At 49.5% G+C, this 288358-nt stretch overlaps 1 protein-coding gene and 1 long non-coding RNA gene across 6 annotated transcripts in view; one reads left to right on the plus strand and one right to left on the minus strand.

Annotated features, from left to right (window-relative positions):
• The window catches only part of LOC140402527 (uncharacterized), a 16602-nt gene extending 13734 nt beyond the window's left edge, over positions 1-2868 (plus strand). Inside the window, exon 2 of the long non-coding RNA XR_011938159.1 lies at positions 665-2868. This is a non-coding gene — a long non-coding RNA (uncharacterized lncRNA). The remainder of the gene's footprint in view (positions 1-664) is intronic.
• An 80267-nt stretch (positions 2869-83135) lies between these two features.
• LOC140402535 (exocyst complex component 3-like) lies at positions 83136-233250 on the minus strand. 5 transcript variants are annotated; one of them, XM_072490390.1, is made up of 12 exons: positions 233081-233234; positions 167351-167790; positions 165946-166600; positions 159176-159293; positions 145183-145302; positions 129135-129235; positions 101665-101754; positions 90040-90154; positions 89842-89964; positions 89580-89735; positions 87855-87973; positions 83136-83739 (listed from the first exon to the last, which is right to left on the minus strand). In XM_072490390.1, the coding sequence occupies exons 1-12, from the start codon at positions 233089-233091 to the stop codon at positions 83553-83555; spliced, it is 2235 nt and encodes a 744-aa protein (XP_072346491.1). In that variant the 5' UTR covers positions 233092-233234; the 3' UTR covers positions 83136-83552. The 5 variants fall into 5 exon arrangements, with proteins under 5 accessions (XP_072346491.1, XP_072346497.1, XP_072346503.1 ...); XM_072490396.1 differs by lacking the exon at positions 233081-233234 and adding an exon at positions 168701-168966; XM_072490402.1 differs by lacking the exon at positions 233081-233234 and adding an exon at positions 168701-168966 and having other exon boundaries at positions 167351-167795.
• Positions 233251-288358: the final 55108 nt, after the last annotated feature.

The following is a 288358-nucleotide window of genomic DNA, read 5'->3' on the forward strand; positions in this document are numbered from 1 at the left end:
AGCAGCATGCACAGCTGCATGGCTGCCTTGCAGGCTGCGGCAATGGTGTCCGTGCCCGTCCACCCCGACCCCACAGCCCACCTCCTGGGTCCCAGGTTCGATTCCCGGCTTGGGTCACTGTCTCTGTGGAGTCTGCACGTTTTTCCTGCGTCTGCGTGGGTTTCCTCCCGGTACTGGGGTTTCCTCCCACAAGTCCCGAAAGACGTGCTGTTAGGTAATTTGGACATTCTGAATTCTCACTCTGTGTACCCGAACTGGCACCAGAATGTTGCGACTCGGGGCTTTTCACAGTAACTTCATTGCAGTGATAAAGTAAGCCTATTTGTGACAATAAATTGTTAAAAAAATGGGACCTGCTTCCACCACCCTTTCCAGAAGTACATTCCAGATCATATCAACTCACTAGTATCTTTTTTTGGCAATTATCTTGGAAGTACAAGACGATGTAGAAAATCCAAATGTTAAAGGCAATCATTGTTTATACAATTCTAGGCATTCAATAACTTTAATGTTAAAATTAATGGTTACAGTTAAACATTCATAGATTATTATTAGTAGTAGTACTCGCCCCGGCCCTGACAGAGGCCCCCTGGCCAGCGGCACAACTGTCAGCAAACTATAGCGATGTTGGACACTTTCCGTAACCCTCCTCTCTCTCCCTCAGCAGCCACGGCGCCTGTATCCCGAATTTTAAAAGCACAAGTGAACCTCGCCAACAGGAATTCCCCCCAGCAGAGGCGGAGAATCGAGAAGGTCCTGGAGAATGCCGGGTCAACACCGCTAATGATATACAAACAGTGTTTGCTGTACGTGAGGAGTGGGACGCATTGATGCCACTGTCGAGGCATCGGAGAACTGCGATTTGGCGTGAACCTGGTGTCCGCCACGATTTTGGCGTCAAAACCGATTCCCTGCCCTCGCCTTTCTCGAATTTGGCGTCGGCCGACGGAGAATCCTGCCCATGGTCCGGAATACTCCGGCCATTGTGATTCACGTTTCCTGCCGGCAGCACACCCCGCCCATGGGTTTCCCGGCGCCATGGGATGGCTTCAATGGGAAATCCCATTGACAAGTGACGGGGAAATAGAATCCCTACTCCGGGGAACGGTGCCTCGCCGAGAAACACATGGCGGGAGGAACCAGAGAGTCCAGCCCATGAAGTCCAGCTATTGGAAAGATCATCAGAGGAATATTTTTTTCCAGAGCGAAGATTGCTGGAAGTTTAAGCAACGCTTCCTGTAGCAGGAAAAAGCTTGTTGGAATGTTTTATGTTGGAATTCAGTCTAACAAATTGGATTTGTTTCTGATTTCCTGTTGGAGTGGGAAATGACTGGATGATTTTACTCCTTCTCTTCCTCACTGAGTGGGAAGTTCAAAGGAAACAGTATGGCTTTTCTGCGGACAAATCTTTCTTGCTTTTTAAAGTTAATTTGTGGATGTGGGTGTCACTGGCTCGGCCAGCATTTATTGCCCATCCTAATGAGGAGGTGGTGGTGAGCTGCCTTCTTGACCTAGCGCAGTCCAAGTTGTGGAGGAACACCCACAGTGCTGTTATTATTGCAATTAATTAGAAATTGTAATTAGTTAATAATTGCATACAATTATCACGCATAATGTAAAGAAGATGGAGTGGAAGAACATGGAAAAAAGGAAAGTGTTACAGCATTTAAGCAGGTTAGACCCCTCAATATATTACCCCTGTCCCAAGGAACATGCAGGTGTGATGGATATCACGCTGACCATAGATTTCAGATTTAAATAAAGACACTTTTAAGAATCAGAAATTAATACACAGTATGTTTACCCTAAGTAGAGTAAAAATCATAGGGAGGCACGGTGGCGCAGTGGACTGCTGCCTCACAACGCCGAGGACCCGGGTTCAATCCTGGCCCCGGGTCACTGTCCATGTGGAGTTTGCACATTCTCCCCGTGTCTGCTTGGGTCTCACGCCCACAACCCAAAGATGTGCAGGGTAGGCAGATTGGCACGCTAAATTGCGCCCTAATTGGAAAAAATAAAAATAAAAATCATTACAGCACAAATATCTTTTTAGAAACCACTAGGCACCTGGAAAAACATTACCTCACCCTTAGGCTAATTAAATTGCCTCAGACAAAGTGTCTAAGAAAAGTATCCGCGGTTTGACAGGAAATAAATCCCTTTTAATTACTCGATTGAAATTGTGGCTATAAACCGTAACGAGAGGCCCTCACACTGGATAACGAATAAGGCCAATTAAGTAACACTCGCTGCAAACAGTATATGACACCCTGAAAGATAGGAGAGAATAAGCAGAGAGAGTCAGTCTTGAAACTTGCTGTTCAACTCTATGTTTGGGAACTCTTGACACATCTGAGAGATAAACAAAATGAAGTTATTTTTAGAATGAACTATTGACTGAGCATGTGCTAAAATGTTTGACATCCAAAACAATATCCAGAAGAATATTAATTAACATTTAGAAAACAGACTGTCAAGCTACAAAATCTTAGCTGTTTCCAACAAAGATAAGAACATCAAACTATGAACGAAAGAGGGAGAAAAAAGTGCATAAAAAGACAGTTTCGCAAAGCTAATCACTCCTTCATGCAAGTTCTCCCAGAAAGGGAGAGCAAGAGTCAAAATTCTGTTCTATCGCCTGCTTCATGTTTGTGACTATGAACCTATTACTCTGATAAGAAATGTATTCGGTAAATGTTTTATAGATACTTATAGAATTTCCATGTTTAAATATATCCTTCTCTAAAAGAAGTTAATCCGTTAGCAGATAACAAAGGACTGTTAACAACTTCCTATTTTTAAACTCTGTGTCTTGTATTTTATAATTTAGAATGTTTTATGTAATAAAATTCCGCTGAAAAATATAAACTGTGCATTTTACTTTAACAAAGTCTTAGACCCTAGACACTCAAAGGATCCATGATCCAAAGAGGAATACGGTTTGGCAATGGGTGGCTTATTCGAACAATCGTCCATCAGGCAGTTGTCATCATATACACCAGTATATCATGGTGCAGACACATACTGATGGACATGCAGTGGGACCAATCAGCATACACAACACCGCAGCCAATCACCAGTGAGAGCACACGCACTATAAAGACAGGGGACAGGAGAGTTCCTGCTCATTCTAGTAGCAGCCAGCTCGGTGCACAGAGCTCACAGCCTGCAACACAGACATTCACCATGTGCTGAGTGCATCACCTGGTTAGGACTAGGCAGGGGTCAACAGTTAAAGCTGGTATTGCATTTACCCACAGTTCAAGTATGTTAATATAGTTAACCTTATAATAAAATAGAGTTGCACCACTTCAAGTGTTGGTGACCTGTTTGTGATCCAGAACACTCAACACATCATGATACCAGGAGTGAACTGGTTCAGTCCAGATAGCCATACCTCAGTGTACAGTGACAACCAGCAACGATACCCAGGCAAGATGTTCAAGATCCAGGTTCCGCAGAAGCTCCAGTGCCACGGCGGTCTCCGCGAAAACTGGCGGGCATTCCGGCAAAAGTTTGAAATCTTCCTGCTGGCAGCCAAACTAGAAGATCTGGCCGATCCTGAAAAAACAGAGCTTCACCTCACCATCGCCGGTGCCAGAGCAGAAGAAATCTTTAAAAAAATTCAAGTTCTCCAAGGGGCAAAACAGGAGCGACTTCCAGGCAGTCCTGGACAAATTTGGCAAATACTGTGAGGAAAACACACTCCAACCAGCAAGGAAAGGCAAGAGAAGCGCCAGTACTCACCTTGAGGCCAAAATCCTGGAGCAGAGAATGATTTTGGTCGGCGGCCATCTTTCTAAAGGGACTGCACTTGCGCAGTTGCGCGACGCCGCACATGCGCAATCCCGAAAATGGCCATCAGTAAAGGAACCGCGATCTGCGCGTGTGCAAATGCCTCCTACGTGCTACGTCACGCACGTCATGACGTCAGAGGCCCCGGACCATGCCCATTTAAAGGGGAAACGTCCCAAATCAAAGAAAAAATCTTTTAAAGCTGTAAAACAACCTTCCTTCACCTGGAATCACAGCAGAATGCCTCAAATAGAACCAGGAAATGAAATAAACCTCCGAAGAACCCTGCAACAAGCAGTTACCTATGCCCAAACCGAGTCCGATTCCGACTTCCCGCAGACCAGTGACACCGAGGACCCAAGGGAGCCTTTTCGAGTTGCTGTTATAACAAAGAACAGGCTGTCCCCGAATCAAAACCACCAGCCGCTGTCGGTGCACAGCATTGATCCAGACGACGAATGGTGTGCCACCCTGACGGTCAACCAATCCCAGATACGATTTCGCCTGGACACTGGTGCTTCCGCTAATCTCCTAGCGTGGTCAGCCTTTCAGACCCTTGGGGTTAAACAAACCATTCTTCCGTTGACCTGCCAACTAGTGGACTACAATGGCAACGTCATTCCTGCTACCGGTTCATGCCAACTCGAAGTGACGCACAACTCGCGAAAAGCCATCCTTTCCTTCGAGAACGTGGGCTCCTCGAAGGACTCTCTGCTAGGCGCACATGCATGCAAACTCCTAAACCTCGTTCAATGAGTACACTCTCTCTCTCTCCAGAGGACACGTCTGCCTTCCAGGATGCGGACTTCAGGGCGCAACTCAATGCCATCATCGACCAGCACCGCGACGTTTTCGAAGGCATGGGCACGCTTCCAGACACTTACAAAATCCTGCTCAAACAAGACGCCACGCCTGTGGTTCATGCACCTCGCAGAGTCCAAGCACCCCTCAAGAACTGCCTCAAGCAGCAGCTGCAGGACCTCCAGGACCAAGTAGTGCTCTCCAGAGTGACGGAACCAACCGACTAGGTCAGTTCCATGGTGTGCGCAAAGAAGCCTTCCGGCGAGCTCCGGATCTGCATTGACCCAAAGGATCTGAATCGCAACATAATGAGGGAGCATTACCCTATCCCCCAAGCGCGAGGAGATCACGTGCGAGATGGCTCCGGCCAACATCTTCACCAAACTTGACGCCTCAAAAGGATTCTGGCAAATTCAACTAGACAGGTCCAGCAGAAAGCTGTGTACCTTTAATACCCCGTTTGGCAGATACGGCTACAACAAGATGCCGTTTCGGATTATATCGGCATCAGAAGTATTCCACCGGATCATGAAGCAAATGATGGAGGGCATTGAGGGTGTGCACGTCTATGTTGACGACATCATCATTTGGTCCACCACCACCAGGAGCATATCAGTCGCCTCCAGCGTGTTTTCAAATGAATACGGGACCAAGGCCTTCGCCTCAACAGAGCCAAATGTTCCTTCGGCCAGACAGAACTCAAGTTCCTAGGGGACCACATCTCCCGGTTGGGTGTGCGGCCGGATGCGGACAAGGTGGCAACCATCACGGCCATGCAGAAGCCAGCGGATAAGAAGGCGGTCCTCCGATTTTTGGGCATGGTCAACTTCCTGGGGAGGTTCATCCCCAACCTCGCCTCCCATACCACAGCTCTCCGGAACCTGGTCAGGAAGACGACAGACTTCCAATGTAGAATCCCAAGTTTCTTTACCCGTCAGTCTGGCCTCAATAAAAGTCGAGATGGATTTGCAGGTACAGCATTAGTTATTTTATTTAGCTTGCAAGCGTTCCTCAATTCTCAGGAGTACGAAGCACATCCTGCTTCATAGACTTCTGGAATCAAGTGAGGATATGGAACAAAGGAATCTGTACTGATACATTCAAATGGCATCAAGTTTCACATACACGATGCCCATAGGTCATCCTATATCCCTCCTGACCTGTTGATCTATTCTGATTGGCTCACTTCCAATCCCTTCCTCTGGCCCCTATTACCCAGCATCCTTTTCTCCTGCTTTGGTGGACACACCTCTTCCTGCTTTTCCATGCGGTCTGAAATCCTTTGTCTGTGAACTCACCAGAATTAGACTGGCCTACCTCTACATTACATTAACTAATATCTCTAAAGTAACTATTTTATATCACATTCGTCACCAATGGCTTCCCGCCCACGAGCGCGAATGGGAGGAGCTTAAGACCAAGCTTACCACGGCCCCGGTATTGGCATTTTTTGATCCCACAAAGGAATCAAAAATTTCAACGGATGCCAGCCAATCCGACATTGGGGCAGTGCTCCAGCAACGCGATGAGGCCTCATCATGGGCCCCCATTGCATATGCGTCACGTGCCATGACCCCCACGGAACAGCGCTACGCGCAGATCGAAAAGGAGTGCCTGGGCCTGTTGACTGGGGTCGACAAATTTCATGATTACGTGTACGGCCTCCCCCAATTCACTGTCGAGACCGACCATCGCCCGCTGGTCAACATTATACAAAAAGACCTGAATGATATGACCCCTCGCCTACAGCGCATTCTGCTTAAACTCCGGCGGTACGATTTCCAGCTCCTATCCACCCCGGGCAAGGACCTGATCATAGCCAACGCTCTGTCCAGGGCAGTCAACATCCCGTGTGACCCAGAGGGGCTCGTCTGCCAGGTTGACACCCATATGGCCTTCACGGCCTCCAATCTGCCGGCCACGGATGAACGCCTTATCCACATTCGCCGCGAGACTGCGGCTGACCCCCTACTACAGCGTGTCATGCACCACATGACGGACGGGTGGCTCAAGGGCCAATGCCCGCAGTTCTACAATATCAGAGACGATCTGGCAGTAGTCGTTGGTGTCCTCCTGAAGCTGGACCGCATCGTGATCCCGCACAGCATGCGCCAGCTCATTTTGGAACAGCTACACGAGGACCACCTTGGCGTGGAGAAGTGCTGACAGAGGGCCCGAGAGGCTGTGTACTGGCCCGGCATCAATGAGGACATCGCCAACACAGTGCTCAACTGCCCCACCTGTCAGCAGTTCCAGCTGGCCCAACCATGTGAGACCCTACAGCCCCATGAGTTGGTCACGTCCCCTTGGTCTAAGGTAGGCGTTTACCTGTTCCATGCTCTCGGCAGGGACCATGTTCTGATTGTAGACTATTTTTCGAACTACCCGGAGGTCGCACGCCTGCACGACATCACATCATCGGCGGTCACCCGTGCCTGCAAGGAGACCTTTGCTCGTCACGGCATCCCACTCACTGTGATGTCGGACAATGGCCCCTGCTTCGCAAGCCAGGAATGGTCCAACTTTGCCAGCAGATACAACTTTGTGCATGTGACATCCAGTCCCCTGTACCCCCAATCCAACGGCAAAGCGGAGAAGGGCGTCCAAATCGTCAAACGGCTCCTCTGCAAGGCTGCCGATGCGGGATCCGACTTCTACCTCGCCCTGCTGGCCAATCGTTCGGTCCCACTCTCCACGGGCCTGTCGCCAGCCCAGCTGCTCATGGGTCGCACCCTCAGGACCACGGTGCTGGCCATTCATGTCCCAGACCTTGACCATGTTCCGGTCCTTCAGTGGATGCAACAGTCTCGTGCACAACACAAGGCGGCGCATGACGCTCGGGCGACTGATCTCCCTGCTCTGGCGCCGAATGACAATGTCCGCATCCATCTTCCGGAGGGTGGCTGGTCTGCGACTGCTGTGGTTCTTCAGCAGGTGTCTCCCCGCTCGTTCCTGGTTCGTCTGCCATATGGTTCCATTCGCCGCCGCAATTGGCGTGCCCTTCGTCTCGTTCCACACTCGCTACGTGATCCTCCTCCGGTGCCACATCCTCCTGTTGTCCCCAACCTGGACTATGTGGAGATTCCGAATACTCTGCATCCTCCTCACTCTGCCGTGGCCCAGCCCGTTCCTCAGCCGGTGGCTCCTGACCCACCCTTGAGGCGGTCAACCCGAATTCGTCGCCCACCTCAGAGATTTGACTTATGAGTTTTACAATGTTGGACTGTTTGATCTGTTCTGTTATCCTGTTTCATCGTTCCAGTAGTTTGTATATAATGTTCATTTCGTTGTTGGTGTGACACCCTATTTCTCTGCACCAGGCACCTTCCCGTGTAAATAGATTAGCCTCATGTACATAGTCATGTAAATAACACGCACACACATAGTCAGGTACATTCGCTACACAATATTTATTGTCACGCAGGCACATGTTCTTTATATAAAAGGGGGGATGTCATAATATACACCAGTATATTATGGTGCAGACACACACACACACTGATGGACATGCAGTGGGACCAATCAGCATACACAACACCGCAGCCAATCACCAGTGAGAGCACACGCACTATAAAGACAGGGGACAGGAGAGTTCCCGTTCATTCTAGTAGCAGCCAGCTCGGAGCACAGAGCTCACAGCCTGCAACACAGACATTCACCATGTGCTGAGTGCATCACCTGGTTAGGACTAGGCAAGGGTCAACAGTTAAAGCTGGTATTGCATTTACCCACAGTTCAAGTATGTTAATATAGTTAACCTTATAATAAAATAGAGTTGCACCACTTCCAGTGTTGGTGACCTGTTTGTGATCCAGAACACCCAACACATCAGCAGTAACTGAATTAGTTTATTTATTTACACACTGGACCGGTAACCTCCCTTAGTGAGGGCTGATTCAGTGTCTTTTCCCGCCTCCGATGGCTTAGTCCAGGCATTGTCAAACTCGGGGGCGCGACCCGCGGGTGGGTCGCGGGTGGGTGTCGGGAGAGTCGCGGAGCCTTCTGTCGCGGTGCTCCCGATCTGGCAAATCCACACCCAGCAGCCGGCTTTTAACTATGCCGGCTGCAAGCGGCCCTCAAAATGGCCAAGAACAGATTAAAAAATATTCGGCCGCACTGCGCATGCGTGCCTGATTGTGGGCCACAAAGGTTGGCTGGTGTGGGTCGCGAAGGTCGGCCGGGTTGGGGCCCAAACGTTGGCCGGTTGGTAAAAATGGGTCCCCGGAAAAAAAGTTTGAATAACACTGGCTTAGTCAGAAACAGACTTGTAAGGTTAATCACCCGGGTCAGGGAATTCCTAGAGCGGCGGCACAGGAAACACAAGTCCTATGAAAAAATTAGGGAAGAGGCGTGTACTTGGACAGTGCAATTCATTAAATTGTAATGGGGGAGGGCTTAGACAAAACAGCATATATGCATGTTGGGGGGTTGGTGAAGACCTTGGGCTGGATTCTGCGTTTACTGATGCTGAAATCGTGAAACACGATTGGGTGGAGAATAGGTTCCAACGGCAAAATCGCGGCGGGTACCAATTTGATGCCAAATCTCAATTCTCCCTGGCCTCAACAGCGGTGTCAATGCAGACAGGGACGCACGTACAGTAAACACAGTTTGCATATCATTAGCGGGCCCAGCCCAGCATTCTCCAGATCCTCCGCGATTCTCCTCCTTCGATGGGCTGAGTTTCTGACGGCGCGGTTCAAACATTGTGAAACCGGCCACGTGGCTGATGAAAGAGAGAGAGAGGAGGAGGGACACAGAGAGGGGCGTCCCTGAGCTACCGGGTCGGACACTGGCTGGGCTGGCCGGGGTGACCACCTGTGTTAATGGGGTGGTGTCCAGGCACGGACCGCCATTACCTTGCTGCATACCCACTGACCACCCACCTTGGCCCCTGGTTCTGGAGAGTGAAGCCGGCCATATGGGTGCACCCCCCTGCCACACCACCCCATCATGCGCCCACCACCGCCTGTGGCCGACCCAGGGCAACACCCACAGTAGCCCCTATGAGTGCCACGATGGCACCCCTGGCATCAGGGACGGGCGCCAGGCGCCTAGCCCCCATGATGCCGGCCACCAACGGGGCCAGAGGTGCGGACTTTGGGGGGGTGGGCGAGGGATATGTGGGGGTAGAGGTTGCGGTGCCAACTGGGGCCACCATGTAGCCCTGTGGACATGGTCGGGCATGGGAGTTTGCACCATGCTAACATGTTGGCCTTTCAACCCCTGCAGACAATGGATATTGGAGCGTTCAGCAGGGGAGCAGGCAGCAGTGGAGTGTGCCGGTGAGGGTGGTGGGGGGTGATGGGGGGTGGTGGGGAGTGGTGGGGGGCGGTGTGGGGGTGAGGGTGGTGGGGGGTGGTGTGGGGGTGAGGGTGGTGGGGGGTGGTGTGGGGGTGAGGGTGGTGTGGTGGGGGGGTGAGGGTGGTGGGGGGTGGTGGGGGGTGAGGGTGGTGTGAGGTGGGGGTGAAGGTGGTGCGGGGGTGAAGGTGGTGTGGGGGTGAGGGTGGTGGGGGGTGGTGTGGGGGTGAGGGTGGTGGGGGTGGTGTGGGGGTGAGGGTGGTGGGGTGGTGGTGGGTGGTGGGAGGTGGTGGGGGGTGGTGGGGGGTGGTGGGAGGTGGTGTGGGGGTGAGGGTGGTGGGGGTTGGTGTGGGGGGGTGTGGGTGTTGGGGGTGGGGGTGGTGTGGGGGTGAGGGTGGTGGGGGTGGTGGGGTTGGTGGGAGGTGGTGTGGGGGTGAGGGTGGTGTGGGGGTGAGGGTGGTGGGGGTGGTGGTGTTGGTGGGAGGTGGTGTGGGGGTGAGGGTGGTGTGGGGGTGAGGGTGGTGGGGTGGGGTGGGGGTGAGGGTGGTGGGGGGTTGTGGAGGGTGGTGGGGTGGGGTGGGGGTGAGGGTGGTGGGGGGTTGTGGGGGGTGGTGGGGGGTTGTGGGGGGTGGTGTGGGGGTGAGGGTGGTGGGGGTGGTGTAGGGGTGAGGGTAGTGGGGGTGGTGGGGGGTGGTGTGGGGTGAGGGTTGTGGGGGTGGTGGTGGGGTGGTGTGGGGGTGAGGGTGGTGTGGGGGTGAGGGTGGTGGGGGTGGTGTGGGGGTGAGGGTGGTGGGGGGTTGTGGGGGGTGGTGTGGGGGTGAGGGTGGTGGGGGGTTGTGGGGGGTGGTGTGGGGGTGAGGGTGGTTGGGGGTGGTGTGGGGGTGAGGGTTGTGGGGGTGGTGTGGGGGTGAGGGTGGTGGGGGGTGAGGGTTGTGGGGGTGGTGTGGGGGTGAGGGTGGTGGGGGGTGGTGTGGGGGTGAGGGTTGTGGGGGTGGTGTGGGGGTGAGGGTGGTGTTAGTGGGGGGGGGGGGAGCGGCGATGACACACGTGTCATGGGAAAGCGCACCTCAGCGGGGTCCCACTTCCTCGCCTGCGGCTGAACTCCATCCCGGTGACCTTCCTTTCCTCCGGAGCGCCAACCACATCCAGGGCCCTCTACGCGGCCTTGGTGAGGGGCTGCAGCTCCGTCTGTACCCCTCCTTCCCCCCCCCCCGCTCTGTGTGGTTATGCGTGGCCTTCTCCTGTGAGGGGGGGAGGGGGGGGGGATGGACAGAAAATGACAGTGTTAGACAGTCCGACTCATGCAGCCCAGCGGGTGGGCAGCTGGTGTCTCAGTGGCCAGGGCACTCGGCCATGGCAGCCAGCATGGGTGCCGGCATGTGGGGCAGGGTGGGGTTTGGCTGCCCTCCGGGTTTGGCGAAGTTGGTTTACGAGTGAGTGGGGGGGGGGGGGGGGGGGGGTTAGTGCCAGGGGCACAGTGTTGCCTAATCACCCTGGCTGTCCTGAGGTGGTCGTGCAATTTCTTCCGGCACTGCATGCCGGTCCAGACTACATTGCCCATGGCGCTGACCGCCCAAGTAGCCTGCGTACAGGCACGACAAACAGCGGCGACTGGCAGCCTCCTTCCTGGGCCAGGGTACAGGGCCAACCGCTTCCTCTCCATCGCGTCCGGGAAGGTCTCTAGCTCAGTGTCCATGAAACAGGGTGCCGCTCTCCTCGCTGCCATCTTGTTGGCTGAGATGGTGTGTGTGGGGAGTGAAGTGTGTTTTTCCGGCTATAGCTTGTCAGTCTCCTGAGTGTCAATCACGGAACCTGGCGAATCCAGCACCGTTTCTCATTAGAATTGATTGTGTTCCACGTGTCAACGATACTAGCCCCTTAACAGTAGCAAATCGGTCCAGGTGCGGCGCCAGTTTTACTGTTGTGAAATTCTGCGTTGGCGTCAATTCTTAGTCTCAGAAGGGGAGAATCCCGCCGCTTATTTTCCATTTTATTCAGGAAATCCCGAATATTCCGGCTCCTAGAGCAGTGGCAGCCTTTGGAGCTGTGTCCTAGGGCTTGATCCTCACACCTCACTGCAGCGCTCCAGCTGCTGAATATTCTCTCCGTGTGTAATCGAAGTGTCTTGCAGCTCACAAGTTGAAGTTGAAGCATTGCATGCTCTCTGCCATTCTGTGTAAGCTTCCGGGCAGGCAGCCCAGTTCCTTGATAAACTTCTTGGCCTTGTTCCTGCACACAGGTGCTAGGTGAATTGCCATGTGCAGATCTGGAGTGATTTAAGTATGTATAAGGTCATGTTTCAGTTCTGTAATGCTGCCCACTTCTTTCCCCGCTTCCTGAGGGCTGAAGTGGAGCTTCATCAGCAAAAATGAAAGAGAACACGAGTTAGGATTTAGCGGCGGGGTAAACGGAGGCAGATCTCCACTTCTGAGAGCCACAACAAAACACCCCGATCATAAACCCACCTACAAATTCAGCTATATTTGGCTTTAACTGTGGCTGAAAGATGTGTGTGTGCCGGGGGGGGGGGGGGGGGGATTCTGGAGGGAGTGCCTTTATATCTACATTGCTGAAGAACCTCCATTTTACAAAAACATTTTGAGTACCCAATTCATTTTTTCCAATTAAGGGGCAATTTAGCATGGCCAATATACCTACCCTGCACATCTTTTGGGTCGTGGGGGCAAAACCCACGCAAACACGGGGAGAATGTGTAAGCTCCACACGGACAGTGACCCAGAGCCGGGATCGAACCTAGGACCTCGGCACCGTGAGGCAGCAGGGCTAACCCACTGCACCACCATGCTGCCCGCTGAAGAACCTCCATGATTGGTAACCTCCACGTCCCTGCCACCCCCCCCACACAACCTCTGCCCACCCCCCGACCAGCCCAATGAACCGAGTGGTTCCCTCTACCACACGGTCTCCAAAGCGTCACAGGCCTTCATTTCCCCTACTCCCTGATTTCACCTTGTGGTAGTCACCACTGTTGTATGTATCACATACGAGATGTAATACGGTAAGGCTCCTGTACTACAGGTACGGGGGTAGATCCCTGCCTGCTGGCTCCAGCCAGTAGGCGGAGTATAGATGTGTGTGCTCACCGAGCTGCAGCCATTTCGGCAGCTGCTGCAGGAGGCTACACATCTGTGCTTAATACAGCCTTGATTACATTCTCCTCTTGTCTCGTCGTAATTGATCGTGCATCAATTTATTAACCTGAGATTTTACAAAGATGGATCTCCACATCAAGCCGGATCGCCTGCAGCTGCACCCTCAAGCAGACAACGCCAAGTCGCCCTTCGCACATTGGCTAGCTTGCTTTGAAGCCTACATCAGATCTGCGTCAGAACCACCCTCAGAGGCACAGAAGCTCCAGATCCTGTATACGCGACTGTGCTCCGATATCTTTCCCCTCATCCGGCACGCACCTACCTACATTGAGGCCATGGCGCTACTGAAAGAGAACTACACTCAGCAGACCAACAAGCTCTACGCCAGGCACCTCCTGTCCACGCTTCATCAAGTCCCCGGTGAGTCTGTGGAAGATTTCTGGCGTGCCCTGCACGTCCTGGCGAGGGACTGCAAGTGCCAGGCCGTTTCGGCCGTTGTACATTCCGAACTCCTAATTAGGGATGCTTTTGTTACGGACATAGGGTCGGCGTACATCCGCCAGCGCCTCTTAGAAGGGGCTACCCTCGACCTCGGGGCGACCAAGAAACTCGTGATCTCACTAACGGTCGCCTCCCGTAATGTACAAGCGTACGCCCCCGACCGCACGGCACCCCCCTCCTGGACATCATGGACCCCACCAGCGACCGCCCCCTCAGCCAACCCCAAGCCTGTGCCGCGTGACAGCCAGCCAACCCCGGGAGACCCAAGTGCTGCTTCTGTGGACAGACAAAGCATCCCCGGCAGTGCTGCCCGGGGCGGAGCGCACTCTGCAAGGCCTGCGGGAAGAAAAGACATTTCGCTGCTGTGTGCCAGGCCCGCTCGACCGCCGCTGTAACCAGACCCATTTTTCCTGCACCCCCCACGTGTGACCCGTGGGCGCCACCATTTTTGCCCCCGCAACCAACGTGCGGCCCATGGGTGTCGCCATCTTCCTCGCCTCAGACCACATGTGGCCCGTGGGCGCCGCCATCTTGCTTGCCTTAGGACATGTGCGGCCCGTGGGCACTGCCATCTTCCCCCCTTCAGGCCTCGTGCGGCGCTTGGGCGCCGCCATCTTCCCCGCCTCAGGACCCCTGCTCGTCGGGCACCTCATCGGGCCGCTCATTGCCTGCCGACCAGCCAGGGGCTTTCCAACACCAGCTACAGCTCGCCTCCATCACGATCGACCAGACCCGGCCGCACAACCTCGCAATCGCGTCAACGACGGTTAAGGTCGATGGGCACAAGACATCATGCCTTCTTGACTCCGGGAGCACAGAGAGCTTCATTCACCCCGATACGGTAAGGCGCTGCTCCCTTGCGGTACACCCCATTAACCAGAGAATCTCCCTGGCCTCTGGATCCCTCTCCGTGGAGATCTGGAGGTACTGCACCGCCACCCTCACCATCCAAGGGGGAGAGTTCAGCGACTTCGGCACTACGTCGTCCCCAACCTCTGCACTGCCTTGCTACTCGGCCTGGACTGTGGTGTTGGGTGCTCTGATGCACAGATGAACCAACACAGTTGTATTTGGTACAACTCTATTTTATTTCAACTTCTATATACAATTCGGTCTGGATACTCTGCACGTTGTGTCTCCCTGAGTGTGTAGTGTAACAGGTCTGTCCTTGTCCTGGTCTCCAGCTAATACTGGCCACCAGGTGTCGTGTTTGTCCTTTTATACTGTCCCTGTCCTTGTCTGTGATTGGTTGTGGTGTTGTGAGTTCTAATTTGTCTGTTGGTGTGTCTATCATGATGTGTGTGTTTGAATATCATGACATCCCCCTTTTTACAAAGATATGTGCCTACTTGGTTATAAATATAATTATGTCGTGTGTGCATCTAAGAGTGTGTGTGTGTGCTGTTTACAGCATGTGCATACGACGTAACTATATACATGGGGCGATGTCGGGTGTGTCATGCTAATGAGGTTGTACCGTAACAAAACAAGAATGCAAAAAAAACTTTGACTAGTGGTCCGGTCAAACGATATCTGGATCGATGAAACAACAACAGGTTATAATACAGCAGTGTTTAACGTTTAAACGTATGAGCAGTGTTATAAGTCCAGTCTAATAGGTGTGCGACGACTTCGGGTTGACCGCCTCAAGGGTGGGTCCAGAACCACCGGCTGATGTGCAAGCCTGGCCACGGGTGGCGATGGAAGGGGCATGATCCGTGGCAGTTCCACGAAGTCAGCCTTGGGAACCAGTGGAGGATCCGGCGTGTGTGTACGGTTCAGTTGCGAGCGTGGAAGGCGGCGCAAGGCTCGCCGATTGCGCCTACGCACCAATCCAACCACCATGCATACCAGGAACGAGGTGGAGACTTTTTTCTTTTTATGTTTGTGGTTGTGCCGCTGGACGGCATTTTGTAGCCGATGGGTCGTTGCCATTGAAGAGGCACCATCACTAATATCATGCAAGGCGATGAATGTGCCAGATGTTGAAGTCGGCCGAGACCGTGCACGCTGGTTCCGGCCACATGCTGTGCTGGAAGGGCAACTCCGCAGAGAAACGTCGAAGCATGTCGCCTTGGAGAGAGAATTGCTGCTCGCATCAACGTCTGGCGATGGCGCTAATTGGTGTATCCGTCTTGGACCGCCGGTGCTGGTCGCCACTGCCGACCCAGTGTGACTGCCACGCGATCCATTCCCTGTCGCCGTGGCATCCGCCGTCACCCTGAGCGTGCCATCACCGAGGCCGCGACACTGCCCGTCCGGAGCAAAGCCTGGCATACGCGACTCAGAGTCGGCGCTTGGCTGCTCCCCATCTGGAGTCCCAACAGGTTCACTGGAGGCAGCCGAGATTCCCTGAAGCTGCACTTCTGGAGTCGGAACATGCAGGAATGCACCGACCAGTGGAGAGGCTCGAGCCATCGAGGGTGGAAGCGGTGCGGCGCCACCGCAGTCATCAGTGGTCCCACCGTGATCGTCGAGTGCCTTTGTACGCACTAGGCGAGGTCTGTCACCTTGCACCTTTTGCATGGGAAGTGGGATGCTGTCGTCACTCGTCTCACATCCCGTGGATAGATCCTCATTAGCAGCTTGCTGTTCACTAGGGTTGGGTAAATTGTCAGAGTTTTCATCTGGTGGTGCAAACATGTCGGTGGACTGTCATTGTCTTGCCGTTGTCCTTCATTTGGGCTTTTCTTCTTTGGAATTTTAAATCTTCCCCCAGACATTGCAGAACCTTGTTTATTACCCTCAAATTCTCCCATATGTATGGCCTTGAATGTAGGATCCAATGTTTCTTTCGACATTGTACTATTTTCTAAAGAACATTCCGTTTCAATTTTCTTCTCAGTTACCTCATATGTATCTTTGTCTAATGTACATGCCTTCATAGTCTCTGGGTCTGATTTTGCTGGGACTGGCATAGTCACAGTCTCTCTTTTACTGTTCTCAATTGCCCACATTATACTCCCCAGATATAACTGCTTAATCTCTGGGGTTAGTGTGGTACAATGGATAATCGGGTCGACCTTATCTGCATCTTCACCATTAGTGGAAAGCACACTTGGTTCACTTGAAACTGCTGCGGGTTTTAAGTTCTTTATCTGGCTACTCGATGTCGGTGTCCTCAGGATTCTTGCTCCAATGTTCTGCTCATTTATCAGTGGAGTGTGTATAGGTTCAATGCAATTAATGTTCCCCCCAAGGTTTGAAGAGTCATTACTGACTAACTGCTGGTCTCCGAAGTTGGGACTTTGCGGCGTTGTGTTGAAGGGAGACATTTGTCCCTGCTGTAGGTATGATTCAGGTTGTGTTATTTCCATTAACTGAGGATCAATGTCTTGTCCATTTTTTTTTTTCGTACTAAAACACTGGCAATTCTCAGTCTGCTCCTTGCAAGTTAAACATACAAGTAATTTCTTTAGCAAATCCTCAGCATCCTTCTGTGACCGTGCAGCATTATTAATCTCTGTTCGGCTATAATGATCCTGAAGGTCAGCGCATAAACCTTTTTCCTTCGGGCTTGGAGGAGGCGATTCCTTTGGCTTGTCTTCAGTTGGGCTTGAACAGTCATCAGCGCTGTGCCCTTCATTGTAGCATGAGAGACCGTCATGGTCATGCTGCTGTGCAGTGGAGCATGGTAGGCTGTTATAGCCTTCTTGCTGTTCACGTGAGCATGGCAGACTTGCATCGTCTGCCGCTGGTTGGTCAGGAGAGTTTGCTAGACCCTCATGGTCTTGTTCCTGCAAGGACTGCGCATCGGAGTCAAGCGTTTCTTCTATCGTGGAGGCTGTCCACGAGCTCTCTGTAGAGGCTTGTGACACTGGAGTCACTTCTTGTTTGCGCAAGGACTATGCTCTGGAGTCTTGCGTTGCTTCTATCATGGAGGCTGTCCACAAGCTCTCTGTGGAGGCTTGTGACACTGGAGTCACTTCTTGTTCGTGCAAGGACTGCGCTCTTCTATTGCGTTCCTTCTATCGTGGAGTCTGCCCACGAGCTCGCTGTGGAGGCTTGCACCGCTCCCTGTCTCCTAATTTCAGGCTGCAGCATCATCCTGCACTGATAAGTTGGGACGTCATATCTGCTGGGTTGAAGATCTTCAAATCCGAAAAATGAATCCGCATCTGCGTCGGATTCAATGTGAGGGTCGCCAATGTGCAACACGAAAGGTTCGTCCGAGTCATAGTCGTATAGGACCACGGAGTTATAATTGGGCTCGCGAGGTCCAGAAAAAATGTAAAGATCGGTATCGAAGTATTCGAGGTCGGAATCATCGGCTTGTGCGTAGGTAACTGCTTGTTGCAGGGTTCTTCGGAGGTCAAATTCATCTCCTGGGTCAATTTGCGGCAATGTGCTGTCATTCCAGGTGAGGGAAGGTTGTTTTACAGCTTTAACAGATTTTTGTTTTTTTGATTTGGGACGTTTCCCTTTTAAATTGGATTTGGGACGTTTCCCCTTTAAATTGGTGCGGTCTGGGGCCTCTGGGAATTCGGCCTCCAGGATCCCGGCCACGAGGTGAGTACTGCCGCTTTTCTTACCTTTACTTGCCAATTGGAGTGCGTTTTCCTCACAGTACTTGGCGAATTTGTCCAGGACTGCCTGGTAATCGTACCTTTGTTGCCTCCTGAAGAACCTGAACCTTGTGAAGATTTCTTTTGCTCTTGCACCGGTGATGGTGAGGAGAAATTCAATTTTTTCATTATCATCCAGGTCTTTGAGTTCAGCTGCCACCAGGAACAATTCAAACGCTTGCCGGAATCGCCGCCAGTTTTCGCGGAGATCGCCGTGGCATTGGAACGGCTGCGGAACCGGGAGCCAATACATCTTGCCTGGGTACTGCTGGTTGTCTCTGTATACTGAAGTATGCCGGCAGGTATCGATCCACTCCTGTACCATGTGGTGTTGGGTACTCTGATGCACAGATGAACCAACACAGTTGTATTTGGTACAACTCTATTTTATTTCAACTTCTATATACAATTCGGTCTGGATACTCTGCACGTTGTGTCTCCCTGAGTGTGTAGTGTAACAGGTCTGTCCTTGTCCTGGTCTCCAGCTAATACTGGCCACCAGGTGTCGTGTTTGTCCTTTTATACTGTCCCTGTCCTTGTCTGTGATTGGTTGTGGTGTTGTGAGTTCTGATTTGTCTGTTGGTGTGTCTGTCATGATGTGTGTGTTTGGATATCGTGACATGGACTTCCAGTGCAATCTCCAAAGTCTAACCCTGAAATTCGGTGGGCCCCTACCACCCCTTACTGTATGCGGTCTCATGACCCTGAAGGTCGACCCGCCTTCTCTGTTTGCAAACCTCACCCCGGATTGCAAACCCGTCGCCACCAGGAGCAGACGGTACAGTGCCCAGGACAGGACCTTCATCAGGTCCGAGGTCCAGCAGCTGCTGCGGGAAGGCATTATCGAGGCCAGCAACAGCCCCTGGAGAGCCCAAGTGGTAGTTGTGAAAACTGGGGAGAAAAACAGGATGGTCGTTGACTACAGTCAGACCATCAATCGGTACACGCAGCTCGACGCGTATCCCCTTCCACGCATATCTGATATGGTCAATCAGATTGCACAGTACCGTGTCTTCTCGACAGTGGACCTGAAATCTGCCTACCACCAGCTCCCCATTCGCAAGGCGGACCGCCCGTACACCGCGTTTGAAGCGGACGGCCACCTTTACCACTTCCTTAGGGTTCCCTTCGGCATCACTAATGGGGTCTCGGTCTTCCAACGGGAGATGGACCGAATGGTTGACCGATACGGACTGCGGGCCACCTTCCCGTAACTGGATAACATCACCATCTGCGACCACGACCAGCAGGACCACGACACTAACCGTTCCAAATTCCACCACACCGCCAAACTCCTCAACCTAATGTACAACAAGGAGAAATGCGTGTTCAGCACCAACCGCTTAGTCATCCTCGGCTATGTGGTGCAAAATGGAGTTCTAGGGCCCGACCCCGATCGCATGGGCCCCCTCATGGAACTCCCCTTCCCCCACTGCTCCAAGGCCCTCAAACGATGCCTGGGGTCTTCTCATACTACGCCCAGTGGGTCCCTAACTATTCGGACAAGGCCCGCCCACTCATTCACTCCACCGTTTTCCCCTTGACGGCCGAGGCTCACCAGGCCTTCAACCGTATCAATGTCCACATCGCCAAGGCCGCAATGCACGTGGTTGACGAGACGCTGCCCTTCCAAGTCAAGAGCGATGCATCAGACGTCGCTCTGGCCACCACCCTCAATCAGGCAGGCAGGCCCGTGGCATTCTTTTCACGAACCCTTCATGCCTCTGAAATTCAGCACTCCTTCGTCGAGAAGGCGGCCCAAGCTATCGTAGAAGCTGTACGGCATTGGAGGCATTACCCGGCCGGCAGGAGATTCACTCTCCTCACTGACCAACGGTCGGTAGCATTCATGTTCAATACCACGCAGCGGGGTAAGATCAAAAATGCTAAAATCTTGAGGTGGAGGATCGAGCTCTCCACCTACAATTACGAGATTTTGTATCGCCACGGTAAGCTCAATGAGCCCCCGATGCCCTATCCCGAGGTACATGTGCCAGCGCACAAGTGGACCGACTTCGGACCATACACGACGCTCTCTGACACCCAGGGGTCACCCGGTTCCTTCACTTCATAAAGGCCCGCAATCTGCCCTACTCCATTGAGGAGGTCTGGGCTATCACCAGAGACAGACAGGTCTGCGCGGAGTGCAAATCGCACTTCTATCGGCCAGACCGCGCGCATCCAGTGAAGGCCTCCCACTCCTTTGAACACCTCAACGTGGATTTCAAAGGGCCCCTCCCCTCCACCGACCGAAACACGTACTTCCTTAATATGGTCGACAAATACTCCAGATTCCCCTTCGCCGTCTCATGCCCCGGTATGACGTCTGCCACCATCATCAAAGCACTCAACACCATCTTCGCTCTGTTCGGTTTCCCCACTTACATCCACAGCAACCAGGGATCCTCCTTTATGAGTGATGAGCAGCATCAGTACCTGCTCAGCAAGGGCATCGCCTCGAGCAGGACGACCAGCTACAACCCACGGGGAAATGGGCAGGTGGAGCGGGAGAATGGGACAGTCTGGAAGGCCGTCCAGCTGGCCCTACGGTCCAAAGATCTCCCGGTCTCCTCCTGGCAGGAGGCCCTCCCCGACGCCCTTCACTCCATCCAATCGGTACTTTGCACGGCGACTAATGCAACCCCCCATGAACGTCTCCTTGCCTTGCCCAGGAAGTCCACCTCCGGGGTTTCGCTCCCAACGTGGCTGGCAGCTCCAGGACCCGTTCTCCTCCGCAAGCAGGTGTGGCTCCACAAGGCGGACCGTTGGTCGAGAGGGTACAGCTAATCCATGCCAACCCGCAGTCCGCCTACGTGGCGTACCCCGACGGCCGCCAAGACACAGTCTCCCTTAGGGACCTGGCACCAGCTGGGTCCCCACCCCCCCTTCTCTGCCATGGCGCCACCCTTCCTCCCCCAGTGCACCTCACCACAGCCCGCTCCAGGCTGATCCGTCCTCCCCTTGGTCCCACTCTGTGATGAAGATGAGGTCTACACTCTCCTGGAGTCACCGGCGACCGAACCGACGCCTGCATCGCCACCAGGACTGCGGTGCTCACAACGGAGGATCAAGGCACCCGATCGGCTAGATTTGTGAACTTTCCCCAAAATGTTATCCTTAAAATGCATGTAAATAATTTTCCACCACCCCTGCTGGACTCTTTTTTAACAGGGGGTGAATGTGTTAGTCACCACTGTTGTATATATCACATACGAGATGTAATGCGGTAAGGCTCCTGTACTACAGGTACGGGGGTAGATCCCTGCCTGCTGGCTCCACCCAGTAGGTGCAGTATAAATGTGTGTGCTCACCGAGTTGCAGCCATTTCTGCAGCAGCTGCAGAACGCTACACATCTCTGTTTAATAAAGCCTCGATTACACTCTACTCTCGGCTCATCGTAATTGATAGTGCATCACACCTCCCCCCCGACACTTGAATTGACAGCCCACCTAGTTGGTGTGGGCCTCCTCCCAGTTCTCCTTTTGTCTATTGAGAAATCGGAATGCAATATGGAGAGGTTCTGTAAAAAATACTTACCTCATACAATTTCACAAATGAAACATTATAGGCGTAGTCGTAAGCACCAAGCAAATCTTCCCATGCAACTAAAAAGTCTTTGTCTTCTGCTATCTATCACTTGTACAGCAGGTCCCGTCTGCACAATTCTGCAGAGAAATGAAGAGAACTTTGCTGTATTTCAGTGAAGCTTTGAGCAACCATGGTGAGGTTTTCCTCCATCCTGAATAACAAGTCAGGCACTCTGTTGCCTGCCATGTCTAATGCTCAATGCATGTGACCATTCTTTCCATGGAGGTGGGCAAATCTGATCATCTGCCCTAATATCTCCTTCTCTGGCTTGGTGTCATGTTTAATTTTATAATGCCTTGGTGAAGCACTCTGGGAACATTTCTTTATGTTGACACTATACAAGTACAAGGTATTGCTATGACATATCAAAATTTGACTCTGTCCCTCCATTGTCTACATTGGCAGGTTGGTACAAACACAACCTCCAAATGTGGTGTTCTCCACTGCTATCAGACCAGGCATTGATGTAGGGCCACCCTTGGTCCTCAGCCTCTCCCTGCAGTTGCAAGCTCTCTTTCTGCAAGGAGAGTGTTTTAAGGATGGGAAGTGGCATTTGTGGAGATGCTGGAATGACAAGATTGATGAAGGGTGACTGTGAGCAATGGGGTGCAAGATGGCACACAGTCAGGGTGGAGTGTCATTGTTGGCTGTTCAAATGGGGATTTATTGCTGTGCTCTGTGGCAGAAGCCCGAGTGGAAGTGCTGGTCAGGGAAGTGGTGTGCGGGACAATAATGGGGAATTGATAAGAGTGCTGGTTGGGATATTGGAATGTCACTCATCCTGCTCGAGGCAACTAAACCTTTCTCAGCACTTGATCCAGGTAAAAGGCACGGCCCAGCACAACGCTGCTCATAGCCCCAGCAATCTTCAGCCTTTGTCAGAATTTCTGACCTCCTCCTTTCCGCCTCTGGAAACCAAACATCCCTTCTTGTCCAAAAGGCCTCCAGCATGATCTCCAGGGAACAGCCCTCTTTGCACCTCCTCCAGGCAGCACAAAACAATTCTTTCTTGAAACCGTTCTGACCTCTGCTGCGATCCCTATAAATAGAGAGCACTTCATTAAAATATATGTGTGGTCGTCATGCCCTCTCTGTCTTTAATTAGCTGGGAAACCCAGAAATGGGATGCTGAAGGCTCAGGTTAAAAAAATCCACATCAAAGCCCACTTCAGATTCCGTTGTGATCCTGACCTGCGAGAGGTTGCACCTCGGACTACCATTCCAAAATTCTACCTTCCCGCTGACAGGAAATACAGCAGAGGTGGGTGTCATGATATTTAGATCAGCATATCATGGTGCAATCACACACACACTGATGGACATGCAGTAGGACCAACCAACACACACACACAACATCACAGCCAATCACCAGTAAGAGAACACGCACTATAAAAACAGGGGACACCACAGTTCCCGCCCATTCCAGCAGCAGCCAGCTCAGAGCACCGAGCTCAGAGCCTGCCACTCAGACATTCACCATGTGCTGAGTGCCTCACCCAGATAGTGAAAGGACAGGGTCCACAGATTAGCTGGTAATGCACGTACCCAAGTTAGCAGTGTGCTGTTACAGTTGAGTAGTTAATAAAATTGAGTTACACCATCTCCAGCCGTGTTGGATCGTTTGTACATCAGAACACCCAACACCACATGATACCAGAAGTGGACGCAAACCAGCGTCCGTGAGACCTACCTGCAACGTATCAGCAATTCGCCGTCCTGCACCATGGAGAACATCAACCCGCCGCCGCCGCTCCGAATCGCTGGCAATCTCGGGGTCAATTGGAAACTGTTCAAGCAGCGCTTCCAGCTCTTCCTCGAGGCCACAGACAGGGAGAATGCATCGGACACCAGGAAGATTGCCCTTCTTCTCTCCACGGCGGGGCAACATGCTATCCACATCCTTAACTCCCTTACATTTACGGACGGCGAAGACAAAACCAAATACAAGACGGTGCTCCTGAAGTTCGCCGAACACTTCAGTGTTGAAGTAAACGAGAGCTTCGAGAGGTACCTGTTCCAGCAGCACCTGCAGGGTAAGGACGAACCTTTCCAGCCTTATTTAACACACCTCCGCATCCTCGCGCAGTCCTGCGACTATGGGACCACCTCTGACTCCATGATACGCGACCAGAAATTTTTCGGAATCATGTCGGACACCCTGCACCAGCAGCTCCTTCGGGTCAAGCAACTCACCCTGGCGACTGCCGTCGAGACCTGCGTCCTGCATGAGAATGCCACCAGCCGGTACTCACACATCCAGGTGTCCGAAACGGCGCTGCACGGACCCCACGAGGCGGTACGGGTCCAGATGATCGAGTACCTCGTGGGCCGCGGCCTGGAGGAGGCCGGCCATTTCGCGCGCTTTCCAAGGCCTCCCGCGCTTGTACGCACCAAAAGAGTGCTGACGCAGAGGAACGCGATGCGCCGGCACGCACTACGCAAGACCGCACCACGCATGCGCAGTGGCGCAACGAACGCACTGACGTCACGACGTGCGGCAACTGTGGCTCCGCCCATTTAAAGCGGCAATGTCCTGCCAAAGCGCGACAATGCCTACGCTGTGGCAGGTTGGGCCACTATGCTGCCTGCTGTCGAGCAGCTCAGCCTGCCAATTCGTACCCGTTTAACCAGCCTCGCACAAAAGTTCGGGCAATTCAACCCACGTTCAGCGAGCTTGATGCCTCAAAGGGCTTCTGGCAGATTCAATGGGATCAGTCCAGCAGGAAGTTGTGCACTTTCAACACTCCATGTGGCAGATACTGCTACAATAGGATGCCATTTGGCATCATATCGGCCTCTGAAGTGTTCCATCGCATCATGGAACAGATGATGGAGGGCATCGAAGGGGTGCGCGTCTATGTAGACAACATCATTATTTGGTCCACCACACCGCAGGAGCACATCAGTCGCCTCCAGCGCGTCTTTAAACGGATACGGGACCAGGGCCTGCGTCTTAACTGAGCCAAATGCTCTTTTGGACAAACCGAGCTGAAGTTCCTGGGGGACCACATCTCCCAGTTGGGGGTGCGGCCAGATGCCGACAAGGTGACAGCCATCACGGCCATGCAGAAGCCCAGAGACAAGAAGGCGGTGCTACGCTTTCTCGGAATGGTCAACTTCCTAGGGAAGTTCATTCCCAACCTTGCTTCCCACACTACAGCTCTCCGGCACCTTGTCAGGAAGACAACTGAATTCCAGTGGCTTCCCACCCACCAGCGTTAATGGGAGGAGCCCAAGGTCAAGCTCGCCACCGCCCCGGTACTGGCGTTTCTCGATCCTGCAAGGGAGACGAAGATCTCGACTGACGCCAGCCAGTCCGGCATTGGGGCGGTCTTCCTGCAACGAGATGACGCCTCATCATGGGCCCCAGTCGCCTATGCGTCACGGGCCATGACCCCCACAGAGCAGCGCTATGCGCAGATTGAAAAGGAGTGCCTAGGCCTGTTGATTGGCGTTGACAAGTTCCACGACTATGTGTATGGCCTTCCCCAGTTCACTGTGGAGACTGACCATCGCCCGCTGGTTGGCATCATTCAAAAGGACCTCAATGATATGACCCCTCGCCTCCAGCGCATTCTGCTCAAACTCCGGAGGTACGACTTTCAACTTGTATACACCCCGGGTAAGGACCTCGTCATAGCAGACGCTCTGTCCAGTGCAGTCAACACGCCGTCCGACCCTGAGGTGTTCGTTTGCCAAGTCTACGCACATGTAGCCTTCACTTCTGCCAATCTGCCGGCCACTGATGCACGCCTGGCCCACATTCGACGTGAGACTGCGGCCGACCCCCTTCTGCAACGTGTGATGCGCCACATGACGGATGCATGGCTCAAGGGACAATGCCCACAGTTTTACAACGTTCGGGACGACTTGGCAGTCGTTGATGGTGTCCTCCTGAAGCTGGACCGCATCGTGATCCCACACAGCATGCACCGGCTTGTCTTAGAACCGCTGCACGAAGGCCATCTCGGCGTTGAGAAGTGCCGGCGGAGGGCCCGAGAGGCTGTGTACTGGCCGGGAATAAGTGAGGACATTGCCAACACTGTGCTCAATTGCCCCACCTGTCAGCGGTTTCAGCCGGCACAACCCCGTGAGACCCTTCAGCCCCATAAGTTGGCCACATCCCCCTGGTCGAAGGTGGGCGTGGACCTGTTCCATGCGCTCGGCAGGGACTACATCATCATCGACTACTTTTCCAGCTATCCAGAGGTCATATGCCTGCACGACACCACGTCAGCGGCTGTCATCCGGGCTTGCAAAGAGACCTTTGCTCGCCACGGCATTCCGCTCACCGTGATGTCAGACAATGGCCCCTGCTTTGGGCAGCACGGTAGCATTGTGGATAGCACAATTGCTTCACAGCTCCAGGGTCCCAGGTTCGATTCTGGCTTGGGTCACTGTCTGTGCGGAGTCTGCACATCCTCCCCGTGTGTGCGTGGGTTTCCTCCGGGTGCTCCGGTTTCCTCCCACAGTCCAAAGATGTGCAGGTTAGGTGGATTGGCCATGCTAAATTGCCCTTAGTGTCCAAAATTGCCCTTAGTGTTGGGTGGGGTTGCTGGGTTGTGGGGATAGGGTGGAAGTGTTGACCTTGGGTAGGGTGCTCTTTCCAAGAGCTGGTGCAGACTTGACGGGCCGAATGGCCTCCTTCTGCACTGTAAATTCTGTGATAAGGCAGGAATGGTCTTCCTTCGCCAGCTCATACAACTTCACACACGTGACGTCCAGTCCTCTGCATCCTCAATCGAATGGCAAAGCAGAAAAGGGCGTCCACATCGTTGAAAGGCTTCTCTGTAAGGCTGCTGATGCAGGATCTGACTTCTGCCTCGCCTTGCTGGCCTATCGCTCGGCCCCACTGTCCACGGGCCTATCGCCGGCCCAGCTGCTTATGGGTCGCACCCTCAGGACCACTGTGCCATCCATTCACATCCCAGACCTCGACCATGCTCCAGTACTTCGGCGGATGCAACAAGAGCGTGAGCAACAAAAGGCGACACATGATGCTCGGGCGACTGATCTTCCTGCCCTGGCGCCTGGAGATAATGTCCACATACACCTTCCGGAGGGCGGCTGGTCGGCAACCGCTGCGGTTCTCCGACAGATAGCTCGCCGCTCGTTCCTGGTTCGTCTGCCTGATGGCTCTATTCGCCGCCGCAATCGGCGTGCCCTTCGTCTGGTTCCACGCTCGCTACGTGATCCTGCACCGGTGCCACGCCCTCCTGTTGTCCCTGCAGTGGACTTTGTTGACCTTCCGGACACCCTGCATCCTCCTCACTCGACCGTGGCCCGGCCCGTTCCTCAGCCGGTGGATCCTGACCCACCCTTGAGGCGGTCAACCCGAATCCGTCGCCCACCTGAGAGACTTAATTTATGAACCTTTTCATATTGGACTCACTGACTTGTTCTGACATACTGTTTCAGACTTTTTGCCATACTGTTTAAGATTTTGTTATTGTTTGTTAATGACATTGGTTTCGTTCTTGGTGTAACATAGTTAGTTTCTGCACCTGGCACCTTCCTGTGTATATAGTATAGCCACATGTACATATTGTTGTAAATATTGCGCACACATGATTCGATGCACTCACCACCATTCTTTATTTATTATCATGTAGGCACATATTCTTTGCGAAAAGGGGGGATGTCATGATATTTAGATCAGCATATCATGGTGCAATCACACACACACTGATGGACATGCAGTAGGACCAACCAACACACACACAACATCGCAGCCAATGTGAGAGCACACGCACTATAAAAACAGGGGACACTACAGTTCCCGCTCATTCCAGCAGCAGCCAGCTCAGAGCACCGAGCTCAGAGCCTGCCACTCAGACATTCACCATGTGCTGAGTGCCTCACCCAGATAGTGAAAGGACAGGGTCCACAGATTAGCTGGTAATGCACGTACCCAAGTCAGCAGTGTGCTGTTACAGTTGAGTAGTTAATAAAATTGAGTTACACCATCTCCAGACGTGTTGGATTGTTTGTACATCAGAACACCCAACATCTGGGGGTGAGATTGGCTGCAGCAGGCCTCGGAGACCTGTTTCAACTTTGTGATGAAATTCATAGAGGCCGACAAACTTGGAATTTTTCAGTTTAAAAATAAGTGCATCAGAGCCAATGTGATCAATGAACTTGCAATTGTAGCTTTTCTGGTCCTTTATGTTTTAAACCCCCCCCCCCCCCCCCAACACATCCCGTTACACATTGTAGCACAGGCCATGCTACGATGCAAATTATCGAAAATACATCAGATGATGCATTTTTGTCGCTCACACGCACATATCCATCATTTCTGGCGGGAATCCCAAAGTTGACAGGGGAGACTAGCAATCCCGCAGCTTGGCTCCCAAAAGATTTAGCATCCAGATCCCTTCAAGTTATGCTTGGAAGACAACATGATTTAAGTGGAAAATTTACGAAGATATTTTTTCCCCCAGCCCAATTGTGGAGGAGGGGGGGGGGGGGGGGGGGGGCGGTGCTGTAAAAGATCAGCCTACAAAAAGATAAAATTATCGTGATCAGTTTGTGTATTTAGAGTTGATTAGTAGAATGTTCCACAAGGTAACAGTTGCAACAACTAAAAGACTTCAGAATTAGGCCATAAATGACCATATAAAGCAATGCAAAGTACAGCAGCAAAGACAAGGGAAAGTTCCTGCTTGTGAAGAAAAAATATAGTGTACAAGAAGAAGCATCTTCTTTCTTTTAGTTAATACAAAGAGAAGAGTGTGTACTTACGTTTAATGGTACTCTGTTAATACTTTGCTTGTAATTTGCTTTGTATGTTGAAGAATATATTGCAACCAGAAACACCGACGGATTCGGATCACCTCAAGTAAAACATGCAGGTTTTTTCTTTAATAACAGTCCCATATGATCTGAACTGTGCAGCACGTACAACTTTCCAGGAGGAATTGGCATGTTTCAGTCAAGGGAACTGCCTGAGTGATTCGCTTCAGCTTCCAACCATCTTGCTCACTTTGTGTGTGCAACTTCGCTACAGAAATAGGAAAGCAGATTATTATTTGAATAGGTGTAAATTGAGAAAGGTGCATACTCAGTGAGACCTTGGTGTCCTTGTTCATCAGTTGCTGAAAGTAAGCACGCAGGTACAGCAGGCAGTAAAGAAGACAAATAGTATATTGGCCTTCATAGTGAGACGATTTGAGTAGAGGAATAAAGATGTTTTACTACAATCGTATAGGGCATTGGTGAGGCCACATCTTAGGTGTGTGCAGCCTGGGTGTCTGAGGAAGGATTTTCTTGCTGTGGAGGGAGTGCAGCGAAGGTTTACCAGGCTGATTCCATATGAGGAGAGACTAAATCGGTTAGGATTATATTCATTGGAGTTTAGAAGAGGGAGAGGGGGTCTCTTAGAAACTTATAAAATTCTAACAGGATTAGACAGGTAGATTCAGAAAGAATGTCCCTGATGGTGGGGAAGTCCAGAACTAGGGGGTCATAGGATAAGAAGTAAGCCTTTTAGGGTTGAGGTGAGGAGAAATCTCTTCACCCAGAGGGGGGTCAATCTGTGGAATTCGCAACCACAGAAAGTAGTTGAATCAAAAACGTGTAATTTCAAGAAGGAATTTGATATAGCTCTTGGGGCTAAAGGGATCAAGGGATAGGGGGGAAGGCGGGATCAGGGTATTGAACTTGATGATCAGCCATGATCATAATGAATGGTGGAGTAGGCTCGAACGGCCGGATAATCTCCTCCTGCTTCTATTTTCTATGTATGTTTCCTCCAAATTCTTTGAAGAAATTACAGATAATTTTAAAAGCTTCGTTCGTTAAATAATGAGATTTTTTATTTGTCCGTTTGTGAGTATGTGAGAGACAGAGGGAAGGTGTAGCCATCTGGGGTGGCCACTTACAACTAGGAACAGAGAAACTCGCAAAGTATAGCGGGTAAAATGGACAAGGCAAGACTCAGGCAGGCCCAGAGCCTGAAATGTATATTTGCAAACAAGGAGTCCAGACAGTATCGAAACTCCGACCAATTAGCATTTTGATGGGCCGATTAGCATTTGATGGACCATCTCCACCAAGACAAAGGACTGGTACTCGAGCGACCGGTACAGTCCCAGACATTTCGGCGCCACTCCCTGTTCTAGGGAAGCGTAAACAACAGGGTCAGTGACCGCTTGGGACACGCCCAGCCATCCAGGCACACGGCCATTTATTGGTTAGGAATCGAACATAGTGATCGGGGATCACCCAATTAGTGGGGTCCAAAATGAAGGACCGCCCAAAAGAGCACGAAAACCCCCAAGTACAAGAAGAGAGTCCGCCATATGTTCGTCCTCTCTTGGACCTGGCGCTCCGGCTACGTCTGTTTCCAAGTGCAGCTCCACCAGAAGCAAGTTCAAGTTCAACGCCCGCTACCAGACGGATGAGCCCAGCTGAGCAGCAGCTACTTCTACAGACTCGATAGACCCAGACTCGAACAACGGCCACTGTTCCTCTGACCTAAGCTGGGTGCCTGAAGTTAAGTACAGGTTGTCTTAGTCGATAGGTGTAGTTAACTAGTAGTGTATGTTGCATGACTAATTGTGTGTAAATAAAGTACCCTTGACCTTGAACTAACTAACTGGTGTTTGGCTCTTTGATCGATAGCCGGTTGAACCTTGTGGTGGTATCATTTGATACCTGGCGACTCTGAGCATTAGAATATAGATATCAAAAGAAAGGAGGGCAACCTCACTGATTGCCGTAGTTAGAGCAGAGCCACAGAAAAGGCAACAGTTATTGGCCAAGTATAAGAAACCACAAGCAAAACCAGTATCGACCAAACCTCCAGAATTCGGAAGTGTGTAATTTGCATGCGTAATAACAAAGGGACTGTGGTAAACCACTGTGTTCTTAGATTAAGGGTTGTACGGTAGAACCTGCACTACAGGTTCACCTGGGCCCCTGCATGCTAGCTCCGCCCAGGAGGCGGGGTATAAATATGCATGGCCTCCAGCTCGCAGTCATTTCGTCAGCCGCTGTGGGAGGCCACACATCTGATACTAATAAAGCCTCAGTTTGGATTCAACTTCGTCTCCAGCCAAATTGATCGTGCCTCAATTTATTAGTATCAGATTCAGAAGATGGACCTTCGGATTAAACCAGATCGCCTGCAGCTGGATCCACACGCAAGCGACGCCAGAAAGGACTTTCAGCACTGGCTAGCTTGTTTTGAAGCGTATATCAACACGGCGCCGACTCCTGTTCCAGAGGCTCAGGAGATTCAAATATTGTACTCCAGACTCAGCTCCAAAGTCTTCACGCTGATCCAGGATGCGCCCAATTACGCTGATGCCATGACATGACTCAAAGAAAATTATGAACAGAAGACGAACACGCTCTTCGCCAGACACGCGCTCACAGCGCGTACTCAACTACCTGGTGAGTCAATCGAGGACGTCTGGAGGGCCCTGATTCCACTAGTTCGGGACTGTGACTGCCAGGACATTACAGCTAAGGAGCACTCAGGTCTCCTTATGCGGGACGCTTTTGAAACTGGGATTGGGTCTGATGTTATCAGGCAGCGGCTCCTAGAAGGGGCCATGCGCGACCTCGCAGAGACTAAAACACTAGCGCTTTCCATGACGGTCGCCCTGCGCAATGTCCAGTCCTATGCCGCCAACCGTGCGGCTCACTGGGCCCCACAGGGCCCCACAGGCAGCTGCCACAGCGGGGGCGCTACCCTCCCAATACGCCTGCACTCCGCGCCAGCCAGTGATCTCCGGGGGGCCCTGATGCTATTTTTGCGGCCAGCAAAGACACCCCCGCCAACGCTGCCGGCCCACGCTGCCCTTTGTAAGGACTGCGGGAAGAAGGGCCACTACGCAGCGGTGTGCCAGCGGTCGTGGTCACCCCCATACCCCCCAGTCACGGACAATGGACGCCGCTATCCTCTCCTACCCAGGCCATGTGCGAGCAATGGGCGCCGCCGTCTTCCCCCGCGTTCAACACGTGCGTTTCATGGGTGCCGCCATCTTGCTCCACCCCCGCAACGTGCGTTCCATGGGCGCCGCCATTTTGTAATTCCCAGGACCTCCGGGCGCCGCCATCTTGTCCACCCCGCAGCACATGGATATCAACGGCGTTTCAGGACTCCAACTCAACGGCCGACTCACTACCCGACAATCAACCACGGCTCGCATCCATGGCAATCGACCAGTCCCGACCACATACGCTGACCAACGCATCCACCAGCGTGAAAGTCAACGGCCATGTGCCCTCCTGCCTACTGGACTCTGGGAGCACCGAGAGCTTTGTACACCCGAATACAGTAAGGCGCTGCTCCCTTAAGGTACACCCTACCAATCAAAGTATCTCCCTGGCCTCCGGATACCATCGCATAGCGATCCGGGGGTACTGCACGGTCACGCTCACAGTCCAAGGCGTAGAGTTCCACGGTTTTCGCCTCTACGTCCTCTCTAACCTCTGCGCTGCACTTATCCTCGGCCTGGACTTTCATTGCAACGTCCAGAGCCTGACCCTTAAATTCGGCGGACCCTTACCACCCCTCACTGTGTGCGGCCTCGCGACCCTAAAGGTCGGGGCCTCTGACGTCATGACGCATGTGACATCATACGTTGGAAGTGTTTGCTCATGCGCAAATTGCTGTTCCTGTACCGATGGCCATTTTCGTGATTGCGCATGCGCGGCGTCTCGCGCATGCGCAAACGGACCTTCCCGTTCTGTGCGCTTCTCGCGCAACTGTGCAAGTGCAGTCCCTTTAGAAAGATGGCCGCCGATCACAATTGTTCTCTGCTCCGGGATCTCGGCATCGTGGTGAGTACCGGCGCTTCTCTTACCTTTTCTTGCTGGTTGGAGTGTGTTTTCTTCACAGTATTTGCCGAATTTGTCCAGGACTGCCTGGAAGTCGCTCCTGTTTTGCCCCTTGGAGAACTTGAATTTTTAAAAGATTTCTTCTGCTCTGGCACCGGCGATGGAGAAGCTCTGTCTTTTCAGCATCGGCCACGTCTTCTAGTTCGGCTGCCACCAGGAAGATTTCAAACATTTGCCGGAATGCCTGCCAGTTTTAGCGGAGATCGCCGTGGCACTGGAGCTGCTGTGGAACTCAGATCTCGAACATCTTGCCTGGGTATCGTTGCTGGTTGTCACTGTACACTGAGGTATGGCTATATGGATTGAAACAATTCAGACCTGGTACCATGATTTGTTATGTTGTAGGTGTAACATAAGCAGCTTCCTTGTGGTGCACTTGACAAAGGAAGGTTCAGATGTGGAGATAACTTCAACACGTTTATTAAACTATTTACACTTCTATTACTCGGGTTCAACACTACTGCTAATCCTACTATAGCTACCCAGACTGACTAACCAGTTGCTGCAATCCACGTGGTGGGTGTAATATTGAATCAACCCTGTGTCTCTACTCACTGACTGTCTCCACTGGAAAGAGGCAGATCATGTGTGTGGTGTCCTTTATATATGGGTTGGTGTAATGCTCTCCTGTGGTGGTGTCACCTCTGTGTGTATCGTGAATGTCCATTGGTCGTGTCCTATCTAACTGAACTATTGGTTGAGTGTGTGTGTGTGTGATGTCTTTGGTGCTCCCTCTAGTGTCTAGCTAGCCTACATGCATTTACATTGATGCATATCACCACAGAGCTGATATTGCCAAAGTTGGAATGCAGGCTGTAGATGAAAGACCTCCTTTCCAAGTAGAAAGCGACACATCGGACATCACCCTTGCCGCCACCCTCAACCAGGTAGACAGGCCCATCGCATTCTTTTCCCGCACCCTCCATGCCTCCAAAATTTGTCACTCATCCGTCGAAAAGGAGGCCCAGGCTATCGTTGAGGCTGTGCAACATTGGAGGCATTACGGCCGGCAGGAGATTCACTCTCCTCACTGACCAACGGTCGGTAGCCTTCATGTTCAACAACACACAGCGGGGCAAGAACAAAAATGATAAAATCTTGCGGTGGAGAATCGAGCTCTCCACCTATAATTATGAGATTAAGTATCACCCTGGCAAACTCAACGAGTCCCCAGACGCCCTATCCCGAGGTACATGTGCCAGCGCACAGGTAGACCGACTCCGGGCCCTGAACGACAGCCTTTGTCACCCAGGGGTCACTCCGTTGTACCACTTCATGAAGGCACAAAATTTTCCCTACTCCGTCGAGGAAGTAAGGACGATCACGAAGGACTGCCAGGTCTGTGCGGAGTGCAAGCCGCACTTTTACTGGCCGGACTGCGTGCACCTGGTGAAGGCCTCCCCTCCTCCGATCAACACACATATTTCTTCAGTGTGATCGCTGAATACTCCCGGTTTCCCTTCGCCATCCCATGCCCCGACATGACGTCTGCCACCGTCATTAAAGCCCTTAATTCTATCTTCACTCTGTTCGGCTTCCCCGCCTACATCCACAGTGACAGGGGATCCTCATAAATGAGTGATGAGCTACGTCAGTTCCTGCTCAGCAGGGGTATCGCCTCCAGCAGAACGACGAGCTACAACCCCCGGGGAAACAGACAGGTAGAAAGTGAGAATGGGACGGTATGGAGGGCCGTCCAGCTGGCCCTATGGTCCAGACATTTCCCGGCCTCCCGCTGGCAGGAGGTCCTCCCTGATGCACTACATTCCATTCGCTCATTACTCTGCACTGCTACTAACAGTACACCGCATGCACGTCTTTTTGCCTTCCCCAGGAAGTCCACACCCGGGGTATCGCTCCCAACGTGGCTCACAGCCCCGGGAACCGTGCTTCTCCGTATACATGTGCGGCTCCACAAGGCGGATCCGTTGGTGGAAAGGGTGCACCTGCTCCACGCAAACCCACAGTACACCTACGTGGCGTTCCCCGATGGCCGCCAGGATTCCGTCTCTCTCAGGGACCTGGCACCAGCAGGTTCCACCCGTCGCCCCCGCCACTCTCCCCTCCCCCGCCGCCCCCATCACCCCCGCTAGGACCGTCCGTTCTCCCCCTGCCCGCCCCCGTTGATGAAGAGGATTTCGGCACGCTCCCGGAGTCAACTTCGACCACGACAGCACCAACATCGCCGGCTCCACTTTGTCGATCACAAAGGACCATCAAGGCGCCGGACCAGCTGAACCTCTTACCGGCCCGCCGGATGACCAGAGACATTTTTTTCACTGCTCTGTAAATATTAAAGATTGCTAATTGTATATAGTTATCCACCACCCCCGCCTGACTCAATTTTAACAGGGGGTGAATGTGGTAAACCACTGTGTTCCTTTATTAAGGGTTGTACGGTAGAACCTGCACTACAGGTTCATCTGGGCCCCTGCATGCTAGCTCCGCCCAGGAGCCGGGTTATAAATATGCGTGGCCTCCAGCTCGCAGCCATTTTGTCAGCTGCTGTGGGAGGCCACACATCTCATACTAATAAAGCCTCAGTTTGGATTCAACTTTGTCTCCAGTCAAATTGATCGTGCCTCAGGGATATAAGGTAAACTCTATAGATTTTGTTGCGTGAAACTTTTGGGAGTTGGGTAAACCGGAAAATAGCTTGAGCCGTACCCGTGTTTGCCCCACCGCTTTATTCCCCCTTGTTCCAAATGTCCGGCAGAGACAGAAGTAATTGTAGGGATGGCCATGAAGGCAATGGAACACCTTCTGCATCGACAAGAGCCCGAGGTCGCAGCGACCAACAGATCAGAACAGTGTCCCGTATGGGAAGAAGAGATTAGGAGATACCTAAAGAGGAAAGGATGGCCCCTATGGTCGGAATTTTGTGCAAATGAGGAAACAGGTCCTGGCAGCATAGGACAGACTTGGTGGGACAGCCTGACCAAGATCCACAAGAAAAGTTTAAGTAAGGTTCGTAAGCCGATGGCAGTCGTGTCCTGCTTGGCACAATTGCGATGCCCAGAGGAGGTCGTGAGGACGCTCCGTAGACAGCTTGAGGAGAAGGAGAGAAGTAGAGAGGGAAACATTAGTGAAAGTGAGAGATTAAATGTGCAGCTCCGGGAGCAGCTAGCGTCGAAGGACAAGGAGATGGATGAGGTTAAGAGGGCACATCAATCTTGTCTCGCCCACCTCAGCAGCTTCCAGATTCAGTATGATAAGGCCTACCAGGACACGCAATGTGCGATACTGGTAAGAGAAGAAACAGAGAACCAGGTAGAACAGTTAAGGAAAGAATGCGATGATTTGAAGGCAGCCCTCCGAGCACTCCACAGTTCCATCACGGAACAGAGGCAGAGTTCTGTGGATCATGCCAAGTGCAGGCAGCAAATTGCAAGATTGCAATCCCTGCTATCCGTCCAGAACGGGTTCAGAGATACCTTTGGCCCACAGCTAGATCAGGAGGATGGCCCCGATTGGCAGGAACTCAGTGAAACGGCTCAACGGTACGTGAGTGAGACAGAGAATCAGAATAGAGCCCCCCAGGCCCCGAAAGGAAAAGCACCCGCACCACCGACTGCACAGGCAGCACCCAACCCAATGAACCCCATCACCACGCAGCGCAGGGTCACCACGGAAGACCAACCCGGTTTTGTACATACAACCCCATTAACCATCCCTCAGTTAAGAGATGCCCGCGATAAGATTGAGACTTTCCACCCCACATCAGACCCACACCACTTTTTCGAACTAGTTAAGCAACAGACCCTCATGTTCGGTTTAGATGAACAGGAAGAGGTAAAGCTCATAGTTATGTGCCTTGACCCGTCAGTTAGTTCAGCCCTTCCCGACCCACAAAATGAAGGAGGAGGTAGCCTCCAAGAGACGAAAACAGCCATTTTAGAAGAGAACCGGTAGAGGGACTCAACAGGTGCAGACAGAAAAAGGGAGAGCATCCAACAGCATTTGTTGGACGCCTCTGGATCCACTTTACTGCTGTATTTGGCGAATTAGCCCGTGCCCGTTTATCAGCAGACGATACGGCCAAATGGACCCGTACTCTAGTATCCCATGCCACAGAGGCAGGACAGAAGGCATGTGCCAGTTACGACCCCTCAGACCTGGCACCCAATGAAGTGTGGGTTCTGAAATGTTTATTGAGAGCTTAGGAACAGTCTATACAGAGAAAGACAGAGCAGGAGAGAGTAGACGCCACAATGAATCCAGTAAGGGCGCACCAAGACCCCGCATGGGTAAATGTAGGCAGAAGTAGCGCACAGCTCCCTAAAGCACAGGAATGTTATAACTGTGGACAGAAAGGACATTACGCACAAGAATGTCAAGCCCCCACAAAACAGCAAAGTAATCAGCACACAAACGCCCCCCTAGAAACAATGCCAGACCCATCCACAGTGTTAGCGCCCGAGCAGATAATTTGGCCACAAACGGCACCAATTGACGGTGTTCAGGCTCCCCAACTTGGGTCTGCGATACCCTTTGGGATAAGTCCGGAAGACCGGTAGTTGCAGGCACAGTCCAGGGAAACCCAGTAGAGTTCCTTTGGGACACAGGAGGGTGTACAGATTGGCAATATTAAAACGAAACACTCGGTCATTTTAGTAGATTTACCCCAAGCAGCAGAACACATCCTGGGCATAGATTTCATGAGTACACACAACCTTTCGTTCGATCCAGTTAATAGATGTATATGGAAAATGGCTAGAGCAGCACGCGCCCCCGTCACGCTCACAGTCGGAGACTATGCACACAGAATTAGCTCAGTAGGAGAGTACTGGTTTGACCCCCAAACCATTACCACAGACAAAGCGGTTAGAGAGGTCTTGAAAAGACATAAAACATCGTTTGCCCAGCACAAGCACGACTGCGGCAAAATACCAGGAGTGGTTAACATTACAAGTCCCGATCCTCAGCCCCAGAAACAATACGGCTTCCCCCAGCAAGCCGAGGGAGAGATAGCTAAGGTAATCCAAAGTTTATTGAACCAAGGAGTGATTCGACCCGTAGCGTCGACGAACAATGCCCCGATTTGTCCAGTAGGAAACCAGATGGGTCATGGCGACTGACCATCGATTATAGGGAATTGAACAAAGTGACGCCACTAGCAGCCCCCACCATTGCCATGAGTCCCAAGACAATGTTAAAACAGGGACTCCAGTCAAAATCTTTCACAGTATTGGATATTAGCAATGGCTTTTGGTCCATACCACTGGACAAAGCATGCAGTATAAATTTGCGTTCACTTTCCAGGGACAGCATTAAACATCGACGTGTCTTCCACAAGGCATCCACAACTCCCCCTCCATTTTTCACAGACAATTGGCGAACGGCTTATCTAAATTTTCCCACCCTGAATGCCTTGTTCAGTATGTGGACGACTTGCTCCTACAAACTGACACCAAGGAAGAGCCCATTTCGCATCTTTCGGAATTATTAGGACAAGTCACAACAATTGGATGCAAAATTAACCCACGAAAGCCCAAATCCTCCAGGAAAAAGTCACATATTTAGGTACGGTCATCACGCTTGGGAAGTGTGAAATAGAACATAAACGCATAGACTCGATTGTAAAATTGCCCTTGCCCCAAAACGTTACAGCACTCCGGTCATTGTTAGGACTGGTTGGATATTGGAGAAACCACAAAGACGGATTCGCCACAAAAGCAGAAAGACCCACTTTCCGAGCTCCTAAAGAAACAGGTCCCATGGAAATGGCTTCCACAGCACACAGATGCCGTGGATGCATTGAAATGCACCCTGAGCACAGCTCCCGCTTTGCAGGCCCCAGATCCACACTCCCCATACGCGATAGAGGTAGCGGCCACTAACCAAACCCTTTATGCCATAATCCTGCAGGAAAGGCATGATCATTTAGGACCTGTAGCCTATGCCTCACGAGTTTTAGATCCAGTAGAGCAGGGATTTTCAGCCTGCGAAAGGCACCTACTAGCAGTTTTCTGGGCGGTACAGTACTTTTTGTACATAACCGGACTCACCCAGTAACCATTCTGACCGAGCACACCCCGACGCAGCTTTTATTAGACGGCAGACCAAAAGACGGCACATTAAGCCAAATTCGAGCAGCGCGATGGACCCTACTCCTACAAGGACGCGACATTACCGTAAAACGGACAAAAACGCACACATTTCTGGCCAACAATTTGCACTATGCAGGAACCCCACATGAGTGTGAGATCATAGCCCCCAAGCACAGCACAGGCCCCTTTGTTCCCAAGTCGGTACCGAAAAAGACAGGCATCCGACCACAGACGACCCAGCCCACAGACAAGACTTTGAGAATTTATGTAGATGGATCCTCCACAGTCCTTGATGGAAAAAGGATCACAGGATGTGGGATTTATGTAGAGGACGTGCAGGGACGCGCTTTAGAAGAGATTGCTTTAAAGTTGCCTGGACACTTGGTTCGCAGGCAGCCGAGTTAGCAGCCATCGCTTACATTGTCCAGCACCCCGATTCGTTCCCGACCCCAGCAGACATATATTCAGACAGTTTGTACGTCTGCAATAGCCTGACAGAATTCCTACCCTTGTGGGAATCTAGAGGATTTATTTCTGCTGCCGGAAAACCTCTACCCTCAGCCCCATTACTCAAACACATCCTCCAGACAGTGAAAGGCAGAAAATATGGTATAGTTAAAGTAAGAAGTCAGGGACTTCCGGGTGCGGCGATGACCAGCTAAGTCGCACGTTTCGGCAGCTCCCGGTGGAACGGACTTTTGGGCTCTTAATAGGAGCCCCAACGGCAATTTTAACGGCTAAAAACACTGTGCGGTAAACCAGAAGGGAATTCCCCCTGGACACAGATGGAAAAAGGAGAGGAAAGTTCCGGATTGCGGAGGATCCTCTAGAGCAGCGGCAAGGAAGGCAAGCACAAAGCAAGATGGCGTCGGAAGGTGGCCGTCTAATATGGGGCCCTGACCAACAAGAGTTCCTGCGGCGCTGCGTGGAAGAATTTAAAAAGGAGATGAAGAAGGAGCTGCTGGCCCCAATATTACAGGCGATTGAAGGGCTAAAGGAGGAGCAAAAGACCCAGGAGCAGGAGCTTCGGGTCGTGAAGGCAAAGGCTGCCGAGAATGAGGACGAAATACAGGGCCTGGTGGTGAAGACAGAGATGCACGAGGCACAACGCAAAAGGTGTGTGGAAAGGCTGGAGGTGTTGGAGAATAATGCGAGGAGGAAGAATTTAAGGATTCTTAGTCTTCCCGAAGGTGCGGAGGGGGCAGACGTCGGGGCATATGTGAGCACGATGCTTCACTCGTTAATGGGATCGGAGGCCCCGACGGGCCCGTTGGAGGTGGAGGGAGCTTATCGAGTTATGACCCGAAGACCGAGGGCTGAAGAAATACCTCGAGCCATAGTGGTGAGATTTCTCCGATATAATGACAGAGAGATGGTCCTCAGATGGGCGAAGAAAACTCGGATTGGAGTGCGGAGGTGGCGAGAAGGAGGGCGAGTTTTAATCGGGCCTAGACGGTGCTTCACAAAAGGAAGGTCAAATTTGGAATGTTGCAACCGGCAAAACTGTGGGTCACACACCAAGGGAAGCACCACTACTTTGAGACGGCAGAAGAGGCGTGGACATTTATTGTGGAGGAGCAGCTGGAATAGGCGGGCCAGAAAAAGAACGTTTGGGACAAAGTGGTGGGGTGATTACGTGGGGTGAAAGGGGGGAAAAAGGGGGAAGGGATGATCTCTCAAGTTGTTAATCTTGCGACCCTGTAACTTTTCTCTCTTCCCCATGTCGTGGGGGAGGGGGGGGGGGGGGGAAGGATGAGGAATTGTGGGCGCCGGCCATTAGGGGTGGGGCCAAGTGGGAAACGCGGGCTTTGTTCCCGCGCTATGGTAATCATGGCGGGAACAGGGAAGCAGGAAGGAGGGGGCCTCGCACAGTGGGGGCCGAGGTCACGGGGAGAAGCTGAGGTCAGCCAGAGTTTGCTGACTTCTGGGAGCAACATGGGGGTGCAATTACGCTAGAAAAGGATCTAGCGGGGGTGGGGGGTTTAACTGGGTTGCTGCTGCTGCTGGGGAGAAGGGGGAGCTGGCACGGGGTGGGGTGGTCGAGACGGGAGGGCGCCGTCGGGGGGAGATACGGCTACGTGGGAACCGGGTGAGGAGCTGGATTAAAAAAGGGGATGGCTAGTCGACAAGGGGGGGGGGGTAAAGAACCCCCCAACCCGGCTGATCACGTGGAATGTGAGAGGGCTGAACGGGCCGATTAAAAGGGCACGGGTACTCGCACACCTAAAGAAATTAAAGGCAGATGTGGTTATGTTGCAGGAGACGCATTTGAAACTGATAATAGACCAGGTCAGACTATGCAAAGGATGGGTGGGGCAGGTGTTTCATTCGGGGTTAGACGCAAAGAACAGGGGGGTGGCTATATTAGTGGGGAAACGGGTACTGTTTGAGGCAAAGACCATAGTGGCGGATAGTGGGGGTAGATATGTGATGGTGAGTGGCAGATTGCAAGGGGAGGCGGTATATGAGGTGAACGTATATGCCCCGAACTGGGATGATGCCAATTTTATGAGGTGTATGTTGGGACGTATCCCGGACCTAGAGGCGGGAAAGTTGGTAATGGGGGGAGACTTCAATACGGTGCTGGACCCAGGGCTGGACAGATCGAGGTCCAGGACCGGGAGGAGGCCGGCTGCAGCTAGGGTGCTCAAGGACTTTATGGAGCAGATGGGAGGAGTAGACCCCTGGAGATTTAGCAGGCCTAGGAGTAAGGAGTTCTCGTTTTTCTCCTATGTCCATAAAGTATATTCACGGATAGACTTTTTTGTATTGGGAAGGGCGCTGATCCCGAAGGTGACAGGGACGGAGTATACGGCTATAGCTATCTCGGACCACGCTCCACATTGGGTGGACCTGGAGATAGGGGAGGAAAAAGAACAGCACCCACCCTGGAGAATGGACATGGGACTATTGGCAGATGAGGGGGTATGTTTAAGGGTGAGGGGGTGTATTGAAAGGTACTTGGAGCTTAATGACAATGGGGAGGTTCAGGTGGGAGTGGTCTGGGAGGCATTGAAGGCAGTGGTTAGAGGGGAGCTGATATCTATTAGGGCACATAAAGGAAAGCAGGAGGGTAGGGAAAGGGAGCGGTTGCTGAAAGAACTTTTGAGGGTGGACAGACAATATGCAGAGGCACCGGAGGAGGGACTATACAGGGAAAGGCAAAGGCTACATGTGGAATTTGACTTGTTGACTACGGGTAATGCAGAGGCACAATGGAGGAAGGCACAAGGTGTACAGTATGAATATGGGGAGAAGGCAAGCCGGCTGCTGGCCCACCAACTGAGGAAGAGGGGAGCAGCGAGGGAGATGGGGGGGTGAGAGACGAGGAGAGAGAGATGGAGCGGGGAGCGGAGAGAGTGAATGGGGTGTTCAAGGTATTCTACGAAAGATTATATAAAGCTCAGCCCCCGGAAGGGAAGGAGAGAATGATGTGCTTTCTGGATCAGCTGGAATTCCCTAAGGTGGAGGAGCAGGAGAGGGCGGGACTGGGAGCACAGATTGAGATGGAGGAGGTAGTGAAAGGGATTGGGAGCATGCAGGAGGGGAAGGCCCCGGGACCAGACGGATTCCCGGTGGAATTTTATAGGAAGTATATGGACTTGCTGGCCCCGCTTCTGACGAGAACCTTTAATGAGGCTAGGGAAAGGGGGCAGTTGCCCCCGACTATGTCAGAGGCAAAGATATCGCTCCTCCTAAAGAAGGAAAAAGACCCGCTGCAATGCGGGTCCTATAGGCCCATTTCTCTTTTAAATGTGGATGCTAAGATTCTGGCCAAGGTAATGGCGATGAGGATAGAGGACTGTGTCCTGGGGGTGGTTCATGAGGACCAAACTGGGTTTGTGAAGGGGAGACAGCTGAACACGAACATACGGAGGTTGCTAGGGGTAATGATGATGCCCCCGCCAGAGGGGGAAGCGGAGATAGTGGTGGCGATGGATGCCGAGAAAGCATTTGATAGAGTGGAGTGGGATTATCTGTGGGAGGTGCTGAGGAGATTTGGCTTTGGAGATGGGTATATCGGATGAGTACAGTTGCTGTATAGGGCACCGATGGCGAGTGTGGTTACGAATGGACGGGGGTCTGATTATTTCCGGCTTTACAGAGGGACGAGGCAGGGGTGTCCCCTGTCCCCGTTATCGTTTGCACTGGTGATTGAGCCCCTGGCCATGGCACTGAGGGGTTCCAGGAAATGGAGGGGAGTGTTTAGGGGAGGAGAAGAACACCGGGTATCTTTGTATGCGGATGATTTGCTGTTGTATGCGGCGGACCCGGTGGAGGGGATGCCAGAGATAATGCGGATACTTGGGGAGTTTGGGGATTTTTCGGGGTATAAATTGAACATGGGGAAAAGTGAGTTGTTTGTGGTGCATCCGGGGGAGCAGAGCAGGGAAATAGAGGATTTACCGCTGAGGAAGGTAACAAGAGACTTCCGATACTTGGGGATTCAGATAGCCAAGAATTGGGAAACCTTGCACCGGCTTAATTTAACACGATTGGTGGAACAGATGGAGGAGGACTTCAAGAGATGGGACATGGTGTCCCTGTCACTGGCGGGTAGGGTGCAGGCGGTTAAAATGGTGGTTCTCCCGAGATTCCCCTTTGTGTTTCAGTGCCTCCCGGTGATGGTCACGAAGGCTTTTTTTAAGAGAATCGAGAAAAGCATTATGAGATTTGTGTGGGCCGGGAAGACCCCGAGAGTGAGGAGGGGGTTCTTGCAGCGTAGTAGGGATAGGGGGGGTTGGCACTACCGAGCCTAAATGATTATTACTGGGCCGCCAATATTTCAATGGTCTGTAAGTAGATGGGAGAAGGGGAGGGAGCGGCGTGGAAGAGATTGGAGAGGGCGTCCTGCAAGAGGACCAGCTTACAAGCAACGGTGACGGCACCGTTGCCGTTCTCACCGAAGAAATACACTACAAGCCCGGTGGTGGTGGCAACATTAAAAATTTGGGGCAGTGGAGACGGCATGGGGGAAGGATGGGAGCCTCGGTGCGGTCCCCGATAAGAAATAACCATAGGTTTGTTCCGGGGAGAATGGATGGGGGATTTGGAGCATGGCAAAGAGCTGAGGTAGTACAATTGAGAGATCTGTTCGTAGATGGGACGTTTGCGAGTCTGGGAGCGCTGACGGAATAATATGGGTTTCCCCTCGGGAATGCATTTCGGTATATGCAACTGAGGGCTTTTGCGAGGCAACAGGTGAGGGAATTCCCGCAGCTCCCGCGCAGGAGGTGCAGGATAGAGTGATCTCAGAGACATGGGTGGGGGATGGTAGGGTGTTGGACATATACAGGGAAATGAGGGACGAGGGGGGGGATCATGGTAGATGAGCTGAAAGGGAAATAGGAAGAAGAGCTGGGGGAGGAGGTTGAGGAGGGGCTGTGGGCTGATGCCCTACGTAGGGTAAACTCGTCGTCCTCGTGTGCCAGGCTAAGCCTGATACAATTCAAGGTTCTACACAGGGCGCATATGACTGGAGCATGGCTCAGTAAATTTTTCGGGGTAGAGGATAGGTGTGGGAGATGCTCGAGAAGCCCAGCGAATCACACCCACATGTTCTGGTCATGTCCGGCATTACAGGGGTTCTGGGTGGGGGTGGTGAAGGTGTTTTCGAAGGTGGTGGTGGTCCGGGTCGAGCCAGGCTGGGGGTTGGCTATATTCGGGGTTGCAGAAGAGCCGGGAGTGCAGGAGGCGAGAGAGGCTGATGTTTTGGCCTTTGCGTCCCTAGTAGCCCGGCGCAGGATATTGCTTATGTGGAAGGAAGCCAAACCCCCGGGCGTGGAGACCTGGATAAACGACATGGCAGGGTTTATAAAGTCAGAACGGATCAAGTTCGTATTAAGGGGTTCGAGTCAAGGGTTCACCAGGCGGTGGCAACCGTTCGTCAACTACCTCACAGAACGATAGAGGGAATGAAAAAGAAGGAAAACAACAGCAGCAACCCAGGGGGGATTGGGGGGGGGGGGGGGGGGGGGGGGGGGGCTGGGGGGGGGGGGGGGGGGGGGGGGGGGGGGAGGAACCGGACGGACTCTCAGGGATGTCATTGTATATGTATAGACATTTGTTATAGGTAATGTATATTGGACTGTTGGATTGTATCTTTGGAGAGTAACTATTTTTGACAAGGCAGTTGCCATTTAGTTTTGTTTTTGTTTATATATTATTTATTTATTTGTTTAAAACTGGCCACTGTTATTTATATTGTTTATTGTTGTTTAAAAGAAAAACTACGTACTGTTATGTTTGGCCAAAAAATCTTGAATAAAATATATTTTTTAAAAAAGTAAGAAGTCACCATCGTTCCTCCCCACTCGGTATCGTGAAAGCTGACGCCCTAGCGAAGGCAGGCTCACGACATGGCCACTTTTGGCAACCCCCCGAGAGTGCCCCAGTACACGCCATTCAGGTCTCACAGACCAACATTCAAGACTTAGCCCAGGCACAGAAGGAAGATGAGACTTTGAAGGAAATTTTGAAAAGAAGCTTCCCAGCTCCCTACGAAAAGTTTACAAATTCTTTAATGATCCATGAGGGAATAGTTTTAAAAGATGGCATTTATGTAGTCCCCACCGAGGACAGGAATGAGATCATTTGTAAATTCCATGACAGTCATGGACACCAAGGGATAGAATCGACCCTTGCCCACCTCAGACCTCTCTGCTGGTGGCCTGAGATAAAAACCAACGTAAATGCCATCTAAATTGCTTGATTTGTGCACAGAACAACCCGGAGAGATATGCAAAAAAAGCCCAGCTACGACACACCCGCCCTGTAAATGGCCCGTGGACAAACTTACAGTCAGATTATATTGGTCCCCTTCCCCCCTGCAGAAATGGATACAAATATATGTTGGTGTAATCGACACATTTACGAAATGGGTCAAAGCTTTCCCCTCGCGAACAAATACAGCCAAGGCCACGACAAAGATCCTAACCGAGCAAATTTTCACCAGTTGGGGATTCCCCCGTAGTATTGAGTCCGACAAAGGTTCGCACTTTACAGGCAGGGTCATGAAAAATGTCATTACAATTTTTGGCATTTAGCAAAAGTTTCACATTGCCTATCACCCGCAGTCCAGCGGCATTGTGGAGCGCATGAATCGGACACTAAAGGCCACACTTAGAAAAATGGTGCAGCAGCACAACACGACATGGGACACAGTGCTCCCATTCGCACTGATGTTTATTAGAAACACGGTGTCGAGTTCGACAGGTTACACCCCCCATACCCTCATGACCGGACGACCCATGAAGGATACCGAGTATTTATTTGGACTTGATTTGGCCAGCCCCGCAGTCACCGCCCTGACCAATGAGAAAGCAGTCCAGCACATGTTAGAAAATATTAAAGCAGCACAGCTCGCTGCAGCTGTTCGACTGGCACTAAACGAAAGCAGAGTAAGGCCTGCTTTGATAAGATAGTACACCCGACAGAGTGTACAGTCGGACAGCAAGTCATGATCTCCTTATACAACCCCAGCTCATTCCTCTCCCCTAAATTTGCAGGACCCTATTCAATCTCAGACAAAGTAAGCCCCTCAGTTTATAAAATCACATATCCTAAAGGAAAGTCAGGATGGTTCCATGTAAACCAGCTTAAGGTTTATGGAACACAGTGCAGCCACTCGCACCACCTCTCATTGGCAATGGCAGACAACGAGGACCCGCCCCCTGACATCCCGCCCTCCCCCAGCAGCAGCAGCACATTTGATTCTGCCCCCAGAATCAAATTTCACCCTAATGCTTGATCCGACTGCTAGCGACAGCGACAGCGGCAGCACAACTGGCGCCACTGAGAGACCCGAACAATGGACACACAGACCAGGCCCCAGTCACTACAGTCCCAGAGACACCGACCATGATATGTTCAGCCCTTTCGAGACAATTTATTGGCCCTTACCGGAACCTGACCCACCACCCGACGATAACGACACTACCTTTGCCCCGACTGCCCTACAGAACATGAAACACTGGCACCGTGATAATTCCTGTCACCTGACACGGATTGACGCAATGGACCCCACATCGGCACTTGCCGCATTAGCACGCAAACTCCAGGCACGGGTTTGGCACCCGGGAGATGGTGATGACTCCGAGTCTGACTCCCACCATGGTAACCCCTTTGAGACCCTTTTTGGAATGGAACCTTGAGGTGTCTAGATGATGAGAGTCAGGAACCGATTGAGATTTATGGCGTCCTATACTCTGTGGTTTAAAGAATGCACTTTGCCACAACTTTGCCCCTTTCCGGTGACCCTTCGGTTGCTATCCCCCCCCCACCTACTATTTACATGTCAGAATCACTTGGTTGGAACAACGAGAGGACGGAGAAATTGTCTGCCCACTCAGCCCATCAAACACAGGCTGCGAGAGTGCGCGCACTGTGACAGAATTCTATTTTCTGGATGTCTTGTCTCCCAAATGGTTGGTTTATTAAAAAAATCTGAGGGAGTCACATACGGTGACGATTCTAAATGGGAAATTGACGATAAGGAGAAACAGACAGACAGACGAGATATTAAGCAACAAGATAATAACAGATATTATGCTTGTACCCCTGGAAAGATACGAAGATACTTAAAGACGGAGAAAAGCACGAATAAAATGAAGACGGACCTGATGATCTGCCTCATGATCGTCGCTGGAACAGTACAGTTGCGCGCGTTACCCACCTCTACCTCCCTCACCACACAGGCCCCGAACACGACTACCCAACACATCACCCCCAGCCCGGACACTACACCACACATAGACCCAGCCACCGATACCCCCACATGGTGTGAGAATCTCATTAAATGGTACTCCCTGTCATACTCAGTAGAAGCCCTTCTGGTCATAGCTACATTGTGTCAGTGCATCGAGACAATCAGACTTCGGAAATGGAGGAGAGGAGCCTCCAGCCCTGCAATATACACACTTAGAGCCCCTTTCCTCGGACTCCAGCAAACCCCACACTCTTTCTGAACCCTTCCTCCCTAATAAATTCCGCGGTTGTTGATACTTAAAAAGTTACCTCTTTGTACATAGACATTTGATAAGTAGGAATGTGATGCTGCTGTTGGTTATATTTTTCGTATTGTAAGATAAAAGTTCTTTGATTGTAAAATAGCAGCATGAGTGTAGTCTAGTTAGAGACAGTTAGAGGCTCCCCTTTTTTGTGTACGAAGAATGAAATATAGGTTTGAATGTTAAATGCCCCCTTAGGAATTTTTAGAATATGTGTTGTGTTAGAGAAATTTAGGTAAATATTTTGACCCATAGGACAGAGTAGAGTAGAACCTGTTCTTGATTGAGGGTACCCGGCATGTCAGAGAACAGGAGAAGATCCAGCAGTGTGATCTTTCACGCTTCGTGTTGAGGATCAAGAGGACGGAGCGTAGCCATCTAGGATGGCCACTTACAACCAGGAACAGAGAAACTCGCAAAGCATAGCGGGTAAAATGGACAAAGCAGGATTCAGGCAGGCCCAGAGCCTGAAATGTATATTTGCGAGTGAGGAATCCAGACGGTATCGAAACTCCGTCCAATTAGCATTTTGATGCGCCGATTAGCATTTGATGGTCCATCTCCACCAAGACAAAGGACTGGTTCTTGAGCGACCGGTACAGTCCCAGACATTTTGGCGCCACTCCCAGTTCTAGTGAAGCGTAAACAACAGGGTCAGTGACCGCTTGGGACACGCCCAGCCATCCAGGCACCCCCCATTCATTGGTTAGAAATCAAACATTGTGATCGGGGATCACCCAATTGGTGGGGTCCAAACTGAAGGACCGCCCAAAAGAGCGTGAAAACCCCCAAGCATAAGAAGAGAGTCCCGCCATATGTTCGTCCTCTCTTGGACCGGGTGCCCCGGCTACGACCATCTCCAATCGCAGCTCCACCAGAAGCAAGTCCAAGTTCAACGCCCGCTACCAGACGGATGAGCCCAGCTGAGCAGCAGCTACTTCTCCAGACCCGATAGATCCAGAAGCGAACAATGGCCACTGTTCCTCTAACCTAAGCCGGGTGCCTGAAGTTAAGTACAGGTTGTCTTAGTCGATAGGTGTAGTTAACTAGTAGTGTTTATGTTGCATGACTAATTGTGTGTAAATAAAGTACCCTTGACCTTGAACTAACTAACTGGTGTTTGGCTCTTTGATCGATAGCCGGTTGAACCTTGTGGTGGTATCATTTGATACCTGGCGACTCTGAGCATTAGAATATAGATATCAAAAGAAAGGAGGGCAAACTCACTGATTGCCGTAGTTACAGCAGAGCCACAGAAAAGGCAACAGAAGGAAAATATGTGTCTGTGTCGACTACTTTCATTTTGCAACACTTGCTTATGTTTAAATTAGAAACAATAGCACTGATTTTCACAAAGAGGTCAGCTTGTGGTTTTGAAAACTATGTATAAAGTCTATAAGTTTGACGGAACATTTAAATGAAAGCAATTTATTGCTTTTTTTCAGAAAGGAGGCCAGACATGGAGGGGTAAGAAGAGGGTGAGGGAGTGAAGGATATCCTGCAGAACTGCTCTGTGAACTGCCAGTAGAGATCTATGGTGCCTCAAAGGAATATACAGGAAACGTTGTCTGAAAAAAATGTAAACATGTCATTTTAATATGTTTACAGACACATTGAGAAAATGGATTTAACTCTACCCTGTACCTAAGAGGTGATTATTCTGCGAAAGGCATTCCTTTATTTTCATAGAAAGGAAAACATGCACATGACCAGTCTGCGGGGAAGGTATTCGCAGGATTCAGGGGAAACCCATGTTGACGTCAATATATCCTGAGTCAGCTGCCTGGTACTTCCCAGTTCATGTGGCTCTGCTGCAGAAGGTCTGTAGCTCATGCAAAACAGCCAGAAGGGACAATTTGGCCAAATGGCCCCTTTCTCTGCTGTAAGGTTGTATGATTCTATATGTAAATTGCAGCCAGCAATTAGCAAGTCAAGCAAAGTCGTTTGGAAACTCAGGCACTTACCTTGGTGGTCGAGATCTCCAGTTCCCAGTGGGCCTCAGGCCTCCTGCGCATGTAAAGGCTGGGAAGTGGGCCACGTGCACTGTTACTGTCTTTTACCCTATTTAGGCCAGGAACCTGCCCAGCGTGTCTGCTCAGAAGCAAGGACGGAAAAAACAGAGTGAAACAGCAGTAAGCCTGGTGACCTGAACCGGAGAACCATTACCAATAAAGGTGTCCCAAGGAACAGGGCATGGGGATAGTGAGAGGTCCTGGAAGGACGTCCGAGGCAGGCACAAAGACAGGGATCAGAAAGAGGTCCCAGAAATCAAGTTGCAAGAAAGGAGCAGAACAATAGGTCCCACGTTAAAAAGAGAGCTTCAAGACGCAGACATGAAGCAAATTGGAATCAAGAATATCCCTGAAGATCCGATGAGGCAGCTGAAGGTTGACGGGATATTGGAGCAATGATCTTCTGCTTGACATGGCCGAGGATCTGAAATTGTGCTTGGAAGGTGTTTTTGAAAACTCACCACTATTCTTAGAAGTCCCCCTATACCAAAAAGGGCCGACATTCTAAATGGTGATCAGGGATTCTCACTCCCCGACTCCAATGCAGGCTTCAATGGGTGCGATTCAGGTCAAACTATGGTTTCAAGTTATCCCCCGGTATAACCCATACCTTTACCAAAGATTTCATCTACTTACCACTTAGTAGCATCGATCCTGGGTCCCACATTGCTAAGTAAGTAAAGTAGACTTTGGAATAACCACTATTAAGTTATTTTATTATTATATTTTTTCTTTGAAAAGCTGCAATTACTTTCTTTACAGAAAGGTAAAAAGATCTTGCTTCTGGATCCTTCTGGTTGGTTGAAGGGACCTTCAGGCCCAACTTGACAATCAATCTTCTTTTTAAAATCTGGTCTTCTTTAGATGTATTCGCTGATGAGCTCGGTTGCTGTGTCCTATCTTTCCCATGTACCGAGCTATGAGAGCTGGCTCTGCTCTCTATCTCTGAGCTGACTCTGCCTACTCTTTAAATTCTAGTCTTTCTTAGATGTATTAGCAATTTTAGCTCACTGTCTCTTTCCCATGGCCGAGCTGACTGTAATCTGACTCAGCTTCTCCGCCTCTCTCTGAGTTCTGGTTCTCGTTCTCCTGCTCTGGTCTCTAGGTTTATGTATTTTTCTAACAGTTATCTAGTTTTTATGACTTTATTGTAAAGTAACTTATTTCACTTTGATTGTAAAGAGTATCTTTGATCTAAACCTTCTAATCCAACTAAGTATTTATTTTGACATAACCTCATCTCATAGATCTGACTACATTGTTTCCTTTGTGATGTTCAAAATGCTTTGGTTTCAATAGAGGTGTGAATTTTGGGGATAAGGGGTACCCGCAGAGAACCTGGCTAATGACGCCAGTACGGATGCTGGTGACCTATGCAGAGACCCAAGACAATGAGGCCTGTGCGGCCACCCGGTCTGGCACTGAGCGGTGCATCGGACTGCTGGTTTTGATGCCTCAACCGCTCTGGTGGTGCACTGCAGTACACCCCCAGAGGGCTGCCCGCTTTGTGGTGGTCGGCTGTGTCCTCCACAACCTGGCACAGCAGTGGGGCGACGTGCTGGAGGTGGATGTGACCACCTCTGAAGAGGACGAGGAGGAAGCGCTGGACCAGGAGGGGCTGGAGTACGATCCAGGAGAGGGACCAGAGGACCAGCCAGAGGCTGGAAGACAGGCGGAAGCGGCAAGGGTCCGGCATGCCCAGAGGGTCAGGGAAGCCCTTATCACCGCCTCCTTCACATCGCATGTGGCCTCGTCCGTTATCGCATCTCCTCCTCTCTCCCTCCTCTCCCTCCCCCTACCTCCCCCATCCCATTGCTCCCTCCCATCTTCAATTCTCCCAGGGTCTGTGTTGCATAAATCCAGGGTGCTGGGATTGTGTCGGCACTGTTAACAGGTCACCGTTGAGGCCAGCGGAGTAATAATAAACCGCAGAGAGATGAGAGCTGATGCTCCTCAATCTATGCCAAAATCTAACCACTGCCTGCCTGCTGAGTGCCAGCCCACACCCATCATTTGCCCGTGGTGTGCTAGGGGAATGGGGGTGGGGGCACGAGGGATCCAGGACGCCATGTCTGGGGAGTTGGGGAATAGGATTGTGCTCGGCACGCATTGAGGAAAAAAATGCCAGAGGTGTCATATTAGTTGTGGTGAAGGTTTTTTAATGTCTCTCACATAATAGTGTCCAACACTGCCCCACTCTCCCAATTGCCACCCCACTCTCCCCCTCACCCCCTCTCCCCACCACTCCTCCCTCCATATCCACACTCCCTCCTCTCACCCCCTCCCTACCCTCTTTCCCCCCTCACCCCAGTTCTCTCTCAGTGATCCTCGACGTGCTTAACCTTCCGTGCTCCACCGCTGCATCTGGGGTATCCCCAGGATGCACATCAGAGGTGGAGACAGCCAGTTGCTTACATTGTCCCTTGGCCTTCGATGCTCCTGGCAGGTGTACTCTGGGGGCTCTGGGGCCAAAGATCAGGAATAAGAAGGGTGCAGTCACAATGTTGGGGGTTTACTACAGGCCACCCAACAGCCAGCGGGAGATCGAGAAGCAGATAGGTAGGCAGTTTTAGAAAGGAGTAAAAGCACCAGAGTTATGGTGATGGGAGACTTTAACTTCCCCAATACTGACTGGGACTCACTTAGTGCTAGCGGCTTAGACGGGGCAGAGTTTGTAAGGAGCATCCAGGAGGGCTTCTTACAACAATATGTAGATAGTCCAACCAGAAAAGGGGCTATACTGGACCTGGTATTGGGAAATGAGCCCGGCCAGGTGGTGGAAGTTTCAGTAGGGGAGCATTTCGGGAACACAATTCAGTAAGTTTTTAAATGCTGGTGGACAAGGATAAGAGTGGTCCTAGGGTGAATGTGCTAAATTGGGGGAAGGCTAATTATAACAATATTAGGCAGGAACTGAAGAACCTAGATTGGAGGCGGATGTTTGAGGGCAAATCAACATCTGACATGTGGGAGGCTTTCAAATGTCAGTTGAAAGTAATTCGGGACTGGCATGTTCCTGTGCGGAAGAAGGATAAATACGGCAAATTTCGGGAACCTTGGATAACAAGAGATATTGTAGGCCTCGTCAAAAAGAAAAAGGAGGCATTTGTCAGGGCTAGAAGGCTGGGAACACAAGGAAATGTGGAATATAAGGAAAGTAGGAAGGAACTTAAGCAAGGAGTCAGGAGGGCTAAAATGGTCACGAAAAGTCATTGGCAAATAAGGTTAAGGAAAATCCCAAGGCTTTTTACACGTACATAAAAAGCAAGCGGGTAGCCAGGGAAAGGATTGGCCCACTGAAGGACAGGTGAGGGAATCTATGTGTGGAGCCAGAGGTACTAAATGAATACTTTGCATCAATATTCACAAAAGAGAAGGAATTGGTGGATGTTGAGTCTGGCGAATGGTGTGTAGATAGCCTGGGTCACATTAAGATCCAAAAAGACAAGGTGTTGGGCGTCTTGAAAAATATTAAGGTAGATAAGTCCCCAGGGCCTGATGGGATCTACCCCAGAATACTGAAGGAAACTAGAGAGGAACTTGCTGAGCCCTTGACAGAAATCTTTGGATCCTCACTGTCTTCAGGTGATGTCCCGGAGGACTGGAGAATAGCCAATGTTGTTCCTTTGTTTAAGAAGGGTAGCAAGGATAATCCAGGAAACTACAGGCCGGTGAGCCTTACGTCAGTGGTAGGGAAATTACTGGAGAGAATTCTTCGAGACAGGATCTACTCCCATTTGGAAGCAAATGGACGTATTAGCGAGAGGCAGCACGGTTTTGTGAAGGGGAGGTTGTGTCTCACTAACTTGATAAAGTTTTTCGAAGAGGTCACAAAGATGATTGATGCAGGTAGGGCAGTGGATGTTATCTATATTGACTTCAGTAAGGCCTTTGACAAGGTCCCTCATGGCAGACTGGTACAAAAGGTGAAGTCATACGGGATCAGGGGTGAGCTGGCAAGATGGATACAGAACTGGCTAGGTCACAGAAGGCAGAGAGTAGCAATGGAAGGGTGCGTTTCTGATTGGAGGGCTGTGACTAGTGGTGTTCTGCAGGGATCAGTGCTGGGACCTTTGCTGTTCATAGTATATGTAAATGATTTGGAGGAAAATGTAACTGGTCTAATTAGTAAGTTTGCAGACGACACAGAGGTTGGTGGAATTGCAGATTCTATGATAATCTATGATAGTGATGAGGACTGTCAGAGGATACAGCAGGATTTAGATTGTTTGGAGACTTGGGCGGAGAGATAGCAGACGGAGTTTAATCCGGACAAATGTGAGGTAATGCATTTTCGAAGGTCTAATGCAGGTAGGGAACATACAGTGAATGGTAGAACCCTCAACAGTATTGCCAGTCAGAGAGATCTAGGTGTACAGGTCCACAGGTCACTGAAAGGGGCAACACAGGTGGAGAAGGTAGTCAAGAAGGCATACGGCACGCTTGCCTTCATTGGCGAGGGCATTGAGTATAAAAATTGGCAAGTCATGTTGCAACTGCATATAACCTTAGTTAGGTCACACTTGGAGTATAGTGTTCAATTCTGGTCACCACACTACCAGAGGATGTGGAGGCTTTAGAGAAGTTGCAGAAGAGATTTACCAGGATGTTGCCTGGTATGGAAGGCATTAGCTTTGAGGAGAGGGTGAATAAACTCGGTTTGTTCTCACTGGAACGACGGAGGTTGAGGGACGACCTGATAGAGGTCTACAAAATTATGAGGGGCGTAGACAGAGTGGATAGTCAGAGGCTTTTTCCCAGGGTGGAGGGGTCAGTTATAGGGGGCATAGGTTTAAAGTGCGAGGGGCAAGGTTTAGAGGAGATGTACGAGGCAGGTTTTTTACACAGAGGGTCGTGGGTGTCTGGAACTCGCTGCCGGAGGAGGTGGTGGAAGCAGGGACGATAGTGACGTTTAAGGGGAGTATTGACAAATACATGAATAGGATGGGAATAGAGGGATACGGACCCTGGAAGTGCAGAAGATTTTAGTTTAGACGGGCAGCATGGTCGGCACAGGCTTGGAGGGCCGAAGGGCCTGTTCCTGTGCTGTACTTTTCTTTGTTCTTTGTTCAGAGGGCCCCAGTACACTTGCTGGTGGCACATACACAGCCATGCCAACCTGTTCCGGGTGCTGATTGCGAAAGTCGTCAGGGGAATGGTACTCGGGGGTGCTCGTGGCCACTGTCGTCACGCCATTGGATGGATCTGGGTTAGAACCCAGTGCCCCCGCCTCCCGGTCAGTGCCCATAGTGCCCTGGGGTTCACCTCGGGATGGAGTGGCAGCTGATTTGAGCCCCGGCTTCCTCTGCATCATCTGGCGCTACCAGCCCTGGCGGCTCCCCTATGTCTGCAGCACAGTGTCGATGGCCTCTCTGGTGCTCCTCAGTGACTGGGACACTCTGCAGCGCCTTGGCAATGCCCACCTGCGACTGGGACATGCCGCACAGAACATCATCAAGGTCTGCCTGGTAATGGGTCATGACCCCAGTGAGTGGGACATTCTGCCGAGGCCCTCAGATATGGCCGTCACTGACTGAGCCACACCTTGGACACCTCCACTCAAGCTGACGATGTTGTGTACCAGGCTCTCCACTGTGGCCGCCACCCTAGCAGTGTTGGCCTCAGTGACCCGCATTGCCAGTGCTGTCACCGTAGCTTCTGTGAGTCCTCCAATCGGCTCTGAATCTGCTGGAGGGTCACTGACATCCCCCTCTGAATATCACAGCCGCACCCAATCATCTGCATCAGCTCCAGGTAAACCTGGTTCAGAGGCTCAGCATCAGGTTAGGACCCAGCTGGGTCCAGAGATCCAGCAGACCTCTGACTGTTGTCTTGCCTTGGCATTCCTGCCTCCACCTGATGTGCATCAGCAACTGTGTGGTGCTCACCAGATTGTGCCCCAGGAGCTTGTCCACTACCGTTGCTCACCAAGATGTGTATCTCTGCGCTGGTGGAGGGTGCGGATGACAGCAGTGCCGTGTCTACAATGGCATCCTTGGAGCTCTCCTCCAGGGAGCTCGCCTCCATGAGATGTTCTCATGAAAGGTAGGTGGGGTGGGGGGGGGGGGGGGGGGGACCACCCCAGATGGGCTGGTGCCATTGGCTATAGGTCCTGGGGGAGAATGGACATATGGTCAGAGGGAGGAAGGGGGGGGGGTTCAGAAGGTCGGGGAGGGGCTTGGTGTGTGGGATATGGTTCGCATAGGGGGTGGCCCAGGGCAGGGCACAGTGCTAGGCACGGGCGGTGCCAGGCGCATTCCCGTTGGCGGGGGATGGGGGGGGGGGGGGGATGGGAGAACCGGTGTCAACTAACCCGTGTGGCCCGGTGGAGGTCGTTGACCTTCAACGCGGCACTGGGTGTCGGTACTCCTGGTCATACTGCCCGGGCTGACAGCTGCTGCCACTTCCTCCCAGGCAGCACTGGCTGCCCTGTGGCTGATCCTCCGGGACCCTCGAGGGAACAGGACATTCCTTCTGGCCTCAACAGCCACTAGGAGCCTCCCCAGGTCTGCATCTCTGAATCGTGGGGCCGGTGGTCTTGGTGCAATGGCTGCGAGGTGAGGTGGGTTGGCTGTGCAAGGGCAGTTTAAGTGCTTCTCTACCTTGTTAGAGAAGTGAGGGGTGGGGGGGGGGGGGGCATTTTCCACTTGCTACCACACTTAGGAATCTTTTCACTGAATCGCATCCAAAATTCTTTGAGGGTATGTATCCTTTTGCAGCAACACTCAAGTTCTGCATTACAAAGTAACTATTGTTCTGCAGTCTGAAACTTTTGTTCCAGTTCTCTATTCCAGTCTGACCTGTTTTCTCAAAGAAAGAATGAATTGCTTTCAATTAAAACATTTGTCAAATTAATCATTGAAATTAATGGAATGGAAATAAAAATAAGCTGAGTTGTTTAAGCAATCTACTTCACAATTTGCTGAATTTATTCCATGATCTTTCAAATGAATATCTAGTTCCGATGCCAATGGAATATTGCTGTAATACATTGGGTTACATTATTATACAGATATTGGACAATATGGGGATTCTGCTGAAATATAAGACACTCAGATCACTCAGACTTGCATTACCTTATCTGAGAGAATACCAAAGGCAAAAATCTCCAATTGGTATTAAGCTGCATTGGGACTGAGTGGCATTAATCTTTTGGTTTTACATATATTACATTTAGTTTTGATTTTTTTTTGTGGTCTATTGCCATTGGTATTATTGTGTTGTATTTTCTTTTTTCAGCTACCATTGAAAAGTTCTAAAATTAAATCAAACACTCAACTCTGGCAGATTGGGCTTTCCTCTGCAGATCCCTCTTGCCCTCTGAAGAATGAGGGTGGGTTGCAGGAGAATGTTGCTGCACTGGACAAGGATCACAAAGGTGCTGTTATGCACGTGGATGAGTTTCCGCGATACCTGCAGGATAGCTTTGGCACATTAACTGAGGTGCCTTCAATGTCTAAACTTCATTAGGAAGTATGTCGGGATTGTGCCCTCTGCACCACCTTGTACAGGCAACAGATAACCATGAGATGCTGGGAATTAAAGAAGTGCACACATAATAAAAGTCATGCCGTTGGCGCTGAGCTTTGCGTCCTCACTCTCCACTGGAGTACGACCGAATGATTGGAGGGAGGCAAATGTTGTTCCCATGTTCAAGAAAGGGAATAGGGAAAATCCCTGGGAATTACTGACCAGTCAGTGATACATCTGTGGTGAGCAAAATACTGGAAAGGATTCTGAGAGATATGATTTAGAAAAACATGGTTTGATTAAAGATAGTCAGCATGGCTTTGTGAGGGGCAGGTCATGCCTCACAAGCCTAATTGAATTCTTTGAGGATGTGACGAGACACATTGATGAAGTTCGGGCAGTGGATGTGGCGTACATGGATTTCAGTAAGACATTTGATAAGGTTCCCCATAGTAGGCTCATTCAGAAAGTTAGGGGGCATGGGATACAGGGAAATTTGGCTGTCTGGATACAGAATTGGCATGGTTTGGAGAGGGTGCAGAGGAGATTTACCAGGATGCTGCCTGGACTGGAGGGCATGTCTTATGAAAAAAGTTGAGGGAACTAGGGCTTTTATCACTGGAGCGAAGAAGGAAGAGAGGTGACTTGATAGAGGTGTACAAGGTGATGAGAGGCATGGATAGAGTGGATAGCCAGAGACTTTTCCCCAGGGCTGAAATGGCTATCATGAGGGGACATAATTTTAAGGTGATTGGAGGAAGGTATTGGGGAGATGTCAGAGGTAGGTTCTTTACTCAGAGAGTGGTGGGTGCGGGGAATGCACTGCCAGCAGAGGCGGTGGAGTCAGAGTCATTAGGGACATTTAAGCGACTCTTGGACAGGCACATGGACAGCAGTGAATTGAAGGGGCGTAGGTTAGGTTGATCTTAGATTAGGATAAATGGTCGGCACAACATCGTGGGCCGAAGGGCCTGTACTGTGCTGTACTGTTCTATGTTCTATGTTCTAAAAATAACAGACAGACTTGCACATGTATCGCATCTTTCACAATCTCAGGATATCCCAAATTGCTTTTTGGCCCGCGAAGTACTTTTGTCCACACAAAATCACTTCTGTAATGTAACAAACACAGCCTCTACTTGCTGCACAGCAAGGTCATGCAAATGACCAGATAATGGACAGGATTCTCTGCTTGGGAGATTAAGACAGCGATCATACGGCCTCATTGCGCCCAACTAGGTGATGCAACAAAGGCCAGGATTTACGATGCTCAGGATGACTCGATCTAACAAGATCTGGATCGCAATCTGGAACCCCCCTTAAGCACACTTAAATATGTTTGCGCTGGAGTCACCCAAGGCGCAGGATCGACTGCCTGCGCCTTGGAGACCTCGCCATTGTGGTGTTGGGTGCTCTGATGTACAGATGAACCAACACGGTTGCGATTGGTACAACGCAGTTTTATTCCAACTTGTTATTTACAGATCCGTCTTGTTACTCAGCACGTGGTGACTGTGTGAGTGTCTTGTTAATCAGGTCCTGTCCTTGTCCTTGTCTCCAGATGGACTGTCCACCAGGTGTCGTGTTTCTTGTCTTATACTCTGTCTGCTCTTGTCTGTGATTGGCTGTCGTGTTATGTGTGCTAATTGGTCTGTTGGTCTATCTATCATGATGTGTGTGTTTGAATCATGACAGCCATGGCATCCTTTAGCACTGGTTTCCACAACGTGGACCAGGCGTAATGGCACTTGGGGGGGGGGGTCGGGTCTCCCAGGAGATTGTAGGCCCCCGGGTCATCAGGGTCTGGGCAGAGTGGTACCCTGGTACCCGATGCCATCCGGTCACCATGGCAGAGCCAGCCTGGTGCCCTGACAGTGCCAGGCCAGGGTGCCCATGTGGCAGTGCTAGAGTGGCATTGCCAAGGTCAGGTCTGAGGGGGGCCATGTCCATAAATGGGGGTGGGGGCAGCTATGAAGGGAGGGGGAGTGTTGAAGGGCAGTTATGAAGGCACTTCATAAAGTTTGGGGGGGTGAAGGGTTGAGGTCTTAAAAGAGGAGGGTCCAAAAAGGGAGGGGTGGGGAGGCCTGAAAAGGGGGTTGGGGCCCTCAGTGACCCAATAGCAGGGTGTGCTCACTTGAGGGAAGAATGCCCATGCATGTGGGGGTGACATTGCCCTTGGGTCGGGGGTGTTGGGGACCCTCAAGTTCATTTAGATCTGGTCACCGTTTCAAAATGGCGCTCCGATCTCCAAGGAGCCAGTCTTGTCAGTGACTTCAGCTCCCCAATGCAGAAAAAAATTCTAAGTGTGTGCTATAACAGGGAGAAACTTCCCAAAATCCCCCAAAATGACTAAGGGTGCAATTTAACGGAAATGTTTCTGACTGTGGTAGTGAGCGGGAATTGCTTCCCCATGGCCAATCCGGCAAGACCGCCACTGGTATCTAATGCCAATTAGGGCCGGTAATGCTGTCCCATCGACTTCATGTTGGAAAAGGTAGTTCCGCCAGCAGATCCACCTGGACTGTGACCAGCAGCTCTAAAACTGATTCCACAGAGCAAACCCAGAGCACACAGCCATGCCACCGCGCAGACCTGCGCCACGATTCAAAGATGCCAATCTGGCCAGACTGTTGGACGCAGTGGGGTCCAGAAAGGACCCCCGAGGGGGTCGGAGGGCCAGTCACAGGTCAGCCATGCCACCTGGGAGGCAGTGGCCTTCAGCTCGGCAGCGTAACCAGGTGGCCCGCCACCCAATGGCGCAAGAAGCTCAATGACCCCTACCGGACTGCATGGGCGAGTTGTCACCTGCCCCCTGGCACTGATCTCACCTGCCGTCGCTGGCTGCACCCCCCCCTCCCCCACACAAACGACCCAGTGGTTGGCACACAACCCCCACCCAGCACAATACCACGCCTGTGCTCCAGCACACTCTCGCACCCATCTTCACACCCCACCCATGCCCAAGTGGTACCCAGGCCTGCCATAGCCACCCAGCCACCCCCCCTGACAATGCCCTCTCTTTGTCCCCGCAGGAGAAGTCGGCCCATAGCAGGAGGGCACTGGAGGAGGCATAATTGGTAGCTAGGACAATTAGGGTCACAATTGTACACCTTTAAAACACGTTACACATGAGATACATGAAGCCTCTGTCACGTTATTCTGCACTGCGGGCCAGCCTGCATCCCCCATTGCCTCCCACCTTCCCCCAGCCCCAGTCCCCAGGGCCCGGTGGTCCTAAATCTGGGCACCTCTCCCCTCCCCCTCCCCCGCAGGTGATGGACGTGAGCGCCCTGTCAGCAGACAGACAGAAGTCAGACTATGGCAATGATTGAGGAGCACCAGAACACAGCTCACAGAGGGTTACCATTACCCTCCTGTCTTGTATATCGACCTGCTGACAGTGCCGATACAGACCCATTACGCTGGAGTATTGTTACTCAGACCCTGGGAAGTAGAACAGGGCGACTGGGGTATGGGGGGGGGGGGGGGGTGTAAGTGGGAGAGGTTGCTCGGGAGGGGAGAGGGGTGTGGGTTAGGGGGCACAGTGGATGGGAAGGAGGATGGGGTGAGTTGACGGACGAAGCCACATTCTATGAGAAGCGGGCAATATTTATTTTCAAGATCCGTGCCACCTGGACAACCCATGAGTGATAATGCTACTCAGTTCACATCAACCAAATTTGAAGGCTACTTGAAGCAGTGTGGCATCAGCCATATCAAATCTGCCCCCTACCAACTAGCTACCAACGCTTAGGCTGAATGTTTCGTACAATCGCTCAAGCAAGCAGTGGAGGTTTTGAGGGACAAAGCTCTGTACCTAAATGTATCAATAGCTTTCTAATGACAGACAGAGACACTGTGCATTCAATAACACAAAACTCACCGACTATACTGATGTTCAAAAAGAAAATACGCACACAGTTCAACCTTTTGACTTCCCCTTCAACTTCATAGTCAGTGTGGTAGGCTATATTAGGGGTATCGCGGTACCTCGTTGGGATGTACCTTATACTGTAGTATGAGTGGTAGAACCTGCCTGATGGTTCCGCCCAGCAGGCGGAGCATAAGAGTCTGTGTTTCACCCTGTGGTAGTATGCATTAGGGGTCATGTGGGACTGTGAAGCCGTGATGCCATTGGCTGACAGATCCCGGGTCCTGGTTGGCTGTTGATCTCTAGCTCCGCCCTGAAGGCGGAGTATAAGAACCAGGAGTTCTCCCCGCAGCTCCAGTCTGTTGCTGAACTGCGGGGAACAAGTCACGCTTAATAAAGCCTCATCGACTTCATCTCTATTCGTCTCTCATAAGTCATTGTGTGCTACACACCCACAGCAGTCATTCTGTACCGGAGCTGCTGGGGTAACTACTTGTTCATTAAAGCCTTCAATTGGACTACAATCTCGCTTCAGTAGTGATTGATCGTGCATCAACTTAATGAACAAGATTGAAGAATAGCTGCTCTCCGCATCAAGCCAGAGTGTCTACAGATCAACCCCCACGCAGCAAATGCAGCAGCAACTTTCAAACATTGGCTGGCATGTTTCAACGGGTACATCAGGACGGCCCCGACTACCCCCACGGAGGAACAGAAAATGTAATTCTTCCACTCAAGGGTGAGCGCAGAAATCTACACGCTTATCGAACACGCGCACGGTTTCGAGGACGCAATGACTTTGTTAAAAGAGCACCACGTCCGCACTGTGAATCAGGTATACGCTCGGCATCTTTTAGCTACCAGACGGCAGATCCCAGGGGAATCACTGGACGATTTTTACCGCGCATTGTTAGTGTTAGGTAGAAACTGTAACTGTCCACAAGTCTCAGCCAATGACCACCCCAAACTCTTAATATGGGATGCTTTTGGTGCAGGCATGCTGTCCTCTAAAATCTGCCAGCGACTGCTGGAAAACGACACGCTAGGGCTTAAAGAGGCATGGAAACTTGCGCACTCCCTAGCTGTAGCCTCCCGCAACGCCCAGGCCTACGTTCCCGACCGCGCGGTACCCGCATGGACAGGGTGGACACCACCCGCGGCCGATTCCAAAGCACCCCTAAATTCCCCACAAGCTTGTGCAGTGCGGCAGCCAGGAAACCCCGGGGGAGTGGGGGCGGGGGGGGGGGGGGGGGCGGGGGGGGGCGCGGTGCTATTTTTGCGGGCAAAACAAACACCCCCGGTAACACTACCCGGCCCAATCTGCAAGGGCTGCAGGAAGAAGGGGCACCTCATGGCAGTATGCCAGGCCTGGTCGGCCACCGCTGTCTCCACAGGCGAACCGGGCCTACTGCCATTCCTCTCCTCACAGGCCATGTGTGATTCATGGGGGCAGCCATCTTGGATGACGTCTCAGGACCCCAACTCGGCTGGCCATGTATCGCCTGATGAGATCTCCCAGCCGGTCATGTGCGATTCATGGGGGCAGCCATCTTGGTGACATCTCAGGACCCCGACTTGGGTGTCCGTGTATCGCCTGACCAGATCTCTCAGCTTCTGCCACAACTTGCCTCAGTGACACTGGACCAGTCTCGGCCCCGAACGCTTTCAACCGCTATGACTTCGGTACTCATCAACGGGCACAAGACATCCGGCTTGATCGACTTTGGGAGCACGTAGAGCTTCATCCACCCCAATACGGTAAGACAATGCTCCCTTGCTGTACACCTGATTAAACAAAAGATCTCCCTGGCCTCTGGGTCCCACTATGTGGAGATCCGGGGGTACTGCATAGCCAACCTCACGGTCCAGGGCGTGGAGTTCAATAACTTCCGCCTCTACATTCTCCCCCATCTCTGCGCTGCCACACTCCTGGGACTGGACTTCCAGTGTAACCTGCAAAGTTTAACGTTCAAATTCAGCTGTCCCATACCCCCCCTCACGGTCTGCGGCCTCGCGACCTTCAAGGTTGACCCTCCTTCCCTGTTTGCAAACCTTACCCCAGATTGCAAACCCGTCGCCACCAGGTGCAGACGATACAGTGCCCAGGACCGGACCTTCATTAGGTCGGAAGTCCAGTGGTTACTAAAGGAAGGCATTATCGAGGCCAGCAACAGCCCCTGGAGAGCTCAAGTAAGTGGTGGTTGTAAAGACCGGGGAGAAACATAGGATGGTCATAGACTACAGTCAGACCATCAACAGGTATACGCAGCTCGACACATACCCTCTCCCCCGCATATCTGAAATGGTCAACCAGATAGCACAATGCAAGGTTTTCTCCACAGTAGACCTTAAATCAGCCTACCACCAGCTCCCCATTCGCCCGGACGGCCGCAAGTACACTGCATTCGAAGCAGATGGGCGGTCTACCACTTTCTAAGGGTTCCCTTTGGTGTCAGAAATGGGGTCTCGGTCTTCCAACGGGAGATGGACCGAATGGTTGATCGGTACGGTCTGCGGGCCACGTTCCCGTACCTTGACAATGTCACCATCTGGGGCCACGACCAGCAGGACCACGACACCAACCTCCGCAAATTCCTCCATACCGCAAAAATCCTTAACTTAACCTATAACAAGGACAAATGCGTGTTTAGTACCGATCGCCTAGCCATCCTCGGCTACGTAGTGCATGATGGAGTCATAGGCTCAGATCCTGAACGCATGCGCCCCCTCGTGGAGTTTCCCCTCCCTCACTGCCCCAAGGCCTGGGCTTCTTTTCTTATTACGTGCAGTGGGTCCCCAATTATGCAAACAAGGCCCACCCACTAATCCAGTCCATGGTTTTTCCCCTATCGGCAGAGGCCCGCCCTGCTTTCAGTCGCATCAAAGTAGACATCGCCAGGGTGACGATGCACACAATCGATGAGTCCCTCCCCTTCCAGGTCGAGAGCGACGCATCAGACGTAGCTCTGACTGCCACACTCAATCAGGCAGGCAGACCCGACGCCTTCTTTTCATGCACCCTCCACGCCTCAGAAATCCGCCATTTCTCCGTCGAGAAGGAGGCCCAAGCCATCGTCGAAGCTGTGCGGCATTGGAGGCATTACCTGGCAGGCAGGAGATTCACTCTCCTCACTGACCAACGGTCAGTAGCCTTCATGTTTGACAATGCACAGCGGGGCAAAATTAAGAATGATAAGATCTTACGGTGGAGGATCGAGCTCTCCATCTATAATTACGAGATCTTGTATCGTCCCGGGAAGCTCAATGAGCCTCCTGATGCCCTGTCCCGCGGCACTTGTGCCAGTGTACAAGTAGACCGACTCCGGACCCTCCATGACAACCTCTGCCACTGCGGGGGTCAACGGTTCTTCCACTTTGTTAAAACCCGCAATCTGCCCTACTCCATCGAGGAGGTCAGGGCCGTAACCAGAAACTGCCAAATCCGCACGGAGTGCAAGCTGCACTTCTACAGGCCAGAGAAAGTGCACCTGGTGAAGGCTTCCCGCCCCTTTGAACGCCTCAGTGTGGATTTCAAAGGGCCCCTTCCCTCCACCAACCGCAACACGTATTTCTTAAATATGATTGATGAGTACTCCCGGTTCCCTTTCGCCATCCCCTGTCCCGACACCTGCCACCGTCATTAAAGCCCTCCACAGCATCTTTACCCTGTTCGGTTTCCCCGCCGACATCCATAGCGATAGGGGGTCCTCCTTCATGAGTGACGAGCTGCGTCAATTCCTGCTCAGCAAGGGCATTGCCTCCAGCAGGACGACCAGTTACAACCCCTGGGGAAACGGGCAGGTAGAGAGGGAGAACGGGACGGTCTGGAAGGCCGTCCTACTGACCCTACGGTCCAAGAATCTCCCAGTGTCCCGATGGCAGGAGGTCCTCCCCGATGCACTTCACTCCATCCGATCACTACTGTGCACTACTACCAACGAAACACCTCATGAACGTCTCCTTGCCTTCCCTAGGAAGTCCTCCTCGGGGACCTTGCTCCCAACATGGCTGGCAGCCCCTGGACCCGACCTACTCTGCAAACACGTACGGGCCCACAGGTCGGACCCACTGGTCGAGAGGGTACATCTCTCCATGTTAAACCCCAGTACGTCTATGTGGCGCACCCCGACGGCCGACAAGACACAGTCTCCCTCCGGGATCTGGCCCCCGCTGGATCCCCACCCACGATCGTAGAGGACGACCAGGGCCCCCGACCGGCTGATAGTTTCATTGTAAAATGAGCTTGTAAATAATTGTCTGTAAATATGTGTATTGCATGTAAAGGCATCGAAGGGTACCACCACAACCTCTACCACTGTAAAAGCAAGGCCACCATCCCTGCCGGACTCTTTTTTAAACAGGGGGTGAATGTGGTAGGCTATGTTAGGGGTATCGCGGTACCTAGGTGGGATGTACCTTATACTGTAGTATGAGTGGTCGAACCTGTCTGCTGGTTCCGCCCAGCAGGCGGAGCATAAGAGTCTGTGTTTCACCCACAGCAGTCATTCTGTACCGGAGCTGCTGGGGTAACTACTTGTTCATTAAAGCCTTCAATTGGACTACAATCTCGCTTCAGTAGTGATTGATCGTGCATCAGTCAGGCAACAACATCACATGCAAGTGACTAGAAAAGAACAACATTTCAAATGCAGAGGGCGGGATTCTCCGCCGGCGGGATTCTCCGTTTTACCGGTGCCCAGGGGTTTCCCGACGGCGTGGGGCTGCCCCACAATGGGAAACCCCATTGACCGGCCGGCATACCGGAGAATCCTGCTGGCGGGTTGAGGCAGAAAAGTGCCGTGGCGGGCCGGAGAATCAAGCCCAGTGTCTTTGACTGTGGGGAAAGTATTCTTGTGAGAAATTATACCTCGGGTGGAAAATGGACACCAGCACTTGTATTAGCCAAATCAGGTCCAATTTCATATGCTGTGCAAACTGACTATGAACAAATTTGGCGTAAGCACGCTGACCAATTAGTGTCTGTACATAGTGAGAGTACAGAATCTGTACCAGATGTTTTCGCCACAGAGTCTGGACAGTGACATGCCTGACTTGAGGACTACAACTGCGAAATTACAGAATCTGTTAAGACAGAATCATCCACGCAATCAGAGACAGTTCCTGAGTTAGTTTTGCCAGGTGTAACACCAGTGCACAGGAAGACACTCCTAGTACCCCGAAGAGCCAAGTTCCTGCATGTCGTGTTCTGCCAAAACGAATCAGATGTCCACACAAGAGACTATCTGACTAATGTACATATGTACCCATAACATAAGTGTTAGTTATGGCATAATGTGTTGGATTTGTGTTAAAGTGTTTGATTGAGTAAAAATGTTGGGGATACTAAAGGAGTAAAGAGAGAGTGGTGGTTTGTATCAGAGTAGCACCATTGGGCTGGTGTAATGTCATGTGTTAGGCAATAATGTCTTTGGATGTTTTGTGGACTTTTGTGGAGTTCACCATTGTACCCTGTTTGAGCAACATCTTGTAATAAACCCCTTGCACTACATTTACGAACTTGACATGTGCCACCTCTGGTTATTTCGCTTTGTAACTCCAACAAAGAATATAACACATTCCTTTATGGACAAATTATACTCTGTGTATAACAGATCACCTCTCAAGCAGAGGCAACTGACAGAATGCACTGCTGTATTAGAGCAACTCATTTCCAAAATAGGTCACATTTTAAGCACCAGATAGCTAGCAAGTTCATTTCAATCAGCGCTGGCTGCGTGGTGCAACTGTGGAGCATTATGAGCTTATTTTGAACTGGCAATTAAACATAACGCAAGGTCTATGCCTGACAGAAACTCATTTGAGGCTCTGGTAAAGAGAATTTGCTCAAAACAGTTTCTCTTAAGACTTAGCTGTTTCGCTTAAGACTCTCGCTGTTTGTTATGGGCAGCACCTAGCACAATGGTTAGCACTGTGGCTTCACAGCGCCAGGGTCCCAGGTTCGATTCGCCGCTGGGTCACTGTCTGTGCGGAGTCTGCACGTTCTCCCCGTGTCTGCGTGGGTTTCGTCCGGGTGCTCCGGTTTCCCCCCACAGTCCAAAGACGTGCAGGTTAGGTGGATTGGCTGTGCTAAATTGCCCTTAGTGTCCAAAAAGGTTAGGAGGGGTTATTGGGTTACGGGGATAGGGTGGAAGTGAGGGCTTAAGTGGTGCAGACTCAATGGGCCGAATGGTCTCCTTCTGCACTGTATGTTCTATGTTCTGTTAGCTCTGTCGTATGACACATTACCAGAACTTGGTCTGCTCCCAGAGTGTTTGCAGAAATCCAATACAATGATTGTGTATGCAGACAAACTGATTTAGAAAAGCTAATGTATACAACCTTGTGACTGAAAGCAGCAAAATCCAGTTATCAATCTCTTATCGACTAATGGCACGTTCTTGACACATACTCTTGGCCAGCTGAAGTGTCGCCAGGTTATGGAGAATCGTCAACAGATTTTCACTGCAAGCAGGTTAAATTGTCACCCACCCAGGCTGAATTGTCATTCAGAGATTATGTGGAGGAAGCTGGACAAAGCATTCCCCAATATTTATTTTAAAAAAATATATATATTTGTTCAAATTTTTCAACAGATCTTCAACAAGCCCCCCCCCCCCCCCAACAAAAATAAAGAAACAAGAACACAACAATCAAAAATTACACAAGAATTATAAATTGGGTTTCCCCCATATACAATAACCCCTCATATGACATTCAAAAGCACCAATAGGGAAGCCCCCCCCCACCCACCCAAACTCCCCCTCCAAAAGACCCCCTCCCACCCCGCCCCTGGGTTGCTGCTGCTGACCTCCTAACGTTCCGCGAGGTAGTCCAGGAACGGTTGCCACCGCCTGAGGAACCCATGTACAGACCCTTGCAACGCAAACTTTATCCTCTCCAGCTTGATGAACGCTGCCATGTCATTGATCTAGGCTTCCACACTGGGGGGCTTCGCATCTTTCCATAATAGCAAAATCCTCCGCCGGACTACCAGGGACGCAAAGGCCAGGATACTGGCCTCTTTCGCCTCCTGCACTCCCGGCTCGTCCGTTACCCCAAATAATGCCAACCCCCAGCTCGGCTTGACCCGGACTTTCACCACCTTGGACATAGTCCTAGCGAAACCCCTCCAAAACCCATCCAGTGCCGGGCACGACCAAAACATATGGACGTGATTCGCCGGGCTTCCCGAGCACCTCCCACATCTGTCCTCCACCCCAAAGAACCTACTCAACCTCGCCCCTGTCTTGTGTGCTCTGTGAGTAACTTTGAACTGTATTAGGCTGAGCCTGGCGCAAGAGGAGGAAGAATTAACCCTACTCAAGGCATCAGCCCACAGACCCTCATCTATCTCCTCCCCAAGCTCCTCCTCCCACTTGCCCTTTAACTCCTCTTCCTTCAGCTCCTGGTAAATCGCCGAAACTTTGCCTTCTCCAACCCATACACCCGAAATCACCCTGTCCCGAATCCCCTGTGCTGGGAGCAGCGGGAATTCACTCACCTGCCGCCTCACAAACGCCCTCACTTGCATGTACCTGAAAGCGTTTCCCGGGGGTAACCCAAACTTCTCCTCCAGCGCCCCTAGGCTCGCAAACGTCCCATCTTTGAACAGGTCCCCAATTCTTCTAATCCCTGCCCGATGCCAGATCCGAAACCCCCCATCCATCCTTCCCGGGACAAACCGATGATTCTCCCGAATCGGGGACCAGACCGAGGCTCCCGCCTCACCCCTGTGTCGCCTCCACTGCCCCCAGATCTTGAACGGCGCCGCCACCACCGGACTCGTGGTGTACCTTGTCGGCGAGAGCGGCAGCGGTGCCGTCACCAGCGCCCTCAGGCTCGTGCCCACACAGGATGCCATCTCTAACCTCTTCCACGCCGTCCCCTCTCCCTCCTTTACCCACTTACGGATCATCGCCACATTGGCTGCCCAATAATAGCCGGACAAATTTGGCAGCGCCAGCCCCCCCCTGTCCCTGCTACGCTCCAGAAACACTCTCTTCACCCTCAGGGTCTTATTCGCCACACTAAACCCATGATGCTCCTAACTACCCATTTGAAAAAGGCCTTGGGGATCATAATGGGAAGGCACTGGAACACAAAGAGAAACCTCGGGAGGACCGTCATTTTGACCGACTCACCCTGCCCACTAGTGAGAGTGGCAGCATATCCCATCTTATAAAATCCTCCTCCATCTGCTCCATCAACCACGTCAAATTGAGCTTGTGCAGGGCCCCCCAACTCCTAGCTACTTGGATCCCTAGGTACCGAAAGCTCCTTTCCGCCCTCTTCTGCGGTCGCTCGTCTATCCCCCTTCCCTGGTCCCCTGAATGCACCACAAAGAGCTCACTTTTCCCTACGTTGAGTTTATACCCCGAAAAGTCCCCAAACTCCCTTAGGATCCGCATGACCTCCGCCATCCCCTCCACTGGATCTGCCACATACAGCAGCAGGTCGTCAGCATACAACGACACCCGGTGTTCCTCTCCCCCCCGGACCAGTCCCCTCCATTTCCTGGACTCCCTCAGTGCCATGGCCAGAGGCTCAATTGCCAGTGCAAACAACAAGGGGGACAGGGGGCACCCCTGCCTCGTCCCCCGGTACAGCCGAAAGTACTCCGACCTCCGCCGATTCGTAGCCACACTCGCCACCGGGGCTCTATATAGCAGCCTGACCCAGCTGATGAACCCTTCCCCGAGCCCAAACCTCCGCAGCTCTTCCCAAAGATACTCCCACTCCACCCGGTTGAAGGCCTTCTCCGCGTCCATAGCTGCCACTACCTCCGCTTCCCCCTCCACCGATGGCATCATAATCACATTGAGGAGCCTCTGCACATTTGTGTTTAGCTACCTACCCTTCACAAATCCCGTCTGGTCCTCATGACTCACCCCCGGGACACAGTCCTCAATTCTCGTAGCCAGCTCCTTTGCCAGCAACTTAGCGTCAACATTGAGAAGCGAGATCGGTCTATACGACCCACATTGCAGTGGATCCTTGTCCCGCTTTAGGATCAAAGAAATTAGCGCCCTAGACATTGTCGGGAGCAAGGTCCCCCCATCCCTAGCCTTATTGAAAGTCCTCGCTAGCAACGGGCCTAGCAGATCCGCGTATTTCCTGTAGAATTCAACCGGGAACCCAGCCCGCCCCGGGGCCTTCCCCACCTGCACGCTCCCCAATCCTTTAACCAGCTCCTCCAGCCCAATCGGTGCCCCCAAACCAGCCACCTCCTCCTCCTCCACCCTCGGGAACCTCAGCTGATCTAAGAATCGTCTCAACTCCTCCTCCCCCGCTGGGGGCTCAGACCTGTACAGATCCCCATAGAAGTCCCTAAATACCTCGTTTATACTCAACGCACTCTGCACCGTATTCCCCCCTCTATCCTTAACTCCACCAATCTCCCTCGCTGCCTCCCTCTTACGAAGCTGGTGTGCCAGCATCCGACTCACCTTCTCCCCATACTCATATGTCGCCCCCTGCGCTTTCCTCCACTGTGCCTCTGCTTTCCCTGTGGTCAACAGGTCGAACTCCGTCTGGAGGTTCCGTCGCTCCCTGAATAGCCCCTCCTCGGGGGCCTCTGCATACCTCCTGTCCACCCTTAAAATCTCCCCCACCAACCTCTTCCTCTCCCTCCCCTCTCTCTTCTCCCTGTGGGCCCTAATGGAGATTAGCTCTCCCCTGACCACCGCCTTCAGCGCCTCCCAGACTACCCCCACCTGCACCTCCCCATTGTCGTTGGCCTTCAAATATCTTTCAATGCACCCCTGCACCCGCCCGCACACCTCCTCATCCACCAATAGTCCCACATCAAGGCGCCACTGCGGGTGCTGGTCCCTCTCCTCCCCCAACACCAGCTCCACCCAATGCGGGGCGTGGTCCGAGATGGCTATGGCCGAATATTCCGTTCCCTCCACTTTCGGGATTAGCGCCCTACTCAAAATGAAAAAATCTATCCGGGAGTAGGCTCTGTGGACGTGGGAAAAGGAGGAAAATTCCCTGGCCTGCAGCCTGACAAACCTCCATGGATCCACTCCCCCCATCTGGTCCATAAACCCCCTAAGCACCTTGGCCGCAGCCGGCCTCTTACCCGTCCTGGACATAGAGCGGTCCAGTGCTGGGTCCAGCACCGTGTTGAAGTCTCCCCCCCCCCTTTATCAAGCTTCCTACCTCCAGATCCGGAATCCGACCCAGCATGCGCTTCATAAATCTGGCATCATCCCAATTCAGGGCATATACGTTCACCAGTACCACCCGCACCCCCTGCAACCTACCACTCACCATCACATATCGACCTCTATTATCCACTACAATATTCATTGCCTCAAACGACAGCCACTTCCCCACCAATATTGCAACCACTCTGTTCTTCGCATCCAGCCCTGAATGGAAGACCTGCCCTACCCATCCCTTTCTCAGCCTAACCTGATCTGCCACCTTCAAATGTGTCTCCTGGAGCACAACCACGTCTGCCTTCAGTCCCTTTAAGTGCGCGAACACCCAGGCCCTCTTCACCGGCCCGTTCAGGCCCCTCACATTCCAAGTTATCAGCCGGATTGGGGGGCTACTCAGCCCCCCACCCCCCGCCGACTAGCCATCTCCTTTTCTAGGCCAGCCACGTGCCCGCGCCTCCCGCACCCTCCAGTCCCCCAGGCGGCGGACCCCCACCCCGACCACCTCTCCTACTTCCAGCTCCCCTTTGGCCAATGCAGCAGCAACCCTGTTCCCCCCTCCCCTCGCTAGATCCACATCTAGCCATTTTGCTACCCCCATGACACTCCCGTAAGTCAGCTGACTCCTGCTGACCCCGGCCTCTCCCGCCATTCCATCGACCCCCCCAGTGTGAGAATCCCCCCTCCCCCTGGCAGTCAGTGTGCGCTCCTCTCCAGCATCGCCCTTCCGCCCCCCCCCCCCCCCCCCGGCCCTCCCTAACGCGGGGAAAAGCCCGCGCTTTCCTGAGCCTGCCCCGCCCCCTCTGGCGCAGCTCCTTTTTGCGGCCTTACCCCAACTCCCCATCCCCGGGCCTGCACACCCCTTCTTCCTTCGTGGGGGTCTGCCCCTCCAACACCGACGCCCACACTCTCCCACGGCTCCCACATCAAATCCATTCACCCATCTCCATCCAGCACTCAAACCAAACGTAATAAACACAGTGAACACAGTAAACATCCCCCACAACAAACCCTCAATTTGAGTCCAACTTTTCAGTCCGTATAAAGCTCCATGCCTCATTGGGCGTTTCAAAATAGTGGTGTCGATCTTGGAACGTGACCCACAATCGCGCTGGCTGCAGCAAACCGAACTTCACCCCCTTCCGATGGAGCACCGCCCTAGCCCGATTGAAACCAGCTCTCCTCTTAGCCACATCCGCACTCCAGTCCTGGTAGATTTGGATCTCCGTGTTCTTCTGCTGCTCCGCTCTTTTTTGGCCCATCTCAGGACACACTCTCTGTCCATAAAGCGGTGAAACCTCACCACTACAGTCCTTGGCGGCTCGTTGGCCTTGGGTCTCCTTGCTAGGACCTGGTGAGCCCCATCTAGCTCCAGGGGCCTCGGGAAAGCTCCCACGCCCATCAGCGAATTGAGCATCGTGCTCTTATATGCCCCGGCATCAGGCCCCTCCACTCCTTCAGGGAGACCAAGAATCCGAAGATTCTTCCTCCTCGACCTATTCCCCAGGTCCTCAAATTTTTCCGCCCATCTCTTGTGCAGCGCCTCGTGCGCCTCCACCTTCAGGCCCAAGATCTCGTCCTCGTTCTCCGAGGCTTTTTGCCGCACCTCCCGGATCGCAGCCCCTTGGGGCTTCTGGGTCTCCACTAGCTTCTCAATCGCCGCCTTCATTGGCGCCAACATTTCTGTCTTCAGCTCCTCAAAGCAGCGTTTAAGAAACCCCTGCTGCTCCTGCGACCACTGCGCCCATGCTGCTTGGTCTCCACCCGTCGCCATCTTGCTTTTCCTCCCTCGCACTTTTCGCTGCCCCAAGATCACTTTTTCACCGTTCCACTCCTGGTCCAATCCATATAATGTTGGGGGGGACCTTGTTGCCACCTTCCCACACTGGAAGCCGTTGAACAATTGCCGTTGGGGCCCCTCTGGAGAGTCCAAAAGTCCGTTCCCAACGGGAGCTGCCGAATGTGCGACCTACCTAGGCATAGCCGCAACCGGAAGTTACTTCCCCAATATTTCTGACCATTACTAAACTGTGCACAAGAAATTCCGAACAGTGCTGCAGAATATGAGCGAGGATTCAATCAAAAGAACTTAATTACAACACCAACACGCTCAAACATTCTCAGAAGCCAGGTGCCAACATGCTTGTCAGACTACACAGACCTTCTCTCCTGAGGCATTGGGATCCAACACCAAATGTCACAATCTGTCTGCAATGTCACCTGTGGTGTTCTTTGTGTTGCTTATTTCAGGATGGTTGGCATAGTGTTCACGAAGACCACAGAATTTCTTTTACTTAAACAAAGCTATGATTTAATTTGCATGACTAAAACTGGGATTCCACACATAGTCCTTAAGAATACAGAACTGATCAATAACATCTAACTACACTCATCTACTGCTAATCTCACAACTGGTATAAACTATAACCTAACTTTACTCACACTATCTGTTCTTATGACCTTCACTAGCTGTCTCCTGCATACACTCCTCCCGTAAGATCTAGCAGCGCTGCCTTATATAGTTACATCTGTAGCTTCCTGTAGTGGTTACTTGCGGCACTACATTAACCCTTGTATTGCTGATAGTTATAATACCATTTCATCAATCAGAAGGGGACTCAAGGACAAGACCAACCTCTCCCTCTAGCACATTGTGGAAATTATTGTGAAGCTTTGGTTCAGAAATCCAAGAAGTGTCATGGTATCAGGGGCGGGATTCTCTGAGCCCCGCGCCGAGCCGGAGAATCGCCGCAACCGTGCCACGACACCCGCGCTCGATTCTCCGGGGTGCGGAGAATCGGCGCCATTTGCGCAAGCGCGTTTGACGCGGCGCCGGCCGCAAGCCGCTGGAATCGGCGATTCTCCGGCCCGGATGGGGCGAGCGGCCACGCAGATACGGCAGAGTCCCGCCGGCGCTGTTCACCTCTGGTCGCTGCCAGCGGGAACTCTGCGCGAAGGGTTGGGGGGCGGCCTGTGGGGCGGGGAAAAGCGCTCCTTCACCGGGAGGGGGGGGCCTCCGATGGGGTCTGGCCCATGATCGGGGCCCACCGATCGGCGGGCCAGCCTCTTCCACCCCCGGGCCTACTTTGTTGCGCGGCTGGCCCCTGAACCTCGATGCCATGATGAGCCGGGGCCGGCGCGCTGAAGAAGCCCCCACGCATGCGCAGGTTGGCGCGTCCCAACTGCGCATGTGCGGGTTGGCGGGGTGCCCATTTGGCGCTGGGAAGGGAGGCTGGAGCGGCGTGTCCCGCTCCAGCGCCGTGCTGGCCCCCTGTGGGGGACAGAATCGTCCGTCCCCGTGCCCGTTTCGCGCCATCGTGAAACGCGACGGCGTTCACGACGGCGCAAACACTTCGTCTCCATTTTGGAGAATCGCCCCCATGGGTTTGAAGATTTGTGATGATAAAGCCTCTGCCGACCATGATGGAAAATCTATTGATGACCTTTCGCCTGAACAAGTTTACAATGCCGGCGTACAGAGTTTGGTCTGGTGAAACGCTCCTAGATAAACGCTAGCAACAGTTGAGGAGAGTGCACCAATGGGTGTCAAGGATGCTAAGGATAGGTTGACTGTCCTTGGTTGTGCCAAACAGCTGGAACATACAAAAATAAGTTGGATGTAATTGGGAGGAGCAAATTTCTAAGGAGCTTCAAGAGTATTCGGACATTACCTGTTTACTCTTAAAGGAGGGCCTGAATAACTAGGGATATGTTTTCTGATTGGTTTCACAATCACTTTGTACCAGAGGTATTTACATATTGTCAGGTAGTTGGACTTGAAAGAAAACTGTAAAATCATGTTGCTCCTGGATAATTATTAAGCACATAAGGCAGTGATGCTAGACCAAACTCTTAGTGAAGCACAATAGAACAATGTTTTCACTATTTACTCCCTCCCTGGAAGAACTATTCAAGAATGCCTTCCAGCAGAGTATATCGACATTCTAAAGTCTGAACCCTATCCAACAAGCACAATTGCAGATGGTGCCATGGGTTTCAACTTATTACAGGTATCCTGGGCGGGATTCTCTGTTTCTGAGACAAAGTGTTGATGCCAACACAGAATTCATGGACTTTCACGAAATTGGTGCCACACCTGGACTGATTCCACTGCTGTCGAGGGGCTAGCATCGGCGCCACGTGGAACACCATCAATTCCAATGAGAAATGGTGCTGGATTCGCCAGTTTCTCGATTGACACTCAGGAGGCTGACAAGCTGCAGCTGCATATATACACTTCATTCCCCACACACACATCACCCCAGTCAATAAGATGGCAGCAAAGAGAACAGCTCCATGCTTCACCAACGCCGAGCTGGAGACCCTCCTGGATGTGGTGGAGGAGAGGTGGATGATCCTGTACCCCGGCACGGGAAGGAGGCTGCCAGCTGCCACCGTTCATCGTGCCTGGACGCAGATGGCAGAGGCGGTCAGCGCCACAAGCAACACCGCCCGGACCGGCCAGTAGGTGGTGCCGACCATGTGTGCCACTTATGCCAACACCACCAAGGTTGGCGTCCACTTTGGAGGTATTGGGGGCAACGGTCTTGGCTATGGAGCGGCATGTCCAAGGCCTGGGCATTCTGTGCAGGCGCTGGCCAAGGCCGAGGCCAAGGTTGCCGTCTCACAGGCAACCATGTCCCAGAGCCACCTGGACATTGCAGCGGCACTCTGAGCATGGCCCAGTCACAGCAGGCCATGGCTAGGAATGCCGGCGGCATTGCCCAGGTGCTGGTCGACATGGGGCAGACAGAGAAAGGTGGCCCAGTCACAGAGGGAGATGGAGCAGCCACTGGCTGATGTGACACAAACCCAGAGGGTGGTGGCACAGTTGCAGTTTGATGTGGCACAGTCCCAGACAAAATTGTCCACTCCCTGTGCTCCATGGTCGTGAGCGTGCTGACCCTGGTCGAGACCAGATGGGCCTCCAGGACTGGCAGCGCTAAGTGGTGGGTGAGCCTCAAGGGGGAGCTCCCCTCACACCCACGCCCCATGGAGTAGCCCAGGGATTATCAGGCACACCGAGGGAGGAGGAGGTGATGGGGCCTGTGCGGTGACTCCCGCAGGGGAGGTGCCGGATCACCGCAGCACCTTGGACTCCCCCCCCCCCCCACTCCTCCCTCCTGTCCCTGGCGCATCAGATGGGCAGTGGGCAGAATAGGGCAGCACCACGCCACCCGGAACACCCGAGCAGCAGCTGGGCCCATCCAGGCCTGGTCGCCCCAGAAGACAGCTGCCAACGGGGACCCAGTTCGCAGGGCAGGATTCACAGCAGGCCACCTCCACTCCTGTGTCATGATATTCAGATAAACATCATGTTGCAAACACATATACACTGATGGACAGATCAACGGACCAATCAACACACACGCAACATCACAGCCAATCACAAGCAAGAGCACACGCACTATAAAACGGGGAACACCACAGTTGCCGCTCATTCCAGCAGGGGACTGCTCAGGGCGCAGAGCTCACAGCAAGCCTCTCAGACATTCACCATGTGCTGAGTGCCTCTCCAAGATAGTGTTAGGGCTGGGTCCACAGGTTAAAGGGTAATGAACGAACCACAGTAACAAATTTACAGATGTTGTTATTGATAGTAATAAAACAGAGTTGTATCATCTGCACCGTGTTCGTTCGTCTGTGTAGCAGAGCACCCAACATGACACCCTGCTCCATGGTCTGGGGAACCACCTAGACGTAGTTAGGATCCTTAAGGCCAGAAAGTTAGACACTAATTTAGTTGGCATGGATGGAGGGCACAGTTTATTTATAGAGGCTAGGGCACAAATCTGTATATATTAGTTCACCACATTAACACCTGTTGCCACTTTACAACCTGCCTCGTTGCTCTGGCTGATGGGTGTGAGGGATGGGCTGGTGTGGGAAGGCGTGGAGAAAGGGCGGATGTTGGGGTAGGAATGGGTGGACCCTGTAGGTGGCCCGTGCTCCCCATTCCCCACCCCACCCACCCACCCCTGCCGACTGTCCCCACCACCGCCACCCCAGGGAATGTGATGGAATGGCCAGCTCGCATGCAGGGATCACTGAGGTGGACGGTGGAAAGTATTAAAATGGGCAGGAGTCAGACGTTGTCAAATGATGTGCAGCATCAGAGCTTGTCACAGGGGCGGCGTCTCGAACATCGCATGTGCCAGGATGAAGGTGCCATGCACACTGCCCGGGTATCGGCTGCAGACGTGAATGATGCGCAGTTGATGGTCACATATCAGCTGCATGTTTTTTAAAAATATATATATATAATATATATAATAAATATAATTGAATAAACTCGGTTTGTTCTCACTGGAACGAAGGAGGTTGAGGGGCGACCTGATAGAGGTATACAAAATTATGAGGGGCATAGACAGAGTGGATAGTCAGAGGCTTTTCCCCAGGGTAGAGGGGTCAATTACTAGGGGGCATAGGTTTAAGGTGAGAGGGGCAAAGTTTAGAGTAGATGTACGAGGCAAGTTTTTTACGCAGAGGGTAGTGGGTGCCTGGAACTCTCTACCGGAGGAGGTAGTGGAGGCAGGGACGATAGGGACATTTAAGGGGCATCTTGACAAATATATGAATAGGATGGGAATAGAAGGATACGGACCCAGGAAGTGTAGAAGATTGTAGTTTAGTCGGGCAGTATGGTCGGCACGGGCTTGGAGGGCCGAAGGGCCTGTTCCTGTGCTGTACATTTCTTTGTTCTTTGTTCTAGTACCCAATTAATTTTTTCCAATTAAGGGGCAACTTAGCATGTCCAATCCACCTACCTTTCACATCTTTGTGTTGTGGGGGCAAAACCCACGCAAACACGGGGAGAATATGTAAACTACACACGGACAGTGACCCAGAGCCGGGATCGAACCTGGGACCTCGGCGCCATGAGGCAGCAGTGCTAACCACTGCGCCACCTTGCTGCCCCTATCAGCTGCATGTTCATCGGTTGGTACCCTTTTTGGTTTGTGTAGAGCGGCCTGTCATCTGCCGGTGCTCATAGGGGACATGCATCCCGTTGATCACCCCCTGGATCCGGGGCATCCCAGCGATGGTGGCGAACCCTGCTGCCCCGGGCATCATGGTGGGCTCAGTCCATATTGAAATGGATGTATTGAGCCACCTGAACATATAGGGCCTCGGTGATGGCATGGATGCACCTGTGTACCAATGTCTGTGAGTTTCTGGACAGGTGCCCACTCGGCCCCTGGAAGGGCCCCGTCGCGTAAAAGTTGGGTGAACTTGACGCCCATTAATTGGAAAAAAAAAATAATTGCGTACTCTAAATGGAAACAAAAAGTTAACTTCAGTTCACTGAGCAAGACTACACAGGAAGGGGCCTCTTGAGCTGTGTCTCCAAGTGAAGAAATGCTGGTTCACAGCAAGTTCAAAGATTTTTAATAATCACTTAGTTTGGTCAGAGTTGTCTAAATATTTATAATACAAGACAACAGTTTTGGATTCTTAAACTCAATATTTCCTTTGGGTTCAACATCACAACCCACTTGCTAAGTGGACTTTGCATTTCCCCCAAACCAGGATGTCTCTTCATTTGTTCAATATTTGGTAAATGTAGCATGATTCTAGGGTAAAAAAAAAAGAATGCTCCTCCCAATGTCTCCTGTTCCCAAAATAATGTCAGGATGAAAATTCGCGGAATTTCTATGATTAAACAGACAAGTGTACTGTATTCTGCTCATGCAGCATATGTACAGTAATTACAAACTTGACTATTTTCTTTAATATTTAAACAACAGGCATGTGTACTGTGTTCTCACCTTAAAGTTGATTCTTGCAGCTGGATTGATCATGTTTTCTGTGTTAAAATATCACCACTGAGCCAGTGACTTTGGCAAGCCATCCTGCTGGCTTCGGATTGATTGCTGTTTGGAATGGAGTCAGCAGGTGACCTGTCTTTAGGCAGGGATGGAAGCATTCTTTTTATGCAAAGGATAGAAAGTCTGTAACTCTCTCTTTCAAACCTGTGGATGCTGGATTATTAGACATGTTCAAACTGAGATTAGGGCCGGGATTCTCCCAGCCTCCGCGCCGAAATCATGCTCAGTGCGGAAAATGGTGCGTCAGACCTGCGATCGGGTCCGACGGCGGGATGAGGACCTCCGCCGACCGGAGAATCGGCGGCAATCATGTGTGCGCAGTCGACGTGGCGCCGGTCGGGGGCTGTTGAAAGAGGTCCCCGTGGCGATTCTTCGCGGTCGACCAGCCGAGTTCCCGCCGGCATGGTTCATGTATGGCATCGCGGCTGCAGTGGTCCTCCTGGTGGGGGCGGGGGGGATCAGTCTCCGGGTGGGGGACCTCCATGGCAGCCAGGCCCGCGATCAGGGGCCACCGATCAGCACGCGCGCGCTATCTGGGGCGTGCCTGCCTTCTTCCGCGCCGGCCCATGTGTGGTTCTGCCACGTCGCTCGGGGCCAGCGCGCAAGGAGGTGCAAGGCCACGTATCGGCAGCCGGAGCTGCGTGGAGCACTCCGGTGCCGTGCTGGTCTCCTGTGGGCCACGGAATCACTGGGCAAAGAGGCCCGTTGTCGCCGGCGTGAAAAACTCTGGTGGTTAAGCCGCCGTTTTGAAGAATCCCGGCCAAGGTCACAGGGACATGTTGAAAACACAGTTAAAGAGATCAACCACGATTTAACAGAATGATGGAGGGGCTGAATGGCCTGCTCATGTTTTTAGTCCTTGCATGTTCCTATCTTTGTGACCTCTGCCCATTCTACAGCTCGCACCAAATTTTCTATTTCTCCGATTCTGCACATTTGTTCATCTTCCTGCTTTTTGCCTCACCAATGGCGTCCTTGCCGTCAGTCATCTAGATCCCATGCTGTAGAATTTCTCTCCCCAAATCCCTTTGCTTATTCACCTCCATCATTAGAATTCATCTAAAGACCCATCTCCTTGACCAAACATTAGTCACCCTAATATTTTTTAGTTTCAGCATTCAGTTCTTTGAACACGCCTCTGTGAAGTACCTTGATGAGAGAGGCGGATTCCTCATGAGAGAGACAGAGTTTTGACCTGATCGGTTGAGTGACAGTGTTTACTGATATCTGGGTGGGTTGCTGAGAAAACCTGTGGAGTCTGTCTTGGTTGCATTGGTTATTTATTGTGCAGTTTGTTGTGCTCAGCTGCAGTTTGACTGTTAATTCACATTTACCTCATGTTAACCCTGAATGTTAGAGATAGACATTATAAAATTGCTTTATCTTAATAACCTTGTAGAGAAAAGTTTATTTTTGTTTGTTCAGAATTTGGGGAATTGTGTAGCAAGTGCCTGAATCTCAAATGTTGTCTATTTCAAACAAAATATTACTGATCCCTAACTAGGTTGCACCAAAAACCTTGGGGTCTGGTCCAGATTTGCAACATAAGAAATGCTTCATTTTTGGCAAAACAGCTTCCATGTAAAGCTGGGTGATATCAAACTGTAATCACAAAAAGAAAAGACCAAACATATTTCCTTTGGTCCACTCCCATTTCTTCCCATCGAGGTTTATATTCCCAATTATAAATGGCAAGATTTTACCTCAGACAAATTATCTTAAGCCGATCAATCCAAGGTTTTTGGGGATTTTGTTTCTCCACAGAAGTACCTGTTTCGCAGCAAACACCATATTTCTCTCAGCTATTGCACTTAATATTGGATCAAAAATGGTCTAGATTATTTTTAAAGGAGACACCTCGTATTTTGAGCATCCAGGAAGGGCAGCAACATTAATACAGATCTGAACTGGGAATATGTATTTTCTACGAAAAAGATTTGAAGCTTGGACATTTGGGAAGACGTGTTTCAGGAAGCCTTAGGGAATATGAACAAAAGTAGGACATAGCCAGTGCACGGCCGTAATTTTGTTTGTACCTACCTTCCCTGCAGACACTAGAAACTCTATGATTTTCACTTGGATGCTCTCTACTTTCTCTGCTACCTGACATAATTCATTATTAAAGAAACTCATGGTGCCAAGTATTTACATTCTGCTTTTCAACAAAACTGACACACTGTCTTCTAGTCACTATTAGTGCAATCATTAGATTGTTCCTGCCGGGTGGAATCATACCAGCGGGAACTCGGCCGATCGACCGCAGAGAATCGCTGCGGGGGCCTCTTTTCAATGGCCCCCGACTGGCGCGCGTCGACCGCGCGGGCGCGCGACTGGCGATGATTCTATAGGGCTTTAAGACCAATTACAAATAGAGTGTGGGTATGGTACAATCCCAATTGGTGTTCGAACTGAATGGGAAAATCCGAGAATGGAAGCCTGGCTCAAAAGACCATGGGCAAATTTCTCCGGTATCGGCGCGATGTCCGCCGACTGGTGCCTAAAACGGCGCAAATCAGTCAGGCATCACGCCGCCCCAAAGGTGCGGAATCCTCCGCATCTTGGGGGGCCGAGCCCCAACCTTAAGGGGCTAGGCCTGCGCGGACTAATTTCCGCCCCGCCAGCTGGCGGAAAAGGCCTTTGGTACCCCGCCAGCTGGCGCGGAAATGACATCTCCGGGCGGCGCATGCGCGGGAGCATTAGCGGCCGCTCACGGCATCCCCGCGCATGCGCTGTGGAGGGAGTCTCTTCCGTCTCCGCCATGGTGGAGACCGTGGCGAAGGTGGAAGGAAAAGAGAGCCCCCATGGCACAGGCCCGCCCGCGGATTGGTGGGCCCCGATCGCAGGCCAGGCTACCGTGGGGGCACCCCCCGGGGCCAGATCGCCCCGCGCCCCCCCCAGGATCCCGGAGCCCGCCCTCGCCGCCGGTAAGGTAGGTGGTTTAATCTATGCCGGCGGGACAGGCATTCTAGCAGCGGGACTTCGGCCCATCCGGGCCGCCAACCGAATATCCGGTGCCGGAGAATTCGGCAACTGGCGGGGGCGGGATTCACGCCAGCCCCCGGCGATTCTCCGACCCGGCGGGGGGTCGGAGAATCTCACCCCATAACTTTTGTTCCCCCAGAAAATCTGGAGGAACGATCACAGAACCGCTAATTCGTTCCAACAACACGGGAAAAGACATTTAGTAAACAGGAAAAAATTGGATTATGATACAATAAACCTGACCCCCCCTTTAGCTTAACCATTACACACAGGTTTTAGGATTCACACGGATTACAAAGTACATCTTAATCCACAATGGTCTAATTAACACAAAGTGCCTTTTAAGCACACAAGATGATGTGGTCAATTACACTCTCCACTCTGAACTCCAAGTGAATGTTTGTGGATATCTCCTTAGAATCCCCTTCGATGATTGTCACGTGAGAGTTTCCAAACTCCACTCCTGAAAGCATGCTTTAAAATCTTCTCTCATAATGATGCTTTCCCTTAATGGTTTACATTCTAAATTCCAGACCAGGGTTTCCAAATGACATTTTTAAACAAAGCTTCAGGTCCACTTGCAACAGTGAATCCAGTGCATGATTTTACACCAAGCACTTTTGAATTTCTTTGTCTTGACTACTGTGCAAACTGCCCACAATTGCTTTAATTCTCGATTCCCAGACTGGATTAAAATAGGGGCTGTTTAGCACAGGGCTAAATCACTGACTTTGAAAGCAGACCAAGGCAGGCCAGCAGCACGGTTCAATTCCCGTAACAGCCTCCCCGAACAGGCGCTGGAATGTGGCGACTAGGGGCTTTTCACAGTAACTTCATTTGAAGCCTACTTGTGACAATAAGCGATTTTCATTTCATTTCATTTCAATAGCATCAGACATTTGTTTACCTTTGAAGGCTACTGTTCCACTTTAAGTCTGGTTACTACAGTTGTCTCTAACTCAGAACACTTTGTTTACTCTTCCTTTAATTCTCCTGAACAATCTGTTCACTTGACTGCATTCATCTTGAATATTCTTTCTGTCCCAATTCCCTGGTTATCTTGACTGCATCTTGTTCCTTAGGAAGCTTGCATTTTTGCAACTCCCTTGTCCGGTCCAGATTCTCCTGGCAGAACTTGCTGTTTACTCCCCAGTGATCTGTCTGCAACTGCCCACAAATTCAGCTGGAACTAAAACTTTAAGGCTTTTAAAAAAATCCTTCTACGAGCTTCTGGTTGCTGAACAGTTCTATTTATTCTTCATGCCATAATCCTCTCTAAACACAACAGAATCACAGTTGGAATTGAAACCAACCCCCACGCATCCAGCATTAATCTTTACCCTTCCAGGCACAGAAATATTAAATTAAACCCACTTAAAACTGTACCTTACTTTTAATATTTACCAATACAAATATAAATCCCTTAAAGCTACCTTTTGTTTTCCGAACAAGTAATAGGCATATTAGGAGATATTCAAAGTTTCAAAAAGGTGCTGATTTAAGAATTGCATTACATTGCAAATGGCAAAATAATTATTTTACCCATTATATATGGGAAGTATCTTACAAAAAAAAACATTTTATGTCCAAGGATGCTTCGAGTATTTGAGATCAATCCATTACATTTCTGAATGTAATTTTGACTTCAAGTAAACAAAGGCATGCATTTCACTGGTCCAGTGACAACAATTTGATCAAAAAGTACATGGCGGGCTTCTGTTACTGAGCCTTCCGAATCTTTCTCTAGTTGCTTGAAATATTTCATTAAGTTGCTTTTCTGTTTCCCTCTCGCGATCCCACGGAAATAAAGAAGGGCTGAAACATGTTCTTTACTGTAAATTAGAGGGTACACCAAATATTAGAAGAATGAATACATAAACTATGGTAATCAAAAAAATTAATTTTAAAAGCTTGGCTGAAATTAGCATGTAGCACTATATACCTATATAGAGAGCAACGGTTCAAGCAATGGCAGTAGGAGCAAAGGAAGCTAAGGAGGAGTAGATACGAATTGGGTGGAGTGAATACCTGAGAGGAGGAGAGATGAGTGAGAGTAAGGGCAAGTCAAAAGAGAGGTCAGTGGTGCAGTGATAATGTCACTGGACTAGTAATCCAGAGGCCCAGGAAAATGCTTGGGGAATATGGCAGCTGGTGGAATTTAAACTCAATTAATAAACTGAACCCATTGTTGTAAAAACCATTTAGTTCACTAATGACCTTAATGGAAGGAAATCTGCTGTCCTTATCTGGTCTGGCTTAAATATGGCTCCAAACTCACAGCACAGTGGTTGACTCTTGAAATGGCCTAGAGAGCCCCTCAGTTGTATCAAACTGGGACAGATAAATCAATAAGGAATGAAACTCGATGTGCTACATGGCAAACCCAGCCCTGTTGGCCCTGCAAAGTTTTCCTTCGTATCATCTGGGGACTTGTGCCAAAAGTAGGATATCAAACAACAACTTGCCATAATCATACCTTGCAGACAATGTCCGAGACACCACTATGTCTGGGAGGTTCTACCCCACTAGCAGTACACATCCACCAGAGGTGCCAACACGGTGGTATACTGTTTGAATGGAGTATCCCCGGGTGAACTCAGGACCCCATTAAGCCTCATGGCATCAGATCAAATATGGGCAAACCTCCTTCTGATTACTATCAATTGCCCCTGTCCTCTCAGCTGATGTTGAACACCACTTACTTGGAAGAAGGGTGGCAAGGGCATAGAACACATTATAGTTCAGTCACACCATTACTGATTGAGCTGGTAGAGTCCTAAAGGACAAAACTGCTAGACTGGATCTGTTGCAGTTGGTGAGGGAACCAATAAGGAGGGAAAAACCTACTTGACCTTCTCCTTACCAACCTACAGATTCATCTGTTCAAGACAGTATTAATAGGAGTGACCACACTGACCTTGCAGAGATTTATCATGTCTTCACACATGTTGTATGGCATTGTCACCATGCCAAAGGGAATATATTCAGAACAGATCTAGCAACCCAAAGCTTGGCATCCAAGAGGCACTGTGGGCCATTAGCAACAACAGAATTGTATTCAGCCACAATCTGTAACCTCATGGCCTGGCATAACCCCCACTCTATCACTACCACCAAGCCAGGGGATCAATCCTGGTTCAATGAAGAATGCAGGAGAGCATGCCAGGAGCAGCACATCTAAAAATGAATCTGTTGTGAAGTTACAACACAGGATTATTTACGTGCCAAACAGCACAAGAGACATGCAATAGATAGAGCTATCAATCCCACAACCAATGGATCAGATCTAAGCTCTGTAGTCCTGCCACATTCAGTCATGGATGTCGTGGCCAAGTAATCAACTAAGAGGAGATGACTCCACAGATATCCCCATCTTCAATGATGGAGGAGCCCAGCCAATTAATACATTTGCAACCATCTTCAGCCAGAAGTGAATCATAGAATTTACAGTGCAAAAAGAGGCCATTCAGCCCATCTGGTCTGCACCGGCCCTTGGAAAGAGCACCCTACTTAAGCCCACACCTCTACCTATCCCTGTAACCCCACCCAATCTTTTTGGTCACCAAGGGCAATTTATCATGGCCAATCCACCTAACCTGTACATCTTTGGACTGTGGGAGGAAACCGGAGGAAACCCACGCAGACATGGGGAGAACATGCAGACTCCGCACACAGACAGCGACCCAAGTGTTGAGGTGATGATCCATCTCAACCTGCTCCTGTGGCCTCCACCCAAGTGATTCACTCCATAGGACAGCATGAAACAGTTGAAGGTATTGTACACTGCAAAAGCTATGGGCCTTGACATTCTGACATCGTACGAAAAACCTCCCCTCCAGAAATAGCCGCATCCCTAGCCAAGTACAAGTATAACTGGCAATGTAGGAAACTGTCTAGACATGTTCTGTCCACAAACAGCAGGGAAAATTCAAACCAACCGATTACCACTCCATCAGTTTACTCTCAGTCATCAGAAAAATTATGGAAGGGAATGTCGACAGTGCTACCAAGTGGCATTTACTTAGCAAAAGCTGTTCCTGGATGCTCAGTTGGGGTTCTGCCAGGGCCAATCAGCTCCTGAGCTCATTATAGCCTTGGTCCAAACATGGATCGAAGAGCTAAACTAAGAGGCGAGTAGAGAGCCTTTGCTGCTTGTGACATCTGGGCAGTATTTGACCGAGTGTAGCATCAAAGTGCCTTCGCAAAACTGAAGTCAATAGGAATCAGGGGGGAAACTGTGGATCGGACCCAGCAGAGGAAGATGAATGTGGTTATTGAAGGGCAATCATCTGAATCTCAGGACATCACTGCAGATTTCCTGATGGTAGAGTCCAAGGCTCAACCATTTTCACCTGCTTCCTCAATGGCTTTCCCTTCATCATAAGGTCAGAAGCTGATGATTGCACAATGTTCAATATCATTCATGACTCCTCAGGTACTGAAGCAGTCCATATCCATGTGTGGCAAGACCTGGACAACATTCATACCTGGGCTGATAAGTGGTAAGGTTTGCACCACACAAGTACAAAGCCTGTCCGCCGTCTACAAGCCTCATGTCAGGAATGTAATGGATTACTCTCCATTTACCCGGATGAGTGCAGCTCCAACAACATTCAAGAAGCTCAACTCCACCCAGGACTAAGGAATTCACATGACTGGCACTCCATCCACCACCTTAAACATTCACTCCCTCCACCACTGATGCACAGTGCCAACAGTGTGCACCATCTGCAAGACACACTTCAGAAACTCACCAAGAACCTTCCCAAGACTTCTACCATCCAGAAGGATAAGGGCAGAAGATGCATGGGAACACCACCACGTGCAAGTTCTTCTCCAAGCTCCATACCATCCTGACTTGGGACTATATCACCATTCCTTAATTGTTGTTGGATCAAAACCTGAAACTCTATTCCTAACAAGCAGGACTTCCTAACAAGCAGGAATGCCTACCCTGAAGAAGTACTGCTCTTCTCTCCGACAGGATTTCCATCTGTCCCTCCCCCACTATACACCTTCACTGCTTTCCATTTCTCTCTTAGTGTTGGACAAGGTATTTAACAAGATCTTTATATATATTCATCCCCCCATCTTATCCACCTTTCGTTACCCTTTCTCCCCTTTGCTTCCCCCTTCCCCTCCCCATATCTACATCCATCACAGTTTACCCTCTGATGTTAGCTTCTCTGCAGTTTGGCCTTTCACACCTTTTGTTCTCTCTGGGGTCTGCCATTAGCACTCTTTCCCTTTGCTTTCTGTGGCTATTAGCACCCGGCTTCCCTGGGTTTCTGTGGCTATGACTCATCTTTCATTCTCACTCCACAGTATAAATATTTCCCACTTTCTCTGTCTTTAGCTTTGACAAAGGGTCATCTGGACTCGAAACGTTAGCTCTTTTCTCTCCCTACAGATGCTGCCAGACCTGCTGAGATTTTCCAGCATTTTCTCTTTGCTTTCTCTTCCTAACAGCTTTGTGAGTGTACCTACACTGGGTGGACTGCAGCAGTTCATGAGGGCAGCTCACCTTCGCAAGGGCAAAGGACAGCCAGTGATGTCCACACCCCATGAAAGAATAAAGAGAGAAATGTATTGGGCTCAAGTTCAGCACAGTAGCCAAGAACATACAAATGCAATGGGCGTTTCGGCTAACTTACAGATATTAAGTGCAGAGATAGCAACCAGAGGACAGGGAGAAGACAATATGAAACCTTACTGACATGCACATATTTATGATTAAGTGTTCATTAGCAAAAGTCATTGTAAATTATTACAACAAATTCTATGGTTTAAAACTAATTCCAAGGTCCAGAAATCAAACATGCGTCTAAATTCAGCACACAAATTTCCATGTTGGGAGAGCTAAAGATAGAGAAATCAAATAAAAGCCTTTAACAAGTCTTAAGAAGCTAATTTGATAAATGGTTCAGTGCTAAGCAGACCAATTTACCTAATATCTGGATAGTCCATATACAAGGTGTTCAGTTTTGTCTCAAGTTCATTTTCATTTGAACCAATAAAATCAGACAAATCTTGAGTTACTGGAAAAAGCCACAAAGCAGTACTGCCCTGAAAGGAGAGGTTTAGTTCATACATCCATTACCTAAAATGTTATTACTTGTACTGATGCACTCCATAAACATTTAAAAAACATTTCCTTCTATCACATAGCTACTGATGACACCAGAATTTAGAAGCCAGTAATTTATATATTCCTGAATCAACATGACAAACATCTGTATTTTTAGAACTAGCTTTTTACCAGAAATGACCACTTGATTACTATGCTTTTTAGCTGGCTAATCCATTTCCAAAACATGTTATTTTACTCCGGGTCCTATTGACACACTTGTTTACTTTCTAACAGCTTTTTCCTGGCATTGTATTGTAAAATCGGCAATGATATCCGTAATTTCCTTTAATTGCCTTTTGGAATTTCAAACAGATGTCTTTGGAATATTTGCTGGGTTCTCCAAAAGCATATTAATATTTCCAGGGGATTTCCCAAACAAAAAAAATATTGTAAACTACACCTTTCATTGGGGTTTGCTAAATTTAGGAACCATTTCATTTTAAAAATTAAAGGAACAATTGTGCAGAGATAATTAGCAAACTTTAATTAAGTTTGGAAGGAAGAATGAATATGTGAACTAGATACAGGTTAGGTCCTTTAAAACACTATTTATCTGTGCTTTATCTGAGGGCAGCACGGCAGCACAAGTTGATGGTACTGTGGCTTCACAGCGCCAAGGTCCCAGGTTCGATTCACCGCTGGGTCACTGTCTGTGCGGAGTCTGCACGTTCTCCACGTGTCTGCGTGGGTTTCCTCCAAGTGCTCCGGTTTTCTCCCACAGTCCAAAGACGTGCAGGTTAGGTGGATTGGCCATGATAAATTGCCCTTAGTGACCAAAAAGGTTTGGAGGGGTTATTGGGTTACGGGGATAGGATGGAAGTGAGAGCTTAAGTGGGGCGGTGCAGACTCGATGGGCCAAATGGCCTCCTTCTGCACTGTATGTTCTATATTCTATTCTTATCAATTACTTCATAATGCAGCTATCTGAATATCTATGGTCATCATACCTGTTTTTGTAAAGAACCAGGGAAAGAGACTGCTTTTACACATGAAGGCAGAGGAATGGAGGATACATGAATAGCTTTCAACTACCCAGTTTGAGAGAATGTGATTTCATTAGTAGCAGAATTATTAGCATACTATCATGCTGCATCTTCAATAGCAGTCCATTTATATTCATCAGGGGACTAATAAAGCATTTAACCATGTAAATATCAAACCTTGAGAACCAAATTGTGCAGTGAGCCATTGTTTAATGCAGTGGCTGAATGTTGACAAGAGGATATTTTGCCACTGCCAAGTACAGTAATAGACATTGCAAAGATATTTTAGATAAGGAAAAAGGCGTTCAGCACGCAAAGAGGATGCAAAGTACATGAATATATGACAGACATGGTCACTGCTATATTTATGACTGGTAGGCGTTCTGAAAAAGAGTTCATCTTTTGAAAAGAAAACAAAGACGAGACTTAAACTGGCTTGTATATGGTGGATGAATCATGTTTGAAGAGGCTTTAGCTCGCCAGGGGAATTGGTGCATAAAATCTTTCAGCGAAAACTCAACAATAAAAACAAACATCAAGTAGTTTTATATTTACTTACGCGTTCTTTGTACATCTTATTTATTGCTCCCAATTCTTCCCTAACCTTAATCGCTGCTGCATCACGTTGTCCAGATGATTTGCAGTGAATCTGCTGTTTCATGATTTGTGTAATGTACTCTTTAACGAATTGAAAGTGGACATCAGATATCAGGACCTTTTATTTAAACAGAGATAATTAATTTTCACTTATTTCTAACATTCATTCTTTTTACAACATTCGATAGATGAAGTGTTTGATATTTGAAATGTAAAATATATACCTGGTAGTTGGCTTGTTTCATTTTCTTGAGCTCTTCACAATACTTTTCAGCATTGCTTATTAACAGATTAAAATCGTCACTGCTGAGAAGCCATTTCCTTGCCACGATCTTCTTAAAACAAAGCTAGAAAATAAAATTTCCAGTGCAGTAGCATTTTATTGACGTATGAAATATTTGAGAATCCTGTTCCCAACGTACCTTCAGAATATCTTCCACGAGAATTTCATTGAGACCTCGTACAACATTGTTCAATGTCTCTTCCACTTTGCCGACATGTACAGCATTGTCCTGCTTCAGAGTCTTTACATATTCTCTGTGGTGGAGTAGAAGGGAGTTACAAATAATAAGCATTCGATGTATGAAATGATGACCATAAATGAGAGAACTGCTGTTGGGTGTGGAGATTGAATGTGTAAAATGTAACACTTGACCTTATCCCTGCAGCTTTAGATGTCAACCTCTGCTTTTTGAGCGCCACCTGGTGTACATATTATGTCACAACACCAGGCGGGAGTTTCCTCTGCCTTTCTGCTAGCTTTCCCAGCATGCACATTTTATTGCTGTTGTTTGATATAAGGGGTAATGTGATGGAGGTATTTAAAATCATGAAGGTATAGAACAGGGTAGATAGAAACAGATTGCTTCCAGTGATTGAAAAAATGAGAACAAGAGGGGGAATGTAGATAAGGAATTTAGAACAGCAGCAAGAGGAACATTTTTACAGACAGTGTAATAAAGCTGTGGGATGTACGACTGGAAATAGACTGAAGCAAAGGCCCAGTCAACGTTTAACAGGCTATATGGCTACTTTACGAAAAATAGAGGTTAAAAGGCATGGGAACAAGGTGGACACACGGGATTTCCAGTTACTGGAACATAATAATCAATATAAAATGGTTGGGCCGAAGGACTCGTAATGTTTCTAGCGATAAATGGGAAGGTGGCATCAAGAGGAAAATTATCCTGGAAAATCCAAAACCTGAATACAGTCCAGAGAAGAACTGCACCGAGTGACCCTAGTGTTAATCAGCGAAGAAATGAGGGAAAATTAGAAAAATGTAGATTCTCCAGTGTGTTAAAAGGAGGCAACCATGGGCAGGACGGTAGCACAGTGGTTAGCACAGTTGCTTCACAGCTCAACTGCAGGACTTGGGGATGTACGTGCAAACTAAATGACAGGCAGGTTCTGTCACTTCTGGAGTGGTCTTTCAAGTAGAGTAATGGAGGAAAAAAACTTTTGGAATCAATCAAAAGGCAGTTAGAAGCTGTAATTTGGGATTGTAGTTTTCTCCAGAAGATGGAGCTATATGGGTTGAATAGAATCATTCATCCACATCTATCGACAAAAGCTTTATCTTTGTAATATGTGATATATACACAACACTGGCATGTATCTGACAATGTGGAAAATTGCCCCGTTATAGGGGTCTACAAAAAGCAGGAAGATTCTAATCCAGCCAATTATCACCCCATCAGCCTAATCTCAATCATTAAGGAAATGGAAGGTGTCACTGATAATGTTATCATGAGATTTAGGGCAGCATGGTGGCACAGTGGTTAGCACTGCTGCCTCATGCCGTCGAGGACCCTGGTTCCATCCTGGCCCTGGGTCACTGTCTGTGTGGAGTTTGCACATTCCCCCCGTGTTTTTGTGGGTCTCACCCCCACAACCCAAAGATGTGCAGGGTAGGTAGATTGGCCACGCTAAATTGTCCCTTAATGGTTATAAAAAAATGGATTGGGTACTCTAAATTTATTTTAAAAATGTTATCATGAGGCACTTACTTAGAAGCAACCTGTTGACGGATTTGATTTTTGATTTGATTTATTATTTGATTTGATTTATTGTTGTCACATGTATTAGTACACAGGAAAAGTATTGTTTCTTGGATACTATACAGATAACGCATACCTTACATAGGGAAGGAAGGAGAGGCTACAGAACGTAATATTACAGTCATAGCTAGGATGGAGAGAAAATATCAACTTAATACAAGGTAGACCCATTCAAAAGTCTGATGGCAGCAGGGAAAAAGCTGTTCTTGAGTTGGTTGGTACGTGACCTCAAACGTTTGTGCCTTTTTCCTGACGGAAGAAGGTGGAAGTGGGTATGTCTGGGGTGCGTGGGTCCTTAATCATGCTGGCTGCCTTTATGAGGCAGCGGGAATTGTGGACAGAGTCAATAGATGGGAGGCTGGTTTGCGTGATGGATTGAGCAGATAAGAACATAGAACATACAGTGCAGAAGGAGGCCATTCGGCCCATCGAGTCTGCACCGAGCCACTTAAGCCCTCCCTTCCACCCTATCCCCGTAACCCAATAACCCCTCCTAACCTTTTTTGGTCACTAAGGCAATTTATCATGGCCAATCCACCTAACCTGCACGTCTTTGGACTGTGGGAGAAAACCGGAGCACCCGGAGGAAACCCACGCAGACACGGGGAGAACATGCAAACTCCGCACAGACAGTGACCCAGCAAGGAATTGAACCTGGGACCCTGGCGCTGTGAAGCCACAGTGCTAATCACTTGTGCTACCGTGCTGCCCTAAGGATCCATACCAAGCTGTGAATCATCAAAGAATGCTGTCTATGGTGCATCTGTAAAAGTTGGTGAGACTCATAGCTGACATGCCAAATTTCCTTAGTCTTCCAAGAAAGTGGAGTCATTGGTGGGCTTTCTTAACTGTAGTGCTGGCATGTGGGGACCAGGACAGGTTGTTGGTGATCTGGACACCTAAAACTTTGAAGCTCTCGACCCTTTCTACTTCATTCCCATTGATGTCGACAGGGGCATGTTCTCCACTACGCTTCCTAAAGTCGATGAGAATCTCCTTCATTTTGTTGACATTGAGGGAGAGATTATTGTCTTTGCACCAATTCACCAGATTCTCTATCTCATTCCTGTACTCTGCTTCGTCATTGTTTGAGATCCGACCCGCTACTGTGCGTCATCAACAAATTTGAAAATCGAGTTGGAGGGGAATTTGACCACACAGTCATAGGTGTATAAGGAGTATAGTAGGGGGCTGAGGACACAGCCTTGTGGGGCACCGGTGTTGAGGATTATCGTGGAGGAGGTGTTGTTGCCTATTCTTGCTGATTGTGGCCTGTGGGTTAGGAAGTTCAGGATCCAGTCGCAGAGGGAGGAGCCGAGGCCCAGGCCACGGAGTTTGGAGATGAGTTTCGTAGGAATAATGGTGTTGAAGGCTGAGCTGTAGTCAATAAATAGGAGTCTGACACAGTCGGACATGCTCAGTTTGGGTTTCACCCGGGCCACTTGGCTCCAGGCCTCATTACAGCATTGGTCCAAACATGGACAAGAGAGCTGAATTCCAAAGCTGAAGTGAGAATGACTAATTTGACATCAAGGCAGCATTTGACCAAATGTGGAATCAAGCAGCCTCAGCAAAACCAAAGTCAATGGGAAATAATGAAAATATTCCACCGGTTAGAGCCATGCCTAGCACAAAAAGAAGATGTTTGTGGTTATTGGTTTGTCTCAGCCCCAGGACATCCTGGCAGGAGTTCCTCAGGGTAGTGTCCGAGGCTCATCCGTCTTCAGTTGCTTCATAATGACCCATCCCTCCAAGATAAAGTCAGAAATAGCAATGTTCACCAATTATTGCATAGTGTTCATTTTCATTTACAACTTTTCAGATACTTAAGCAGCCCATATCCAAATGCAGAAAAAACCTGGACAATATTCAGGCTTGGCTGATAAATAACAAGTAACATTTTCACCGCACAAATGCCAGGCAATGGTCACCTCCAACAAGAGAGAATTGAACTAACTCGCCTTGACATTAATCTCTGACATTAATCTCTTTGATGTTCAAAGGCATTAGTTTTGTTGAATTCTCCACTATCAATAGCCTAGATTTTACCACTGACCGGAAACATACCTAGACCGGCCTTAGAAATAGAGCGACAATACAAACCGATGAAAGGCTGGGAATTCTACACCAGGTAACTAGTTTCCTGACTATCTACAAGGCACAAACTAGGCATTGATGGAATACTCTCTCCTTGCCTGGATGAGTGCAACTTCAACAACATTCAAACAGCTTGACACTATCCAGGGCAAAAGAGCTGGCTTGATCTACAGCCCATCTACCACCTTCAATCTTGTCTCTCTCCGCCATCGGTACATAGCATTCATAGAACCCCTACAGTGCAGGAGAACATTAGGCCCGTCGGGTCTGCACAGATCCTATGAAAGACCACCCTACCCAAGCCCAATTCCCTGCCCTATCCCTGTAACCCCACCTAACCTTTTGGACCTTAGGGCAATTTAGCATGGCCAACCCACCTCACCGGCACATCTTTGGACTAGTTAGTGTACCATCTACAAGATGCACAGCAGCAACTTACCAAGGCTCCTTCAGCAGCACCTTATAAACCTGTAACCTCCATCAGATCGAAGGAGAAAGGTCAGCAGCCATATTGGAACTGCACCATCTGCAAGTTCCCCTCCAAGTCACACATATCTTGACTTGGAACAATATTGCTGCTTCTTCATTGTTGCTGGGTCAAAATTATGGAACTCCCTGCCTTACAGCACCGTAGATATACTTACACCATAAGACCATAAGACATAGGAGTGGAAGTAAGGCCATTTGGCCCATCGAGTCCACTCCACTATTCAATCATGGCGGATTTCAACTCCATTTACCCGCTCTCTCTCCATAGCCCTTAATTCCTCGAGAAATCAAGAATTTATCAACTTCTGTCTTAAAGACACTCAACGTCCCGGCCTCCACCGCCCTCTGTGGCAATGAATTCCACAGACCCACCACTCTCTGGCTGAAGAAATTTCTCCTCATCTCTGTTCTAAAGTGACTCCCTTTTATTCTAAGGCTGTGCCCCCGGGTCCTAGTCTCCCCTGTTAATGGAAACAACTTCCCTACATCCACCCTATCTAAGCCATTCATTATCTTGTAAGTTTCTATTAGATCTCCCCTCAACCTCCTAAACTCCAATGAATATAATCCCAGGATCCTCAGACGTTCATCGTATGTTAGGCCTACCATTCCTGGGATCATCCGTGTGAATCTCCGCTGGACCCGCTCCAGTGCCAGTATGTCCTTCCTGAGGTGTGGGGCCCAAAATTGCTCACAGTATTCTAAATGGGGCCTAACTAATGCTTTATAAAGCTTCAGAAGTACATCCCTGCTTTTATATTCCAAACCTCTTGAGATGAATGACAACATTGCATTTGCTTTCTTAATTATGGACTCAGCCCGTGTGGAGTTCAGCAGTTTGAAAAGTGTCTTACCATTAATTTCCAATAGGAATTAGCAGTTGGGAATAAATGCTGGCCTTGCCAGCAATGCCCCCCCCCCCCGCCCCCCACTCCCCAAATTAAGCTCTACGTCAAAATTTGTAAGGGGTATAGGTCATGCCGGAGGGACCAAATCGAATTATTTGAAGAGGTGACTAAAGCAGTGAAATGAAAAATATCTAAGTAAGGTATGTACATGGACCTCCAGAATACATTTGATAAAAGTCCCACATAAGAGATTGTTAGCTAACACTGGCAAATTAATGATCTGTTAAGGAAATTCCTTGAGTGGCAGGAGACAAAAAGTAGAGATAATGGGGCAGGCACTCCAATTGGCAGGGTGTAATTAAAGGTGCCTGCAAGGACCTCTGTTGGGGCCTCAGCTATTCATCATATTTATTAATGACGTAGGTGCTGAAAGAGAAAGACACATATGCAAATCTTCTGACTATACAAAAGACAAGAATCATCGTAAGCGGTATTTGGAAGCATAAAATTATGACAAAATATTGAAATGGTACAGTGGTTAACACCGCTGCTTCACAGCGCCAGGAACCCAGGTTCGATTCTGGCCTTGGGTGACTGTGTGGAGTTTGCACGTTCTCCCTGCGTCTGCGTGGGTTTCCTCCGCCTGCTCCGGTTTCCTCCCACATTGCACAGGTGTGCAGATTAGGTGGATTGGCAATGTTAAAAACTGCCCCTTAGTGTCCAAACGATGTGCACGTTAGCTAGGGTTATGGGGATAGGGCCGGGCCCGACATAGAAAATATGAGGGAAAAATAGAACAAAGTATTTTTTAAATGGTGAAAAGCTAGAAACAGTAGAGTTCAAAAGAGACTTGGAGGTCCAAGCACATATATCATTAAAATGTCATAGAACAGGACAGAAAATAATCAAAAAGACAAATGGAATTTTGGTCCTTATATTTGGAAGACTTGAAGGTGGGTAGGGGTGGAGTCATGCTTCAGCCATACGAAGATCTGGTTTGGATACATATGGAATAATGTGAATAATTCTGGGCACCACACCTTAAGAAGGGTATGTTAGCATTGAAGGGAGTGAAGGTTTACCAGAATGATATCTAGGTTCTTAGGGTTAAATTACAGGAAGAGATCTCACAAACAGGATTGTAATCCCTGGAATTTAGAGGTGAATTGATTGAACTTTTCAACATGTTAAGGTGAACAGTTAAATAGAGAAACATTTTTTCCACTGACAGGGGAATCGAGGACTAGGGGGTCCAGTCTAAATGTTGGAGGCAGACATTTCAGGAGTGAAATTTGTATTGAGTTGGGTCGCAGTTTGTGGTAAACATCACTAGTAACATTGCATATATTACGGTACTGCCCCTGTATTACAGGTACAACAGTAAATCCCCGCCTCTTGGCTCCCCCCAGCAGGCGCTGTATAAAAATGTATGCTCTCCTGCGCTGCTCCCATTCTGGTTCCAGCTGCAGGAGGCACAACATCTTGTGCAATAAAGCCTCGATTGTTTCATCATTCTCATCTCGTGGTAACTGACGGTACATCACTTTATTGCACAAGATTTTAAAAGATGAACATCTTAATCAAGCCTGATTGCCTGGAGCTGAGCCCTCACGCAGCCAACGCCACGTTCACCTTCGACCACTGGCTAGCCTGCTTCGAAGGCTACCTCAGAGCAGCCACTGAAGAACTCTCGGACCCACAGAAGCTCCAAATCCTTTACTCACGGATGAGCCCTGAAATTTTTCCCCTCATCCGGGATGCGCCCACCTACACAAAAGCGATGATGCTACTAAAGGGACATTACGTTAAGTCGGTGAATCAAGTGTACGCCAGGCACCTCCTGGCGATGAGACGGCAACTCTCAGGAGAGACTGTGGACGATTTCTTGCGGGCCCTGCAGATTCTCGGTAGGAACTGTGACTGCCAGGCAATTTCAGCAGTCCAACACACCAAACTATTAATCAGAGACACTTATGTCACGGGCATGAAGTCGACGTACGTTCGCCAGCGACTATTGGAAGGGGGTACGCTCGATCTTGCAGAGACTAGGCAGCTTGCTAACTCACTAGAAGTGGCCTCCCGTAATCTGGAGGCCTACACACCCGACCGGGCAGCACTCTCATGGGCATCGTGGGCCCCACCAGCTGCCGACTCAAGCGCACTGCAAGCCTGCGCCGGGCGGCAGCCAGCCAACTCCGGGGGGCCCAAGTGTTATTTTTGTGGCCAGGCTGCGCTGCCCGGCGCGGAGCGCGACCTGCAACGGGTGTGGGAAGAAGGGCCACTTTGTTTCCATTTGCCAGGCCCGGTCGGTCGCCGCTGTTTCCAGGCCCGGCATTGCTACACCTCCCACGTGTGATCCAGGGGCGCCACCATCTTCTCCACCACAAGCCACGTGCGGCCCGTGGGCTCCGCCATCTTTGATGCCACCCGCCATGTGCGCCCGTGGGCGCTGCCATCTTTGGTGCCATTTTGGACCGCGCCTCAGGACCCCTGCTCGTCTGGCCGTTTGCTGCCTGCTGATACCTCCGCCACCACTGATCAGCCCGGGACCTCCCAACATCTTCCGCAGCTCGCCTCCATCACCCTGGATCAGCCTCGGCCCCGCAACCTCGCGACCGCTACGACGATGGTGAAGATCAATGGGCACGAGATGACCTACCCCTTTGACTCCGCGAGCACAGAGAGTTTCATCCACCCTGCTACGGTAAGGCACTGCTCCCTCCCGGTACTCCCCGTCACCCAGAAAATCTCCCTGGCCTCCGGATCCCATTCCGTGGAAATCCGGGGGTACTGTGTCGCGACCCTCACCGTTCAGGGCGTAGAGTTCAGCAACTTCCGGCTCTATGTCCTCCCCCACCTCTGCGCTGCCCTGTTACTTGGCCTGGATTTTCAATGCCACCTCCAAATCCTTACTTTGAAATTCGGCGGATCCCTGCCCCCCCTCACTGTCAGCGGCCTCATGACCCTTAAGGTCGAGTTACCTTCACTGTTTGCGAACCTCACCACGGACTGCAAGCCCGTCGCCACTAGGAACAGATGGCACAGTGCCCAGGACAGGACCTTCAACAGGTCAGAGGTCCAACGGCTTCTGCGGGAGGGGATCATTGAGGCCAGCAACAGCCCCTGGAGAGCTCAAGTAGTTGTAGTGAAGACTGGGGAGAAGCACAGGATGGTCATTGACTACAGCCAGAGCATCAACCGGTACACGCAGCTCGACGCGTACCCCCTCTCACGCATATCTGATATGGTCAATCAGATTGCACAGTATCGAGTCTTCGCCACAGTTGACTTGAAGTCCGCTTACCACCAGCTCCGCATCCGCCTGGAGGACCGCCAATACACTGCGTTCGAAGCAGATGGCCGCCTCTATCACTTCCTTAATAGTTCCCTTCAGCGTCACCAATGGAGTCTCAGTCTTCCAGCGAGAGATGGACCGAATGGTTGACCAGTACGGGCTGTGGGCCACCTTCCCATACCTAGATAACGTCACCATCTGCAGCCACGATCAGCAGGACCACGACGCAAACCTCCAAAAATTCCTCCATACCGCCTAACTCCTTAACCTCACCTACAATAAGGAGAAATGTGTGTTCCGCACCAACCGCTTAGCCATCCTTGGCTACGTAGTGGAAAATGGAGTCAGACGGCCCGACCCCGACCGCATGCGCCCCCTCCTGGAACTCCCCCTTCCCCACTGCCCCAAGGCCCTGAAACGATGCCTGGGGTTTTTCTCGTATTAAGCCCAGTGGGTCCTGAATTATGCAGACAAGGCCCGCCCACTCATCAAGTCCACAGTTTTCCCCCTAACGGCTGAGGCCCGCCAGGCCTTCAACCACATCAAGGCAGACATCGCCAAGGCCACAATGCACGCGGTCAACGAGACCCTCCCCTTTCAGGTGGAGAGCGATGCATCGGTCGTGGCTCTGGTCGCCTCCCTCAACCAGGCGGGCAGACCCGTGGCTTTCTTTTCCCGCACCCTCCATGCCTCCGAAATCCGGCACTCCTCTGTCGAAAAGGAAGCCCAAGCCATTGTGGAAGCTGTGCGACATTGGAGGCATTATCTGGCCGGCAGGAGATTCACTCTCCTCACTGACCAACGGTAGTTTGCCTTCATTTTTAACAATACGCAGCGGGGCAAGATAAAATATGACAAAATCTTGAGGTGGAGGATCGAGCTCTTCACCTATAACTATGAGATCTTGTATCGCCCGGGGAAGCTCAATGAGCCCCCTGATGCCCTATTGCGCGGTACATGTGCCAGCACATAAGTGGACTGACTCCGGGCTCTCCATTATGACCTCTGTCACCCGGGGGTCACCCTGTTCTTCCATTTTGTCAAGGCCCGCAACCTGCCCTTCTCCATTGAGGAGGTCAGGACCGTAACCAGGGACTGCCAAGTCTGCGCAGAGTGCAAGCCGCACTTCTACTGGCCAGATAGAGCGCACCTGGTGAAGGCCTCCCACTCCTTTGAGCGCCTCAGCATGGACTTCAAAGGGCCCCTCCCCTCCACCGACCGCAACGTGTACTTCCTCAACGTAATTGATGAGTACACCGGTTCCCTTTCGCTATCCCATGCCCCAACATGACTTCTGCCACAGTCATCACAGCCCTGCACAGCATCTTCACCCTGTTTGGTTTCCCCACCTACATCAACAGTGATCGGGGATCCTCCTTCATGAGTGATGAGCTGAGTCAGTTCCTGCTCAGCAAAGGCATCGCCTCGAGCAGGACGACCAGCTACAACCCCCGGGGAAACGGGCAGGTGGAGAGGAAGAACGGGAAGGCCGTCTGGAAGGCCATCCTGCTGGCCCTTCGGTCTAGAAATCTCCCAGTCTCCCGCTGGCAGGATGTCCTCCCCGACGCGCTCCATTCAATCGGGTCGCTCCTGTGCACCGCCACTAATGAGACCCCTCACGAACGTGCGTTTGCCTTCCCCAGGAAGTCCACCTCCGGGATCTCGCTCCCAACATGGCTGACAGTTCCTGGGCCCGTCCTCCTCCGGGGTCTCGCTCCCAACATGGCTGACAGTTCCTGGGCCCGTCCTCCTCCGGAAGCATGTGCGGAGCCATAAATCGGATCCCTTGGTTGAGAAATTCCACCTCCTCCATGCAAACCCACAGTACGCCTACGTGACACACACCGACGGGCAATAGGACACAGTCTCCCTCCAGAACCTGGCACCCGCTGGGTCCCCACCCACAACCCCCGACCTGATACTGCTCCTTCCACCCCCGGTTGCCTCATTCACCCCTGCGCCACCCACCCACCCACCAGGGAACCTCACCGCAGCCCCCACCCCAGCAGGATCCGTCCTCCCACTGGATCCACTAAGGATGAAGCAGAGGACAACACGCTCCCGGAGTCGCAGGTGACCACGTCGGCGCCCACATCACCACCAGGACTGCGGCGATCGCAGTGGCGGGTCAGAGTCCCCGACAGACTCAAGCTGTAATGTTTTCTTCACCCCCGCCGGACTCTTTTTTTAAACAGGGGGTGAATGTGGTAAACATCACTAGTAACATTGCATGTAGTATGGTACTGCCTCTGTATTACAGGTACAACAGTAAATCCCCGCCTGCTGGCTCCTCCCAGCAGGCGGCGTATAAAAGTGTCTGCTCTCCTGCGCTGCTTCCATTCTGATTCCAGCTGCAGGAGGCACAACATCTTGTGTAATAAAGCCTCGATTGTTTCACCATTCTAGTCTTGTGGTAATTGACGGTACATCGCAGTTCAAACTAGAAATGAAAGATTCCAAGGTACTATCTGAATTAAAGTAAGGAAGTTCTACCAGTGTCCTGGCAATACTTAATCCTCAGTCAACATCACCAAAAATTAATACAGGTATTCATCTCAACACTTTTTGTTGGGTCCAATAGCAATAACGTTTCCCTTACATTGGAACTGCAACTGCATTGGGGGCTGGTTTAGCACAGTGGGCTAAATAGCTGGCTTGCAATGCAGAATAATGCCAGCAGCGCAGGTTCAATTCCCGTACCGGCCTCCCCGAATAGGTGCCGGAATGTGGCGACTAGGGGCTTTTCACAGTAATTTCATTGAAGCCTACTTGTGACAGTAGATCATAGATTGAACAGTGCAGAAGGAGGCCATTCGGCCCATCGAGTCTGCACCGGCTCTTGGAAAGAGCACCCTACCCAAGCCCACACCTCCATCCTATCCCCGTAGCCTCACCCAACACTAAGGGCAATTTTGGACACTAAGGGCAATTTAGCATGGCCAATTCACCTAATCTGCACATCTTTGGACTGTGGGAGGAAACTGGAGCACCCGGAGGAAACCCACGGACACATGGGGAGAACGTGCAGACTCTACACAGACAGTGACCCAAGCCAGGAATCGAACCTGCGACCCTGGAGCTGCGAAGCAATTGTGCTAACCACTATGCTACCATGCTGCCCGAAAAGCGAAAAGATTCAAAAGTACGTAATTGACTGTGAAGCACTTTAAGTCTTCCTTTCTTTAAAAACTACAACTAATATGAATATATTTAAATACTGTTTACGCTGTTCATATCAGTCACTAAATTTTTTTTTACCTTAAATCAATATAGCTGTTGACGCTTACTATCAGAAGTGGCAGCGGATTTGGAATGCTCCTTTTTTTGACCTTCAGGTCCTGCTGATAGCTAACAAAAAAGTTCAAAGTTAGCCATTGTTTAATTCTAATGAAAATATATTAAGTGTAAAGTATAAGTAATAATGCCATACAATCAAAATTTCACTGATGTTTACCTTTAATAATATCCAAATACATTAATATACTTAACTCTTCAAAAGTGAAATAAATTTCTGAACATAAGTGATTAAATGGAATACTACTATTCTGATAGGTAGAATCACTTATTTAACATCAATATAGAAAGGATAAAAACTCTGATTCTATAACTTATGCCCCCTTTTTATCAGGACAATTGGCATTAAACTTTGTTTGATATCCTGCCTGTGAAGTCCCTTCGGGAGGTTTTATTATGTTAGATGTATTTTAGAAATTAAAGTGGTTGTTGATAATGATGATGTTATATAGACCATAAAAATGCAAACAAGGCAATTGGGGTTCATTTCTCGAGGAACAGAATTGAAAAGCAGGAAAGTAATGTTAAACCTGTAAAGACCCATCGCTTTACACACTTACTCTGTTCATTTCTGTAATCCAGGTTTATGACTGGCAGGTCTGGTTTAGCTCAGTTGGCTGGACAGCTGGCTTGTGACACAGAGCGAGGCCAGCAGTGTGGGTTCAATTCCCCGGAGGTTATTCATAAAGGCCCCGCTTTCCCAATCTTGCCCCTGCCTTGGGTATGGTGATCCTCTAGGTTAAATCACCACCAGTCAACTCTCCCTCCTCAAAAGGGGAAAGCAACCTACGGTCATTTGGGACTACAGCAACTTTACTTATTTATGAAAGGATATTTACATTTAAAGTCGTGTAAAAAAAGATGATTGGTGTGATTTAACGGAAAAATGTCAAAGCCTAGTTTTGGGTGCATTTGGTGGGGTGTTTTGCGATGGCCACGTTGACGCGATCGCGGCCCGTATTCAACAGCACTTCGTGCCAAAAATGAGCCCTCACAAGATCCTCGCCATTACTGGCTCCCTTGTTGCCTGATTCGCGCTTCAACTTCTCACCGCTAACAAGGGGGAGTTGCTTTTAAATGCTCCCTCACTACTCACTCCCTTTCAACACAAGCATGGCAGCGCACAGACCTGCTCCAATGTAGGAAGACGACAAACGATCTCCACTGAGCTGCAAGGTAAGTAACCACCTCTCTCCTGGCATCAGTTCCACCTGCCACCCCTCAAATTCCCAAACCCCACACCTCCTACAAACCACTGGCTGACACCTCGCATCCTCCCCACATCCGATCTTAATGTTTGTTCCTCAGAACCCGCTGGAGCGCACCAGCACAATCATTTCATGTCCTGGTGCGGTGTCCACACATACCACCTGCTATAGAACCACCTGACTCATCAAGCGTGAAGCTCACAATACCCTCGCTTTGTCCTCGGAGAAGATAGCCCATAATAAATGGGAAAGGGCAAAGGCGGGGGCCGGAGCCCCAGAGGTTCGAGAACTCACCCCTTATGAGGAACGGGCCCTGGAAATGGCGGGGTTGCCGAGGAGAGAGTAGTCATCAACAGAGAGATTGGCCTAGAATCATAAAATCCCGACAATGCAGAGGAAAACCATTGAGCCTGCAGCAACCCTTCAAAAGAACACCCGTCCTAAGCACAATTCCCTACCCTATCCCCATAACCCCATCTATCCTTTGGGCACTAAGGGGCAATTTAGCATGGCCAATATACCTAACGTGCACGCCTTTGCACTGTGGGAGGAAATTTGAGCACCCGGAGGAAACCCATGCAGATACGGAGAGAATGTGCAAACTCCACACAGTCACCCGTGTCAGAATAGAACCCCGGTCCCTGGTGCTTTGAGGAAAGAGTGCTAAACACTGTGCCGCTATGCCACCTTTCTAGTCTGCTACCCAAGTCTACGCCTCACCCTATCCTCATAACCCCGCCGATCCTTGCCTATCCTTTTGGACACCAAGGGACAATTTTGGCCAATACATCTATCCTGCAAGTCTTTGGACTGTGGGAGGAAACTGGAGCATCCGGAGGAAACCCACGCAGACACGGGGAGAATGTGCAAACTCCTCACAGTCACCCAAGGCCAGAATCACTGCTAACCACTGTGCCTTGTGCGCCAGAGAGGTGAGAAATGATCCTTTTCTCTCACTGACCACATGTTCATGACGCTGGACCATTCGGGATTTAACCACCCTGCCATCCAAGAGGCCACCTCAGATGAGAGCTCCAAGAAGACCAGCATTGATGCATCACAGCTATCACCCGCACATTCCATCAGCGCAGAGACAGACACATCGGTGGGTGACATTAGTGGACAGGCTTCTAGAGCACAATCTGGTGGGCAACTCACAGTTGCTAATGCACATCAGGTGGAGGCAGGAACATCCAAGGAAGATAGCAGTCGGTGGTCTGCTGGATCCCAGGACTCATCTGGACCTAGCCAGATGCCAAGCTTCCGGACAAGGTTCTCCCAAAGTTGATGCAGATGATAGGACACAGCCGTGACATTCAGGAGGGGGTGTCAGCGACATTCCAGTGACTGCAAATCCAATTGGAGGAGTCCCGAAGGCTTCAGCCATAGGAGATGGTGCCGACAATGCGTGGCACCAAGAGCAACACTGCTGGGGTGGCGACCACAGTGGAAAACCTGCAGCATGATGTCCTGAGTGATGGTGCCCAAGCCATTGGCTCAATCTGTGACAACCATGGCTGAGGGCCTTGACATCATTTCCCAGTCACAGAAGGAAATGTCCCAGATGCAGGTGGACATTGCCTCAGCACTGCAGAGCATGGCCCAGATGCTGAGGGCCATCGCGGAGGGTGTCAACACAATAGTGCAGACAAGGGGAAACTCCAGGACTGGCAGCGCCAGGTGACTCCGAGGCCTCTGGAGCTCACTCCAGCTGCCCCTCCATCCTCTGGAGTCCCTCCGTGCCCTACGAGCACCATCTGGAGATCAGCCTGGGGCCTGCCATCAGAGAGATTATGGCAATCTGCATTCCTTCTGAATCCCCCTCTCCTGATGCCTCAAGCGCATCTCAAGCATCAGAACAGGGTGTCATGGCGATGCCAGTGACACGGCTAAGTCGGCCAGGGCCCTCCGGCTAGAGGCCTCCAGTAGACGTTGGCCAAAGGCACCAAATCCACAGGGCGCGGAAAGCAGGTTTCATCCACTGCTGATGTGCATCCTGGGGGCACACCTAGACGTAGCACTATGCTACAAAAGATCAAGAAGAGTGAGGAACACTGAGTAGGCATGGGGTGGGGGGGGGGGTCACTTTCTGTAGCTGGGTGGAATGGAAATGTAAAATGTTCACTATTAAAACATGTTACACCTGATACATGTGAAGCCTCTATCACGTTAATCTTCATAGTGGGTATGCCTGCACCCACCCCCTGTTGCCCTCCACCCCCACCACGCCCCCCCCCCCCAAACCCCCGCCCCTTCAGACACAGTGGCCCAAGATCGAAAGCCCCTGAGGGGAGCATTTCGGGGACACTGACCACAATTCAGTAAGATGTAAAGTGCTGGTGGACAAGGATAAGAGTGGTCCTAGGGTAAATGTGCTAAATTGGGGGAATGCTAATTCTAACAATATTAGGCAGGAACTGAAGAACCTAGATTGGGGGCGGATGTTTGAGGGTAAATCAACATCTGACATGTGGGAGGCTTTCAAATGTCAGTTGAAAGGAATTCAGGACCGGCATGTTCTTGTGAGGAAGAAAGATAAATATGGCAAATTTCGGGAACCTTGGATAACGAGAGATATTGTAGGCCTCGTCAAAAAGAAAAATGAGACATTTGCCAGGGCTAGAAGGCTGGGATCAGACGAAGCCTGTGTGGAATATAAGGAAAGTAGGCAGGAACTTAAGCGAGGAGGCAGGAGGGCTAAAAGGGTCATGAAAAGTCATTGGCAAATGAGGAAAATCCCAAGGCTTTTTACACGTACATAAAAAGCAAGAGAGTAGCCAGGGAAAGGGTTGGTCCACTGAAGGACTGGGGAGGGAATCTGTGTGTGGAGCCAGAGGAAATGGACAAGGTAGTAAATGAATACTTTGCATCAGTATTCACCAAAGAAAAGGAATTGGTGGATGTTGAGTCTGGAGAAGGGCGTGTAGATAACCTGGGTCACATTGAGATCCAAAAAGATGAGATGTTGGGCTTTTTGAAAAGTATTAAGGTGACTAAGTCCCCAGGGCCTGATAGGATCTACCTCAGAATATTGAAGGAGGCAAGAGAGGAAATTGCTGATGCCCTGACAGAAATCTTTGGGTCCTCACTGTCTTCAGCTGATGTCCCGGGACTGGAGAATAGCCAATGTTGTTCCTTTGTTTAAGAAGGGTAGCAAGGATAGTCCAGGGAACTATAGGCCGGTGAGCCTTACGTCAGTGGTAGGGAAATTACTGGAGAGAATTCTTCGAGACAGGATCTACTCCCATTTGGAAGCAAGTGGACGTATTAGCGAGAGGCAGCACGGTTTTGTGAAGGGGAGGTTGTGTCTCACTAACTTGATAGAGTTTTTTGAGGAGGTCGCAAAGATGATTGATGCAGATAGGGCAGTGGATGTTGTCTATATGGACTTCAGTAAGGCCTTTGACAAGGTCCCTCATGGCAGACTGGTACAAAAGCTGAAGTCACACGGGATCAGAGGTGAGCTGGCAAGATGGATACAGAACTGGCTAGGTCATAGAAGGCAGCGAGTAGTAATGGAAGGGTACTTTTCTGATTGCAGGGCTGTGGCTAGTGGTGTTCCACAGGGTTCAGTGCTGGGACCGTTGCGGTTTGTAGTATATATAAATGATTTGGAGGAAAATGTAACTGGTCTGATTAGTAAGTTTGCAGACGACACAAAGGTTGGTGGAATTGCGGATAGCGATGAGGACTGTCAGAGGATACAGCAGGATTTAGATTGTTTGGAGACTTGGGCGGAGAGATGGCAGATGGAGTTTAATCCGGACAAGTGTGAGGTAATGCATTTTGGAAGGTGTAAGACAGGTAGGGAATATACAGTGAATGGTAGAACCCTCAAGAGTATTGACAGTCAGAGAGATCTAGATATACAGGTCCACAGGTCACTGAAAGTGGCAACACAGGTGGAGAAGGTAGTCAAGAAGGCACATGGCATGCTTGCCTTTGTAGCCAACTAGGATGGCCACTTACAAAGGGAAATATGGCCACTTGCAAAGAATCACGGGAAATATGGCCAATGCAGGATCCAGACAAACTCAGAGCTTAAGTGTACATTGGCCACTAGATAACCAGACACTATCGAAACCCCCAGCCAATTCGCATTCTGATGGCTCATTTCTCCAGAACAAAAGACTTGTACTCAAGTATCAGACTCATCGGCGCCACTCCCTTCACCCAGGAAGCCCAAACAGCCAAGGTCAATGACCGCTCAGGACACGCCCAGCCATCAAGGCACCCACCCCTTGATTGGCTAAAATCGAAGGCAGTAATTGAAGCCTGCCGAATTATTGGGTACAAAGCTAAGGACCGCCCAAAAGAGTGCGAAATGCCCGAAGGATAAAAAGATACACTGGCATGTGTTAAGTCTCTTTTGGCCCTGGCGCACCAGCACTCTCTTGGCCTGGCCTACGCCTGATACAATTAGCAGCACCTCGACCAGAAGCAAGTTCAAGATCAACAACCGCTACCAGACGGATGAGCCCAGCAGAAATGAAGTCACTTCTCCAGACCCAGCCACGCAAGATCCAGGTATCACAGACAAATATCTTAGATTTATCCCAGGCTCAAAAGGCAGACGAGACTCTTAGACAAATTTTAGACGGTACCTTCCCAGCCCCCCTACGACAAATTCAAGGACACACTGATGGTACAGGACAGTATAATTTTAAAGAATGGAATTTATGTGGTTCCCACCCAGGACAGGAACCAGATAATTTGCCAATTTCACGATGGACACGGACATCAGGGGATAGAAACCACCATTGCCCACTTAAGACCTTTGTGCTGGTGGCCTGATTTATATTGAAAATTGTTTAATTTGCGCACAGAATAATCCAGAAAGGTACTCCAGGAAAGGACAATTAAGACACTCCCGACCTGTTAATGGCCCATGGACGAATTTACAGCTCGATTACATTGGTCCCCTCCCCCCCCCTGCAGAAATGGTTTAAATATGTGTTGGTAGTGATCGACATCTTCACAAAATGGGTGGAAGCATTTCCCTCCAGGACAAACACAGCTAAGGCAACAGCCAAGATTTTAACGCAGCAGATATTTACACGCTGGGGACTTCCCCGCAGCACTGAATCGGACCAAGGTTTTCATTTTACAGGTAGAGTTATGCAGAATGTCCTGACAATTTGCGGCATAAAACAGAAGTCCCATATTGCTTATCACCCACAATCCGGCGGCATTGTGGAACGTATGAATCGGACCCTGAAAGCGACTATGAGGAAAATGGTGCAACAGCACAACACCACATGGGACACAGTTCTCCTATTTGCCCTTATGTTTATTAGGAATACAGTATCCAGTTCCACAGGATTCACCCCCAACATCCTCATGACCGGACGACCCATGAAAGGAACTGAATATTTTTTAGGACTTGATATGGCCAGCCCCACAGTCACCGCCCTCGCCCACGAAAAAGCAGTCCAACAGGTCACAGAAAATATCAAAGCAGCCCAGCTCGCTGCAGCTGTCCGACTAGGCGCTAGGAAAAAGCAGAGTAAGGCCTGCTTTGATAAAACAGTCCACCCAGTAGAGTATACAGTCGGTCAGCAAGTGATGGTTTCCCTATACAACCCAAGTTTGTTCCTCTCCCCTACATTTGCAGGACCCTACTCCATTTCGGATAAAGTGACCCCCCTCTGTATACAAAATAACATACCCTAATGGAAAATCAGGTTGGTTCCATATCAACCAGCTTAAAGTTTATTGGACCCAATGCAGCCACTCACACCACGTCTCCCTGGCAATGGCACACGAGTACGCCCTGTCCACTGACAACCTAGACCAACCCTCCCCCAGCCAGGATAGCACGTCCACAGACCCGACCGTTTCTCCGCCCACAGGAATGACTTTCCACCTTGAACGTGATTCGGATGCTAGCTACAGCACTCCAGGCTTATTTGAAATCAACGACCAATGGCACAACCGCCCAGGCTCCAGTCGCCTCAGCTCCTGGAACCACGACCAAGACATGTTGGCCCCCTATACCCCCTTTCATTGCTACAGCCAGAGCCACCGCCACCGCCCGACGAAAGAAATTTGCCCTTTGCAGCTACCGCCCCTCATGACCAAAGAATTCCCCATTGGCACAGCGATAACTCGTATCGCTTAATAAGGAACAACGATTCGGATCCCACAACAGCCCATGCGGTGTTGCTAATTGTGTTTCTCTTAATTTGGCTCTGAAGATGGCGGTCAATATGGTCGCCTTCCTTAATTCTAAGTACGTTTTGCTCTAGAGTCGCCAGGTATCTTTCGATACCGCCACAAGGTTCAAAACCAAATACTGATCAAAGACTCGATACACCAGTTAGTAAGTTCAAACTCAATGCTCGTTTATTTACACACGCAGTCAAATATACTCATACATAAAACTCTACAAACTAAACTATCACTACTGCTAAAGGCCTATATTTAGCTTCGGGCGCCCACTCAGTCAGAGGAACAATGGTTGTTGTTCGGTTCGGAGGCTGCTGGGGTCGTATTGGAACGGAATAACAGCTAGGGGCGTCTGTCTCGTAGCGTGCGTTGACCTTGGACTTGCATGTTCTGATGTTGCTGTTGGACAGGTCTCTCCTTGGTGACAGCCGGGGCCGCAAGAGAGCGATTCTCTCTGGTGATTCTTCTTATACCCAAAAGGGGCTTCGCGCTTTTGGGTGGGCCTTGAACTTGGCTCCAATTAATTGGGCCATTTCCCAATCGCTCCCATCGATTTCCTCCAATAGAGGGGTGGGTGCCCTGATTGCTGGGCATGTCCTAGGTGGTCGTTGGCCTGCTTTGTTCTGGTCTCCTCTGGCTCCGGTCCGTCTTGGTATTGTTTACTTGTTACCTTTTTGTTCCCAGGGATGGCTCATTAGTATGGAAATGGTTTGCAGTATCGGTCTTGTCTGGGAGCTATGGCTCCAATCAACAGACACACCTTGCACCTGCTTGCTTTCTTAGTATTGTCCATTTTCCCTGCAATCTTTGCAGAGTGTCCATTTTGTAATCGGGAAGTGGCCATCCCAGATGGCTACAGCGGCCACGGCACGAAAACGCCAGACACGGGTTTGGCAACCGGGAGATGGTGATGACTCATAGTCTGACTCCTGTTACGGTAACCCTTTCACGACGCTTTTTGATACTGAACCCTGAGGTGCCCAGATGATGAGAAAAAGGAAGAGAGGGATACGGACCCAGGAAGTGTTGAAGATTTTAGTTTAGACGGGCAGCATGATCGGCACAGTCTTGGAGGGCCGAAGGGCCTGTTCCTGTGCTTTATGTTGCTTTGTTCTTTGTTTGTTGGAACCGACTGAGATTTACGGTGTCCTATTTTCTGATGGAGCCTGCCCGCTTTCTTTCTTATTGCCACGTGTTTTAATTAATGTCGCCCATTTACTAAATTTCTTGATGCAGTCATAATTACCCTTCTGCACATTGTCGGAGTCCATATGTTACAAATTCTTTCCGCTCATGTAAGGTCACCCAGGCAGTGGAGTAACGGCACTAATCCCCGCCCTGCCTGAGGACCCCCTATGTATTCGGTCAGCCAAGCTCAGGCAGTGGAGCAACGGCACTGATTCCCGCCCTACCCGGAGAATCCCACCCATTCTTGCCCTGCCGCGGCTCACACGCACCCCATGTTCCCGTCATTGCGAGTAATTTGGAAAAGTTCTTAACACTCCTTACTGTCCTTGGCAGGTCTTTGTTTCCCCTTATCTGCTCTTTAGTGTAGTTTAAAGAATGCCTTTTGCCACAGCCTGTACACTCAACTCTTTACCTTCCGCGACTCTTTGGTCGCTACCCCAACTGCTATTTACATGTTTGACACACTTGGTTGTAACAAAATTTGCTGCAATACGCATTGACCACAAGCTGCAAGATTCCTTGCACTTTAACAGAATATTTTTCCCACCTCTTATCTCCAAAATGGTTATTTAAAAAATAAATAAATTAGGGAGTCACACATGGTGACGATTCTAATGGGTAATTGAAGTTCAGAAGAGAAAGAGATACAAAACGAGATATTAGCCAAGGGTAATAACAGATATTATGCTTGCACCCCCAGGAATATACAAAGAACAAAAAGACAAGAAAATGAAGACAGAACTGATGACCTCCATTATGATCATCGTTGGATCCCGACAGTTGCGTGCGTTGACAGCCTTTGTACCCCATACCACACCGGCCCCGGACATGACCATACAATATGAGACCCCTAGCCCGCTCACCGCACCTCACATGAAAATAAACACTGATACCCCCACATGGTGCAAAAACATTGTAAAATGGTATTCCCTCTCCTATAGTGTAGAAGCCCTCTTAGTAATAGCAATAATCTGCTGTGTCGTTCAGACACTTAGACTCCACAAATGGCGAAGGAGAGCCTCCCGCTCCCCGATATACACACTCCGAGCACCTTTCCTTGGAATCCACCAAACCCCACAAACCTTTTTACTGATGAAATAAAGGTTGTATTTTTCTAGGAGTGTGATGACTTAAGTAGGAATGTGATGCTGTTGTTTAAAATTTTTGTATTGTACATAAGTTCCGTTTGATATTTGCCAGCAGCATGAGTGTAGCTTAGGTAATGACAGTTAGAGGTTCCCTTGTGTAAATAAGTTAAGTGTATGATTAAATGTTTATAGTGGCTGCTTAGAATTTATGAATGTGTGATGTATTAAAAACTTAGGTAAATGCTCCAAAAACACAGGACAGAGTAGTGTAGAACCTGTCCCTGACCAAGGGTAACCAGCACACCAAAGACGGATGAGGGATCAATAGTGTGATCCATCACGCTTCGCGTTCAGGATCAAAAGGACGGGATGTAGCCATCTGGGATGGCCACTTACAAAAGGGAAATATGGCACTTGCAAAGAACCAAGGGAAATATTGCCAATGCAGGATCCAGACGAATCCAGAGCTTAAGTGTATATTTGCCACTAGATAACCAGACACTATCGAAACCCCCAGCCAATTCGCATTCTAATGGCCCATTTCCCCAGAACAAAAGACTTGGACTCAGGTATCAGATACAGATACAGACTCATCGGTGCCACTCCCTTCACCCAGGAAGCCCAAACAGCCAGGGTCAATGACCGCTTAGGACACGCCCAGCGATCAAGGCACCCACCCCTTAATTGTCTAAAATCGAAGGCAGTAATCGAAGCCTGCCGAATTATTGGGTCCAAAGTTAAGGACCGCCCAAAAGAGTGCGAAACCCTCGAAGGATAAAAAGAGACACTGCCATGTGTTCAGTCTCTTCTGGATCCGGCGCACCAGCACTCTCTTGGCCTGGCCTACGCCTGATACCAATTGTAGCACCACGACCAGAAACAAGTTCAAGATCAACGACTGCTACCGGACGGATGAGCCCAGCAGAAACGAAGTCACTTCTCCAGACCCAGCAACGCAAGATCCGAACAAAGGCCTTGTTCCTCTGCATAAAGCCAGGTGCCTGAAGTTAAGTACAGGTTGTTGTAGTGTTAGGTGTAATTTAGCTTGATTGTAGTGTTTTATGTTGCATGTCAAAGTAATTCTTGTGTGTAAATAAACTATCATTGAACTTGAACTAACTAACTGGTTGTTTGGTCTTTGATCGATATCCGGTAAAACCTTGTGGTGGTATCATTTGATACCTGGCCACTCTGAAAAGCAATATCATCATTAATAATTGTCAGTATCCAGTTAAAAAGAGAAACATTATTTGCGTCTCCGGTGCGAATTGGCAACACCTTCATTGGCCAGGGCATTGAGCATAAAAATTGGCAAGTCACATTGCAACTGCATAGAACCTTAGGCCACAACTGGAGAATAGTGTTCAATTCTGGTCGCCACACCACCAGAAGGATGTGGAGGCTTTAGAGAGGGTGCAGAAGAGATTTACCAGGATGTTGCCTGGTATGGAGGGCATTAGCTATGGGGAGAGGTTGAATAAACTTGGGTTTGTTCTCACTGGAACAAAGGAGCTTGAGGGGCGACCAGAAACCCCAGAAAATGGGGAACAAAGAAATGGCTGACGAACTAAATACAGTTTGGTCTGTCTTCACAAAGAAGGACACAAATAAGATACTAGAAATGTTGGGGAATACAGGGTTTAGTGAGAGGGAGGAACTGAAAGAGATCAGTATTAGTAGAGAAATGTTGTTGGGGAAATTGATGGGATTGGAGGCCGCTAAATCCCTAGGGCATGATAATCTACATCCCAGAATAATTAAGGAAGTGGCCCGAGAAACAGTGGATGTATTGGTGGTCATCTTCCAAGGTTCTATAGATTCTGAAGTTTATACAGATTGGAGGGTAGATAATGTAACCCCACTATTTAAAAAGGGAGGTAGAGAGAAAACAGGGAATGAAAAACCAGTAAGGCTGATGTCGGGAGTGGGGAAAATTCTATTATCCATTCTCAAAGATTCTATAGCAGAACACTTGGAAGGGGAAATCTTGCTTGACAATTCTTCTGGAATTTTTTGAGAATATAACTGGTAGAGTTGATGAGGGTGAACCAATGGATGTGGGCTATTTTGACTTTCAGAAGGCTTTCGACAAAGTCCCACATAAGAGATTAGCATGTAAAATTGAAACGCATAGGATTAGGGCTAGTGGATTGAGATGGATGAAAACTAGTTGACAGACAAGAAACAAAAAGTATGAATAAACAGGTCTTTTTCCAAATGGCAGGCAGTGACTAGTGGGGTAACGCAGGGATTGGTGCTGGTACCCCAGGTTTCGCTATATTAAAAAAAATATATATATATTTTATTCAAATTTTTCGGCCAAACAAAACAATAAAGGTTTTTCCCTTTTTACAACAATAAAACAATATATATATATAAAACAGTGACCGTTTTTAACAAATAAATAAATAATATATAAACTAAATGGCAACTGCCATAACAAAAATAATAACTCTCCCATATAATAAAATCAAACAGTCCAATATACATAGCCAAGTACAAATATCTATTCAAAAACACCCGAGGACCCACCCGAGCCCATCCCCCCCCCCTCCCCCCTGGGTTGCTGCTGTTACCTTCCCATTAGGGATAGTCAGCACGGATTTGTGAGGGGTAGGTCTTGCCTTACAAATCTTATTGAATTCTTTGAGGAGGTGACCAAGCATGTGGATGAAGGTAAAGCAGTGGATGTAGTGTACATGGATTTTAGTAAGGCATTTGATAAAGTTCCCCATGGTAGGCTTATGCAGAAAGTAAGGAGGCATGGGGTAGTGGGAAATTTGGCCAGTTGGATAATGAACTGGCTAACCGATAGAAGTCAGAGAGTGGTGGTGGATGGCAAATATTCAGCCTGGAGCCCAGTTACCAGTGGCGTACCGCAGGGATCAGTTCTGGGTCCTCTGCTGTTTGTGATTTTCATTAATGACTTGGATGAGGGAGTTGAAGGGTGGGTCAATAAATTTGCAGACGATACGAAGATTGGTGGAGTTGTGGATAGTAAGGAGGACTGTTGTCGGCTGCAAAGAGGCATAGATAGGATGCAGAGCTGGGCTGAGAAGTGGCAGATGGAGTTTAACCCTGAAAAGTGTGAGGTTGTCCATTTTGGAAGGACAAATATGAATGCGGAATACAGGGTTAACGGTAGAGTTCTTGGCAATGTGGAGGAGCAGAGAGATCTTGGGGTCTATGTTCATACATCTTTGAAAGTTGCCACTCAAGTGGATAGAGCTGTGAAGAAGGCCTATGGTGTGCTCGCGTTCATTAACAGAGGGATTGAATTTAAGAGCCGTGAGGTGATGATGCAGCTGTACAAAACTTTGGTAAGGCCACATTTGGAGTACTGTGTACAGTTCTGGTCACCTCATTTTAGGAAGGATGTGGAAGCTTTGGAAAAGGTGCAAAGAAGATTTACCAGGATGTTGCCTGGAATGGAGAGTAGGTCTTACGAGGAAAGGTTGAGGGTGCTAGGCCTTTTCTCATTAGAACGGAGAAGGATGAGGGGCGACTTGATAGAGGTTTATAAGATGATCAGGGGAATAGATAGAGTAGACAGTCAGAGACTTTTTCCCCGGGTGGAACAAACCATTACAAGGGGACATAAATTTAAGGTGAAAGGTGGAAGATATAGGAGGGATATCAGAGGTAGGTTCTTTACCCAGAGAGTAGTGGGGGCATGGAATGCACTGCCTGTGGAAGTAGTTGAGTCGGGAACATTAGGGACCTTCAAGCAGCTATTGGATAGGTACATGGGTTAAGGTAAAATGATATAGTGTAGATTTATTTGTTCTCAAGGGCAGCACGGTAGCATTGTGGATAGCACAATTGCTTCACAGCTCCAGGGTCCCAGGTTCGATTCCGGCTTGGGTCACTGTCTGTGCGGAGTCTGCACGTCCTCCCCGTGTCTGCGTGGGTTTCCTCCCGGTGCTCCGGTTTCCTCCCACAGTCTAAAGATGTGCGGGTTTGGTGAATTGGCCAATGATAAATTGCCCTTAATGTCCAAATTGCCCTTGGTGTTGGGTGGAGGTGTTGAGTTTGGGTAGGGTGCTCTTTCCAAGAGCCGGTGCAGACTCAAAGGGCCGAATGGACTCCTTCTGCACTGTAAATTCAATGATAATCTATGATTAATCTAGGACAAAGGTTCGGCACAACATCGTGGGCCGAAGGGCCTGTTCTGTGCTGTATTTTCTATGTTCTATGTTCTATGTTCCTTTATCGTTCTGCGAGGTAGTTAATGAACGGTTGCCACCGCCTGGTGAACCCTTGAGTATTTCGTCGGGGAGAACGGCAACGGCGCCGTCGCCAGTGCTTTGAGGCTGGTTCCTTTGCAGGACGCCATCTCCAATCTCTTCCATGCCGCTCCTTCCCCTTCTCCCATCCACTTACACACCATTGAGATATTGGCGGCCCAGTAGTACTCACTTAAGCTCGGTAGTGCCAGTCCCCCCCTATCCCTGCTACACTGCAAAAACCCCCTCCTCACTCTCGGGGTCTTCCCAGCCCACACAAAACTCATGACACTTTTCTCGATTTTCTTGAAAAAAGCCTTCGTGACCATCACCGGGAGGCACTGAAACACAAAAAGGAATCTCGGGAGGACTACCATTTTGACTGCCTGCACCCTACCCACCAGTGACAGGGGCACCATGTCCCATCTCTTAAAATCCTCCTCCATCTGTTCCACCAATCGTGTTAGATTAAGCCTATGTAAGGTTCCCCAACTCCTGGCTATCTGAATCCCTAAGTACCGGAAATCTCTTGTTACCTTCCTCAGCGGTAAATCATCTATTCCCCTGCTCTGCTGCCCCGGATGCACCACAAACAACTCACTCTTCCCCATATTCAATTTGTACCCCGAGAATTCCCCAAACTCCCCGAGTGTCTGCATTATCTCAGGCATCCCCTCCACTGGGTCCGCAACATACAGCAATAAATCATCTGCATACAATGATACCCGGTGTTCTTCTCCTCCCCTGAGTACTCCCCTCCACTTCCTGGAGCCCCTCAGTGCTATGGCCAGGGGATCAATTGCCAATGCAAACAGTAACGGAGACAGGGGACACCCCTGCCTCGTCCCTCTATAAAGACGGAAGTAGTCAGACCTCTGCCTATTCGTGACCACACTTGCCACCGGGGCCCTATATAGCAGCTGTACCCATCCAATAAACCCTTCTCCAAAACCAAATCTCCTCAACACTTCCCACAGATAGACCCACTCCACTCTATCGAATGCTTTCTCGGCGTCCATCGCCACCATTATCTCCGCCTCCCCCTCTGGTGGGGGCATCATCATCACCCCTAGCAGCCTCCGTATGTTTGTGTTCAGCTGTCTCCCCTTAACGAACCCAGTTTGATCCTCGTGGACCACCCCCGGGACACAGTCCTCTATCCTCGTCGCCATCACCTTGGCCAGGAGCTTAGCATTTACGTTTAAAAGGGAAATGGGCCTGTAGGACCCACACCGCAGCGGGTCTTTTTCCTTCTTCAAAAGTAGCGATATCGTCGCCTCCGACATAGTCGGGGGCAACTTCCCCCTTTCCCTGGCCTCATTAAAGGTTCTCGTCAAAAGCGGGGCCAGTAGGTCCATATATTTCCTATAAAATTCCACCGGAAATCCATCCGGTCCCGGGGCCTTCCCCGCCTGCATGCTCCCAATCCCCTTTACCACCTCCTCCATTTCAATCTGTGCTCCCAGTCCCGCCCTCTCCTGCTCCTTCACCTTCGGGAATTCCAGCTGATCCAGGAAACACATCATTCCCTCCTTCCCTTCCGAGGGCTGAGCCTTATATAACCTCTCATAGAATGCCTTGAACACCCCGTTCACTCTCTCCGCTCCCCATTCCATCTCTCCCTCCTCATCTCTCACCCCACCTATCTCCCTCGCTGCTCCCCTCTTCCTCAATTGGTGGGCCAGTAGCCGACTCGCCTTCTCTCCATACTCATACTGTACACCCTGTGCCCTCCTCCACTGTGCCTCTGCCTTACCCGTGGTCAGCAGGTCAAATTCCACATGTAACCTTTGTCTTTCCCTGTACAGTCCCTCCTCCGGTGCCTCTGCATATTGCCTGTCCACCCTCAGAAGTTCCCTCAACAATCGCTCCCTTTCTTTACCCTCTTGCTTCCCTTTATGTGCCCTTATGGATATCAGTTCCCCTCTGACCACCGCCTTCAACGCCTCCCAGACCACTCCCACCTGAACCTCTCGATTGTCATTAAGCTCCAAGCACCTTTCGATACACACCCTCACCCTTAGACATACCCCCTCATCCGCCAATAAGCCCAGATCCATTCTCCAGAGTGGGTGCTGTTCTTTTTCCTCTCCTACCTCCAGGTCTACCCAATGTGGAGCGTGGTCCGAAATGGCTATGGCCGTATACTCCGTCCCTGTCACCTTCGCAATCAGTGCCCTTCCCAAGACAAAAATGTCTATCTGTGAGTATACCTTGTGAACATGGGAGAAAAATGAGAACTCCTTACTCCTAGGCCTAATAAATCTCCAAGGGTCTACTCCTCCCATCTGCTCCATGAAGTCCTTGAGCACCCTGGCCGCTGCCGGCCTCCTCCCGGTCCTGGACCTCGACCGGTCCAGCCCTGGATCAAGCACCGTATTGAAGTCTCCCCCCATTACCAACTTTCCTGCCTCCAGGTCCGGGATACGCCCCAACATATGCCTCATAAAATTTGCATCATCCCAGTTCGGGGCGTATACGTTCACCAGAACGTATTCATTCTTGCAAACTTGCAATCTGCCACTCACCATCACATATCTATCCCCACTATCCGCCACTATGGTCTTTGCCTCAAACAGTACCCGTTTCCCCACTAAGATAGCCACCCCCCTATTCTTTGCATCTAAACCCGAATGAAACACCTGCCCCACCCATCCTTTACGTACTCTGACCTGGTCTGTCAGTTTCAGGTGCGTCTCCTGCAACATAACCACATCTGCCTTTAATTTCTTTAGGTGTGCGAGTACCTGTGCCCTTTTAATCGGCCCGTTCAGCCCTCTCACGTTCCACGTGATCAGCCGGGTTGGGGGGCTCTTTACCCCCCCCCCCCTTGTCGACTAGCCATCCCCTTTTTTAACCCAGCTCCTCACCCGGTTCCCACGTACCTGTATATCCCACCGACGGTGCCCCCCCCCGTCTCGACCACCCCGTCCCATAACAGCTCCCCCTTCTCCTTAGCAGCAGCAACCCAGTTAACCACCCCCCCCCCTCCGCTAGATCCCCCTCTAGCGTAGTTGCACCCCCCATGTTGCTCCCAGAAGTCAGCGAACTCTGGCTGACCTCAGCTTCCCCCCTTGCTCTCGGCCCCCCACTGTGCGAGGCCCCCTCCTTCCTGTGTCCCTGTTCCTGCCACAATTACCATAGCGCGGGAGCAAAGCCCGCGTTTCCCACTCGGCCCCACCCCTAATGGCGCATTTCCCTTCTCCTTCCCCTTTCCGTCCCACCGGCGCCCACAGTTCCTCATACTCTGCTCTTCCCCCCCCCCCCAACATGGGGAAGAGAGAAAAGTTAGAAAAGTCACAGGATCATAGAATTAACAAATTGAAAAATCATCCCCCCCCCACTTTCCCCTTCCTCGCCCCACATAATCACCCCACCACTTTGTCCCAGAAACTCTTTCTCTCGCCAGACTATTCCAGCTTCTCGTCCACAATGAATGTCCACACCTCTTCTGCCATCTCAAAGTAGTGGTGCTTCCCTTGGTGTGTGACCCACAGTCTCGCCGGTTGCAACATTCCAAATTGAACCTTCTTTTTGTGAAGCACCGCCTTAGCCCGATTGAAACTTGCCCTCCTTCTCGCCACCTCCGCACTCCAATCCTGGTATACGCGGATCACCGCGTTCTCCCACCTACAGCTCCGAGTTTTCTTCGCCCATCTGAGGACCGTCTCTCTGTCATTGTAGCGGAGAAACCTCACCACTATAGCTCGAGGTATTTCTCCAGCCTTTGGTCTTCGCGCCAGAACTCGATAAGCTCCCTCCACCTCCAAAGGGCCCGTCGGGGCCTCCGATACCATTAGCGAGTGAAGCATTGTGCTCACATATGTCCCGACGTCCGCCCCTTCTGCGCCTTCGGGAAGACCCAGGACTCTTAAATTCTTCCTCCTTGAATTATTCTCCAGTGCTTCCAACCTCTCCACACACTTTTTGTGCTGTGCCTCGTGCGTCTCTGCCTTCACCACCAGGCCCTGTATTTCATCCTCGTTTTCAGCAGTCTTTGCCTTCACGACCCGAAGCTCCAGCTCCTGGGTCCTCTGCTCCTCCTTTAGCCCTTCAATCGCCTGTAATATCGGGGCCAACACTTCCTTCTTCAACTCCTTCTTCAGCTCTTCCACACAGCGCCGCAGGAACTCTTGTTGGTCTGGGCCCCATAACAAACGGCCACCTTCCGACGCCATCTTGCTTTGAGCTTCCCTTTCTTGCCGCTGCTCCAGAGGATCTTCTGCAATCCGGCCTCTATCCTCTCCTTTTTCCATGCGTGTCCGGGGGGATTCCCTTCTGGTTTACCGCACAGTGTTTTTGGCCGTTTAAATTGCCGTTGTGGCTCCTATTAAGAGCCCAAAAGTCCGTTCCAACGGGAGGTGCCGAAACGTGCGACTCAGCTGGCCATTGCCGCACCCGGAAGTGCGGGTTTCACTATACATATTATTTATATATATATATATATATATATAAATAATATATAATATTCCTATGTGTACATATATAAAAATTTAGATGAGGAAACAAAATGTAATATCGCCAAATTTGCAGATGACACAAAGCTGGGTGGGAGGATGAGCTGTGAGGAGGATGCAGAGATCCTTCAGTGTGATTTGGACAAGTTGAGGGAAAGGCAGATTATCTGAATGGCCATAAATTAGGAGAGGGGAATGTGCAATGAGACCTGGGTGTCCTTGTTCACGAGTCACTGAAGGTAAGCTTGCAGCTACAGCAGGCAGTAAAGAAGGCAAATGGTATGTTGGCCTGCATAGTGAGATGATTCGGGTGCATGAGCAGGGATGTCTTGCTGCAGTTCTACAGGGCCTTTGTGGGGCCGCACCAGGAATAGTGTGTGCAGTTTGGTCTCCTCATAGAAGGAAGGATGTTCTTGCTCTCGAGCAGGCATTGTCAAACTCGGGGGCGCGACCCGTGGGTTGGTCGCGGGCGGTTGTCGGGAGGGTCGCGGAGCAGTCCGTCACGGCGCTCCCGGTCGTGCAAATCCACGCACAACAGCCGCAGCAGCTGGCTTTTAATAATGCCGGCTGCAAGCAGCCTTCAAAATGGCCAGGAACAGATAGAAAAAATTTGGCCGCACTGCGTATGCGTGCCTGATCATCGGTGCACATGCGCAAAACTAAACTATGCGCATGCGCGCCAATGATCGGGGACGGATGAGCAGTTCTGCCACATTTTTAAAAATATGGTCGCAGCCTTTTGTTTTCAAGTTCAGGGGGCCAAAGGGACCCAAAACCATTTTCTCCATTTATGTCAGCAACAAACATGGTAAGAGAAAATGGTGGGTTGCACAGGTCAGCCGGCTTGGGCCGCGAAGGTCGGCCGGCGTGGGTCACGAAGGTCGGCCACGTTTGGTCCCGAAGGTTGGCCGGTTGGTAAAAATGGGTCCCCGGAAAAAAAGTTTGAAAAACACTGCTCTGGAGGCAGTACAGAGAAGGTTTACCAGACTAATTTCTGGGATGGCAGGACTGTCGTGTGAGGAGAGATTAAGTTAGTTAGGATTGTATTCATTGAAGTTCAGAAGAACGAGGGGGGGATCTCATATAAACCTATAAAATTCAGACAGCACTAGACAGGGTAAATGCAGAAAGGATGTCCCCATTGCTGGAGGTATTCAGTAGGCTGAATCTGAGGATATGGGGTAGATGTTTAAGACAGGGATGAAGAGAAATTTCTTCAACCAGAGAGTGGTAAGCCTCTGGAATTCGCTACCACAGAAATTAGGTGATGTCAAAACGTTGTATGTTTTCAAGAAGCAGTTAGATATAGTACTTGGGGTGAAGGGGATCAAAGGATGTGGTGGTGGTGGTGGTGGTGGTGGGGGGGGGGCGGGGGGCGGGGGGGGGGGGAGAAAGAGGCGGGATCAGGCAATTGAGTTGGATGATCAGCCATGATCATAATGAATGGCGGAGCAGGCTGGAAGGGCTGAATGGCATCGCCCCACTTCCTATTTTCACCGGTTCCCCCTTATCTAGTCTAATAGTAAGTCCTCAAAAACTCAGTGGTCTGCCATACAATCCACTTTGACTTTGTCTAATCTTACTGATATTTTCTTTCTTTTTAAAAAAATTTAGAGTACCCAATAATTTTTTCCAATTAAGGGGCAATTTAGCGTGGCTAATCCACCTAACCTGCACATCTTTGGGTTGTGGGGGTGAAACCCACGCAAACACGGGGAGAATGTGGAAACTCCACACAGACAGAGACCCGGAGCCAGGATCGAACCCGAGTCCTCAACGCCGTGAGGCAGAAGTGCTAACCACTGTGCCACCCACCTCCTGATATTTTCTAAGTGTCCTGTATTACAACCTTTATAATAGACTCCAGCACATTTTCCCTACTACTGTCATTCGGCTAACTGGTCTGCAATTCCCTGTTTTCTCTCTCCCTCCTTTTTTAAATAGCGGGGTTACATGTTTCACCCTCCAATCTTCCGGAACTGCTCCAGAAGCAACAGAATTTTGGAAGATGAAAATCTGTGCACTCTCTATTTCCATGGCCACCTCCTTTAGTATCTTGGGATGTAGATTATCAAGTCCTGGGGTTTTAGCTTTCAGTCCCAGGAGAAAAACTTTACCCAGAGAGTGGTTATAATGTGGAAGTTCAGCTGAATGGCACAGGTGCCTTTAAGAGGAAGCAAGTGCATGAGGGAGAACGAGTACAAGGATCTGAAAACAGGGTTAGATGAACCTGGGTTGAAGGAGGCGCATGTGAATCATAAGCACCAGTACAGATCAGTTGACCAGTTTCATAGCATAGAAATGCAAGAAAGATTTATGGCACAGAAGGGGGCCATTTGGCTCATTGTGCCCAGACCAGCCAAAAAGAGACTTAATCCAAATAATCTCCACCTTCCAACTCTTAGTTCAGAGCCTTGAGGGTTATGGCACCTCAAATGACCATACTGGTGTTTTTTTAAATGTGATGAGGGTTTTGTCTGCCATCCTTTGCACATGATGTGGGGATGCCGGCGTTGGACTGGGGTCAGCACAGTAAGAAGTCTTACAACACCAGGTTAAAGTCCAACAGGTTTGTTTCGATGTCACTAGCTTTCGGAGCGCTGCTCCTTCCTCAGGTGAATGAAGAGGTATGTTCCAGAAACATATATATAGACAGATTCAAAGATACCAGACAATGCTTGGAATGCGAGCATTAGCAGATGATTAAATCTTTACAGATCCAGAGATGGGGTAACCCCAGGTTAAAGAGGTGTGAATTGTGTCAAACCAGGACAGTTGGTAGGATTTCGCAGGCCAGATGGTGGGGGATGAATGTATTGCGACATGAATCCCAGGTCCCGGTTGAGGCCGCACTCATGTGTGCGGAACTTGGCTATAAGCCTCTGCTCGGCGATTCTGCGTTGTCGCGCGTCCTGAAGGCCGCCTTGGAGAATGCTTACCCGGAGATCAGAAGCTGAATGCCCTTGACTGCTGCAGTGTTCCTCGACTGGAAGGGAACATTCCTGCCTGGTGATTGTCGCGCGATGTCCGTTCATTCGTTGTCGCAGCATCTGCATGGTCTCGCCAATGTACCACGCTTCGGGACATCCTTTCCTGCAGCGTATGAAGTAGACAACGTTGGCCGAGTCGCACGAGTATGTACCGCGTACCTGGTTACCCCATCTCTGGATCTGCAAAGATTTAATCACCTGCTAATGCTCGTATTCCAAGCATTGTGTGGTATCTTTGAATTTGTCTATATATATGTTTCTGGAACATACCTCTTCATTCACCGGAGGAAGGAGCAGCGCTCCGAAAGCTAGTGATATCGAAACAAACCTGTTGGACTTTAACCTGGTGTTGTAAGACTTCATACTATCCTTTGCACAGTGAGTGGCTGACCCTCACTGATGTGTTGGGCACTCTGCTACACAGACGAACCAACACGGTTGCGAATGGTACAACTCAGTTTTATTACTAACATTTATTTAGTGGTAAACTGGTTATTGAGGTTCGATCATAACCCTACAATCTGTGGACCTATTCCTAATACTATCTTGTAGTGGCACTCAGCACATGGCGTCTGTCTGAGTGGCTTGCTATGAGCTCTGTGCCCTGAGCTGTCTCCTGCTGGAATGCCCAGGAAGTGTCGTGTTCCCTGTTTTGTACTGTGTATGCTCTTGGCTGTGGCGTTGTGTGTGTGTTGATTGGTCCGTTGATCTGTCCATCAGTATGTATGTATGTTTGTGCTATGATGTTTTCCTGAATATCATGACATCCCCCCTTTCTTTACAAGAACATGTGCCTATGTGGTTATAAATAGAGATGTGTACTGACTGCAGCTAAATGTGTGTGTGTGCAATATCTACAGCATGTACATTGGGCTAAACTATATACAAGGAGCGATGTCGGGTGCGGCATAACAGCGAGGTTGTACCATAAACAAAGAACGGGGAAATGTTGAACGGCAAAACGAACTCCTGTAACGACAAGGAAGAACAGAAACATATTAACACAGTGGTATTATGAGTTCAATGTACAAACAGGCTCATAAGTCCAGTCTAGTAGGTGGGCGACGAATTCGGGTTGACCGCCTCAAGGATGGGTCTGGATCCACCGGCTGAGGAATGGGCCTGGCCACGGGCGATGACGGAAGGGGCATGGTGGCAGGAAGCTCGATATCAGGAACAACAGGAGGGCGCGGTGTCGGTGTAAGTTCCCGTAGTGAGCGTGGAAGTAGGCGAAGAGCCCGGCGATTGCGCCTATGAATGAATCCATCAGGCATGCGAACCAGGAACGAGCGGGGAGCCACGCTTCGAAGAACTGCGGTAGGTGCTGAGCAGCCGCCTTCTGGTAGGTGGATGCGGATGTCGTCTCCAGGCGCCAGGGCGGGAAGATCAGTTGCTTGTGTGTCATATGCCCTCTTCTGGCGAACGTGCTGCTGTTGCATTCTGTGTAGTACCGGAGCATGGTTGGTTGTGGGTACCAGAATGGATGGCACAGTGGTCTGAGGGCGCGACCCATCAACAGCTAGGCTGGTGAGAGGCCAGCGGCTAGTGGGGCCGAGCGATAGGCCAGCAGGGCTAGGCAGAAATCCGATCCGGCAGCAGCAGCCTTGCAGAGGAGCCGCTTGACGATGTGAATGCCCTTTTCCGCCTTTCCATTGGACTGGGGATGCAGAGGGCTGGACGTCGTGTGTGTGAAGCCATACAAAGCAGCAAAGGATGACCATTCCTGGCTGGCAAAACAGGGCCCATTGTCCAACATGACAGTAATCGGAATCCCGTGGCGAGTGAAGGTGTCCTTGCAGGCCCTTATGACAGCGGACGATGTCAAATCTTCCAGGCGTATGACTTCTGGATAGTTGGAAAAGTAATCAATGACGATTACATAGTCCTGCTAAGTGCGTGAAAAAGGTCCACACCCACCTTCGCCCAGGGGGACGTCACCAGCTCATGGGGCTGAAGCGTCTCAGGAGGTTGCGCCGGTTGAAACCTTTGGCAGGTGGGGCAGTTGAGCACCATATTGGCAATGTCATCACTGATGCCCGGCCAGTATACCGCCTCTCGGGCCCTCCGTCTGCACTTCTCAACCCCCAGATGGCCTTTGTGTAGTTGGTAGAGGACCAGCTTGTGCATGCTGTGCCGAATCACAATCTGGTCCAGCTTTAGGAGGACACCATCAATGACGGCCAAGTCGTCCCGGACATTGTAGAACTGCTGGCACGGTCCTTTGAGCCACCCTCCCGTCATGTGGCGCATCACCCGTTGTAGAAGGGGGTCAGCTGCAGTCTCCCGGCGAATACGGGCCAGACTGGAATCGTCAGCTGGCAGATTTGCCGATGTGAAGGCCACCTGCGCTTCGACCTGACAGACGAACCCCTCTGAATCGGGCGGTGTGCTCACTGCTCTAGATAGGGCATCAGCAATAATAAGGTCCTTTCCCGGGGTGTAGACCAGTTGGAAGTCATACCTCCTGAGTTTAAGTAGGATGCGCTGGAGGCAAGGGGTCATCTCGTTCAGGTCCTTATTTATGATGCTGACCAGGGGGCGATGGTCAGTCTCAACGGTAAACTGGGGGAGACCATACACGTAGTCATGGAACTGGTCTATTCCGGTTAGCAAACCCAGGCACTCCTTTTCGATCTGCGCGTAGCGCTGTTCTGTGGGGGTCATGGCCCGCGAGGCATTAGCGACCGGGGCCCATGACGCAGTGTCATCCCGCTGTAGGAGTACCGCCCCAATGCCTGGCATCAGTCGAAATTTTAGTGTCATGAGATGTGTCGAAAAACGCCAATACCGGGGCTGTGGTGAGCTTAATTTTGAGCTCCTCCCATTCCTTCTGGTGTGTGTTTAGCCACTGGAACACCGTGGACTTCTTGACGAGGTGGCGCAGAGCCGTCGTGTGGGAGGCAAGGTTGGGAATGAACTTCCCCAGGAAGTTGACCATGCCTAGGAAGCGTAGCACTGCTTTCTTGTCTGCCGGCTGCGGCATGGCTGTAATGGCGCTCACCATGTCTGCATCCGGACGGACCCCTGACCGGGAAATGTGGTCCCCCAGGAACTTCAGCTCGGTTTGGCCGAAAGAACACTTGGCTCGGTTGAGGCGCAGGCCGTTTTCCCGTATGCGCGCAAAGACGCGCTGGAGACGATTGATGTGCTCCTGTGGAGTGGTGGACCAGATGATGACGTCGTCCACGTAGACGCGCACCCCTTCGATGCCCTCCATCATCTACTCCATGATCCTGTGAAAGACCTCGGATGCCGAGATGATGCCAAATGGCATTCTGTTATAGCAGAACCTGCCGAAAGGGGTGTTGAAGGTGCACAGCTTTCGGCTGGACTGATCCAGTTGGATCTGCCAAAAACCCTTCGAGGTATCCAGTTTTGTGAAGATTTTAGCCCGGGCCAATTCGCTCGTGATCTATTCCCGTTTGGGTATGGGGTAGTGTTCCCTCATTATGTTGTTGTTGAGGTCTTTTGGATCAATGCAGATCCGGAGCTCGCCGGAGGGTTTCTTAACACACACCATGGAGCTGACCCATGGCGTGGGCTCCGTGACCCGGGATAGCACCCCTTGGTCCTGGAGATCCTGTAGCTGCCGTTTGAGGTGGTCTTTGAGTGGCGCTGGGACCCTGCGAAGTGCGTGAATGACTGGGGTGGCATCCGGTTTGAGCCGAATTCTGTAGGTGTAGGGCAGTGTTCCCATGCCCTCGAATGCCTCCTGGTTGTGGGCGAGGAGCGATTGGAGCTGTGCCCTGAATTCTGCATCCGGGAAGTCAGATGTGCCTTCTGGAGACAGAGCGTGGACCCGTTGCACAAGGTGGAGAACCTTGCATGCCTGTGCGCTAGCAGGGAGTCCTTTGATGATCCGACTATTTTGAATGAGTGTGCGGCCGTGTGTGTGTTGTGTCACACCTGGAGCTGGCAGGATCCCATAGCCGGGATAACGTTCCCATTGTAGTCGACCATCTTGCAATGGGATGGTCGAATTGGTGGTTTGATCTTCATGGCGTAGCTGGCTGACCATGCTGTGAGGTTGGCGGAGGCGCCAGGTGTCCAGACGGAATGTTATCAGTGATCGGTTGACCGTTAGGGTGGCACACCATTCATCACCCGGATTGACAGTGTTCACTTGCAACGGCTGGTGGGACCTGGCTGGAGACATCCGGTTCCCATCAATGACCGCAACACGGAAGGCGTCCCGGTCGTCTGTGTCACTGGTCTGGATATCGTCTGGGCACGACTCGTAGTAAGGAGGCTGAATGGTCCGCACGTCCCTGCGAGGTTGTCGAAATTGGGGAACATTGGCAGGTTGAGCTGCTCGACAGCAGGCAGCGTAGTGGCCCATCTTGCCACAGCGGAGGCATTGTCGGTTTCTTGCGGGACATTGTCGCTTTAAATGTGCGGCTCCGCAGTTGCCGCACGTCGTGACGTCATGGCGTTCGTTGCGCCACCGCGCATGCGCAGTTCGGTCTTGCATCGAGCGCGCTTGCGCATCATGTCCCTCAGTGTCAACGTCGTTTTTGGCGCGCACAAATGCGGGAGGCCTCGAAAAGCGCGTGAAATGGCTGCCCTCGTCTGGGTCGCGGGCCGGGAGGAACTCGATCGCCTGGACCCGTTCGGCCTCGTAGGACGCCTGCCTCGCCGATCCGGCCGCGTAGGACCCCTGCCGCGCCGATTTGGCCGCCTGAAATTGGGAGTAGCGGCTAGTCGCGTTTTCATGCAGGTCACAGGCTTCGATTGCGGAGGCTAGGGTGAGGCCTTTAATTTTTAAGAGCTGCTGGCGTAGGGTGCCCGAGGTGACCCCAAAAACGATCTGGACCCGAATCATGGAATTGGAGGTGGTGTCGTAACCACAGGACTGCGCGAGGATATGGAGATGCGTAAGGAAGGATTGAAAGGGCTCATCCTTACCCTGCAGGCGCTGCTGGAAGAGATACGTCTCGAAACTCTCGTTGACCTCGATGTTGAAGTGTTGGTCGAGTTTGAGAAGGACCGTCTTGTACTTGGTCTTGTCCTCACCTTCCGCGAACACCAGGGAGTTGTAGACATGGATGGCGTGTTGACCTGCCGTGGAGAGGAGGATGGCGATCTTTCTGGTGTCCGAAGCGCTCTCCTTTTTGTTGGCTTCCAGGAAGAGCTGTTTGAACAGCTTCCAATTAACGCCGAGGTTTCCAGTGACTTGTAGCGGCTGCGGTGTGCTGACGGTGTCCATGGCGCAGGATGGCAGATTCCAGAGGATTCGTAGGAAGGTCTCACAGTTACCGGGTTCCAATCCTGGTACTATGATGTGTTGGGTACTCTGCTACACAGACGAACCAACACGGTTGCGAATGGTATAACTCAGTTCTATTACTAACATTTATTTACAGTGGTAAACTGGTTACTGAGGTTCGATCATAACCCTACAATCTGTGGACCTATTCCTAATACTATCTTGTAGTGGCACTCAGCACATGGTGGATGTCTGAGTGGCTTGCTATGAACTCTGTACCCTGAGCTGTCTCCTGCTGGAATGCCCAGGAAGTGTCGTGTTCCCTGTTTTGTAGTGTATGCTCTTGCCTGTGATTGGCTGTGGTGTTGTGTGTGTGTTGATTGGTCCGTTGATCTGTCCATCAGTAAGTATGTATGTTTGTGCTATGACGTTTACCTGAATATCATGACACTCACTACACACAAATGTCAGGGCGCTCAAATGCGATTCCATTATTTAACTTAGTTAAGGCATTCTCCCCATAAAGGGGAGTAACGTAAAAAATGTAATAAAATTTAAAACATGCAATCAGGAATTTTAAAAGCATTCACAATTTCATGTGTTCCGAGCAGGGTGGCCACATTGGTCCACAACAGAGTTACAGGACTGTCACCTTGATTCTTTTCCTGTGCAGGAGTACATCCTCTGTCTCCTTTATATCCTTTAGAAACAGCTGCAAAGTCCCTGATAAAACTTTCATATCGGTTTAGTCGCAGCATATGCTAATCATTATGTTTTGCCCAAACACCTTAGCAAAAGCGTTATTGTAGTTATACTGGCACAAAATCTCCAGGTAGCATTGAGGCTGTAAACTGCTGACTGTAAAGTAGGCTACAATGGACTTAGTGCTATTATAAAAATTACCAGTGTAGTAAATTTGTTAATTCATCCAAGCAGATGTGCAAAGCTTTGTCCTTCAGTTTATTGCTGATCTTGCCCGATTTATTCAGATATTCATGAATCATCTGCAAAGTAAAAATCACAAAGGAACTAAATTTCACAATATCTTAATAGAGCTCACTAAAACTACAAACAAGTATTTATTGATTCTGTGGATCATCAAACTTTAACTTTGGCTTCTATACAAGAGACCAGATCCACTCATGACGCTGACACTAAATTGTATGGACATAATTTTCTATATTGCATTCCATCGATACAAGGTCAAGAATTAAGTCTCATGTGACACAGATAATTTGTGCCGTAAAGTAATAGAAAACGAAAAACAGCAAAAAGAAGCTTGCGTTGGAACTGTAGGTTCCATGAGGTTTCATCTTATAATAATAATCTTTATTGTCACAGTGGGCTTACATTAACACTGCAATGAAGTGACTGTGAAAAGCCCCTAGTCGCCACATTCCGGCGCCTGTTCAGGTACACAGAGGGAGAAGAAGTCCAATTAACCCAACAGCACGTCTTTCGGAACCTGCGGGAGGATACCGGAGCACCCGGAGGAAACCCACGCAGACACAGGGAGAACGTGCAGACTCCACACAGACAGTGACCCAAGCCGGGAATCGAACTTGGGACCCTGGAGCTGTGAAGGAACAGTGTTACCCGCTGTGCTACCTTGCTGCCCTACCCGTGCTACCGTGACTTCGCCCATCTCAGCTCATCTGTTGCTGAAGCCCTCATCCTTGCCTTCATTATAACCATTCTAGTTCACTCCTAGCTGGCCTCACACATTCTTCTTTTATAATTCATTTTTATGGGATGTGGACTTCGTTGGCTAGGCCAGCATTTGTTGCCCATACCTATTTGCCCTTGAGACGGTGATGGTGAGCTGCCTTCTTGAACCGCTGCAGTCCATGTGGTGTAGGCACTTCCACTGTGTTATTAGGGAGGGGTTCCAGGATTTTGACTCGGCGACAGCGAAGGAACGGCGATATATTTCCAAGTCAGGATGGTTGAGTGACTTGGGAGGGGAACCTTCAGGTGGTGGTGTTCCCATGGATCTGTTACCCTTGTCCTTCTAGGTGGTAGTGGTCTAGGGTTTGGAAGGTGTTGCCCAAAAGCCTTGTTGAGCTCTTGCAGTGCATCATGTGGATGGTACACACTACTGCTACTGTGCATGGGTGGGGAAGAGAGTGAATGTTTGTGGAAGGGGGAGCAATCAAGCGGGCCGCTTTGTCCTGGATGGTGTTGAGCAACTTGAGTGCTGTTGGAGCTGCACTCATCCAGGCAAGTGGAGAGTATTCAATCACACTCCTGTCTTGTGCCTTGAAGGTGGTGGAAAGGCTTTGGGGAGTTACTCACTGCAGAATTCCTAACCTCTGACCTGCTCTTGCAGCCACAGTATTTACATGGCCAGTCCTGTTCAATATCTACCCTCTGTGAAGCGGAGGTCATCCAAAGCTCTGCTGCCCATGTCTTAACTCACAGCAAGACCTATTGCCTTATCACCCCGGTGCTCACTGACCTACATTAGCTCCCAGTCAAGCAATATCTTGATTTTAGAATTCTCATCCTGGTTCTTAAATCCTCACCCTTCGCTACTTCCACGATCGCTACCTCTATAATTTACTCCAGCCCCACAACCATCCCAAAAATATTTGTGCTCTGCTGATTCTGTCCTCTTGAGCATTCCCAATTATAATTCCTCTACCAGTGCAGGCTGTGCTTTCAGTTGCCTAGGGCCCAAACAATGGAGCTCTCTCCCTACATTTCTGTGCCTGGCTACCTCGTTTCCCTCTTTTAAGACACTATGGAACAGGCTGCTAGTCATCCGATTTCACAACTCCTTATGTGGCTCAATATCACACTTAGTTTTAGAATGTTCATGTGAGACACCTTGGCATACTTGATTACGTTAAAGACGTAATACAAGTTGTTAGTGTTGTTCAAGTCAAAATCCTTCCGTTGCACATTTTATTCTACCCCTAGATGGCATTATGGTGCTGTACATTTTAGTCACTTTGACCAAAAATTAATACATTTACACAGGGAGTGTTTTAATATTGCCTCTGCTTCCCACACATCACAAACATGTGAGAGAAAAGAGAAAGATGTTTAAAATAGGGTGGGTACATTTAAATGGAGAATACAGAGAATGCGAGAAAAAATTCAGATCAAACTTCATCTGTGGAGCATCATCAACCTTTTATCAGAGCTGGAACATGTTAAAGATTAAAAGATATTAAGTTTGATGCAATGGAAAAGTGAGATAGGGGGAGAAAGAACAAGTGAAGGAGAGATTAAATAACACGTGATGATGGTGCAGGGTAAAAGGGGTTGGCAATGGGACAAGTAAAGCGCGGTGACCTTGCAGTGATATGGTGGAGGATAAGGAATACTGGTACAGAGGCAGCTGGCCTCACTGCCCTGGTCTCCTGGCTGCTGCTCCAGCCTTCACACGCTTATGACATGGCTCCCCGATGTATTCTGCCCAAGGGGGAACTCCACCCTCTGGGTGATCGCTGACTCTTGGTCCCCATGGTCAGGTGATCCTCCTCTGCTGTGCTGTCACAAAGAGACAGACACCACAATCTACTACATAAACAAAATACGGATCCAAAGGAGGTGTCAATTTCATAAGCAGAAGAGCAAAGTGGGGGGGAAACATGGAAATTTGGCAGCCAGCCGAATTGAAGGTCATCAACCCCAAATTTAACTGCTTTGGTGGCACAGTGGTTAGCACTGCTGCCTCACAGCTCCAGGGTCCCAGGTTCAATTTCAGGTGACTGTCTGTATGGAGTTTGCACTTTCTCTCCGTGTCTGCGTGGGTTTCCTCCAGGTGCTTCGGTTTCCTCCCACTGTCCAAAGATGTGCAGGTTAGGTGGATTGGCCATGTTAAATTGTCCCTTAGTGTCCAAATGTTTAGGTGGGGTTACTGGGTTACAGGGTTAGGGTGGAGGCATGGGCTTAAGTAGGGTGCTCTTTCCAAGGGCCGGTGCAGACTCGATGGGCCAAATGGCCTCTTTCTTCATTGTAAATTCTATGATTGTTCCCTACAGTGCACTATAGTGAACCAGATGGGTTTTTACAACAATCAATGATAGTTTCATGGTCACCATTACTGGGACTAACTTTCAATTCCAAATTTTATGAATCGAATTTCAATTTCACCAGCTGCCATGTTGGGATTTGAATACATATCCCCCCCCCCCCCCCCCCCCCCCCCGCCGAGCATCAGTCTGGGCCTTAGGATTATTAGTCTAGTGACATTTCCAGTTCAACAACTTCAAACCATTAATTCTTTCCTCCAATTTGTATTTTTCCCCTGGTGCCAGTTTGTACCTTGTTCTCATGCTTTGCTTTCAGACAACACTGACTTTTATTCTGCTATTAATTTCTACTCTGGACCAATGCTTTGTTCCTTTACTACTCCCATTCCCATTCTCTTTGCCATTTGTTCCATGACATCTTTGTAATTTAATCCGCCCCACTTTAAAAGTCAGGGTCGGAACGATCAGGAGCGCCGTTCCAGTGGTGATCCCGATCGCGGGAAGAGCACCCATCTTTTACTTTGAGAATGATGGCCAAGTTTGAAGATGTCCGCGGCTCCGGTGAAGAGGGTGAGCCAGCAATGGGGGAGGTGGTCAGCGGGGTGGAGAGAAACTTAAAAGTTCACGGCTCGGTGCTCATTCCCGTTTTGCGTAGAGACGTCCCGGTTTGTGTAGAGACGTCAGAGTGTCGGCTGGCGTGCGGGAGGTTTTGTGCCGGGTGCTCGGGGTGAGTGAGACCCGGTGTTTGAGGGGTGATGAGGCAGCTCCATCCCCATGGTCAGGAGGAAGATCGCCCCTGTGTGTGTATTTTATTCCGATTCCCGGTGCACCCCCCATCCCCACGGCTCCTCTTGGTGATTTATCTGGGGAAATGAGGCTTGTGCGGGCCAGAAAATTCATCTGCTGAGACAGGCCCTGGTTACTGAATGCCTCCCCACCTCGCAGCAGCTCCCCCCCAGCCCCCCCCCTATTCTGGGTGAGAACCAGCCCCTGGTTTGTGGTTTGGTTTGGTTTGGTTTGGTTTGGGGGGGGGGGGGGGGGGGGGGGGGGGGGGGGAGGGAGTGCTGGGTGGGGGCTGCATTTGGTAAAACCCTGAGCGCGCTGTGTGCAGGGTTTGGAAATGACAGTCAACGTGATTATTCTCAGGATTTGTGTCCATGGCTTTTTACATTTTATATTAGTATCGGAGGTCGCATTTTGAAAATAAGTCCCTGTCTCTACCGAGAAGGACTCCCTCTTATAAACCGAGCATTGGTGTAAAATGACATGAACTCTGAAAAGTGTACATTATTTTGGAATTCGTGCAGGAGAGCATAATGTTTGGAGAATGCAGGCTTCAGTGTTGTACCTTCTCGAGCATTAAACTTCTATGTCACGACTCAAAATTGCTAGCTTGAAGAAATTTACCATTGTTGCATTTTGACGTGAATTATAATGAAAATGCATTCTGGAAAAATAATGGACTTTTAAAGCTTGCGATACTAGCTGAAATAATACTCTTCAATATTGGTTATGTTGTGATCTTTGGTGCCTACTTGTCCAAAATAAAATACTTATTGCAAACAAAACAAAAAGAGAGAGAATGGGGCCACTGCGGCCTCTTAAATGATAATAAATTACGCTGTGAAGCTTTCCAGAAAGAAGTGGCAGTGGAGACAAGATCATGTGCTCTCCAAGTACACTTGATGTTACACGCCTTCTAGGTAAAGGTGAAGATTTATCAGGATGTTGCCTGGAATGGAGAGTAGGTCTTGCGAGGAAAGGTTGAGGGTGCTAGGTCTTTTCTCATTAGAACGGAGAAGTATGAGGGGCGACTTGATAGAGGTTTATAAGATGATCAGGGGAATAGATAGAGTAGACAGTCAGAGACTTTTTCCCCGGGTGGAACAAACCATTACAAGGGGACATAAATTTAAGGTGAAAGGTGGAAGATATAGGAGGGATATCAGAGGTAGGTTCTTTACCCAGAGAGTAGTGGGGGCATGGAATGCACTGCCTGTGGAAGTAGTTGAGTCGGAAACATTAGGGACCTTCAAGCAGCTATTGGATAGGTACATGGATTACGGTTAAATGATATAGTGTAGATTTATTTGTTCTCAAGGGCAGCACGGTAGCATTGTGGATAGCACAATTGCTTCACAGCTCCAGGGTCCCAGGTTCGATTCCGGCTTGGGTCACTGTCTGTGCGGAGTCTGCACGTCCTCCCCGTGTCTGCGTGGGTTTCCTCCGGGTGCTCTGGTTTCCTCCCACAATCCAAAGATGTGCGGGTTAGGTGAATTGGCCAATGATAAATTGCCCTTAATGTCCAAATTGCCCTTGGTGTTGGGTGAAAGTGTTGAGTTTGGGTAGGGTGCTCGTTCCAAGAGCCGGTGCAGACTCAAAGGGCCGAATGGCCTCCTTCTGCACTGTAAATTCAATGATAATCTATGATTAATCTAGGACAAAGGTTCGGCACAACATCGTGGGCCGAAGGGCCTGTTCTGTGCTGTATTTTCTATGTTCTATGTGCTTTTGGCAATACAAGGAACAGTGTTGCTTCCATTTTCTAGCTGCTAGCAAGAACTGTGAAGATGAATGTTTCTTACTTTTAAGAAAACCAGTCAGAGACTCAAATAGGCAGTTTACCTATTGGACAGGATCTCACAACAGGATCTGTGCATCAGAGCTGCACAGGAGAGTCCAGGGCAGGACAGAGCAGTGCTAGTGTTCACTCTGCGCACAGCTCTACAGCCTCTGGTTAACAGCCTATACAGAAGAAACATAACTGGGGAACAAAGCAGTATAAAGATGATTTCTTGAGGTATGGTTTTGTCCTTCATGAGAATCTACATGTGCACGGTTGGATTTTTAGTTTTCATAAAGATGAAGACGGCACAAAGGAACGGTCTGAAGTCTGCACCCAATATGCACATTGTCCTTTCCTCCTTTGCACCCGATTGAAGGGAGATCGTGAGGACTAAGCAGGCTCCCTTTTGCATGAAAAGGTAAGCAAACGTGGAGTTTGTCGCAAAGGTCGGCCGGTTGATAAAAGTGGGTCCCGGGGAAAAAAAGTTTGAAAGCACTGCTCTAACCCATCTCTAAACTTTATCTTTTGCTCCACCTCTCATTTACTCTTGTGGGAGAATCTAGAACTAGAGGTCACGGTTTAAAAACAAGAGGTCGCCCACGTAAGGGGTAGGTAGGGAACGTGGAGTTGAGGTTACAATCAGATCAGCCACAATCCTATTGAATGGCGGATCAGGCTCGTAGGGCCGAGTGATCTACTCCTGCTCCTAATTCATATGTTCGTATGTATGGAGAATCATTTACTGGTGTCATTTACATTGGATTACATTACATAGGATATATGATACAGAAACAGTCCATGCACATATTCATGCTCCACTTGAATACATCATCTTTTCACATCTAGTCCCTTCTCCTCAAATGCTTACCCTTAAATGAATCTATACTATTCGCTTCAACCAGCCGAGGTTCCACACTCTCGTAACTCTTTTGTTTAAGTTTCTTCTGAACTCCCTATTGGATTTCTTAGTGATTACTGTATATGGACAGCCCCTAATTAGCCTCTTCCTTGCAAGAGGAAACATTCTCTCTGTATCCACTCTATCAAAACGTTTCGTAATTTTAAGCGCCTCCATTAGATCGTCCCTCAGCCTTATTTTTTCAAGAGAAAAGTGATCCAGCCTGTCAATCCTTTCTTGCTATGTGAACCCATTCAATTCTGGCATCATTCTTGTAAATCATCTCTGCACCTTCCCCAATGCCACTATATCCTATTTATTCAGGTGCCCGGGACTGCAAGTGGTCTAACCAAGGTTCAATACAGGTTTAGCATAACTTCCCCACGTGACATGGAAGAGGAATGGAGGCAGCTTGATGGATAGATCCCCAAGGTTCAAGACTTGGGATATTGCAAGCATAACTGCAAGACTGATTTGATGAGAATGATGACAACATTTCTCATCTTCTCAAATAGAAACTATTTGCACATGCAAGCCTTGTAGCAGCCCTTCAGTCTACAACCATCAAGCCTGTAAAATTGCTAAACACAAGCTCCAGCATGCCTGAAGTGGAATGCAGAATAACTGGTGGAATACAAAGCTGATGAGGTACAACATCATGCTGAGATGCATGATTCATTTTTTTCAATGCAGACCGCATACAGCCCACATTTTAAGAATTACAATTTGTAATAGAGTTAAACCACGGGCTGGATTCTCCATTTCAGCGGTTAAGTGCCTGCTCAAATGGAGAATTCACAGGAATTCTACGACCCAAAAACTCGGCGCCAACCTCTCACTGATTCCGGGACCAGTGAGAGCTAGCAGTGGCGCCGGGTGAAACACCCGGCTCCCGTGCTGAAAACGGCTAAAGAATGGCCGGGTCTGTGGCTGCGCATGCGCACGATGACGACCTGCAGGGATCGTGCCATTCAACATGGTGGCAGAGGTGCGCGGACCCGATCCGCCATCAGCATACAGCATACCCATAGGCCGTACTCTGTCCAGGCCCCACCAACCCCCCCCCCCCCCCCCCCCGGCCAGCAGCACGGATACCGGCCGAGTATAGCGGTGCTGGACACAAGTCTGCAGCCGCCACGCCGGGTTCCCGACCGCTGAGACCACACATGTCACTCGCCGTCGGGAACTTGGCCTGTCGGGAGCGGAGCATCGTGGGAGGGCCTGCCAATGACGCGCCAACGTCACTGCAACGGCGCACGACGTGATTATGCCATTTCCGAGGGGGCGGAGTATAGCTAACCGGTGTCAAACCGGCGTCGGAGTCGATTCTCCACCCGATCGCCGATTACGATATCAGCGTCAGGTAACGGCGAATCCCGCCCCATGTATTCAAATATCATAGCTTCACATGTCTGTATAGGTTTAAACACTATGATGTAGAATTTAGCATTTTTGTAACCATGCCTTACAAGTTATACGTTTTAGTTACCATTGTATGAAGAGTCAATAGTCCTGTTCCTTTTCACCAAACACCATTTATTTCACTTCCACAGCCTCTGCACAAAACTCTTAACAACACACCACCTGACACAAGGGCCACCTGAAGCCCCTTTACATATCAGTGTCAATCATTGGATACTTAAACTAAATGAGACAACTAATTGCAATGTCTCTTAATGCATTACTTAACTCTTAACCCATTACTTAACATTACATACTTTCCTTTAACTACATTAAGCCACACCAAGCTGGTTAGAGCTGGCATGAATTGGTAAAGTGTTCTGGATGCTTGAGAACCTTCTTTAGAATGTAATAGATTAAAAGCTAACACCAGGTGCTCAGGACTCACTAAAGGTCCTGCTACGTGCCCTGGTACCTGGTCAATTGGCTCAAATGGTTTTGTTGAAGAGGGAACTAATTAACAGTTTAGGGAGTAAGAAAGGACGTTAAAAACCATGTTCTTTGCAGTGGTGAGAAAACAAATCCAGCAAGAAATACCTCTACCTAGGTTCCGAGAAGTATAATGAACGCATAACATGGTATAGAAGTCTGAAGAGACTGAAAAAGTTTAAAAAGTCAGAGTCCAAGAATTAAGAGAGAGAAATCTGCAAGACAAATCCAGTCTGGGTTTTTGGGTGCTCTGTTGTCCATTGGTGGAACAAGAAGGAGGATCTAATAAGCTGTGCTAATTACTGCCAATGCTTCCAGTGGGGGCATTTGGTTGCTTGTTGATCGCTTTGCTCTAGTCTCAGAGCACTTTGGCCTGACAATAAGTATGAAGACAGAGATTTTGTATCAAGTCACCCTTGACCACACCACCTCTACCCCCTAAACCCCCACATCAGCAACACACTCCTCCATGCAGTTCAAAAACGATTTGTCTTGGGAGGATCCTCTCCAATGACAAATGGAAAAACTATCAGGCAGTGGTTACTATTTAACCTCGTTATTGGTGCAAGACTTGGACAACCTGCCAGCATCATATCAAACAACTAGAAGAATTCCATATTTGTTATCAAAGATCTATTTGTAACATTAGGTGGCAGGACACAATCCCCAACATAATCCCTTATTCAATCTGCCTCACACTTAATGATGTTGAATTTCATTTGCCAATCATTTGCCTCTTCTGTATGTTTATTAATGTCCTCCTGTAATTTGGTGCAGTCCCCCTTAGTATTGACTATCCCCATTAATGTGACGTCATCTGCAACTTTAGAATTAGTGGGCGCGCTCCAAAGGCCACGCTGTGCTGGAAAAGCAGCCCGCTGTGGCGCAGCATAACCGATGAAAGCCGGGAGAACCCACTCCCGGGATCTACCCAGCTTGCCATGCCTCGCGAGATCCAATGTTGCGATGTGAATCCCGCTCACGATGGGCCGGCAAACCTGCATGTTTAATAACGGCGTCCTAATGGAACTCCCCAGTGTAGCGAGAAATCAGGACTCCATTTAGCCTCGTTTTGTACAGTGGAGAGCTCCGCTCGCTAGAACTCCCCACTTTGTATGGCCTCGGCTGTGCGTTCCCCGTTCAGGTCCCTTATTCACGTGAGTTGCGTTGAACAGCCATGTGTTTCTCGGCACTGCGAGCTCCATGAAACACGTGGCTATACACGCTCGCTAGGGGATTTTGTTCTCTTTTGGGAGAATTTGATGTGAAAGTCCAAATTGTTAATGTAAATTGTGAACAGCAATGGTCCCAGCACTGATCCTTGTGGAATACTGCATCCCACCTTCCGGCCTTCTGAATAACTATCTTTTGCTCCCACTCTCTGCTTTCTATCTCGAAGCCAACTAAACATTCATTCTGCTACCTTTCCCCTGACTCCTTCTGAGACACTTAATCAATTCTCATTGTTAGTAGAAATTCCATTACTTCTCCAGCCATTAATGTTAAATTGACTGGCCTATAATTCTCTGGACATGTTCTATTCTCCGTCTCAAAAATAGGAGTTATTTAGCTGTTCTTTAGTCACCCTGGCACTCCACCGTTGCTTAAGTTATTAAATGTCTGTAGTAATACCTTTGCTATCTTTTCCTTAGATTCTTTTAAAATATGTGGATCTTGAGTCAGGGGTTTTATCCTCTTTAAGCTTGTTTAGGCTATTCAATGCATCCTCTTTTTTTAAATTTTAAAAGCACTTATCTTATTGCACATCTCATTATTCAATGTCATGTCTACCTGTTCTCTCCCCATGGCAAATACTGAAGTGAAAGGATCATTTAATATTTCTGTGATCTCTAGATGGCCCTATTTCCGTCACAGCTTTCCATTTTTATTGATCTGCCTGTAAAATATAGCATGATTTGTTTTTTTGTTGATAATTTAATAGTTTTTTGTACCTTCCTAATTGTTTTTTCTTTCCTAATCTCTTTGTATTCTCTCCTTTCACGTGCTCCTCTTTTGCCTATGTACTTAATGTATGTCTCTTTCCTAACACTCAACTTTCTCATGTCTTTTTTCACCCATAGGAGTCCCACAATAATTTAGTTAGTTCTTTCTTTTTAGCAGAATATAATTTTTCTCACTCTACTTTAAATGTTTCCCATTGTTGTTCTACGTTGTCATTCTCCATTTATATTTACAAAACTGTATTCTCAGACCCATAACATCAGATTTTCTCACGTCTATTAACTGAGTTTCATCATGCTCATGTTCTACTCTAGCATCATCTTAAAACTAGTGCCTAAATTGTCCCAGACTATTACTTCTCTTTTCTGCTATGGTCCATTCCCCCTCAATACTGGATTCAATAGCAAATCTGTCCTTGTATATAAAGTAAGGAGGACATTGATAAACATACAGAAGAGGCAAATGATTGGCAAACGAAATTCAACATCATTTAACATTGTCCTGTTTCACTTTAACGGCCTATATTCTTATTCAGCATTGTTTTAAAAGTTATTTTATAGGGCCACATGGTCCAATTAGTGCCATTTTCGCATGGCCTCTTCTGCTCCCTAACCTGCCTTATTTCTGCTGATCCTTCAACTTGCAGCCTCTCCCACTCCCTGACTCACTCACCCGGTCATCAATCCTTGCTCCTGCTGGGCCTTCCATTCCCCAACTCTCCCACTCACTGCTTCCCTCTCTTGAATCTGTGTTCCCATTCAAGTTCCAGATCGTATCTGAAACCGGTGCTCCGGGGTTGTGAAAGTATGGGTCCCACCAATGCGGATTGGGGATGTTACAATCAATAATTTTTTTTTTTTTTTTTTTTTTTAAAAGCCCTCATTTGCTGCTCCCCTCTCCTGACCTTCGCTGTGACCATGGACTCCAGAGATGAGCGGCGAGAGGCAGGCTTCGACAATTGAAGATCCCAGCGAAGATTCAAAAGAGGGAAACCAGCGAGCAGGAAGAGGTGGGTAACACGAGGGTCAGAGGGTGGGATGCGTGGCAAGCGGAAGGTTCAGGAAGCAGGACTGGCGGCGAGCCAAAGGTATTGTATGTAGCAAATTACCATATTTCAAAATGTATTTAAAAAAGTTATTTCATTTACCAGTATAGGAATTTATCAATGTAAAGTATTTCAACTTATAAGATAATATATTTTTTCTCTGTTGAGGAAAGCCCTACAGAACCTAACTGCAGCTTTTATATTAGTTTTAATGACTGTGTGGAGTTTGCACATTCGCCCCGCGTCTGCGTGGGTTTCCTCCGGGTGTCCCGGTTTCTTCCCACAGTCCAAAGATATGCAGATTAGGTGGATTGGCCACACTTAAATTGCCCCTTCGTTTCCAAAGGTTAGGTGGGGTTACGGGAATGGGGCGGGGAAGTGAGCCTGGGTGGGGTGCTCTTTCCGAATGGCCTCTGTCTGGACTGTAGGGATTTTGAGGATTCTGAGAGTCCTATACACATTGTATGAGCTGCAGTCCCTTTTTGTCTTTGCCTAACTTCTGACAATTAATATCATGGTAGTTGAAATCTCCCATAATTATTATTCTATGTTTTTTACTCACTTCCCCCAAGTTGTCTGCATTTTTCTTCCTTCATTGCCCTTCCACTATTAAATGTTCTTATAGATCACACCTACTGTGTAATAAGTATTATAATTTAGATAAGAGGTGGTCCACAATTATTGATCTATTTGCTAAGGGGCTCTTTAACCAAAAGCTTAAGAACTATTGGTTCAAATGGACTTGCAGACAAAGATTCCACACAAGAAATTATTAGCAATATCTAATACACATGTAATTTAAGGCAAATTATTGACTTGGTTAGGAAATTAGTTAGGTGGGAAGAGACAGAAAATAGGGATAACATGTACTCAAATTGATAGGAAGTGATAACTGATGTCCCACAAACGCCTGTGCTGTTACATCAACTCGTTACATATTATCTTAGTTATTAATATTGTAACTTCGTGCCACACAAGTGCCAAGCAGTGACCATCTCCCAACGAGAAAATCTAGCCATGGTGTCATGATATGCAAACATGCAGCTAATGAACACATAGAATAGGACACGAACAATGAGCAGTCAGGACCTCAGGGGTGGTATCTCACTATAAAAGGGATGAGGCACTCACACCCCGACTCTTTCCACAGACCAACATCTACAGAGTGAGACAGGGTGTATCCTCAGCATCACACCCCAGCACGTGGTTTAGAGCAAGGCTGGTTCAGTTAGACTGAGTTACTACATTTAGATTAGCAGAGAGTCGAACTCATTGAGAACTGTGCTAATAGTTCATGAAAACACATTGAACTCACTTCAAAGTCTGGAGCATCTTTTACTCAAAACTGCACCAAGCGGCAGCTTGTGTTATTCCAAATTACATAACACAACACATTGCCCCTTGACATTCAATAGGATTACATCACTGAATCATACACTATCAACATCCTGGGGGTGACCATTGACCAGAAACTGAACTGGGCTAGCCATATAAATACTGTGGCTACAGGAGGTCAGAGGCTAGGAATCCTGTGGTGGGTAATTTACCTTCTGACTTCCCAAAGCCTGTACACTATCTACAAGACACAAGTGAGGAATGTGACGAGACACTCTGCACTTGCCTGGATGACTGCAGCTCCAACAACACTCAGTTCAACACCATCCAGGGCAAAGCGACCTGCTTAATTGGCACCCCTTGCACAAAGATTGACTCCCTCCACCACCGACGCACAATAGCAGAAGTGTACACCATCTACAAGATGCACTGCAGGAATTCACCAAGGCTCTTTAGGTAGCACCTTCCAAACCCCACGGCCACTACAGAAGAATAAGGGCAGCAGACACATAGCAACACCACCATTTAAAAGTTCCCCTTCAAGTCACTCACCATCCTGACTTGGAAAAATATATCACCGTTCCTTCACTGTCGCTGGGTCAGAATTTTGGAACTCCCTCCCTAACAGCACTCTGGGTGTACCTAGACCACATGGACTGCAGTGGTTCAAGAAGGCAGCTCACCACCATCTTCTCAAAAGGAAATTAGAGATGGTTACTAAATGCTGGCCCAGCCAGTGATGCCCACATCCGTAAATACCGTAATGGAGAGTCAAATATCTAAAAATGCTGATGACAAAAATATTTGTAGCACAGTAAATAGTATAGACAGGAGTACAAAATTAAAAAGAAATTGATAAGATTAAGTGAATGGCCAAAACTGAGGCAGAGAGATTTCAATGCAGGTATGCAAGCTATCCATTTTAGGACCAAAGAAGACGGATTGGAGTATCACTTTAAATGGTAAAAAGCTAGGAACAGTGGAGGCCGAAAAATATCTATGTGCTCCTATATACAGGTCATCAAAATCTAGGGCTTTGACAAAGGGTCATCTGGACTCGAAAGGCTAGCTCTTTTCTCTCCTTATGGATGGTGCCAGACCCGCTGAGATTTTCCAGCATTTTCTCTTTTGGTTTCAGATTCCAGTATCCGCAGCAATTTGCTTTTATCAAAATATAGTTGTCGTGTACAAAACAGAATCAATAAGGCTAATGGAATATTAGTCTTCATAACTAGGTGCAAGAATATGAAAGAGGTGAAAGTGTTGCTGCTGCCAAACAACATGCTGGTATACTTTTCTTTCATGAAATGGGTAGCTCTTCCTGAACACCACAAAACTAGATTATTTTATTATGTAACTGTTGTTAACATAATGCAGCAAGGACAACCAAGAAAACCTGTAAACTGGTAATTTATTACAAATGAGTGCTGCACCATACTTGAATACTGTGCATAGTTCCGGGCACCACACGTTATAGAGGATATGTTGGCTTTGGAAAAGGTGCCAGCCATATTCAAAAACCTGTTTTGATGTATTCTTTCACGGGATGTGAGTGTTACCAGCTCAACCGTACTGTTCATCCCAGAAGGTGACGAGTTGCCTTTTTGAACTGCTGCAGTCTACATCATGTAGGTAGACCCACAGTGCTGTTAGGAACGGAGCTCCAGGAATTTGAGCCAACGACAATGGAGAAAAAACAAGATAGTTCCGAGTCAGGATGCTGTGCGGTTTGAAGGGAAACTTGCAGGTGGTGTTCCCATGTATTTGCTGCCCTAGTTCTTCTAGGGGCTGAGGCCATGAGCTTTGGCGGTGCTGTCAAAGGAGCATTGGTGAGTTGTTGCAGTGCATCTAAAAGCTGGTACAAATATCAAGGTTTGGCTATGCCAGGATCTCTCAATGCAGCACCTCATAATATCATGCGTCCAATAATAGAGCTGAATTCCAGAGGTGAGATGAGCGATTGCTCTGTACATCAAGACAGCGACTCAGCGTGACATCAAGGAGCCCAGCAAAAACTGAAGTAATTGGGAACTAGGGAAGAATCACAACTGGTTGGAGTCATATCTAGCTAAAAGGAAGATCTCGGCCCCAGTACATCACTGCAGGCATTCCTGAGGGCAGTGAACTAGGAACAACTACCATCTCCGACTGCTTCATCAATTGCCTTCTATCCACCATACGGTCTGAAATGGAAATGTTTGTTGATGACGTCACTGTTCAGTACCATTCGCAACTCCTCAGAAACTATACCTGCACGCAGCAAGATCTGGAACAACATTCAAACTCGGGGTGATAACTGACACATAACATTCATGCCATACAAATGCTGGGCAGTGATCATCTGCAACAAGAGAGGATCTAACCATCTCTCCTTGATAGCGAACAGCCCTAACATCACCAAAGACTGTCCATTTTCTACAAGACATAAGTCAGGAACATGATGGAATACTCTCCACTTGCCTGGACTAATGCAGCTCCAAAAACACTCAAGAAGCTCAACACAATCCAGGAAAATGCAGTCCGCTCGAAAGGCACACCATCTACCATCTTCAACATTCATTCCCTCCACCAATGGTGCACCAGTGGCAGAAATGTGCACCATTAATGGATTGAGCGGCAGTATCTTTGGTTCCTTTGATAGTACTTTCCAAACCAACAGCCTCCACCACTTAGAAGAATAGGGCTGCTGATGTATGGAAGCTGCTCCAATGTCCCTCCAAGCCGCACAACATCCTGACTTGGACTTACGTCACCATTCCTTCACTGTTATGGGGACAAATTCCTGGAAGTTCATTGCTAACAGCACTATTTTAGTGTATATACCACACAAACCGCAATGGTTGAAGTAGGACTTTGAAGGGCAAGGACAATTCGGGATAAACAACAAGCGCTGGTCTTTCCAGTGATGCTCACATTGCATGATTGAATAAAAAAAGGCTCAATTGCTCATTTTGAATCTCAGATGGAGATTTTTCTTGTCACTAAGAGATGTAAAGTCATTTGAAGACAAAAGAAAATCACTGCGCACGCTGGAACCGGAAACAAAAACAGAAAATATTGGACAATCTCAGCAGGTCTGACAGCATCTGTGGAGAGAGAAGGGAGTCAACGTTTCAGGTCTGGACGACTCTTTGTCAAATGTATGAAGAAAAGATGGAATTACGGTGCCGATCAGCCATAATCTCATTTAATGATGGATCAGACGAGAGGGACTGAATGGCCTTCTGCTGTTCCAAGATACTGAAAAGTACTCAGAACATGGAGATATTTACCTGACTTATATGAAAGGCCATATCAGAATGGTAGTAACCCATCATTAATTCTGGTTCTTGCGACTCAAATTTTTTCTTCTCTTCCTCCAAAACATTTTCCATCCAGGTTGAAATTATTATCTGCAAGTTCAAAAACAGATGTTATCTCACTTAAAAACCTTGATTCTTGAGTGATTTTATTTAGTGAAAGACTGCATAGATGATTCTTTTTAAATTTGAGATTTTTAACTATGTCGTTGAACCTTGTTGTGGTGGGTAGGTAATTAATATGTGTGACTTTTTCATTCTGTGCTCCAGCCTACATCCATAACTACCACTATCTTCATCTTGGAGGAGATGGTGCAGTGACACGGTCACTGGATTAGTAAACCAGAGACCCAGGGTAAGGCTCTGGGGACCCGGGTTTGATTCCCACCAGGGCAGATGGCGAATTTGAAATTAACAAAAATCTGGGATTAAGAATCCAAATGATATCCATTGATGATTTGACGCAGGGCGCGATTTAACAGCCTCGTCACGCCCAATCTGCTGTATCTCATGAGATTCACGATGCTGGAGAAGTTTCATAATTCAACGGAACGTCGTGATCTGGATCTCGCTCTGACTGGGCAAGATCCAGATATGCATATTTAAATATATCCATATTTAAATATATCCATTGGCTCATTTAAATATTGGTGCGCCGGATTCTCCCGGCACCCGGGACCTACCGGCCACGCCTGGGAATCTCGCCAGGGCGTCATTTAGTACTGGTATCCACCAACGGCACCTGGGGTGGGGGGGGGGGCTCTCAGGCCATTAGAGACCCCTAGGTGGTCAGGAACATGGAAGGGTGGTACCCTGGTGCTCCCACTGGCACCCAGGCACTGCCAGCCTGGCACCTTGGCACTGCCACCCAGGCACTCTGGCAGTGCCCAGATGTCAGGTTGCTGGGGATCGGGCTTGTGGGTGCCTTCCCATAAGGGGTGGGTGAGGGGGGGGGGGGAGGGGGGGAGGGTGTTCAATAGGTTGGGTGAAGTGTGGTGGTCTGGAGGCCGTGGTGGGTGTTCGAAAAATCAGGACTGCCTTTAAATATGTGCCACGAAATGTGAGTAGTCTTACTGCACTGCTGAGCTGAGCTCCTCAAGTGCAGGAAATGTGGTATCGACTGGGTGTTGGCCTCTGAAGAGGCTAAAAAAACGGCGAACTGACGTTGAATAGCGGGGTCTTTCTCGGCACTGCAGGCACCGGGAAACACCCAGCTGAACGCGCCTGAAACCGGACATAGAATTTATTTTATTGAATCGTGCCCGTAAAGACCCATCAGGTTGGGGGGCACGGTGGTGCAGTGGTTAGCACTGCTGCCTCACGGCTCCGAGGACCCTGCTTCGATCCTGGCCCGGGTCACTGTCCGTCTGGAGTTTGCACATTCTCCCCGTGTCTACATGGGTCTCACCCCCACAAACTAAAACTGTGCAGAATAGGTGGATTGACCACACTAAATTTTTAATAATAATCTTTATTGTCACAAGTAGGCTTACATTAACACTGCAATGATGTTACTGTGAAAATCCCCTGGTCGTCACATTCCAGCCTCTGTGGGGAAAACAGAGGGAGAATTCAGAATGTCCAATTCATCTAACAAGCACATCTTCTGGGACTTGTGGGAGGAAACTGGAGCACCCGGAGGAAACCCATGCAGACATGGGAAGAACGTGCAGACTCAGCATAGACAGTGACGCAAGCCAGGAATTGAACCTGGGACCCTGGTGTTGTGAAGCCACACTGCTAACCACTGTGCTACCGTGCCCTTAATTGGAAAATAAATTAATTGGGTAGTCTAAATTTATTTTTAAAAAACATTAAAAAAAAGACCCATCAGGCTTACTTGACCTTGTCTGGCCTACATGTGACTCTTAACTGCCCTCTGAAATGGCTGACCAAGCTTTAGTTGAAGGGCAATTAGGGATAGGCAATAAATTTAAAAAATGAATAATATGAGCATATCTTGTTTATTTCATGGGAACATGTCAATACCACAGCTTTGGAAAGCCTATTATAATGAGAATACAGTCAAAAATTAAGGTTTGTGGCTCACTAATGAAGGCAACTTAAAATTTGGAGTGGTATTCAAAGTAATCCTTGAAGTAAATGTACCAAGTATACACAAAGATTTGTGAAAAAATAAAGTAGGATTTTAATTTCATAGAATTATCATAGAATTTACAGTGCAGAAGGAGGCCATTCGGCCCATCGAGTCTGCACCGGCTCTTGGAAAGAGCACCCTACCCAAGGACAACACCTCCACCCTATCCCCATAACCCAGTAACCCCACCCAACACTAAGGGCAATTTTGGACACACGAAGGGCAATTTATCATGGCCAATCCACCTAACCTGCACATCTTTGGACTGTGGGAGGAAACCGGAGCAACCGGAGGAAACCCACGCACACACAGGGAGGATGTGCAGACTCCGCATAGACAGTGACCCAAGCCGGAATCGAACCTGGGACCCTGGAGCTGTGAAGCAATTGTGCTATCCACAATGCTACCGTGCTGCCCCTATATTTTGAAGATAAGATGACATAGATAGATTTACTAGGAGGCTAAGCCTAGGCCCATACCATCCGCTCTCCAGGGTGTTGTACCTGAGAGGGTACACCATAGATATAAATAAGGATTGCATGGCAATTGCCTGGGAGGTTCAAACTTCCATTTGGCAACTGCCCTTAATTGGGAACCATTTGGCACTCCAAATTAAATCATAGTCTTTGGATGGTTTTCACTGTTTTACAGGAATAGTTAGCAAGAAAAAATTAAAACCACTTCTAACTCCTGGGTAACTATAATACTGACCATACCCACCCCCTCTCCAGCCCCCCCCCCCCCCCAACCAAACTACGCTCATCGACCAATCCCCCACTGCTCACTGACCACCTGACTCCTCATTGACCACTTGATCCCTCCACACTGATCATTCCGCACCCCCCACTGATCAACTAATCGCCCAACCACCCCAACAGCCCACCCCACTGACAACCCGACTCCCCCCACATCTGCCCCACCCCACCATACTCTACCCACTTGCCTTACACACTTACCTTCTCCCTGATTTCTCAAAGTGGCTGGATCTTTGAACTTTACAGTAGCTAGTGCTGTAAAAGAAAAGGTGCGTCTTCCTTACCCTTGGACTCTCCTGCCCTTGGCTTCACTGTTCTCACTCGGCCCGAATCAGAAGGTTTGGCAAGAAGGGTTTGCCTGTACTTGAGGGCAATAACAAGGAGCGGAGTGGCAATCCAACTGAAAGTATTGGGCCCTATTCTATACTTTGTTGCTTGCAAACTACCTCCAAGCCATAGGGCTTTCACATCACATCCTGTTGAGGTGTACAATGATTGACAGTAGTTGCTTTCTTAAAGGTATACGCACGTCATATGACGAAAGCTGTCATATATCACTCATATCCCTCAGCAATGAGACATAACTATTTATCATAGAATTGTTTATCACTCCTAAAACAAGAATAACTGTGCAGACATAAGAGCATTTGTTGCCCTTTCTATGTATTTATTTAAATAACTTGACTGAAATGCAGAAGATAATCATCATAGTGCTATTATTGCGGTTAATTGATTTCTCCAACAGTGCCACCATCTGTGGCACATTCTGAAATGTAATATTCTACAAGCAATCTACTTTTAAATACAAATCCCCTGAGATTTGAACAAGTGCCATCTGCAAAGCGCCTCCTCATCTTATGACTTCCAGCACTTAAGAAACTCATATTCTATACGATGCCTCATTTTCCTCACCTTACTTCCTATACTACCTGGGTGTCTCATAGATAAGAGCTTGAGCAAATAGCAGCATTTACACAAATATGCGAAAGGAGAATGTGCAGCTCTGAAGCAGAGGAAACAAATTCCTCTTTCGACACATCTACAAATGAAGGAAATATGAGCAGCACCATAACCATAGAACATTTAGTGCAGAGTATGAACATATAATGTGATGAAAGATTATGGCCCGTCATGGCAAAAATCCCAGATAAAGCTGAAAATTCTAAGGCCCGCTCCCGAATTCTGAATTTCCCATTTTCGCGGGAGCGGGGCCAGAGTTGGGCCAGTGCTCACGCATGCACAATTTGGGGAGGCAGATGGCCATTTAAATCATCAGCTGTCTCTTCTAAAGTGGGATTTTGGAAGAACGGAGAGTGTGGAATCTGGATTAGAATAGGCAGGAGACGGTCTGAACTAGGTGGATTCTTATGGATACCCCTTTGGAGAGGTAAGGTCCCCCTTTGGATAGGTTCACAGGGTACCTTTGGGGATAGGTAAGGCATGCTTTGGGATTGTTAAATGTGAACATGTTTATGCACTTTTAATGCACAAATGCATTGGCGTTTCCCAGCTGTCAAGGAAATGTTAAGGAACAGTTCATAGGTTCATAAGATATAGGAGCAGAATAAGGTAATTTGGTCCATCGAGTTTGCTCTGCCATTCGATCATGGTTGATCTCATCCTGGCCTTAACTCCTCTGTCCTGCCTGTTCTCCATAACCGTTCACCCCATTACCAATTAAAAATCTGTCTAACTCCTTCTTAAATTTACACACTGTCTCAGCATCGGTTCAGTCGTCAAATCTGTCAAAGTTATCCAGGATGTGTCAAACCTGTCAGAGAACTGTCCAAGGATATTAGCTGAGTTGGCATGGAGGGGTTAAAGGCAAAGGGTGGGGAGTAAGAATGGGGCGAGGGCTGGAGGAACGTATTTTGCTGTATTCATTTACTTATTTATATAAAGACAGTGCCAAAGCACAGGGGCAAGGCCCGCCTCTGCACCGGACAGCCTCCGCACTCATTTTGGGGTTGACCGCCCTGACTCCTGTTTTAGCCGGCTCCCCCTCTCTCCCCCCCACCCCCCCCCCCCCCCGCCCCCGCAGAAAATCCTACCTGCGGATGGATATTTCTTGTTTTTTAAAAAAATAATTTAATTCAAGGCTTTTCAATAAAATATATACAAAATATCAAAAGAACAACCAAAGAGCAACACCAAACCATCAAATCAACCCACCCAACAACCCCAACCCTCCAGCCCTTCTGAGACCGACCCCCAACCATGTCCCACCTTCCCCTTTTTAAATTACCGCCCGCCCCCACTTCGTTGACCCCTCAAACCTCCTTGAAGAAATCGATGGATGGTTTTCACCTCCAAGTGAACCCTTCAACCGACCCTCGCAGAGCGACCTTGCTTTTCTCTAACCACAGAAATTCAGCCAGGTCGCTCGCCCACACCCTTGCCTTCGGCAGCTCCGAGTCCCTCCAATGTAACAAAATCCGCCTCCGGGCTATCAGGGAGGCAAGGGTCAATACATCGGCATCTCCACCCCTCCCCCTCCTCGCACTCCTGGATCTTCTGACACCCCAAATATCACCACCTCCAGACACAGAGACACCCTCACCCCCAGAACCTCAGACATTACATCCGAGAATCCCTGCCAGAACCCCCTCAGTCTTGGACAGGCCCAGAACATATGGACATGATTTGCAGGCCCACACCGGTCCTCCACCCCCTCAAAACACCTGCTCATCCTCGCCACCATCATATGGGCCCTATCCACCACCATCATATGGGCCCTATGCACCACTTTAAACTGGATGAGGCTTAACCTCACACCAATGAGGATGCATTCACCCTCCTCAATGCCTCAGCCCATGTCCCAGCCCCCAACTCCTCTCCCATCTCCCCCCTCACACTTAATATCCTCCACCTGGGCACCCTCCTACTCCATCAGTTCCTTGCAAATATCCAAAACCTCCCCCTCCCCTAACAGAAGCTTATCTTGCAGCACTGGAGGCGGCAAACCTGCGAAAGACGGTACTTCTCTCCTCACAAAGTCCCGAAGCTGCAGATATCTAAACCCGTTCCCCTTAAGTAACTCAAACAATTCCTCCAACTCCTGCAAATTTGCCCCCTATAAACAAGTGCCTGAAGTACTCAATCCATGCCAGCCGCCGCCCCTGGAACAATCATACCCAGGTCGACCGGCACAAAGCTGTGGTTATCGCAAATAGGCAACCACAACGACATGCCCTTGATGCGCAATCAACTGCACAAAGATACAGATTGGGTACAACTGTGGCTTTATTGCAGTCAGATGCGTGGCCTCCTGCTGCAGCTGGCAAAATGGCAGGGCAATGGAGGTCATGCATATTTATACAGTTCTTAGTGGGCGGAGCCAGCTGGCAGGGGCTACCGGCGAACCTGTCGAGCAGGTCCTACCTTACATCCCCTAATACAGTGGTTCACCTCATTCACCCAGTGTTAAAAATAAGTCCGGCGGGGGTGATGTGTAACCATATACAAATAGTGCAATTATGTACAGTGTTAAGAAGAAAGAAAAAGAAAAAGCCCATGTTGACGGTCCGGAGTCTGTCAAAGGTTCAGCCGATCTGGTGCTTCGTTGGGAGCGGCGTAACGGTGGTGGCGAAGTCGGTGCTGACGGTGGTGGAGGTGGCACCAATGGCGGTGCTGATGTTGGCCAGTCATTGGGGAACTCTGGGAGCGTGCCAAAGTCCTCTTCGTCCTCTTGTGTGGAAAGGGGGGTCTGGGGGTCTGGTGGTGTCAGTGTTGGCGGCGCGGTGGGGGGGGGGGGGGGGGGGGGGAGAAAGAGTGTGTTGGGGTGGAGCCTGACGGTGCCAGGTGCCAGGTCCCTGAGTGAGACAGTGTCTTGGCAGCCGTCAGGGAACTCCACGTAGGCATATTGAGGGTTGGCGTGGAGCAGGTGAACCCTGTCCACCAAGGGGTCCGCCTTGTGGAGTCGGACGTGCCGACGGAGAAGGACCGGTCCTGGAGCTGCGAGTCAAGTCGGGGCGACACCCCAGATGTGGACTTCCTGGGGAAGGTAAAAACATGTTCATGGGGTGTGTTATTAGTGGCGGTGCACAATAGTGACCGGATGGAGTGTAGAGCATCAGGGAGGACCTCCTGCCGGCGAGATGCTGGAAGGTTCCTGGACCATTGGGCCAGCTGGACGGCCCTCCAAACCGTCCCATTCTCCCGTTCTACTTGCCAGTTTCCCCGGGGGTTGGAGCTGGTCGTCCTGCTGGAGGCTATACCCCTACTGAGTAGGAACTGACGCAGCTCATCGCTCATGAATGAGGATCCCCAGTCACTGTGGATGGAAGTGGGGAAACCAAACAGAGCGAAGATGGTGTTGAAGGCTTTGATGACCATGGCAGACGTCATATCGGGGCATGGGATGGCGAAGGGGAATCTGGAGTACTCATCGTTCACACTGAGAATGTACGTGTAACGGTCGGTGGAGGGGAGGGGCCCTTTGAAATCCACGCTGAGGCGTTCAAAGGGGCGGGAAGCCTTCATCAGGCGTGCATGGTCCGGCCGGTAGAAGTGCGGCTTGCACTCCGCACAGACCTGGCAGTCCCTGGTGACTGTCCTTACTTCCTCGACGGAATAGAGCAGATTGCGAGCTTTGACCAGATGGTACAATTGAGTGACCCCCGGATGATAAAGGCTGTCGTGTAGGGCCCGGAGTTGGTCCACTTGTGCGCTGGCACATGTACCTCGGGAGAGGGCGTCTGGGGGCTCGTTGAGTTTACCGGGGCGATACAAAATCTCGTAATTATAGGTGGAGAGCTCAATTCTCCACCGCAAGATTTTATCATTTTTGATCTTGCCCCGCTGTGTGTTATTGATCATTAAGGCTCCCGACCGTTGGTCAGTGAGGAGAGTGAATCTCCTGCCAGCCAGGTAATGTCTCCAATGCCGCACAGCTTCAACGATAGCCTGGGCCTTTTTTTTGACGGATGAGTGTCGAATTTCAGAGGCATGAAGGGTGCGGGAAAAGAATGCCATGGGTCTGCCTGCCTGGTTTAGAGTGGCGGCAAGGGTGACGTCTGAAGCGTCGTTCTCTACTTGAAAAGGCAGTGACTCGTCCACTGCGCGCATCCCGGCCTTGGCGATGTCTGCTCTGATGCGGGCGAAAGAGTGTTGTGCCTCAGCCGCGAGAGGGAATTGGGTGGACTGAATGAATGAGTGGGCGGGCCTTGTCTGCATAGTTTGGGACCCACTGGGTGTAGTAGGAAAAGAACCCCAGGCAGCGTTTGAGGGCGCGCATGGGGTCGGGCCCGAGAAGTCAGTTTTGGACTACATAGCCAAGAATGGCTAACCGGGTCGTGCTGAACACGCACTTCTCTTTGTTATAGGTCAGGTTGAGAAGAGTGGCAGTGCGGAGGAATTTATCGAGGTTGGCATCGTGGTCCTGCTGGTCATGGCCGCAGATGGTGACATTATCTAAGTACGGAAAGGTGGCCCGCAAACCGTACTGGTCGACTATTCGGTCCATCTCCCTTTGGAAGACTGAGACCCCATTTCAGACGCCGAAAGGTACCCTAAGGAAGTGGTAGAGGCGACCGTCCGACTCGAAGGCCGTGTATGCATGGTCTGACTTCCGGATGGGGAGCTGGTGGTAGGCGGATTTCAGGTCAATCGTTGAAAAGACCCGGTACTGTGCAATCTGATTGACCATATCAGATATGCGTGGGAGTGGGTACGCGTCGAGCTGCGTGTACCGATTGATGGTCTGGCTGTAGTCCATGACCATCCTGTGTTTCTCCCCAGTTTTAACCACTACTACTTGGGCTCTCCAGGGGCTGTTGCTGGCCTCGATAATACCCTCCTTCAGCAGCCGCTGGACTTCAGACCTGATGAAGGTCTTGTCCTGGGTGCTGTACCGTTTGCTCCTGGTGGCAATGGGCTTCCAATCCGCAGTTAGATTGGCAAAAAGGGAGGGGGGATCGACCTTGAGGGTCACGAGGCCGCAAACGGTAAGGGGGGGGGGGTAAGGGCCCGCCGAATTCGAGGGCGAGGCTCTAGAAATCGCCCTGGAAGTCCAGGCCCAACAGGAGGGCAGCGCAGAGATTAGGAAGGACATAGAGGCCGAAGTTACGAAATTCTACGCCCTGGACAGGGAGTGTGACTGTATAGAAGCCTCGGATCAGGACGTAGTGGGATCCGGAGGCTAGGGAGATCCTTTGATTGGCAGGATGGACCGCGAGGGAGCAGCGCCTTACCGTATCTCGGTGTACAGTGCTTCCTCCCGAAGTCCAGCAGGCACGACGTGGCGTGGCCGTTGATTTTCACCGTCGTCGACACAGTGGCCAGGTTGTGCGGGCGAGATTGGTCCAGCGTCATCGAAGCGAGCTGCGGGTAGTCGTCGGATGCTTCGGGTGGCGAGCGTGTGCGGTTCTGATCTCGGGATGTATGGAGACCCTGTGGGGGACAAGATGGCGGCGCCCATGATGCGCACATTGCGGGCTCGGGACAAGATGGCGGCGCCCATAGCCGAAGGGGGACAAGATGGTGCCGCCCATTGGTCGCACACGGCCCCGGGAGGAGACGGTGGCGGCTCCCATTGTGCGTTTGGTGTGGGGGAGGAGGAGATAGCGGGAGCGATCGCAGCGACTACGCGGGCCTGGCACACAGCCGCAAAGTGGCGTTTCTCACTGCAGGATTTACAAACGGCAGTGTTGGCCGGGCAGTGTTGGCGGGGGTGCTTCTGCTGACCACAGAAGTCGCAGCAGGGACCCCCGGGGTGCGTGGATCGGCGTGCGGCGCAGGCGTATTGGGAAGGCAGGGCCCCAGCGGAGGAGGTTGTCGGCGGGGTCCAGGAGGGGTAGGAAAGGGTAGGAGGGTGGGCAGCACGGCGGGAGGGGCAAGATTGTACATTACGGGATGCGACCGTCATGGAGAGCGCCAAGGTTTTTGTCTCTGCCAGTTTGAGCGTGGCCCCTTCCAGTAATCGTTTTCGGAAGCTTTGCATCGCGCATGAGGAGGTTAGAGTGTTCAGCGGCCGTAACGGCCTGACAGTCACAGTCCCGGAGAAGTGGAATTAGGGCGCGCCAGAAGTCTTCGATGGACTCACCAGGTAGTTGTGAGCGGGTGGCGAGTACATGCCTGGCGAAGAGCGTGTTCGCCTTCTGCGCATAATGTTCTTTAAGGAATTCCATTGCTTTTGCGTAAGTCGTGGCGTCTTGGATCAACGGGAACACGCTGGAGCTCAGTCTGGACTACAGGACGTTTATCTTCGGAGCCTCCGTTGGCGCGGGGTCCACAGCGTTGATGTAGGCCTCAAAACATGCTAGCCAGTGAGTAAAGTCTTTTCTGGCGTCGGGCGAGTGCGGATCCAGCTGCAGGCGATCGGGTTTGATTCTGATATCCATTCGGTGGAAAAATCTGACTGCAATAAATTGATGCGCAATCAATTGCACAAAGACGCAGATTGCTAGAACTGTGGCTTTATTGCAGTCAGATGCATGGCCTCCTGCTGCAGCTGGTGAAATGGCAGGGCAATGGAGGTCATGCATATTTATACAGTTCTTAGTGGGCCTCACATCCCCTAATACAGTGGTTCACTACAGCCCTCCAACCCCAAATGCCGCCTATACTGTCCCCACACCCTCAGAGCTGACATCACCGCTAGATTGACGGAATACCTGGGCGGCGGGTACAGCAGAGGCGCCAACAACAAAGCCCTCATGCTCGGTCCCCTACACGATGTTGCCTCCATCCACCCCCAAACCAACCTCTCTTCCACGGCCCATTTCCTTACCATCGCAATGTTTGCAGCCCATTAACAATTCAGCATTGCCAGCACCCTCCCCCTCCTCCTCCTCCTCGGCCTCCCCCCTCAGAAAAGCCCATCGCAACCACAGGGCCTTCCCCACCCACACAAACCCCAAGATCAATCCATTATCTTTTCTGAAATACGACTTAGGTCAAAGATGGGGAGGTTGGAAAAACAAATAGAAACCTAGGCAGCACCGTACTGTCTGCACCCGCCCTTCTAATGACAACGGCAAAATATCCCACCTCCTAAAATCCATTGTCATCCCTTCCACCAATCGAGCCAGGTTCAACCTATGCAGCTGAGCCCTGCTCCGTGCCATCTGAATACCAAGGTATCTAAACCTCGTCCCTTCACCATAAACGGCAGCTCCCCTCACCTCCTTTCCTGCCTCCTAACATTGATCGGGAATACCTCACTCTTTCCGATATTCAATTTTTACCCTGAAAACCAGCCAAACTCCCCCAAAATCCCCTCTATGCAGCCCAATGGGTCCGAAATATACAATAAACGTTTTTGCTCAAACCCCCCACAATGCCTCTCCAATCCCTCAATGCCCTAAGTGCCATTTGCCAGTGGCTCTATCGACAAGACAAAAAGCAACGGGGAGAGTGGACACCCCTGCCTCGGCCCACGGTGTAACCCAAAGTAGCCCAAACTCACTCGGTTCGGCTGCACTCTTGCCACCGGCACCTTATACAGCAACCGGACCCAATCCACAAACCCCTGTCCGAACCCAAATTGCCCCAGCACTTCGAACAAATACGCGCACTCCACACAATCAAAAGCTTTCTCCGCGTCTATCATCACCACTACCTCAACCTCCTCAACATTCAACAATGATATAAGGTGATATGACCCACACTGCTCCAGGTCCTTATCCTTTTTAAGAATCAGGGAGATAGAAGCCTGGGACAAAGTAGGGGGGAGTTCCCCCCTCTTCCTTGCCTCATTATATGCCCTCACCAGCTGTGGCCCCAACTCTGCCCCAAACCTTTAATACCACTGGGAACCCGTCCGGACCCTGGGCCTTCCCTGCCTGCATCGTCCCTGTCCATCACCTCCCACAGACCAATCGGGGCCTCCAGGCCCTACACCCGCCCCTCCTTCAACTTGGGAAACTCCAGCCCATCTAAGAATCGCCTCATCCCCTCCCCCCTTGGGGGCTACAACACATACAGCCTCCTAGAAAAGACCTCAAATACCCCATCTCCCTAGATGCTGCCTGCTTTCTCAACTGATAGGCGAGCATCCTACTTGCCTTCTCCCCGTATTGATACACTGCCCTTCTAGCCCTTCACAACTGCTCTACCGCCTTCCCCACAGGCAGATATTTCTAACGGTTGGGTTCACCGGGCCAGGAAATCTCCCAACTCTGCAAACCCAACCAGGGATGGAAAGCCAGGCATATGTTTATCCTTCAGAAGCTAAAAAGCACAAGAATATGGTGTTCAGAATTAACCTGCCCCTTGTCTCCCATTTTTACCATCTGCTTCTCCAGTGCATTTGCTCAAATTTGCGAGGGCTTTCTCTTCATATAAGAAAAAAGGTTGAAAGCTATTGGTTCTGTTACCAATTCTGCAATCGATACTATGTCCTTTTCTCCAAGAAGAATGTAGATGTCTGAAACATCTTTACTTGATTATATATGGATTCTAACCCAGCTGCTAGCAATTATTCCTTTATGTGCATGATATTTGGTACAGGTAATGTGCTACAACCAATCATGTGAAACTCTTACTGCATTCTTTCATGTTAGGCTGTGAGTGATGGAACACTTGCACAAGAAAAGAGATGTGATCAGTATTATGGTATCTCTTGCACATTAGAAGTTGGTGCTTGACCCAATGAAGGTATCATAGAATCATAGAATTTACAGTGCAGAAGGAGGCCATTCGGCCCATCGAGTCTGCACCGGCTCTTTGAAAGAGCACCCTACCCAAGCCCACACCTCCACCCTATCCCCATAACCCAGTAACCCCACCCAACACTAAGGGCAATTTATCATGGCCAATCCACCTAACCTGCACATCTTTGGACTGTGGGAGGAAACCGGAGCACCCGGAGGAAACCCACGCACACACGGGGAGAACGTGCAGACTCCGCCCAGACATGACCCAAGCTGGGAATTGGGTATGGTATGTTCAAATGTGAAATGTACTCATTAAGCTGTATCATTACAAGGTGGTATTTCCCCGTTACTTTGACTACCACAATCTCTGCTATACTGGAGCATTGAATGTTGGGTTTGCTTCCTTCAATTACAAATCACTCCACTGTTATTATTTTCAAGTGTTTGTGCCAATAAAACCTCTACAAATAAGTCTGAAAACTCAAAGTTCCTGATCCTGTTGCACCATTCACAGATATAAAAGTGAACAACTAATTGAATTTTGAGACATACTCAACTTGTGAAGGGAACTATATAAAGGCAATTATTTCTTCATTGCAGTCATTCTCCCATGTCCCTGTGCCCTCATATAATAGAGGCACTTGCCCTTTTAAACTGCTGCAGGAGTTAAATTATGTAACTGCTACTTCCCTAATCTCCACTACAATGCAAACTCCAAATACAGAGCATGAATAGCACTTAAGTTATAACTACCTAGATGAAAGAAAACACAATGGAGTCAAGAGTGAGGATATTGCACTGGTTGCCAGACGTCCCACTCCAAAACACTGGAAGGTCCCTCATCCCCTACATGTCTTTAGGAAGATGTCTTTTTGCTGGAGACCTAGCTTTAAGTCTAATTCAGTCAAGCTGAGAGCAAACCATTCTTGCTGTGCACATTGATCCATATCAGAAAGCGCTCCTTTGGTTGCAGAAAAGCTGTCAATGGGCAGCACGATAGCATAGTGGCTAGCACTATGGCTTCACAGCTCCAGGGTCCCAGGTTCGATTCCTGGCTTGGGTCACTGTCTATGTGGAGTCTGCACATTCTCCCTGTGTCTGCGTGAGTTTCCTCCGGGAGCTCCGGTTTCCTCCCACAAGTCCCGAAAGACGCGCTGTTAGGTAATTTGGACATTCTGTATTTTCCCTCTGTGTACCCGAACAGGTGCCAGAATGTGGCGACTAGGGGCTTTTCACAGAAACTTCATTGCAGTAAACCTACTTGTGACAATAAAGATTATTCTTATTATTATTAAAAGGAAAATGTCTCATGTCTTTTGCATGAGTGATCAGGTCTGGAAATAAAAACACACAAAAAAACACTTATGCAAAGGAGTGTGACCAGAAAGAGGAAGACATTATGTAGAATACGCAAGGGACTCAAATTGAAAAGGTATTGCACTTGTGTCAATGATAACAGAATGTAGTTCACCTTCATTAAATCAGTTGAATAGTACCATTCATCACTTAATTCATACCTTCAATTCTTTAGCATATTTGTCCATGACATTTTCTATAACCTTTTGGTCTAACAAAGGACGGAGTTCTTGTACGTTCACTTCTGGTGAAAGATCAGGATGACTCATAACATCGCCACTGCAACAAAATGGATCATTTCAGGCAGCTGATTTTCATAATGTGCATGTACTATTGAACTACTTTGATTTATTTGAGAACAAGAGCTTAACTAATGAAGGCAAGATAAAAGTAAACCAAGTACAGAAAGTGCTAGAAATACACAGTAGGTCTGAGAGCATATGTGGAGAGAAGAATAGGACATTTCCTTAGAACTGAAGGATGTAACTGTAGTGTTCTACTGAAACGCAAACAAGCTGAGGAATAGCACTTCATCTTCTGATTAAGCACCTTACAGCCTTCTGGACTCTGAACTCTTCCCATTTTGTTTCTTTTTTTTTGCCCTGTGTTGGTTTGAATTATGTTTTTGCTTTTGGACAGAACTGATCATTATTTTGTCCTTTATGCTCACTCGAGATCAATGTTGTGTTTCTTTACTACAATGGATCACTCCCTTGTCTTTTGTACCATGACATGGTTGTCATTTTATCTCTCACATCTTCTATACTGTCCCACTCTTTTCGCTTTTGTACCTCCTCCCCCTTCCCTCTTTCAACAGCACATATTACATTTCGACTTTCTTTCGTTCTGAAGAACAATTTCAGGATGTCAATTGACATTTGAATTTTATTTTGTAGGGAATTAAGTCTTTACAAGGTTTGTGTCCATACCCTGGCCACAAAAGACCACCAGCTCCCCATCCCCTGTCCTGCATGCGTCTAGCTGCCCTAAAACTGTGCTTTTTCTGTCTCCCCCTGGTTGGGCACATTACTGAAGAGGCTCCTAGAGCACTATCTGGTGCGCACCACACAGATGCAACGGTACATCAGGTGGAGATAGGAACCCCCAAGGGGGCAGATGGTCGGAGGGCGGCCCGACTCCAGGGACTAGCTGCCGTCCGGACTGGTTTTGGACCTCTGGAAAGAGTGGTCCTATCTATAGTAGAGATGCAGTCTCAAAGCCAGGGACTACATGAGGCCATCCAGCACCTGCAGGTGCAGTTGGAGAAGTCCAACCACGTGCAGCAGCAGGAGGTGGCGCCGACCATGTGTGCCACCCAGGCCAACACCACACGTGTGGCGATCACGGTGGAGGCCTTGGGGGGTGAGGGTTTTGGCCATGGGCCAGGATGTCCAAGGCCTGGGACACTGTGTACGGGCAGTGGCCGAGGCCCAGGACAGGGCTGCCTATCAGGGCACCATGGTGGCACAGTGGTTAGCACTGCTGCCTCTACTGTTTGTGTAGATTTTGCACTTTCCCCCACCTGTGTTTGCGTGGGTTTCCTCCAGGTGCTCCAGTTTCCTCCCAAATCCCGAAAGACGTGCTGTTAGGTAATTTGGACATTCTGAATTTTCCATCTGTGTAACCGAACAGGCGTCGGAATGTGGCGGCTAGGGGCTTTTCACAGTAACATCATTGTAGTGTTAATGTAAGCCTCAAGACTATTATTATTATTATTATAAGGTTCGGTGGGGTTCCTGGGGTATGGGGATAGGGTGGAGGTATGGGCTTAAGTAGGGTGCTCTTTCCAAGGGCTGGTGCAGATTCGATGAGCAAAATGACCTCCTTCTGCATTGTAAATTCTATTCTTCTATCACAGGCCGCCATGCACTAGGACCACCTGGACATCTCAGCGGTGTTCTAGAGTGTGGCCCAGTCATAGCAGGCCATGGATGATGGCGCCAGCAGCATTGCCCGGGCACTGGCTGACGTGGCACAGACCAAGACCGTGGGGCAGCACGGTGACACAGTGGTTAGCACAGTTGCTTCACAGTTCCAGGGTCCCAGGTTCGATTCCCGACTTGGGTCACTCTGTGCAGAATCTGCACGTCCTCCTAGTGTCTGCGTGGGTTTCCTCCGGGTGCTCCGGTTTCCTCACACAGTCCAAAGATGTGCAGGTTAGGTCGATTGTCCATGCTAAACTGCCTTAGTGTCCAAAAAGGTTAGGTGGGGTTATTGGGTTACAGGGATAGGCTGGAGGCATGGACTTTCCAAGGGCCGGTGCAAACTCGGATGGGCCAAATGGTACTGTAAATTCTATGAATCTATGAAGACGGTGATGGCACAGTCACAGTGTGATGTGGCACAGTCCCAGGGACAGGTGATCCACTCCTTGTGCTCCTTGGCTGCGAGTATCGAGACCCTGGTCAGGATGGGTGCGGCCAGGTGTCAGTCTGCTCGCACCTCTGTCCCATGGAGTAGCTTAGCACCTGTGCACAACTTTACAACCTGCCTCAGTGCTATGTCAGGAGGGTGAGAGGGATGGGCTAGTCGGGGCTGGCCGCAGATGGGGCATGGACCAGGGACCCGAGTTCAGCCAGCGCTCAACTCTCTGTTGTCCCACCTCATCCCTCTTCACCCCCCCCCCTCCAAGGGTTCGATGGCACCGTGTGATGGAATGGCCAGTTCACATGCAAGGATCAGCAGGTGGACTGTAGAAAGTGCAACCGTGGGCAGGAGTCAGACGTTGTCAATGGTGCGGAGCACCAGAGCTCATCACAGAGCAGGTCTTCACCATCCTCTATCCCATCGACCAGACCCACTGTTACTGCCAAGGGGCCCACACCCCTTAATCAGGCAGGTAGGAATCATGAAGGGGGTCGCAAGGGAGGGTGTTCATGGGTGGGGTTGGCCGGCCGGGATATCTGTGCCCCTGGCCAGGCACCCTAGTCGGTGAACCTGGAGGTAATTAGAGCGTCCCGTGCGCATTGGCCCAGGCGCACCCATTGAGCAGCGGCCTTCTGTGTCTGTCCATGCCTCACGTCCTGCCCATCTTCACCCTCCTCCCTATCCTCCTTGTCGGACAAGGCCTGGCGTACAATCCCTCCTCCAGCATGTCGCCCCTCTGCTGCGCGATGTTGTGGAAGATGCAGAAGACCACTGCAATGTGGAAGACTCTCCTAATAAGGACTCTTCCAGAGCGGGCCAGGCACCTGAACCGTATCTTCCGGATGCTGAAGCAACGCTCGATCACTCCCGATGGTCATGGCCATGACATTGTTGTAGCGGGTCTCTGGTCAGTCTATGGCCTCCAGATAGGCGTCATCCGCCACAGAGGATAACCCGGCACCCAGGAGCCAGCCCCCCCATCGGGGGTACAACCCGGCACCCAGGAGCCAGCCCCCCCACCGGGGGTACAACCCGGCACCCAGGAGCCAGCCCCCCCACCGGGGGTACAACCCGGCACCCAGGAGCCAGCCCCCCCCACCAGGGGTACAACCCGGCACCCAGGAGCCAGCCCCCCCACCGGGGGTACAACCCGGCACCCAGGAGCCAGCCCCCCCACCGGGGGTACAACCCGGCACCCAGGAGCCAACCCCCCCACCGGGGGTACACCTCAAAGAGATCAGGAACCGTCAAGTGTGCCAGGATGAAGGCGTTGTGCACACTGCCCGGGTATCGGATGCAGACATGCATGGTGCGCAGCTCATGGTCACGTCAGCTGCATGTTCATCGAGAGGAACCCCTTTCGGTTTGTGAAGACTGGCCTGTCACAGGCCGGTGCTCGTAGGGCGATATGCATCCCGATCACCCCCTGAACCCAGGGCTTCTCGGCGATAGCAGTGAATCCAGCTCCCCGGGCATCCTGGTGGGCTCAGTCCACATTGAATTTGATGTATGGAGGCCCCTGGGCATATTGGGCCTCTGTGACGGAGTAGATGCACCTTTACACGGAGGTCTGAGAGATCCTTGATAGGTCCCCACTCGGCGCCTGGAAGAACCCTATGGCGTAAAAGCTCAGGGCGACTGTCACCTTAACGGCTACTGGCAGCGGGTGTCCTCCCCCATACCCCGGGGTGCCAGTTGCACCATGATCTGGCAGAAATGTTGCACTATCCTCCTGCTCAACCAGAATCTTCGACGGCATGCCTGGTCCGGCAGTTCCGCGAATGACACGCGCTGCCTGTACACTGGAGGCCTCATGCGATGCCTCCTTCTCATCTCCCCCTCCTCGGCCGATTGGCAGCCAGCTCTCTATCCTTACTGGCTGCCTCCTGTCCCTCATGGACAGACTGCTGTTGCAGGGTCCCACTTTGAGCAGCTCCAGCTCATACAGCCTCAGTGCATCCTCCAGAGCTGCGGCAACAAGGAAAAAGGCCACCATTCCTGGTTGAATTTTGAAAGTCCATTGTCTGCAGGGGGTCTTAGGATGGTGCGTATTCCCGTTCCCAACCAGATCCAACAGGCTATACGGTGGCCCCGGTCTGCATTGTAGACCCTGTCCCCGCACGTCCCCCACCCCCCTCCTCCCACATCTCCACACCCAGCTGTTACCATGCCAGCTGTACACTCCCATGGTCCTCGTTCACACCCTCGTGCAGGGGCTACTGCGCTCTTGGGTATGCCGTGTGCTGCACTGCCGGCGGGTGGCGGCTGTTTGGGGGAGGGGGGGGGGGGCCTTTCGGCCGGTGGCACTCTGCACAACCACGGGCCACAGTGGGATATGCAGCAAAATGGCTGCCTTGCAGGCTACGGCAATGGCAGACTGTGCTGGCACACCCTGATCCCGTGGGGATCACTTCCCCCCGACCACACACCCCCGGGTCTGGCAGAAAGCCCCCCTTGGAAGCATCTCTGCATGCCCTACCTCCTCTTGTCGCCCTCCCTCAATGACCATGGCATCTGACTCCTGATTTTTGAAAGCACAGTGGATAGCAGAGTTGCTTCACAGCGTCAGGGTCCCAGGTTCGATTCCTGGCTTGGGTCACTCTCTGTGCGGAGTCTGCACTTTCTCCCCGTGTCTGCGTGGGTTTCTTCTGGGTGCTCCGGTTTCCTCCCACAAGTCCCGAAAGACGTGCTTGTTAGGTGAATTGGACATTCTGAATTCTCCCACTGTGTACCAGAACAGGCGCCGGAATGTGGTGACTAGGGGCTTTTCACAGTAACTTATGGCAGTGTTAATGTAAGCCTACTTGTGACAAGCAAGATTATTATTATAAAACGCGCCGCCGGTAATTCCCCCTGGCGGAGGCGGCGCATCGCGTAGGCCCTGTTCAGGCTCACGAATGATATGGCGTTTACTGTATGATCTGAGTAGAAGGCCTTGACGCCGCTGTTGATGCACCAGAGCACGGCATTCTTGTGGGTGCCGGCGATTTTGGCTTCATGACCAATTCTCCGCCCAATCGCCTTTCCCAATGTCGGCATCGGCAGGAGAATCCCACCCACTGTTCTTGTAAGTGATAAAACTAATTTCATCAGATTCTCAAGCATATTTGCTGAACTGACATGTACGCAAATGTAACTTTTTATGGCAGCAAGATCAGTGATGTAGATGTACTTATGCAAATTCAATGCTATCCTCCATTGTGTACCATATAATTGTTCTGACAAAAGGCTGTTAATGCCGCTTCTCTCTCCACAGATCTGTCTGACCTGTTGAGTATTTCTGACATTTTCTGCTTTCATTTCAGATTTCCAGTACCTACAGTATTTTTACTTTAGGATAATTGTAGCAGCTTTGACATGGTTATCACATGATTTCATGAATAAGCAATACTCTCATCGAATTTACAGTGCAGAAGAAAGCCATTCAATCCATCGAGTCTGCACCGGCCCTTCGAAAGAGCATCCCACGCCTCCACCCTATCCCCGTAACCCCATCTAACCTTTTTGGACACTAAGGGCAATTTAGCATGGCCAATCCACCTAATCTGCACATGTTTGGACTGTGGGAGGAAACCGGATCACAAGGAGGTACTGTAGCCACCTAAAATGGCTGATTCCCTATTAATTTGGCCAAAACCCGATTTAAAATGGCTAACCGAAAAGGCTGATGGGAAAAGCAGCCAACCGGACACAAAACGGACAGCTGCAGACAGAATAGCGTATTTGGCTCTGGGGAAGTCGGCCCAGATCGATACTCAAGACCATTAGCAGCACACCAACCCAGACATCTGCAGTTTAATCGGCTATCCCCGGGAACAATTGCAACATATTAGCAATTGAATGCCGGGCTAGACCTGTCGGTGCCTGCAGTGGCCGAAACAAAGACAGTGAACGACCACCCCCTGATTGAGGAATCGCCCCGTTATTGGACATATCGAACCCAGTGATTGGGAACAAGTCCAATCATTTGGGACTCAGGGTCAAGGGCCGCCCAAGAGGCGGGAAGCCCCGTGGCCCTATAAAGTGAGGGGCCAAGTTCAGATCTCTCTCTCTCCCTTCTTCTCCTGCTTAAGACCTTCGCAAGAACATCAACCAGAAACAGTAAGTCTGACTCCAGTGATCGCTACCCGATAAAGACTCCTAGCCATCGACCTGTATCAGCCCTTTTGAATCCCGCGAGCCAAATCCGATTCGATAAGCCATTCGTTTCCCTGACCTGGTGGGCCCTTCCTAAAGTTAAGTATTGGCCAGTAGTGGTAGGTTTCTATATAGATAGTAGGATTATTGTGTAAGCATTACTTGTTGTATATAATACATGACCGTTGATTTCAATCTTACTAAGCGGTGTGCTGACTTATTAATCATAACTCGAGCTTGAACCACATGGCGGTATCAGAAAGATACCTGGCGACTCGTGAGCAAAGGTGACATAATCAGAGGTAAGAAAACTAAGGCTAAAAACAGCAACACTGTGCTACCGTGCTGCCCATTTAAGCATCAAATGATCGCTTCTCCTCATACCATTTAATAAAGCAATACAAAACAAAATATTTAAATAATATACCTTTGGTAGGAGTGAATAATCCAATTCAGAAATGAATAAAGCTCATTCAATTCAAGGTGCTCCTGTTGGATGCATTCCAGATGAGATGACACAGTTTCATGATAGTATTTTATATACACGTTAAAAATATTGTATTTTTCTGGGTAGCAGCTTTGTACCAAATCTTTCACAATTTTCAAGTCTTCCAAAATAGTTTTTTGAAGATTAACCAAATGTAATGTGAGCCATGATTTCTCCTGAGCTTTTTTCGGTAAAGCCACTTTGGCTATCCTTTCCTCCACACTTTTTCTAACTGTTTCTCTCCATAAATCGTGCCACTTCCGAGGTGTTCTGAAACACTTAGCGCCAGGGTGTTCCATCCTTTCTTGCCATTTTTTATCTGCTGCTTCTTCCAGTTCAACAACTTGCAACGCCATACACAGGATGCCACTGTTGGTTTTCGCTATACTGAATGAATTAGTGATGATGGACATAACTTGTTTAACAAGCTCATTACAGAGCAAGTTGAAATCTCGAACTTTTTTTGTGTATTCTTGGTACGCCACTTCACCTTTTTCAGGCTCTGCCTCATTGAGCAATTCTTCTTCCAATTGATTTATATTTTCATTTGCCTCCAATAACGAGTTTTTTGAGATTAACAGGTTTATTTCCATTGCTGCAAAACACGTTAACAGAATAAGCAGTTCGAAAGCATTTAATTTCATGTATTACTTGTCTTTGTCTAACTTTCATTTTTTTTTGAGTTTCAGGGATATATTGTATTCAGAATAAGAACATATTTAATTTTTTTTATCCCATCCTTAAAGTTACAAAATCAATGCTCAGAACGGGCAGGGCAAAACCTTAATCCATTTTGCTCCAAAAACCAATTCAAATTCAAAACTGAAGCCAATTCATGGTCCCCACAAGAGAGACATGCAAGATCCAAGCTGACAAGAAAAGGCACTGCACCCCACTTTGGGCTTGATCTTAGCCAAAAGGCTGAGAAGCCATACTGTTTGCAAAATGAGCTACAGGAATGAAGGCCATAAAACATTTCAAATGATGATATTTCTGCTGAATTAAAAACTATTTTCAATATCAAATATGCTTAATATAAACACATTGGACTGACAAGTGAGTTCTTTGTTGATGGCTTGATAGAGCTGGTTTAGCTCAGTGGGCTAGACAGCTGGTTTGTGATGCAGAACATAGAGTAAATTTGAGGAGATGGATAGATTTTAAAATCAGAAATGGGTTGAAGGGTCATGGAGAACGGGCAGGAGAGTGGAGTAGAGACCAAGATGAGATCATATTGAATGGGGGAGTCGGCTCAAGGGGCTGACTTGCCTAATCCTGCTCCTATTTCTTATGTTAATTTCAAATGCAAATCCATACTGTATTCTTTAACAATTCTGTCACTTACCTGACAGTGGCAGCTTTGTGTTCTCAATTGTGCCTTTAGCATCTTGACTTTCTGTTGCTTTGCACTCTCCTTCCTGTTCTTTCAAGTTGTTTTCTGTCTTTCCAACTGGCACACTCACCATCTTATTTTTGTCTGAAGCTGAAAGAGATGACAAACTAAACCTTCTGCTGAATCGCTTAAATAGTCCAGGCTGTTCTCTTGGGTTTGAATCAAGCACATCAGCTTCCGTGTTACCAGATTCTTGTGATATTTTCTTACTATTTCTGCGGAAGCTTGGTTTCTTTTTGGTCATCCCAGTTTCAACATCTGAAGTTTTACAGGCAGCCTGATTTCCATCAGGCGAGTCTTGGTCTCCATGTGAATCATCATTGGAATTCGACATCTTTCGGCGTTGTTTTTCTGTTGTACTTCTGACTGCAGGCAATAGTTCAGTATCTCTTCTGCGCTTAAGAGAATAAAATGTGATACTCACAAAAAACAATACATCTAATTGAATGTTCAGTTATTTATCAGCCACAAAAGAACTTTAAATGGCAAGACTGTACACTTGAACAAGCCTTCACAATGCAAAAGAAATGGCAAAAGGTCTATCATGGATAAAATATTTACTTCCAAATTACTGGAATTGTAATTCACAGCCACTGATTTGTCTGGAAAATAGCACAGTAACCACATCAAGAAAATGGTACATTCAACCATTGCTATACTGTCAATTAAATTCCACATATTTAACTCCAGTTTATTTGTCCAAGTTATTCATGAAGGCCCTGCCTTCACAACCTTGCTCCTCTGATTAAATCGCCACCAGTCAGCTCTCCCCCCTCAAAGGGGAAAGCAGCCTATGCTCATTGGGGACAATGGCGAATTTACCTTGATTTGTTCGAATCAAGGCACCAGCATTTGAAACAGAACTATTTGCAATGACTCTGACCAAACTTCGCACTTATGGAGAAAGCCAAAATAAATTGAATCAACAGGTTTAAAGATTAGAGACAATCCGAAGACAATTCATTTTGCATCAATGTTCACCTTCTCAAGGGTAATTAGGGGACGGTCAACACATGCTGGCCCAGGCAGCCACACCCACAACCCCCAGTTTATTTGGAACAACAGTTGAAAAATATACCGAGGGTCAATTCACTTGTCAAAATTTCAAACAAAGAGTTTTAAATATATACCTATTTTTTAAAAAAATGAAACATTAACGGGGAACAAAATCGGCGAGGTTGAACTTTTTTTGTTTCCTTGTTTGGAGGCAAAATAAGGAAATAAAACACAAAGATAAATAAAATGAGATCATTTGGCTTGGAGAGTGACGAGTTAATCTAGCCCACTCCACCCCACACTTACTAACTTCCTCGGTGTCGGGCCAAGGTCAACATCATTTAGGACACCTGCCTCAGACCATCATCTGGCTCCCAGCTCGGCCTTGGCGGGTTCTGATTAGTGTCCAGGTGTTGATTCAGACCAGGGGCGGCTCCGGACGGATGAGATTTGTGAGTTGAACGCGAAAAGACGCCTTTTTTTTACAAGCAACAGGATCAAAGACAATTCCGCCCTCCTGCACCAAAGACCTTTCGCTTCCACCTTAGCCTCGATATGGTAGGTTCAAAGGTTCATCGAGCTAGGCACCGCCCAAATATTGACGGACTATGACTGGCTTTCATCTCGCCGTCAAAACATAAAGTAGCCCTTTAAATTGACACACCAGTTTGTTACATCGCCTGTGCAAGAATAAGTTATTGTGGTACAGAAGGAAGTCATTCGACGCGGAAAGCTGTATAAACTAAATCTGAAACGGGTGAATTAACAACGACAAGCTTAAATATGTGATTTTCCCGACTAGTATTACCACGATTATTCAAGTTTGGAAGTGTCCTCCTTAACTTATATTGCCGAACTTTAACTCAGGACCGAAACAGGTAAATTCCCGAGAATATACAAGAGAACGATATTCAATGTTTTCACTTTTGTGTCATACTTGTGTATTTTCATTCAATTTAGTGCAGCAAGATTGTCCACCAGTCTTAGCGTGATGTTTCATAGAATTTATAGTGCAGAAAGAGGCCAGTCGGCCCATCGAGTCTGCACCGGCTCTGGGAAAGAGCACCCTATCTAAGCCAACACCTTCTCCTTATCCCCGTAACCCAGTAACCCCACCTAACCTTTTTGGACACTAAGGGCAATTTAGCATAGCCAATCCACCTAACCTGCACATCTTTGGACTGTGGGAGGAAACCAGAGCACCCGGAGGAAACCCACGCAGACACGGGGAGAACGTGCAGACTCCGCACAGACAGTGACCCAAGCCGGGAATCGAACCTGGTACCCTGGAGCTGTGAAGCAACAGTGCTAACCACTGTGCTAACGTGCTGCCTGTTTTTGCTTATTTTGTACACCTTGCTTTTCAAGCAGTGGACTAATGCTTTATTGAACTTTGATCATGTAAATCATCCAATTACAGTAAGGTGCTCACCCACTGGTAGGAGTCTCCGTAACCATGGGGCATGAGAAGGAGATGACACCAAGTTAAGGTCTGGAACACAATGTCTGAAAGGGTACTTGAAGTGGATTCATTGGTTCAGACCTTGCAGTCTGTGACCTCAAAGGAAGCTAGCTGCCCGCAAAGATTTAGCCAGTTCAGTGTGCCCCATTTGCCCCATTACAATGTCCGCTTCATTCTGACCCCATTTATAGAGGATGTCCGGCTTCCAGGAATAGTGAAGCCATCAAGCATTAGGTGGAAGGCTTCTCAGACTGCCGACCAATCATTTCACCGAGAGAGAAATAGAGATTGGGACATGCATATAGGATTAAAGTAGAAACTAAAATATCAAATAAAATTAAGATTTTGTCTGTTAGCACTGTTGCTTCACAGCGCCAGGGTCCCGGGTTTGATTCCCGCTTGAGTCACTGCCTCTGCGGAGTCTGTACGTTCCATCCGGGTTTCCTCCAGGTTCTCCGGTTTCCTCCCACAAGTCCTGAAAGATGTGCTTGTTAGGTGAATTGGACATTCTGAATTCTCCCTCTGTGTACCCGAACAGGCGCCGGAGTGTGGCGACTAAGAGATTTTCATAGTAACTTCATTGCAGTGTTAATGTAAGCCTACTTGTGACAATAAAGATTATTATTATTTGAAATACCTGTGGAATTTTTGATTTGTCTGCACCCGAAACTCAAATTCTCTCCAGACACCTCAACTTCTCCATCTCTCTTGCTCCTTGAGATGCTCTGTAAATTCTAGCCAAAGGCTGCTCTCGTGCCTGTCTCTTCTCTTCATCCTGCTGCAGGAACTGCAGCCCGTCCAAAAATCACACCACGTCCCCCTCTTCACCCCCCCAGGGCGGCCCTGTACAGCTCCTTATAGTATTCCCTAAACATCTCTGGCTGGATTCTCAATTTTTGTGACTATGTCCCCACGCCGTTGTGAAAACTGGTCTTCTACGGAAAATTGGTGTCAAAAGGCCACCAATTCACAGCCTTGCAGGCGGCTAGCAGGCAGCTGTCATGGAGCTCGCAGCACGGTGGTGGCCTTCAATGGCCGTGCCGTGCTCCATGGTGGACCCAGACCGCAGACCTGGACTGCGGAAATAGTGTCCCCGATTGGCCGCTCGCCTGAACCGGACCGCCCGCACACAAAAAAACCAGTCCTGAATGAGGCTCCCCCCCACTCTCCGATCGACCCTCCCCTGACTATGGCAGCCCCGGACTGAGTCCGCAGCCGTCTCGCGAGTTTTCCGAACGGCAGGACCAAATTAGATCCACGCTGTCGTGAATTCGGCTGGTCGGGGGCTGAGAATAGCAGGGCGGGCCTCTTGCAATGGTGGATACTATCCGAGTACGCTGCTTTTCAGGGTCAGAGAATCACCGAACTGGCGCCGGTCCTGATTTCATGTGTGAAACTGGATTCTCCGCCCTGTCGCCGAACGCGATTTCAGCGTTGGGGTGTGGAGAATCCAGCCCCTCATTTATCTTCCCCTGCTCCGACACCACCTACCCTGTCTCTGTCCATATCCTCAGTATTTCTCTGGACGCGGCCTGCCTCCATAGCTGATGTGCCAACATTTGACTTGCCTTCTCCCCGTACTCAAAAACCTTTTGTCCCGCACAGCTGCCCCACTGCCCTCCCCATCGTCAACTCCATCAAATTGCCACTAACTTTTTCCTTCTCGCCAATCCACCCGTGGTGGATGCCCTCGAATAGTCTCGGTCTACCTCGACTATCTCGATTAATAAACGCTCGTACTCCTCCCTCCTTTTCCTATCCTCACGTGCCTTAAACAAGATAATCTTCCCTCGGACCACCCAGTGCCTCCAGAATGTAGCCGCCGACACTTCACCGTTCTGGCTCAACTCCAGATAATCTTTAAACACTGACCGCACCTTATCACAAAACCCTCTATTTGCCAACAATCCTGAATCAAGCCTCCATCCCGGCCTCTGCTCTCATCCTGATCTAAGCTGAACCTCCAGCCTGTGGGGCGCATGATCAGAAACTACTATCCCAGCATACTCTGTCCCTCTACCCGTACCAACACCTCACGGCTCACCGTGAAAAAGTCAATTCTGGAATGTACCCTGTAAACTTGCGAGAAGGAGTACTCCCTCCACCCTAAAGCACCACGGGTCAATTATGCCCATCCTTTCCATGAACCCTCCCAGCTCCTTTGCCATCCGTATCTTCCCATTGACCTGGGGCACAACCTGTTCACCCTCGGCTCTAGAACACAATTGAAGTCTCCTCCCATGATCAACTGGTGTGTAGCCAAGTCTGGGATCGCTGCCAGCAACACATGTCATAAACCCTGCATCTTCCAAATTCGGTGCATATATATTCCCCCACACCACCGGTGTCCTCTCCAATACCTTGCTCAACATTACATAACACCCCCCCCCCCCCCCCCCGGTTCCTCACCCCCCCCCGCCCCCCCCCCCCGGTTCCTCATTTCCTTTGCACTCACAAACACCGGCTTCTTGCTCATCAAGATGGCCAGCCCCACATGACTTCGAATCAAACCTCGCGTGAAATACCTGACCCACCCATCCCTTTCACAACCTAACCTGGTCCTTCACGTGGAGGTGCGTCTCCTGCAGAAAGATTACACCCGCCTTCAAACTCCTGAAGTGCGCGAAGACCCAAGATCTTTTCACCGGTCCACGCTAAAAGCCTTACCAGGGGCTTACACCTCCATTCCCCTCTACTGTCCACTATCCTCACATTTCGGCTCTGTCCCTTCTAATTTTCCCTGTACTGGGCCCATCGAGATGGCTCCCTTCTCCGCCCCTGACCACGCTTCTTCTCCAATCCTGCCACGTCGCATCTCCTCCTCCTCCTCCTCCTCTCTTCCCCCCCCCCCCCCCCCCCACTCCCTCTCGCCTTGCTTCTGTTCACCAGCATTACCTGCCAGTCCTACTAAACCCCTCTTCCACCCTCACCTCTGTTCTATATAGAAGGTTCCCCACGGGCCTCCCCCTCCCCCAACCAAACAAAGACCCATCCCAAACCACAGGTTGCCTCCTCCGAAGGGCGGCAGGAGGAGTTGGGGAGGGCTGTCCCCTTACAAACTTTTCATCCCTGCTACCCATTATCGACCCTTCAGGGGTGCCACAGCCCCTTCGATTGGTCCTCCTGCATCTCTTTCCTCTGTTGATGGAACTCTTCCCTGATGAAAGCCATCAGCTGTCCCATCTGCGGCTTTCCAACCTGCACTGGCCCTTCCCTCTCCACCATCTTTCCAATAACTGCTGTGCCACAGGTCTCTTCCAACTCCTTGGTTAGGTCTTTCACCTTCTGCCGGATTTGGTAACCGGCAGACATGCCACACCCGGGGAGAACATCTCCTCCAACCTTCAGCTAAACTTTTCTGTTTAAGTTTCTCCCATTTTCGGGTAAAAAGAGCACTTTTCTCTGCCTTCGTGCAGGAGCTGCCCTGTGTGCGACCACTCACACCGTGGCCACCACCGGAAGTCTACAACCATAATGCTATTCCAACATCATTGATATTGCATATTAACAGTGACAAAATCTTCCCTCTTCAAGTCTTTGAACTTAAAAAGTCCAGGCAGCCTGGAGACCTTATGACCCTTCAACATCTTGTATGAATATCTTGTATGCCATTCTATCGGTAGAGTGGTAGGCTCTGGTGGTTCTGGTTCTTGTTGTTAACTTGAAGGTTGGATGGGCATTATGGTGTGGCTTCATTTGTTTCCTCTATTGCCTGAGGTTAAACACGCCTTGTTGGTTTGGCAGTACATAGCTGTTGTTACTCTTGTTTGTTTTTTTTGTAGGGTGATGAAAATGATCCTCTTCTGCTTGGCAATGCCTTTTCTTCTTTTGCTGTTTGGGCTATTGGGAAGCTGTCTGAAGCCGAGGATGGACGTTCCTGACAAGACAGAGATTGAGCAGCATGCTCACCTGTGTTTTGTTGTTAATGGTACAAGATTGCTATGAAGTGCCAGCATCCCTTGTGATTCTGGCGTGCTGGTTGGAAGTTGCCGCCTGTGCATAATGGTTGGTGTGTCTGGAGGTACTGGCTCCTCAGACTGTTGATCCTTCACTGGTACTACTGCCACTGGAAGTTCTATGGTAGTCTTGCAGTATGTTGGTCTGACTATTGGGGACTTACCGGGGACCTGGAATGATGATGGACAAATCTTATCTACAAAAAGCGAAGAGAGATCACAAGAGAAATCCGAGTTGGAATACTCTTTAGTGTTTTTGAATTAAGGACCATGCTGTTCTGGCTTGACAGTGGTAGTCCTACAAACCTACTAATTCAGCCACACTACAATTCAGGAGTAGGCCACTCGGCCCCTTTAACTTGCTCCGACACTCACAAGATCATGGCTGACCTGACTGTAACCTTCCACCCTACTCCTGATAACCTTCCATCTCCATGCTTTCTCCCCCACGCTTATCAGGAATCTATCCAACTCTATCTGGAAAATATTCGCACCCTGCTTCCACTGACCTTTGAGGAAAAGAATTCCAAAGACTCGATCCTCTGCGAGAAACGATTACTCATCTCTGCCTTACGTAAGCGACCCCTTATTTTTAAACAGTGACCCACTAGTACGAGACTTGACATCTTCTGTCTGGAGGAGATAGTGGGCTATGCAGGCATCCCTGCTTGGAAGAGAGAAAGCTGATATGGACAACGTACATCAGCTCAAAGATCTGTTTTTCTCTCCATGTTATATTATCTCCACTGACCAGTACTTCCTTGGCAGAGGGTAATTCCTCTGTGTTACCTTTTCAAGGTCACATTCTGTAATTGTGCTTCTGTGAATTTTTTTTGACGGACCTCGCGCTCCTTAGGTAGAACCTCTGCCTTTGTTTGGCATTTCATGTTCTTGATTTTCGTCTTTTTGTATATATCTTGGGAATGCAATGTTTTTCCAAGGTCCCTTCCTGCAACTGTTTCCTTAAGCACTGCAATCTTGTACCTCTCAACTTCCTCCTGGTACAGCGAACATTCATGAGTCGTCCCTGAAAACTGAATCGTCAGTTCATTCAGAGTGGCATTAAATTAATTTTATCTCACTTTATAATGTTCCTGAGTGACAAATTCTTACCTGAGCGAACTTTGCAGCATGTAAAGGTCCTTCAACAGGTTTTCCTTTTTGTTGCAAAACTCAAGTACTTTGTCATGAGTTGTCTTGTAATTCAGCAGAGTCTCACTGAATTTGTTCTGCCATTCTGCTGCTCAAGGTATTCTTTATTCCGTCATGCTGCCGCGGGGTATTGGATTATTTTTGAATATGATCCTGGAGGACAGTTAGTTGCTTTTTCAATGTTTATTTTCTTATTCAGCTCTTGTCTTTTGGATCTGTGTAATGGTGCATAGCTTTGTCATTGCTGATAGCTCCAATGCTACGTTTCCAAAGAGCGTTCATCGTCTTTTCCAAATATTTGTTTTTTTCCGGGGGCACCTATGGATGTCAAAGAGTCTTTCAAGGCAATGAGCTCTGAGTGCCTTTCTTATTTGCTGTTGTGCCTGGCTACACTTGAAGTTGAGTTTGCCGAACTCAACTTTGATGTGAACATATTCTAAGCAAATCTCTGCTTTTTCTTGGTCCACCTGGCACAGAGATGTTTCCTTGCCTTTCATTACCATCCACTGGTACAGTTCCGGAGAAGTGTCCATGTCTTTAAAAAGGAAATCATTTGGGACTTCTGCCTCAGGCCCCCCATAAAGATATATCACTGGGGCTTCTGGAAAGTTCCATATCTCTCTGGTGCCCTCCAGTGGTTTGATTGTGTGTTTTATATTTTGCCTCTCCATCAGTTTGCCGGGTGTTTCCTATGTCTCTTTTAAAACTTTGAACTCTCCTTAGCTGGAAGATTAAAATATTCAACAAAGGCTGTTAACAGTTTCCCCAAGGCTGGTTGTGGATTCATCAATATCTTGTATCAGGACAAGATGAATCACAGCAGATCTGTTTTAAAAAAAAAAAACATTAATCTAGTTTTCCGATGTTTTAATATATAGGGGCCTGATGTCAGGAAATGTGAAAAATTGCTTCTCAAGCATTCCAAATATCCTGTTGGTTTGGACCAATACAAGGGTCAAATCCAAACTGGTGAGTTGGATCTGTGGTTGATTTTGAAGAGTTTAAAAGTGTGTGTACTGCTTTAAGAGATTCCAGGCTTCCTGGATGTTGTTGTTATTGACTGCCGATCAATGGATCTTTCTGTGATTGCTGGTTTTTGGTGGGGTTTCCAAAATGCTAGTTTTGTACTTCTGACTGAAGAAGGAATGTGGAAAAGAAGTGCCGGCTTGATGTTTAGGATACCGGATGATTGCAAGGTACCCAAAATAGACAAAATTAACTATTAACATATTTTTGCTTTGCCAAACTTGGAAGCCACTTGTTCAAACTCTTGAGTTGGGAGTTGGGATTAGCAACAGGTTTATTTTAAATGGCGCTCCTGACAGGTTGAAAGCAAAGAAGTTTCTCAGGACTGGTTGGCCTGGAACTTAAAAAAATTCTCGCCCTTGCAGGCTGTTAGCTCTGCTTGCTGAAGTTGGACTTTCGGGGGAAATTCAAGGGAGACTTACGCTGGAGCAAAAATTCTACTTTTTTGCTTTAGACTGTTTTCTCTTTGGGGCTATATCTTGCTGGTGAATTTTCACTATGTCGAAAGCTTCAGTTCGGAATCCATTGAAAGTGTTGTTTTTCTTAGTTTTTCTGCATTCTTGTGAGGATAAGAGTTTTGCTCCAGACGCTGCAACCATGAAAAATCCTGCTTCCGACACCATGAAGTAGTCTTGTCATCTTGATTATATTAACAGCAACTCTTAACAACTCAAAACTATATACATATGTGAATAGAGTGCACAGGTATGGAGCTGACTCCATCCGAGATCTTCACCCACCCTTTGTGCATCTCTAGACTGCCTCGGCTCTGGGTCATGTGTATTCTTATTTCACTGTGTGGACAGTACTGCACTCGGTCCGACATTAACCCTGTATGAGCCAGACAACAAAGAACAATGCAGCACAGGAACAGGCCCTTCGGTCCTCCAAGTCTGTACCGATCATGACACCAACCTTTGCCCAAACACTCATCTATCCATGTGTTTGTCAAGATTAACCTTTTGAACACCGTTAATGTATCTGTTTCCACAACCTCTCCTGGCAACGATTTCCAGGCACTCACCACCTTCTGCATAAAAAAACCTGCCTCGCACATCTCCTCTAAACGTTGCCCCATGGACCTGAAACCTATGACCCCTGGTGACTGACCTCTCCACCCTGGGAAAGAGTGCCTGCCCATCCATTCTATACAGGCCCCTCATAATCTTGTAGATCTTACTACTAGTCTAATTTCTCAACAACTTTCACTTGGTACAGCACATTTCATGTAGTAAAACATCCAAAGGTTATCAAACAAAATTTGTCCCCGAGCCATGTGAGATATTAGGGTAGTTAGAGGTCAGTTTACAAGAGTGCCTTACAAGAGAAAAAAGGGGCCGAGTGTTTTAGAGAGTGGTGCGTTGAAATTGAGGATTCCGAACAACTCAAAATTAGAGTGTAGTGTGGCTGAACTAAAATAGAGATAGGAGTGGTGAGGTCAGAGAAGGATTTCAAAACAAGAATGACTGAGGCATTGCGAAACTAATGAAGCTCAGTGAACACAAAGGTGGTGGGGAATGGGATTTGTTGGGCGTTTGGATATAGGTAGTAGAGTTACGGATGCAAATGAGTTAGTGAATGGTGGAAGATGGAAGGCTAGCCATGAAACCATTGGATTAGTCGAATCTAGAGGTGCCAGAGACATTGAGTGTTTCACCAACATATCAGCTAAGGTAGGGATGGAGGTACGGGGTGATACGGAGGTGGAAATAGATAGTGGAGTGGATACAGGTTTGGAAGCTTATCTCAGGGTGAAGTAGGATGTCAATATTGTGAACCATCACGTCCAGGGAGCATAGAGGGATCAAGCCAGTTGCTCTAAGTCATGCAGGCACAAAGTGCCCTTGATGACTACATCTGTAGGAAATGTCAATGGCTGCAGAAACTTGAGCCCTGGGTTGCGGAACCTGAGTAGTGGCTGGAGTCATTGTGGTGCATCTGCAAGGCTGAGAAGAAATGGGTGACTGCCAGAGTATCTAAGAGAAACAGGGAGATAATTCAGGAATCCCCTGAGGCTATCTCATTCACTAACCGCTTTTCCATTTTGGATACTAGTGAGCAGGATGGTTCCTCTGAAAACAGGGCAACATGGTAGCATAGTGGTTAGCACTGTGGCTTCACAGTGCCAGGGTCCCATGTTCGATTCCCTGCTGGGCCACTATCTATGCGGAGTCAGCATGTTCTCCCCGTGTCTGTGTGGGTTTCCTCCGGGTGCTCCGGTTTCCTCCCACAGTCCAAAGATGTGCAGGTTAGGTGGATTGGCCATGATAAATTGCCCTTTGTGCCCAAAAAGGTTAGGAGGGGTTATTGGGTTAAGGGGATGAGGTTGAAGTGAGGGCTTAGGTGGGTCGGTGCAGACTCGATGGGCCGAATGGCCTCCTGCACTGTATGTTCTACGAATGTAACTGTAGCAAGAGCCAGGTTTGTGGCACCATGAATAACTCAGCTAGACAGGGGGGGGGGGGGGGGGGGGGGAGGGAGGAGGAGGAAGAGTGGAAGTGCTATAGTGTAGGAAATTCCATAGTTAGAGGAGCAGACAGGCATTTCTGTAGCCGTAGACATGACTCCAGAATGGTATGTTGCCTCCCTGGTGCCAGGGTAAAGGACATCACAGAGCAAATGCAGGACATTCCTTTGGGGGCGGCTGAACAGCCAGAGATCGTGGTCCACATTGGAACCAATGACACGGGCAGGAAAAGGGACGAGGTTCTGAAAGCAGATTTTCAGGAGTTAGGAAGGAAATTGAAAAGCAGGACCTCAAGAGCAGTAATCTCAGGATTACTCCCAGTACCAGGTACTAGTGAGTATAAGAATAGGAAGGTTAAACAATACCTGACTGGAGAATTGGACTAAGAGGAAGGGCTTTAGATTTCTGAGGCATTGGGACCAGTCCTGGAGAATCCTTTGAAGCAGCATTCTCCTCTAATACAGCTCCCCACTCAAATACAGCTCTCTCAAGGAGAGCATTCTAATACAGCTTTCTCTTCTAAGTCACAGATACACAGTTTATACAGTACACAGAACATTGTTTAAATTTATGATGTTGGCTACGTAGGTTTATTATTAAACCTTCACCCAAAAGCAGGACCATCAGGGGCTTCCGGTGGCGGCCATGGTGTGAGTATTCGCACACAGGGCAGCTCCTACTTGAAGGCGTAGAAAAGAGTTATTTTTACCCGAAATCATGTGTAGCTTCAACGGAAACGTGTAGTTTAAGGTCGGAGGAGAAGTTTCCCCCAGGAGTGGCATGTCTGCTGGTTACCAAACCCGGCAGAAGAAGGAGAAAGACCTGGCCAAGAAGTTGGAAGAGGCCTGTGGCGCAGCAGCTATCGTAAAGATAGCGGAGGGGGAAGGGTCGATGCAAGTTGGAAAGCCCCAGATGGAGCAGTTGATGGCCTTCATCAGGGAAAAGTTCCGTCAGCAGAAGAAGGAGATGCAGGATGATCGATCGAATGAACTGTGGCACCGCTGAAGGCCTTGATGGAAAGGGTCGAGAAATGTTTGGAGGCACAGGGGTCGCATATCTGGGAGATGAAGAGGGTGATGTCAGACCATAATGATCGGGTGGTGGCATTGGAAGCGGAGGTGGGGCTCTTGGGAGACCCTTGTAAGACGCTGAGAGCAAAGGTGGAGGAGGATCAGGAAAACAGGCCGAGAAGGCAGAACCTGCGTATTGTCGGCCTGCCTGAAGGAGTGGCAGGCACGAGTGCCCCGAGGTATGTTTTGAGCATGCTGGCAGAACTGGTGGCAGAGGGGGTGCTGGACAAGACCCCATGATGTGGTCAGAGCGCACGGGTCTCTGAGGCAGAAGCCAAGAGCTGGGGAGCCACCGCAGGCGGTGATCGCGAGACTCCACAAGTTTGTGGAGAAAGAGAAGATCCTGCAGTGGGCCAGAGAGAAGCAGAATTGCGAATGGGAGGCGAACAAGTTCCGAATATACCAGGACATTGCAGCGGATCATGTGGGGTTGAACAGGGCCAAGGTGGTGCTGTATCGATGGCCGATCAGGTTTGGGGTGCTCTACCCGGCAAGACTGTGGGTAATTATGAAAGCCGGAAAACTATTTTGAGACCCCAGAAGCGGCCAATTACTTTATTAAGGAGCATAAACTGGGGGAGAACTGAACAATTTTGGGAGGTGGAGGTGCTGGCACCCTAGAGGAATGGAGAATACAGGTTGAGGGGAGGCGAGGGCTTTTTTCGTTTCCTCCGATGTGAAAGGTTTTTCTTTTTTCTGTTGGGTCAACGAAGGGTGGCAGAGGTGAAAGGTTTGTCAGCAGACGGCTGTTCCCCGCCTTCCTGCTGCCTTTTTTCTTTTTTTTTTCTTTGGGGGAGATGAATCTTTGTTTGGGTGGGGGAGGTCCGCGGGGAGCTTTCTTTGTAGAGGTGGGAGAGAAGGCCGAGAGAGGTGGGGGAAGTGGTAGGGGGATGGGGAGGGAGGGAGACGCAACGTGGAGAGGTTGGAGAAGAAGCATAGTCAGGCGTGAAGAAAGGGGCCATCTTAGATGGGCCAGGTGCAGGGTGAAATCAATGGGGGTAGAGCAAAAGGGGAGGATGGTGGATGGTAGAAGGGAATGGAGGCACAAACCCCCGGTAAGGCTGATAATATGGAACGTGAGAGGGCTCAGTGGACTGGTGAAAAGATCTTGAGTCTTTCCGCACTTCAGGAGTTTAAAGTCGGAGATTATCTTTCTGCAGGAGATGCACCTGAAGGACCAGGTTTGGCCGAGAAGGAGATGGGTGGACCAGGTTTTCCACTCTGGGTTTGATTCGAAGTTGCGGGGTTGGCCATTCTAATGAGTAAGAAAACGGGGTTTGTGAGCGCAAAGTAAGTGAGGGACCCGGGTGGGAGATATGTGATGGTGAGTATGGTATTAGAGGGGACACAGGTGGTATTGGTGAATGCGAATGCACTGAATTGGGACAATGTAGGTTTTATGAGGGGGTTGCTGGCAGCGAGTCTGGACTTGGCCATGCACCAGTTGATTATGGGAGGAGATTTTAATTGTGTCCTAGAGCCGAGGTTAGATAGACCATGCCCCAGGTCAATGGATAGGATACGAATGGCAAAGGAACTGGGAGCCGGGGAAGATAACTGAGGCATTTGGGGATTACTTTAAGGAACTGTACAAGATAGACCCGGGGGGTGAAGAAGGGAAAATGGGCTGTTTTTAGATGGACTGGAGTTTCCACAGTTGGAGGAAGAGAATAGGCAAGCACTTGAGCCTTTAGGGCTGAGGGAGGTATTGGACAGTATAAGGGGTATGAAGTCGGGGTCCAATGGTTACCTGTCAGAATTTTATAAGGAGTTTGCGATGTACCTGGCAGACCATCTCTTGGGGGCATTTAATGAGATGTTGGAGAAGGGGGAGCTGCCGGAGACTATGATGCAGGCAACAATCACATTGATACCAAAAAAGGGGAAGGACCCGTTGGAATATGGGTCGTTTATAGGCCCATATCGCTGTTAAATATGGATGTGTAAGTGCTGGCTAAATTGGTGGCAGGAAAGATGGAAGGTTTTGTCCCGGGGGTGGTTGCGGAGGACCAAACAGGCTTCGTAATGGGCAGGTAGCACTCTAGTAACATAGGAAGCTGTTAAACGTGATCACGGCACCGTCGAAAGTTCAGGTACTGGATGTAGTGGTGTCCATGAATGCAGAGAAGGTATTTGACCAGGTGGAGTGGTGGTACCAGTTTGAAGTCCTGGGAAGGTTCGGGTTTGGACCGATATTTGTAGCATGGGCGCGCCTGTTATACGTGGCACCGTGGCGAGTGTACAGAATAATGATATGGGTTCACAACTTTGAACTGCACAGGGGAACAAGGCAGGGGTGCCAGCTGTCGCTGATGTTGTTTGCGCTGACTAAAGAGCCTCTGGCAATAGCTCTTAGGGGGTCGGCAACCTGTCAAGGGATTACGAGGGGATGAAGGGAACATCCGGTGTCACTATATGCGGACGACCTGCTATGGTACGTATCGGACCTGTTGGGGAGCATCGAGAGGATCATGGCCTGTTGGGGAAGTTTGGGATATTCTTGGGATTTGAGCTCAACATAGGGAAAAGTGAAGTGTTCCCAGTAAACGAGCTGGGGTTGCCTTTCAAGTTGGCCAGAGACTTGTTTAGATACCTGGGGATTCAGGTAGCGAGAGAATGGGTGATGTGAGAGAATGGAATCTAACAAAGTTGGTGGAGGAGGTTAGGGAGGATCTGAAGAGCTGTCTTTGACTCCGGCTGGGAAGTGAAGATGAACGTTTTGCCAAGGTTCCTGTTCATATTCCAGACACTTCCTTCTTTGTACCGAAGGCCTTCTTTTGAAAACTGGATATGATTATCTCAGACTTTGTGTGGGCAGGGAAGGTGCCAAGGTTAAGAGGACCCTGTTGCAGAGACAGAGGCAGAAGGGAGGGTTGGCATTGCCAAACCTGCTGCACTATTACTGGGCGGCAAATGTGGAGAAGGTGCAGTAGTGGTGGGAAGGAGAGGGTGCAGAATGGGTCAGGATGGAGGAATAATCTTGGAGGGGGTCCAGCCTGAGGGCTATGGCGATGGCTACATTGCCAATGGCAGCAAGGAAATATGCGGAGAGCCTGGTGCTACAGTCCACAGTAAAGGTCTGTAACCAACTGAGGAGGCATTTCAGGATAGAAGGGATGTTGGGGTTGGCGCTGTTGTGTGAAAACCACGGGTTTGAGCCAGGGGTTTAGACGTTATTTATAGGAAGTGGAGAGAAGTGGGGCTGGTTAAGGTGAGGGATCTGTACTTGGAAAAGGGGTTTGCCAGTACAGAGGAATTGAAGGAGAGGGTAGAGCTCCTGAGAAGAAATGAGTTTAGGTATCTGCAGGTAAGGGACTTCGAGTGGAAGGTTTGGAAAGAGTTCCCCAAGCTACCGAGGTACATCTGTTGGAGCGATTGCTGCTTCCGGATGTGGAAGGGGAGGGTAAGATCAGGGACATATACAGGTGGCTGGGAGAGCAGGGAGGTGAGCAGGTGGTGAAGATGAAAGAAGAAGTGGGAGGAGGAACTGGGAGGGGAGATAAACTGGGGAATATGGAGTGAGGTGCTACGAAGGGTTAATGTGACCACCTTGTGCGCAAGGATGAGCCTGATACAGTTCAAGGTGGTACACCGGGTCCGTATGACCTGGGCAAGAATGAGTGGGTTCTTCCAGGGAGTGGCAAACGAGTGAGAGAAGTGTGGGCGGGGACCAGCGAATCATACACATATATTCTGGGGCTGTGAGAAGTTGTAGAGAATCTGGGCGGGAGTGTTCGCGGGGCTAATTAAGATTGCGGGAGAGGAGGTTGAGCCGGACCCTTTGGTGCCAATATTTGGATCAGGAGCTGATGGAAGGGAGGAAGAACGACGTTATGGCCTTCGCCTCTCTGATTACCCGGTGAAGAATTTTAGTGGAATGGCGGTTGGCAATGCCGCCGGGGGTAGCGGTCTGGCTGGGGGACCAATATTACTTTCTTCAGTTGGAAAATATCAAATACGAATTAAGGGGTTCGGCAGAGGGCTTCAAGGCAAGGTGGGGCATGTTCGCTGCCTTTGAGGAATTGTTCATCTTTGGTAGGGGGGGTGAAAAAGGGGAAAACATTGGTACAAGTTGTGTGTTGGAGAGTGCGCTCGCCAAATTGTTTCTGTTTTGTAACCTTTTATATAAGTTTGGAATAAAATACATTTAAACAAAGAGCAGGACGTCCGACCGTCTCCTCCGCTACAGAACATCTGTTCTTTTTACAGGTAACCTTGCTAGTGCATTCTGCTGATCTTGGGTCCTGGAGGTTAAGCATTTGATTTGCAACAGATGAAGAGCAGGGTTGTTAGTGCTATCCCCCTTTTACTAAATGTATTCATTCACCCTAACACTAGGGAAACCATTTTGTGATGGTGATTGAAAAGAATGGGTTCAATCTTTCCCATATTCAGTTGGAGAAAATTTCTGCTCATCCAATACTGGACGTCAGCTCAGCAGGGTGAGAAATGAGAGGCAGTGGAGAGATTGAAACCATAGTTTGCTTGGTGTTATTTTTTGTTTGATTATGTTCCTGTGAAGTGCTCTTCAGACATACTTGCTCTGTTAAAAGTGCTGTACACGTAATTTATTGTTGTTGCTCACTCATGTTGCAAAGGTAGTAGGATCTCGTGCAGCTGAAGCCCCCAAAAAATAAAGGAACTCTAAACGGCTCAGCTGTATAACACATCTTTCAAGAGTTTACTTCCAATTTCTTATACAATCCCATATTATATTTCCATTGTTTTATTTTTTGTTTCATTGGTATTTTGTCACCTTTTGTCAGAGGCTTTCGGAAAGCCACAATAAACTATATCCTCAGAAAATGTACTGTTAAGAGGTCAAAGAGGTTTGATGACAGCTATGCTCACCGTTTCTTACTAAGTTATTGCTTACATAGGTTTTTTCTCTTTCTTAGAATGTTTTCTATTATTTTTCTTGCCAATGATTTTGCACTATTGATTTATGTTCCCAGGGTCAGGTTTCAAAGAAGCATTATAATCCGGGAGTGTTCCATATAAAATATCTGACTAGGATTTCAAACTGAGATTTGAAGTATTGAGCAGTGCCCAAACTATGTATTCATCCTCGACAACTACATCCACCAAACGTTTCAGTGACTTGTCTGATGACTTTGAGCTGCCGATTTCCGAAGACAATCCATTGCCTGAAAAATCTGAACAAGAAGTGGATTCTGAAATGGGAATGGAACTACAAAATACTGCTCAAGCTCATTGTTCTGCAACTGAAGTGAGGGAAGAAACCTACCCTGAAGACATTGGGTACTATTCTCCGGCCTCATTACGCTCTCGCTCAAGCAGTAGGATAGGCCAAAAACGTGAACCGCGCCAGGCGCCAAACCATTTGCGATGCAACCGGCCTGCTCCCATAGGTGAAATCGGGATCTCACTGTAGCGTGGCGAAAAACCAATCATCACCACTTAAGCGCCATTTCCATACAATTAATGAGGGCCACCATATATCCATCGGTCACCTGTCATTCATCGGCCTCCTCAGCAAGTGGTCACGCTGGCGCTGATTAGTGCTCCTTTTGAAATACGTGAACCTGGTGGAAGGGCTTCTGTGGGGAGCCAAGGAGGTGAGGAGCCATCTTTGCTCACATGCAAAGAGCCCAAGGGTGCTGGGCTTGCCACTCCAGTGGGAGGAGGGGGACCTTTGGCTGGGCTGGGGTGGGGTGCCCTCCGCAGGGATGGGCTGCTATGGGAGGGGCACTGGGGGGGCATCACCATGCCAACCCCTGGATCGTGTGTACCCATTCCTGGGCTAACCCTTGTCCCTGCTGTCTGCCCCACCGACTACCCGCACCTCCCACTGACAGCCGAGGCCTCTGGCCAAGCAGCTGAAGGCTATCGCTAACAGGGAATTGGCAATCGTGGTTAAGTGAGCACTTCACACAACCCAAGTGGATCCCCGTGGGTTGGCTGGCCATGTTGCATTGGGAATCATTGCCTAGCATCCCAATCTCACGTTGATACCTGGATACTGCCTGAACAGTGCGGGAGGCAATACTACACAGGCAGCACCGAACATCCAAACACCCAGGGATGGGACACAACTCTGGGGACATAGCCACTGCCGAAGGGTCAGTGTGTGCCACGAGGAGGGGAGATGCCTGAAGAGATGGATCAAGGGTTCGGAGGTCAGCCCACATTGCAGAAGAAAGTGTCAGAGGCATCATACTGGTTGTGCACAAAGGTGTTTATTGTTTTTGACAATTCTCCACCCTTACGATGTTGCTGCCCTTTCCCCTGGTGCCCTCCGTGATCTTCAATGTGATTTGCCCTCCTAGCTCTACCATTACGTCTAGGTGTATCCCCAGGAATCCCATCTGAGGTGGAGGCAGCCAGCTGCTTCCCACATCCCGTGACCTTCGATGCCCCTGGCGGGCGTCCTCTTGGGGCTCTGAGGTCAGAGTGTGCACAGCTGTCCCACCATGTCCTGTGTGCTGGCTGAGACTTGGCCTCATCAGAGGGGTAGATTCTGGGAAGCTGGGGCACTGTCGCCACTCCATGGGAGGCAACACCACACATGCAGCAGCCTCCCTGTCGGTGCGCAGAGGGTCTTGTGGTTCACTTTGGGATGGAGGGGCAGCTGGTTCAAGCCCCGGCTGTCCCTGCATCATCCGGCCCTGCCAACCCTGGCGGCTCCCCATGGTCTGCACCATCGTGACGGTACCCTCAGCGATGCTCCTCAGTGACTGGGACATGCTCTGCAGCGCCTCGGCCGTTCCCATCTGAGAGCAGGACGGGTCCCGCAGAACGTCATCAAGGTCAGCCTGGTACTGGGTGACATCAGCCAGCGAGGCAGACATTCTGCCGAGACCCTCAGCCATGGCCATCACGACCACGCGGCGCCTTGGACACCTCCACCAATGGTGCCGATGTAGTGCACCAGGCTTTCCATTGCGGTCGCCACCCTAGCAGTGTTGGCCTTGGTGCCACACATTGCTGGCGACATCTCCTGTGCTCGTAGCCTCTGGAACTCCTCCAAGCGGCTATGGAATTGCTGGAGTGTCGCTGACATCTCCCTCTGAATACCCTATCGTCTCCCATCAGCTCCGGGATGACCTCTTCAAAAGGCTCAGCTTCAGGCTGGGTCCTGGGATCCAGCAGACTTCCGAATCCGACTGGGGGTTCCTGCCTCTACCTGATGTACATCAGCAGCAGTGTGGTGCTCACCAGATTGTGCCCCAGAAGCCTGACCACTAACATGTCGCACCGAGGTGTGTGTATCTGCACTGGCGGAGGGTGAGGCTGACAACTGTGACCCGGCTAGTACAGTGGCATCCTCAGAACTCTCCTGCGAGGTGGTTTCCTCGCAGGGAGAGGGTGCCACCCGGGATGAGACAGCACTGTCGGTTGGAGGACCAATGGGAGTATGGACATGTGGTCAGTGGGAAGGATGGGTCAGTCAGTAAGGCAATAACAACTCACGTTTGACAGGTCCTCTGGGTGGGGCCCGGTGGTTCCTCACATTTGCGGCATCGAAGGTGGTGAGGATCCTGATGTCTGACACACCACTGCCAGTCTGAGCCCTCTCCTGGCGATTGTGGGATAGCTTTTCCTGAGGAGACAGAGGACATCATTATCCACACGCATGGTCCACAGTGGTGGTGGGTGGGATTGAAAGGGGTAGGGGTGGAGAAAGGGGGAGGGAGTGGACGCTCCCGTGGGGTGGAGAGTGGGGGGGGGGGGATGCATTGGTGTCTACTCACTCATGCTGCACAGTGTAGGTCATTAACCTTCTTCCTGCACTGGAGGTCAGTCCTCCTGGTCACACTGCCCGAGCTCACTGCCACTGCCACCTCATCCCAGGCAGCATTAGCTGCCCCTCTTGGACCCTTGGGGGAACAGGACATCCCTCCTGGCCTCCACAGCGTCTAGCAGCCTCCCCAGGTCGCGACCCCGAATCCTGGGGCTGATGATCTCGGCATCATTGTTGTGAGCTGGCTGGGGCTGGCTAGGCAAATGCAGCTTTTAAGTGCTGCTTGACCTTGTTAACGGGATGCTGGCAAGCGTGGTCCCAGTGAATTGGCTGGCGAGCCTTTATTTGCGGCAAGAAGCCCATCAGGCCTCGTCAAGTGGACCAATTAACGTTAAATAGCGTTGCCGGCCTCGCTGTGCCGAGCGCTGGGAAGCTCACAGCAATTCCCGCTCGCTACAGTACTTGGAAAGCTTTCCGCAGAATCGCACCCATTGCCTTCTGGTCAAAATCTGTGTCACTGAGTATGTTTGAACATTTTGTTCGAAATAGCTCAGAAAACATAGGTAATATAGAGCATTTGAGAAGATAATTTGAGGTTTGAGGCTTAAAGCAATTTGGAGGTTTTCATGAATCCCATTTTCTGAGGTTGAAAAGAAATTGGTTGATTTTTTTTTTCAGAAACATCTAAGGTGTTTGCAAATTATTCCCTGACCCGAGTATATGGAAACAATCATTTGTCGATGGGTACTTTAACTGGAGAAATGTTGGAAGAGATATTGCTGATCATGAGACTTCCAAATATTAAGGATATGTGTGCGTTCGTTCAAAGATGTAAATTAAATGGAAGAATTGATTCTGCGTTATCTGGAAGAATTGATTGTGTCTTATCTGCTCAGTTTGAAAAGGAGTGTTCTTAAAGGAGGAAAATGTTGAGACGTGTTGTTGCCACAGTGAAACTGCTGTCTTCCTTGGGACTTCCTTTAAGAGGACATGATGAGTCATCAGTGTTAAGCCGAACAGGCAATTTTTAAAATCTGTCTTTGACGAATGTGATATAAAATAGTTACTTTAGAGATATTAGTTACTGTAATGTAGATATAGGCCGGTCTGATTCTGTTAGTTCACAGACAAAGGATTTCCAAACGCGTGGCAAAGCAAGGGGGAGGGGTGTCCATGTAAGGAGGAGAAAAGGATGCTGGGTAATAGGAGGCCAGAGGAAGGGATGAGAAGTGAGCCAATCAGGATGTATGGCCAGGTCAGGAGGGGTATAGGATGACCTATGGGAATCGTGTATGTGAAACTTGATGCCATTTGAATGTATTTGCAGAAATCCCTTTGTCTCCTTCATTCGTTTCCCAGGGGTCCAGGAGTCTGGTTCTGTGTCCTGTGTCTGTGTGAAACGAGTCAGACTTGCAAGTCAAATAAAATAACTAATGCTATGCCTGCAAATCCATCTCGAATTTTATTGAGGCCAGACTGACGGGTAAAGAAATTTATAATTTGTCATTTGGTGCCGGAAACCCGGGATTTCTCCAGACGGTCATCGGCCAGCTGCGAACTCAGAATTAGACTGATTTTGGACAAAGGAGAGTGGAAAAGGGGCCCGCAATGTATAGCTGGAAAATGACCGCGCATTGATTTTTTTCCCTCCTCTTATTGTCTGATTAGTCTGGTCACTCGCGGTTGGTACGGAAAGATCGTCTTGACGAAATCAAAGGTCAGTCTGGGGATTAGAAATTTAATTGATGGGATTTCATATTTGTTGATTCGGTTTTGGGTTAGGTTTTGGGATTGATGCAACATCTAAAAAAGATGATTCAACACGGTAGCCTTGTGGATAGCACAATTGCTTCACAGCTCCAGGGTCCCAGGTTCGATTCTGGCTTGGGTCACTGTCTGTGCGGAGTCTGCACATCCTCCCCGTGTGTGCGTGGGTTTCCTCCCACAGTCCAAAGATGTGCGGGTTAGGTGGATTGGCCATGATAAATTGCCCTTAGTGTCCAAAATTGCCCTTAGTGTTGGGTGGGGTTACTGGGTTATGGGGATAGGGTGGCGGTGTTGACCTTGGGTAGGGTGCTCTTTCCAAGAGCCGGTGCAGACTCGATGGGCCGAATGGCCTCCTTCTGCACTGTAAATTCTATGAATTCCATGTGAGAGTTCTGATTCGGTTTTGGGTTAGGTTTTGGGATTGATGCAACATCTAAAAAAGATGGATTAATTCCATGTGAGTGTTTTAAATCTATAGTTGATTAAGCTAAAATTGTACCCTTGGACTGTAGTGGCGAGAAACAATAAATTTAAAAACAAACTGGATGTTGCATGTTAGTTAAAACAGAAGTCTCTCAAAGGGTTAACAGCAGCTTGAGCTAACAGGCAGCTTGTGGTGTAATTGGATACCTTGCCTTCGAGTCAGTGAACTCCAGCAAAGTTACATTTTGAATTAATTAAAGGAAACCAGTGGGTTTCTCCACCTCTTTGATAAAAGTTTATTATTTTCGAAAGCAATTCATTGAAATTGCCAGAATCTTAAGTTTTACTTACTTGAAATAATGGTTATCTCATTTTATTTGTGAATTAATAGAAACTCACTGACACCATTTTTAAAAGTGTAAATCTGGAAATGACAGTTGACTTTGCTCCGGTATACATCACCGCAGCTAACTGCTCCCTCATTGATAGCAGCCGACATTTTTGTGAATGTAAGAAAAACTTGTTAAAAGAAAAATTGTTAAGATAAAGAATTAATTAAGTTGTAAAAGTTATACAAGTTTGTGTTAAGCAAATCCTAAATTTAGTTCTGAGTTGAGATCAGAGCTAAGCTTGCAGGTTGCAGTAATTCAATTTGAATTTTCAAACATTTTAAGTTTTAAAAGAACACTGTTAGAACCTTTTCAATAATTTTGCCAAGTAGCAAAAAATTGCCATTGGTTGTAAATAGGCAAAAAAAAAAAAATAATAATAAAAAAGAAAGAGAGCCAAAGTATGAAAGCTAAAGAGTTAATTAGATTATGGAGACAATATTGTCACCATGAGAGGGATAAGATCGTGTTATTAAGTTGGCAAGAAAATGCCCTTAAAATGGGGATTCCAATTAGTGAAGGGAAAAAAACTAAAAAAACAATGGGCTATGTAGTTCAATGGCTGGGCTTGCATTGACAGAGACAGAGGATGAAGATTTTGAAAATTTGACAAGGTCGGCTAGAGTTCTGACTGCACCAGTAGCATTGTCTGCACTAATTCCGGAACCACCAGAGTATCATAATTTATATCCAGTCACTGCTCCCCAGATTCAAATCATGCCAGCCCCTTCGGTACCATCTTCACTGTCTGAGAGCGAAGTTCCACAAGCCCAATTAGCTCTAAGGACCCGATCTCGGACAGCGAGAGAAGGGCCTGATCCTATCCAGAAACAATCACGCATACCACCTAAATCCCTTCAGACCGATAAGGAGCAACAGAAAAGTCCAAGAACAGGGAGAGGATAGGGATGACTCTGAGGAGCTGGAGCTCCCTCCAGTGACAGGGAGGCACGTCAAAGTCTTGGAAGAGCCAGAGGAAACAGTTAGAGTGCCCCCTGGTGAGACTCTGAGACAGTTGTCGATTAGGAAAATACCAAACCCTGACGCTGTGACGGTGGTGACCCAGCCCACGATCGACGTTTATTTCCCATGGAGACCCAGTGAGATGATGGCTATTATGGCTGCAATCCCAGACAAAAAAAATCTCCTGCTGCTTTTGTGGATCATCTGAGAACTACCATCTCAGTTTATCAAGCTGATTATAGGGACCTCTGGGCCCAAGTCCAGCAGCTTTTAACTCCAGCAGAGCACCGCAGTTACCTCAACCACTTGAATTATGCTAGCCACGCCGCACTTCACCAAGCCCATGCGTTGGACGATGATAGACGGACACAAATCCTGAATGCATTGAATAACACATTTCAAAAGTCCATAAACATCTCTGCTGTCTTAGACCTCAAACCTAAAAAGGCTGAAGAGCCGGAGGAATTTCTGGAACGTTTTAATGAAATCTACCGTGGGCAGTCAGGCGACTTGCTATACCAAAATGGTCAGAATTCCCTTCAATATTGTGCTATGTTAATGCATTGCCTACCACCTTCCGTGGCTACTGCCGTGAAATAACATGAATTGGACAGAGAACGACCCTTCCCGAATGGCCATGGCAGTCAGATTTTATTGGAAGGAGGGTGTAGGCCAGGAAGGAGGCTCAGTTACAAAGATTAAGACTGAGTATGTAATGAAAAAGGATGATCTGAGACCCCAACCAGCAGCAGAAATGGTGGCTTACCAGCTGGAACCCCAATATTGTGACTTTGGGTGGGTGGATCAACACTGGGGAAGATATCAAACCCACCCAAATGGACCTTCAGCCCCTCTTTATGGCCCACCGTATGTACCAACAGCTTTACAACCGCCGCCCCCTCTGAGGGGCCATTGGTCTACTGGGAGAAGAGGATGGGGCAGATATAGAGGGAACAATGCATGTTTTAATTGCGGCCGTGCAGATCACTGGCAACAGGAATGCCCCTTTAAAAGACGGGCGGCAGAAGGAGACTACCCAACCCAAAGGAGGGGGTACCCACCAAGGGGAGGACAGACGAGGTACACTGACTTCTCCCAGGCAAACCCTTTCCAAACACAGGATTGACTAGCTAATTTAGTCATAAGGACTCTCCAATCAGACAGGGAACCTATTATCTCTCTGCAGATAGGAGATCAACATCACCCATTTGTAATCGACACTGGAGCAGCCATGTCTTCAGTGCAATCAGAATTTTGACTACCACTATCTGACCACACGCAGCATTTGTCGGGGTTCGAAGGACAGGTGTGTGAGTATCCTATTTCTGAACCTGTGACAGTCACTTACGAGAATAAGTCTGCAGATCATCAGTTTGTAGTGACTACTGGATTGGACTGTAACTTGTTGGCCCGAGATTTACTGTGTATCTTCCAGCTACAGCTACAGCTAGAGTGCGGAGACGAAGGGGTAACGGTTAAATCATGGAGGATGAGACAACAGTGCTATATTTCTATCACTCCCCAGTGGTGGACGTTAGACATTGAACATTCACTGCATCACGTTACCCTTGCATCACGTTACCCTGGCCTATGACAGAACCGGACAAAACAGGGAGTTGGAGGACAAATACCGGCCATTAATTGGGACCGAATGGCCAGTCAAGGTTACAGCCACAGTCACGGGAAAAGAAGGTACAGCCGATTTTGTTGCAATACCACCACATTTATGGCCACAGTCAGCTCCTGTAGGCCCTCATATTACACGTCAGGTCCAGTACTATGCCAAGGATCTGGGGCCTATGGGAAGGGTAGGCAGTGGCTACCAAACATCACTGTCTATACAAAGCTGCTGACGCCTTCCACTAGGGAAGGGGGGAATTTTACTCTCACCACCGAGGCACTGGAAGCCTTCCGTTGCCTGAAGCAGGCCTTGTTACAAGCACCGGCCCTCGGGAGGCCCTTGTATGACCGGCCGTTCTAAATATACTGTACTGTTCTGGAAGGATGTTCAACAGCGGTACTCACCCAGCAACATGGGGACAAGCACCGGCCCGTAGCATATTACTCTTCCAAACACGACCCAGTGGCGATGGGCCACCCTGTTTGCACCCAGATCTTGGCAGCGATTTACAATAGTTTGCAGGCTGCTGCCAATATAACTCTCCAACAAGATATTACGGTATATAGCTCCCACTCGGCAATCGCACTATTGGGGCAACTGCAGACTCAGCATCTTACCGCAGCTCGTCAGAATAGGTATGAAATATACCTTTTGAACAATCCACGTCTGACATTTAAATACTGTACCACTTTCAATCCAGCCTGTTTTCTTAGCGGTCCCCCTGTCCATGAGGACGCACCTGGCCACGACTGTTTAGCCTTGATTCAGGAAACTACCACAATAAGGGACGATCTGAGTGATATTCCGTTAGAACAACCTGACATGATTATGTGTGGTCAAATATCCCACCGGGGTTTAGTTAATGACCTACTACAGGCGCTCCTTATGCCCGCGCAGATTTCCGTCATTAAATGCGCTGCCCATACAAACGGTAAGACCCCAGTTGACGTTGGTAATGAACAAGCAGATTGTGCAGCGTGGACAGCCGCGCAAATTCAGCAAGTGTTGGTGCCTAAAATGTTAGGTCAGACTAAACGTTCTGCAATAAATAGGTCTGCCTCTGACAAGCCAATGCCAACCATCCAAGACGTCCTAAGGTTACAGGAGGATGCTCCTGAGAGTGATAAACAAATGTGGAAACGGTTAGGTTGTACATATGATTCTGTTTCCTCTTTATGGACCACGCCAGCACATCAGACTTGTATGTCTGATGTACTGGCTTTATGGGTTGTTGAATGTGTACACTTTGCAACTCATTGTGGGGCTTGGGGGACTAGTGATTTGTTGCTGGACACTTGGTGGCACCCTAAAATGCAGGGGTTGGCCCAGAGTATCAGTAATCGGTGTTTGATTTGTCAGCAATATAACACCGGCAAAGGTATCCCTTGTGGTATGGGGCAAACCCTGTTGCCCAATGGTCCCTTTGAGATGCTCCAAATGGATTACATTGAGTTAGACAGGTGTCAATGTTATACATATGTATTGGTCATTGTGGAGGTGTTCAGCAGATGGGTTGAGGTGTATCCGACTATCGATAATAAAGCTGCTACTGTGGTTAAAGTTCTGATGCGGGAAATCATTCCCCGGTACGGTATACCAGCTCAGTTGAGTTCTGATAACGGGCCTCATTTTTTTGGACAGATTAACCTGACTCCCTTCCCCAGCGCTATTTTACAGGTGTGGAGCATGATGGGGTGGCTACGCACCGCCTGTGTGATCTTCGCCTCCCCTCGCTTGGAGTGACATCGGGGACGGACATGGAAAAGGGAAATATTATGTACATTTGTAACCTCAACCAAACTACAAGGTTTTTTTGTTTATGCAGAGGTGATGTTCTTCGGTGCCCCCATATACGAGGGCATGGTATCGACTCATGGAAGGTCACCAGGATAACGGACAGTGCAGGACTCGTGAAGCAATTGCACCGGTCCCGGCGATGGAACGGGAACATTACATGGACATTGCCTTGTTTTTGGAGTACAAGTAAATTTGATTTTGGGATGTGTTAAGATTGGTGCCATAAAGGTAAAATCAGACAGTCAGGAGAGGGTAGGAAGAGGTTGTGTGAGAGAGAGAGAGGGGGACTAAAGAGAGGACGGGGCGTGTAAGGAGGGGAGTACAACTAGAACGTAGGTTATCAGGAGATACACTTAAGTCATTTAGGGCCCAGACTGAGGAAAACCCGGATAGTATGAATCTCTTCTACCAGATTTACCACCGCTTGTATGGCCAGGGACGGATTGTCTGCTACCCGAACCCCGCAGCGGTGTCTAGGTTATTTTCTGTTTCACCGCTTTGGGGCACTCCCCAAACGGTGGTTCATTGTCAGCATTCCGAGCCACCGCCCGAGCAAGTCACTCTTCCTTACGATCCGAGTTCAGCACCACCGGCTATTTGCCTTCCCCTTCCTCGGGATAATTCCCACTCACAGTATGATAGGCTGCAACGGTGGAGGGCGTGCATACTGTTGCTCGTTTCAGCCTTAGTTTATTTGCTCTAATTCTGTCTCCTTTGCTCTTGAGCTGCCAGGTATCTTTCTGATACCGCCACGTGGTTCAAGCCCGAGTAATGATTAATAATGCAACACACCGCTGAGTAAGAGTTAAATCAACGCTCATTTATGATATACAGCAATTAATACTTATATAATAATTCTACTTCTAAACTACTACCTACCACTAACAGGCCAATACTTACCTTTGGAAATGGCCCACCAGGTCAGGGAAACGAATGGTCTTTCGAATGGGTTCTGAGCCTGCGGGATTCAAAAGCTGGTACAGGTCGATAGTCAGGAGTGTCTTATCTGGTAGCGATCGTTGGAGTAAAATTTACGGTCTTCTTGTAGCAAGGGTCTCGAAGGGTGCGGAGCGGAGAAGAAGGGGGTGCTGCAGCCGGGAGGAGAAGGGTCGATTTAAACTTGGCCCCTATTCTTATAGTGCCCAGGGGCTTCCCGCCTCTCGGGGCGGACCTTGTACCTGGTTCCAAGTGTTTGGACTTGGTCCCAATCACTTGGTTCGATATTCTACAATACTGGAGCGATTCCTTGATCGAGGCGTGGTCGTTTACCTCTCTTTGTGTCAGCTCCTGCTGGCGCCAAAAGGTCTGGGTCGGCTTTGTGTGTCTAATTTGTAGCATATTGTTCCTGGGATTGCTACTTTATATGCAGATGGCTGGGGTGTTGTTATGTTGATGGCTGCAGGTATCGGTTTGGTCTGGCTTCCCCAGAGGCGAATACACTGTTTTACCTGCAGCTGTCTATTTGAGTCCTGTTGGCTGATTTTCCCATCAGCCTCTTCCGTTCGCCATTTTAAATCGGGGTTTGGCCATTCTAATCGGGAGTCAGCCATTTTACATGGCTACAATACCTAGCCACTTCACTCCCAATAGGGATTCCCGGTCATACGAGAATTGTTTCAGCAGTGACGGGTACGGCTATTTGCTGGTAGATGTGGAAACGAATATAACATGTCTGTTCTCCACCTGTACGGACAGGAGGTGTCGTATCACCCAGGTGTCTGGCAAATGCGTTTGTTACAACACCACCTGCGTTCCATTGAACGCTGGCCTCCAGCTCCTTTGTGGCTGGGCGAATGTCTCTCATATCACTGTTGGGACTAGGGTTTTCCGCATTGCAAGGCAGCCCAAATGGGCGTTCCAAAACTGGATAAATTGGGCTACTGGGGGATCCCTACGCAACCGATATACTGATTGTGATGCTAGCCTGTACACTGAGCAAGGATACTACTTTTTATTTAATGGCACAGAGACCAATGTTTTGTCACCCCCATTTCCCCGCCAAATTGCTATTGGGACTCTAGTCCCTACCACAGTCCCCTGCCCCTCGGCGTGGATGCTGCATAATCAGTTAGCACGCCGGGCAGTCTGAGCTGAATTCTGTGAGAACTGGAAAAAACCTCAGGTTCTCGCACCCAACCGGGGCCACTCAGCCGGGTGGGGAATTCTGAGCGTCTTGACACTGGGAGGTGTGGGGGACTCCTTGGCGGTCAGCGATAGGAATTATTTTATTTGTGGCCTTACCATCTTGGGAAATGAGCCCTTGGGGCAATGACCCAGGAATTGTCTCAGCTGCGGTTGTTTGCAATGCAGAACCGGTATGCTCTTGACTATTTTCTGGCCCGTGAGGGTGGGGGTATGCGCCATAGTACAGGGCAAGTGTATCATGGGAGTTCAAGACCTAACCGCTAACATCACTAAGTTTATGGATTGCATACGGAATCACCTGGACGGAATGCAGGATCCTGGCTCTTGGGGTAACTGGGGATTTGGAGGTTGGAAGGACTGGTTGATAAATATGGCCATGTATTTAGCGGTGGCTATTGGCTGCATCTTTGTGGGCCTGGCCATCCTTAAATGCGTGATGGGTAGAATGTGGGTGCACTGGAACAGATCAACGCCCCATGAATCTTGGCTGTTAAAATCCACGAGCGTGCAGTGGATGGGGGGGGGGGGGGGGGGGGCTACTACAGGAATTGGAAATGCAGCGACGAATCTTTTTAGATGAGGGACCGTAGCTATGGATTGAATAGTTCGGTTATCATGAAATGATAAAAGGAGGGAATGACGAATGTGATATAAAATAGTTACTTTAGAGATATTAGTTACTGTAATATCTGTAAATATAGGCCGGTCTGATTCTGTTAGTTCACAGACAAAGGATTTCAGAACGCATGGCAAAGCAAGGGGGAGAGGTGTCCAGCTAAGGAGGAGAAAAGGATGCTGGGTAATAGGCCAGAGGAAGGGATGAGAAGTGAGCCAATCAGGATGTATGGCCAGGTCAGGAGGGGTATAGGATGACCTATGGGAATCATGTATGTGAAACTTGATGCCATTTGAATGTATTTGCAGAAATCCCTTTGTCTCCTTCATTCGTTTCCCAGGGGTCCAGGAGACTGGTTCTGTGTCCTGTGTCTGTGTGAAACGAGTCAGACTTGCAAGTCAAATAAAATAACTAATGCTATGCCTGCAAATCCATCTCGAGTTTTATTGAGGCCAGACTGACGGGTAAAGAAATTTATAATTTGTCATTTTGACTATCTCAGAAAATGTGAGCTTCTCAAGGAGCATTTGAAAAATGATCAATATTGTAGCTCAGGGAAGACCAACTTTCAAAGCACAGAACCTGCAATGACTTCATCACTATAATGGCAGAGCTGCTCAGAAACCAATTCACTAATGAAGCCAAAGATGCCACATACTGTTCCATAATAGACGATTCAACACCAGTCATGTGGCCCAATTAACATTAATTTTAAATATGTGACCAGCAATGGTGAGATTGTAGAGCGATTTCTCTCATTTGTCCAGCAACAATCCCACACTTAATGTCTGGAGACAACTGTTGTGGAAATCATTGCAAATTTAGTTTTGGATATCAAAAATTGTTGTGGGCGGAGCTTTGATAATGCCGCAAATATGGCAGGAAAATATTCAGGTCTACAAGCAAGACTGAATGATGCTAGTCCCTGTGCACTATTCATCCCATGTTCCAGTCACTCCTTGAATTTAATCTGCAATGCTGCAGCTGAATCATGTAAGGCCCACATACATTCTTTTGACTTGCCTTTTATTCATTTTCAATGCATCAGGGGAGTATGCTGCAACCGTACTTGGAACAAGCACAGGGAAACATTTGCCAGTCAAACAAATTTGCAACACCAGGTGCTCCTCTCGTCCAGTTGCTGTTTTGGCTTTGACACTGAAGTTTGACGATTATAAAAGAATGCTTATCAGAAACAGCCACATGAAAATACGAGAAACCACCACCTGAAATCTCCGTCCGTTAGGATTCTCTTTTCCCACTGGGAGCACACCTCTGCAGCGTGGGGTGGCTTCTATGGGAAATCTAGTTGATGAACGACGGGAAGAGAGAATCCCACCACCAACGAATGGCGTGCTGCCGAGAAGCACATGACTGGGGAAACGCCCCACATGTGGAAACTGAAGCAAAATCTTTCGCAGAGAATTTTGAAAAGCACAATATTACAGTTTTCACTGTTTTCTGGATTCGTTTACTTCAAAGAATTAATGCCGTCAGCAAATCACTGCAAAATGTTGATATGACTTTATTGAATGCTTCACAATTGTTAGCCTCAAAAAAGTTTTGTCATCGAAGTTCGAAGTGACTATACCTCCGTGGAAGTAGAGGCACTAAAATTAATAAAGAATCTAGATCCCTCTGATAATGAGAAGTGTACAAGGCACAGGAAGTTGTTTCTTTTGATGAAACTAGCGACAATTAAATCACTTAAAAGTAAAGAGAGCGCCATCATTGAGACTGTTATTTGTGACAAAATAATGGTGCAATTGCAGAGTAGAAGTGAATCTCTGAAGAAAACAGTCAAATTATTTTGCGTGCTTTTCAACAAAAGTTTGGATGAGAATGCTAAGAGCCACTGCAGTAAGAGATTAACTGAATTCTACCAGGACATGGACAGAAATCTTTTTGAAGGTGAAGTGAAACAATTCATTCATTTCATTGGCAGTGATGAGCTCTGTGCTTCGAGATCACCAGCTGATTTATAAAGCCTTGTAGGTGGTGATTTGCAGGCAACCACCCCAAATATGGAAACCACTCTGAAAATAGTTTTAACAATACCGGTCGCAGTAAATGTTCTGAATTGAAAAAAGCGAAAGATTATCTGCAAAGTATGGTGAGTCAGGAACATTCGACAAGTTCAGCAATACTGCCGATTGAAGATGCATCTTTACAAGATTTACCTACGATGATGTTATTGATGATTTTGTGAAGAAAAAGTGCAGAAAAGAGGATATCAAAATTGCCATGGATTGCATGACGAAGCAAGAAAATCTAAAACATCTGTCCCTTTACCATGTTTTCCGGTCTAAATTCAGTTCTTCAAAAACTAACATATGCTGGTCTGATATAATGGCTGGTGGTCACATGCAGACAGTTAGAACTGGTGAGTGACTGCCATCTCCCATTGCTATTAATACTGGCCTTCAGAAAGTCGTTTCTGGACAAAGAATGGAATCCTGCCAGACAGTTGCTAACAAAGCCACTGATATTTGAATTGGACTGGGCACTCTACTTCATTGGAGTATTTGCTCCTGCACTGGGCTATTTCTGGTTCATTCTGTCCTGCAGTGGCTTGTGCTGTGTTGCTGTCACATCATTGGCTTATTAATTCATCCTGTTGCACATCCTCAGGACACACACATTGCAAAATTGACCATCTCTGCCGTCATGCTGACAACACGTAAACTTGGATTTCAATGGACTAATTACAGGTTTATAAGCTTGAAAAGCACTAAAGCTCTGGATATGTTTGTATTTTTGCGGCTTGCATTGTGAGGTTGGGTGGGGTCAAGAGGGCTTTGACATCATCAGGGGTGGTGCCACATCACCGGCGGGTGAGGCGTGACATTGTGGGGGGGGGGGGGGGGGTGCTGCAAAGGAGAGCGTAGGGCTGCCAAAAGTGTAAGTCTGCTGCTGCCAACCTGCATTTTGAAAGTGGGTTAAAATAGAAGTGGGGGGGGGGGGGGGCGGGGCAGGATGGTGGCTGGAGGTGGATTTTTTACACACTTCAAGCTCCCAAACTCACCTGTGTAATTCAAGTCCCCACAACCCACACGTTTTACATAAAAAGGTCAGATTAAAATGAATGAAAATCAGGATGTCCTGAGTCTGGTGGTATGTTACCTTGTGCAGAGAGTGTACAGTAGTCGGGTCTAAAGTTTTAAAAAGATAAACAGTTCATACCATTTAACCTTAGGAAATGGAGGCGGCTAAATATTCTAGTTCTGTTTGATGCTCGATCGTATTTTGTGTGTTTTGTAAGGAGTTTGGCTAAGGCTGCTTTGTATTCATTTAGTTTGCATTGGTCCTTATCAGCTGGCACCACCTGCTGAAACCTTGCACTCTTGTGAGGGTCTAGTATTCCCCTGCAATCATTCCTTTTGATTTGAAAACAAAAACAGCAACTACAGAACATAATTGTTTAATCGAATGCTTAACCTACACTGGCCTTAAAATAGAAAGTTAAAAGAGATTAAACAGTAAAGACAATCTCAGCCTGTCAATTTGGTAAAATAAAGGATAGCTAAAGGCAAAATTATTCTTTGGTACAGTCATGATTATATTATACCCGTTGTTTGGAGGGAGCTAAAATAATGCAAGCCCTGAACAATTAACGGTTTGATATGATATTTATTTAATAAACTTGAAAGTTCTTCTTTTTTTTTTTGCCTTTCCTCCGTCTAACCCATCCATCTTGCAGGTTTAGGTACCCCATCATTTCAGAAGGGCATAAAGAAATATGCACCACGCATGAACAAAATGAGTCACTCGATGAACGTGTTTGTGCTGAAGGTTGCGCTTTTAGCCCAAGCAGTGTACCAAATCTCTGTCCCCATTATAATCGTAACTGGCAATGCAGCTGCTAAGAGCAATTCTCAGCACCATGGTGTTAAAATTCATTTTATTCAATAGCTCAAAGTTTTGTACATTCAAATAATGTTACGACTGAGCTTGAGGCATCCTTTGCTCCAAAGGTGAATGTTGTCATTTGAGTTATTATTTCATACAAATAGAAGATTACTTTTTCTGAATCTATTAGTTGTGATGTGTAAATCTGAGGGCATACCAGCCCTAATAATTAAGGACAGGCAGCTGAAAAGAAACATAGAACTCATATTTCTGAAAAATAACTTTGGAGAAATATTGCCTGGGGAAACAAAATGGAAAAAAGGTATAAAGTACACAACAGACTTTTACAACTTCTGTTGGCAGATTGGTCCAGGTAGAAGTGTAAATCAACCTCCAGTTCCCTCACCAATAGCAATCTCTCCAAAGACCTGCCCCAGAGGAGCAACCAGTATCTCTAATGATTAGCCTCTCTCGTGATGAATTAGCAAAGATGGCTCTCGAAACTTTCATTTTTAACGTCACCTCAAATAAAATCTGTTGTAATTAGCTGGTCGGTCAATTGTTGTTACTGGGAAAATTTGATTGGTTTTAGTCATTTGTGCGCATCATCCCAAGAAATGGAACAATGAGACTGCATGTTTGTGATGTTTCCCTTCTCTGAATCTATACAAGTCCTCCGTTGTTAGCCTGCACCTGCTCCAGATTACCAAGGAAAAAATGGAAATTTTTGCTTATTGGTACTTGATTGATTCCTGTCCCACAGACAAAACTTATACCGCCTTAGTAACTATTTGATTAATTACCTATACTTCAATCAGAAGGTAATTGAGGTATTCAATCATCTGTTTCTGGCTGGCAGCCAATTACACAGCAATTTCCATTACATACATGAGTGATTGTTAAGTACAGAATTCAAAAAGGTTTCTTTGGCCTTGTGCTAATTACAAAATGGCATCTTGACCTTGTTAGTTTAGTACATTGAATATAATATGAAAAAAATCCTGAAATGGTCAAGTTAAGCTAAAATCAGCTGCCCAGGCCTACTTCCTTATCTTCTTATCACATCCTCGGGACTTCCCAAATCTCTTTACAACCATGGGATTACTTTTGAAGTGCTGTCACATTTGCTTTGGAACTGTTATGAGGCCTTGCTTTATTAAAACCTGACTTTATGAATTTATTAATTTTGAGGAACCACTAAAGTATATTTTTGAAAAGACTAATGCCAAATTCCAATGACTTGAAATTACAGTCAAAGGTGACCAAAAATTTGCACCCCCTGTACCTTCTCCAATATTGGAATCGAGATAACCTTATCTGCCTGTAAAGCCACACCAGGAACAATTGCCTTGAAGGAGTATGAAAGGGAGCTATCTCCTACTCTATTAGCAAAGCATCCAGACAATCCCCTGAGTACTCAAACTGAATGGGCACAAACCGTTAGACATGATCATTTTCACAACTAGGCAACTAGAATTGACTAGCCATGACCATATTTGTGTCACTGGGCAGTTGGCAAGAGAGGGTCATGTGACACTCCAGATAATCATTTGGCGGTTTCAGCACCTGCTTTCTTTGCAGACCAGAGCACAAGCAAATGAGACACTGAAGAACATTGCTCTGTGTGTTCCCTGTATCTCTGTCAAGTTTTGAACCCTGTCTGGTGATTTGTGACCATCCATATGTGTCATGGATCTGCCTGGTAACATCAGTAAAACAAATTTAACAAGACAAGATAGGATGTGATGTGCCCAGCAACAGGTATAAATCTACCTAGCGACAGCAGTAGCCATAATTCTGCACCTCACCTGTGACAACACATTAAAAACATGCCACAAGTCCATGAGTCTGTCAGCATTCTGGAGTAGCATCTCAGTGGAGCAATGCTGAATAAAACCAGCATTTTGTTGCCATTGCCCCTCACAATGACCCACTGCTGCGAGGTGGACGCACAAAGATGAAGACAGCACAAAGGAACTGGCTGAACTGTACCTGAAATGCGCATTGCCCTCCCTTCTGTGAACCTGATTGGAGTGAGATCGTAAGGACCAGGCTGGCTCACCCGTCACGTCAAAGTAAGCGCAAATGGTGTGTCGTGAAGGTTGGGCGGCCTGGGTCCCGAAGCTGGCCGGTTGGTAAATGTGGGCCCCGGGAAAAAGAATTGAAAAAGACTGGTCTAAGCGACTATTGATTTTGATTTTGTCCCCAAACAATAGTTTCCAGAGGTTTCCCTACCACTGAAGTCAAACTGACTAGTCTGTCATTGCTGGCTTTATCCTTGCACACCTTTTTGAAGGGTGTAACATTCTCAGTTTTCCAGTCCTCTGGCACAACCCCTGTATCTAAGACTGGAATATTTTCACTAGTGCCTCAGCAACTTCCACCCTCACTTCCCTCCGTACCCTTGGACGCACTCTTTCAGCCCTTGTACACTATCCAGTTTAAGTAAAGTCAGGCTTTCTAACACCTCCTTCTCAACTGTAAATTCCTCGAGTTCAGCAGCCTGGATAACATCTTCTTCCTTTGTAAAGACAGATGCAATGTATTTGTTTAATACTTCCGCTATTTCTCGTGACTCCACGTCTTTTTATCCGGAATCAGTCCTACTCTTGCTTTCACCACCTTTTTATTATTTATATGCTTATAAAAGACCTTGGAATTCCCTTTTATGTTGGTTGCCAGTTTCCTTTCATGCTCTATCCTTTTCTTACGAGTTTTTAAACTTCCCCTCCGATCCTTTTGCATTCAGCTTGATTCTCCATTGTATTTTCTACCTGATATCTGTTGTACGTACACCTCTTCCTTTTCATCTTCACCTTTATCTGTCTCATCGTCCAGGACGCTCTGAATTATTCATCATATCTTTCTCTTTCAAGGGAATAAACCTTGACATTGCCTGCAATGCATTTTCCTTGAAGGTAGCCCATTGCTCAAACGTCCTATTTTCTGCCAACATTTGATTCCAATTTGCTTAACTGAGATGCATTCTCATCCTCTCAAAGTTGGCTTTCCCCCAATTAATAATAATTAAGTTACTGTGAAAAGCCCCTAGTCGCCACATTCGGGCATCTGTTTGAGTACACTGAGGGAGAATTCAGAATGTCCAATTCACCTAACAAGCATATCTTTCGGGACTTGTGGGAGGAAACCGGAGCACCCGGAGGAAACCCACGCAGACACAGGGAGAACGTACAGACTCGCACAGCCAATGACCCAAGTGGGAATCGAACCTGAGACTCTGGCGCTGTGAAGCAACGGCACTAACCATTGTGCTACCGCTCTGGATTGTTCTGTTCCATGTCAAACTAAACCTTGTGATATAATGGTCACCGTCTACTAAATGCTCTCCCAGTTATTTGATCCACTTGGGTCAACGCATTCCCCAGAACCAGGTCCAACAGTGCCTGTCACTCAATGGACCTACTAGGAAGCATATCTTGGAACACATCCCAAGAACTCACGCCATCTTGTCCCTTTGCACTATTCCAATCCCAGTCTATATTTGGATGATTGAAGTCCCCCATGATAATTACTCTCTGTAAATTCTTTGCAATTTTTTTGGCCACATCCCTTCTCCTAGTTGATGCTCCATATTTGTTCCAATCAATGTTAATGCACCTTTTCATTCCTTACTTCTATCAAGAGAATATTCAAGATTTGCCTACCTCCAGGCAGTAAGTACTAAATTAGAGACAACGTAAATTTATATGGCACTTTGAACATAGTAAAATGTCCCAAGGCACTTCACAGGGGCATTATAAAACAAAATATGACACCAAGTCACAAGGAAATAGGTTAGGCAGCAAATTGGTAGGTTATAAAGAGTGTCTTAAAGGAGGAGAATTAGTTACAGAGCTTTTTTTTTCCATTACTATATCAGAGTTACAGGGGTGATCCCCTTGTGGTAGTCTGTGTAGAGGCATTACGGTACCTGGTAATGCTGGAACTCCATTGGTAGATATTGTATGTTTCCTATTGGTCAAGCTGTATAGTAGCTCCGCCCTGCAAGGTGGGGTATAAAAGCCCGTGCCGCCCCAGCAGCCGCCTTTCTGTACCTGAGCTGCTGGGGGAAACATCTAGCTTATTAAAGCCTTCAGTTGGACTACAACCTCGCTTTAGTGGTCATTGATCGTGCATCAATTTAATAAGCTAGATTTAAAAGGATGGAAGTCCGATTCAAGCCAGAGTGTCTGCAACTCAGCCCCCACGCGGTGAACTCAGCAGCAATCTTCAAGCACTGGCTGGCGTGTTTAAAGGATACCTCGGAACGGCCGAAAACACACCCGCGGGAGAACAGAAAATGCAAGTCCTGCACTCGAGGGTGAGCCCGGAAATTTACACCCTCATCGAGGACGCGGAAGACTTCGATGCAGCAATAGAGCTGCTAAAAGGACATTATATTTGCCCGGTAAACCAGGTCTACGCCCACCATCTGCTAGCAACAAGGCGACAAATCCTTGGGGAATCGCTGGAAGAATTCTACCGTGCGCTTCTGGTGTTAAGGAGAAACTGCAGCTGCCCGCAAGTTTCGGCGAGCGACCACACAACTCTTGATCCAATACGCTTTCGTGGCAGGTATGCTGTCCTCCCAAATCCGCCAGCGATTGCTGGAAAAAGACACCCTAGGCCTCGAGGAGGCATGGGCCCTTGCAGTCTCCCTTGATGTGGTCTCCAGAAACACCCGCGCTTACGTCCCCGGCCGCGCGGCAGCCCCCTGGGCAGCGGGGAACCCCTCCGCAGCTGACCCCGAGACATCCCCCATTCCCCCACAAGCCTGTGCAGCAAGGCGGCCTGGCAACTCCGGGGGGCTCCGCTGCTACTTTTGCGGGCAGGCCAAGCACCCCCGGCAGCGCTGCCCGGCCCGTGCATCCACCTGCAAGGGATGCGGTAAAAAGGGCCACTTCGTGGTGGTATGCCAGGCCCGTCGGTCGCCGCCGGAGTGCGGACCGCCACCACAAACCTCTCCACAGTCCCTGTGCGGCCAGCGGGCGCCGCCATCTTACGACTCACGGGCCACGTGCGGCCCCCAGGCGCCGCCATCTTGTCCTACGGACGCCACGTTCGATGGATGGCCGCTGCCATTTTGTGCACCCCCAGCCATGTGCGCCCAATGGGAGCCGCTATCTTGGATGGACTCCCAGGACCCCAGCTCGGCTGACCACACACCGCCCGAAGAGAACACTCAACTGCTGAGATTAGCCTCGGTGACCCTGGATCAGTCCCGGCCTCGAACACTCTCAACTGCTACAACAACAGTACTAATCAACGGGCAGGAGATGTCCTGCTTAATCGACTCTGGGAGCACGGAGAGCTTCATACACCCCGACACGGTAAGGCGCTGTTCTCTCCTCGTCCACCCCGTTAATCAAAAAATCTCCCTGGCCTCCGGTTCCCACTCAGTAGAGATAAAGGGGTTTTGTGTAGCAAACCTCACAGTCCAGGGAAGGGAGTTAAAAAATTACCGGCTCTACGTCCTTCCCCACCTCTGCGCGGCCACACTCCTAGGTTTAGACTTCCAGTGTAATCTCCAAAGTCAAACTTTCAAATTCGGCGGCCCTATACCCCCCTCACTGTCTGCGGCCTCGCGATCCTCGAGGTCGATCCGCCTTCCCTGTTTGCGAACCTCACCCCGGATTGCAAACCCTTCGCCACCAGGAGCAGACGGTACAGTGCCCATGACCGGATCTTTATTAGGTCAGAGGTCCAAAGGCTACTGAGGGAAGGGGTCATTGAAGCTAGCAACAGTCCCTGGAGAGCTCAAGTAGTCGTGGTAAAGACCGGGGAGAAGTATGGGATGGTCATCGACTACAGTCAGACCATCAACAGGTTTATGCAGCTGGACGCGTACCCTCTTCCCCGCATATTCGACCTGGTAAACAGGATCGCGCATTCCAAGGTCTTCTCCACGGTGGATCTTAAGTCCGCCTCCCACCAGCTCCCCATCCGCACTAGTGACCGCATCTACACTGCCTTCAAGGCAGATGGGCAGCTCTATCACTACTTAAGGGTTCCCTTCGGTGTCACCAACATGGTCTCGGTCTTCCAGCGCAAGATGGACCGAATGGTTGACTGGTACGGTTTACGGGCAACATTCCCGTATCTCGATAATGTCACCATCTGCGGCCACGACCAGCAGAACCACGACACCAACCTCCGAAAATTCCTCCAGACCGCAAAGATCCTTAACCTTACATACAACAAGGATAAATGCGTGTTTAGCACCGACCGCCTAGCCATCCTCGGCTACGTAGTGCGAACTGGAGTTATAGGCCCCGACCCTGAACGCATGCGCCCCCTTATGGAGTTCCCCCTCCCTCACTGCTCCAAGGCCCTGAAGCGCTGCCTAGGGTTTTTCTCTTACTGTGCCCAGTGGGTCCCCAACGATGCGGACAAGGCCCGTCCCCTGATCCAATCCACAGCTTTTCCCCTGTCAATAGAGGCCCGCCAGGCCTTCAGCCGCATCAAAGCAGACATTGCAAAGGCAACGATGCACGCCATCGACGAGTCCCTCCACTTCCAGGTCGAGAGCGACGTGTCTGTAGCTCTGGCGGCCACCCTCAACCAAGTCGGCAGACCCATGGCCTTCTTCTCACGTACCCTCCAAGCTTCCGAAATCCGCCACTCCTCAGTCGACCAGGAGGCCCAGGCCATAGTAGAAGCTGTGCGACATTGGAGGCATTACCTGGCCGGCAGGAGATTCACTATCTTCACTGACCAACGGTCGGTTGCTTTCATGTTCGATAATGCACAGCGGGGCAAGATAAAAAAACGATAAGATCTTGCGGTCGAAGATCAAACTTTCCACCTACAACTACGTGATCTTGTATCGTCCCGGGAAGCTAAACGAGCCTCCTGATGCCCTGTCCCACGGCACATGTGCCAACGCACAAGTGGACCGACTCCAAGCCCTCCACGAGGACCTCTGCCACCCGGGGATCACTCTCGCTTTTTCCACTTTATCAAGACCCGCAACCTGCCCTACTCCATCGAGGTCAGGACAGCCACCAGGGACTGCCAAATCGGCGCGGAGTGCAAACCGCACTTCTACCGGCCAGAGAAAGCGCACCAGATAAAGGCTTCCCGTCCCTTTGACCGCCTCAGCATGGACTTCAAAGGCCCCCTCCCCTCCACCGACCGCAACACATACTTCCTGAAAGTGATTGACGAGTACTCTCGGTTCCCATTCGCCATCCCCTGCCCCGACATGACCGCAACCACCGTCATCAAGGCCCTCCATAGCATCTTTGCACTGTTCGGGTTCCCCGCTTACATACATAGTGATAGGGGGTCCTCCTTTATGAGCGACGAACTGCATCAATTCCTGCTCAGCAAGGGCATTGCCTCGAGCAGGATGACCAGTTACAACCCCCGGGGTAACGGACAGGTAGAGAGGGAGAACGGAACGGTCTGGAAGACCGTCCTACTGGCCCTACGGTCCAGGAATCTCCCAGTCTCCCGCTGGCAGGAAGTCCTCCCGGATGCCCTCCACGCCATCCGGTCACTGCTTGGTACCACAACCAACCAAACACCTCACAAAGGTCTCCTTGTCTTCCCCAGGAAGTCCTCCTCTGGGACCTCGCTCCCGACCTGGCTGGCAGCTCCCGGACCCATCCTGTTCCAAAAACACGTGCGGGCGCACAAGTCGGACCTGTTGGTCGAGAGGGTCCATCTGCTCCATGCTAACCCCCAGTACGCCTACGTGGCATACCCCGATGGCCGACAAGATACGGTCTCCCTACGGGACCTAGCGCCCACCGGAACTCCACGCACACCCCAGCCACCAGTCACACCCTCCCTCTCACCAGTGCACCTTACAGGAGGATCGGTCCTTTCGCCGGCCCCGTCTAGGCCCCCCGCCCCACCGACGCACCCCGCAGACGCTCCCTTCCCAGATCAACCGTTTTCCCCACCAGCGCCATCTCGGGGTGTCGAAGCTGCCACAGAGATCGAGGCCACGCTCCCGGAGTCACAGATGCCCGAGCCTCCACCGGAGTCACCACCGAAGCTTCAACGATCACAGAGGACGACCAGGGCCCCCGATCGACTGATTGCTTCATTTTAAAGTGTATAGTTAATTATGAATCATAAATTGTAAATAATAAATAGAATTGTAAATAGTTACAAAACGCTGTACGGAGGTATTACGATACCTCCATAACTATAATTTCTACCATGTTATAATATCAGGCCACCACCCCCGCCAGACTCTCTTTTTTAACAGGGGGTGAATGTGGTAGTCTGTGTAGAGGTATTACGGTACCTGGTAATGCTGGAACACCATTGGTAGATATTGTATGTTTCCTATTGGTCAAGCTGTATGGTAGCTCCGCCCTGCAAAACAGGGTATAAGAGCCCATGCCGCCCCAGCAGCCTTCATTCTGTACCTGAGCTGCTGGGGGAAACATCTAGCTTATTAAAGCCTTCAGTTGGACTACAACCTTGCTTTAGTGGTCATTGATCGTGCATCACCCCTAATCCAGCTCCTTGCCTGTAGTGCAGTTAATAAAGAGGCCAGATTTAGAAGACCGCAGATATTTCTGAGAGTTGAGAGGATGATGGAAATTTCAGATCTATAAAGAAGTGAGATCATTGAGAGATTGGAAAACAACGATGGGAATTTTAAAATCGAGATGTTCCTTTACTTAGAGCCAATGTAAGTCAGTTAACATGGGTGTGATAGATAAATGGGACTTGGTGCAAGTTCCCACCAAGAGTTTTGACAACCTCAAGTTTACAAACCGTGCAATATGAAAGACAACCCAAGAGTGTGTAAAGATGCGAAAAGTCAATGGGCTGGATTCTCCGTTCCAGAGGCTAAGTGCCAACGCCAAAGGAGGATCCATGGTGTTTCACGATGGGAAAATCGGTGCGAAACCCTCACCGATTCCGGTACCCGCGAGGGGCTAGCACCGGCACGCATGAAACACCCGCGGAACGCACAGTAACCGGTTAGAGAATCACCGGGTTCTGGGCCGCACATGTGCAGGACTGACCAGCTGCAGCCGCACATGCTTACAACCCCCCACACATGCACCAGTCACGTCCGAGAACATGGCGCCGGCTGTGCTGGACTGCGTACCCGCCCACCCCGACCCCACAGCCCACCCCCCTGGCCACCCCCACCGCTCCCTCCAGCCCTAGCAGAAGCCCCCCAGCTAGCGGCACGGATCTCGGCAGCGCTGGAAACTGCCTGTAGCCGGCATGCCAGGCTCCTGACCGCCGGGGCCACACGTGGCTCACGCCATTGGGAACCCGGCCCATCGGAGGGGGAGCATCGCGGGTGGACCGTCTGATGATGCTCCGATGGGTTGCGACTGCGCATGGTGCGCGTCCCAGTGATGCCGATATTTGGATGGGGCGGAGCATCGCGAACCGGCGACTGCCCCGATTTTGCCATCGGGAGACATTCTCTGCCTGATCGCCGTTCTCAATTTCGGCGGCAGGCTACGGAGAATCTCGCCCATGGTGTTTTTTTTCCCCATGGAATTTGCACACCGTTGGATGGGTCAGCATTTATTGCCCATTCCCTAATTGTCCTTGAGAAGAGTGAACCATTTTCTTAAACCATTGCAGTCCATGTGGTGTAGATACACCCACAGTGCGGTTATAGAGCGAATTCTAGGTTTTTGACCCAACAACATTGAAGGAATGGTGATATGGTTCCTAGTCATGATGCTGTAAGACTTGGAGGACAACTTGCAGGCCGTAGTGTTCCCATGTGCCTGCTGTCATTGTCCTTCTAGGTGGTGGAGCTCGCGGGTTCGGAAGGTGCTGTCAAAGGAGCCTTGGTGATTTGCTGCAGTGCATCTTGTAGATGGTGCATGCTGCTGCCACTGTACATTGATAGTGAAGTGAGTGAATGCCTAAGGTGGTGGATGGGATGACAATCAAGCAGGTGCTTTGTCCTCAAAGGTGTTGAGCTTAAGTGCTGTTGGAGCTGCACTTATCCAAGCAATTGGGGAGTACGAAATGAAAGAGAAAATGCTGGAAAATCTCAGCAAGTCTGGCAGCATCTGTAGGGAGAGAAAAGAGCTAATGTTTCGAGTCTGGTGACTCTTTGTCAAAGCTAACAGACAGAGAAAGTGGGAAATATTTATACTGTGGAGTGAGAATGAAGGATGAGTCCTAACCGCAAAAACCCAGGGAAACCGGGTGCTAATGGCCACAGAAACCAAGGGGAAAGAGTGCAAATGGCAGTCTCCAGAGAGGACAAAAGATGTGAAAGGTCAAACAGCAGGGAAACTAACATCAGAGGATGAACTGTAGGTGTGGGGGGAGGGGTGTGGGGGGAGGGGAAGGGGGAAGCAAAGAGGAGAAAGGTGAAGGAAAGGTGGACAAGATTGGGGGGGCAAATTAAATGTATATTAAGAAAGAAAGAAATGGTAAAAGACAGTTAAATGAAATGAAAACAAATGGGTCGAGGTGGGGTAGAGCTGATCATCTGAAGTTGTTGAATTCGATGTTCAGGCCGGAAGGCTGTAGCGTGCCTAACTGGAAGATGAGATGTTGTTCCTCCAGTTTGCGTTGAGCTTCACTGGAACATTGCAGCAGGCCAAGAACAGACATGTGGGCATGGGAGCAGGGTCTTCTGTTAAAATGGCAAGCACCAGACCGAAGATGCTCAGCAAAGCGATCACCCAGTCTGCGTTTGGTCTCTCCGATATAGAGGAGACCACATTGGGAGCAGCGAATGCAGGAGACCAAATTGGAAGAGATGCAAGTGAAACGCTGCTTAACCTGGAATGAGTGTTTTGGGCCTGGGATGTTAAGCATGGAAGAGGTAAAGGGGCAGATGTTACACCTTCTGCGATTGCATGGGAAGGTGCCACGGGTGATGGGAGAGGTACTGGGTATGGTGGAGGAGTGGACTAGATTGTCTTGGAGGGAACAGTCTCTGTGGAATGCTGACAGAGGAAATTAAGGGAAGATGTGTTTGGTGGTGGCATCATGCTAGAGTTAGCGAAAACGGCGGAGGATTACGCTTTGCATACGGAGGCTGGTTGGATGAAATGTGAGAACGAGGGGACTCTATCCTTGTTCTGGGAGGGAATGGAGGGGGCGAGGGTAGTGGCGCGGGAGATGGACCACACACTGTTGAGGGCCCTGTCCACAACTGTAGTTGGGAAATCACAGTCGAGGAAGAAGGAACACATTTTCGAAGCACCATTTTGGAAAGTGGCATCATCGGAACAAATGCGACGGAGGCGAAGGAGTTGAGAGAATGGGAAGGAGTCCTTACAGGGTGTAGGGTGCAAAGAGCTGTAGTCCAGATAGCTGTTGGGGTCAGTGGGCTTGTAGTGGATATTAGTGGATAGTCTATTGCCGGAAATTGAGACAGATCAAGGAAGGGAAGGGAAGCATCTGAGATGGACCAGGGGAAAGTGATGGAGGGGTGGAAACTGGAAGCGAAGTTGATGAATTTTTCCAGGTCCGGATGAGAGCATGACGTGGTTTAGCCATCTGGGATGGCCACTTTCAGTATATAAAATGGACACTCGCAGAGCATACAGGGAAAAGTGGACAATGCAAAGTAATAAGCAGGCACAGAGCCTGAATGTGTATTTAGATGACCGACTGCAGACAGAGCCGACACTCTTGGCTGATTTGCACATTGGTGGCCCATCTCCGATTAACAAAAGTCTAGTGCTCAGGTAGCCGATACCGTCCCAGACATTCCGGCGCCACTACCTCAGCAAGAGGATACAAACAAAGCAAGGCCAACGGCCACTTAGGACACGCCCAGCCATCAGGGCACCCGCCCCTTTATTGGCTCAGATCAATGGCAGTGATCGAGAAGCTGCCCAATTGATTGGGACCAAGTTCAAGGCCCGCCTAAAAGCGCGCGAGGCCCCCCCCCCCCCCCAAGTATAAGAAGGAACCCCGCCATATGTTCGCTCTCTTGGATTCGGTTCTCAACTGGAACCAGAAGCAAGTTCAGGTTCAACGCTCGCTACCAGATGGACAACCATAGCTACACTCCTGCTACCTCTTCGAACCCAACAGCCTCAGATCCGAACAACGGCCAATGTTCCTCTGACCTAAGCAGGTGCCCGAAGTTAAGTATAGGTGTTAGTGATAGACATAGTTTAGCCTGTAGTGTTATTGTGCATGAGTAAACCATACTGTGTGTAAATAAAGTATCATTGACTTTGAACTAACTAACTGGTGTATTGGCTCTTTGATCGATATTCGGTTGAACCTTGTGGCGGTATCAAGAGATACCTGGCGACTCTGAAAAGCATATTCATATTTAAGATTAAGAAAGGCGACCTTTTTTTTAAAACAATTTTATTGAGGTATTTTAGGAAAAAGAAAAAGTGACATTGTACAGTACAAAAAAAGTCAAGACACAAATTAAACATAGTGCAAACCACGGCTCTGTTCACGCAAGGACCTGCCTCAATATTCCCCTACTCTACTCTACTCTACCCTAGCCCCACCTCCCCTACCCCCTGCCCTGCTGACGCTTACTCCTCTGCGAAGAAGTCAATAAATGGCTGCCACCTTCGGGCGAACCCTAGTCGCGAACCTCTCAAGGCGAACTTGACTTTCTCTAGGCCAAGAAAGCTCGCCATGTCCGATAGCCATACCTCAGCCCTCGGGGGTTTTGAGTCCCTCCATGCTAACAGTATTCGTTGCCAGGCTACCAGGGAAGCAAAGGCCAGAACGTCGGCCTCTCTCTCTTCTTGGACTTCCGGGTCCTCCGAAACCCCAAAGATTGCCACCTCCAGGCTCATTACCACCCCAGTTTTCAATACCTGGGACATGACATCTGCGAATCCCTGCCAATACCCCCTGAGTTTAGGGCACGACCAGAACATGTGTACATGGTTAGCCGGCCCTCCGACGCATCTAGCACACTTGTCCTCCAGCCCGAAGAATCTGCTCATCCGGGCCACCGTCATGTGGGCCCAGTGCATGACCTTAAACTGGATCAGGCTGAGCCTGGCACATGTTGCGGTCGGGTTTACTCTGCTCAGGGCTTCTGCCCAGACACCGTCCTCCATCTCCCCCCGAGCTCCTCTTCCCACTTAAGCTTCAGGTCCTCGGTCTGCGTATCCTCAGCTCCCATTAGTTCCTTGTAGACGACTGAGACTCTACCCTCTCCCATCTCTCCCCTAGAAACTACCCTGTCCTGTCTTCCCTTCGGCGGGAGACGTGGGAAGGACGGCACCAGTCTGCGTACAAAATCCCGCACCTGTAAGTATCTAAAGTCGTTCCCTCTCGCCAGCCCAAACTTCTCCTCCAGCGCCCTCATGCTCGGAAAGCTCCCTTCCAGGAACAGATCCCCCATCCTCACAATCCCCGCCCTTCTCCACAGTCGATACCCCTGTCCATGTTCCCCGGGGCAAATCGGTGGTTGCTGCAGATTGGGGTCCACACCGATGCTCTTACCTCCCCTACATGCCTCCTCCACTGGCCCCAGATCCGAAGAGCCGCCACCACTATCGGGCTGGTGGAGTACCATGCCGGTGGAAGTGGCAGAGGTGCCGTGACCAGGGCTGCTAAGCTAGAGCCCCTGCACGAAGCAGCCTCCATCCGCTCTCAAACCGACCCCGCACCCACCATTTATTTCCTTATCATCGCTATGTTGGCCACCCAGTAATAGTTGCTGAAGTTCGGCAATGCCAGCCCTCCTTCTCCTCTGTTCCTTTCAAGCATCACCCTCTTCACCCGCGGGGAGTTCCCTGCCCATACAAATCCCAGAATAATTTTATTCAGCCTCTTAAAGAAGGACCGCGGGATAAAGATGGGGAGACCCACTGAAAAACAAACAAGAACCGCGGGAGAAACATCATCTTAACAGTCTGCACCCTCCCTGCTAGTGACAGTGGGAGAGCATCCCACCTCCGGACCTCCTCCCTAACTCGTTCCACCAGTCGGGACAGGTTGAGCTTATGCAACTTGCCCCAGTCCCATGCCACCTGAATCCCCAAATATCGGAAACTCTCCTGCCCCCTCGCCTGAATTACAAACAACTCGCTCTTAGCCATGTTCAGTTTGTATCCGGAGAACTGGCCAAATTCGCTCAGGGTTGCCATAATACCGTCCATCCCCACCATTGGGTCTGATACATATAACAGCAGATCATCTGCGTATAACGAGACTCTATGTTCCACCCCCCCCCCCCCCGCACCAGCCCTTTCCAGCCGCTAGAAGCTTTCAGTGCAATTGCCAGCGTCTTTTTGGCCAGCGCAATCAGCAGTGAGGAGAGAGGGCAGCCCTGTCTTGTCCCACGGTCCAGTCTAAAGTATTCCGATGTCGTCCTGTTCGTCCTTACACTCACCCCCGGGGCCGGATACAATAGCCTAACCCGCCATGAACCCGAACTGTCCTAGTACCTCCCACAAATAATCCCACTCGACCTGGTCAAAAGTCTTTTCAGCATCCATGGCGACCACTATCTCTACCTCCCTACTCTCCGGGGACATCATAATCACGTTGAGCAGCCTTCTTAGGTTGGCCACCAGCTGCCTCCCCTTTACAAACCCGGTTTGATCCTCCACAATCCCATCCGGTACACAACCCTCAATTCTGGTCACCAAAATCTTGGCCAGTAACTTGCTGTCTACGTTGATCAAAGAGATCGGCCTGTATGACCCACAAACCTCCAGGTCCTTATCCCATTTCAGAATAAGCGAGATGGTTGCCTGCGACATCGTCGGGGGTAAACTCCCTCTGTCTCTTGCCTCGTTAAAGACCCTGACCAGCATCGGCCCCCCCAACCCCGGCAAAGATTTTGTAAAACTCTACCGGATACCCGTCCGGCCCCGGGGCTTTACCCGACTGCATGATCTTCAGGCCCCCCAATACCTCTTCAATCCTGACCAGGGCCCCCAGTCCGTCCACCAACCCCCTCCCCACTCTTGGGAAGGTCAGTCCATCCAGGAATCGCCTCATCCCCCGGTCCCCCGGTCCCCCGGGTGGTTCTGAAGTGTACAGCTTCCTATAAAAGTCCCTGAAGACCTTGTTCAGCCCTGCCGGGTCACAAACTAGATTACCTTCCCCATCCACTACCCTCCCTATTTGCCTAACCACTTCCCTCTTCCTTAGTTGTTGCGCAAGTTCTATTGGCCTTCTCCCCATGCTCACAAATCGCGCCTTTTACCTTTCTTAGCTGCTCTACAGCCTTGCCTGTAGTCAGCACCCCAAATTCGGCCTGCAGCCTCTGTCGTTTCCTGAGTAACTCTGACCTCGGGGATTCCGCATAACTCCTGTCTGTCCGTAGAATTTCCTTAATCAATCAGTCCGTCTCTGCCCTATCTGTCCTGTCCCTGTACGCCCAGATTGAAATCAGCTCCCCTCTCACCACTGCCTACAGTGCCTCCCAGAGCACCGCTGCAGAGACTTCTCCAGTATCGTTCACCTGCAGGTAATTCTGCATGCATTTCCCCAGCCTCTCACACATCGCCTCGTCCGCGAGTAGTCCAACTTCCACCCTCCATAGTGGGCGCTGAAAGCTGACCTTCCAAAACTGCAGGTCTACCCAGTGCAGAGCATGGTCCGATATGGCAATTGATTTGGAGAACGTGAGATGAGTTAAGGGAGAAGTTGTTGAGAGATAGAACGAGTTCAGCCAGGCAAAGGAGAGTGGTGGTGGATGGGAATTGTCCGGGTCTCTTTTCGAGAAAGAAGTGAAGAGCTCTCCGGCCATCCTGGTGTGGGATGGAGGTGTAGAGGGATTGCCTCGGTGCCAGCACGTCTCCCACCCATTGTTCCCAGTCACCCCTCCCCCGACCCATCCATACCACTTCCCCAGATCAGCCCTACTTAAGCAAACACTCTGTACAAGTCATAAACAACCCCCACAATAGCACAATTCAAGTTAAACAAGAAAAAAAAGAGATAAGAAATAACAGGCACTCTCGGTCCTTCCCATACAGACACAGAAAACGATCGCACAAAGTTCCCCTGAAGTATCCATTTTAACCCAACCCTTTTGAAAGGCGACCTTATTAACCGCCATATTTATAGCCACTAAAAGATAGCAACAGCAGCACCAAAATAGTCATCAATGTATCGGTAAAGGAGTTGTGGACGGGGCCCGGATAGGCCTGAAACGAGGAATGTTCCACATACCCCATAAAAAGACAAAGCGTAGCTAGGGCCCATGCGGGTACCCATTGCTACACCTTTGATTTGGAGAAAGTGAGATGAGTTAAAGGAGAAGTTGTTGAGAGATAGAACGAGTTCAGCCAGGCGGAGGAGAGTGGTGAAGGATGGGAATTGTCCGGGTCTCTTTTCGAGAAAGAAGCGAAGAACTCTCAGGCCCTCCTGGTGTGGGATGGAGGTGTAGAGAGATTGCACATCCATGGTGAATAGAATGCGGTTCGGGCCCGCGGACTGGAAGCTGTCAATATGAGGCAGGGCATCGGAGGAATCCCGGATGTAGGTGGGGAGGGAATGGACCAGAGAAGTGAGGATGGAGTCAAGATAAGAGGAAATACGTTCGGTGGGGCAGGAGCGTGCTGACACAATGGGCCTGCCGGGACAGTCCTTTTCGTGGATTTTGGGAAGTAGGTAAAAGCGGGCTGTCCGGGGTTGGGAGACTATGAAGTTGGAAGCCGTAGGGGGACGACATCCGGAGGAAATGAGGTCACTAACGGTGTTGGAGATAATGGCTTGATGTCCAGTGGTCTGGTCATGGTCCAGGAGAAGGTAAGAGGAAGTATCTGAGAGTTGGCGCTCAGCCTCCGCGAGGTGGAGGTCAGTGCGCCAGACGACAACAGCACCCCCTTTGTCGGCAGGTTTGATGACAAAGTCGGGGTTAGACCTGACGGAGTGAAGAGCAGAAAGTTCGGAACGAGAGAGGTTGGAATGGGTGAGGGGGGCAGAAAAATTAAGACGGCCAATATCCCGTCGACAGTTCTCAGTGAAAAGATCAAGGGCAGGTAATTGTCCCGGCCGGGGGGGGGGGGGGTCCACTTGGAGGCAGAATGTTGGAGGCACATGAAAGGATCAGTGGAACAGAGGGAGGATTCTTGCCCAAAGAAGTGGGCACGGAGACGAAGGTGACAAAAGAAGAGTTCAACATCATGTCGAGCCCAGAATTCATTGAGGTGGGGACGTAAGGGTATAAAGCTGAGTCCTTTGCTGAGAACAGCACGCTCAGCCTCAGAGAGGGGAAGGTCGGAGGGTATGGTGAACACGCGGCAAGGACTGGGGTTGGGAGAAATGGAGTACGAGGGATTGGGACTGGTGGAGGGCCTGGGATGGGCAGTGGTGTTGATACTGGGAGAAATGGGGTACGAGGGATTGGGACTGGTGGAGGGCCTGGGATGGGCAGTGGTGTTGATACTGGGAGAAATGGGGTACGAGGGATTGGGACTGGTGGAGGGCCTGGGATGGGCAGTGGTGTTGATACTGGGAGAAATGGGGTACGAGGGATTGGGACTGGTGGAGCACCTGGGATGAGCAGTGGTGTTGATACTGGAGAAATGGGGTACGAGGGATTGGGACTGGTGGAGCGCCTGGGATGGGCAGTGGTGTTGATACTGGGAGAAATGGGGTACGAGGGATTGGGACTGGTGGAGCACCTGGGATGGGCAGTGGTGTTGATACTGGAGAAATGGGGTACGAGGGATTGGGACTGGTGGAGCGCCTGGGATGGGCAGTGGTGTTGATACTGGGAGAAATGGGGTACGAGGGATTGGGACTGGTGGAACGCCTGGGATGGGCTGTGGTGTTGATACTGGGAGAAATAGCATACGAGGGATTGGGACTGGTGGAACGCCTGGGATGGGCTGTGGTGTTGATGAGTTGTTGAAGCTTGCGTTCCTTATTGGGGAGTATTCAATCACACTCTTGGCTTGTGCCTTGCAGATGGTGGGCAGGCTTTGGGGAGTTACTCATCACAGAATTTCCAGCCTCTTATTCCATCTAGCCACAATATCTATATGGATAGTCCGGTTTGGCTTCTGGTCAATGGCAACCCCCAAGATGTTGGTTTTGGGGGGATCAGCGATGATAGTGCAATTGAATGACAGGGGATCTGGTTAGATTCTGCCATTTCCTGATGTAACATCCCTAATTTTCCCAGTTCTGCTGAAAGGTCATCAGCCTGAACTGTTTCTCTCTCCACATCTGAATATTTGCAGCATTTTCTGTCTTTACTAAAATTGATCTGTGTCCTGTTAAAATAACTTGTGTGGATGACTTCCGGTGACGACATGTAGAAAGAGGCCACACACGAGGCAGTTCGTTTTTTTACCTTTTCCACTGGGTTTTTGAAGAGTGTTGGGGTGATAGTTTGATGAGATAAGTTTCCCATATTTGGAAATGCACGGGAAATCGAGGTAGAAGAAATCAGTAAGCAAAGAATGTCCGATTCAGAAACATCCCCAGCCTTGTCGGTTGATAAGATGGCGGTGCTGCTGCCAAAACAAAGGTTTCCTCGTCGGCGATCGAGATGCTTACGGGCATTTTTGCTGAGGAATTCAAAAAACAACAGCAGGCTACCTCCAAGGACCTCCATAATTCTATTGAGGAGGCCCTAGATCCTATTTGATCAGCGCTGGCAAAGACGGACAGAACAGTAAAGGCACATGGTGCAGTGTTGAAAGGTGTGGAGGCAGCTATTTCGACGCAGAGCGATTGGATTGTCTCTTTAGAGGCTTAAATAGCAATGTTGGCTGAGAGTAACAAATCTTTCGTGCCAAAGTGGAGGACTTGGAGAATCACTCCAGCAGGCAGAACCTCAGAGTCATGGGGCTGTTGGAGGGACTGGACAGCTCGAGCCCGACTGAATATATGTCAAAGATGGTGGGAGAGGGTGGACAGTTGTTCCCTGCCCAGCTGAATTGGGTCCATTGGGCCCTCCGCCAGAAGCCTCACCCAGGAGAGCCATCACGAGCAATTATTGCAAGGTTCCACAGTTAGCAGGAGTCCTGGGGTGGGAAAAAGATCACTGTGACTACAAATGGGAGGGCCACATCAGTATGTGGGAGCTGAGCTTGCCAAAAGGAGAGGTATTCAACAAGACCAAGGGGTGGTTTACCCTGCACACTTCTGAGTGACTTATAACTCGAAAGACTATTATTGTGAGGCGGTGGTAGAATCTGGAACACAATTAAAAGTCTCCCAGCAAGATTAGCTGATGTGCATCCAAATCAGGAATAGAGGCCAGTAATTTATTAATATAAGCTGTATTATCCCAATTCGGAGAATACACATTCACTAGGACCACCTAGGTGCTCACCAAAGACCCACTGATAATCATGCGTCTCCCATTCAGATCTGGCAGGATCTTAACCCTTTTATTTATCACCACTACCATTACCGCAACAAAAGCCAATGCTTTTATGAGGAAATGTGGGCTGGGGGCGAGTCATTTGTGTTTTGTATTATGTCTGAGGTCTTATTATTGGAGAGGGTTTGTAGTTTTGAGGGCTTATTGGGGTTTCTTATACTAGTTTGTATTTTATTGTCCTTGTACAGGATCGGTGTTTCCTCTTGTCCGTTAAAGTTGGATGTGGGCGGGGGCTGGTTGTTATGGTTATTTATTTTTATATGTCCTGGGCGTTGCCCTGCCAGCTGTAAAAGTTAGTTAATGGGAGTGATGTGGTGGGGGTAACTGCAGCTCACTCACTTAGAATAGGTTTTAGATAATGAGCTTAGGAGTTTGGTTTTGGTTGGGGTTAGGGATAGATGAAGTAGGGGTTTGGGTTGTTCGCCTTTTGACTGTTTGAGCTATGGGTGTGGTGTTAATGAGAGATGAGGAAGATTTACTGACAAGTGACTGCAGCTTGTTCATTGTTCGGTCTTGATGGGGGGGGGGTTTGGAGGCTATCTTGGGTGGGCTCGATGCCTGTACTTTTTAAGTAGTTGTGGGACTATCTCTTCTGGTGGAAATGGCTGATGGGTATGGGGAAGGGCGAGGGCCCTAATTGGCTGGTCACTTGGAATATGAGGATATTGAACAGTCCAGTGAAGAGATCAAGGCTATTCACTCATCTGAAGAGTTTGAATGCTTATGTGGTGTTTTTTGCAGCAAACCCATTTGTGGGTCAGAGACCAGAATTGGCTACGGAGAGTTGGGTGGGACTAATATTCCAGTCAATATTTGATGGTAGGGCCCGGGAGGGCGGTAGTGGTGATAAATAAAAGGGTTAAGATCCTGCCAGATCTGAATGGGAGACGCATGATTATCAGTGGGTCTTTGGTGAGCACCTACGTGGTCCTAGTGAATGTGTATTCTCCGAATTGGAATAATACAGCTTATATTAATAAATTACTGGCCTCTATTCCTGATTTGGATGCACATCAGCTAATCTTGCTGGGAGACTTTTAATTGTGTTCCAGATTCTAGATTGGACCGATCTATGCCTAAGTCTTTCATTCTTTCTGGGGTGGCTAAAGCGATGACAACTTTTACGGAGCAGATGAGGGAAGCAGACCCTTGGTAGTTTTTACATCTGAGGGATAAGGATTTTTTGTTCTTCTCCCATGTAGATCAGGTCTATTCTCGAATAGACTTTTTGTGCTGCGTACGTTTTTCTTTCTGGAGTGAAGTAGGCGGGGTACGAGGCAATTATCATTTCAGACCATGTTCCACATTTTAAAAAATAATCTTTATTGTCACAAGTAGGCTTACATTAACACGGCAATGAAGTTACTGTGAAAAGCCCCTAGTCGCCACATTCCGGCGCATGTTCGGGTACACTGAGGGAGAATTCAGAATGTCCAATTCATTTAAAAAGCACATCTTTCGGGACTTACTGAAGTAAACCGGATCACCCGGAGGAAACCCACGCAGACACGGGGAGAACGTGCAGACACCACACAGTGACCCAAGCCGGGAATCGAACCTGGAACCCTGGTGCTGTGAAGCCATAGTGCTAACCACTATGCTACCATGCTGCCCTCCATTGTTTGGTTTAGTGTTTGAGCCGGGTCCCTTTCAACGTCCGCTGTGGAGACTGGACACAGGGCTGTTGACAGATAAAGTTCCTGTAAGCGCATATCCTCCGCCATTGAGAACTACATGAGTTTAAACAAGAACGACACTCTCTCCCCTTCTACGTTATGGGAGACCCTTAAAGTGATCATTGGGGGTCATTTCTTTTGAGTCACAGAGAGAGAGGTCTGGGAGGGTGGAACGGAAGAAGCTGGTCGACTCCATCGTAGAGGTGAACCATCTGTATTTGATTGCCTCAACACCAGAGTTGCTGGCATCCAGGAAGTTGAGCTACTCTCAATGGGTAAGGCGGTGGGCCAGCAGCGATGCTCATGAGGGACTTTTTATGTGGGAGAAGGCCAGTCGACTTTTAGCACATCATTTTAGTGTGGAGTGAGGCTGTACAAGGGTCAATTCAACTGCCTCCTGTGCTAGGCTCAGCTTGATTCAGTTTTAGGTGGGAAAGATGCAAAACTAGGTTAAAGCATGTTGATAATTTTGATAAAGTGTGATCAAGTGATTTGAATAAGACCAATTTAACCAGACAAACAATTGACAAGCAAAATTCACTTTTCAGAAACCTACCCCTGCAAGGTAGGTTATTGCTGCACCACTTTCATCTGGGCGAGCCGGTTCAGCAAGAAAACATATGTTTACAGAATATTAAATGAAGCTTTGATGAGGCTTGATCTGATCAGCAGTGAAATGTCCATAAAACCCTGGCAGTTTTCCTGATTGCAAATTGCAGTACACTGAGCCAGTCTGTGTGCTTGATTCCACAAGCTGGCCTTGCCTTTAAAGAGAGTTTCCATGCTGCCAGTAGAATTTTGCACAGTCCAATGATGTGCAGGTTAGGTGGCTTGGCCTTGCTCAATTGCCCTTCGTGTCCAAAAAGGTTAAGTGGGGGTTACGGGGATAGGGTAAAGACGTGGGCTTGAGTAGGGTGCTCTTTGTAAGGGCTGTTGCTGACTCGATGGGCCGAATGGCCTCCTTCTGCACTGTAAATTCTATGATTCTATGAAATAGCAGTGTCTTGCCAGCCTCTACTGGCAGAACTGTTTGAATGACCTGAAATTCTCATGGTCTAAATGTCATTTTCATGACATTATTGCTCAATGTAAGGTGATTTATTTTTCTGATAAATAATAAAAGACTTCAGCCATGTGGGGATAGGTTAGTGAAGCTGGGGCTATCCTCCTTGAAGAAGAGCGGATTGACAAGAGATTAGATAAAAGTGGGCCAGGATTCTCCATTCGGGAGAACATGTCCTCCTGCCGGAGCTTGGAGAGCAAATCAGGAAGCTAGTCCCAATCCTTAGCCATACAAATTTATGTATGGTGAGGATTACAACCAATTTCTGAGGGAATCCTCCTATCGGCCCGCCATTTTGAGCAGGAGGCCTGATGGTGAAGTTCCGTGGCTGGCCACCCCCTCCCCCGCATTGCAAAGCAGTCCCCCACCCCCCCTGTATCACTCATCAGCCCCCTACACCACAATTCAGCCCCCCACCGCTGGATTTTCTGGGTCTACCCTTTCCCCGAAGTACAGAGCTGAGCCGATCCGAATAGGAGGACCCCTCCAGACTCTCTGAATAGTGGGACCTCCCCTGAGATCCTCTGAATAAGGAAGGACCTCCACCACAGAGACCCCCCCCCCCCCACAGAGACACCATGAATAGGAGGACCCCCCCACATAGATCCCCTTAATTGGGGGACCCCCTACAGAGACTCCCTGAAGAGCACCATACTTAAGCCCACGTTTCCACCCTATCCCAGTAACCCCACCAAACCTTTGGACACTAAGGGGCAGTTTAGCACGGCCAATCCACAAGCACGGTATCCTTGTGGATAGGGGCAGCACGGTAGCCTTGTGGATAGGGGCAGCACGGTAGCCTTGTGGATAGCACAATTGCTTCACAGCTCCAGGGTCCCAGGTTCGATTCTGGCTTGGGTCACTGTCTGTGCGGAGTCTGCACATCCTCCCCGTGTGTGCGTGGGTTTCCTCCGGGTGCTCCGGTTTCCTCCCACAGTCCAAAGATGTGCGGGTTAGGTGGATTGGCCATGATAAATTGCCCTTAGTGTCCAAAATTGCCCTTAGTGTTGGGTGGGGTTACTGGGTTATGGGGATAGGGTGGCGGTGTTGACCTTGGGTAGCTCTTTCCAAGAGCTGGTGCAGACTCGATGGGCCGAATGGCCTCCTTCTGCTCTGTAAATTCTATGAATTCTATGAATCCACCTAACCTGCAATATCTTTGGACTGTGGGAGGAAACCGGAGCACCCAGAGGAAACCCACACAGACACGGGGAGAAAGTGCAAACTCCATTCAGACAGTGACCCTGGCTTGAATTGAACCCCGGACCCTGGAGCTGTGAGGCAGCAGTGCTAACCACTGTGCCACAGTGCTGCCCAAAGATGTTTGCAAAGTTGGTGGGGAAGGGGGTCTTTTCGACCCCTCCTGTGTTGGAACGGGCCAATCGGTCGCTGAGGCAGAAGCCAGATCTGGGGAGCCGCCATGGCGATCATAGTCAGGTTTCATCAATACCTGGATAAGGAGAGGCAGAGGCTGGTGGACTCCATTCTCGAGGTGGACCGCCAGTACTCGATCACCCCGACAACGGAGTTATTGGCGGAAGGAAAGAAATTGCAAATGCATTTTGAATTGTTGTCAATGGTAAGGCAGTGAGCCAGCTGTGACCCTCGAAAGGGATCTTTTATGAGTAAGGGGAGAAGGCCAGTCATCTGTTGGCTCGAGACGGCAGGCTTCCTCCCGGGAGATACTGTGGGTTAGGGACTCCTGTGATAGGTTAGTTTCTGCCCCATAGTAGGTTAATGAGGTGTTTGATGCCCCCTTGTGGAGGGTTCATCAATGAAGCATTTTTTCCATGGGTTGACCTTTCCGGAGGTGGAGCAGGAGAGAAGGCAGGAGTTGGAGATGCCGAATGGGCCGGAGGAGATGTATTTAGTTAATGCAGACGGCAAAGGACCCGGTCTTTGGTGGGTTCGCCATTGAATTTTGCAAACAGTCTGCTGGTCTCACTTCTGCTGGATATGTTTAGTGATTCCTTGTCATGGGGGGTGTTGCTGACCACGCTGGCGCAGGCGTCAATTTGATCCTGAAAAAGGGCAAGGAGCCCATGGAATGTGGTTGTATTCTGTGGTTAAATGCGGATGCTAAGTTCTTGGCTAAGGTGTTGGCAATGCATTTTGGAGCCCTGTCGACCTGGGGTGATTTCGGAGGAGCAGACTAGATTTGTTAAGGGTCGGCAGTTGTCAGCCAATATTAGGAGATTGTTAAATGTTGTGTTGTCGCCCTCCTTGGGCTCCGATCAAGAGGTGATTATTTTGATGGAAGCAGGGCAGCCATTCGATAGGCTTGAGTGGGGGTACCTCTTTGAGATCCTGGGGCTTCGGGCCAAAATTTAATTCATGGATTAGGCTTTTCTACAGGGCCGCCACTGCGAGTGTACATACTAATACCCTGAGCTCTGGTTATTTCCAACTGAACAGGGGTACAAGGCTGGGGTGTCCATTGTCTCTGCTTTTGTTTGCCTTGACAATCCAGCTGCTGGCCATTGCATTGAGGTCGTCTAACAGATGTGATTTGTTATGTTGTAGGTGTAACATAAGCGGCTTCCTTGTGGTGCACTTGACAAAGGAAGGTTCAGACGTGGAGATAACTTCAACACGTTTATTAAACTATTTACACTTCTATTACTCGGGTTCGACACTACTGCTAATCCTACTATAGCTACCCAGACTGACTAACCAGTTGCTGAAATCCACGTGGTGGGTGTAATATTGAATGAACCCTTTGTCTCTACTCACTGACTGTCTCCAATGGAAAGAGGCAGATCATGTGTGTGGTGTCCTTTATATATGGGTTGGTGTAATGCCCCCTGTGGTCGTGTCACCTCCTTGTGTATCGTGAATGTCCATTGGTCATGTCCTAGATAACTGATCTATTGGTTGAGTGTGTGTGTGTGATGTCACTGGTGCTCCCTCTAGTGTCTAGCTAGCCTACATGCATTTACATTGATGCACATCACCACAAGATGGAGGGGAATAGAGCGTGGCGGAGGGAGCATAGGGTGTCCTTATATGCAGACGATTTGTTACTATAATCATGGGCCCACTCTCCAATGTGGGGAGGTAACGGAGCTGCTCAGAAAGTTTGGCCCCTTTCTGGGTACAAGCTGAATCTGGGCAAGAGTGAATATTTTCCAATGAGGGGAGCTGATCTGGGGAGGCTGCTGTTTTGTCCAGTAAGGACTAGCTTCCGGTATCTGGGAATCCGGTATCTGGGAATCGCTCCATAAACCTAACTTTTCGAGATGGTGGATGGGTTGAAGGACGATTTTTGAAAAGGCCCGATGCCCTCCCTCTATTCTTAGCGGGAAGGGTACAGACGGAGAAGATGAATGTTCTCCCGAGGTTTTTGGTTTTGTTCCAGTGTCTCCCAGTCTTTCTTCCCAAGGCTTTCTTTTGCCGGGGTAATAAATTGATATCTGCTTTTGTTTCGGCAAATATTGGTACGGTGCGGGGATGGCTCAAGAAGGTTGCCCTTCAACAGCATGGAGAAATAAAGATGGTCTTGAACAGCAGAACAAAGTTGAGAAGACTCTGTTGAATTACAATTTAAAAAAAAGAAAGCAATTGAGCTTCACGAAGAATAGGAAACCCTGTTGAAGGACCTTCATATGCTACAAGGATCCCCCAGGTCAAAATTTGTTCCTCCAGAAATTTATGAAGAGAAGCAAAATGAATTTAATGTTACCCTGAACAAGGAAAATTCCAAGAAACTGATTGAGGATCTAACAAGTGAATTGGAGAATCTAAAAAGCAGTCAGTGAGCGTGGATGAAATAATCTGAAAAGAACAGAATGTCCAAGTGAAGTTGTTAAATAAGAGTTCAGCAATTAACTCTGAAATGAAGACAACTGAACTCACCAGAGTAGTTGCTGAGCTGCATAAAAAAAACTAATGAACTTGACCAGTTGGAAAATAAGAGCGAAAACAAATATTTGGCTAAAATTGCGAAACTAGTTGAAGTAAAGTGCGCGACCTAATGGTCACGCTGAGCCGGAAAAACAGCCCGCCGCAGTGCAGCGTGGCTTAGAAAAGCGAGATGACCCCGCTCCCGGGATTTACCCGGCTTGCAATGCCGCAAGATCATAGAATCATGGATCCAACGCAACCTCGCGAGACGTTGCCATATAAATCACGCCCATTGTTGGCGTGATCACTTTTTAGCAAATTTGCATATCCGAGCGAGGCAGTAAGCTTCACCCTAATGTGCAGGTTCCCGAGGTACCTGGGGCTTTGGGATTTATCCCCTTTGCCTCAGAAACCTCTGACGGGCACTGATAAGCACCAAAAACAGGGACCAGACGGAATGGCATTCGTTGCAGTTTCCCAGGGGATCGGAGGTCCCCAGCTGCATGCCCTTTGGGAAGGGTAGTTCCCTGGCAGTGCTGGTGCCAGCTGGGCTCCCTGGCAATGTCACCTGGGTGCCAGCCTGGCACTGCCAGCTGGCAGGGGTACTGTCAGGATGACACAGGATGTGACTTTGCCTGATGAAGGAGCTGGGCTCCGAAAGCTTGTGGTTTCAAATAAACCTGTTGGACTTTAACCAGGTGTTGTGAGACTTCTTACTGTGCCCATCCCAGTCCAGTGCTGGCATCGCCACATTCTCAGGTTAAATCGCCACCAGTCAGCTCTCCCCCTCAAAGGGAAAAGTAGCCTATGCTCATCTGGGACTATGGCAACTTTAAAAAAAGATTGAAACAACCAGTTCCATGAAATTGCCTCACAGAATCCCAGGAAAATCTCTACAGGTAATCTTTCGAGAAGCATTGGAATACTAAATTCACTTGTCCACTATCTGGTCTCATTCTACCTGATGCACGATCAATGACCACTAAAGCGAGGTTGTAGTCCAACTGAAGGCTTTAATAAGCTAGATGTTTCCCCCAGCAGCTCAGGTACAGAATGAAGGCTGCTGGGGCGGCACGGGCTCTTATACCCCGCCTAGCAGGGTGGAGCTACCATACAGTTTGACCAATGGGAAACATACAATATCTACCAATGGTGTTCCAGCATTACCAGGTACTGTAATACCTCTACAGAGACTACCTCATTCATCCCCTGTTAAAAAAGAGTCCGGCGGGCGTGGTGGCCTGATATTGCAACATGGTAAGGTGGTCGAAATTATAGTTATGGAGGAACCGTAATACCTCCGTACAGCGTTTTGTAACTATTTACAATTCCATTTATTAGTTACAATTTATGATTCATAATGAAGTATACACTTTAAAATGAAGCAATCAGTCGATCGGGGGCCCTGGTCGTCCTCTGCGATCGTCGAAGCTTCGGTGGTGACTTTGGTGGAGGCTCGGGCGTCTGTGATTCCGGGAGCGTGGCCTCGATCTCTGTGGCAACTTCGACACCCCTAGACGGCGCTGGTGGGGAAAACGGTTGACCTGGGAAGGGAGCGTCTGCGGGGTGTGTCGGTGGGTGGGGGAGCCTAGATGGGGCCGGCGGGAGGACCGACCCTCCTGTAAGGTGCACAGGTGGGAGGGAGGGTGGGGCTGGTGGCTGGGGTGTGTGTGGGGCTCCGGCGGGTGCCAGGTCTCGTAGGGAGACTGTATCTTGTCAGCCATCGGGGTACGCCACGTAGGCGTATTGGGGGTTAGCGTGGAGAAGATGGACCCTCTCGACCAACGGATCTGACTTGTGTGCCCGCACGTGTTTTCGGAGCAGGATGGGTCCGGGAGCTGCCAGCCAGGTCGGGAGCGAGGTCCCAGAGGAGGACTTCCTGGGGAAGACAAGGAGACGTTTGTGAGGTGTTTGGTTGGTTGTGGTACACAGCAGTGACCGGATGGAGTGGAGGGCATCCAGGAGGACTTCCTGCCAGCGGGAGACTGGGAGTTTCCTGGACCGTAGGGCCAGTAGGACGGTCTTCCAGACCATTCCGTTCTCCCTCTCTACCTGTCCGTTACCCCGGGGGTTGTAACTGGTCAGCCTGCTCGAGGCGATGCCCTTGCTGAGCAGGAATTGATGCAGTTTGTCGCTCATAAAGGGCGACCCCTATCACTATGTATGTAAGCGGGGAACCCGAACAGTGCAAAGATGCTATGGAGGGCCTTGATGACAGTGGGTTGCGGTCATGTCGGGGCAGGGGATGGCGAATGGGAACCGGGAGTACTCGTCAATCATGTTCAGGAAGTACGTGTTGCGATCGGTGGAGGTGAGGGGGCCTTTGAAGTCCATGCTGAGGCATTCAAAGGGACGGGAAGCCTTTATCAAGTGCACTTTCTCTGGCCGGTAGAAGTGCGGTTTGCACTCCGCGCACATTTTGCAGTCCCTGGTGGCTGGCCTGACCTACTCGATGGAGTAGGGCAGGTTGCGGGTCTTGATAAAGTGTAAAAAGCGAGTGACCCCCGGGTGGCAGAGGTCCTTGTGGACGGCTCGGAGGCGGTCCAGTTGTGCGTTGGCACATGTGCCGCGGGACAGGGCGTCAGGAGGCTCGTTTAGCTTCCCAGGACGATACAAGATTTCGTAGTTGTAGGTGGAGAGTTCGATCCTCCACCGCAAGATCTTATCATTTTTTTTTCTTGCCCCGCTGTGCATTAGCGAACATGAAAGCAACCGACCGTTGGTCAGTGAGGAGAGTGAATCTACTGCCGGCCAGGTAATGCCTCCAATGTCCCACAGCTTCTACTATGGTCTGGGCCTCCTTTTCGACTCCGGAGTGGCGGATTTCGGAAGCATGGAGGGGACGTGAGAAGAAGGCCACGGGTCTGCCCGCTTGGTTGAGGGTGGCCACCAGAGCTATGTCAGACGCGTCGCTCTTGACCTGGAAGCGGAGGGACTCGTCGATGGCATGCATCGTGGCCTTTACAATGTCTGCTTTGATGCGGCTGAAGGCCTGGCGGGCCTCTATTGACAGGGGGAAAACTGTGGATTGGATCAGGGGACGGGCCTTGTCCGCATAGTTGGGGACCCACTGGGCACAGTAAGAGAAAAACCCTAGGCAGTGCTTCAGGGCCTTGGAGCAGTGAGGGAGGGGGAACTCCATAAGGGGGCGTATGCGTTCAGGGTCGGGGCCTATAACTCCAGTTCGCACTACGTAGCCGAGGATGGCTAGGCGGTCGGTGCTAAACACGCATTTATCCTTGTTGTATGTAAGGTTAAGGATCTTTGCGGTCTGGAGGAATTTTCGGAGGTTGGTGTCGTGGTTCTGCTGGTCGTGGCCGCAGATGGTGACATTATCGAGATACGGGAATGTTGCCCGTAAACCGTACCAGTCAACCATTCGGTCCATCTTGCGCTGGAAGACCGAGACCCCCGTTGGTGACACCGAAGGGAACCCTTAAGAAGTGATAGAGCCGCCCATCTGCCTCAAAGGCAGTGTATTTGCGGTCACTAGTGCGGATGGGGAGCTGGTGGGAGGCGGACTGAAGATCCAGCGTGGAGAAGACCTTGTAATGCGCGATCCTGTTTACCAGGTCGGATATGCGGGGAAGACGGTACGCGTCCGGCTGCATAAACCTGTTGATGGTCTGACTGTAGTCGATGACCATTCTCTGCTTCTCCCCGGTCTTTACCACCACTACTTGAGCTTCCAGGGACTGTTGCTAGCTTCAATGACTCCTTCCCTCAGTAGCCTTTGGACCTCTGACCTAATAAAGATCCGATCCGGGGCACTGTACTGTCTGCTCCTGGTGGCGACGGGTTTGCAATCCGGGATGAGGTTCGCAACAGGGAAGGCGGATCGACCTTGAGGGTCGCGAGGCTGCAGACAGTGAGGGGGGGGGGGGGGGGGGGGGTATACCGCCGCCGAATTTGAAAGTTAGACTTTGGAGATTACACTGGAAGTCTAAACCTAGGAGTGTGGCCGCGCAGAGGTGGGGAAGGACGTAGAGCCGGTCATTTTTAAACTCCCTTCCCTGGACTGAGGTTTGCTACACAAAACCCCTTTATCTCTACTGAGTGGGAACCGGAGGCCAGGGAGATTTTTTGATTAACGAGGTGGACGAGGAGAAAACAGCGCCTTACCGTGTCGGGGTGTCTGAAGCTCTCCATGCTCCCAGAGTCGATTAAGCAGGACGTCTCGTGCCCGTTGATTAGTACAGTTGTTGTAGCAGTTTCGCGTGTCCGAGGCCAGGGCTGATCCAGGGTCACTGAGGCTAATCTCAGCAGTTGAGTGTTCTCTTCGGGCGGTGTGTGGTCAGCCGAGCTGGGGTCCTGGGTGTCCATCCAAGATGGCGGCTCCCATTGGTCGCACATGGCTGGGGGTGCACAAAATGGCGGCGCCCATCCATCGAATGTGGCGTCCGCGGGACAAGATGGCACCCGGGGGCCGCACGTGGCCCTGGAGTAGGAAGATGGCGGCGTCTGCTGACCGCACGGGGACCGTGGAGAGGTTTGTGGTGGCGGTCCACTTTCGCCGCCTTTGACCGCGGCGACCGCACGGGCCTGGCACACCACCACGAAGTGGCCCTTTTTACCGCATCCCTTGCAGGTGGATGCACAGGCTGGGCAGCGCTGCCGGGGGTGCTTGGCCTGCCCGCAAAAGTAGCAGCGGGGCCCCCCGGGGTTGCCAGGCCGCCTTGCAGCGCAAGCTTGTGGGCGGATGGAGGATGTCTCAGGGTCGGCTGCGGAAGGGTTCCACGCTGCCCAGGGGGCTGCCACGCGGTCGGGAATGTAAGCGCGAGGCCACATCCAGAGAGCCTGCAAGTGGCCGTGCCTCCTTGAGGCCTAGAGTGTCTTTTTCCAGCAACCGCTGGCGGATTTGGGACGACCGCATACCTGCCACAAAAGTGTCCCAGATCAAGAGCTCTGTGTGGTCGCTCGCTGAAACGTGCGGGCAGCTGCAATTTCTCCCCAATACCAGGAATGCACGGTAGAATTCTTCCAGCGATTCCCCATGGCTTTGTCGCCTCGTTGCTAGCAGATGTCGGGCGTAGACCTGGTTTACCGGGCGAATATAATATCCTTTTAGCAGCTCTCTTGCTGCATCGAAGTCTTCCGCGTCCTCGATGAGGGTGTAAATTTCCGGGCTCACCCTCGAGTGCAGGACTTGCATTTTCTGTTCTCCCGTGGGTGTGCTTTCGGCAGTTCTGAGATATCCTTTAAAACACGCCAGCCAGTGCTTGAAGGTTGCCGCTGAGTTCGCCGCGTGGGGGCTGAGTTGCAGACACTCCGGCTTGATTTGGAGCTTCAGCCTTTTAAATCTAGCTTATTAAATTGATGCACGATCAATGACCACTAAAGCGAGGTTGTAGTCCAACTGAAGGCTTTAATAAGCTAGATGTTTCCCCCAGCAGCTCGGGTACAGAATGAAGGTTGCTGGGGCGGCACGGGCTCTTACACCCCGCCTAGCAAGGCGGAGCTACCATACAGTTTGACCAATGGGAAACATACAATATTTACCAATGGTGTTCCAGCATTACCAGGTACCGTAATACCTCTACAGAGACGACCACACTACCCTTGGCATCTTCTCCATATTTTTCCTGAATATGTTGATCCTCCCTCTCACCATGGTCACTATTGGCTGAATCGGGACAGGATGAAACCTGCTGCATCACAGCTGCAGTCGATTACAGGACAAGGTTCGGGACTTTCTACTGTGAGACCCGTAAAGATCACGAGTGGGGCTACAGTTTCTTCATGGTAAAGCTACGAGAGTTGGTAATACTGGATTTATAATTTTTTTTAAATTTGGGGCAAGTTGCAGCTGTATACCACTGTCCTCCGTAACTCCCCTCCCTTAATCACTTTGTTTTCAAAAGGCCTCTCCCTTTGTTTATGCTTTCACTTCTCCTACACCCACACACTGTCTACTTCCTCTTTCCATCATTGTATCTGGCCGTCTCTTCCTTTTATGTTGAGAAACATAATCAGACTTTTTTTGTGTAGGATTACAGAGGCTCAATAACCATAATAATCTTTATTAATGCACAAATAGTGCAATGAAGTTACTGTGAAAATAACTAGCCCATGCTGGTATTTATGCTGTTCTCTGATCCAAATCTACCTTTTATAACCATGCCCCCCCCCCCCCCCCCCCCCCTCAAATATTTACCTATTTTCCCTTGACGGCATCCAAACTATTCACTTCAGTCACTCTGTGGTAGTGAGTTCCATATTCTCACCTCTCTTTGGGGTGAAGCAGTTTCTTCTGAATTCTCTGTTGCATGGTTTCCCAAACTTTACTCGCCGTGGAATCCGATTTGACCTCCCAAGAGTATAGAGGAACCCTAACCTTTCGTGTTTTGTTGTGAAATACATGTGTACACAGAAAACAAATGTATAGAAGCTTTTTCTAGCTGTATGGATGCATCAATTATCAATTAAACATTTTATTCAACAAAGTACCTTTTTGTCATCTTTAATGGGAGAAGAGACGCCGCCTCCTTTGTTCACGAGTTGGTTGATACCAGGGGTGATGTTGGAGAACTGGATTCTCATATCAGGTGCGGCATTCAGTCTGCTCCTGTTTTCTGCTTTGTATCGGGTAAAAGCACTCTCTCGCAAATATGTTGTGGCTAAAGGAAGGAGCTCACAAACTGCTCTCTTTGCTGGGATATTCGTGCATTAAGCTGTTACAAAAAAATCAACAGAAGTTCGCTGAAGCATTGTTTTAGTGTGGATTCAAAAGTCATGCCAATCAGACTCTCATTGTCATGCATTGATAAGTCTCTTGGCTTGGCTGTTAGTGCAAATGGGTTACACACCCACATACTGTACTCATTTCACAACGGGGAAGGGGGGGGAGTGTTCCAACAAAGAGTGCAAGTCACGCAGGTGCTGCGTATTGTCATTGAAAATATTTTCCTCTGGGATAGACTGAGGTTCAGTGAGAAAGTCATTCAATGTGGGAAAGCAATTGAATTTCTTATTTTCCATGCACAAAGTCCAAAAGCACAATTTCCACACCAATGAAATATTACCTTTTCCAGTGAAGATAATAATATCTTTTCCTTGTAGTGGCAGGTTCTATAAAAGCCATGAGGGGCTTGTCAAAATATTTGAAAATCAAAGGGTGTGATTTACCCACCTGGTTGGCACTGCCAGGATGGCAGGAGCACTGGCAGGGCTGGGGTGCCCGGGTGGCAGTGCCAAGGGTCGGGGCCATGCCCACGAAGCGGGGGGGGATGAGTGGGGTTATGAAGGGTGGATATGAAGGGGCCTCAAAACGATTGGGGGTTTAAGGTTGGGGTCCTGAAAAGGGGAGTTAAGGATGGGGTTTTGCCCAAAAGTGGGGGTGGGGAGACCTGAAAAGGAGAAGCCCTTAGCAACCCTATATAGCAGGATGTCCTCACTTGTGGGGTATGTGAGGTAATGCCCATGTGTGTGGGAGATTGGCATTGCACATGGGTGGGGGTGTGGGGGACCCTCAAACTCACTTAGAGACCAGGGCACCCTTTCAAATGGTGGCCCGATCTCAGGAGGCAGCTTGGCCAGCGAGTTCAACTCCCCAGTGATGAAAACATTTCTTTTTTTTAATAAACATTTTATTGAGGTATTTTTGGTATTGTAACAACAACAAAATAAACATTGTACATGAAACTATAAACATGGTGCAAAAGCCATCTCCCTCCCTTACAGGTCCCACCTTTATTAACCCCCTACTCTAAGCTAAACTAACCCCCCCCCTGCTGCTGACGATTAATTTTCCGCAAAGAAGTCGACTGCCACCTCCGGGTGAACCCTAACAGTGACCCCCTCAAGGCGAACTTGATTTTCTCCAAACAGAGAAAGCTAGCCATGTCAGAAAACCAGGTCTCTGACTTCGGGAGCTTTGAATCCCTCCAAGCCAATACTATCCATCTCCGGGCTACCAGGGAAGCAAAGGCCAGAACGTCTGCCTCTTTCTCCTCCTGGATTCCCGGGTCTTCCGACACCCCGAAAATTGCCACCTCTGGACTCAGTGCCACCCTTGTTTTTAACACCGTGGACATGATATCTGCAAACCCCTGCCAGACTCCCCTAAGCTTCGGACATGCCCAGAACATGTGGAGATGGTTCGCTGGTCCTCCCGCACATTTTGCACACCTTTCTTCCACCCCAAAGAATCTGCTCATCCGGGCCGCTGTCATGTGAGCCTGGTAAACAACCTTAAATTGTATCAGGCTGAGCCTGGCGCATGTTGCGGACGCGTTGACTCTACTCAACGCGTCTGCCCATAGACCATCCTCTATCTCTCCTCCCAGCTCCTCCCCCCACTTGCGCTTCAGCTCCTCGGTCTGCGTCTCCTCTGACCCCATAAGTTCCATGTAAATGTCAGAGATGCTCCCTTCTCTTACCCACCCTCTGGAAACTACCCTGTCCTGAAACCCCCTTGGTGGTAGGAGTGGGAAGGTTGAAACCTGTCTACATAGGAAGTCCCACACCTGCAGGTACCTGAAGTTGTTTCCCTCGCCAATCCTAACTTCTCCTCCAGCACCCTCATACTCGGAAAGCTTCCCTCTATAACCATATCCCCCATCCTCTCAATCCCTGTTCTCCGCCATATCCGGAACCCCCCATCCATACTTCCTGGGGCAAACCGGTGATTATTACAGATTGGGGACCAGACTGATGCTCCCTCTGCTCCCACATGTCTCCTCCATTGTCCCCAGACTCTCAGGGCCGCTACCACCATGGGGCTGGTGGAGGACCGTGACGGCGGGAACGGCAGAGGCGCAAGTACCAACTCCCCCAGACTGGTGCCCTTGCATGAAGCCGCCTCCATACGCTCCCATGCCGACCCCTCCCCCACCGCCTTCGCCGCCCAGTAATAGTTACTGAAGTTTGGCAGCGCCAGCCCGCCCTCTCCCCGACTCCGCTCAAGCATTACCTTCCTTACTCGCGGGGTCTTGCCCGCCCAAACAAAGCCAGTGATCACTTTGTTGACCCGTTTTAAAAAAGACCGCGGAATAAAGATGGGGAGACATTGAAACACGAACAGGAATCTCGGGAGGACCGTCATCTTCACCGTCTGCACACTCCCAGACAGTGACAATGGGATCCCGTCCCATCTCCGAAAATTGTCCTTCATTTGGTCTACTAGTCGGGCCAGATTTAATTTATGCAGCCGGTCCCATTCCCGTGCCACTTGAATGCCTAGATACCTAAAACTTACCCCTACTAATCTAAACGGCAGCTCCCCCAATCGCCTCTCCTGTCCCCTCGCCTAGACCGCAAACATCTCACTTTTCCCCATATTTAGCTTATACCCTGAAAACCGGCTAGATTCCCCTAGAACCCTTATGATTTCTTCCATCCCCTCTATTGGGTCCGATACATACAGAAGCAGGTCATCTGCATAGAGCGAGACTCTGTGCTCCACTCCACCCCCCCTCCACCCCCCCCCCCCGAACCAGCCCCTTGAGCAATTTCCAACGGCTCTATAGCTAGCGCGAACAACAGAGGGGAGAGGGGGCATCCCTGTCTCATCCCCCAGTGCAGTCTAAAATAGTCCCGACGTTGTCCTATTCATCTGTACGCTTGCCACAGGAGCCTGATACAGCAACCTGACCCAGTCAATAAAGCCCCACCCAAACCCGAACCATCCCAGTACCTCCCACAGATAATCCCATTCTACCCGATCAAAAGCCTTTTCTGTATCCATTGTGATCACTGCCTCCACCTCCCTACCTTCCGGGGGCATCAAGATCACATTTAACAACCTTCTTACATTGGCCACCAATTGTCTACCCTTAACAAACCCAGTCTGGTCCTCCCCAATAAAGTCCGGAACACAACCTCAATTATGGAGGACATAATTTTGGCCAGCAGTTTGGCGTCCACATTCAACAGGGATATCGGCCTGTAGGACCCACAGCTCCGGGTTCTTGTCCCGCTTCAGAATCAGCAAAATCGTGGCCTGTGACATCGTCGGGGGAAGCACCCCTCTTTCCCTTGCTTCATTGAACATTCTCATCAACACCGGCCCAATTATCCCAGAGAACTTTTGATAAACTCCACTGGGTACCCGTCCGGCTACGGGGCTTTACCTGACTGCATGGCCTTCAGACCCTCCACTATCTCTTCCAACCCGATCGGAGCCCCCAGCTCTTCTACCAGCTCTACGTCCACCTTTGGGAAATTCAGCCCCCCCCTCCCCCAAGAAGTGCCTCATCCCTTCCGGCCCCGTAGGGGGTTCCGACCTATACAGCCTACTGTAGAAATCCCTAAACTCTTTATTCACCCCAGCTGAATCTACAACCAGGTTCCCATTTCCGTCATTTACTTTCCCTATCTCCCTGGCTGCCTCCCTCTTTCTAAGCTGCTGTGCAAGCATTCTGCTGGCCTTCTCTCCATACTCATAGATCGCCCCCCTCGCCTTTCTCAGCTGCTCCACCACCCTCCCTGTGGTTAACAAGTCGAACTCCGCCTGTAGCCTCTGCCATTCCCTTAAAAGCCCTGCCTCTGGGGTCTCCGCATACCTCCTATCGATCTGTAGTATCTCCTTTACCAGTCAGTCCGTCTCTGCCCTGTCCACCTTCTCCCTATGGGCCCGGATCAAGATCAGCTTCCCCCTGGCCACCACCTTCAGTGCTTCCCACACCACTTCTGCTGAAATTTCCCCCGTGTCGTTGACCTGCAGGTAGCTCTGAATACATTTCCTCAGCCGCTCGCACACCCCTTCATCCGCCAAAAGTCCCACATCTAACCTCCAGTGCGGGCACTGGTTACTGTCTTTACTAAACTGCAGGTCAACCCAGTGCGGAGCATGGTCTGAGATTGTAATCGTCGAGTACCCCGTGTCCACCACCCCTGCCAGTAAGATCCTGCTCAAAATAAATAAATCATCACGTGTGAGTAGAAGGAGAACTCCTTCACCCTCGGCTGCCCAAATCGCCACGGATCCAACCCCCCATCTGCTCCATGAACCCTTTTAGTACCTTTTCCATTGCTGGCACCCTGCCTGTTTTCGAGCTTGACCGGTCCAAGCCAGAATCAATAAATGTGTTGAGGTCCCCTCCCATGACCAACCTGTGTGAGTCCAGGTCCGGTATCTTCCCCAGCATCCTCTTTGTAAACTCCACATCATCCCAATTTGGCGCATACACATTTACAAATACCACCTGCACCCCCTCCAGTTTCCCACTGACCCACGACCTCCCACATCCGAGACTATTTAACCCGCCTCAAACACCACCCGCTTATTGATCAGGATCGCGATCCCTCGTCTTTGAATCTAATCCTGAGTGAAAGACCTAACTGACCCAGTCTTTCCTCAATCTAATCTGGTCAGTTACTCTAAGGTGCGTCTCCTGCAATATTACCACGTCTGCCTTCAGTCCCCTAAGATGCGCGAACACACGTGCCCTCTTGACCAGCCCATTTAACCCTCAAACATTCCAGGTGATCAGCCTACTTGGGGGTCTCATTGCCCCCCCCCTCGCCGATCATCCATCCCCTTTTTTGGGCCCGCCTCCAGCCCATGCTCCGCGCCTCTCTGGCCCGCCCCAGGCAGCCTCCGCCCCAACCTCCTCTCTGTTCCTTAGCCCAAGTCCCTCCCTCGTCAGCAGAACATTTCCCCCCCTCTAGTAACAACACTCAGTAATCCAACCCCTTTAATAAACCGAACATATGCACACCCCCCACTACGCTTCCGTGAGCTAACTTGGTGGCCCAACTAACTTGGTGGCCCCCATCCCTGGCGCCGGGTAGTCTCCCACGTATTGTTCCCCCCCCCCCCCCCCCCACCCCGCTCATACAAACATACACCAACATGAAACAATCCCCACACAATTGCCTGACAGAAAAAGACCAAAATCTAAACAAGCACACCTCCATCCCCCAACAGTGCAAATGAAAACCTTAACTCACTCAGCTCAGCCACTGGTCCCAAATCAATACAGAAGGCATTACAAACAGCTTCCTCAAAGCGAAAAAAGGGAAACTTTTTTTTAAAGAACAGAAAAACAAAAAGAAAAACCCCCATGAACGTTGCAGCAAAGTTCAAAAGTTCTCAGTCCACCACCAGTCCTTTCCTTTTCACAAAGTCCAGCGTGTCCTCAGGCGACTCAAAATAACAGTGCTGTTCCTCGTACATGACCCAGAGACGGGCCGGATACAACAGTCCGAATGTCACCTTTTTCTTAAAAAGGATCGACCTAATCTGGTTGAAGCCTACTCTTCTCCCGGCCACCTCCACACTCAGGTCTTGGTAGACCCGCAGGATACTGTTGTCCCACTTACAGCTCCATGTCTGCTTGGCCCACTGTAGAAAGCCCTCCTTATCCAAGTACCTGTGGAATCTCACCATCATTGCCCTCGGGGGGTCTCCCATTCCCGGCTTCCTCGCGAGTGCTCTGTGAGCCCTGTCCACCTCCAAGGGTCGGGAAAATGCCCCATCCCCCAGCAGCTACTCAAACATGTCTGCGATGTATGCCCCAGCGTCCACTCCTTCGGACCCCTCTGGGAGCCCAACGATTCTCAAGTTCTGCCGGCGGGACCTATTCTCTAGATCCTCCACCTTCTCCAGGAGCTTCTTCTGCTGGTCTTTCAGCACCCCACCTCCAGCTCCACTGCAGTTTGATGTTCCTCCTGCTCAGCCAGCGCCTTCTCTACCTTCTGGATCGCCCGATCTTGGGCGTCCAATCTAAGCTCCAGTCGCTCGATTGACTCTTTTATTGGGTCCAAGCAATCCCGTTTCTGCTTACGAACCCTTCCTAAATAACTTTCATCAGCTGCTCCGTTGACCACTGGGTCGACAAGCCAGAGGTCCGGTCCTCCGCCATGCTTTCTCCCTCTACAGCTTCAGCCCAAGCCGTCTCTGTCTTTCTGTTTCTGCCTTTACGAGCACTTCTAGTCCTTCTCTCCATGCACCGATGTGGGAATTCAGTACACAATTGCCTCTGTCTTCAGTTTTACAATTCAAGTCCGGTAGAAAATCAGGGTAAAAGGTCCAAAAGTCCGACCCGAGCGGGAGCCACCAAATGTGTGACTTACTCCTTCATAGTCACCACCGGAAGTCGATGAAAACATTTCTAAGTGTGGGCATAGAATCATAGAAGTTTACAGCATGGAAACAGGCCCTTCGGCCCAACCAGTCCATGCCGCCCAGTTTTTACCATTAAGCTAGTCCCAGTTGCCCGCACTTGGCCCATAACCCTCTATACCCATCTTACCCATGTAACTATCTAAATGTTTTTTAAAAGACACAATTGTACCCGCCTCTACTACTACCTCTGGCAGCCCATTCCAGACACTCACTACCCTCTGAGTGAAGAAATTGCCCCTCTGGGCCCTTCTGAATCTCTCCCCTCTCACCTTAAACCTATGCCCTCTAGTTTTAGACTCCCCTACCTTTGGGAAAAGGTACCGGGGAGAAATCTCCAAGGCCCCAAAAAATGAATTACGTGTGGTTGAATAGCAGTGTGGATCTCGCCCACAAAGCCAGCGATAGATACCCCCCAAACCCGCCCAAAACGACACCGAGAAATCTTTTGGTTGAATTCTGCACAAAATTTCTAATCCACACAGAACACCAAGACTTTACGACAAAGTTCAAAATGTCTCGCAAGCACTTTGCCTCTGTAAGTAGGAGCAACACTGTCTGCTCACTGCCTATTTCATCACACTGAATTTTAAACAGTCTCTGTTCCAATGGCTGAGTTTTAATGAAGTTGATCATTTATACTGTTCCATCATGCACATTTTTCTAAGGGGTACCAGACATCTTCGTAACAGCGGGTGCATGTCTGTGGAGGACAGAGTGACTGCTCATGCAGTGTGGTGCTACAGCTTTGTTTCGTGCTTCAACACCTGCTGTCTTCCTGACCAGCACCCTGGTACCATCAGTTCAAACATCAACATGTTTCACCTGACTGATCGCGTGTCGTCCCATAAAGTTGTTAATGCAGTTGACTATTACTTCACCAGTACTGTTGCTTTGCAAAGGGTCACATAGCAGCAAGTCCTCCTGTAGCATGCCAACACAATCAATATTGCAAGCCCCAACAAGCCAGTTGATTATTTTAGCTGCAATGAATAGACCTTGCAACATTTCAGACGAGAAACTTAGCTGATTCTCGCTGTCAACAGCAAGATCATGAATTCGTCAGGCAACTGTATTGTTCAAAAGCTGGAGCGCCTCAATTTCTTATCAGGATGCTCACCAAGCGTGCACATTAGAATGTCTTTAGCATAAAGCTTTGTCAATTTATTTTGCCAGTCGTATAGGCTTCTCCCGCAAGTGCAATGCAGTAACATTCTCTATAAGATGTCTCTTAATTGTTCTGAACTGATTGGCTGAAGTGGTTCATTTTCATCACTTGCTGTCTTCCCTCCTTCATCCACCGATCATTGCTGAATAGCCCACCTAAATTAGCACCGAAGAATGATGAGCTACTAAATCCTAAATCAGCCAGTTGTTTGGCTCACTCGCCTCTGGTAGCTCTCTCAATCACTCGGATGCTGTAACCTTTGGAATTAGGAACATAGGAACACTGGAATCAGGAACAGAAGTAGGCAATTCAGCCCTTTGAGCCTGCTCCGCTATTCAATCAGATTATGGCTGATCTCTTCCTGGTCTCAAAGCCACCTCCCCACCTGTTCCCGATAGCCCTTTAACCCATTTTAAAATCAGAAATATATCTATCTCCCTCTTGAAACCATTTAATGATTGAGACTCCACCACACTATGGGGCTGCAAGTTCCACATATTCACCACCCTCTGCGAAAAGTGGTGCCTCCTCACCTCAGTTTTAAATCTACCGCCTCTCAATATATCTGTGACCTCTCGTTCTAGATTGCCCCACAAGGGGGAACATTTGGTCTAAGTTTACTTTATCAATCCCTTTTAGTATTTTATGTATCTCAATCAGATCCCCTCTCATCCTTCTAAACTCCAGTGAGTATAAACCTAAACTGCTTAATCTCTTATTCGTCAACCCCTTCATCCCTGGAATCAATCTGATGAACCTCCTCTGAACTGTCTCCACTGCCACCACATGCTTCCACAAATAAGGAGATCAAAATTGGACACACTACTACAGATGTGGTATCACCAACACGCTATACAATTGCAACAATACTTCTCTACTTTTATACTCCAGTTGTTTTTTAATAAACGCGAATATTCCATTTGCCTTTTTAATTACATGCTGTACCTGCATACAGACTTTCTGTGATTCATGAGCAAAGACACCCAGATCCCTCTGCCCAGACGCATTTTGAATCTGCTTCCCATTTAGATAATAATTTGCCTGACTACTTTCTTTGGCCAAAATGGATAACCTCACACTTATCCACATCTGCCAAATGTTTTGGCCCAATCTCCTAGCTTATCTATAATCCGTCTGTAAAATCTGCATCTCCTCTTCATTGCCTGCTTTCCCACCTATTTTAGCATCATCCACAAATTTTGCTATGTTACACTCTGTCCAGCTTGCAGATCATTTATATAGATTGTAAACAGTTGAGGTCCGAAGACTGAACTCTGCGGCACCCCACTGGTTACAGTTCGCCAACCAGAGAAGGACCCATTTAACTCTGCTTTCTGTCAGTCAGCCAGTCCTCAATCCAATCTAGTATCATAGCATTTACAGTGCCGAAGGAGGCCATTCGGCCCATCGAGTCTGCACCGGCTCTTGGAAAGAGCACCCTACCCAAGGTCAACACTTCCACCCTATCCCCATAACCCAGCAACCCCACCCAACACCAAGGGCAATTTTGGACACTAAGGGCAATTTATCATGGTCAATCCACCTAACCTGCACATCTTTGGACTGTGGGAGGAAACCGGAGCACCCGGAGGAAACCCACACACACACGGGGAGGATGTGCAGACTCTGCACAGACAGTGACCTAAGCCGGAATCGAACCTGGGACCCTGGAGCTGTGAAGCAATTGTGCTATCCACAATGGTACCGTGCTACCCCCAACCCTCTGAAATCTCATCTTCTGGATAAATCTTCTATGTGGCACCTTGTCAAACACCTTCTAGATATACCACATCCACAGGAAGAAGCACAGTTAAAAATATGAACAGCTCCATTCACCAGCTACATGGTATTTGCATCAACTACAGCAATGCAAACTTCATTCCCTCATTACAATCTCACCTTCACTCTATGGGCCCCTGCCCATGGTCCTCCCTCATGGTCCCCTCCCACAGTTCTCCAATGACCCCCTCCCATGGTCCTCTCCCATGACCCCTCCACATGGTCCTTCTCCATGGCCCTTCCCCATTGGCCACTATTACAATCCTTGATCAGACCCAACAGTTGCTATGATACTGGACAGAAAGCCCAACATTTAATTTAATTTGTAAGACTGTAAGGAAAGGATACTTCGCCCCAGGAGCGATTCCACACGCAAATACGGATATAATACATTAAAACAAACTTTATTACTAACACAGCATTACTAACTTTAACATCATGAAGAAAATAGCTTACAATTACCAGTCAAATAATGTTTAACAATGATAATGAAACACTAAATCCTAACTGCTATCTTTTATCTCCACTCCACCCAAACCCATCTCTGGTCAAAATCCACTTTTAAATAGTCAGCCAAACCAGGAACAGGAATACTTGCTGTAAAGAGGTGTCTTGGATAACCCACTTTGAAGAATATATCAAGGGCATTGCACTTTTGACAGGCTGCCAGGTTGTTCTGAGCATCAACGGTTATCTGTGGCAATGGGAATACACCTTGTGTTGACTTGAAATAAAAATCAAGTAATCAGTGCACATCACTGCTTCAATTTTGTGAACAAAATGCCAACTGAGAAAAATGTAATACAGGTGATTTACAAATGTGATGCACAAATGTTACTATGGTAATCTGAAAAGTTCATGAGTATGTGATACCTGACTTAAATTCAGTAGCTTTAGATTAATTTGAAACATTGACAAAGACTCGTAACTTTAGCTGCCTTACTTAGAAAGTAATTGTAGCCAATTATAGGCATTGTGCAAAGCTGTTTTTTTTGCAGTAAAGGGATGGTAATTCTTAGATGTCAGCTTCCAATCAACGTTATGTTTAATTAGCAGTTTATTAGAAGATAATAGAAGTTTCCTGGATTGCACTAAGGATGCAAAACTTTAAATTGTCCTCGAACGGGCTGGGATCGAACCCGGGTCCTCGGCGCCACGAGGCAGCAGTGCTAGCCACCGTGCTGCCCCTGCAGAAGGCTACAGTCAGTCTGTGACTGGAATCGTATTCACATCGAAAACTCTTAATTATGAGAGGGCTCAGAAAGCATAAATAGGAATGGTTTAGGAGAGATCATACAGTCACCTCCTCAAATTGCTGCAGGTCCCAGAAAAGGAGAAATATTGGGGATGGGGGGGGTCACAACTCTATTTTATTCTGCAGTCATGTTATAAATCGTGGTGAGAGCAGAATATTATTGATGGTGGAAATCTGAAATAAAACAGAAACTGCTTGAAATAGTCAACAGATCATATATTACCTGTGGTGAGAGAAACGTAGTTAACATTTCAGGGCAGGGAAATGGCATCAACTTGGAATGTTGCCCTGTTTTTCTCCACATATGCTGCAGAACCTGAGTTTTTTCAATATTTTCTTCTTATATTATATATTGAGATGCTGCTTTCAACATCAGTGCTGTTGTTTAGTCCCAGCAAAAAAATCCAGTCCATGATGTTCTTAATGCACTTACCAAGCACACAATTTGATTGTATTGTTAGTGACTTCTTGTACTACGTGAAGGTTTGTACTCATTACAAATAGAATGGTGACTCATGATGCGCTGTTATCCATTCATTTGTACATCCCCGATAAACTAAAGTTTATCTGAAGAACTAAAGTTTGGATTAGAATCAAGGACGTTTTACTGCATGCAGTAAAAATCCACTTCATTTCAGTCATGAAGTTTAAGATGTCGACTTAGAATACATAATTCAGAATTTGCTGAAGATTAAACTGCTGTTTACACCTTCACAGAAAAAATATATCTTGAAATCACAGTCTTATTACAGAAAAAGCAACATGAAATGACAAAGTTTGATTTTATACTGCACTTGATTCTAAGACATGTGCAGGAAACCGCAGTTTTGTATTTGCGGTTGTATTAACTGTGTTGTGATTAAATATAAAGGGCTGGATTCTCCGCACCCTGACACCGAAATCGCGGCCAGTGCCGTGGCGGAGAATCCAGTTTGACGCTGTAATCGGGTCCGGCGCCGGTTCGGCGATTCTCCGGGCACCGAACATCGCCGTCACCGGGGAGTATGCCGCGCCGCCGGGGGCCATTGCCAGAGGCCAGCTCAGCAATCCTCCGTCCCCGCCCGGCCGAGTTCCCGACGGCGTGGAACTAACCACCTATTGCCGGTCAGGATGCTCGCGTGGCTGCTGCGGACTCAGTCCGCGGCCGCCCTGGCTGGGGGTGGGCAGACCGGAGGCTGGAGTGGGCCTGAGAGGCGGCCGGGGAATTAATTTGCAGGGTTTGAGGGTCGGGTGCGCAGCCGATCGGGGAATCCCCTTTGTGGGTCTACCTCTGCGGTCTCAGTACGCCATGGAGCACGGCGCGGCCACTGGAGACCGGATGTGCGGGGCCCGTATCTGCAGCAAAAGCTGCGAGATTTACTCCGGGACCCTACTAGCTCCCTGCAGGGCTAGGAATTTGTTTCACTTTTTTGCAAATTTTCAGGAGTAAAACTCTACCATTTTGACTGGTGTGGGGGGCATAGTCTCAATAATGGAGAATCCAGCCCAAAGTGTATTTGACAAGACGATTTTGGGGTGTATGGGAAAAAAATATTCATGCACGTTATAAGACTGATTCAAATAGGATCAAACTCTTTGCTGATCCATCCGTTAAACTTGCCTTGAGAGAACTTGTGTTCAGTGCCTCTGCTGACATTCCCAGCACAAATCAGGAACTCGCCATAAGGAGACTTATGGGTCTTCACTGACTGTGCAAGCCTCTCGTTAGCTCTGAAAATCTGTCAGCACCATTCCAAGGTTAAATTCCATTCTTAAAGAAAAATGAAGTTGAGAGTAAAGGTCACTGACTGAGAGTGCTGCTGTTACTAATCTCAGCCAAGCCATCAAGGGTGACGAATCCCAACACATTCTCTCCTACCAAAATAAAGGTTGGCAAATAAGCAGTCATCAAGTGATCAAAAGAAAAGTGACAAATCTGTAAAAATATTTGAAACTTGTTTCTCTGCAAATAAAAATTAGAATGAAAGGAGAGTGTTATAACCTGCCTACTTACCATTGGCTGGGGACTAATGACGATCCCACAATCCTGTGGGAGTATGAGCTTCCCCAATGAGGGGGGCGGAGAAACCACTAGTAAACTCCTGATATAAATAAAGCTGGCCAGTTCAGGAACCAGCAGGAAGGAGTATGTAGCAAGGGAAGTTACTGCTACTGTTATGTATATATGTTATAGTAAATAAATGTTATTACTTTGTATCCTTAAAACTCGTGCTGGATTCTTCGTGGCCCTTACAAAAGAGAGATATTATTAAAAACAAACATGAAGACTGTTCTCGCGATGACACTTCTCTTCAGTTAAAAAATAAGAAGAGATTATCAGAAAAGATGGACGTTCCTAATTCTAATTCCTCCGGTTTGTGTGAAAGAAGGTAATCTAAATTCAGAAAAAGCACAAAAGGGAATTTTATTAGTTTTAAAAATATCCTTTATTCCAAGGACAGTCAGATTGTGTTTAAAAACATGTAGCTGTAACTGTAGTGAAAAACTGTAGTGAAACTATAGTGTAAAAGTGTGAGGTGATTCATTTTGGAAGGAATAACAGGAAGACCGAGTACTGGGCTAATGGTAAGATTCTTGGCAGTGTGGATGAGCAGAGAGATCTCGGTGTCCATGTACATAGATCCCTGAAAGTTGCCACCCAGGTTGAGAGGGTTGTTAAGAAGGCGTACGGTGTGTTAGCTGTAATTGGTAGAGGGATTGAGTTTCGGAGCCATGAGGTCATGTTGCAGCTGTACAAAACTCTGGTGCGGCCACATTTGGAGTATTGCGTGCAATTCTGGTCGCCGCATTCTCGGAAGGATGTGGAAGCATTGGAAAGGGTGCAGAGGAGATTTACCAGAATGTTGCCTGGTATGGAGGGAAGATCTTATGAGGAAAGGATGAGGGACTTGAGGCTGTTTTCATTAGAGCGAAGAAGGTTAAGAGGTGACTTAATTCAGGCATACAAGATGATCAGAGGATTGGATAGGGTGGATAGTGAGAGCCTTTTTCCTCGGATGGTGATGTCTAGCACGAGGGGACATAGCTTTAAATTGAGGGGTGATAGATATAAGACAGATGTCAGAGGTAGGCTCTTTACTCAGAGAGTAGTAAGGGTGTGGAATGCCCTGCCTGTAACAGTAGTGGACTCGCCAACACTAAGGGTATTCAAATGGTAATTGGATAGACATATGGACGATAAGGGAATAGTGTAGATGGGCTTTAGAGTGGTTTCACAGGTCGGCGCAACATCGAGGGCCAAAGGGCCTGTACTGCGCAGTAATGTTCTATGTATTTGTCAATTTGGACATTGATGATTTGAAACATATAAAGCTAGTTTTAATTTGTTTTCTTCTTTGGATTGGTGCCCTTGGAAAGGGGTAGATATATTTTGAGCCTCTTTGATGGATTAATTATGGAGGTAACAACATCTGCATTTATATAGCACCTTTAACATCTCAAAGCGTTATCAATAAAAATGTTGATACTGAGCCACAGGAGGAGATACCAGGACAAATGACTAAAAGCTTGGTCAAAGGTAAGTTTTAAGGACTATCTTAAATGACGAGAGAGAAGTAGAGTGAATTAGCGAGGCAAAAGCAGAGCTTGGGGCCAAGGCAGCTGATGGTCACCAATACTGAAGCACTTAAAATTATGCTGAAATTCGAGGAACCCATGTATCTCAAAGGCTTGTAGGATTGAAGAGGTGACAGAGACGGGCAGGGGTGATTTCACGGTGAGATTTGAAAACAAGGATGGAGATTTCAATACTGAAACTTTGTTGGCAGAGGAAACAGTGAAGTTAAGCAAGCACAGGTAATGGATGATTGGGACTTGGTGCGGTTTAACTTATGTGCAGCAGAGTTTTGGATGAGCGCACGTTTATGTAGGGTGGGTGACCAACCAGGAGAACATTGGAATAGTTACGTTCAGAGGTGGCAGTCATGGATGAGGTTTTCATCAGCAGAGGGGCTGAGGTAAGGTAAAATCCGGCGCTGTTTCAGAGGTGGAAGTAGACCGTTTTGGTGATGGAGCAGATATGTGACCAGAAGCTCATCTCAGCGTCAGACACTGCACCAAGGTTTTGAATTGTCAAGCTCCGATTACAAGGGAAGAGATGGGAATGGTGATCATGGAGCAGAGTTCTTGGCATGGTCCAAAGGCAATGATTTTAGTCTTCCTTTATTTGGAGGACATCTTTGCTCACTTAGTACCGGATGTCAGACAAACAGTGTGATTAGTCAGAGCCAATGGAGGGATCAAGAGGGGTCATAGATCATAGAATTTACTGTAAATTCGGCCCATCGAGTCTGCCCAGGCCCTTACAATCAGCACCCTACTGAAGCAAGTGGATTCCTGTGGCTACACGTGCCATGTCGCAGGGCAGAGTTACTGCCTCGCATCCCAACCAGACTGTGAGGCCTGGACACTCTGCCTGAATACCGGATGCTTCAACACCCATGTTCAGGGCCCCGCCCCAGACCCTGAGGACCCGGCTGCCCATCAGGCCAAGGAGAGACCCAGAGAGGGTGGCCAACGATGGCCCAAGGTGAACAGGCATCGCTGGTCATTCAAAGAGATGACTGACAGCGTGTGGCACATGAGGCTCTGCCTCAACAATGGGATGGTGTGGCACCTGTGCTATGTCCTTGCAGACCTGGTGCCACGTAGAGGAGGAAGCTACCCGCTGCCTGTGGCCATCAAGGCCACCGCAGCAGGATCATTCCAGGGCTCGAACGGGGACTTGTGTGGCATATCCAAACCGACAGCCCATATATGCATCTATGAAGTCACGGGTGCTCTGTTTGTCCGGGCAGCTAACTATATAAACTTTGACCTGGACCAAGCCCAACAGGATGCCCCGGCAGCAGGATTCTCTGCCTTTGCCGGGATGCCTCAGGTTTAGGGGATAATTGATGGCACGCATGTTTATCTGTGCACACCAGGGCGGCCGGGATGGCGGCATGACTCTTGGATAAGGAGTACCCGCTTAAGACCTGGCCGCAAATGCCTGTATGGAGTCCAGTGACTGACTCAATATAACAAGGCCAATGAGGCCATCCGCCTGTCATTGAGCGATGCATCGGACTGATCAAAATTCCTCGACCGCTCTGGTGGTGCATTGCAGTACACCCCTCAGAGAGTTGCCCGCTTTATGGTGGCCTGCTGTGCCCTCCACAACCTGACAAAGCAACAGGGCGACGTGCTGGAGGAGGAGGGACATGCGGCCACCTCTGAGGAGGAGGATGAAGAGGTGCCGGAACAGGAGGGGCTGGAGGTTGAGTCCGGGGAGGACCCTCAGGACCAGCTGTAGGATGGAGGAGAGACGGCAGCGGTAAGGATACGGCATGCCCAGAGGGCCGGGGAGACCCACATTCACACAGAACGTGGGGCTAAGTCCATCCCCCTCTCCCTGCCCCCCTTTCCACCCACTGTCCTGCTACACCCATTCCCCCACCCGGCTCGCCTGACTTTCCTTCTCTTTCCCCATCCCCACTTGCCCTGTTCCACCCTTCCAGGGTGAGGTACCCTCAATAATGATGCTTAGAGATTAAACTGTAAAGAAGGCTTTATTAGGCTAATAACTATGCTACAGATTTGGACGAGAGCTGACTGCTATACAAACCATGAGGCAGGCCTTTATGTATGGCTCCCAGATGGGCGGAGCCAGAGGCGGAGTCCCCAGGGTTCCAAGCCTGGTCTTAAAGGGGACATCACCTTACATGATGATAAGGCAGTAACCGTTCATCACATTCACCCCCTGTTTAAAAAGGAGTCCGGCGGGGGTGAAGTGCCATCATAGGTCCATCCGTCTCGGCGGCCGGATCGTCCTCCTCGATCTCCTCAGTTCAGGTGGTGGTGCGGCGGGCATGGACGTCCCGGTTGAGGGCACATCCGGGAGCACAGCGGTCGGAGCTTCGGTCCGGGTCGGGGCAGAGGAACTGGGCAGGGCCAGGGGTAGCGGAGCCGGCACCGGCGGGGTGTGTAAAGGGGGGGGCGCAAGGTAGGAGCTCACCAACGGGTGGTAGGGCCGGAAGGGGGTGTGTTGTAGGGGGCGACGGGTCCTGCAGGGGAGCGGCGCGGGAAGGGGCGTCTGTGGTGGAGGATCTAGCGGGCGCCAGATCCCGGCGGGAAACCGTATCTTGTCTGCCGTCGGAGTACTCCACGTAGGCGTAACTGGGGTTGGCGTGGAGCAGTCGGACCTTTTCAACTAGGGGGTCCGTTTTATGGCTCCTCGCGTGCCTCCGGAGAAGAACAGGTCCCGGAGCCGTCAGCCAAGGTGGAAGCGAGACCCCGGAGGTAGACTTCCTGGGGAAGAGAAACAATCGCTCATGAGGGGTCTCATTTGTGGCCGTGCAGAGGAGTGACCTAATGGAGTGTAGGGCATCGGGTAGGACCTCCTGCCAGCGGGTGGTTGGGAGATTTCTCTACCGCAGGGCCAGAAGGACAGCCTTCCACACGGTCGCGTTCTCCCTCTCCACCTGCCCGTTTCCCCGTGGGTTATAGCTGGTCGTTCTGCTCGAGGCGATGCCTTTGCTGAGCAGATACTGACGCAGTTCATCGCTCATGAACGATGTACCCCGGTCGCTGTGGATATAAGCAGGGAAACCGAACAGGGTGAAGATGCTGTGCAGTGCCTTAATCACCGTGGCTGAGGTCATGTCGGTGCAGGGAATGGCGAATGGGAAACGGGAGAACTCATCGATCATGGTGAGGAAATAGGCATAACAGTTGGTGGACGGGAGGGGCCCCTTGAAGTCCACGCTCAGTCGCTCAAAGGGGCCCGAGGCCTTCACGAGCCGAACCTTGTCTGGCTGATAGAAGTGCGGTTTGCACTCCGCACAGACCTGGCAGGCCCTGACCATGGCCTTGGCCTCCTTGGTTGAGTAAGGTAGGTTGCGGGACTTGATGAAATGGACGAGCCGGGTAACCCCCGGGTGGCAGAGGTCATTGTGGATGGCTTGCAGGCGGTCCTCCTGCGCGTTGGCGTATGTGCCGCGGGACAGGGCATCTGGGGGCTCGTTGAGCTCCCCTGGACGATACTTGATATCGTACGAGTAGGTGGAGAGTTCGATCCTCCACCTCAAAATTTTATCGTTTTTTATTTTGCCCCGTTGCGTGTTATCGAACATATAGGCGACCGACCGTTGGTCGGTGATGAGGGTAAACCTCCTACCGGCGAGGTAGTGTCTCCAGCGCCGCACAGCCTCCACAATGGCTTGTGCCTCCTTTTCGACTGCAGAGTGTCGAATCTCGGAGGCGGTGAGGGTTCGGGAGAAGAACGCTACTGGTCTGCCTCCTTGATTGAGGGTAGCAGCCAGGACGATGTCTGATGCATCGCTCTCTACCTGGAAAGGGTGGTTTCGTCCACCGCGTGCATGGCGGCCTTGATCATGTCGGCCTTGATGCGGTTGAAGGCCAATTGAGCCTCAGCCGAGAGGGGAAAAGTGGTGGTCTTTAGGAGTGGGCGGGCTTTGTCAGCATACTTGGGGACCCACTGGGCGTAATAGGAGAAAAGCCCCAAGCACCGTTTGAGGGCCTTGAGGCTGCGGGGGAGAGGGAGTTCCTTAAGGGGGCGCATGCGGTCGGGGTCGGGACCTAGGACCCCGTCTTCCACGACATAGCCGAGGATGGCCAGCCGGGTGGTGTGGAAAACGCATTTGCCCTCGTTATAGGTCAGGTTAAGGGCTCGGGCGGTCTGGAGGAACTTTTTGAGGTTAGCGTCATGGTCCTGCTGATCATGGCCGCAGATGGTGACATTGTCCAAGTACGGGTATGTAGCCCGCAAACCGTACTGGTCCACCATTTGGTCCATCGCCCTTTGAAAGACGGAGACCCCATTTGTACAACTCACATGTGACTGGTCCTCTGGGTGGGGGCCGTGCTTACCCACCTCTGTGGCACAGACCAATCTCGGCGTAGGTGTATCTATCCCTAGCCACACCTGCAACTTCCAGGGCCCGCTCTTTGTAAGGGGGTAGGGACTCTGACGTTTGTCTGGGCCACTGCCACTTCCTCCCAGGCGGCCCTGGCTGACCTATTGAGCCCCTCGGGGAACACGGTATCCCATTGCAACTCTGCCGCATCCAGCAGTCAGGCCAGGTCGGTATCCCCGATTCTTGGAATCGGCCTCTTTCGTAGCATGGCTGCATGCTGTGTGGAATTATCGCTGTGGCAATTGGTTTATGTGCTGCTCCCCTTCGTTAGCGGAGGGCGGCTGGCAGGCGCGGTCCCAGCAGGGGGCTGGCGGGCGCGGTGCCAGTGTATCGGCCGATGGGACAGTCAGTTGCAACGTGAAGCCCATGGGGCCTCGTTAAGTGTACCAATTATCGTCGGATGGTGGTGGTGGCCGCGACAGGTCGACTTCTGGGAAACTCGTGGCAGTTCCAGCTCGCTAAAACACTTTGAAACTTTTCCATTAACTCACACCCTGGGAGCTTCTCCCCGATTCAGCCCACACTTAGAATTATTTTCATCACTGGGGAGCTGAACTTTCTGGCCAGACTGGCTCCTCTTGAGATTGGGCCGTAATTTGAAAGGGTGACCCGATCTCTAAGTGAGCTTGTGGGTCCCCCCCCCCCACCCCCCCACCCCCCCCCCCCCACCCATGGGCAATGTCACCACCCACACATACATGCATTAACCCAAACCTCCCCCAAGTGATGACACCTTGCCAAAGGTTCCCTGGGGCCCACCACCCCCAACCTCCCAAAGACCCCTTCTTACCTGTCCTGCACACCCCACCCTTCATACCCCCCTCCATCCTCCTTTCATTGTCCCCCTCAGGCCCTGACCTTTGGCAGTGCCACCCAGGCCCCTGGGCACCGTTTCCCTGCTTCTGCTGGCTCTGCACCTTAGCTATCCGGGCACCTTGGTAGTGCCAAGGTTCCCACATTCCAGGTAGCCACCCTGGCCCTCCACCCTGGAATATGGGAACCTTGGCACTACCATTTGTGAGGGGTGATCCTGATCTCGATCTGAGTAGTCCTCGTGAGACGTACTGGCTGCCGGGAAGCCCACAGGAGGCTTCACCCGGCATCCATCGGCGGCGTTGCGCTCCCGTTCGAGCGCAAAGCGGCCGGCAGATCGCTCCCGTTGTTTACACAACTCACATGGTTTTAATAAGTGAATGAAAAGGCCATTCTTGTTTTTTTGACTTTGGTCGACTTTGCATGTATTTATATACTTAAATTAGATACATTGGGCATTCGGCAATTGGCCAGAGAATGCCAAATTCCGACCACATCAGAGGCGACGCCGCTTTTGCGATGCTCCACCCCCTCCAAAGCGGCGGCACGTATCGACGACCTCAGGACATTGCCTGAGGCCCACCCTCGACCGGCCCAGTTCCTGGCGCCGTGGGACTCAGTCCAGCACCGCCATAGTCAGGGGAAGGGCCGATCTGCGGGCGAGGGGGTGGGGGGGACGACATCATTCGGGGCTGCAGGCACTGTGTGGGGGGTGATCCGGGGCACGCGAGCCGGCCGAAGGGGAGGACTATTTCGCGGTCATGTAGTAAGGCGTGGCCGCTGCACGTTGCTGCCATGCGCGTGTGCGGCCACGAACCCGGCAATTCTCCGGGCTGTATCGGCAGCTACAGCTGGATGCTCTCCGCTGCTGTCCTGCTAGTCCCCAGCAAAACAGGGAATCGGTGGCTGGTTTACGCCATTTTTTTTGGCGTAAAACGCCACCGTTCCCACGCCGGCGTGGGGATATAGCCCCAGAATCGGAGAATCCAGCCCATTGATTTTCACAGCTTATTTGAAGACTTCATGTAAGTCTCAATGCTGCATTTCCATTGAAATCTGTGCTGGGAATGATATGGGGGGGGGGGGGGGGGGGGAGGGGTGATGAGGTGATTTGAAAAAGACCAATTTAACCAGACAAACAATTGACAAGTAAAATTCACTTTTAAGAAACCTTCCCCTGCTAGGTTGCTGCACCACTTTCATCTGGGCGAGCAGGTGCAGCAAGAAAACATATATTTACAGAATATTAAATGAAGCTTTGATGAGGCTTGATCTGATCAGCAGTGAAGTCTCCATAAAACCCTGGCAGTTTTCCTGGTTGCAAATTGCAGTACACTGAGCCAGTCTGCGTGCTTGATTCCACAAGCTGGCCTTGCCTTTAAAGAGAGATTCCATGCTGCCAGTAGAATTTTGCACAAATGGCAGTGTCTTGTCAGCCTCTACTGGCAGAACTGTTTGAATGACCTGAAATTTACTAGGTCTAAATGTCATTTTCATGACATTATTGCTCAATGTAAGGTGATTTATTTTTCTGATAAATAATAAAAGATGATGCGCAATCAATATACCCGAGACAAAAGTATTCAATAACTGAGGCTTTAATGCACTAGAACTGATCCCCAGCAGCTTCGTAACAGAAAGTGAAGGCTGCTGGGACGGCACCATCTCTTATACCCCGCCTTCAGGGCGGAGCTACTTCACACAGCCAATGGTAGACTCCAGGGTCTCAACCAATGGCGTCGGTCTCTCAGGTACCGCAATACCTGGTATTACCACATTCACCCCCTGTTAAGAAGGAGTCCGGCGGGGGGGGGGGGGTGGTTACCAGTGAAAGAAAATAGCCCTTCACATGGTAGGACCAGGTATTGAGGCACTGTACAATCGAGGATTCGATCAAAATGTTCATTTATTGTGAGAGTCAGGATGAAGCAATAAGTCGCTCTGGTGGTCTGAACGTCCTCCTGGAGCGTCGGAGCTTTGGTGGTGATCCTGGTGTAGGTCTCGGTGGTTGCGACTCCGGGAGCATAGTTTCGGCCTCCTCGGCAGCTTCGTCACCCCTGGGCGGCGCTGTTGGGGCAAGTGGTTGGCCTGGGGGGAGAAACCTGTAGGGGGCGCCGATGAGTGGCCGGGCCAGGTCCGGAGTGGCGGGAGTACTGAACTCTCCCACTGCTGCGGGGGTGGTGGAGGTGGGGGTAATGGGTCGGGAGCGCGTGGGGTTCCGGCGGGCGCTAGGTCCCGAAGGGAGACCGTGTCTTGCCTGCCGTCGGGGAATGCCACGTAGGCGTACTGCGGGTTAGCGTGCAGCAGGTGTACGCTCTCGACCAACGGGTCCGACTTGTGCACTCGCACGTGCTTCCGAAGCAGGATGGGCCTGGGTGTTGCTAGCCAGGTTGGGAGCGAGTTCCCGGAGGAGGACTTCCTGGGGAAGACAAGAAGACGCTCGTGAGGTGTCTGATTTGTGGCTGTACAGAGCAGTGACCGGATGGCATGAAGGGCCACCGGGAGGACTTCTTGCCAGCTGGAGACTGGGAGATTCCTAGACCGGAGGGCCAGTAGGACTGTCTTCCAGACCGTTACGTTCTCTGCCCCTTTCCCCCGGGGGTTGTAACTGGTCGTCCTGCTTGAGGCGATGCCTTTGCTGAGCAGGAATTGACGCAGTTCGTCGCTCATAAAGGAGGACCCCCAATCGCTGTGTATGTACGCGGGGAAACCGAACAGTGTAAAGACACCCTGGAGGACCTTGATGATGGTGGTTGTGGTCATGTCTGGGCAGGGGATGGCAAAGGGGAACCAGGAGTACTCGTCAATCACGTTCAGGAAATACGTGTTGCGGTCAGTGGAGGGGAGGGGACGTTTGAAGTCCATGCTGAAGCGTTCAAAGGGACTGGAAGCCTTTATCAGGTGCGCCCTCTCTGCCGGTAGAAGTGCGGTTTGCACTCCACGCAGATTTGGCAGTCCCTGGTGACTGTCCTGACCTCCTCGATGGAGTAGGGCAGGTTGCGGGTTTTAACGAAGTGGAAGAAACGAGTGACCCCCGGGTGGCAGAGGTCCTCGTGGAGGGCGCGGAGATGGTCCACTTGTGCAGTGGCACAAGTGCAGCGGGACAGGGCATCAGGCGGCTCATTGAGCTTCCCCGGACGGTACAAGATCTCGTAATTGTAGGTGGAGAGTTCTATCCTCCACCGCAAGATCTTGTCGTTCTTAATCTTGCCCCGCTGTGCATTATCAAACATGAAGGCGACCGACCGTTGGTCTGTGAGGAGAGTGAATCTCCTGCCGGCCAGGTAATGCCTCCAATGTCTCACAGCCTCTACCATGGCCTGGGCCTCCTTTTCGACCGAGGAGTGGCGAATTTCGGAACCAGGTAGGGTACGAAAAAAGAAAGCCACGGGCCTGCCCGCTTGGTTGAGGGTGGCTGCCAGAGCTACGTCGGACGCATCGTTCTCGACCTGGAAGGAGAGGGACTCGTCGATAGCGCGCATCGTGGCCCTTGCAACGTCTGCTTTGATGCGGCTGAAAGCATGGCGGGCCTCGGTCGACAGAGGGAAGGTCGTGGACTAGATTAGGGGTCGGGCTTTGTCTGCGTAGTTCGGGAGCCACTGAGCGTAATAGCTGAAGAACCCGAGGCAGCGCTTTAGGGCCTTGGGGCAGTGAGGGAGGGGGAACTCCATAAGGGGGCGCATGCGCTCAGGGTCGGGGCCTATAACTCCGTTCCGCACTACGTAGCCAAGGATGGCTAGGCGGTCGGTGCGGAACACGCACTTATCCTTATTGTACGTGAGGTTAAGGATTTGTGCGGTCTGGAGGAATTTGCGGAGGTTGGCGTCGTGGTCCTGCTGATTATGGCCACAGATGGTGACGTTATCCAGATAAGGAAACGTTGCGCGTAAGCCGTACCGGTCAACCATTCGGTCCATCGCTCGCTGGAAGACCGAGACCCCATTAGTGACATCGAAGGGAACCCTTAAGAATTGGTGGAGCCGCCCATCTGCTTCGAAGGCAGTGTACTTGCGGTCACTATTACGGAGGGGTAGCTGGTGGTAGGCGGACTTGAGATCCACCGTGGAGAAGACCTTGTATTGCGCGATCCTGTTTACCATGTTGGCTATACGGGGGAGAGGGTACGCGTCCAGCTGCGTAAACCTGTTGATGGTCTGACTGTAGTCGATGACCATCCTATGTTTCTCCCCGGTCTTTACCACCACTACTTGAGCTCTCCAGGGACTGTTGCTCACTTCGATGACTCCTTCCTTCAGCAGCCTTTGGACTTCTGACCTGATGAAGGTCCGGTCCTGGGCACTGTACCGTCTGCTCCTGGTGGCGACGGGTTTGCAATCTGGGTGAGATTTGCAAACAGGGAAGGCGGGTCGACCTTAAGGGTCGCGAGGCCGCAGACTGTAAGGGGAGGTATGGGCCACCGAATTCAAAGGTCAGTCTTTGCAGGTGGCATTGGAAGTCCAGCCCCAGGAGGGTGGCCGCGCAGAGTTGCGGCAGGACATACAGGCGGAAATTATTGAATTTCCGACCTTGGACAGTGAGGTTCGCCAGGCAGTACCCCTTTATTTCCACCGAATGTGACCCGGAGGCCAGGGAGATCCTTTGGCTTACAGGGTGGGTCACAAGTGAACAGCGCCTTACCGTGTCAGGGTGGACGAAGCTTTCCGTGCTCCCGGAGTCAATCAAGCAGGGCGTCTTGCGGCCGTTGACGAGGACTGTCGTCGTAGCCTTCGCGAGTGTCCAGGGGCGACTTTGGTCCAACGTCACCGATGCCAGATGAAGCAGCTGCGAGCTCTGGTTGGGCAGCGTGTAGTCAGCCAGGCTGGGGGCCTGGGGCCCCATCCAAGAAGGCATCACCCACGGGTCGCACATGGTGTCCTTCTCCAGGAGCCTCCTGCGGATATCAGAGGAGATCATACCTGCCACGAAAACATCTCTTATTAAAAGTTCAGTGTGCTCGCTCCCCGAAACTGGTGGGCAGCCGCAGCTTTGGCTCAGCACCAGTAGCGCCCGGTAGAAGTCTTCCAGTGATTCCCTGGGGCTTTGCCGCCTCGTAGTGGGCAGGTGGCGAGCGTAGACCTGGTGAACAGGGCGGATGTAATGACCTTCCAGTCGTCGGATGGCGGCATCGTAGTTCGCCGCCTCCTCGATAAGGGGATAGATCCCAGGGCTGACCCTTGATCGCAGGAGATGCATTTTCTGGCCTTCAGTGGGCTCTCCTTCGGCCGTCTACAGATAACCCTTAGAACACGCCAGCCAGTGTTTAAATATAGCGGCCGAGTTTTCCGCATGGGGGCTGAGTTGGAGGTACTCCGGCGTGATACGGAGATCCATCCTTCCAGCTTAGTTGTCGTGCATTAAATTGATGCGCAATCAATATACTTGAGACGAAGGTATTCAGCAACTGAGGCTTTAATGCACTAGAACTGATCCCCAGCAGCTTCGTAACAGAAAGTGAAGGCTGCTGGGAAGGCACCATCTCTTATACCCCGCCATCAGGGTGGAGCTACTTCACACAGCCAATGGTAGACTCCAGGGTCTCAACCAATGGCGTCGGCCTCTCAGGTACCGCAATACCTGGTATTACCACAAAAGATTTCAGCTATGTGGGAATAGGTTGGTGAAGCTGGGGCTATCCTCCTTGGAGAAGAGAGGATTGACAATAGATTGGATAAAAGTGGGGCAGGATTCTCCTTTTGGGATTACGATATAGGCGCGGGTTTCCCATTGCCCGCGCCTATATCGTAATCGCCGATTGGGCGGAGAATCCCTGTTTACGACCGAATCGGGGGTGGTGCCTGTTTTCGGATACTCTGCCCCCACCAAAACGGCTTCATCGAGGAGTACACCGTACTCCTCAGGACGTTACCTGAAGGCCCTCCCCCGATGCTCCACACAGGATGGGCCGAGTTACCAACAGCGCAGTGGACGTGTGCTCTCTGTTTTCGTGAATCCGGCGTGGCAGCTGCGGACTTAAGTCTAGCGCCTCCACAGTCGGGGGTGGGCATGCTCCTGGCTGGGGGGACTGGTTGCGGGTGGCCCGGGCATGGCGAGGGGTATCCAGGGGGCACTTTCTGGCAGGTTGGGTCCATGCGCGGCCGGCGCCATGTTGTACGGCACGACCACTGCAGATGGTCGCTGTGCGCATGGGCCACGGGCAATTCTCCAGCCGTTTATATCGGGAAGGCCGCGCGTTTTACGTGGCTTGGCTGCTAGCCCCTCACCGGTCAGAGCATCGGTGCAGGGTCGACACCAACTTTTTTGTCGTAAAACCAGACACTTCCTCCGAACATAACCTCAAATTTGGAGAATCCAGCGCCATGTTCTCCCGCCCGAGCTGGGAGAGCAAATCAGGAAGCAATTCCCAATCCTCAGCCATGTAAATTTATGCATGGCGAGGATTGCAACCGATTCCCAAGGGAATCCTCCTATCAGCCCACCATTTTGAGCAGGAGGCCTGATAGCGAAGTCCCACGGCTGGCCACTCCCTCCCACATGCAAAGCAGCCCCCCACCCCCCTTGCATCACGGATCGGTCCCCCAGTTCGCGATTCAGCCCCCCACCCCCAGGTTTTCTGGGTCACCCCCTTTCCCCTAGTACAGAGATGAGCCAACCAGCCCACCCCGAGAGACCCCCTGAATAGGGGGACCCACCCCCTGAATAAAGGGTTAGGTGCTGTCAATTTCCAGCTCAGCATTTCAAAATCACTCAAGCGTGAAGGGGGGGGAGGATGATTGGAGTGCACTTAACTCTCTTTGAAGTGGTTGATGTTTTTAAACATTGTGGTTGCAGCACTTCAGAGTTACTCAACCATGAAAAAGATGAATGAAGCAAGGCTCACACCTGTGTCTGTGGAAGTTGTCAACACAGAAAGCAATGCTTTAAGTAAAACAAAATAGCCGAAGTGAGCTGCAGCGAGGTCTCCGAAGCATTGATAGACCAAGGGACTGAAGCTGAGTGAAGGGCTCCCAATGTGGAGAGCCTGTGGGGATTCCATGGCAGTAATCCCTGCACTGATGAACTTTAAGCAAGCAGAGAAGTTGTCAACCTTTGAAAAATGAAGGCATTTGGATAAAAGGCAAATAATTGCTGCAGTAAAAAAATTCAGAAGCTTAAAAAAAGGCTGGCTCTAGAAACCAGTGCTGTAGCTTTAAGAATAAAAAAAAGAAGTTGCACTGAACACTCTGTACCGGCACTGACACATTTGTTGCAAAATATACCTGTAATGAGAAGCCAGCTGTATACCTGTGTCTGGAAAAAAGGTTACTACACAGTCTTAAAGCGACAACGACAAGGAGAGCAACGGCTATGGACAGGAAAATTAGTGAAGATCCCAGATAGAGAGCAACTCTCAAGGTCCATAACAAAAAAGACCTCAAAAAGAGCACAACAAAGACTTCAGAAAGGAGGCCACAGAAGACTCCAGAAAGTTGGCAAAAGAAGACTTCAGATAGGCAATAGAAGACCCCAAAAAGGGGGCAATTGACAGACCCAAGAGAGAGGGCAACTCTCAAAAACGATCCATTTGGTTGCAAAGACCTCAAAGGGGAGGCAACACAGACGTCAAAGAGGAGGCAATAGAAAACCCCAGAAAGTGGGCAAAACAAGACCCCAGATGGAGGGCAATGAAATACCCCATAAGTAGGACAATGAAGGACCCCATAAGTAGGACAATTAAGGACCCCATAAGGAGGATAATAAACAATCCCAAAAGGAGGGCAACAAGACAATTGCAGAATGGGAACTAGTCAACACTTGGTCGGAGACAGATCTGACCAACAGTGAATCCGAAAGGGTTCGGCTTATGTTGAGACAAGTAGAAATGAAGGTTCCATTTGTGAACTGCACATGTCCAGTAAGAACATGATGGATTCCCCTCCGAAGAAATGCAGAAATTAAAGACGTTAAAAAAAACCTAGGAACTATTGAACACAAAGAGGAATCATCAAAAAGATATAAAGAAAACATTAAATCAACAAAATGAAATGACTACCAGTAAACGTGAAAAGAAGTTGCAAAAATGTACATAATTCAGATAAGATTGAGAAATTAATGAGAAAATGTAGAATAAGTTGAAACCCATGAAAAAGTAGCCAGAAAATAAGAACAAGACCACTGAAGAATTAAAACTGGAGTATAAGAGCTTGAAGGGAAGCAGGGCAATGAGAAATTAACTGAAGAGGTATAAACAATAACATTGATATCAGAATCAGCAATTCAGACAGGGAAGGAAACTGAGATTACGAGCCAGAACAATGTTGCTGAAATGGTCACACTAATAGAAAAGCACAAGAACCAGTATGATAAAACGGTTGATGGAAAAGATGCTGAATTTAAATGCTGGAAAGAGAAGAAATGTTATCACACAACTTAAGTACCAGAAACAGAGTACTATGACTATTCCTTCACACGTGACGGACCAAGATTGTGAAGAACTGTTGAGACATAAGGGGCGAAATTCTCCCCCAACGGCGCGATGTCTGCCGACTGGCGCCAAAGACGGCGCCAATCAGACGGACATCGCGCCAGCCCAAAGGTGCGGAATGCTCCGCATCTTTGGCGGCCTAGCCCCAACATTGAGGGGCTAGGCCGACACCGGAGGGATTTCCGCCCCGCCAGCTGCCGGAAATGGCGTTTGTTGCCCCGCCAGCTGGCGCGGAAATGCGCGGGAGCGTCAGCGGCCGCTGTCAGTTTCCCGGCGCATGCACGGGAGCGTCAGCGGCCGCTGTCAGTTTCCCGCGCATGCGCAGTGGGGAGAGTCTCTTCCGCCTCCGCCATGGTGGAGGCCGTGGCGGAGGCGGAAGGGAAAGAGTGCCCCCACGGCACAGGCCCGCCCGCGGATCGGTGGGACCCGATCGCGGGCCAGGCCACCGTGGGGGCACCCCCCGGGGTCAGATCGCCCCGCGCCCCCCCCAGGACCCCGGAGCCCGCCCACGCCGCCTGGTCCCGCCGGTAAATACCAGCTTTGATTTACGCCGGCGGGACAGGCAATTTCTGGGCGGGACTTCGGCCCATCCGGGCCAGAGAATCCAGTGGGGGGTCCCGCCAACCGGCGCGGCCCGATTCCCGCCCCCGCCCAATCTCCGGGAGCGGAGACTTCGGCGGGGGCGGGGGCGGGATTCACGGCGGCCAACGGCCATTCTCCGACCCGGCGGGGGGGGGTCGGAGAATGACGCCCAAGATGTTGTTGTAATTGTATTGTGATGATATGTGCCTGCATGCATTATAATGTAAGGTGCTCGGCAGAGCAAGGGTCAACAGGGTACTGAAGAGTGGCACCGCCGAGAGTAATGTATGCAGTCACATGGTCAGAGAACAGTCTAGAATTGAACGAGGTAAGCAGCATGCCCGCATGGAACAGCTCCATGCAAGACCATATTTGGAACTGTTAAAGCCTGCCAATAAAAGTGTTTATGTTTAAACACACACGCCTCAAGATATTATCAATGAGTCACCCCCACCGCAACATTTAAAAAAAACATATCAAGCATTTCATTTCTGCAACAATATGAAACTTTAGTCGTGGATCAAGTTAGATCCCCTGAATTAGTGTCTCTGAGACGGGACCGGTGTCACACCAAGTGGATGTGGAAGGACGGATCGTCCGTAAACACCTGGACTATTTGAGGAGTAGAAGATGCTGCAGCAGTAAGTGTTGCCATAAAGGAATGTTTTCTAACCTGTAAGCACCAAAGTACCTGATGGACCTTTTCTAGATATAACTGATGTCTCTGTGGAAGCAAATAGTAATGAACTGCCTGTTCCAGAAGAGGATCCTGTTATTGCCGTTCTTGTTAATGTCGTTCCTGTGGAAGCATTTCAGACTACAGACTTGCATCACTCTGCAAGAAACAGAAAACCCCTTAAAGACCTTGGGGTGGGGGGCGGGGAAGGGGGATGGAAGTGCTGGTGGTTTGCAGCCATTCTCGCCAGTAGGATCTTCTGGTCCCAACTATAGCAAACCACTGCCACGGGTTTCCTGGTGGCAGGGTGTGGACTCAATGGGAAATCCCATTGACAGTGGTGGGACCAGAAGCTCCCAACTCTGGCCAACAGCAGGCCGCCTCCCATGGCTGTGAAACACGCCACAGGGATGTGGAAACCCTCCCCCCCCCCCGCCACCACCTCCGATTTATAATTGTTCACCTCCTGTCTCTGATGTTTAGATGGAATTTAGGACTGAGTAACTTAATCATTGAAGATTGTATAAAGGAGCTAACGGGGGAGGGATTAGATGATTGTCCTTTTAAGGACAAAACAGATGAAGGATCACCTGGCCTGGGGGACCAATTGTGAGTCAGAGTGGAGAATCACCCAGGGGGTGGAGCCTTCTTCGAAAAGATGCATTTGGGAGTAAGATACAGCCATGAGACTGCTGTACGTTTCTGGTTAATAAATACTTTTTGTGTTCACTAATTGAGTCTCAGAAATTACATCATTACAGTGAGGCAAGTCCAAAAATCAACAGACATCGATCTAGGGCAGCAAGGGACTACTGTCTCAAATCGGCTATCCCCCCACCCCCCAACACCCCTCCTGCTTAATGTCCAGTGGCATCTGGCCCTCCTTCCCCCTCCATCCTCTTCCCAATATTCTGAGCACACCCCCACATCCCCATCTCTCCAGGACTTCCTTACCCTCTCCACCCTGGGATCCCTTGGTGTCCAGTATCTGGAGTTAGTCTCAGGTGGCCTCATCTACTTCCTCTTCTGTCCTGTCCACTGCAGGTCTTGTCGCTGCAAGGATTGGAGAGCTACCAGCCAGTCAGATTGACGGCAGTTCTCCATGGCATGACTTCCTCCCAGGTGAGGGGCAGATTACCATAGATTACCATAGAATTTACAGTGCCGAAGGAGGCCATTCGGCCCATCGAGTCTGCACCAGCTCGTAGAAAGAGCACCCTACCCAAGGTCAACACCTTCACCCTATCCCCATAACACAGTAACCCCACCCAACACTAAGGGCAATTTTGGACACTAAGGGCAATTTATCATGGTCAATCCACCTAACCTGCACATCTTTGGACTGTGGGAGGAAACCGGAGCACCCGGAGGAAACCCACGCACACACGGGGAGGATGTGCTGACTCCGCACAGACAGTGACCCAAGCCGGAATCGAACCTGGGACCCTGGAGCTGTGAAGCAATTGTGCTATCCACAATGCTACCATGCTGCCCACAGCCCGCTCACCCACCCACAGCCAGCTCACGCTCATTCAAGAGTGTAATGACTGCAGGGCGCTCGAAGTCATCGAGGATCAAGGATCTGTTCCCCGCTGACTCTTCAGATGGCCAGAAGCAAGACCCCACCATCCGGAAAACTCAGGCCTTGAGATATATACATGCTTTGTGTTGCTGACTTGTAACACAGTAATTGCTTCTTTAAATGCACTCTTTATCCATCTCAAGAGTTTGGGAAAAAAATGAAGTCCAGTTTTCCAGGGCTGAGCATAGGCTAATGCCTGTACCGATAAAATTAGCACACTAGGAAATGTAGCCCAAACAGTTAAAGTATATGAACTTTGCCGATCAGAACTTGTATCTGGTTCATATATAGTATTGGGGACGTGATGTGCCTTACCCAGAAAGACTATTTCCCAATTGGGTAATTACTTCAAACTGGTTTATTTACACTATAGAAATTGTGAGCTACGAAGTAGGCACATCTCTCCTGAGTGCTGCCTGCTCTATCTGCTGTAGAGTCTCTAGCACATGACTGCTGATATCACTGTCGCATCATGGTCGACATCACTCATTATCATTACTATTACCATTACTATTCTATTGAATCATTACACTGCAATACCTTTCTATTTTCTCCCTTCCTATTTGTGGTGAACCACGTTCCACTGTTACTCACTGCTGTATATATATATTCACTGTTATTGTTTGTTCCATTGTTACTTCCTGTTGTTGTTGCTTCTGTTGGCTCCGCCTGTGGCTCCGCCCCTTGGGTTTTGTATATAGTTGGCTGATCTGTGGCCCTGCCCCCAGTGAGGGATCAGCAGCAGGCAGGCACACGTCTCAGTGTATTAAAGCCACAATTTAGTTCTATAACTTGCTTCGTCTATTATTGATGATCCATCACTCTTTGTCTTTGTCTTTTTATGATGGTATATAGAATACAATTGTCACTGTTATGAGATCATATCAGACTATCAAATGGGTGACAAATTGCAAGGATCTTTAACTGTTTCCCCCACAACTAATCGAGCTGTACACTACTTAGCAGTCTGCTAATTGTGCTTTTGTAATATTTAAGCATTAGAAGTATATTTCACTATTTCTTTTTTGATTTTTAAAGTTTTGAAACTCTTCTGCAATTATTAAACAAACGCCGAGTTGGAAAAATATGTTTTGAAAGAATTGTCATTTTCATATTCTGCTTCCATCCCCTGCCTGACATTGCACATCAATCCTGTTCAAGGCTTTCTTAGTCATTGTGGATCCCCTTGTGCAAGTGGGGGTAAATGTTCCGAATCCATACAGACTCGCCTTTCCCACCACCAGTACCTCTTGCAACATCGTAGTCATACAGTACACCATTCGGCCCTTTGTGTCCTTGCGGACTCTCCGCAAGAGCAGCTCATCTCATCCCACTTCCCCACCCTTTCCCTGGAGCTCTGCTATTTTCTTCTCCCCTTCCAATAATTATCGAAGTCCCTTTTGAACGCCACACCTGGCATCTGTCTCCAGCACACACTCTCAGGCAGTGTATTCCAGTCATTTCATAAAGACCATGTCACCTTCTGGCCCTTTTGCCATTCACCTTAAATTAGTGTCCTCTGGTTCTTTGTCCTTCCGCCAATGGGAACAATTTCTCTCTATCTACATTGTCCTGACCCCACCTCATGATTTTGAATACCTCTATCAAACCTCTTCTCTTTATGGAGAAGAGCCTCAGCTTCTACAATCTATTCCCCTAACTGAAATCCCTCATTCCGGGAATCATATTTTTATTAGATAATAATCTTTATTGTCACAAGTAGGCTTACATTTACACTGCAATGAAGTTATGGTGAAAAGCCTCTAGTCGCCACATTCCGGCGCCTGTTCAGGTACACAGAGGGAGAATTCAGAATGTCCAAACTGCCTAACAGCACGTCTTTCGGGACTGTGGGAGGAAACCGGAGCACCAGGAGTAAACCCACACAGACACGGGGAGAATGTGCAGACTCCGCACAGACAGTGACGCAAGCCGGGAATCGAACCTGGGACCAGGTGCTGTGAAGCGACAGTGCTAACCACTGTGCTACCATAAATCTTCTCTGCACCCTCTCTAGTGCCTTCATATTCTTACTGAAATGTGGGGCTGGATTCTCCATCACACCGCGCCAGATTTCTGGTTCAGCACACGGCGGGATTCTCCGTTACGCCAGCTAGCCAATGCGGTTTCTCATGGGAAACCCCTGGGCTGCCAGCTTGCAGCACAGTAAAAGACCCCACTGTTAGATGAGACAGTTCTTTTTTCCGGCCTTGGCAAGGAGCTGAGGCCACACTTAGCTTAATTTCCTTCATCGAGGAGCTCAGATCACCAGTGCACGAAGAGATTGGGGCGGCCATTTTTAAATGGTGGCCTGATCTCTCTTGGCGCCGGGCACAATGCAGTGGGAAAACCTTGTGCAACAACCCCTTCATGTCCAGGTGCAGTGCCCACACATATCACCTGCTATAGACCCCCCTGACCCATCAGGCGTGCGGCTCGCAATGCCTATCAGCTGCACCTTCCATCAGCGTAGAGGCACACACCTCGGTGGGTGATACTAGTGGACAGGCTTCTGTGGCACAATCTGACGAGCACCACACAGTTGCTGATGCACATCAGGTGGAGGCAGGAACATCCAAAGAAGTCAGCAGTCGGAGATCTGGTCTCTGTAATAATCGGCGTCCAGGTGAGACCTCGCTGGTGCAGCCGGTGAGTCACAGGAGCTGGGAAACTGCAGCGTCAAACTGGCCGTGCATATTTAGATGAACCTAGTGGCTCAAATAAATGTGATTATTACTGGGCGTGATCCAGATCGCACTGGGCATCGTGCGTCCGGTGCGAAGCCAATTTTGGGCCTATCCTGCGATGCTCCTAGCACAATGGGATTGGCGCCGGGTGCAACACAGTGGTAAAATCGTGCCCGTAGTTTGTTCACTTGACTATTGTATACATTATGTGCATTTGTTGGGAAGTCCTCCGTCAGAGGGCATATTGCACTTTCATGTTTCATGTTTAGCAATTGTTGCTGAATGAAATGGATTGAGGAACATCTCGCCTGTGAAGGCAGCATTGTAGAGGTGTGTTCGATGTGAATCTTTATCGGATGGTCATGTGTAGAAGTGATTTGTATTCTCAAGGCAATGTGACATGGTAGCATATGCAACATCTACTAGTCTTCCCATAAATGACTTGCCTAGCAGGTTGGCCGAGGTCATGGACCAGTACGAGAAGTGATATTCTGCCGTTGCAATCATGGTTTTGACACTGGGAGTAAGGAGCAGAGAGATGGCTTATGATAGCTTCATTGATTTGACTATCAGTGCCAAGCTGGTATTCTTGAGGGCGGGGTATCATCTCTTTTCATCCCATGCGAGAATGGTCCATAATCCGCTGAGCTACAATAGCAGACGAATCATGGAAGGATGCCTTCCCGCGAAGCCCAGCTGGGGTGTATGGAACAGTAGGGAAAATTCCAGGACAGTCCTGGAAAATCCTAGGTGGTTGGTCACCGTGGCTTTCACATCACCATGGCAAAATATTTCATCATTTTTCTGATTTAGTGACTACAGTGGAGCTTCCATAATCCACAGTTTAGCTATGTAGCTTCCCAATTATTCATTAGAATTTTCACTGGGAAAAACCATGTACCAAATATTACCTCTGCACAGTCTGCCAACATTAAATTCCACCTGTATGACATAAATCAACACTGTAGTCTGAGAAACACACCTTTTTATTTCAGGAAAAGCTTTTTCAGTTTTGATGTACTTAAGCTATCCACTATTATCTCTTATTGGGGATAATAGAAATTCTACTGTGGTTCACCATGACGTGAAACCATGCCAGCGGCTGCTTTATTATTGGAATATGTTTACATGGTTTTACCATTGCTGGCAAAATGCAGAGTTTATTTTGTTGAATTGATTTTTGGGGGACAATGATGGAGTAATTTTCAATCTGTTTCCATGACTGATGGAGTAAAACCGAGGTCAGTGGAGGAATTGGGGAGATCTTTCACACGGAGGGTAAGGAGTAGATATGTGCTAGGAGTTAAATCCCTTAAATACCACTCATGTTGCCACTGCATTGTAACAGTGTGAAACAGCTAGCTTGATCCATTGCCTATATTTTTGTGATACCTTGTCCTTCCAGGATAATCGGAGATAGACAGGGCACTTTTCAGAGCCGCATGTGATGGCCTTAGGCCCCTTCAGGAATTTGCGCGATATGCAGCACAAAATGATCTGATCAGGGTAGCCATTATCTCGCAGGATGTCTTTGATATGCCTTATTTTAGCATCAAGCTTGCCTGGTGAGTAAATAGGCTGGGCGCTATTTGCAACTTTGCCAAATAAGGCCACTCTTATAGCATGTGGAACTGTATGAATCTTGATGCATATATTGGCCACTGAAGGTAGGCTTATGGTAGACAATGGTAGAGAACCCCCTGGTAGATTTCTCAACCAGTATATCAAAGAACGGGAGTTCATTTTACTTCTCCATTTCAAAGGTGAATTTGAGTGTCGGATGGAGCCTCTCAAGATACTTAAGGAAATTATTACATGCTGTTATGGATTTAAATATAGCAACGTATTATGCATAGATTTGTAATATGCAAGGTGTAGGAGGTTAGGTGTCATTCCAAAGACACATTTGTCGTGGAATCCAACAAAGATGTTTGCGAGAACTGAGCTGCCGTCAAGCCTACCACACAAAAAGAATAATGAGATATTTGAATTTCAGTGCCAGTGGCTCATTTGTGTGTGTACTGGAAGCCACATATATTAGTACACGGTGCCCTCTTCTTTGCAGACAGAAAGAACATGTACACACATTGCGCCTATTTCAGCTAAATAAAATAAGTGATAGCCATTCACTGGTCAATTCCTCAGGCATCAATTAGAGTCAAGCTGCTTGAGGGGCGGCATGGTGGTGCAATAGTTATCACTGCTGTCTCATGGTGCCGAGGACCCAGGTTTGATCCTGACCTCGGGTCACTGTTCATGTGGAGTGTGCACATTCTCCCAATGTCTGCATGGGTCTCACCTCCACAACCCAAAGATGTGCAGGGTCGGTGGATTGGCCGCAATAAATTGCCCGTTAATTGGGAAAAAAAAGAATTGGGTACTCCAAATTTATAATTTAAAAAAGCTGCCTGGTTTACATTTTCAAACAATGCTTGGCAGTTTGCTGTCAGTCACCAATAATTGGTGCATTTTCCATGGTAATGCCTCTACCAATCAGAGCCAATTGCCAACCAATTAACATTCTATTCTCATGCATTTGTTGTTTCCCTTGACATTGGTATTCTTGTGATTAACTGATTGTCCTGATAAGTGTAAGACAAAATGCTTTGGCAACATGTTTTTTTTCAGTAATAATCAAATAAAACCATGCATGCTAACAAAATATTCACTTTTATTTCTCCTGGCATTCTTATCAATTAAAATGAATGATAAATTTCCAGCAATAAAGCTCATTATTATTTCAACCTTGATAAAGACGAATGTGCAACATTTCACAGCTTTAGACTTCCTACGGCAAAGGTGACCTCTCATCAGTTCAGAGCTGGTGTTAGAGGAGCGGACCAAATGGAAGGGTGTGGAAGGTGAACCAAGAAGCACAAAAAGAAGCATGTAGGACATGGGAAAGAAGAAATAATCCCACAGAGTCAAATGGAGAGCACAGAAAATTAAAGGTTATCACAAATTCTTCCATGTTTAACAAAAGTATTGAGACTTTGCAAAGAAAGCTGAACTTAGTTTGCAGCTGGGCTAATCACTGACAAATAAAGTTCAATCTTTATTGACAGTAAAATCTTTATTACCTGGCATGCACAGGGGAGGTGCCAGTTAATAAAAATAGCTGGTTAGGACAAGTTCCATTTACCAATGAAATACATCACCATACTTGTAACACAAACTTTTAAAGAATAAAAAGAATATCCGAATATTCAAAAAGTAAAGAATAATATTCCTTGTACATCTAATCTTCAACAGTACAATAAAATGTAAATTAAAGTAGAAACTAATAGTGCACAGGTACTAAAGCGAATTAAACTTCAGCATTTCTTACAACCGTTACGGAGATTAGACCCTATTGCAAGCCCTGGATGTGTTATTGAACAAATCTCTGATGTCAGCTTGTCTATTTGCCTTCTGCCTTTTCTGGATGAAAGTAGAGTGCGGAATATTCAATTGCCTAACCTCTTGTGCAGATTAACAAGTTTGCCGTCAGCAAATTTAATCAACATATCAAAAGCTGAAGTAGCATTAGCCAAGTTATTTTCTCTTCTTCACTGGTATCTTCTTCTTCAGCATCTTTTTCAGACTCCTTTGACTCATGAGGAGTCACAACACCCTTCATAATTTCTGTATCACTAACCGTACGTGTAACCTCAGCCTCCTTGTCAGCTTCAACCCACTCTTCTATCTCACTTTCACAAAGTTTGCTGATTAGATCTGCAGAAGGAATATCATTCACCATTTCCATTATTTTGGAAGATGCATTTATTCTCCGCCTTGCATTAAATCCCTTAAAATCTTCTTAATGAGAAGAGCCTTCCTCAAATATAACACTGGGCAATAATTTTCTCCAAGCCTTCCTCAATGTTACATTTTTCAGTTTTTCGGCACAGGCCACATTAAAAATTGCATCTTTTATGCTATAAACAGATTTAAATCTCTATATAATGCATTTGTGATTGACTAAATTACTCCTGAAACAACTTCTGCAATAACATTTCATATTCCGGATGACACCCTGGTCCGAAGAATAAACCAGCCAACTCATTGAATAAACGAGTTCAAGTTCAAGTAATGATCAATAACTCAACACACCAGTTAGTAAGATTCAAATCAAAGCACATTTATTATACGCAGTAAATCGCTACTCATGCATAAATTCTACTTCTATAACTAACAGGCCTATACTTAGCTTCGGACTGGCCCACCAGGTCAGGGGAACAAATGGCCTTTCGTTCGGATTCTGAAACTGCGGGATTCAAAGCCGGTATGGACTGGTAGCTAGGAGTGCCTATCTCGCAGCGAGCATCGACTTGAGACTTACTTCAGTGATGCGCCCGTTCAGACGACTTAGCGTTTAATTCCCTAGATTGAGGTGTTCGGACTCCCCAACTTGGGTCTGCGACACACGCTGGGACAAATCAGGCAGACCAGTAGTTACAGGCACAGTCCGGGGACATACAGACGATTTTCTTTGGGGCACAGGTGGATCCCGCACCACTTTAAACTCCTCCACCATGTTTCAACAGGACAAATGGCCCACCATAGACACCATCACCCTGAGTGGATTCACCGGCCACATACAGCAAGGATATATCACAGCTCCCATACCCATTCAGATAGGGAACATTAGCACCAAACACCCCGTCGTTTTAGTTTACTTACCCCAAACCACAGAGCACATTTTAGGCATTGATTTTATGAGCTCCCATAACCTTTTGTTTGGCCCAGTAAACAAATGTGTCTGGCGAATGGCCAAAACAGTTAGGGCTCCCGCTACACTCACAGTAGGGGATTATGAAAATCGGATTTGCTTAGTAAGGGACTATTGGTTTAATCAGCAAACAATTAGTGCAGACCAGATGATTAGAGGTCCTCATAAAACACAAAGCTTCGTTCGCACAACACAAACACGATTGTGGGAAGATCCCAGGTACAGTGAAGATTTCAGGTCCCGATCCAAAGCCGTAAAAGCAATACGGTGTCCCACAGCAAGCCGAGGGTGAGATTTCAAAGGTTATTAACAGTTTGTTAGACCAATGTCACAATTTGACCCGTAAAAAAGCCCGATGGTTCATGGCGACTGATGATCGACAACCGAGAATTTAACAGGTATGCCCTTTAGCAGCCCCCACTGCAGCCACGAGTCCCGCAACCATGCTCAAACAAGGAGTACAGGCAAAATATTTCACAGTGCTGGACATCAGCAATGGCTTTTGGTCCATTCAGTTAGACAGGGCCTCTCAGTATAAATTTGCATTTACGTTTCAAGGGCAGCAGTACACGTGGACATACCTCCTCCCACAAGGATTCCATAACTCCCCCTCCATTTTCTTCTCTCACTTCTCTTCTCTGGCCCTGGAGCTTCTGGAATTCTGTGGTATCAAGCATAGTGTCTGTTACTATCTTGGTTTAATATCTCGTATGATGGCCTGTCTGTCCGTTAGTGCCAATTACTCCCTTTATAACTGGTCACTATGTGTGACTCCCTCATTTTCTTTTCAAAAACCGAATTTCAGAACAAGACAGACTTACAAATACTGAACCAGTGCGAGCCGTCTCGCAGGCTGTGCGGTTTACCATCCAAATGTTTGAGGATGTAAATAGCAGAGGGTTGGCAACCTAAGGGTCATGAAAATGAAACCTGAAAATGAAACAAAACTTTTTTAACAAACTTGCCAAAATGAGGTGCGTATGGGCCGCGACGGGTACGATGTGGATGGAGTCCCAGGGTAGGACGGCAACCAATGCCGTGTGTGCCCTACCTGAGCGTAGCTGACCAGAGGGGGGTTCCCAGGCAGGGCGGGTCCCAATGCCGTTTCTCCACTGCCTGAGCAACCGACAAGAACGGGCAAGAAATGTAGTCATCGTGGGGGGTTGCCGTACTGGTTCTTCCTTCGAACCAGAAGGGCAGTTATGAACGGGGGTCTGTGTTTCTGTCGCCAGGCGAGTTCCTCTGAACTGGCATCTGGGACATTAACAAGTCTCTGCGGGCAAGTTCTCAGAGGTTTCGGCCGAAAGGGCGTGGGGCTGTGGGAAAAATGTTTTCCGGTCTAACATACAACATGTAATAGAACAAGTACAAACAACATTAAACATGCTGCAGGTTCCATCAGAAAGGACACCGTTTTCTCCCAAGCGGTTCCTTTTAAAACATCATCTGGACACCTCAGTTATCGGTTGCGAACAGGGTCGCAAAGGGGTTCTTGTTTTGGGAGTCAGACTCAAAGTCGTCATCTTCTCCCGGATGCCAAACTCTCGAGTGTATCAGGGCTGATAGGGCTGCATGGTGTGATTTGGGATCGCTCTCGTCATTCCGGACGAGTCTGTACGAATTATCTCGGTGCCAAAAGGTGGTGTCTAGTTCTGTGGGGGCGGAATCGGGGTCGTCATTGTAGGTCGGTGGTCGGTGGTGGGGTTTGTTTAGGAAAGCGATCGTGAAAGGATCACTCGAATCGTGTTCAGATTCGCTGGGTGTCGGTCCTGTTGTATGGGGATAGTAGGGAGGCGTGCTGTGGCTATTGTCCGAGTCACAGTCGCTGTCGCTGCTGCTGCAGTCTGTGGGCGTTCCGGGGCGGAGTCTATAGTTTGGGGGTGGAGTCGGGGTTGAGTCCGTGGCTGGGCTGGACATGTTGGGGGAGGGTAGGGTTACATTGGCTGTGGGCGGGGCGTGGTCTGATGCGTCGAGCATGACGAGGTGTGCGTGGTTAGACTGTGTTCCATATGCCTTCATCTGGTTGATATGGAACCACGCAGTCTTTCCATTGGGGTACTTTATCTTGTAGATGGAAGGGCTTACTTTGTCCGCAATGGAGTACGGACCCGAATACTTTGGTGACAGGCATGTGCTGGGGTTGTATATGGAGAGCATGACTTGCTGTCCTACACTGAACTCAGTCGCATGTACTGTCTTATCGAAACAGGCCTTGCTCTGTTTCTTTCTTGTGCCCAATTTCACTGCGGCTGCTAGCTGAGCCGTTTTAACATTCGCCACGAATTGTTCTACTGCTTTCTCGTGTGTGAGGGCCGTCACTTCGGGGCTGGTCAAATCTAATCCTAATAAAAATTCTGTGCCTTTCATGGGGCGTCTGGTCATGAGAGTGTGTGGGGTGTAACCTGTGGATGTTGAAACTGTATTTCGCAAAAACATCAGCGCAAAAGGAAGGACTGAATCCCAAGTGGTGTTGTTTTGCTGGACCATTTTTCTGAGGGTTGATTTTAGGGTCCGATTCATGCGCTCCACGATACCACTCGACTGGGGGTGGTATGCAATGTGGAATTTTTGGGTAATGCCAAATATCGTGAGGACATTCTTCATGACACTTCCCGTAAAATGGGAGCCTTGGTCGGATTCAATGCTGCGGGAGAGTCCCCATCTTGTAAAGATGTGGTGGGTTAAAATCTTGGCTGTGGTCTTTGCAGTGTTTGTTCTGGATGGGAATGCTTCCACCCATTTGGTAAATGTGTCTATCACCACGAGTACATATTTATAACCATTCCTGCAAGGGGGCAATGGTCCAATATAATCAATCTGGAGGTTAGTCCAGGGGCCATTAACGGGTCGGGTGTGACTGAGCTGAGCTTTTTTGGCGTATCTGTCCGGGTTGTTCTGGGCACAGATAAGACAATTCTCAACGTAGTGAGTTACATCTTCCTTCAAACTCGGCCACCAACAGAGCTGCCTGAGGTGGGCTGTAGTGGGATCAATTCCCTGATGTCCATGACCGTCATGGAATAAACAAATCAGTTGATTCCTGTCCTGTTCAGGAACCACATAAAGAGTGTATTTTAACACCACACCGTCATGTGTGGTCAGTGTATTCTTAAACCTATCAAAAGGTGCTGGGAATCTTCCTTTTAAAATCTCCCTGAGATTGCTGTCCTGCTCCTGGGCCTGCACTAAATCCTCGATATTAGTCTGCGAGACCTGAACTGCATTCACTGGTGCGCTTTCGGGGGGTGTCCAAAAATATCCATGCCTGGAACCTGCTTTAGCCAGTGCATCGGCTTTTACATTTCCAGGGGGGGAGGAACGATGGTGACTACGAACTTTAACTATTGCAAAAGTCCTGTTCTGTGCTCACTCTAAAATGTGACGGAGCAATGGGGCTGAAGGGAGGGGTTTTCCGTCTGCGGAGACAAATCCTCTTGCTTTCCACAGGGGTAGGAATTCCGTAAGGCTGTTACAGACATAGAGGCTGTCCGAGTTTATGTCTGCTGGGCTGGGGAAGGAATCTGGGTGTTCCACTATGTATGCGATGGCCGCAAGTTCTGCTGCTTGCGCGCCTAAGTGTCCTGGAAGTTTTATTGCTATTTCTTCTAGGATGCATCCCTGCACGTCCTCGACATAAATGCCGCATCCTGTTATGCGCTTCCCTTCTAATATTGTGGAAGATCCATCCACATATATTCTAATGGGGTCGCGCGTGTCTGTGTGCTTGGGGCTTTGGGTTGAACTACCTATCTTTCGGGGGGGGGGGATGTTTTAGCAATAAAGGGGCCTGTGTTGTGGTGTGGAGAGATAATTTCACATTCATGGGGGGTTCCGGGGTACTGTAGGTTGTCGGCTAAAAAGGTGTGGGTCTTTGTCCTTTTAACAGTGATGTACCGTCCCTGCAAAAGAAGGGTCCATCTGGCTGCTCTTATCTGACTAACTGTACCATCCTTGAGTCGTCCGTCCAGTAAAAGTTGGGTGAGGGGGTGTTCTGTAAGGATTGTGATGGGGTTCAGTCCGGTAATGTAAGAAAAATACTGTACTGCCCAAAAAACTGCGAGCAGGTGCCTCTCACCAGCTGAAAATCCCTGCTCCACAGCATCTAAAACTCTGGAGGCGTAAGCCACGGGCCTTAACTGTTTGTGCCGTTCCTGGAGGAGCACGGCCGAAAGGGTGCGGTCTGTGCTTGCTACCTCTATCGCATAGGGGGAAAGCGGGTCTGGAACTTGTAGTGCGGGGGCTGCTATGAGTGCTTGTTTCAAAGAGTCGACAGCATCCGTATGCTGCGGAAGCCATTCCCAGGGGGCTCCTGTCTTTAGGAGGTATGGGATAGGTGCTGCCTTGCTGGCGAAACCGTCAATGTGGTTTCGGCAGTAGCCAACCAGTCCTAAAAACGACTGGAGGGCTGAAACGTTCTGGGGAAGGGGCAATTTAGCAATCGAGTCAATCCTTTGATGCTCGATCTCGCGTTTACCGTGCGTGATAATTGTTCCCAAATATATCACCTTGTGTTCCAAAATCTGGGCCTTTTTGGGGTTAACTTTACATCCGATTGCTTGTAGGAGTTCCAGGAGTTCGGACAGAAGCTCGATGTGCTCTTCCTTGGTGTCTGTCTGCAGTAGTAGGTTGTCTACGTACTGGACCAGCCATTCTGGGCGAGAAAATTTGCCTAAACCATTTGCCAGCTGTCGGTGGAAAATGGATGGGGAGTAGTGGAATCCTTGTGGAAGGCATGTCCACGTGTACTGTTGGTTTTTAAAGGTGAAGGCAAATTTGTACTGGCATGCCTTTGCCAATGGAATGGACCAGAATCCATTACTGATATCCGAAACCGTAAAGTATCGGGAATTGAGTCCCTGCTTGAGCATGGTCTCGGGACTTGTTGCTACTGTGGGGGCTGCTGCGCGGGTGACTTTGTTGAGTTCCCGGTAATCAATGGTCAGTCGCCATGACCCATCGGGCTTTCTCACTGGCCAAATCGGGGCATTATTAGTGGAGGCTACTGATCTAAGTACGCCCTGTTCTAATAAGCTATCGATTACTTTTGAGATTTCTCCCTCTGCCTCTTGGGGAAATCCATATTGCTTCTGGGGTCTAGGGTCAGGTCCTGTGATTTGTACTGAACCAGTCATCCGGCCACAGTCGTGTTTGTGGGTCGCGAATGCTGTCCTGTTCTTTTGCAGAACTGCGCTAACTTTCTTGTTCGTGCTAAGCGTGGTCGGGTTAAACCAAAATTCGCCTACTGCGCTAATTTTGTTGGCGTATTCCCCTATTGTGAGCGTTGCGGGGGCTCTTGCAGATTTTGCCATTTTCCAGACACATTGGTTGACTGGATCAAAGGATAGGTTGTGGGAATTCATAAAGTCAATTCCCAAAATGTGTTCTGCTGTGTGGGGTAGGTCAACTAAAACCACGGGGTGCTTGGTGGTGATGGTGCCGATTTGAATTGGTACAGGGGCTGTGATGTGTCCCTGCTGTGAGTGTCCTGTAAAGCCGCTGAGGGTGATAGTGGCTGTAGTGGGCCACGTGTCCTTTTGGAACATGGTGGAGGAATTTATTGTGGTGCGGGACCTTCCTGTGTCTCAGAGAAACTCGATGGGCTGTCCCCGTATTTTCGCTGCAACTACCGGTCGTCCGGACCTATCCCAAAGGGTGTCGCAGACCCAACTGGGGGAGCCCGAACACCGTCAGTCCGTTCCGTTCAGGTCCGTCTGATCTGAACGGGTGCTCACACTATGTATGGGCTCTGTCTTATTCTTACTTGGAGTGCCCGTCTGCTGGGCTCTCTGTGGCTTTCGTGGGGCATTGCACTCTCTTGCAAAGTGTCCCAACTGTCCACAGTTGTAACACTCCTGTAACTTTTGTGGGGGGCTGTTCTTGCCTTCATTTACCCATGTGGGGTTCTGGTGTGCCTTAACTGCTTGTATGTCTGCTTCTGCCTGCTGTTCTTCGGGATTTTTAACTGCGGGATTGCTTTGTACAGACTGCTCCCAGACGCGGGACAATCTTTTTACGACCCATTTCTCATTATGAGCCTCCTCTGAGGGATCATAATTCACGCAAGCTTTTTGTCCTGTTTCTGTGGCATGGGAGATAAGGCCGCGGGTCCATTTGGCCCTGTTGTCTGGGGACAAATGGGTGCGGTCTAAGTCTCCAAAAACTGCTGCAAAATGGATCCACAGGCGTCCAGCAAACGCTGTGGGGTGCTTGGTTTTCTTTTGACTGCACTTATTGAGGCCATCTACGGGGTCACCCCGTAATTGGGTCACTGTTAAGGGGGTGGTGTATAGAAATTCCGTATCGTCCGATGTGGCTGTGCGGTGGGTGGTTACTGGGTTCATTGGAGCCTGAGCTATCTGCTCTGTGGGGGTTGGGGCGCTTTTCTCTTCTGTGGCTTTCCCTGCGCACATATTCCCTGAACATATCTCTGCGCTGTCTCGGTTAACTCTTCCCAATCAGGGCCGTCTTCCTCATCTAACTTTGCTCCAAAGGTTTCTTGGAATCCTTTTTGAACTGAAAGCAGAGATTGCAGCTCTGCAATCTGCTTCCGGCACTTTGCGTGGTCTAGTGAGCTTTGTCTTTGCTCCATGGTGGCAGCATGGAGTGCTCTTAACGCTGCCTTCAGGTCACTACACTGCCTCTGCAATGCCTCTACCTGCTTCTCGGTTTCTTCTCGTACCAGGACTGCATGTTGCGTGTCCTGATAGGCCTTTTCATACTGGGACTGGAAGCTGCTTAAGTGCGCCAGACGAGACTGGTGTGCCCCTTGGCATCATCCACCTCTCCGTCTTTTGCTGCCAACTTCCTCCTTAACTCTACATTCTCGCTCTCTACCTCACTGACATCGACCTTGCTCATTCTATCTCTTTCCGGAGCATCCTAACGACCTCCTCTGTGCCTCGCAATTGTGCCAAGCAGGACACGATTGCCATCGGCTTGCGAGCTTTTCCGAAACTCTTCTTGTGAATCTCGCTCAGGTTCTCCCACCAAGTATGTCCTATACTCCCGGGACCTGTTTCCTCGTTGTTACAGAATTCGCTCCAAAGGGGCCATCCTTTCCCTTTGAGGTACTTCCTGATTTCTTCTTCCCATACGGGACATTGTCCTACTCTACTGCTGCTGGTCGCTGCGACCGCAAATTCTTCTGGGTTCATAAGGCGTTGCATTGCCTGCATTGCCATCTTTCCTATCTGAATGCTTCTTTAAATTTGGAACAAGGGGGGGACTAAGGCGGTGCTGTAATTACGGGTACGGCTTTCGCTAATTTCCGAAATACAAACTCCCAACAGTTTTGTCGCAACAAAAAAATCTATCAGTATTACCTTATTGCCCTGTTAGTTACGCATGCATACACTCACTTCCGAATTATGAGGATTGATCAGAACTGCTTGAACACTTGTGGGTTTCTGTTCCCAATTGGATCTCTAATTCAAATTTTTGGGTTCTCCCGGAGTGGTTAAGCCACTTCTAGTTCGGGTCCCATCAGGATGTCACAAGTAATATGTTGCTCACTTTTGGTTGCTTCAATTGGCTCTGTTTTATAACCTTTGCTCTCGAGTCGCCAGGTATCTTTATGATACCGCCACGAGGTTCAAGTTCAAGTAATGATCAATAACTCAACACACCAGTTAGTGAGATTCAAATCAAAGCACATTTATTATACACACTATATCGCTACTCATGCATAAATTCTACTTCGAAGCTACTTCTATAACTAACAGGCCTATACTTAGCTTCGGACTGGCCCACCAGGTCAGGGGAACAAATGGCTTTCGTTCGGATTCTGAAACTGCGGGATTCAAAGCTTGTATGGACTGATAGCTAGGAGCGCCTATCTTGTAGTGAGCGTCGACTTGAGACTTACTTCAGTGATGCGGCAGCTTGGACAGTTCACTCTCATGGGTTGGTTTGCGTTGCTGAGTGACCATGTCAAGGAGGGCGATTTGAACTTGGGGGCTTAACTTTATAGTCCCCAAGGGCTTCCCGTCTTTCGGGGCGGACCCTGTACCTGGTTCCAAGTGATTGTACTTCGTTCCAATTGCTTGGTTCGATTTCTCCAATTCTGGAGCGGTTCCCTGATCGATGGGCGGTCTTGAGGTGTCCGTTAACCTCTTTTGTGTTGGCTCCTGCTGGTGCCGAGGAGTCTGGCTTGGCTTTGTTTATCCCAAATGTTGCGATTGTACCTGGGGATCGCGCATTAGTATGTAGATGGCTGCTACATTATTATGCAGATGGCTGCTTGTATCGATGCTGCCTGGGCTTTTGCAAGGTTTAATACACAGTAACTTGCACCTGCTGGTTTCTGCCTGTGTTGGCTGAATTTCCCTTCAGCCTTTGCTGTTCTTCCATTTTAAATTGGGACTTGGCCAACCCAGGTGGCTACAATACCAACAATCAAACCCCCCACCTAGGAACAATGATAGGCCCATGCATAATGTTAGCGCCCGTTCAGACGACTTAGCATTTAATTCCCTAGATTGACGGTGTTCGGACTCCCCAACTTGGGTCTGTGACACACGCTGGGACAAATCAGGCAGACCAGTAGTTACAGGCACAGTCCGGGGACATACAGTCGATTTTCTTTGGGGAACAGGGGGATACCGCACCACTTTAAACTCCTTCACCATGTTTCAACAGGACAAATGGCCCACCACAGACACCATCACCCTGAGTGGATTCACCGGCCACATACAGCAAGGATATATCACAGCTCCCATACCCATTCAGATAGGGAACATTAGCACCAAACACCCCGTCGTTTTAGTTTACTTACCCCAAACCGCAGAGCACATTTTAGGCATTGATTTTATGAGCTCCCATAACCTTTCGTTTGACCCAGTAAACAAATGTGTCTGGCGAATGGCCAAAACAGTTCGGGCTCCCACCACACTCACAGTAGGGGATTATGAAAACCGAATTTGCTTAGTAGGGGACTATTGGTTTAATCCGCAAACAATTAGTGCAGACCAGATGATTAGAGAGGTACTCAAAACACAAAGCTTTGTTCGCACAACACAAACACTATTGTGGGAATATCCCAGGTACAGTGAAGATTTCAGGTCCCGATCCAAAGCTGCAAAAGCAATATGGTTTCCCACAGCAAGCCGAGGGTGAGATTTCGAAGGTTATTAACAGTTTGTTAGACCAATGTCCCAATTTGGCCCGTAAAAAAGCCCGATGGTTCATGACGACCAATGATCGACAACCGAGAATTTAACAAGCCCTTTAGCAGCCCCCACTGTTGCCACGAGTTCCGCGACCATGCTCAAACAAGGAGTACAGGTAAAATATTTCAGTGCTGGACATCAGCAATGGCTTTTGGTCCATCCAGTTAGACAGTGCCTCTCAGTATTTACGTTTCAAGGGCAGCAGTACACGTGGACATGCCTCCTCCCACAAGGATTCCATAATTCCCCCTCCATTTTCCACCGACAATTGGCCAACGGACTTTCTAAATTTTCCCGGCCCGAATGCCTAATACAGTATGTAGATGATCTGCTCTTGCAAACGTACACAAAAGAGGAACACGCTTATCGGAATTACTAGGCTTACTGCGATCAATCGGATGGAAGGTAAACCCCAAAAGGCCCAGATTTGAAAGGAAAAGGTTCTTTATTTAGGCACCATCATCACCCACAGGAAGAGAGAAATTGAGCAAAAACGGATCGAGTCCATCGTTAAATTGCCCCTGCCCCAAAATGTCACTGCACCCTGGTCATTCCTAGGTTTGGTAGGATATTGCAGAAATCAGAAAGATGGTTTTCCCCCTAAAGCAGCCCCACTCTCAGAGCTCCTTAAAAAGAACGCCCCATGGGAATGGCTTCCGCAGCACACAGACTCCATTGATGATTTAAAATGCGCCCAAGCACATTTGGAACTTTATGAGTTCCAGACCCAGACTTGCCCTATGCCAGAGAAGTAGCAACCACCGACCGAACCCTATCAGCAGTACTCCTGCAAGAACGACACGATCACTTAGGACCTGTAGCCTATGCCTCAAGAGTATTAGACCCCATAGAGCAAAGATTCTCAGCTTGCAAACGGCACTTGCTTGCAGTCTTTTGGGCAGTACAGTACTTTGCGTACATCACAGGCCTCAACCCAGTAACGATCTTGACCAAGCACACCGCCACGCAACTATTACTAATGGTAGATTAAAGGACGGTTCAGTCAGCCAAATCAGAGCAGCTCGCCAAATCAGAGCAGCTCGCTGGACACTACTGTTACAAGGCAGGGACATTACGGTAAAACGCACCAAGACCCACACATTTCTGGCCGATAATCTCTAATATGCAGGGACCCAACATGAGTGCCAGATCATAGCAGTCCAACACCACATAGGACCCTTTATCCCAAAGTCACTACACCCACGAGCAGGCAGTAAGACACATGATTCCCAAACCACAGGGAATACTTAAAAAATTTATGTAAATGGTTCCTCCACAATCGAAAATGGAGTTAGAATTACTGGTCGTGGAATTTACGTGGAAGATGCGAAGGGACGCCCACTAGAAGAGATCTCTTTAAAATTGCCTGTCCACCTAGGTTCACAAGCAGCAGAACCCGCAGCCATAGCATATGTAATTCAGCACCCCGACTCTTTTCCAACCCCCACAGACATACACTCCGACAGCCTGTGTGCAACAACTTAACAGAATTCCTGCCCCTGTGGGAATCGCAAGGTTTTGTTTCAACCGATGGAAAACCCCTACCCTCTGCCCCGTTGTTAAAGCACATTCTCAAGACAGCCTCAGATCGCACATACGGTATCATTAAAGTAAGAAGCCATCATCGCTCCTCCCCACCGGTAATGTAAAGGCAGACGCCTTCGCCAAAGCCGGATCCCACCATGGTCACTTCTGGCAGCCAGCCGAAAGCGAACCAATACACATAATTCAGGCATCCCAGACCAATATTGAGGATCTATCTCAAGCCCAAAAAGCAGACGCCACCCTCAAACACGTTTTAGACGGCACCTTCCCAGCGCCCTATGATAAATGGAAGGATGCACTGACTGTACAGGACGGCATTGTTTTAAAAAACGGAATTTATGTGGTCCCCACCCAGGACAGAAACCAGCTCATTTACCAATTTCATGACGGACACGGACATCAGGGGATAGACAATGACATTGCTCATTTAAGACCTTTGTGTTGGTGGCCCGATTTAAAAAGCGATGTAACCCATTATGTCGAGAATTGCCTTATCTGTGCTCAGAACAATCCCGAACGTTACTCAAAGAAAGGACAATTACGTCACACCCGACCTGTGAATGGCCCTTGGACAGATTTTCAAATCGATTACATTGGCCCCCTTCCCCCTTGCAGAAACGGTTTCAAGTACGTGCGGGTTGTAATCGACACCTTTACTAAACGGGTAGAAGCATTTCCCTCACGGACAAACACAGCAAAGACCACCGCTAAGATTTTGACCCAACAGATATTCACACGCTGGGGTCTCCCCCGCAGCATTGAGTCAGACCAAGGTTCCCACTTCACCGGCAGAGTCATGCAAAATGTTTTAACAATTTTTGGGATCAGGCAGAAATTCCATATAGCATATCACCCCTAATCCAGTGGCATTGTTGAGAGAATTAATCAAACTTTAAAAGTGACCATTAGGAAGATGGTGCAACAGAACAATACCACGTGGGACACGGTCTTCCTATTTGCTCTCATGTTTATTCTGAACACCGTTCCCAGTTAAACAGGTTTCACCCCCCACCCTCTCATGACCGGACGGCCCATGAAGGATATTGAATATTTATTAGGCCTCGATCTGGCAAGCCCTACAGTAACTGCCCTCACCCACGAAAAAGCAGCCCAACAGGTTACAGATAACATTAAAGCGGCACAACTCGCTGCAGCTGTCCGATTAGGCGCTAGAAGAAAGCAGAGTAAAGCCTGCTTTGACAAAACCGTCCACCCCGTAGAGTACACAGTTGGTCAGCAAGTAATGGTTTCACTTTACAACCCCAGTTCTTTCCTCTCCTCTAAATTTGCAGGACCCTACTCCATTTCAGACAAAGTGAGCCCCTCCGTGTACAAGATAACGTACCCCAACGGTAAAACTGGTTGGTTCCACATCAACCAACTCAAAGTCTATGGATCACAATGCAGTCACTCCCACATCTCTCTGGCAATAGGAGACGATTACGCCCAGCCCACCGACAACCTAGTCCAACCCCTATGCCAACCCTCCCCCAGCCATGCCGGCATTTATCCCTTGTCCACGCCCACAGACCCGATCTTGTCTCCGCCCACAGGTACAGACTTTCACCTTGAACTTGACTCCGACGACAGCGAGAGCTTCCCGGATTTGATTACTATCCCTGAACACTGGCGCGATCTCTCTGTCCCCAGTCACCCCAGCCCCCGGAACCACGACTTAGATATCTTTGACCCCCTGAAATGCCCTCCCCCAGCCACAGCCACCGCCCGACCACAGGAACTTGCCCTCTATTCCCACTGCCCCTACGCCTCACGACAAACGAGCCCCTCCTCGGCACCGCGACAACTCTTGCAAACTAGTAAGGCACGACGATTCGGACCATCCGACGGCCCACGCGGTCAAGGCACAGAAACGGCAGACGCGGGTCTGGCAACTGGGAGATGGTGATGATTCAGATACTGACTCTCATTTCGGTAATGCTTTTACAACACTGTTTGGTACGGAACCCTGAGGTGTCCAGATGATGAGAAAGAGACACTGCCTAAGTATTAAGGTGTTGAAAGTTCTGATGGAGCCTGCCCCCCTTTTTTCTTCTTCTTTTTTCTATTACATGGTTTTAATTCATCTCGCCCGACACAAAATTACTCTTCTGATTCGAGGGTACGATACCCAATGTCAGTTAAAGGCACACGTTTGTGGGGAAACAGATCACTGTTCTCCCAGTCTTTATGCCAAGTTTCCACACGACTACAAACTCTTACTGCCCACGCAGGTAGGGAGTAACGGCACTGATCCCTGCCCTACCTGAGGACCCCAAATGCATCCGGTCAGTTAAGCTCGGGCAGTGGAGTAACGGTTCTAACCCCCACCCTACCTGGGGATTCCACCCATTCTTATCCCGCAGCGGTCCACACGCACCTCATGTTCCCGTCACTTCATAGGCTCTGGAAGGGTCTCTACACTCTGTCTTTGGCAGGCCTTAGTTTCACCTTCTCTACTCTCCCTTTGGGTGTGGTATAAGGAATGCATTTGGCCACGTTCTGTACGCTCACCCCTTCTTTCCTTTACCTTTTGCGACCCCCCTGGTCGCTCCCCACCTGCTATTTACACATATGACACAATTGGTTGCTGTACACGTTGCTACACATGATCTACCTCTGAACCCTGGGACGAAACTCTAAGAAACTGGCCGCCCTGAAATTCGGCTGGTTAAGATAAGCCTCAACCACCACTGGTTGCAAGTAAAGAAAAGACTGGTCGAAGAAATTGTCTGCCCACTACCCGCATCGACCACAAGCTGCTGCGAGAGTCTCTGTACTTGAAAAATTTGCATTTCTTGTCTCTCAAAATGGTATTTCAAAAAACAAAAAATGAGGGAGTCACACCTGGTGACAATCATAACGGGTAATTGGAGTAAGGAGAGAAAGACTAATAAAACGAGATATTAACCGAAGATAATAACAGATACTATGTTTGCACCCCCAGGATCACCCGGAAAACAGAAAACACAGGATGAAGCAAGGACTGCTGACAAGCGTGTGGATCATCACTGGACTTCTGCAACTGCGCACACAACGGACTGTTTTAACAAACCCCACACCAGCCCCGAACACTACCACACAACAGGCCACCACCAGCCCGGACACGACACCACACATAAAGACAGACATCGAAACCCCCCACTTGGTGCGAAAACATTGCCAAATGGAACCCCCTTTCATACATAGTAGAGGCCCTTCTAGTAATTGCAATAATCTGCAGTGTCATTCAGACACTCCGACTCCGTAAATGGCGAGCAAAAGCCTCCCGCTCCCCGAGAGACAGTCCGATCCCCCTTCGTTTGAATTCAACAAAATTAAACTCATGTAACAATCACTGATAAAGATAAACCATGTACCTCTTTAACTTTATTAGGATTAAGTAGAAATGTGATGCTGCTGTTTTGAATTTTGTACTGTATATAAGTTCTTTGATATTCACCAGCAGCATGAGAGTAGCTTAGATAGCGTTGGCTAGAGATCAACCGTGCGGATAAATTAAATGTTTTGTAGAGACCTGATTATAGTATCCGTTAGAGATGAATTAATTTATGAATGTATTAATGGAATATTAGGTAAATGTCCCAAACCATAAGATAGAGTAGAGTAGAACCTTGCCTTGACCAAGGGTGACCGGTCCACCAAGGATGAACATGGATCGATAGTGTGATCCACCACGCTTCACGTTCAGGATCAAGAAGATCTAAGATGGCCACCTGCAAAGGACCATGGGAATTATGGCCAACCCAGGACTCAGACAGATACGGAGCCTATGTGTATCTGAAACACAGGTAACCAGACCTGATCGAAACCCCTGCTTGTTTGCATTTTAATGGCCCATTTTCCCAGGACAATAGAACTCCAATCAAGCAACCGGTACAGCCACAGACTGATCGGCGCTACTCCCCTTACTCAGAAAGCCCAACTGCCAAGGTCAATGACCGCTAAAGACCCGCCCAACCACAAAGGCACCCGCCCCTTTTATTGGCCGAAATCGAAGACAGCCCTGTCGAACTATTGGGTCCAAGGTTAAGGACCGCCCCAAAGAGCACGAAATCCCAGAGGGACAGCCATGTGTTCTGTCTATTTTGGATCCGGCCTGTGCCAACCCAATTACAGCAGGAACAGCCAGCCAAGTTCAAGACCAACGATCGCTACCTGACGGATGAGCCCAGCAGAGACAGAGACACTTTCTTTGAACCAGCCAAGTGAAATCCAGATAAAGGCCTTATCCATTTGCACAGTGTCGGTCGCCCTGAAGTTAAGTATAGGTTATCGTAGCTGATAGGTGTAATTTAACTCGTAGTAGATATTGTGTTTGCATGTTGAGGTAACTCTTGTGTCTGTAAATAAACCATCTTTTGGACTAACTAACTGGTTGTGTGGTCATTTGATCAATATAAGGGAAGGCTTGTGGTTCACCAACATTATTAATAGAGCAATTCCCTGTAGTTTAGCAGTACTCACAAGCAGCAGGCTTTCTGGAGGGCCACCTTGTTTCTCATCTAACTGGGCCTTCAGCTTGAGGTTCGGTTTCAGGCCCCTTTTTCTCTGGAGAGATACTTTATTTCACATCAGACTTTGCTTTCAGCTCGTGGTTTGTCTTCAAACCTCTGCAGTCTCAAGAGAACAGCACCCAAGGGTTGCTGGAGAGTCAGACCTCACATTGGCTTTCTGGAGAGAAATAGCTGGATCTTTTTGGATTGGGTTAGTTGGATCTCTTCACCGGGCAGCCGGAATCAAAATTGGTTAATACTGGTTACCTGGTCGACCATCAGCGAATAGCAAATCAATCAAACAGTGTCTTCACTGATGCCGGACAGTCTGCAATCAGAAGTTTAAACCAGCAAAGTCTTCCGGATCCTTCTGTTTGAATTAAAGGTACAGGCTTCCTACAGACTGCTTGCCTTAAAGTGAGATGTGCATCAATCATCCATAGATCAAAAATTCAACAGCAAAATAAAAGGTGTGGTAAACCACTGTTGCACCTCTATTAGGTGATGTATGGTAGGACCTGTACTACAGGTACGTTGGTAGTCCCTGCCTGCTGGCTCCGCCCAGTAGGTAGAGTATAAATATGTGTGTCCTCCAGGCTGCAACCATTTCGCCAGCTGCTGTGGGAGCCTCAGTTGTACCCAACTCAAGTCTTTGTGCAATTGATTGTGCATCAATTTATTGCTCTACGATTTTCAAAGGATGGACCTCCGTTTCAAACTGGATCGCCTGCAGCTGGATCTGCATTCAAGCAACGCCAAAAAGGACTTTCAACACTGGCCAGCTTGCTTCAAGGTGTACATCAACTTGGCGCCCAGCCCTGTCTTGGAGGATACAGATCCTGTACTCAAGGTTGAGCTCCAGCGTCTTTCCATTAATCCAGGACACGCCGAACTACGCCGAAGCCATGACGCTTCTCAAAAGAGAATTACGCTCAGAAAACGAACACGCTCTTCGCCAGTCACATACTTGCCACTCGCTCTCAACTCCCTGGTGAGTCCATAGAAGACTTCTGGTGGACCCTAATCGCACTCGTCCAGGACTGTAACTGTCAGGCCATTACGGCCACTCAACATTCAAACCTCCTTATGCGGGACGCGTTTGTTACGGGGATTGGGTCGGACCTCATACGCCAGCGACTGTTAGAGGGGGCCACGCTCGACCTAGGAGAGACAAAGAAACTAGCGCTCTGTATGACGGTCGTCTGCGCAACGTTCAGGCCTACAACCCCACCACTCCTACGCATCGTGGACCCCAAAGACGGCCGCCCCAGTGGGGCCTTACCCAGCCAATACGCCTGCGCCACGCGCCAGTCAGCAAACCCCGGGGGTCCCCGATGTTATTTCTGCGGCCAGCAGAAACACCCCCGCCAACGTTGCCCGGCCTGCGCTGCCCTTTGTAAGGCTTGCGACAAGAATGGGCACTTCGCCATGGTGTGCCAGGCCCGTGCAGTCGCCGCTATCGCCCCCACCCCCTCGTTTACGGACAATGGGCACGCCATCTTCTCCCCCTCAGACCATGCGCGGCCAGTGGGCGCCGCCATCTTCTCTCACTCAGACCAAGCATGGTCAGTGGGTGCGCCATCTTCCCCCCCGAGCAACACGTGCGGGACATGGGTGCCGCCATCTTGTTCAACCCCCGCCACATGCAGCCCATGGGTGCCACCATTTTGTACTCCTCTAGATCTTCAGCCGCCATTTTGTCCTCTTCGAGATCTTCAGGTGCCGCCATCTTATATCCCCCATGGCACATGGGCACCGCCAGCGTTCCAGGACCAGGGATCCCCGGGCTCCCCGTCATCCTACACCAGCGACGACCGACCACGACTCGCCTCAGCGACCATCGATCAGTCTCGTCTTCACAAC

This window comes from Scyliorhinus torazame, chromosome 2, assembly GCF_047496885.1.
Source record: "Scyliorhinus torazame isolate Kashiwa2021f chromosome 2, sScyTor2.1, whole genome shotgun sequence".
Classification (NCBI taxonomy): domain Eukaryota; kingdom Metazoa; phylum Chordata; class Chondrichthyes; order Carcharhiniformes; family Scyliorhinidae; genus Scyliorhinus; species Scyliorhinus torazame.

Coding starts and splice junctions, on each gene's coding strand:
- LOC140402535 (XM_072490390.1), bottom strand. Junction 129,236..145,182: donor TGGCCTTTCATATAAGTCAG/GTAAATATCTCC, acceptor TTTACTTTGCAG/ATGATTCATGAATATCTGAA. Junction 90,155..101,664: donor AACAGCTATATTGATTTAAG/GTAAAAAAAAAT, acceptor ACTCCACCACAG/AGAATATGTAAAGACTCTGA.